Below are 243,793 nucleotides of genomic sequence, written 5' to 3' on the forward strand. Positions count from 1 at the left end.
TGTGCAGCAGATTTACCTACTACAATACATCTTTTGGTCTCTCTTTTTTTTAATAAATCTTTTTATTGGGGCTCATACAACTCTCATCACAATCATACATACATCAATTGAGTAAAGCACCCTTATACATTCGTTGCCCTCGTCCTTCTCAAAATTCGCCTTCCACTTGGGTTCCTGGAATCAGCTCGGTTTCCTTTCTTTTGATCTCTTGACTGCTGTTTCTATGAATATTGATTGTGGATCTAAGTAAGGTGAAATCCTTGACAATTTCAATCTTTTTTCTGTTTATCACAATCTTGTTTGTCTGGTTACCTATTGGTCCAGTCGCAAGGATGTTGGTCCGCTTGACATTGAGTTGTAATCCAACCAAAGGCCGCAATCCTTGATCTTCTTCAGCAAGTGCTTCAAGCCCTCCTCGCTCTTAGCAAGCAAGGTTGTGTCATCTGCATAATAAGCCTTTCTCCAATCCTGATGCTGCATTCTTATTCATGGAATCCAACTTCGCTGATGATTTCTTCAGCATATGCATTGAATATGTATAGTGAGAGGATACAACCCTGGTGCATGCCTGCTCTGATTTTGACCATGGAGCATTCCCTTGTTTTGTTACCACAACTGCATAGCAAATCTATATATACTTACTATTATGATTATTATTATCATTATTATGTCTAATAGAATAAGGGGAATTGAGGAAAGCTGGGAAGGAGATTCTAAGGGAGAAAGGACCCGAAAGTTAACTCATCTTTTCATCACAAAACAGCACATCTATAACACAGTGTTGGGCTTTTAACCACAAGGTTGGCCATTCAAACCTACCAGTTGCTCCCCAGGAGAAAGAGTTACCATCTCAGAAAACCTAGAGAGAGATGTGATACGTTGGAACTAATGCAAGGGCCATGAGTTTGGTTTTGGTTTTATATAGACCAAGAACCTGGCTGTCCCAACGGAAAATCCAGAAAAGGCCATTGGGAAATTTACTAGCTAGATGATAGATAGATAGATAAAAGTATGGAATTATTGGGGGAAATGCATGCTACTGCAACTAGCCATTTGTGGAAAATGACTGGCTTTTTGGGGAGACAAACTAAAGCTGGAGTCAATCAAGCATCTTCATCCCATCTGCTGCAGGGTAAGTGTGTGTGGTGGAAACCAAGGGTCACACTGGCGACCCTGCAGTAGACTGTTGTGCTTACTTCGGTGTCCCAGGAAGTTGCATTTTCTTTTCTCTTTTCTGAGTTAGGAACTCCAGGTGAGTTGGGGGGAGGGGTGAAATCAGGTGGCTAGAGTCCCCTTAGGAATGTAATAAATTCTGGCTGCACATTACACTCACCTGCAGAGTTCTTAGAATGGATTTTTCAACCTCTAATTATTCTAATATGCAAACAGGGCTGCAAACACAGGTTTACAGGAAGTCATCCAACTGATTGATAAATATTGACCTCTTAGGTAGAAAATTATTTACCCAAGTTGTTTCTTACGAGGTTTGCCATTACCATTCCCTCCTCCCCCCCCCCATTTAAGGCCCCTAGTTGGCAGGCACACATTGCACTCCGATTGCCCTAAGGAATGCGAACTGTGTGAGCTGTCTTAAAAGAGTGGAATCCTTCAGTTTCCATAGAGTGAATGTGTTAGCTCGGGTAGACTAGAGAAACAAATCCAGGGAGACTCATATATGTATAAGAAAGAGCTTTATATAAAAGAGTAATTGTGCATTAAAAAAAACATCCCGTCCCACTCCAGATCAAGTCCATAAGTATGATATCAGCCAATATGTCTGATAACAGTTTGTAAGTTCCTCTTCAGACTCATACAACACATGTAATGATGCCAAATGCAGGAGGATCACGGGCCAGTGGGTGAAAAGTCTTGCGGATCCAGTGGCGGTGGAAGCATCTTCGTGCTGGTGTGGGTCTCCACATGGCTCCTCCAGCTCCACAGCTCTGGCTGCATCAGTGTAGCTGCATCAGGCTTGTCATCAGTAATGTCTCACATGGAGACATTGCAGAGAGAGTGTCTCCCACCTCCAGGAAGGAAGAATGGAGTTCCCAGAATCCTCTGGAGAAGGCCATGCCCGCACAGAGGCCTCACTGGCTATGACCTGAGTGACAGGTTAGACTCTACCCCTTTGCAAGTGGACAGATGATGCCACTGCCACAGTGAATGACAGAAAAATGTGTAGTGTGGCTGGACTCGACCTGTATGTTTGTTTGGGTGCCTCAAGCCAGGGCTCCAAACTGGTTTATTCTAGTTTGACCCCTTGCTGAGAATTTGCCTTATCACTTGGGATATACTGAATCAGAATCTTAAAAATAAACATTTTTTAACACTATTCCCAGGTGATTCCTATGGATGTACATCAAAGGGGATGTTGTTAAAATGCAGATTTTGATACAGTATGTCTGAGTTGAAAAGGCAAAATCTCAGTAGGGTTTCCAACTCAGAATGAGCTGGGTCGAAGCCTTTCCTCAAACCTCGCAAAGCCAAGGAGCCTATTTTCCTGCCTGTGTGCTGCTAAAAATGTAGGATTTAATTTGGTAAAAGCAGCACTTAGAAATTGTCAGCCTCTCCTATATAACCCAAGGTTTGGAGGGAAACAGATGTCCATCTAAGGTCAAACCATTCTGCCCCTATTTCCAGATCTTCTTGGGATTCCAAGCAGCCAGCCACCTGCTCTCAACTTTCACCTAAGACTAAACAATTTCAGGAAGAGAACGTTTATTGTAGGTCAGAAAGGTTCTGGGAAGCTTTAAATAACCTTGTCTCTGGAGAACACATTTCTTGGCCTCCTTCCCAATCTTGGGTGCAGGACAAGAATGCCCAACTCAAGGTCCATTCTCAGGCCTAAACTCCTGAGTTCGTCCCAAGGCTTCCATTAACAGCTTCTTTTTTTCTGGTAAGAGTCTGTTTAGGATGAGACCAGTAAGATGCTGTTGCGCCTTGCCAGGCCTGATCATCACCCGGCATGGGGAATGCGTCCAGGAACGTCGGTCTGGAACAGTGCCTTAATAAAAACAAAACAAACAAAAAAACAAAACAAAAATGTTGCCCTAGAGTGGATCCTGATTCATGGGGTCTCCATATGTGTCAGAGTAGAACTGTGCACCACGGGGCTTACAATGGCTGACTTTGGGAAGCAGATTGCCCAACCTTTCTTCCAAGGCACCTCTGGGCAAATCACCAGCTTTTCTTTTAGCCACAGAGTATGTTCACAATTTGCATCACCCAGGGACTCCTCGTGCTGCCCTAGGCACCCAGAAATGTAAGTTATTGAGAGATAAATATGCAAATCATCACAGCTCTTCTAAGAAATGTGAACGCTGCCTGGCAGGCATGAGGACACGATGTGAATGCAAATGGATTTGTTGGAGAGTTTAAGGATTGATTTGTGTGCTCACGTATTGCACTCAGTTCACCACATGGAATTCCAGAAACTTCGAGGACACCAAGTATGCCTACAGGTGTTGTGCAGGCTGAGCGCTACACAGAAAGGAAGAGTTGGCCCAGGGGACATTACTCAAAGGCAAAAGGCTCGGGTGCCAGCCAGGTCTAGGAGTCTCAGCCACCACGGACTGACCATCCTAGGAGTGGTAAAGTAAGAAAGAAGCCTAGATTGGCAATCCTGACCCCCAGATGTGGAGGAAGTGCATAGCTTCTCTCTCCTTAAGGATCCTAGTGTTTTCGGTTAGGCTGTGAACTCCCAATAAATCCCTCATGCCTTTACACCATACATGTTGAGAGCCACTTCCCTTGAGAGATATTTTTGAGTCCCTGTGGCAGGTACATAATCTCCTAAGGGGTGGAATCTAGCCTATCAATCAGGCCATAGCCAATAATGCCTCTGTGTGGGCATGGCTTTCTCCTGAGGATTCTGGAAACTCTTGTCTTCCTCCCTGGAGGCAGGACTCACACACACTCTGCTTCGTCTTCCTGCTGACAACACATGGAGCCATGCTGATGGAACCAGAGCCCTGGAGCTGGAGGAGCCACATGGAGACTCACGCCAGTGCTGAAATGCTTCCACCACCACTGGACTTCTCACCCACTGGCTTGGGATCTTCCTACATTCGGCATTATTGCATGTGTTGCGTGAGTCTGAAGAGGAATTTATAGACTGGTATCAGACATATGGGCCAATATCAGATTTATGGAATTGATCTGGACTGGGCTGGGATGGTTTCTTAATATACAATTGCTCTTTGATATAAAGTTCTCTCTTACACACTTATGAATATCTCTGGATTTGTTTCTCTAGTCAACCCAGACTAGCATATTATGGTACCAGGAGTGGGGTACTAGAAAAGTCCCCATGTGAGGTCTTTCCAAAATCTACCTGTCAGTTTGTTAGACTGCGGTGGCTTGCATGTTACTGTGATTCTGGAAGCTATGCCACTGGCATTTAAACCGCCAATAGAGTCACCCAAGGTTAGCATGCTTCAGGGAGCTTCCAGACTAAGAAAATACAAGGGAAAAAGCTTAAGCTGTCCACTTCCTAGAGGATAACTATTGAAAACCGTATAAATGGCAGTGAAACATTGTCAGATAAATAGTGTCAAAAGACTGGAAGTCATTTAAAATTCAACTTGAGAAGAGCTGCTGTGTTAGTCCGGGTTGACTGGAGAAACAAATCCAGGGAGTCTCATGTGTATCAGGAAGAGCTTAATATAAAGAAAACATCCCAGCCCAGTCCAGACCAAGTCCATAAGTCCGATATTAGTCCATATGTGTGATACCAGTCTAGAAATTCCTCTTCAGACTCAAGCAACACATGCAATGACACCAAATGCAGGAAGATCCCAGGCCAGTGGGTGGAAAGTCTTGTGGATCCAGTGGTGGTGGAAGCATCTCAGCACTGGCAGGGGTTTTCACGTGGCTCCTCCAGTTCCAGGGTTCTGGCTCCATCAGCATAGCTCTATGTGTCTTGACAGCAGGAAGACAAAGCAGAGATTGTGGGTCTGGCCTCCAGTGAGCTATTTATTTTTGTAGTGCCTCCAAATGAGGTCATGAGCTTTGACCTGATTGACAGGATAAACTCCACCCCTTCACTTGTAATAGTCTCCAGTTGACACCAGATTATGTAAGTACTGCAGCTGCCTTCTCAAAGTAGAGTCTATCAGAACTATGTGGATAGATGAAGGCTTTGGGGACCTTCACTTGCTATGATTGCTTGACACAAAATAAGGACAAACAGTTGCAAACATCCACTGACAACTAAAACATGGAGTGCACAAAGTATCGATCTAGAAACACTAGAAGACATCCACAATGAAATGGAAGACATAGAGGTCTTTTTCCTAGCCATTAGTGAGATGAAATGGACCAGTATTGACCATTGTGAAACAGACAATCATATAGTTTATATGCCAGGAATAATAAACTCAAAAGAAAATAGCACAGCATTCATTTCACAAAGGAAGAATTACTGAAATAAAGGAGCTGGATATAATATTTCCGAGAGCAGCTTGAAATCATAATGAAATTTCCAAAGACCTGGAGTTAGAAAGGCACTCCCCTAGGAAGCCCGAGGAGGGGCAGGCTTGCTCTCAGGGATTTGCTTGGAGTCACTTTGATGGAGTTAGTGGTACAAAGGGCAAATAGTCATGGGTCATAATGTCCTGACTGCCTTGGTCAGAGGGCAAAGAACCAATCTTGTGAGCTTTTCTAATCTGGAACAGTAGCCATATCTCCATCACGATCCCTTTCCCAAATCTGTTGTCCCACCCACACTGGTGATAAATTGTTCTGCCAACAATCATGATATTGACTGGTTATCATATCAATTCCTTTGTTCTCCATGTCCAACTTAAGGACATGTTTTGTGGGCTATAATTAAAACTTGCAGCAGCGTGTTCTTTAGACACCATATGGTCTCCCTCATCCAGATGACTTGTCTTTGGCTCATCTTTGTTTTTTAAGACTCAGTAGGTGTGTCTCCAGAAGTTATATTTGAATTTGAGGTCTTTTATTCCCCTGAGAATAAAACAAAAATAATTAGTAATTACCAGGCAAGAGAGGAGACTGGGGAATTATTGCTTAATTGATCCAGAATTTTCTGTTGAAGGTGCTGGAGTGTTTGAGAAATAATAAAAGTTGTGACATTTGCATTAACATTGTGAGTTTAATTCATATTACTGATTTATACACTTAAAATGCAAAAAAAATTTTTAACCTATTGCCTGTCTAGTCAATCTTACCCATTTTTAAAGTGTCTGATGTAGAAATAGTTAAGTGTTCAATTGTTAAAAAAATAAAATGTTGCTTTCTGGAACCCACCCAGTGGCTGAGCAATCCCCACTTATACAGATGACAAAGCACAACCCCCATTGCTCTTGTCTCTCAGCAACCCTGTCTTGGAGTTTAAATTGCGAGCACTGATTTTGCCGGAGACTATAATTTCCAGTGGGAGCCCTGAGTCCATTCTGGAGTCTCCACGTAGATTCGGTCTCCACAAGTTCTTTATGACCATTGACCAACAATGTGGGAAACCTTGCTCTCAGGCAGAGTGTGTGTGAAGGTGGACTTGCCTGGATACACCCTTGATGGAAATGGGGGTCACATAATCACAGGTCATACCCTGACTGTATACCCTGACAGTGCCCTATACCAATCTTGTAAGCAAGGACTTAACAACAGGTAGGTTCACCGCGCCAATCTCATTCTCTTAACCTGTCTTTGTCCTCTTAGTCAAGAAAGCCCTTTCTTGCTGGTGGTGCCTGGCTAGTAAAAGATATAGCATCTGGGGTCTTAAAGGCTTGAAGGTAAACAAGCGGCCATCTAGCTCAGAAGAAGCAAAGCCCACATGGAAGAAGCACACCAGCCTGTGTGATCATGAGGTGTCAAGGGATCAGGTATCAGGTATAATTAGAACAAAAAAATCATATCATTCTGAATGAGGGGGGGAGTGAGGAGTGGAGATACAAAGCCCATTTGTAGGTCACTTGAGATCCCCTTACGGAAGGTTCTTGGAGAGGAGACAGCCAGTCAGGTTGCAATGTAGCAAAGATGAAACATACAACTTTCCTCTAGTCCACCCCCCCCACTATCATGATCCCAATTCTACCTTACAAATCTGGCTAGACCAGATGATGTACACTAGTACAGCTAGGAACTGGAAACACAGGGAATCCAGGGTGGATGGTCCCTTCAGGACCAGTGGTGTGACTGGCGATACTGGGTGGGTTGGAAAGGGGGAACCGGTTACAAGGATCTACATGTGACCTCCTCCCTGGGGCACGGACAACAGAAAAGTGGGTGAAGGGAGACGTCAGACAGTGAAAAATGTGACAAAATAATAATTTATAAATTATTAAGGGTTCATGAGGGAGGGGGGCAGTAGGGAGGGAGGAAAAAAATGAGGACCTGCTGCCAGGGACTTAGGTGGAGAGCAAATGTTTTGAGAATGATGAGGGCAATGAATGCACAGATGTGCTTTACACAATTGATGTATGTATGGATTGTGACAGGAGTTGTCTGAGCCCCCAATAAAACGATTTTTAAAAAGAAAGAAAGAAAGCCCTTTCTCTGTGGAGGAGCAAGGGCCATTTTATCCCCCAAGGCTGTCTCCTTGGCCAGACTGTGGGCTATCTATCTGCCCCAAGCCTGAAGGCTCAGCCATCTAGCCAGATGTGATTGACAGGCCCTGGTGTCTGAGGGCGTCTAACTTGCTGTGGTTACTTCTCCAGTGCTTCCCCATTGCAATCTTTTAGTTCTTTATCTCTGTTTTAAGACAAGATTTCGCTCTTTTGTTTCCAAAGTCACCCCTGCCTTCTTCACTGCTGAACTGCTGTGAAAACAGTACAACCTCAACTTTCCCTTCGTTTCTGCCAACAGGCTTGTGTGCCACTGCCGGACTTCAGTATGATAAGTTGTTGGAAGGAGCGCTTCTTGCCGGTCTGAGAAGGGACCTGCTAAAACCATGTAAAGTACAACCTTGACTTTCACGTCTGGCGTCCAAACTAACCATCCTTCTTTTAGCTTTCTTATCTCAGACCACTTTTGTAACTCGAGGCAAGGAATTTTCCAACTGCCTAATCAGTGCTGATGAGAAAGTAGTGCCTGTGGAGACCAAAGCCTATCTGTGTTGAACAGGGTTCCTCTTTGACTTTGTCTACGGGGCTGGGCCTCCGGCTCCTCCAAGGCCTGAGGGTTTGCAGACAAATTTGTTGCTTGTCACATCGAGTCCCTGTGCCATAAGGTTGTCCAGCCTGTGACTGTCTGGAAGCACCTGGTCAGGCCTGTCTTTGAACGTGCCTCTGGGTGAATTTGAATCATCAACTTTGGGGGCTAGAAGATGAGTACTTAAATATCTAAACCACCCAGGGACTCCCTCCCATAAAACGTACTCATGATATACATTAAAAATCCATTGACTTTTAGTAAATTTACTGATTTGTACAATTATCACCGTTATTACATATTTCTATCTTCCCGAGGCGATCTCTATTGCCCATTACCACCCGCACCCCCAGGCACCCACTAGCCTATTCCGTCTCTGTGGTTTGGTCTTTTGTGGATATTTTCTTTCAAGGGAATCATTTCAGTAGGTGATCTTTTGTGTCTGGTTTCTTTCGCTTAGTGTACTGTGTTTGAGGTTCATCTCAAGTATGGCGTGTGCAGTATCTGGTTCATCTTGATGGCGAAATAGGATCGCAGTTGACTGGTTTTGAAGCGGATGACGTGAGCCCCGCTGTCAATGAGCTCCCTCCCTCAGATTGTTTTCCTGAAGAAGACCAACAGCCCTCCTCACAAAGCCTGCTCCAGCGCTGTCTGCTTGCGGGGGAGCTCAGGCGGTGCCATCTCATTAGCAGCTCCTCTTGCATTTGGAAACGTGCATGGTGCAATATCTCGTCTCAGCCCCGCCAGCCAGCGGGGTCCTCACCCCCCAATCCCACTCTAACCCCTCTCTGCAAACCAGCCTCCTGCCGGACGGAGGCTGCTGCTCCGCCTCCTGCTCTCCGCGCTGCAGCCTCTGTGCCACCTGGGCTGTTGTCATTTTACACAGGGACCTCACACATGCTCCGAGATGGCTCACTCCCCTCCCCCCGCCCCCCAGAGGCAGGAGGCATGGCAACACTAAGCAGTCCTTGAGTTAGCATCCCCTACACACCTTATTTGCATGCTCCACCCAGTCATTTGGTGGGAGTTACAGAGACTGCGGATAGAAGAGCCATGTCAAGTAATATCACTTCACTGTGCCCCACTTCTTCCTCCTCCTTCTGAGCGGATAAAACTAGTTGCTTTTGAGTTGCCTCTGGTGTAGGACAACTGCATACGTGTCAGACTGAGCTGGGCTCCATTGGACTTTCTTTTTTTCTTACTCATGATAATTGAGTTTATTAGGGGAGTTAACGGATTGTAACTCACGTGAGAGAAATTTGGGATATAACTGTTCCCTCAGGACAATCTATTTTCTGATATCCCTGCAGGCAGGCCTCTCTCGTCTCCAATCTCTTGGCTTGGCTCTCCCCACTCCAAAGTCTCTTTTCTTTCCTTTTAAAAAAAATCATTTTATTAGAGGCACATACAACTCTTATCACAATCCATACAATTCATACATACATCAATTGTGTAAAGCACATTTGTGCATCCATTACCCTCATCATTCTCAAAACATTTGCTCTCCACCTAAGCCCCTGGCATCAGCTCCTCATTTTTTCCCCTCCAACTCCATTGGTTTTTCAATGATTGAGTTATGAGAATCAGATTGCCAAGTGACGTCACGCTGGGCAGATGTAAACCTCCATCCTTATGGTTAGCTTCCAAGCACATCAGTCATGGCATCGACTACAGGTGCCCCTTAAACCAATAGATTAATTGAAGCTACTTCAGAGTGTTGGCAAAACTGGTGTTCACACATGCCCAAAGGGTGTTGCGATATCTATGGAAGGATTTGAACGGGGTTGAAGAATGGAGGCCAAGAGCTGTGACTTCCTCTTACGTGTTGCTGAGCTGTTGTAAGGCGGAGTTGTGAGCTCTCCAGGTGTCTCACTGATGTGGGCAATAGAGGCCCTGTGGCTCTAGAAGCAGAAAGGCGAGATAAGGATCTTCCCTTAGAGCCTGCAGTGAGGGAAAAGGCAGCTAGCTCTGCCAATGCCCTGAAGGGATCAACGCTTTGAGACAATCAATTCAACCAACACTTGTGGTAGCTGTTTGTTAGGGGAGCACTAGGGAATTACCGAAAGTAAACAAAATTCACTACCATCAAGTCCAAGACTAGAGTTCTAAGACTGTAAATCTTCATGGCTACAGATGGCCTGATCACTTTCCCATGGGCCAGCTGGGGGTTAGCAGCCCAGTGACCAACCTGCAGGGTCACACCACTAATGTGAGAATGTCCCTGTAATGAGCTTGGCTTCTTGGCTGGCACAGACACACTTAAGACATTATTGTGGGAGAAAAGCAGACTTCAAAATACGTTTTATAAAGACACCTTTATCAAGGCTTATACAGGACAGAGACAAGACAAAAAAAAAATCATTGGATGAGAGAGAACAAAGGTTTCATCACCACATAGCTTAATTACACAAAGGAAATGGTCACAACCACAATGGGGCCTGGGGAGGCCATGACTAGGAAAGGGACATAGCTGCAGACTAGGAAAGGTTAGTGTAAGATTGGCTCTGGGGGCCTGTGACCATTTGGGTATTTGATGGTTGGGGTTACGACTTGTGACCATGTGGCCTGGCATCTCAACTTGCGTTAAGGTCCTGCCCAAGCAAATCCCATGAGGGCAAGAGTGTGTTCAAACACCCTGCCCGAGGACAGAGCTTCTGCCACATTGCTGATCAACAGTTAGAAAGAACCTCAGAGGAAGCTGAACGTAGTCAAAACTGAAAATGAAGGAAGCACTCATAGTGAACCACAGCTTTCAGCAAACCAAGTGCTTAGAATGTAAGCTCTTAGGTACCATTCTTAAGGCTCCTGATCTTGTGTCCTTCAGTCCACATCTGGCAAGAAAGACTCCCCATATGGCCCCCTTTTCTAACCCTGACCCATAAGTATCCATCTCACCTGACCTCTGCCGAAGCCTTAGTCCACTCCTTTGTGTCTCTGCACTCACTCCTTCGACCTAAAACATGCCGTTGCCCCTTTGTCCCTGACTGGTGGCTTGCCTTCTCTCCCAGGACTAACACGGCTTCCAGCCGCTCTCGGTCCATAGTTCAGACTGGGCAACCTTGCGGCTGGTGAAAACGCAGTCCCTGATAAGCAGTGTCCACGAGTGAGTACATTTCACCATCACTCCCAAGATTGTCTCGGGGGAATCAGGGTCTCCAGGACAGCAGTGACCACTACGGTGCCTTTGTGTTGATGTCTCTCTCTCCAGTGCCCATGCCACGGGCCTGGCACATAGCAGACACTCAATCTCAACTCGTGGAGTGGACCTCTTCCTCCACGCAGGCCACTTGCTCCATGAAGCTGCACCCCTGTGGATGGTGGGAACTAGAGCGAACCAGCCTCCAAACCCTGAACAGCAAGGACTCGGATAGAGTATGCATGCGGGAGCAGAGTGGTAAAAGCTGTCAAAGTCGCTGTTGGTTCTGTCTGTGGTCCTGCCTGATTCCCTTTAGTGCATCCCAAGAACCCCTTCAAAGGAAGCTAGTCTGCGTACTGGCCTTCTGCAGAAGGACGCGAAGCTGGAGGAGTCCCCCCAGCTGCAGGTGGACAGGGTTGCTCCCGAGCCCAGAGCCGGTAGTGATAGCTCCTGCTGGCAACCAGAGGGAGTGTGGGGTGCGGCTGCGGCCTGCCGCAAAGGGAGAACAGAAGCATGGGGAGAGCGGGGACAGGCCGGCAGGGGGTTTCCTCCTCGGGCACCACCATCCTAGTTCTGTCTCCGAACTAACCTTGGGCAAGGCCCTGACCCCATTTATGGGCACATCAGGAAATGTCTGCTCTGAGGTTCTTGAGACAGGCGTTTCATACATGAACTTGTGTTGGTACAAAGCCAACGCCATGGCCAACCACAGTGTGTCACCTTCCTCCCCTGCTGCTCTGCTCCTTCCTCTGCTCTAGGCAGTTAAGAGGCTGAAGTCTACACAGGGGCAAAGCTCCTCGCCCTCCCTTCGGTCACGGTGGTGTGAACCCAGATGGGTAGCCTTCACCTTTCCCTCCGCCCAAGCCATGTGCCCATGAAGGTGATCCCTGACCGTGGGTGGTGGAACCCTGGAGGCAAGGACCAGGCCCCGAGCCTGGAGCAGGCAATCGTTTCCTTTTCCTCTTTCCTCTGACCACGTTTTAGCCGATCTCTATGATCCCAGGACTGTTGTCGGGTAAGCGTTGGGTTGGGAACACAAGGTCAGTGGTTCAAGCCCTCCTGTGACTCTGCTGGAGAAAGAGGAGGGTGTCTGTTCCTCTAAGTGTTGACAGTCTTAGAAGCCCTCTGTAGAGTCACTATGAACCAACTTGACTGGGTATCAATCTTGGAGGCTGGCTTTCCTTCCTGTGATTTTTCTGAAAGTTTATGCTCCCTCATTTCCTTATTTCTGAGGTTTAACAGGCAAACCTCTGAGGGCCTTGCAGGATGCTCAGCCTTCTATATCCCGCTGTCACCTTACCTTGTGAAATGCTGTCATCTGAAAGACGCCTTGCCTTTTACATCTTCCTCAACAGACAGGTTGGTCTCAACCCAAGACACGGCAGCTGCTGCAGGTTCTGGCTGAGGCTAGGACAGTTCTCTCCGCTCCTATGAGGTTATGCTCCACAGCCAGGAGGAGGGACGGGATGGCCCAGGGCTCTGACGGCCTTGGACTATGCACTTGATTCCAGAAAGAACTCAGGTGCATATTCTGCAAAGAGCTTCTGAGACACTGAACATTCCATTTCTCTGCCTCCACGCCTCATTACAAAGAGCATCATAAGACTAACCGTGCACCCACATCTCAGCTGTCACGCTGGGCCAAAGGCTAACCACCCGAAACCCTGGGAGATCGTTTCTGGGCCCCAAACTTAAAGAGGTGTCCAACTGCCAGACAAGGGTCCCTGCGATTTTCCCAGAAAGACTTGGTCCTGAGGGATTGCCTTCCATAGGTATGTCAGCTGAGCGTGGCGGCAGTCACCTGCCAGGCATTCACGATGAGAAAGAAGAAGAGTCCTGTGAGCCGCACCCCACAGACTTTGATGTGAGGGTGTAGGTCCAGAGGTGGCCTCCTTCCTCTGAGGCCCGTGCAATTGCCCCACTCGACATACTTGGCTTTCCTTCTTCTTCGCTATCGGCCTGACCCGGAGTCCTGTGAAGCAACAGCCCCACCTCAGGAGTTCTTGGGAAACACATGAGGTATTTATGAATCCCAAACCCAAGTAGGTCTAAAGTCCTATTCCTGAAAGCACTCTCCACCAACTAAAATCATGTCTTTAAAAAAGTCTCAATCTTTCACTTGCCTTTCTGTTGGAGTAGGAGAGACAGAATTTCCAATTTTCAACAAGATGTTGGGGGACAGTGCCTGTCAAACGAAGATTGCAAAAGGAAGACCCATTAAGTTTCTCAACAAGTCCTTCTTGGGGCTCCTTAGTTCCTTTTTCTATTACATCATTTATACAGTTCACTGCCCAAGCCCCCAGTGGTTGTTAATAGCAAAACAAGCGTTCTTAAGCCATTTCCCCGGGGTGTGCTCTGTCGGACTTTGCTTCCGGCACGCACGGTCTCCTGCTCACTGGCCTGCCCCTGACCACACGGTCACGTCCTTCCTCAGGGATGGGCTCCGCTCCCTGCAGTCCTCCCCTCTGGCCTACCCTTTGGCAGGATCCTCATGCTCATCCAATTAATCAGCTCAGCCTATGTTTCTCCTCTTTGTCACAAGAAAGTAATTCTCCCTGCACACAGCCTGTTGCCTCTATTGGGATTCAGTCCTAAGCAGAAACACAGCCAAGAGACGTCAATAATTAATGTAGACAGCTAACATTTATTAAACTTTGACTATTTGTCAAGTCTCGCTCTACTATTGCTCAGGGATCTCAGCTAACAACATTGATATAAAAACATTTCATTGATTCTAAGTCATAAATTATTTTGTACATTTTAACATCTCTAAAACCTGATGCGTGGTTGGCTTCCCTAAGGAAAGACATAAAAGCACTCTGAAAGGAGGGTCCACCGTTGAGAAATCAAGAGTTTTATAACGAACCCTGGGTGTTGGTAGCTGCTTTGGTTTACATCTCTTTGAGGAATTGTATGTATCACAGCAAGTAAATTCTTCAAGACAATCCTCTTCAGGCAGAACAAGCTGATTCAAACTCTACCTTGGGAAATGTTAGAACATTTACTTCCTCTCCTGCACAAGTAATTTTCTTCACATCTTGAATTTAGGATTTATGACTTGTGAGCCTAGAGCTCCCTTTGAAGTAGAAAGGTTATAAAACAATAACTTCCTATCTCTTGATGCTTCTAACTAATCCCTCAATTTCTAGACCTTCTTCAAAGGATGTGTAATGTACATCAAAGAGTGGCTTTGATCAAGAACAGATTGTTCCAGCCAAGGCCAGCCATTTTTGCCCATTTTCTTTTGACCCATAGGAGTGGGCATACATGTGCACACATGCACACAAAATATTTTCCAGATTTGGTTGCTTTCTTGGAAGAAATTTCAGCCCGAAGCAGGAATCCACTATTGTCATTTACTAAGCCTTTTCTTCACAAGAAGATCAATTCTCAACAATCACTATTTAATTCTTTGTTCTAGGTAAAAGACCCATATCCCCACCATATCTTGCCTAAGTAAATACAGGCATCTCACTGGATCCCCAATTCGCACTGTGCCTTAGCTGTTCTCCCTTTCTTTCCTTAGCACCGTCTGCCTTGGATGACGAGGCCTCCCAGCACGCATTCATGAGCTCTTCTCCCCAGCAAGGCCCCTGAGGATAGCATCAATGCCAGGCTGGTGGCTGGAATTCTTTCTGGGAGTGAGGCTTATGTGAGGCTTCTGTGACAAAGGTCAGGCTATTGTCCTCCAGATAAATAAATACTGAGGAGTAGGAGTCCCCATCATCTTCAAGAATCACAAGAAAGCTTCCCTGGGATCTCCTCAAGTGTTCCTAACAGATCATCTACTTTAAGCCAGCCAGTTGCTTCAGCCTCATAAAAAAATCAAACTCCCCGCCATTGAGTTCACGCTGAATCAACGTGGCTTTCTAGTGTCTCACACAGATCCTGTATTGGGTTTCCAGGGCGATAAATCTTTATGGGAGCAGATCGATCCATTATTTTCCTTCACCCAGTGGCGAGCAGCCCATTGTTAAAATTACAACACAATCAGGGATCCTCGATTCAACAGTAAGAGCTCCACTCCAAAAATGCGCTGTGTGAATAGTTCAAAGGAGAACTTATATATCAAAAGGGTGTGTGGCAAGGATACCTCTCTGTTGGTTGGACAGAGCAGTGGGTAAGCGCAGAAGCAGAGTAGCAGGAAATGAGGCTGGAGTGAAAATGGGGTGCCGTTGGGAAAGGGATCTCAGGAAACCAGAGAGACGCTGAAACGGAGGACTGATTGAGATGGCGCCTGTACCCTCCTCTGTACCAAGCAGCTGGGGCCCGACACAAGCCTGTGCGCTAGAGGATGGAGAGACCACGGGAATTCAGTGAGAAAGGGTTCATCCATTCAAGCAGGAACAATTTTGAAGTGAGAATAAATTTTGCTTCTCTAAATACACATATGAGAGGGCATTGGTGGTTCGGTGGTCGAATTCTCATGTTCTGTGAATGGAGACTCGGGTTCACTTATGGCCAATGCACTTCATGCATAGTCACCTCCCGGTCTGAGGCGTGGCTGCTGCGATGAATTGGCAGAGGTTTCAGTGGGATTTCCAGATACAGACAGATTAGGAAGAAAAGTCTGGAACTCTCATGGTAAAATTTGCCAATCGGTGATGGCGTTCTTGTCTCTAACTGATCATGGGGGTATCACAGGGATAGGCTGTGTTGTGCTGTGTCCCCCTGAGTCTGGCTGATTGGAAGGCAGCTATTGATAACTTCTTCCCGCACCTCATCACCCCTACAGGGTAGTAAGGGGTAGGGGGCAGGAAAGACCATCAAAGAGAGGAAGGCTAACGACAAGATGCATGGAGCCATGGTTGCCTGGATGGGCTTAGACATGAGGGCAATTGTGAGAAGGGCCCAGAACCAGGCGGTTTCCTTCATTGTATGTCAGGTCACTATGCGTCAGAACAGGCTCGATGGCCCCTAACAATGCCATCATCATCACCCTCATCATCATCAACAACAGTCACTTCAGAAGTTCAAGCGAGAAATACGTGGATCATGAAGATTGAATGTATACAATCTGGAACACATTCTTATATTTTAAAAAATTCTAATTATCCAATCAATGGCAACTAATAGCAATAACAAGAGCAATCAGCAGTAGGAGTCAAATATTTATCAATGGGGCAGGGACACCGGGGAATCAAAGCTGAGCCCTTGCTCAGTCCAGAGCAGGCACCTGGAGAGCGCACGTGCTGTGTCAAGTCTTAGCTTATTTCCCAGTGACCAGAGGCTCTCCTGAAGAAAAGCCGGGGCTGGGGTCAAGACAGGGAAGGAGGGACCACCAGCTCGGGGAGGTTTACTAACAAGGAGGGAAATTAATCTTTTAATAAGCCTTACAACTGTACCCTGCTGCAGAAGCTGAATGTCAGTCTGCACTAATCATTTCTGTATGACTCATAATATACAAATGATTTTCAGTTTTTAAAAGTATTTCTTTTAGATCAATATGATACTAAAGAGCATGGAGTAGGGGGTGGGCAATTGAGAGGGACGGGGGTGGGGGGTAAATAATGAAGGCAGGAGCGGGGAGAAAGCTACTGACTGTGATCACACAACTCATTTTAAAGGCGATTTAACCATGGGGGTTCAGGGGGGATGCTCTAAGTGGTGACTGTACAATGTCCCTTGATATGATTGAACTATAGAATTGTATGATATGTAAATTAGGTACCAATAAAACTGTTGGAAAAGTAAAATAATAAAGAACAATCCACAATAAAATTATGGATTATAAAAAAATTGCTTAATATCATCTACCATTTATCCAAAGATATTATTTCCCCTACTTCTTGAAAAATTAAGAAGGCATCATTTTTACACGGTAAACAGTAAAGAGCAAATTTAACGTTAACATATTTTATTTTAGAGTAGCATTTTATTCAAGATTAATTTTTTAGTGTATTAAGTAGAAATCAGAATGATAACAACAAACAAACCCAAACCTACTACTGCCGAGTTGATTTCAACTTACGTTGTCTCTGTGTGACAGAGCTGGGTTTCTATGGCTGGAGATCTTTACAGACGCAGCTTGCCTCGACCTCTTCCCGCAGAGCCTGCAGTGAGTTCAAACTGACAACCTTTCCCGTAGCAGCCCAACGTGCTAAAGCCACCGCATCGCCAGGGACCCTCTCCCTTAAATACACTCCTCCACACTTTCGTACTAGGTGTTGGCAAAACCTGCTCTTCACTCTGGTTTCGCCGCTTAAGAGATGGCGCAGCAGGACAGGGGCGTGGTTCACTGTTGTGCTGGGAACCAGCGTAACGGCACCTAAAAAGCCAACTCCTCTAAATTAATTGTATATGAAATTGTGACTTATAAAATATATTGTGTTTTACAATAAAGATCACCAAATCCTACTTTTGGAGAATGAATTGCTTTAGCATCCAGGTCCATGCAAGACGTTTCTCAGCCACACGCTTCGGCTTGTGGTGGTGCAAATGCCACCAAGGAGACGCATACTTGCACATACAGAGTTGTGTGGACTGGGTTATTGAGTGCATTTTCAAACCGTGCTTTCCACCCAAGTATACGTGTAGAATACTTAAGGGAAGGAGATAGCATTTTTAAAAAGATGGAGGTTAGATTATTTCCCAGAAAGCAACTTCCAAATGCTGCAAGAAGCTTGGAAAATCAAGCACCGTGCACGAGCACACACATACACCCCATGTTCACACGTTTGTTGTCTTTGACACCCAACTTATCCTACCAATTTCTCTAGGGCCCAAAGCAGAAGGTTGAATAAATGAATTCAGGAGCAATAATGGGAGTAGCAGGACCATGAGAGATGAGGGAAGGTGGGAGAAGGAGGAGAAAGGGGGAACAAATTGTAATGATCGACTTTTAACACCACCACCTCCCTTCCAGAGGGAGGAACACAAGTACAGTGAGTGAAGGGAAACAGCGGACGGTGTAAGATATGAAATAATTTATAATTTATCAAGGGCTCATAAGGGTGGGAGGGTGGGGAGGGGAAAAAAGAGCTGATACCAAAGGCTCAATAGAAAATAAATGTCTAGAAAAGAATGATGGCAACATATGTACATATGCGCTTGATACAATTGTTCTAGGGATTTTTATAAGAGCTGTAAGAGACCCCAATAAAGTGATTCATAAAAAAATAATTTGGTCACATTTTCTTTGTTTGCTTTTATTTTATTTTAACAAACCACAAGTTTAACACCCTTGCTCCTCTCTGCTTGTTACGTTTACTCTTTAAATCCAAGGAGTCTTTAAATTTTCTATGGAAAATGCATATCATGCCCTAGTGGTGTAGTGATTATACATTGAACTGCTGATCACAAGGTCAGCAGTTCGAAACCTTGTGGGGGGAAAAGATGAGGCTTTCTACTGCCATACAGAGTTACCATCTCGGAAACCCACAGGGGCACTTCTGCTCTGCCCTCTGAGATAACCACGGGTCAGAAGTCACTTGATGACAATGAGTGAGTTTGGTTTTTTTAGCTTCAACTTTGAAGCATTAAGAAGGATACGGACACAACGGCTGGAGCCAAAGTGGGTGAACAAGTAAATGTGGTGAAGAAAGCTGATGGTGCCCGGCTATCAAAAGAGATAGTGACTGGGGTCTTAAAGGCTTGAAGATAAACAAGCGGCCATCTAGCTCAGAAGCAACAAAGTCCACATGGAAGAACACACCAGCCTGTGTGATCGAGTGGTCCCAAAGGGATCAGTTACCAGGCATCAAAGAACAAAAAATCATATCATTGACTGCACACCTCCATGATAGGATCGCTGAAGACAAATGGGTGCACAAGCAAATGTGGTGAAGAAAGCTGATGGTGCCCGGCTATCAAAAGAGATAGTGTCTGGGGTCTTAAAGGCTTGAAGGTGAACAAGCGGCCATCTAGCTCAGAAGCAAATAAGCCCACATGGAAGAAGCACACCGGCCAGTGCGATCACGAGGTGCCCAAGGGACCAGGTATAAGGCATCATGCAAAAAAAAAAAAGATATAAGTGTGTGTATGTATGTGTATATATGTGTATACGTATATATGTATGTATATATATGTATATATATATCATATTAAATGAAGGGGGAAGTGCAGAGTGGAGACCCAAGGCCCAAGTGTCGACCAATGGAGATCCCATCATAGAGGGGTTTAGGAGAGGAGATGGATTAATTAGGGTGTGAGGTAGTATCGATGAAGAACACAGCTTTCCCCCGGATCCTGGATGCTTCCTCCCCACATCTACCATGATCCGAATTCTACCTTGCAGGGCTGGATAGGACAGAGGCTGTACACTGGTGCATATGAGGGTTGGAGGTACAGGGAATCCAGGGTGGATGATACCTTCAGGACCAAGGGTGTGAGGGACGATGCTGGGAGAGTGGAGGGTGAGTGGGTTGGAAAGGGGGAACTGATTACAAGGATCCACATGTGACCTCTTCCCTGGGAGAGGGACAGCAGAGAAGGGGGGAAGGGAGACTCCGGATAGGGCAAGATATGACAAAACAACGATGTATAAATTACCAAGGGCAATATGAGGGAGGGGGGAATGGGGAGGGAGGGGAAAAAAAAAAAGAGGACCTGATGCAAGGGGCTTAAGTGGAGAGCAAATGCCTTGAGAATGATTGGGGCAGGGAATGTATGGATGTGCTTTATACAATTGATGTATGTATATGTATGGATTGTGGTAAGAGTTGTATGAGTCCCTAATAAAATGTAAAAGAAGAAAAGAGAAAAAAATGATAAGGGCAAAGACTGTACAGATGTGCTTTATACAATCGATGTATGTATATGTATGAACTGTGAAAAGAATTGTATGAGCCCCAATAAATTGTTAAAATAAAAAAAATAAAAAAAGAAGGATACGGTATGTATTTGGAAAGAACCCCCTATCCAAGCAACATGAATTCCGTGAAAATTGAAGCAAGGATAAACATCAAATTAATGGTGAAACTTGAGTAGATGACTTATGAAATCATTGATGTTTTATGAAAAGTTTCTGGAGACATTGTCCTAAAGAAATCAGCAATTTACAAATGGATAACTCATTTTAAGAAGAGAAAGGAGACGGTGTTGAAGATGAAGCCCATAGCTGCAGATTATCTACATCAATTTTTATTTGCATTTTTATGTCATTTTATTATGGGCTCATACAACTCTTATCACAATCCATACATACATCAATTGTGTAAAGCACATTTGTGCATTCATTGCCCTCATCATTCTCGAAACATTTGCTCTCCACTAAAGCCCCTCCCTTCCTGCTTCCCCATCCCTCATGAACCCTTGATAATTTATAAATTATTATTTTTTCATATCTTGACCTGTCCAGCGCCTCCCTTCACCCACTTTTCTGTTGTCCATCCCCCGGGGAGGATCCTTTTAACCGGTTCCCCTTTTCAAATTCACCCTCCCTTCACCCTCCCAGTATCGCCACTCACACCACTGGTCCTGAAGGGATCATCTGCCCTGGATTCCCTGTGTTTCCAGTTTGTATCTGTACCAGTGTACATCCTCTGGTCTAGCCAGATTTGTAAGGTAGAATTGGGATCATGATAGGGGTGGGGTGAGGAGGAAGTATTTAGGAACTAGAGGAAAGTTGTATGCTTCGTCATTGCTACATCACACCTTGACTGGCTCGTCTCCTCCCCAAGACCCTTCTGTAAGGGGATCTCCAGTAGCCTAAAAATGGGCTTTGGGTCTCCACTCCGCACTTCCGCCTTCATTCACAATGATTTGATTTTTTTTTTCTGATGATGCCTGATACCTGATCCCTTGACACCTTGTGATCCCACAGGCTGGTGTGCTTCTTCCATGTGGGCTTTGTTGCTTCTGAGCTAGATGGCTGCTTGTTTACCTTCAAGCCTTTAAGGTCCCAGATGCTATATCTTTTGATAGCCGGCACCATCAGCTTTCTTCGCCACATTTGCTTATGCACCCCTACATCAATTTTTGAGGGAGGAAAAATCAGCTTGTGTGTGCCCTAATTGAAGAACAGCAGAAACAATAGCCAACACCATACAAAAACAAACAAAATCACTGCCATTGAGTAGATTCAGTCTCATGGGACCCATACAGGTTCTGCGGCTGTGGATATTTTCAGGGGTAAATAGCCTCTTCTCTCTTCCACAGTGTGGAACTTCTCCCAAACTGTCTCCCCCAAACACATGCCGAACCTAGCTGTCACACATACCAAATGACTATGCACTTGTAGGTCAATGAATGCAGGTCAGAGATTATTCTCCCTAAGGGTTAATCAGCCATCTAAAGCAATCAGACTTTATAGTCTGTCCCACCCTAAGTAGGGCCCACTCCCTTCTGATAAGGATAGTAGATTATTTCTCTGAAGGAGAGCCCAGGGAGGTCAAGCCCACTCAAGTGTGACCAAGGTTAGGCTGCCATATTGAGTCTGGGGTCCACCCACCCTTCCTATCATGTGCATACCCCTAGCTCATCCGCTTTCTGTCACACTTATGCCTATTGTACATCCCTGTGATATGCATGCCTACTGTATAGCACCTTCCTGTGACCTGTGTGGTTACCTGTAATCACACCCCCTAAGTATATGTGGGCCTTGGCTAGAAATAAAGGAGACTCCTCCAGCCCTCTCTGCCTGTGCTATGCTTGGACCTGGCTGGTGAGATCATGGCCATTCAGGAGGTGAGCATGCAACCATGAAATGTGTCTGACTTCTTTGTATTACCCTCTCTTATATCTCTCTTAATCACTATGACTTTACTATAATCTTTATATATTTTAACCATACAATTGTGCTTACTGGACCCATGATAGTGTGAGGGGCTGGTTTCCCCCACACGATAAAGCAAATAGTGGTTTTGTAAGTCCAAAGCTTACTGGACATCACCATCAGGGCTCAATTGATTCAGTCCACACAATTCTTTTTTTTTTAATCGTTATACCATTTTTATCACAATCCATCCATCCATCCATTGTGTCAAGCACATTTGTACCTTTGTTGCCATCATCATTTTCAAAGTATTTCCTTTCTACTTCAGCCCTTGGTATCAGCTCCTCATTTTGTCTCCTCCCCTCCCCTCCTTCACAAACCCTTGATAATTTATAAATTATTATTATTTTTTCATGTCTTTCACTGACCGATGACTCCCTTCACCCCCTTTTCTGTTGTCTGTCTCCTAAGTGGGGGGCTATGTGTAGATCATTGTGATCAGTTCCCACTTTCTCCCCCCACCTTTCCCTTACCCTCCTGGTATCACTACTCTCATTGGTCCTGAAGGGTTTATCTGTCCTGGATTCCCTGTGTTTCCAGCTCTTATCTGACCATGCTCTGGTCTAGCCAGATTTGTAAGGCAGAATTGGGATCATGATCGTGGGGGGAGGAAGCATTAAAGAACTTGAGGAAAGTTGTATGATTCATCATTGCTACACTGCATCATTGCTACACTGGCTTGTCTCCTCCCTGCTACCCTTCTGTAAGGGGATGTCCAGTTGCCTATAGATGGGCTTTGGGTCTCGGCACTCTCCCTCATTCACCATGATATGATTGTTTGTTCTTTGATGCCTGGTACCTGATTGCAACGACACCTTGTGATCACATAGGTTGATGTGCTTTTTCTTTTTTTTTAACAATTTATTGGGGCTCATACAATTCTTATCACAGTTCATACATATACATACATCAATTGTATAAAGCACATCTGTACAGTCTTTGCCCTAATCATTTTTTCTCCTCTTTTCTTTTTTTATATTTTATTAGGGACTCATACAACTCTTACCACAATCCATACATATACATACATCAATTGTATAAAGCACATCCATACATTCCCTGCCCCAATCATTCTCAAAGCATTTGCTCTCCACTTAAGCCCCTTGCATCAGGTCCTCTTTTTTTCCCCTCCCTCCCCTTTCCCCCCTCCCTCATGTGCCCTTGGTAATTTATACATCGTTATTTTGTCCTATCTTGCCCTATCCGGAGTCTCCCTTCCCCCCCTTCTCTGCTGTCCCTCTCCCAGGGAAGAGGTCACATGTGTATCCTTGTAATCAGTTCCCCGTTTCCAACCCACTCACCCTCCACTCTCCCAGCTTTTTCCATGTGGGTTTTGTTGCTTCTCAGCTAGATGGCCTCTTGTTTATCTTTAAGCCTTTAAGACTTCAGGTGCTAACTCTTTTGATAGCCAGGCACCATTAGCTTTCTTCGCCACATTTTCTTATGCACCTGCTTTGTCTTCAGCGATCATGTTGGGAAGATGAAGCTCACACAATTCTGACTGAAAAAGTTAAACAAACTTTACATTTAAGGAGTTTCAACAGGGTTGCACTCAGATTGGCTGCAGACAAAAAACTAAGCATTTATGGTGGAGTGAAATTTCTTAATTTGGCTCTTCTACCCAAAACTCCCACCAAATGATTAGGTGGGACTATGCAAATTGGGCACGTGCAACGCTAATGGAGGGGTCAGTCGTTGTGCCACCGCCATGGCTATAGGACGAACTCACAGCAGTATCATTCAGTAAATGCCCAGCAGGTCCTACTCCTCCATGACAATGTCTCTGCTTATTCCTCTCATCAAACAAGAGCCATTTTGAGGGTATTTTGGTGGGAAACATTAGGCATGCACTTCACATGCTTTGATTCATCTGACTTCTTTTTGTTTCCTAGAATTAAAATATCTTTACAGGGACCGGTTTTCTTCCGTTAATAATGTAGAAAGACTGCCAATACAGACAAGTTTCCAGGAACTCAGTTCTTTAGAAGTGGACTAAAACGGCTGGTATTCAAGGTTACACAATTATCTTTATTTGAGCTTGATTGAGCTTATGTTGAGCTTATGTTGAAAAATAGAGTTTACCTAGATGAGCTGTGGTCATCAGCTCTACAAATTTCCTCCTGACCAGACAAGCTTATGTACACACCTACATCACAAAATCACTTCTACACACGTTGCTGGAAAGCACCATTTTCTTTTTCCCAAGGGAAAGCAGAGAAAAAGAGCTCTGGTGTGTTTGATGTCACTTCACGTTACCTTCAAAATATTTCTAAATCAGTCAGCGTCCTGTTCGTGTCCTTACTTCACTCCATGCCTGGAACAGGGGAAGAAGTGGAGAGGCTTTCCCGAAGGCCAAAGGAAACAGCATAAGGAAATGAGATGGCGGTGTTCCTGCCTCACCAAAAGCACAGAGCAAAGTTTCCATCCACATAGGGTTAGCATAATAGGGTCCCCTACCCCCAGCATCTCATTCGTGCTCCCTGGCATATTGACCCAAGTCAGAGGGGACAGTGCTTGCTTCTGAATGAGACATGTCTTTTTCTGGTTCAATTGGATGATACTGACAAGCATGACCACAATTAAAACACTATCCAAATAAACTACAGCTATTATGTAATGCTACTGAGACTGAAAAAAAATGTATAGATGGTTTATTTTAAAAGTCTAAGGTATTATTCTAAGAGGGGAATAAAAGTCATAAAATGTTACCTACTGAATAGGTCCATTTATATGGAATGCCCAGAATAGGCAAAACCAGCATTATAAAAACCGATTGATTGCCAGAGAATGGGGGTTGGGGGGAGTTGCTAATAAGCCTGGGGTTTCTCTTTGAACTGATGAAAATGTTCTGGAATTAGGGAGTGGTGGTGGTGGCATAGCAGTGAATAAACTAACAGCCACTGAAGTATATGATTCAAAATGGTTAATTTTATATTATATGAATTATACTCCACAGAAGCAAAAAAATGTTGGGGGTCCTACATTCCAAAGAGTCTGAATTAAAGTAATTAAAGTAATAATGGGCATATTCAATTACGTAAGTGATAACTTTCCTATGTGTAATTGTTGGGTTTTGTGTCAACTTGGCTGGGCTAGGATTCTCAGTGGCTTGTCAGTTCAGGCCTCAGTGTGACATAACATAGTGTAATCAACTCCATGCCAGGATCTGCTGTGAGCCCCCAAGCAGTTGTAAGATTAGGGTGGACAGCAACCCTCCTACCAAGGTCACAGTTTGACGTCATTGAAAAGAGGTTTCCTTGGGGGATGTGGCTAGTTTTCTACATAAGTCGATCCTGTGGGAAAGCTTATTTGCTTCTTACTGGGTCTGGACCCAGAATCTGCCACATTGACCACAGATTCTTTGGACTGGAATCAATGATTTGCCATATTGCCTCCCTATTCTAGCCTAAGGAGTCCTCAGTGGTCTCCCCTGACTGACCATTGCCGAACTTGAATTCAAGCCAGCTGCCTACCTGCTAATCTTGGAGTCAATAGCCTCCTAAGTCAAAAGAAGCGTCCAACCTAACATATGACCCAGGGCCTTGGTTACTTGCTTGGTCGTGGACTTGACCACTTCTACAAATGTGTGAGGCATTTTCTTGATAGAACTTTCCTTCTGTATATACACATATCAGCATCCCTGACTTTCGTTCACCAGAGAACCCAGCCTAACACACCGTGTTAAGCCAAAATGTCATGCAGAGAAAGAGGAAGACCAGTCACATTTGATGAAAATAATCTATTGGTCTACTTTAAAGAAAAAAAAGGAGAAAAGTTAACTGTTACTTTAACAAATTTTATCAGAGATACTCCTAGGAAACGACTTAAGAAAAATGAGGACATATTTGCATAAATAATTGTATACAAATACTCATAGCAGTATTATTCATAATACTCCCAAATTGGAAACGATCTACTGGTGAGTTCAACAACAAAATATGGTATACCCATGCAATCAAATATTATTCTTCAACAAAAAGTAATGCAATAACAATACATGGTACAAAGCATTAGGCTGAGTGGAATTAAAATGCAAGTATAGAAAGTGCAGAGTGAGAAATGTCCAGAAAATTCAAATTTATAGATAGAAAATAGATGGGAGTGTTGTCCATGGCGGAGTGCAGAAGTAGAAATTAACTAAAGATGGACTCAAGAAATATTTCTAGAGTGATAAGGATGTTCTAAAAGTAAATTGATGTTTATATAATTGTATAACTGCAAAAAAAATCATTGAAGTAGATACTTCAACCACTGAGTTTATGGTATGAAATTATTCTTCAATAATACTGTAAAATAAGATAAAACACTACTCAAGATTTGATTTTATCACTCTACAGATATGAGTAACATTTTTAAGTCTGCAATATGTGCACAAAGGAGATATCCTGAACAGTTCTTCCATTTAAAAAGAGAAGTATTCTTTCATTTCATCAAAATAATATATGCAACAAGTTAAAAGCTCAAGACTTCACTTCTTATTCTTAAAGTATCTTTTAAAAGAAAATCAAGCATTTTTAGAAAATTAATTTCAAGCCAAAAAAGAATAACAATGTAGTTGTGAATTCTAACATATATGGAAGTAAACTGTGTAAAACTATTAGCACAAAGTTTGAGAGAAAGTACATGCAAGTATGTTGTCATAGACTGTTACTAACCAGAAGTGGTATAATATTATATTTGGTGCTATAAATCCAGAAACAGCTACCAGAAGCACAAAGGCAATGACAGCGATGAAAATGGAACCACAAAAAACCCCAAGGAGTCCAAAAGAAAGCCGAAAAAGAGGAAGAAGGGGTAGTTAGGAAGAATAGATGAGATCTCTAGAAAACACATGGTAAAAATGATAGATTAAAAGCCAACCATACCCACGATAATATTAAATGTAGATGGTCTAAGCATCCCCAAAGTTAGAATTTTTCAGATTGGCTAAAAATAAGTTAAGACACAAATATATGCTACCTACAAAAACTTACTTTACATAGAGAGCTACATGTAAGTTAAAGGTAACCAACCTAAACAACCCATTTCCAGGCATTCCAACTTAAGTAACTTAAAGGATAGAGTAGAATTGTTCCACACAACTCCCAAATTTGTCAACCTTGACAGAAGCAGGACTGTCACATTTGTCTTCCAGAGTAGCTAGTTGGTTCAATAAAGTTAAAAGTGAGAGATGGAAAGATGCGCACCATGGTAACTGGGTGAAAAGGAAGCTTTAGGACCATAGCAATATGAAGCAAATAGATTTGAGGGCAAAGTGTGCTACCAAGAATAAAGAAGGTCATTTCATAACGATGACCCAATGCCCCCTAAAAACCCCACTACCATTGTATCAATGCCAGCTCCTAGCAACTCTATAGGACACGGGAGAACTGCTCCATAGAAGTGTTGAGACTAAATCTTTATCAAGCAAACAGGCTCATCTTTCTCCTGCTGTGCAGCTGGTAGGTTTGAATCACCAACCTTGACGTTTGCAGCGCAATGCTTAACCCGCTCCCTTACCAAGGGCCCTTCATAATGGGAAAGGGGTCAATTGACTAGAAGACATAACACTCCCAAGTGTTGGTGCTCTTAATAACATTGCTTCAAAGGACATAAAGCAAAAACTTATCGAATCCCAATTTGTAGTCGACAAGTTCACAAGTATAATTAGAGTTTCAATACCTCTCTCTCCGTAATTAATAGAACAAGTAGATCAAAATCAGAAAAGGATATTTGAACACTGAAAACTAGTTTGACTTAATCAATTATTACAGAAAACTCTACCCGTCAACTGCAGAATATACATTATTTTCATATGCATATGAAATATTTGCTAACATAGACCATATTCCAGACAACAGCGCAAGTTTCAATAAACTTAAAACTATTCACTACTTGACTCTTCCTAAAATTAGTCAATGATCTTGGAACTCCTAGAGCTTCTCCTCTACTTGAGGAAATAATCAATAAAACCTAATACAAAAGTGAAAATGCTTTGCAAAAGAATGTATGTGGGAGCCCAGTACCAGAGAAGAGCCCGCAGCCTCAGCACCTCGTAGCCGGCTGTCCCAGCCGTGTCTTCTGCCCGAGGCTCCTTGCACAGCTTCATTCAAACAAGGGCCAAGCGGACTTAAGCTCTCCGGAGATGACCAAGCATCCTGACTATGACCTGGAGACCATTGAGAACACAGCAGAATCCACTCTCACCAACCTTACCAAGGCCCTGCACCTGGCCATGCAGGTGGAAGAGCAGGCCAGAAAACAAATCAGCAGCAAGAAATAGCCCCAGTGGTGACTGCAAATCAATTTTTAAATAGTGGAAGTTTCCCACAAACTTTTTGAAGTTCCCTTGTACATCTATCACACAACTTTTGCCTGTTCAGTTATTTACAGGTTTAATTTAAGCCTTATTGACAATTACAAGACTATGTTTGCAAGCATACCATGCCATGATCCATGTGGTTTTTCCACTACCCCAACCCTCCACCCCGACTTTCTCTGTACTGACCCTAGTAACCAGTAATCAACTCTGATATCTATTAAAAAAGGATATATGTGATAATTACAGCCATAATGGAAAAGGTTTGGATCTCATCCTCTGGTTTCATTTTAAAAGATAAAGATGTAGGAGAGGAGAAAATAAACAGGCCCTTTTTCTTAAAAACAAAAACATGGGAAGTAATTAGTGTTTACAGTGATAATGTTGCTTATGAAAACACATAATCACTTTTCTAATGGTGTCCTGTTAAAAGACCTATATAACATGATCGAATTAAAAAGATGCATGTCCTCTAAAACCACAGAGGAAGAAAATATATATGGAATGAGAGGGAGGGAAAAGGAAGGAGGGAAGAGAAGAATGGACTTATTTTCAAGCAAAAAATACAAAAAAGCATAGCAGAAATAAAGCAAGAGATGCAATTAAGGCACAATTAATGCAAAACAGACACATTAAAAATACAGGTCACAAAGATATATCAAACAGTAAAATACACAGTTGTGGCAATATAATTTTTAATAAATAATTTTACTGGGGGCTCTTACAGCTCCTATAACAATCCATCCATCAATTGTGTCAAGCACATTTGTACACTTGTTGCCATCATCATTCTCAAAACATTTTCTTTCTACTTGAGCCCTTGGTATCAGCTCCTCTTTCTCCCCCTCCCTCTCCCACCATCCCACTCTCACGAACTCTCGATAAATTATTTTATTTATTTAAAAAAATTTTTTTAATAAATTATTTTCTTATGTTACACCATTCACTGTCTAACTTCACCCACATTTCTGGTGTGTGTGTGTGTGTGTGTGTGTGTGTGTGTGTGTGTGTGTGTGTGTGTGTGTGAGAGAGAGAGAGAGAGAGAGAGAGAGAGAGATCACTGCTATTGGTTTCCCCGTTCTCCCCCGCCCCTTCCCACTACCCTCCTGGTATCACTACTCCCATTACTGTTCCTGAGGGGTTTATCTGTCCTGGATTCCGTGTGCCAAGAGTGCTTAACTGTACCAGTGTACATACCCTGGTCTAGCCGGATTGGAAGGTAGAACTGAGGTCATGAGAGTGGGTGGGAAGAAGCATTTAAGAACTAGAGGAATGTCGCGTTTTTCCTCAGTGCTACACTGCACCCTGAACCTCGTTCCTTCCTTGTGTCCCTTCTGTAAGGTGATGTCCAATTGTCTACAGAGGGGCTTTGGGTCTCCACTCCAACCCCCTTCATTCACATTGATATGATGGTTTGTTTTGGGCCTTCTGGTGCCTGTTACCTAATCGCGTCGATACCTCATGATCACACAGGCTGGTGTGCTTCTTCCATATGGGCTTGTTGCTTCCCTGCTAGATGGCTGCTTGTTTAACTTCAAGCCTTTAAGATCCCTTTGACACTGTATCTTCTAATAGCTTATGCACCCATTTTGACTTCAGCGATCGCGCTGGGAAGGTGAGCATCACAGAATGTGTTCTTGTGTGAAGGGAGGACTTGAGTGGAGACCCAATATCCATCTGTACCTTGATACTTAATATATAAATATATGTACATATACCTATATCTCTATTGTTATATATGAATATATTTACATATACACATGTCTATATTTAGACCTCTATAAATGTCTTTTGCCTCCTAGTCCTTTCCTCTATTCCCCTTTACTTTCCTCCTGTCCCACTATTATGTTTGACCCTCATTCAGCATTCAGTAATTCCTCTCAGCTACATTGCACTTGATCTAACCCCAGCAGGCATTCTACATCCTCCTTGCCATGGATTATAGACCTCCTGTTGCTCCCTTGTCCTTGGTTTTGTTGGCTCCATCTTCCCTTCCCCCCCACCTGCTCCCCCTTTCCCGTCCTCTCAGAACTGTTGGGCCCATTGTTTTCTCCTCAGGATTGTTTATCTTGCCTATCTTATATAGATAGACATGGGGGGGGGGGAGAGAGGAGAACAAAAAGCCTATAAATAGCTTCAGGTCTGTCTGCTGACCCTTATGTATGTTTTCTGATTGAGTCTGATGGGGTGCCAGGCCCTGCCCTCCGAATCTGAAGTCTAGTTTGGGGATTCCTTTGGGACTTTGTTGCTTTGCTCCCTTGCTGCTCTGTTGCGCTTCCTTCATGGTTTGCCCCAAGGTGGGGGGATCAGACTGGGCATAATTCCACACTGTACCTGCAGTACTGTCCCCTGCAGTGCTGTCGGTCAGTGAGGGTATGTCGTGTCTGGTGGTGGGGCCAGCACTACGGTCCCCTCTGTGCTTTGGCTGCTCTGAGCAGGAGTGCATGAGCCTATGGATCTATTACCAATCAAACAGATAACAAAGTAGTGATATTGTAAAAATTTTGAATACATATTGACTAGTGCAGGTAGTAAACTTGAATTCACCCACTCTCTTTCACTGCCATAGAATCAATTCTAACTCATAGTGATCCTATAGGACCGAGTAAACTGCCCCGGTGGGTTTTTCCAAGACTGTAATTCAGCGGTTCTCCACCTGTGGGTCGTGGTTGCTTGGGGGTCACCACAGCGTGAGGAGCTGTATTAAAGGGTCGCGGCATCAGGAAGGTTGAGAACCCGCAGGCCTCCACGGCTGTCAATCACTATGGAAGTCCACTGTCACGTCCTTCTCCTGTGCAATAGACTGGTGGGTTCAAACCATTGACCTATCTTTTAGTCAATCATGAAAAGACCATCTTTTTTTTCCAGATACTTTTATTGGGGGCTCTTACATCTCTTATCACAATCCATACATTCATCCAGTGTGTCAAGCACAATTGCATATATGCTGCCATCATCATTTTCAAAGCATTCTCTTCCCACTTGAGCCCCTGATATCAGCTCCCCATTTCTTCCCCCTCCCTCCCCTGCCCATTCTCCCTCACGGACCCTTGATAAGTTATAGATTATTATTATTTTCATATCTTACATTGTCCTCTATCGCCCCTCACCCACTTTTCCATTGTTCGCTCCCCTGAGAAGCGGTTATAAGTTGATCCTTGTGATCGAGTGCCCCTTTCTCCTCCCCCTCTCCCTCTCCTAATCCTCCTGGCATCTCTACTCTCCTTGTTGACCCTGAGGGGTTTATCTATCCTGGATTCCCTGTGTTGCGGGCTCTTATCTGTAGCAATGTGCATGCTCTGGTCTAATCTGATTTGTAAGGTAGAGTTGAGGTCATGATAGTGGAGGGAAGGGCACCAAAGAGCTAGAGGAAAGTTGTGTGCTTCATCAGTGCTATACTGAACCCTAAGTGGATCATCTCTTCCTTGTGACCCCTCTGTGGGAGGGATGTCCAATTGTCTACAGATGGGCATTGGGTTTCCACTCCATGCCCTCTCCCCCGCATTCACATAGGGTATGATTTTGTTCCGGGTCTTAGATGCCTGATACCTGATCCCATCGACACATCGTGATCACACAGGCTGGTGAGCTTCTTCCATGTGGGCTTTGTTGCTTCTGAGCTAGATGGTCACTCATTTACCTTCAAGCCTTTAAGACCCCCAAATGCTATATCTTTTGATAGCCGGACACTATCAGTTTCCTTCACCACATTTGTTTATGCACCCATTTTGAAAAAGACAGATATTATATGAGGCCACTACTATAAAAATATATACCAAGACAAGGGCAGGCTTCTGCTCTGAAGAAATCTAATTTTCTATTCCAATTTCTCAGGCAAGGAGGTGGTGTGACTGCCAAAACCTCATGAGCCATATACCACCTCCTTATTAAAGATCACCATAAACATCATTTCAATGGGCATAACATGATTCTGTGGCCACCTCAAATTAATGGACACTCTTACAAGAGTGATTAGTGAGCCTTACTGGAATCCAAGGCAAGAGGCCATGGAGTGGAAGGCATGTCTGTCCCCAAGAAGGCAACTACACTTCAGCCAATGAGTAAACTGGTTGGGGCAGCACATCACTGGGGGACGTGCTCTACATTGTGTATACAGACCACCAATGGGAGAGTAAGCTCAGTACCATGTCCTGAACAGGGCATTTTGACCTGGTCTGTATTCAGCCCTTGCTAACCTAGGCTGTGTACTATGGACAATCAGGAATTGAGACTCTGGCCTTTTGAGGTGCCCCACATTCTTCCACAGACCACACCAGGATCCAATTTGGAACTCCCACTAAGGGAATTGGAGTCTCCCTTAAACACATAGGTAGCAGATCAAAGGAATTGAAATAGCCCATGGGCCTAAGGCTGAAGTGCCCCAGTGTGAGAAGAAGATGACTTCTACCCCAAGGATATGGATGTAGAACCCACTGGACCTTGGTTCAGAATTCTTGCCTTGAGAGTGTTTGTTTGCACTTTGTCTGGATTCTGCATGTTTCCCTGTGTAATTGGGCTAACCTTGCAGGAGAGTCTGCCTGGAAACGGGGGGCTAACAACAAGTACAAGGAAGGAGAAATGTCCTGGAATCGATTGTGGTGATGCCTGCCCAACTCTTGTGAACGTGACTGAACTAATGAAAGGCAGGATGCATGAACTGTATGTCTGTGAAACTGTTAAAAATCCATCAATGAATTTAAAAATAAACAAATAAAATAATGACAATAATCCAGAGAAAACGATTCCATTAATCTTAAAAATAATAATAATTTTTAAAAGATGGCTATAAAGAGTTCAATATAGTACACAAATTCACACTTTTGCCAAGTTGTCTACCAACCCATCACATGGCTGTTGTGTCCCAAAGTTTTACCCCTAGCTGCTAGGTCTTAAAGCGACCACACATCAAGGAGGCCAGGACAATTATTTTAGAACAAGGCCATTGGCCAACTCTTTGGGCTTGGCAGAGCAGTTTGAACTCTCTCTCTACTTAAAAATGAAAAAGTTCAGGTTACTCTCAAACCTCAGGGCACAGTGCCCAGGCCTTTCAAGTAGCATGACCTTGTCTCTTTTCAGGCTAAACGCCAGCCCCATTCCTAGCCCTGTAAGAAAGCCTCACTGAAAAGTCAGGTTGGAGAATATGCAGACAAGAGGGCATAAAGCCCAGAGTTTGACCTGGAAAATACGAAACTAAGGACTTAGTTGGAGAAGAAAACAATTTAGGGATGGGTCGGGTGGAGAGGTTGGGGTGGTGATAATAAATGTTCCGTGAAAGTAAAGCAAAAAGCAAAACAAGAAAAACCACTTTTGCACCAGGCCAACCAGTTAGATTTCTCATCTAGTCCCATTTTCCCGCCTAAATTTTAGTTGTATCTCTTCTCGTTTTGTTTTGTATGTAAATTGGAGATCATCACCCCTCATCTGACGGAAATGTTAGGAGGAAATCAGGTAAACTATGTGAACTATTTTGCAAAGAGCAAATCTGGCTATCATGGCAGTGAGACAACGCATGCCTCAGATCTACTCTAGAGCAGTAATGACCTTCCGTCTCCAAGTCATCAGTCCTGCAAGCACAATCCATTGCCCAGAGCTGCCCGTGGCCTGCAGTAGATGCGGAAGACCTGTACAGGATCTGGGACAGGCTGTCCCAGTCCAGGTAGGGCAGCATACTTCCAGAACCCACTAACCTCACAAGCATGCAAATAAGGATAACACAGTGCCAGCCTCCTGCTCCTGAGCACCCACAGGTATGTATGGACTGAGAGAACTGATCTTTAACTTTATCCAACAACTGTTTGAAACTCCATCAGAATGAGACCCTGGGAAGAGGCACAGAGCAGACGAAGACCATGCAGAGATGGTTCTGCTCAAGTGAGATGGGGAGGGACGGCTATATTTGGACTTTGGTACCCTCGAGCTCCCTTAACAAAAAGACAATGAAATTGACATCGGTCTCGATTGCTTTGTGGAATAGATTTTGTTTAGGAAGGAGAGCACAGAAAAGTTTAGCAAAATGAAATTTTAAAACAAAAACAAACAAACCAAAAAAATAATAAATTAATTAAAAAACCCAAATCACCTTTACCATGAAGACTTATAGAGACATTATAGGACAAAGCAGAGCTACTCCTGCAGGATCCCCAGGGCGTAGACCTTTAAGAAAGCAGAAAGCCGCCTCTTTCACCCTCAGAGACACTGGCAGATTTGAACTGTCTACCTCGTGGTTAGCAACCCAAGATTAGGAGGACATAGGGTAAAACAATGTAACCCACTGTAATACTGCCAGAGCTACTTAAGTAGCAAGATAAGGGATTAAAATTCTGCAAGAAAAGTCCACAGTACAATGGGGCTTAAGTTCATGATAAAGGGCCTCATCATGTCACTGGAGGAAAGAAAAGATTATTAAATAAATAATGTGGTTAATCATTTAGGAAAAAAACTACCAGTTGGACAATCATTTGGAGAGAAAAATATCCTTACTTTGTATTGTTTTAAATGTAAAAAGGAAATCATAGAAGAATGTACATAGGTAGACATTCCTATGACTTTGATAGCTGAAAAATATTTAGAAGTATAACAGAAAAAACGAAACCACAAAGGGAAAGATTAATAAGGATAATGTTTATATAAAGAGAAACATTTTAAATAAAATAACAGCGGTAAACAAAATAACAAATAAAAAGGCAAACAGAAAACTGGGAAAACATTTGCAACACAAATAATTTTGCCAACACCAAATTTATTTTGAAAAAAATTAAGCATCATTCAAAGTTAATAGTGTAAAAACAGAAATCCCTTAGAAAAATGAAGGGCCAACACAGGTATTTTATACATGAAGTTAGACAAATGGCTGCTAGTCTGAGGGCAGAGGGAGAGTTCAAGTTTATCAAATATCAAAAAAACGTACATTTAAGCAGGGGTTGTCACTTTGTGCTGTAGATGGAGAAAGGTTCAAAATAATGATGTCTGATGACATAACAATGATAGGAGGAACGGAATCTCATTCACCGAGGAAGAGAATGTATTCAACACAACTTTTCTGAAGAAAATTGAGTCATGCAATTTAAGTCATCAAAATGCATTTACTTCGTCTCGACAGGGAAGTTAAAGACGTCATCCATATGAAGAAAAGAAGCAGACTTGTTCTAATAGAGACACAGGGTTAAACCTCTAGATGACCAAGATTCAGAAATAGGTATATGCAATGTTATATTGCTAACCATAAATAACATCTATTGTCTTTGAAAGCTGTTTCATGATATATTGCAAAACAGTTTGCAAAGCCTGATCCCATTTTTATTATACCAAAAGGAAACAAATCTGGAAGGTGTTATAAAATTCTTTTGGTTACAGGAAATTAAACCTCACCTCACCTACGCTAACGCTGAAAAAGAAAGGCCACCAAGCAGAGGAGACGGTGACTGGGAACCCCTAGACGAGCTGTGAGTCTGAAGGGAAGGGTGCATTTTCAGATTCAACAGGAGAAGGCACAAGAGAACGCCTGCGTTCTTCCAAATAGACGGATTTAGGGACCTACTTTTTCTCCAGATTGCAAGAATTCATCCCACCCCCCAAATAAATACATAAATAATTTTAAAAATTAAATTAACAAAATTCATTCCCATAATGTCTTCATAGTACAAATGTAAACGTTTAAGAAGACAGCTTTTGCTTCGCCAACTTGGACCAAGAAAGCACCGCTGTATAACTAAGCCATGGCCAGGTGTGGAGGGCCAAACAGTACTGACATGGCAACGGAAGATCTTTTCCTGTAAATGGAAGGTCATGACCATGACCAGGAAGAAAGATTGGGAGCTGGGCTGATGCTCCAAGAGATATGACTATGAAAATATGCATCACTATGCTAATACAGGTATATCTCTGCGGGTAAGATTGTGAGCATTTTTTGCCTTGGTTTGGATAGTTCAGATAGTTGGGTTGCAAGTGACAGAAACACAGCACCTCAAGCAAAAGGTGACCATGATTGGTAGGCTACTTAGTGTAAGTGCAGAGAGCCGGGGCCGCCTGGAAGGAGAATCTTAGACACGTTGCCAGAACCTTCTCTGCCCCGGCCCCTTTAATTTCCAATTCTCTCATAAGGGTCAGAGTGACTTCATTCAGACTGGACTCCTCCACGCACCCGGAAACATAGCTGCAAGAAGGGGCCTCGCATCTCCCAGCTTCACCAAAAGGAGACTGATGTTTGCTCTATCTCGTCCTAAACCAAGACAATAGCCTTTCAGGTCTTGTTCACCATTGCATCATCCACACTGCCTGGCACATGACAGGGCCTCGATGCTCACGAACCTTGAGTCCGTGTCGTCTCATAGCAACCCCATCAGACAGAACAGAACGGCTCCTGTGAGTTTCTGAGGCTGTAGAGGCGGTCCAGCTTTGCTGGACCAGAAGCCTCACCTTTTCCCCTGGGAGCAGCTGGTGCGTTCGAACTGTGGTTAGCAGCCCGTATGCATGCTAAACTATTAATGGATGTGAGGGAAGCAGAGAGGGCCTCGTCAAGGACGGTTCCCGAGTTTGGGGACCAATTAGGCTGGTGATATCACGAACTCGGCCAGGCGTCAAGGGGAACGGCGGGCTCGAAGGCCGGGCGTCTGTTTGGAAGGCCCAGCTCCACCACTGCGGACAAGGAATGCGGCTGTGAGCAAGGCCTTTCCGCTTTCTTTGTCCATAAAGAGAGAAATGGTAGCGACACCGAGTCTACCGAGGACATTGCAAAGATCATATCAAGCACAGTTTGCAAGGTGCTCAATAGCCATTGACTAATGTGAGTATTTCCTTCTTGGGACTATACTGCATTGTGAATCCAGATTCACCTTCACGGTCTTTGTGCTTTAAAATGGTTTCTTTTGTTTTTTTCATAATGATAATGTCAGTTTCCTGTTTCAACATGCATGCCCATCCGTTGGGCTGTTTCTCCAATGAGCAGGCCAAGGATATGTGCTTAATCATACTTATCTCATGGAGATAAATAACTTTGGAGCCCCACTTTTATCCTGGTCCAAGTCACAACAAAGTCTATGCTACAAGAAGAGTTCGTAGACCCCGCAGGAAGGCCACCGAGCATACACTTGGCAGACGTCCAGTCATAGCAGGAAGAAAATGGTGCCAACCATTTTCATGGAGTAGCAGAGTCTGGGACAAGGTGAGAACAATTAGACATGATCGTAACTATTACCTTCCCTATTACAGTAACCCCAACCTAACTCATAGGGTGACTTGGGTCAGTGAGTTCATGGAAACACCCCAAAAGAGTGGGCTTCTCCCTCTAAATGTTAAGGTTGAGACTAACTTTTCTATTCCCTGTATCAGCTGAGGGCTTGGGAGACATCTTTTATCTAGAGGGCTACATACGTTTGAAAGTAGAAGCTTCTCAGATGATTATTCCTTGGGTTTTACTTTGTCTCTCTAAGGATTACGGCCTTAGATCACGCAGCACCACCCCCTTCTAAATGGGTCAGGCTCTGAAAATCTAAGTAGAACCCAGAATACTCTGAGAGCAGTGTGGCTAAGCAGATAAAGTTTATTTTGTTTTCACTAGTAGAATAAACTTTAATATTTTACGTGCGGTGGCTTCAAAAGTTTGCGGAAAAATGGAAATAAACTATAATGATGTACAAAGATCCTAATTTTAATAATCTTTTCAAATAGGTTGGCTCAGCTTATATTTTGCAAAGATAGGTCAATATCTATCCTAACCCACATGCTCCGATTACAGAAACATGCAAGTAACAAGTTTCATTGAAAAGATACCAATTACGCCCCAGTAACCTCTGCATCGTGACCCAAAATTCCGACCTTACCCCTTGACTGTGTCTTCTCTTATATCCTATCCTGCCTCAGTGCAATGTTAAAACCAAAGATGTAGAGAGTATTGTTCCCTAGGCTTGGTTCTTGGCTTTCCTACCAACTAGTTGTAAGGCCGGTGCAGGAGTTGGCGGTTCAAACCCATGAGCTGTTCTTAGGGAGAAAGATGAGGCTCTCTACCGCCATTCATTCTGGAAGTCTGAGGAAGCCAAAGGCACCGTGTTACTGTGTCCTTTAAGGTCACCAGGGGTTGGGGTTGACGTGATGGCAGTGATTTGTTTTGTTCCTTAGTTGTAGGCCCTTGGCTGAGTGTCTTACCCCTTCTTTCCCTCCATCCCTCTATCTGTAAAATGGGGACAATAATTGTTATTCCCTAAAAGGGTTAACTGAGTTAAGGAATTAACTCAGTTAATATGCATAGAAACCATAGAACAGTTCCGAACATGTTGCTAGGTGCTGTTGAGTCAGCTCCGACACATGTCAACCTCATGTACAATAGACTGAAACACCACCCAGTCTGGCACCATCCTTACACACAAAACTCAAAACCAACTCACTGCCATTGAGTCAATTCTGAACCGAGTAGAACTGACCACGTGAGTTCCCACAAGTGTAAATCTTGATGAGGGTAGACAGCCTCACCTTTCTCCCTCCGAGAGGCTGGTCGTTTCGAACTGCTGACCTTCCAGTGAGCGGCCCAATCCCAGAGCACCAGGGCTTCTTCCCGCACCTAGCATATGCTTATTAATATGCATGATCTCACATGTATGTTATTATTCAGGACCTCCTCGCTGTTCATGTGGCCAGTAGAAAAAGAATCAACAGGTTAAGGTTTTACTTCAATACTGAGCTGAATTTCGACTCAGGTTAATAAAAGGGGTCAAGGAGTCATCTATTGTCTCACTCTGCTGCTAGTGGCTCTTTGGGGTGTTTCTTTTGGACCATCTCATCCCACGGTATTGTGGCAGAACTAGGGCTGCCCCCGAAGAGAGCTGATCTGACCTGCATAGTTCCTGGAAATGAAGGTTCAGGGATGGGAGCCCTGGTGGCATGCAGGTTAAGTGTTAGCCTGCTAACTGTAGGGCCAACAGTTCAAAACCACCATGAGAGAAAGACGGGGCTTTCTACTCCTATAAACAATTCTACTCAAAAAAAAAATTCTACTCCTGACCTGATGCGGGGGGCTTGAGTGGAGAGCAGAGGCTTTGGGGCGGGGAGTGTATGGATGTGCTTTGTACAGTTGATGTGTGTATGTGTGTGGATTGTGATGGGAGTTGTGTGAGTCCCTAGCAAAATGTAAAAAAAAGAAAAGAGGAGAAAAAAAAAGAAGATGATTGGGGCAAAGAGTGTGCAGATGTGCTTTGTGCAGTTGATGTATGTATATGTATGGACTGTAATGGGAGTTGTATGAGCCCCTAATAAATTGTTTTAAAAAAAATTCTACTCCTGTAAACAGTTACTGTCTCTTGTTGGTTCATATTAGGTGTATCTCAGCGGTGTTATGTCATCAGCGTTCACTGTCCTGAAGTTGTGTTTTCTGTTTTTCGGTATATGACACTCAGGATTGATGAACCTATAGGGACAGCAAGGGGAATAAGGGATTTTTTTGGTGGGGAGTGGGGGTAGATACAGTAGTGGTGGTGGGGTAAAAGGGAGGCGATGCCAAGGAGTCCAGGAGGAAAACGAATGCTTGGAAGCTGATTGTGGTAGCAATTGTACAATTCTGCTTGCCGTGATTGAACTATGGAATTATATATGTATTAACTCTCAATTAATAATGAAAATAACATAAAGCGACTGTCTCAGAATTCCACAGGGGCAGTTCTAGCCTGTCCTATAGGGTCGCTATGCTGGCAATGAGTTTGGTTTGGGAGGTTTAGGGGTGAAGATCTGGTGACATAATGGCTATGTGTCGGGCTGCTAACCACAGGGGCAGCCGTTTGAAATCCCTAGTCACTCCTCTGGAGACAGATGAGGCTTTGGACTATCGTAAAGAGTTACAGTCTTGGAAACCCACAGGGGCAGTTCTACCTGGTCCTGCGGAGGTTCCTGGGAGTCCGAATTGACTCCATGGCCATGAGTTTGATGTGTGAGGATGGTGTGGGCCTGGTCCGTGTCTCCTTCTGTGTACATAAGGTTGCTGTGAGTCTGTGAGAGCCACCCATTTGAGGGGCGGTGTTTACGGTCTAGCAGCACAAGGGAACAAAGATTGTCCTCTCACCACTGGTCCAGGAAAAGGAGGGAAGCCTGACAGGAGCTGCCAAGCAGCACGTGAATTTACGATACGGCAGCGTCCCTAGGCATGGTGTCAATCGGGGCAGTAGCTCCTGGTCTCGTCTCCACCTCCACCACGAACCGGCTCCTGAACCAGATCATACCCAAGCCTCGGAAGAACACGTGACAAATGTAGTCGCAAGTTGAAAGGTGATACTGCTTGGCTTATTGGACTAATAAGTAGCTTATTCCTTGTAACAACATAATTGCTAACTGAGCAGAAACCTTTACAAACTGTTCTCTGTTTTCCTTAATTACTACTTCATTCTGGAAAAGTTATTGATATCGGCTCACAAATATCACTTGTCATAACATTGCAGTTAAAATGCCAAAGAGTTGACAGGGCTGGGAAGCACCAGCAGCAATGCAAGCGACAGTGCATGCGTGGAGCGCGTACCCACAAAACCACGGGCTCTGAAGTGTCCTCGTACTGCTCTGGTGATAACATCTCCGCCTGGAGCACATCAGAAGCTTCTAGAAGTGCATCGGCATAGAGCTTCCGCCCTGCTGCAAGGTGGCGCAGTAGTTCCTCGCGGGGCTGTTAACCATGAGGCCTGCCCATTGAAACCACCAGCGAGCGAGCGAGCGAGAGAGGGAGAGAGAGAGAGAGAGAGAGAGAGAGAGAAGGCTTTCTGCTCCCATAAAGAGTCTACCGTGTCAGAAACCCTACCCTGCCCTCTGGGGTCTCCATGAGTCGGCCTCCACTCCATGGCCCTGAGTTTGCTTTTGTTTTTTAGTGCACTGATAGATGTAAGTTGAGCTGACAAAATTATTTTATTGCTATAACTAGCTACAGGAATATTTGTACCAAAAATAAGTCTTACGTTTCTGCGATACGGCACCAACATTTTATGGACAGTCGTGTGTAACGTCACCTGGTGTGGTCTGCACGCGCCCCTGGGGACAACACTGCTAGAATAACAGGATATCCTGAGCTCAGCAGAGGTGGTCAGTTATCATACATGTCAGTCACTCGCTCTCACCCTCCTGTTTACAAGACAGGAAGTTGAAGCAGAGATGATAAAGGTGAGGGGAAAACTGACAAGCAAGCAAACTCTAGAAGTTTCCCCAAGCAGTGTGATTCTCCTACATTTTGATATCAGCTGGGTAGAGAAAATGCGAAGATGTCCGCTGAGATGAGCTTGTGATCCACACTCCCAAGGGCCACGCTTCACTGAAGGCACGCTAAGAGAAACAGAACAGTTAGCAGCTGCTAACAGGATCATTGGAACACAATTCCCTCACCCAAGCGATCCCTGCCTTTCTGATTCACGTGGGCTCACCAACTCAGTCGGATTTAGCAGGTTTGGGTAGATATTGGTGACTGTGAGTTGCCGCATATTGACAGTTGCTCATGATTCATGGTAATCCCACAGAGATCAGTGTGACCTAGGGTTCGCATTGGCGAGTTTTCAGAAGCAGATTCCAGACCTCTCTTCCCAGTCTGCCTGAGTCTGGAACCTGTACAGTCCCATGATCGTTTGCAAGACGCTCCCGAGAGACATATTGGCTGCACATGAGATGTGCTGGTCCAGAATCAAACTTGGGTCTCCCACTGTCTCCTTGGTTCAGATCCCGGATCCACTGCGGATTTGGTGTGCCCCCTCATGGAGTATGTGACAGTTACATAATCTCCTGTCAACTTGAGCGAAGGGGTGGAGCCTAGCCTGCCAATCAGATCATTGCCAAGGAGGCCTCTATCTGAGCACAGCCTTCTCCGGAGGATTCGGGGAGCCCCTGTCTTCTTCCCTGGAGGCGGGACACAAACTCTCTGCTACACATTCCTGTTAAGGAGTCACATGGAGCTACGCTAATGGAGTCACAACTCTGGAGCTGAGGGATCCACGTGGAGATCCCTACCAGTGCTGAGATGCTTCCACCACCACTGGATCCACAAAACTTCCCACCCACTGGCCTGTGACCTTCCTGCATCCAGTGCCATCGCATGTGTTGCATGAGTCTGAAGAGGAATTTATAGACTGGTATCTGACATATGGGCTAATATTGGATTGGTGGACTTGAACTGGACTGGGCTGGGATGTTTTCTTAATACACAATTATTCTTTGATATTAAGCTCTCTCTTATACACATATGAGTGAATTTGTTTCTCTAGTCCCACCAATTAACACAGAGTAGATATGAGAAACACAATGGGACAACATCAGTCAAGCACCAGCACCAAGTAGTGTTCACCCACGTGACTTGTCCAAAGTAATCCGAAGCTTCTCCAAATGGCAGCAAAGTCCCATCTGTTCAAGGCACTGAGCACTTTAATCAATCTTCTTCCCCAGACCGATCTCAAGGTACCAGGATGCTCAGCCCCAAACATCACATCTGACCTCACCATAGTTACAAAAGTGCAGATTGGAATGAACATACTATAGTGCACTATCAATGGGGACAGTTTTAAAATCCTCCAGCTAATCGTTAAATTAGGTTTCGTTACGTAGCTAGATTTAGGGTCAGGCATGTCCCTCCCATGCCTGCAAAGGCCCCCATAAAGGAGATTGGCACAAAATCATTAGACGCCTATGAAGACCCCAAACTGACCCCGCTCACACGCAAGCCCCCAGCCAGGTGGGGGGTACACCTGGGCTGTCCAAACTAGGCCCTGGGCTCATGACATCACCCAGGTGGGCTCAACCTAGCCAATGGGCCCACCAATACCATCAACCACCACGCCTCTCCAGCCAGATGTTTGAAATATCCTGGCTGTGGGAAGGCTGCTCTCTCTTAACTCTGCTCCTGGTCAGAGGCAGGTCAGAAGGTGGGAATACACTTGCACTGCCTGGGCATGCCCCCTCAGGGCCCCCTCTGGGCCTGCTCTGGGCCTATGCTCTCTCTTGCTCCACCCTCTTACCCAGGTCCTAGTGGGAGGGATGGGGAAGGGTCTTCTTCCACGTGGGTGCACACATGCCCGCTCCGGGGCCTACTCAGCCCACAGCCTCTGAGCCCACATGTCTCAGCCTGTAGGGTTCTTGGGCTTCTGGCCTCCTGGATCACCCCCACTCCCAGTTCTGCCCACATGGGTGCTTTTTTTTCCACGAGGTTGCTCCTGCCCAGTTGGGAACCCTTTTGAGACTGTAAAACCTGAAACTTGTCCTGTCCGTCGTGAAAACTCACTTGGATCACAAAACTTGGATCACCTGCAGAATGAGAAGTTTCAGCGTGAATTCTGTCATCATGTGAAGCCAAGACCCGGGTTGTTACCCACTGAAGAAACCTTACAGTTTCCCTTACTGCACCTCAGGGAGCCCTGGGATAAGCAACAGACAGCTAATCACCAGGTCGGTGGTTCAAATCTACCTGCCTCTCCTCGGGAGAAGATAGAGTCATCTGCTCCTGTAAAGATGGACCGCCTGGGAACCCCTGCATGGGTTGCTGGGGATTGGAATGGACTGATGGCAGTGGGTTTATTTAGGGGTTTCCTGTCCCTCCGTGTGGGGTGACCTTTGGAGACCAGGATTACGTGCCCTCCCACTCTGTGCGCTGTGGGAACAGTCATTTCAGCAGAAGAGTCATTTGACCTTTAGAGTTCTTTATCTGTTGGTGACATGACCTTAAAGGCTTCCCTCCTCAGGTGGTTGCTCTTCAGCAGTGATGGCTCTTATTCTGGGGTCAGCCTCAAGGAAGGTTCCCCTGCCCCTCCCCACCCCACCACCATCATTTTGACATTCAGGGCATTCACAGGGCTATGCGCCATCACCCCTATCTTGTTCCAGACATTGCACCTTCCCCAAGGGACGAGCCATCCCACGAAGCATCCATGCCTCAGTCCTCGACTCTCCTGGCCTCCTGCCACCACGCAGGACCTTCTTTTCCTGTGCATCTGCCTGCACTGAGTGGTTCTAGTGACATGTTATTTGCACATGATACAGTTCAATGGTTTAATGAATGGTATTTAATCCTATTAAGATTTGGGCAGTCATCACCACAATAAATATTTGAACAATTTCTTCTTTTTTATGCTCCTTATTATTAACCATTTCCCCAAATCTCCCGTTAGGACCCTAAGAAATCATTCATCCAGTTACTCTATCAATTTACCTATCATGGTTTTTGTGTGTTTTTTTTTTTACCAAAAAGCAACAGAAACCTAACAATAACAAAGTAAAATAGAGAAAAACCTCAATCAAAACCAAAGCAGACAATATTTAAAAATTAGAATGGATTAAAAGGGAGGCCAGGGCTCCTGTGGAGGGAACCTTCACGTTTGTGGGTTGGAGATGCGTCCCACTCACATTCTCCAAACTCAAAGGTATTTCCCAGAATGTCCCCCATAATCATGCCAATTTTAAGGGGCTACTTGCAAGCACATGGCTGCTACTATGTACACTTGAAGGTCAACTGCTTGGAGGCCATCTGCTGAGGGTTACCTGCCATCCAAAGCAATCAGACCCTATTCTCTGTCCCACCCAAAATAGGGCCCACTCCTTTCTGATAAGATCATAAGTTATTTCCTTAGAGGAGAGTTCAAAGGTATCTAAGGTCAAGCCAGCTCAGAGACTACTGACTGGACTCCAGAGCCCGTCCATCTTGTACCTTCCTGTCACATGTGTGCCTCTAGTCATCAGGGCCTCCCCTTCCTACTGTGTGTACCCCTAGTTGGTCCCCCTCATGTTATGTTATGCTTTTAACCCCTTTCTGTTATGTATGAGCTCACCGTGGCTTGCGTGCCCAAGATTATCTAAGTCTGTGAGAGAATAAAGTACAGACTCATGCTGCTCCCGGTCATCATGGAACAGGTGAGCCCTTGCATGCTTTATCTTGTTTAATGGCTTGTTAATTTACCCCTCCATTAGCTGGTCCCCCACTGATGATCTCTTCATGAGAGAAAGTATGGAGAAGGATTCTATCATAAGAACTAATTGTTCTTAGATTAGAGCTATGATTAAGTGTGAACTCAAAATCCATTCATATATCTATGTCCCTGGTTCACATTAGAGACATCTTTAAATAAGGTATTTTTGAGAGCTAAAGGTAACCCATCTATTTGGGAGGCCCTAGGGAAATTAAGCATTTTCAGGCTCCATGGTTCCGCCTAGTCTATTGCAGTGCTATGAATTACTTAAATGGCTCTTCTAGCCTCTCCCAAAATCTTTTGGTGGGATATGCAAATAAGATTCAAGTATCCCAGTAAAGAACTGGACAGCTTCCAAATAGTGCAAATAAGGAATATGGAACCCTTGGGGTGTGCCTATCATAGAAGGTTTATGAAACCCAAACCAAGGGACCAGTCAGCTTTGCCATCTCATTGGGCTTACATGTAATCAATCCAAGGAGTAAAGTGTGTCCTTGGAGCTGATTCCCTGTACTGAGAATATCCCAAGAAGACAGAGAGCACAGTAACTCCAGAGAAGATACCACATGGCCTGAAGCTGCAACAAGCAAAGCAGAGAACTAGCACCTGCAGAGTGAGAAGCTGCAGTGATCGTCTTGGTGCATAAAACCAGAGAGCTGAGTGTCTTCATCCCAAAGTTCACTGTCAAAGTATGGCCCTGTGGGCATTTCTCAGCAGCACCAAAGGGCTTTGTAAAATTGCCTGCGAAGGGTAGGGGCTGAGGGCCAAAGAGAGAAATCTTCCTGCTGGCGTGGCTGAGAAGCTGCCTTGGTGGAAGTCCTGCATGATGAGTTCTTGCTGGTCCTGAATCGTTACTGTACTTCCCTAATGCACCCATGCATGTGAGTGCTGTGCAGTCTGGGAGATCCGTGTGGCCATGGAGTGGGGAGCGCCATTGGGAGGAGCGCTGGGTGTCAGAATTGGTAGAAATGCTTAGCCCACACCTCATAGGAATCAGCTTTGGGTTGATGTTACTGTGGCCTTTGCTTCTGTCTCTTCCCCTGAAGCTAGACAAAGAGGTCGGATGTCACTTCACTTTAACATGTGCCCCCAGTGGGTGATTCGTTGTCACATGAGGTTTATCTGAGCTGCTGCCTCAGTGATTTGAAATGGGGCCCTGGTTCTGGCCGATCCTAACACATCCTGACCTTACCCTTTAAAGCCAGTGATCCCAGTACTGCAGTAGGCTAATCTGGCTCTCTTGCTATGTGGAGCAAGCTCTATTATGGTATTAAAAGCTAAAGAAGTAGATGAGGTTTATGGAAGAAAGAACATAGGTTAAGAAGAAGGTCTGGGGCACATCTCCAACACAACAGACCACAAAGAATAGTACTTGATAAAGCTTGTTGCTCTTGAGTTGATAGGGACTCTTGGCCACCTGACGTCACGGTACTGGGTAGAACTGCACACCATGGGGTTTTCAATGACTGTGCTCTTCACGGAAGTAGATGGCCACCACTTTTTCCTGGGGAGAAATGAGTCCGCTTCGCCACGATGGCAGGGAGTTTGCGTTTTTAGTTACAGGACAGAGGGTGGCACCTGTAGAGGGGGCCTCTAAGGGTGGACAGAGCACACGTTCTTCAGCCCTGTCCGTCACACGGGTGTGGAGGCAGTGGCTGCAGGGACGCGGACCATGGCAGGTGGAAGGGGCAGGCTGGGGGTCCAGAGGGACATCCGTGGCATCCCTGGCTGGCGTGTCCTCACACCAAAAGACTTCCCGTGAATAGCCCTTGCCAAACAAACGGTGCAGAACCAGTTGGCTCCTGTCCACACGCCTCCTTCACGGAGTCCCTCCATGCTGTCTCCGAGGTGCAGAAAAGCCCCCACTTGGGAGCCTTGCACTGTAAGGAATGGACCACAGGGGTTAGTGCACCCTCCCGAAGACCAGAGTCCTGAGACCCAAACTCTGCTCCACCCCCAGTACATGACGTGGGCTCAGACGGGTGACCCAGTGGATGGACAGAGCATTTTCACAGGAGGAAATAGAAACAACATCTCACCTTTCACACATAAGTACATCTGGTGTGATTTGAGTCACCAATTAGCCTGTTTCTGTAGGATGTGCTCACGGATGTTTATTCGGCCTCTCACTGGCAGCCGCCCTATGAGACAGGGCAGAAGGGGTCCCTGGGAGTTTTCAAAGCAGGAGTGCTTGACCAGAGGAGACAGCTCTCTCCTGTGGGGCAGCTGGTGGTTTCAAAGGGCTGACCTTGCAGCTAGCAGCCAAAGGAGAACCAGTACACCACCTGGGCCCCTTCGCAAGAGAGAGTGGCTCAATTTCCAAGTTGATTACACAGCAGCCAGGGCCAAGTAGGAGCGGAGAAATGGTTGCCACCTGTCCTCTGGCACACTCACACAATCTTCTCGAACACTAGTGAGTCAGCATCAGAGGCTAGAACACCACAACAGGGTGAAGGCGGAGGACATGTGCGTGATAAGCAGGGGCAGAGATTCCTCCTCTGTGCCCATCCGTCTCTGGGTTAAGGCCTCCCGGACCTCTGCTTCATCCTGGTATTGACAACCCTGCTCTCCTCCCTCCTTCCTTCCTTCCCTTCTCCTCCCTCCTTCCCTCGCTGGGGCTCCCACCACTGCCGTGATCATCTGATTATGACGTGATTCCGAGGATGAGGTTGGACAGGGCAATACGATTACTTTCAGGAGTGGCCATAGCCCTCAGAAGAAGAAGGACATTAGGAGACAAAAGGCTTGTTTTCAAAGCCAGGGCCTTGTCTCTCCCCCAAGGTGGTCACCACATGAACATCGCCCAGGGACTTCGCATGCCTCTTGGGCTCCAGGCTCTGGGTTGGACTATAAACAGACCAAGGTGAATGAATTCTAAAAAGTCTTCTCAGGGGGCTATCTCATTGAGTCCTTGGAAATCTGGGGACACAGTGTATTTCTGGAATTTTATTCACAAGAGAACTGAGGCTCAAAGACATCATGATATGCCATGGTCATACGGCCTGAGGAGGAGCAGAATTTGAGGTAGGGTCATGTTGATGCCTATCCAGCATGATCTGGCTCTATCCCTACATGAAGGAAAACATATTACCACAATGTACAATTTACTCTAACATGATCATGTGCCACACAACCAGAGTCCTGTGGGGAACCAGAAGACGGGGAGATCACTTTGAGAGAAATGATGCAGTATCTGAGGAAAACCAGTTAGGATATTTGAAAGCAAGATGAACCCACAAGTTGAAAACACCAGACAATGCGTTAAGGATAGAGAAGGGGGAAATATTTACTCTGGACTCAAAAGATTAGATTGGACACATCACAGATGTAGAAGACCACTGAGTATTATTACTTCCTAGAAAAAGGCTATAAGACACACACAAATATTTTCTCATGAAATATGAAGACTATTTCTCATGAAGAATAGCTCTTAAAAAAAATCAACCACGCAAAAGAACAGCATTTGCCCAAAACCAAAGTGGAGAGTCAGGAAGCAGCAGGAAAGAGGGGAGCTTGGAAAACTGAATCCAGTGGGGCCGCGGGAAGGAGACTGTCACATTGAGGGGACTGCAGTCAATCCCGTGCAGCGAAATGTGTATAAATCATTGAAGGGAAACCAATTTGTGCTGCCAATTTCCATCTGAACCACAATCACTTGTTCAATAAAACAAATAGTATCGATATCCAGTGGACAGTCTTTGCCAGGAAGGGCCTCTGGGGCTGTGCAGGGGAGGAGTTACTCTGAGGCCACAGCCCTGAACGGTCAAGGAGAAGCCTGTTGTTGTGTTTTGTTTGGCATAAGTTTAAATACTGGGAAGTATGGCACTGAACTCCTATCCCTCCCAGTGGTTGAGAAATATAATCTGAGATTAAAGGCCTTCCCTTCTCCTCTTCCCTGCCTCCAGCTTCACCCCAATCCCAGAACCATTGACCAGAAGGGATTACATGAAGCAAAGCATTCAGGGGTGGGGGTGGGGGGTGGGGGGCATCGGATCACTGGTGTACTTTAGGAGTCTGCATTTTTTTTTTCTTTTAAGGACCATCTGTTTCCCGAGGCTGCTTGACAAATCACCACGATCTGGGTGACTTCAATAACAGACACGTATTCCTTCACAGTCCAGGAGGCCAGAGGTCCAAAATCAAGGTGTCTCCAGTTGGTTCCTCTCGACAGTTCTGAGAAAGAATCTCTGCCGCGCCCTTCTCCTGGCTTTTAATGGTTACTGGCAGTCCACAGAGCGACTTGGCTGGCAGTTGTGCTCATTTTAGCTCACAGGTTCTACAAACACAGGGAGCAAGCCGGACTTGGCTCCTGGACCAACCCGATGTGCATAGGTTTCCACGCCAAGATGTCTGTCTGCCACATTCAAGGTAGATCCTTGAACTTGGCTCTCTCTGCTACCCCACGGGAACCTTTGCAGGCCTGGAAGTCCCACTTCTGAGGGTCCGTGAAGACTTCTCAGAAGAAACACGAAGTCATCCTGGGTTGTCTTTGTTATCTAGTGCCGCTAACAGAAATGCCACAACTGGATAGCGTTAACAAACATCAATTATTTCTGCAAAGTTCAGGAGACTTGAAGGGCGAGTTCTGAGCCCTGGATCTAGGGGAAGGCGTCCTGTGTGTCGGCTCTGGAGAAAGGCCATGCTCACCTCAGCGTCGGTTCTTTGGTTCCTTGGAGACAACGTTATATCTTATTCCATCTCTCTTTTCCTCGCTTGCGTGTTTCACCTCTTTTATATCTCGAAAGAGACTGAGTCCACACACATCCTACACCCGTTCCGCCTCCTTACTATAACAAAGACAGCCCATTCTCAAATGGGATTGTGACTGCAGACATTGACGGTACAATGCATGGCCCATACGTATCTGGGGAGAAAGGAGTTCCATCCATAACACCTTTGGAGGTCCTGTCTCCTTCCTAAGGTTCTGGGGAGTTGGGGTGGGTGAATTGAAGGGACCAGAGAGCCTCCTTAGTTACAAAAACTGCAGGCAGGGGCTGAAGGGCCGGCCCCAATCCCAACTACGTGGACACCTGCCCATACCCCCAGAAGAATTTCTTTCAGAGGACAGCACTGAATCTGCAGCTCCAGGAGAAGGACATGTCTGATTAGAGCACACAGGAGCAAATGAAGGTGGAGGAAGAGAGAGTGGGGCACATCCTGGACCACCAAGCCTTGAGGACGATATTCCCACTCAGAGCAGTCAATCCACAGAGAAGACCACATAGCCGGCCCCACTATGAGACACGACATCCCTCACTGACCCATAGCCCTACAGGGGACAACACTGGAGACACTGTGGGAATTACACCCGATCTGATCCCACTATGCAGAGGCAAAACCCTAAGAGTGTGGAACAGAACAGCAAGGGGAGCAGAGCAATGAAGTCCCCAGAGAGCACCAAACATAGACTTTGGGGCCAGGGCTTGGCGCCCCAACAGACTTGACTGGAAAACACTCCTAAAGGCCAACAAACAGTCCCTGAACTAATTACAAGCTCTACTTTCTTGTTGATGTGTTGTGTTTTGTTTTTTGTCATTGGCTTGTTGGTGTTGTTATTGTTGTTTTGTTTTCTTTTGTTGCTTGGTTTTGCTCTGTCTTGTTTTGTGCATGTTATTATCCCCGCAGGTCTGTCTAAATAAGATAGGCTGATGAACAATTGGAGGAGAAAACAATGGGACCGACAGTTCTGGGGGGTCATGAGAGAAGGGGAGGTGGGGGGAAAGGTAGTGGTGTTAACAAACCCAGGGACAAGGGAAAAACAAGTGATCCAAATTGGTGGTGAGGAGAGTGTGGGAGGCCTGGTAGGACGTGATCAAGGGCAATGCAACCAAGAAGAATTACTGAAACCCAAATGAAGACTGAGCATGATAGTGGGACAAGAGGAAAGTCAAAGGAAATAGAGGAAAGAGCTAGGAGGCAAAGGGCATTTATAGAGGTCTAAATAAAGGCATGTACATATGTAAATATATTTATATATGATGATGGGGAAATAGATCTATGTGCATATATTTATAGGTTTAGTATTAAGGTAGCAGATGAACATTGGGCCTCCACTCAAGTACTCCCTCAATGCAAGAATACTTTGCTCTATTAAACTGGCATTCTATGATGCTCACCTTCCCAACACAATCGCTGAAGACAAAGCGAGTGAATAAGTAAATGTGGTGAAGAAAGCTGATGGTGCCTGGCTATCAAAAAATATAGCGTCTGGGATCTTAAAGACTTGAAGGTAAACAAGCGGCCATCTAGCTCAGAAGCAACAAAGTTCACATGGAAGAAGCAAACCAGCCTGTGTGATCATGAGGTGCCAAAGGGATTAGTTATCAGGCATCAAAGAACAAAAAATCATATCATTGTGTGCTCACCTCCCAGATACGATCACTGAAGACAAATGGGATCATAAGCAAATGTGGCGAAGAAAGCTGATGGTGCCCAGCTATCAAAAGCTATAACATCTGGGGTCTTAAAGGCTTGAAGGTAAACAAGGGGCCATCTAGCTCAGAAGCAACAAAGCCCACAAGGAAGAAGCACACCAGCCTGTGAGATCACGAGATGTCAAAGGGATCAGTTATCAGGGATCAAAGAACAAAAAAATCATATCATTGTGAATGGCGGGGTGCGGGGAGTGCAGAGTGGAGACCCAAAGCCCATTTGTAGGCCATTCTCAGGGAGGAGACGAGCCAGTCAGGGAATGATGTAGCCACGATGAAACATACAACTTTCCTCTAGTTCCTAAATGCTTCTTCCTCCCCCACTATCATGATCCCAAATCTACCTTACAAATATGGCGAGGTTATACACTGGTGCAGCTAGGAACTGGAAACACAGGGAATCCAGGGTGGATGATCCCTTCAGGACCAGTAGTGTGAGTGGCGATACTGGAAGGGTGGAGGGAGGATGGTTTCGAAAGAGGGAACTGGTTACAAGGATCTACATATAACCTTCTCCCTGGGAGACATAATAGAAAAGTGGGTGAAGGGAGATGTCATACAGTGCAAGATGTGACAAAATAATAATTTGTAAGTTACCAAGGACTCATGAGGGAAGGGGGAGCAGAGAGGGAGGAACTGATGCCAGAGGCTTAAGTGGAGAGCAAATGTTTTGAGAATGATGAGGGCAATGAATGTACAGATGTGATTTACACAATTGATGTACATATGGATCATGATAAGAGTTGTATGAGCCCCTAATAAAACAATTTTTTTAAAATAAAATGATTTTTAAAAAACTGCAGGCAGTTCATTCACCCCTTGCCAAGGGCTCTACCCTTCAAGGCCACTTTCCAATTCCCTTCCCTCACATACACCAGTTTTCCATAGAGACTCATTTTACCCATAGGTGTAGACTAGCGCTGGGCTCCCCAGAGCTTCCGATGGCTGGTGTGGGGGAAGTGAATCACCAGGTAGGAGTTCTGAGGAAGGGCTGGGTGGACTCTGACCACTAGCCTTGGGTGACACCACCCCAGCACACACACACACCCCAGCACGGCGCGTGTCCCCGTGATGACGTTTCACTGCTCCAGCCCTCCACTGCTGAGCAGCCCTCCTCCTCTTGCTCCTGCAGAGCAGCTCCCGAGTTATGGGCTCCAAACTCTCAGTTCCAGAGAGGGCAGGGAATCAGGAAGGACAGTGGTCTTCAGATGACTTTATGCCATACAGCAAGAGAGAGAGATTCAGAAATGGAATGGTGAATAACTTTCAAAGAAAATAAAAACAAATACCTCAAGAAATGATCCTATCCAGGCCACAGCTTTGCAGACTGGGAGCAAGTGCAGGCCTGTATGTTCTCAAGGTAAGAGGTCAGGCTATTCCACCACGGCTCAGTGGGGACTGACTGGACTTGGGTTTCCTCAGAAAACCTCTGAAGGGAGTTCAGGGTTAGGGTGACAAAGGGAGGAAGTACAAAGCTCAGCCATGCCGGGATACCAGGCTCCACTGAACATGACTCACAGTTTTGGCTTCTAGGCAACTTGGCTAATCACTTTGACCAATGATTCCGTCCTTCCAGCTACGGGGACCAGAAGGAATGCCATCATGTATGTGAAATAAAGAGAGACAATGTGTTTGCACACAAGTAAGCATATGAACGTTATTTTGGGGGGTGGGGGTCAAAGGGATATTATGTACGCATTCATATACCAAATGTATTTAAAACTACCATGTATACTCGAATATAAACCAACCCAAGTATAAGCCAAGGTACCTAATTATTACCTGGGAAACCAGAAAAACTGATTGACTCGAGGATAAGCCTAGGGTGGAAAATGTAGAAGCTATTGGTGAGTTTCAATAATAAAAACACATGAAAATAAAATTACTAAAAATTGAGACATCAGTGGGGTAATGTATTTAAATATTTATTTTAAATAAAAAACATAAATAAAAGGAGAACAAGTCATTTAACATTAGCAAACCAGCACAGTTAGTGGAAAATAGGTTCAACAAAAACAATAAGATATAAACAATGATACCTTTTTAAGAGTACTATTCCCTGAGCTCAATCAGCAACCAAGCTAAAATGTAAAGAGTTAAAATCCTTCAAAACTGGACTCCTCATCATCATCCGTATCCCAATGCAGAGCTTCAGCTGGTGTGAGGTCATCATAGACGCTGTCCTCACTGAGATCACCGTCATCACCATCACTGCTGTCATTTTCATACCAAAGTGCAGTCTTCACTGCCATCTGTAGCATTACTAATACTACATTTCTGGAAGGCACGTCGCACCGTGTCTTCTGGAATGTCTTCCCATGCATCTCGAACCCACTTTGCTACTAACTCTATGTCAGGCTTCATGAGATTTCCTCCTTTTGTTAGTCAGGCTTGACCAGATGACATCCATTCATGGCACTGACCCGTATATAAGCCGAACCCAGTTTTTCAGCACATTTTTTGTGCCCAAAAACTCAGCTTATACACGCGAATACACAGCAAATGTGTTAAAAACTAACCTACTTTCCTCAAAAAGGCCGACTAGCTTAGCTGGGACTAAGCTGGGACTTAGCTGGGACTAGCTTAGCTGGGACTAAGCTGGGACTTAGCTGGGACTAGCTTAGCTGGGACTTAGCTGGGACTCGGTGGGACTTTGCCTAAAGTTCTAAGAATGGTAGTTCAAGTGCCACTTTTGTCCTGTCATCGTCTCCAATTTTCTTCTCTTCTCCGGATCTCAAAGCACACGCTCAATAGTGCTTGCCAGTTTGTATTGTCAGTGTGGTGTTGGCTGACTGCTGGTCCCTGTGCGAAGATGACTGACTCCAAGATGGTCCCTGCAGCCACGCATTCCTGAGCAGGAAGGTCAGGCTTACGGGAGGAGGCTGTTTCTCCCCCCCCCACCCCACGCACAGGTGATCTGGGAAAAGCAGGGGAAACCATGCTTGGAGGGTGAGGGCGTGGCAAAGACTGGAGTGTGGGAAATGTGGCCAGTCTGTGTGGGGAATTGCTCTCACAAGGAGTCCACAGGAGGCAGGCATCTAGTGCCCACACTTGAACTTTGTTCTTCTATGTCAGTGGTTCTCAACCTTCCTCATGCCACGACCCTTCCTCATGTGGTGGTGACCCCTCAACCATAAAATTATTTTCGTTGCTACTTGATAACTGTCATTTTGCTACTGTGATGAACCATAATGTAAATATCTGATAAGCACGATGTTTTTTCATTGTTACAAATGGAACATAGTGAAAGCATAGTGATGCATCACAAAAACAATATATTGTGAAATGTTTATTTCTAATGACAAATAAATGAAATTTTGTCTGGAAGCATGGTGTAGCCTGGGGGACAGTCTTCACACCGGGTGCTCCTATGTGGGCGTATCTGCATGTGGGCAGACCTGCCTGGAGACGGATAGAGGAGCGGTGTCTCGGTTCCTAAGAACACTGGAAATATGTGTTTTCCGATGGTTTTAGGCGACTCCTGTGAAAGGGTCGTTGGACCCCCCACAGGGGTCGCAACCCACAGGTTGAGAACCACTGTGCTAAGTGTAGATGAGGAACTGCCCCCCAGCCTGATGTCTTCCTGCTTACCCGTGTTGGCACTGGAGAATGCACTCGGTTTTATCCCCAGGCAGGGCCGGAAGGAAGGACAGAAGGGAGGGAGGGAGGGAGGGAGGAAACTTGCTTTGGGGAGTTGGGCCATGCTTTCCCTACTTGTCCCCACAACTCCAGAAAGAAAATATTCATAAAACAGTGTTGTCATTCTGGAAAGTCATATCAAATCCCTGAACTAACTGGATATACATTTCCTTTTAATTTAACAAAATAGTTCGTAAGTGGCTGCCACACAGTGGCTTTCAAGACAGGAAGAAAGGGGGAGGAGAGGCATCGCTCCCCACCCAGCAAAGTGGAAGTCCCCCAGGAACTCCTGAGCAGACTTCCGCCAGGCGAACAGACCAGCACTACCCCTCCTCCATCCCCCCACGGTAGCCGGGAGCTTGATGCTCAACATGGCCAGCACCTGCGGAGAAGAGGGTTTTAGGTGGAGTCCACCTGACACTTCCCCATGAGTAGCTCCCTGGTTTTGAAAAATAAGAGCATTGAGAAGGAAACTAGTTCCACTCATGATTAAAACATATCATAAAGCTACAGAAATCTAATAGACATGAAAAGAGCCCCGGTAGGACACTGACTAAGCTCTTGGCTGCTAACTGAAAGGTCAAAGGTTCAAGGCCATCTGCTGCTCCGTCGATAAAGCTGTGACAGTCTGCTACTTGATGGGGCAGGTCTGCTCCCTCTTACAGGTTTGCTGTCGCTAGCACTGACTCAACAGCCGCAGGAACAGAAAAGAAGAATTAGCCAAGAAGCAGATCCTGGTATCTATAATGCAATGTATGGATATTGAAAGCCATCAGAAATTAATGAGAAATGGGAGCAGGTTTCAAAAAGTTCATGGAAAAATGGAATGAAACGATTACTGCAATTTGCCCACCAACTTTTTAAAGCTCCTCATTGAAAGCTCACTGCTAGTTGCGCCATCTACCCTGTAGGACAGAGAGCTGCCCCGGTGGATTTCCAAGACGACAGCTCTTCATGGGAGCAGAAAGTCTCCTCTTCTCCCACTAAGTGGCTGGTGGCAGCTAACGCCCAGCTCACCACCCACGATGTCCCAGGGATCCCCACATAGGGTGCTGGGAAAATTAGCTGCCTTTACAAAGAAAATACATTCTTACCGCACACCATGCAGCAACACAAATGGCATATGAATAACACAAGAAGTCAAACCAAAGGTAATCAGTTATCACTATCAAGGGATCATGAGAGTGGGAAGTTGGGGGAGGGAGGGGAAAAAGAGGAGCTGATACCAAGGGCTCAAGTAGAAAGAAAATGTTTTGAGAATGGTGATGGCAACAGATGTACAAATGCGCTTGATACAATGGGTGTATGGATTGTTATAAGAGCTATGAAAACACCCAATAAAATGATTTATGTATATTTAAGAAAAAGTCAAACCACTAAACTATAATGTTGCTCTCGAGTTGGTTCCAGTCAGCAACCCTAGCTATCTCGGATCGAGACTGTGTCCTGTCCCGTGCCAGCCTCACAGTCAGGGCTCTGTTGGAGCCCAGTGTTGGAACAAGACGTCAACCCGTTGTGTTGAAGATCGGCCTCTGTCTTACTGACACGGTACTCGACCAAGCAGAATGTCCTTCTCCAAGAGCTGGTCCCTTTGGACAGCATGGCCAAAGGAGCAGCGCCATCTACACTTCTGAGGAACCTTTTGGCTGTACGTCTTCCAAGACAGATTTGTTGGTTATATTCAGACCCACCCTCAAATCAAGGTTTGCAATACTGAAAATGTATTTACCAGGAAACAAGATAAATCATGTTAAACTTGGGGAAGCCAAATGAAACACTGGTTAATGTTTGAGTTTCATTCCCAGGTGTCAGTCTTTTTCTGATTTCTTACCATGTCAGAGAAAGTTGATTTCCCCTAGAGCAGGGGTCCTCAAACTTTTTAAACAGGGGGCCAGTTCACCATTGGAGGGCTGGACTATAGTTTTTTAAAAAACTATGAACAAATTCTTATGCACACTGCACATATCTTATCTTGAAGTAAAAAAAGGGGGGCAAAAACACCCGGCAGGTGGGATCAATGGCCTCGGCAGGCCGCATGTGGCCCGCGGGCCGTAGTTTGAGGACCCCTGCCCTAGAGAATCCTTCAGTAATGAGATAAATGTCTGTATTTATGTCACTCTGTGTACACCAAACATTCACAAGTTCAACAGTTAGAGCATGAAGTCTTGGGTTAGAATCCCAACCCTGCAAGGTGCAGGCTGATAGCCTTGAATAAAGGCTTAACATCTCCAAACCTGTTGTATCACCTGCAACGCAGGGCTGTAATAACAACAATAGTTACATATCTACGACATAGGCTGCTCACAAAATGCCCTGTCCCACGGTAAGCACAGGATAGCGCTCATTCATCTAGTTAGTCATATTATGTTTATAAAATGCCTAGGAAACCCAGAGAAATGTCCCTGCCTATCATTGTGTGATACAGAGAGGCCATCGAGAATGAAACAATGCATGGCTTCATTTAGAAATGCCCTCTTCTGCACTAGAGCACTGACACGACACACGACATTCCTCTAGTTCTTTAACGCTTCCCCCCCACCACTCTCATGACCCCAGTTCTACCTTACAAACTTGGCTAGACAGGAGCATGTACACGGGTACAGATGAGAGACCACAACCCATGAAGTCCAGGACAGACAAAGCCCTCAGGGACAGTAATGGGAGAAGGGGTACCATGAGGTTAGGGGAATGGTGGGGGACAAAGGGGGAACCTATCCCAACGATCGACGTATAACCCACCCACCCCCAGAGGGATGAACAACAGAAACGTGGGTGAAGGGAGACAGTGGATGGTGTAATATATGAAAACAATAATAATTTATAATTTATCAAGTGCTCATGAGGATGGGAGAGGTAGGGAGGGGAAAAAGAGGAGCTGATACCAAGAGCTCAAGTAGAAAGAAAATGTTTAGAAAAGATTTGGTCAAAGATATACAAATGTGCTTGGTACAATTAATGTATGGATTGTTATAAGAGCTCCCAATAAAACCATTGATAATAAATAAATAAATATGCATGATTCTGAATATTAATTCTTGATTCTGGTCCCTTAGTCGGGGCTGCTGTCTTCCAAAGACAGGACTCCCCTTGGTCAGCTGAGTGCTTCCAGTGTTTCTTTATGCAGCTAAAAGCAGAGAGAGCAATAAAGAGCGACAAACTATTCTGAATTAATTATTAATACTTGATTCTGGTCCCTTTTCTTTTGCATCCCCTTTATAACACAAGAATCAGCATATGACATATTATCATTATCAACTTATTTTTTCTTCCCTTTAAAGTATGCCCTGAAGCTGTTTCCATCTGATTGTTTTTTCATCTTCCCACGCACAATAACTAATCTCTAATTACTTTCTTGTTTTTAAGACTCTGTCATTTACTTCTTTAAATGCTCCATGCAGCTCGTTTGCATCTAATACGCCGATGTCTGAAGTCTTCACATGATGCATTTGTGCAGAGTCGGCGAACACTGATAGTGACTTGTTTCCTGGAATGGTTGACATCGTTAATGAAAGATGCTTTCCTCCAGAGAGACTTTGTGTCAGGACCTGTGGGGGAAAGGGGTTAGTCACCTGCAGTGACTTTAAGGCCATTCCAAAGAGCTCAGTTAATTGAGAGCCCAACTAATCTCATTCTACTCGGCATGCACTTTAGGAATTCAAGCCTGATGTAAAACACTGACACCACCGCTTTCCCTGTGTATTTCTGGTCATCGTCTCTCTCTATTTCGGCACCAATACTAATGTACTTATTGCCACTTTGTGATGTAGTTTAATAAATAATAGGGAATGCCTTATCATATTCAAAAATGTCCAGGCTCCTCACAACATTTTTTTAATTCAAATATTTTTAAAAAGTATTTAGGGGCTCTTACAGCTCTTATAACAATCCATACATCAACTGTATCACACATTATTTGTACATATGTCGCAATCATTATTTTCTGAACATTTACTTTCTATTTGAGCCCTTGGTATCAGCTCCTCTAATTCCCCTTCTTCCCCAACTCGTGACCCCTTGATAAATTGTAAATTATTATTATTTTCTTGTCTTCTATCAGCCACTGTCTCCCTTCCCCCATGATTTTTATAGTTCAGCCCCCTGGGGGGTGTGGTTACGTGCGATTGGTTCCCCCTTCCTCCTCTCCAGTTCCCACCTTCCACCTGCCCTCCTACTATTACTACTCCCATTCTTCAAAATAGCATTTTAATAAGCTCTTGAAGAAGCTAGAGAGTAATTACCAAGGTTAAACAAATGCTTTATCCTTATAATGCCATATCATTTTTCATAATTGTTTGCACTGGAAACGATTTCTAGGGGAAAAAATCTTAAAAAACAACAACAACCCATAAATACTGTTCAACAACAAAAAATTGTCCATGGACTTGTCCAAAGTGATACAATCTATAAGGACTTATAAGAAAGGTGTTGATAAAAGTGCATACAAAAAAAAAAGAAGCTCGTGGTCATCGGGTCCACTCTGACTCATAACAGACCCTCTGGCATAGACGAGAACTGACCTTTTGTGTTTCTGAGACTTTTGAGGTTGATGGAAGTAGACAGTATTGTTTTTCTCCCTTGGAAAGGCTAGCGGGTTTGAACTGCTGACCTCGTGGTTCACCTCTCAGTGTTTGGCCCAATAAATCACCAGGCTCCCGCTGCTTCGCAAACTCAATGCCAATACAAAGAGGAATCTGCTGGGGCCTTGGTAGTGTAGCCTTGGTCAGTAGTTCAAGCCCACCAGTTACTAGGGTCACCAGATGACACTGTCTCCTTCCCTAAGATTTACAGAATCAGAAACTTTTAGGGAGCAACTCTATGTTGCCCTATGGTCTCTATGACTCAGACAGTTAGCAGTTGGTGGTTGGTTGGTAGCTGTAAGATCCCAACATTGTACTACACGATCTAAAGACTTTGGTTATTTATAATGCCATTCAGAACACTCGAAGTGCTATGACCTAACACAAGTATCTAACTCATTTGCGCAGCTCAGTGTTTCAGGGCCTAAGTTCAGAAAATTCCAAAGAATCTACCTGTATGCGTGCCAGAGGCCTGGACAAGCCGCTGCAAGAGTCAGAAATAAGAAACACTCTCCTTAGAGCCCACTGACCCATCACATACTGTTAACAAATTCTGTTCCACAACAGAAACTGCCTGCCAAGCACTCTCTTTGTTTCTCCATCATTGTTTTCTATCAGATTGGACAAAGTTCCGAGGTGAAACTTACTGCATATTCACAAACAATTTAACAATCCTGAACTGACATAATTGGAACCTTCCTGTTTTCTCCCCAGCAGTTTTGTTGGCATATAATTTACATATCATACAATTCAATTGTTCAATCACATCAAGAAGAGTTGGACACAATCAGTTTCAGAACATGTTCTTCAGACTCATCATTATCAGCTCACCATTTCTTCCCAGCCTCCCCTGCCATATCCCCAAGGGGCCCTTCATCCGGTTACTATCTCTATAGATTTACCTACTCTGGATTTCATGCACCGAAAAACTTTAAAAGACAACCAAACACATGGGAGCAAATGAAGGGGAAGGAAGAGTGGCGTGCACCTTGGTCCACCAAGCCTGGAGGATGATATCCCACTCAGAACAGCCAATGCACAGAGTGGACCATATGGCTGGCCCCACGATGAGACACGACATCCCTCACTGACCCATGGCCCTACAGGGGACAACACTGGAGACACAGTGTCGGGATTGGCTTGGTCTGACCTCACCACACCAAGGCAAAACACTAAGGGCGTGGGGCAGAGCAGCGGGGGGAGCAGAGCAGGGAGCTCCTGAAGGAGTGCCAAGGATACACATTGGGGCCAGGGCATGGCACCCCATCATACTCGACTGGAGCATACTCCTATAGGTCAAAAAACAGACCTTGAACTAGTTACAGGTTTTTCTTTATTTTCTTTTATTTTTAAAATTAATTTTCTTTTTTGTTATTGTCATCGTTTTATTCTCTTTTGTCGCTTTGTTTTGCTATGTCTTGGTTTTTTTGAGTGCATATTATTATCTCTGCAGGTCTATATAGATAAAATAGGCTGGATGAACAGTCTGGAGGAGAAAACAACGGGACCAATGGTTCCGGGGGAACATGGGAAAGGAGGAGGTGGGGGAAAGGAGGTGGTGTTGACCAACTCAGAGACAAGGGAACAACAAGTGATCCAAAGTTAGTGGCAAGGAGGGTGTGAGCGGCCTAGTAGGGATTGGTCAAGGGCAATGTAACCGAGATAAATTACTGAAACTCAAATGAAGGCTGATCATGATAGTGGGAAAAGAGGAAAGAATAAGGAAATAGATGAAAGAACTAGGAGACAAAGGGCATTTATAGAGGTTTAAATACAGGTATCTACATATGTAAAATATATTTATATATGATGATGGGGAAATAGATTGAGTTAGTTAGTTTATTGTGCCAACCTGGCCGATAAACACATGTGGAATTAATTGAAGGGCGGAGGGATAAATGGCTCAGTGCGCCTCACCTTGCAAGTTCTCGGGTTTCTTGCTTTGTGATGATTGCACCAGGGTGCAGCTGCCTTAGCAATTCCCTGCTTCAGCTTGAAAGAATGACTTCCTGCAAGACATCCCCAAGGAGAAGCCACATGGGCCTACCACAATGCAGCCCTGGGTGCTGGAGCAGCCGTGTGGAGACCCCTGCCAGCACTGAGATGCTTGCACACTCACGGACTCAGCTTTCCTCCTGCAGTTGGCATCATTGTGTCTGTTTTGTGAGATGGAGGAGGACTTTGTGGACTGTTGTCGGACATATGGGTTAATGTTGGACTTTTGGGCTTGGGCAGCACTGGGTTGGGATGTTCTCTTGATGCTCTCTTAACCTTTATATAAAACTCTCTTATACATGAGTTGCTGTGGATTTGTTTCTCTAAAGTCCCCAAACTAATACATAGATCTATGTGCATATATTTATGGGTTTAGTATTAAGGTAGCAAATGGACATTGGGCCTCCGCTCAAGTACTTCCTCAATCCAAGAATACTTTGTTCTATTAAATGTCATCCCATGATGCACACCTTCCAGACACAATCGCTGTAGACAAAGTGGTGCATAAGCAAATGTGGTGAAGAAAGCTGATGGTGCCTGGCTATCAAAAGATACAGCATCTGGGGTCTTAAAGGCTTGAAGGTAAACAGGAAGTCATCTAGCTCAGAAGCAACAAAGTCCACATGGAAGAAGCACACCAGCCTGTGTGACCATGAAGTGTCGAAAGGCAGGTATCAAACATCAAAGACCAGAAAAATCATACCATTGTAAATGAGGGGAAGTGCAGATTGGGGATCCATAGCCCATCTACAAGCAACTGAACATCCCCTTATAGAACGGTAGTGGAGAGATGAGCCAGTCAGGGTGCAGTGTAGCAATGATAAAAGAAACAAGTTTCCTCTAGTTCTTAAATGTTTCCTCCCCCTCCCCACTATCATGATCCCAATTCTACCTTAAATATCTGGCTAGACCAGAGGATGTACACTGGGACAGTTAGGAACTGGAGACATGGGGAATCCAGGGCAGATGACTCCTTCAAGATCAGTGGTGAAAGTGGTGATACCGGAGGGTGGAGAGAAGGTAGGATAGAAAGAGAGAATCGAGTATAAGGATCTACATATAACCTCCTCCCTAGGGGACGGACAATAGGAAAGTGGGTAAAAGGAGACACTGGACAGTGTAAGGTAAGACAAAATATAATTTATAAATTATCAAGGGTTCACATGAAGGGGGAGCGGGGAGGGAGGGGAAAAATGAGGAGCTGATACCAAGGGCTTAAGTAGAAAGCAAATATTTTGAGAAGGATGTTGGCAACAAATGTGCTTGACATACAATGGATGAATGTATGGATTGTGATAAAAGTTGTACAAGCCCCCAATAAAATGATTTTTAAAAAAGATAATCTAGAAAGGGCTTGAAAACTATGGCCTACCACATACATTTGTAAAGAAAAAAATATATCTAAAATTGAAAGCAAAAAAAAAAGAAAAAATGATGTCAACATACGTACAAATGTGCTTGACACAATGGATGTATATATGGATTGTGATAAGAGCTGTACGAACCCCCAATAAAATGATTTTAAAAAACAACTACCAAACAACAAACAAGAATAACAATAAAACAGATTTTAAACCCTTAATTGAAAAGAGAGGAGAAAATATTAAAAACTAGGACAAATTTAAATAAATCATAAGTTAGATTGCTAAATTCTAACTTAACTGCATCTGCAACAATCCATTTCCCAAGGCATTCTGCATGTGAGCAAGGCTAGTCAGTCACATCACTGGTTCATGGTCAAAGGGGATTTCCCAGGCACTTTATTCACATGAATTTCCCCTTCACTTATTTTTTTAACTGAAACAGCTTTAAACCTTCCTGTTCTTTGAAACCGTCACAATCAGTTTGTCATCCTATCATGGCTTGTGTGTTGTTGTGAATCTCGAAGCTACGTCGCTGGTATTTCAAAGCCCACAGTGAATAAGTTTCATCAGAGCTTCCAAACTAACAGCAGGCTGTGAAGAAGAAACAGGCTGTCCAGTTCTGATGAATGAGCCGCTGAAAAATCTCATGAACAGAATCAAAGCAGTATCAGACAAAAACATCACGAGAAGCAGCAGCAACTTGTCAAATGAAATGTTTCAACAAGCTAATGAAGTACTGGAAGCACCTGCCGGTCTTTGCCAGGAAATTTGGGGGACAGCTGCAGAAGTTCACGCCTGACTCAGAAGAGGATGTAGAACAAGGGATATCACTGCCGATGTTCGATGGATCTTGGCTCAAAGCAGAGGATACTAGAACTATGTTCACTTGTGTTTTTTGACTATCCTAAGGCATGCAGCTGTGTGGACCATCACAAACTATGGACAGCCTTGAGAAGAATGGGAACTCCACAACACTTCAGGGTCCTCGTGTGGAACTTGAATATGGATCAGGAGGCAGCTGGGTGAATAGAACATGGTTTAAAATCAGGGAAAGTGTGCACCGGGGTTGCATCCTATCGCCATTCTTAATCCATCTGAATGCTGAGCAAATACGCAGGGACGCTGGATTACAGGAAGAAGAATGCAGCCGCGGGACTGAAAGAAGGCTTATGAATACCTGCGCTATGCATATGACAAAACCTTGTGTGTTGACCTGGGTACTTTAGAGAAACAAATCCACAGAAACTCATGTATAAGAGAGAGTTTTCTATAAAGGTTAAAAAATTTCCCAACCCGGTGCTGCCCAAGCCGACAAGTCCAACATTAACCCATTAACCCATATGTCTGACACCAATCCACAAGGTCGTCCTCCATCTCACAAAACAGACACAATGATGCCGACTGCAGGAAGAAAGCCGAGTCAGTGAATGTGTAAGCATCTCAGCGCTGGCAGGGGTCTCAGCATGGCTGCTCCAGCACCCAGGGCTGCATTGGGGCAGGTCCATGTAGCTTCTCCTTGGCGATGTCTTGCAGGAATTGAGCCTTGCCAGCTGAAGTAGGGAACTGCTAAGGCAGCTGCTCCCTGGTCCAACCATCACAAAGCAAGAGACCCGAGAGCTAGAAAGGCGAGGCTCACCGAGCCATTTATCCCTCCGCCCTTCAATTAACCCCACCTGTGTTGATCGGCCAGGTTGGCACAATAAACTAACTACCTTACCTTGCTTGCTGAAAGCACGGAGAACTTGAAGCACTTGCTGATGAAAGTCAAGGACTGCAGCCTTCCACGTGGATTACAGCCCAGTGTAAAGAAGACCCAAATCCTCACACCTGGAGAAAGACAAGGCTGTATTCTCTGGTAAGGAGGCACATTCACAGAACCCACAAGAGCCATTCTGCTCCGTCCTAGAGAGCTGATGTGGGTTGGAATTGATTCACTGCCATTGAGTTTGTTTGGGGTTTTGTTTTTTAAGAAATTCAATTGTCTTTGTTTCTAATAGTAACTCCCCTAACCCAGTTGCATCAGTGTCTTCTTGGGTGATTTAGGGGACGGTTCTAATTAAGAATGACTGCTACATTCTGTAGATCATAAACTGGCATAGCAACTTTTCCAACCACAACATCACAATCCCTTAAAAGTCTATCCTCAAGCAACGTGCTCCTGTGGAAACTGCCCCTGGTGGATTGACTCCACGCTGTAGCTGGTCAAAACATTGCTGGCATCTCTGCTTTGAACATGACCATCAGAGCCTGCAGCCGGCATCTTAGATGTCCACAGGTGAACTCGTGTTCAGATTGCATTTGATTTGGGGAGATAAGTAAAAGCCATGGACCACATGCTCCAATTTAGAAAGAAGATGTCTAACCTGGCTAAGCTTAGGGATATATATTTTTATATGCCTATATACCGTTTCCACCATGGGGGGAGCAAATGGAGAGAGAGAAAACTACTAAGTTTTTGTGGACGTGAGTCTTAGCAGTTGTGGTGTTGGCATATCTGAATTGAGTAACTAGAGACCTAAGTTAAGGCTCCATTTTGACTTAAGCTATAACTTTCATTTAGACTTTTCTAAAGGAACCATCCAGACTTTTTTGTCAAAGTTTTAACTGCTTGCAAAACAAAACAAAAATCAAGATTTCGATCCTTGATAAAGAATTGCTTAGTGCCTGTTAAAAATGTTTATGCAGTTGGCCCCAGAGCAGATGCCTTATTCAGCAGCAGATTAGGAAATAGCAGTGATAATATTAAATGAAGTTAGAACCTATAAATAACTTAGAGCCAAGACAGGCTCGTAGTTCCTCATCCTGACTCCCAAATCAGAACTTTGCCTGTTGAGAGATTTTCACTCTATTTGTGATAGTTTCTTGAAAATTTCTAACTAAAGAATGAGTTTGTTAAAATAACAAAGGGGATCGAAACCTTGAGAGACTTGCTGTAAGAACAAGAATGCAGAGATTCTGCTCTTTAATTCACAAAAATAAGATTCCTATCTTAACTGCGCTCAGACCACTCACCCATCGCATTTCAAAGCCTTCAGATTAGAGTTGATTCAACTTTTACATTCCAAAGACTTCAGCTAAAATTTACCTGTCTACAGTCAATCATTAGAACTCCGCATAAAATGTTTACAAGGCATGCTTTAGAACTATTGCAGGAAACATTGCCTTTGTCGGGTTGTATCAACAGAAATGAGATTAATGTTAGGCTGGAAATGATGTAAGGAAAATTATAGGTGGACCACCCCTTATAAAATTTGCCTTCCTTCCCCTACACTTCCCTTTAATATAAAATCTTTGCCTTTGTTTTCTTGGCCTAATAAACCCCTCACTGCGTCCCTTGCACAGCAGGATGATCACAAGCAGCAGGCCTCTCTTCAGTGCCATGTTCTGAGCCAAGGTTCTCAAGAGAGGCAAAACCAGTGAAGCTTATGTAGAAAGAGAGCATGTGTTTGTTTGTAGAGAGAGAAATTGATCTCAAGGAAATGGATGGGAGAAGTGGCACGTCCCAAGTGTGTGGGTCAGGTGTGAAGCTAGAAGCTTCTCTGAACTCAAATAGTTCAGAGCCGAAGAATCCAAGATCCAAAGGTAAGACAAAAAGGTACTGGCTCATCAGTTGCAGAGGATAAGGAATCCTAAGACCAGAGGCAATGCATTGAAACTGACTGTGGTAGCAATTGTACGACACTGCTTGATGGGATGGAACTACGTACTGATATGCTATCTGTATTAACTCCCAATAAAATGGTTTTGAAAAAGTAAATTTTAAAAGAGAAGAAGGCAGTACAGCAGGCCTCTGCTTCAAGCCCAAGAACCAGGGGACAAATGTTGACTAGCTAGAGTCAGGATCCAGATTGAGCAAAAAGCCAAAGAGCTTTAGGAGAAACATCTTTATATGCTGGATGGAGGCCACACCCCCAAGGAAACTCCCTTTCAACTTATTGCTACTCACAGAATATCTCATGATGGAGGTAATTATATTCTATTGGATCTCATCATGAAGGATGACATCATTGTGGAACTGCCAATGTAACATAACTGCCAAATCACGGAGAACCTTAATCATCACACAGGTGATTCTCCATCTTCTGAAATAAAATAATTCCTCCAGTCAATAACATTTTTGTTTTATTTTCTAAAGGGATGTCATTCTAATGTTTTCACTAAGACACAGCAAAACTGACTGATGGGGCGTAGGTCAAAAACACATTCTGAAAGCAGTTCCCAAAGGAGATTTCCAAAGTTTGTTTGCTTTGTTTAAGTCCTCGTAGTATCATTGGAATGAAAGTTCAGTCTTCCACCACGTAAGCAAAGACAAAGAATCCTATTGGATCTACTCACAGTGAGCAGATAGCCTCATCATTCACTCCTGGAGTAACTGGAGGGTTGATCTACTAACCTTGTAGTTAGTAGTTCAATACTTACCTGACAGCACCACCTAGGCTCCTTTTTAACTACATAAAGGACCACTTTAATTTAGATGGGTCTCTAGTGTGTGTTGGGGGTGGGAAGTGGGAAATGTTGCTAAAGTTTTCTAGACAATCTGTCTAGATTCTAGACTCTAGATGTTCTCCTTTATTTCGAAAGACTTAATGTACAAACCTCACCGTCCTCTATCTGCCTCCCTGTATAGAGAGTGAAAATGGACTCGTTGGCAGTGGGTTTATATGGGTTCTGGGCACGCCTTCCACAGCCAGCCAATCCAATGCACCAGGAAACCTTTCCATTTTATTTTGCTAATGTCTCTACACATCAGTACCTTCTCTTTGGATCTTTAATCTATCTTATTGTGATCTCATGTTTTTGTTCACACTCTTATTGCCCCCCAGGTACTAGAATTTTCCTTCCACTTTTCACTTGACAAAAACCTATTCCTCCTTCAAAGTCAAGCTCAAGCTCCACTGGTGTGCCCTTTGCTCCCCTCCTGCATTCGCTCTGCTATCTCATTGTACCACTGACGGAGTTCAGAAAAATGCTGCCAACAAGATCCACCCTACTGCCATTGAGTCAATTCCAACTCTTGACACTCCCTTGTGTTGTGAAATGAAGATTGCCCTGGTTTCTCAAATTCAGGGTTAAAACTAAAGACAAAAACATTTGTTCATTTAAATGGGGGTCTTGACGAATGCTAAATTAACAACCAAGGGGATTTAATGTTATACTTTTAAAAAAATCATTTTATTGGGGGCTCGTACAACTCTTACCACAATCCATCCATCTATCCATCGTGTCAAGCACATTTGTACATTTGTTGCTATCATCATTCTCAAAACATTTGCTGTCTATTTGAGCCCTTGGTATCAGCATTTTCTCTCCCTCCCCCACCCTCCTTCCCTCATGAAGCCTTGATAATTTATACATTATTATGATTTTTTCAAGTCCTACACTGATCGTTGTCTCCTTTCACCCACTTTTCTGTTGTCCGCCCCGCAGGGAGGGAGCTATATGGAGTTCATTGTGACCTGTTCCCCCCTTTCTCCCCCCACCATCCCCTTCCCCTCCTGGTATCGCTACTCTCATTATTGGTCCTGGGGTGTTTATCTGTCCTGAATTCCCTGTTTCCAGCTCTTTTCTGTACCTGTGTACATGCTCTGGTCAAGTCAGATTTGTAAGGTAGAATTGGGATCATGATCATGGAGGGGAGGAGACATTAAAGAAGTAGAAGAAAGATGTATGTTTCATCAGTGCTACATTGCACCCTGACTGGATTCCTTGTGACCCTTCTCTTCCTTGTGACCCTTCTGTAAGGGGATGTCCATTTGTCCACAGATGGGCTTTGGGTTTCCACTCCACTCTCCCCCTCATTCACATTGATAGGATTTTTTGTTCTGGGTCTTTGATGCCTGATATCTGAACCCAACACCTCATGATCACACAGGCTGGTGTGCTTCCTCCATGTGGGCTTTGTTGCCTCTCAGCTAGGTGGCTCCTTGTTTACCTTTAAGTCTTTAAGACCTCAGATGCTATATCTTTTGATAGCCAGGCACCATCAGCTTTCTTCACCACATTTTGTCTTCACAGAATGCCAGGTTATTAGAACAAAGTGTTCTTGCATTGAGGCCCAATGTCCATCTGCTACCTTAATACTTAATATATAAATATATGTACATGTCTATTTACCAATCATTATATATAAATATATTACATATATACATGCCTGTATTTACACCTCTATAAATGTCATTTGTCTCCTAGTTCTTTCCTCTATTTCCTTTTACTTTCCTCTTGTTCCACTATCATGTTTGGCCTTCACTTGGGTTTCAAAAATTGCTCTCAGTTACAGTGCCCTTGATCAAGCCCTACCAGGCATCCTATACCCTCCTTGCCATAGATTTTAGATCACTTGTTGTTCCCTTGCCCCTGGTTTTGTTAACACCCACTTCCTTTCCCCCTCTTCCGTGCCCCCCACCCCCACCCCACCAACCATTAGTCACTTGTTTTCTCCTCTGGATTGTTTATCCTGCCTATCTTATCTACATAGACATGCAGAGACAATAAGAAGCACAAAAACAAGGCAGAGCAAAACAAAGCAACTAGAGAAAACCAAAAACAAACAAACAGCAACAATAAAAAAATAATAATAACGGCAAGAAAAGAAAAACCTATAAATAGTTCCAGGTCTGTTTGTTGACCTTTAGGAGTGTTTTCTGGTCAAGTCTGATGGGGTGCCACTCCCTGGCCCCAAAGTCTATTTTTGGAATTCCCTGGGGACTTCGTTGCTTTGTTCCCCTTGCTGCTCTGTTGCACACCCTTAGCGTTTCATCCCAGTGTGTGGGGTCAGATTGGGCACAATTCCCACACTGTGTCTCCAGTGTTGCCCCTCATAGTGATATGGGTCAGTGAGGGACATCTTGTCTCATAGTGGGCCTGGCCCTATGGTCCTCTCTGTGCATTGTCTGCTCTGAGTAGGAATATCGCCCTCCAGGCTTGGTGGGCCAAGATGTGCTCCACTCTCTCTCCTTCCCTCTTTGTTTGTTCCTGTGTGCTCTGATCAGATGTGCACCTTTCCCCAAGCTGTAGCTTCAGTGTTGTCCTCTGAGGTGCATTCTTCTTGGGGGGCTGAGGGGGTGTCCACTGTAGTTGGGATTGGGCCAGTCCTGCAATCTCTATTGGTTCCCTGCTTCATGCCGGTATGTTGAATTTATGTCTTGGTGCACCGGGTTGAAGTCTAGTCCCTCTCTCCCTCTAAACTCTTTGGAAATCGGTCTGGGAAACTTCCTGAGTACATTCAGTACACAGGATGTAAGCATTGAGAATGGAGTTGTAATTCTCATGGAATCCAGGTTTCTGGTCAATGGGGGTTGATATGACCCTTCTAAGCTATCCCCCTGCGAATTTTATACTCCAAGCCCAAAATGGTCTTCTAAAAATCACCTTGAAGTCAATGAATAGTTTAGCTTCATGGGTAAAGAATATTCACTTTGGGTATTGTGGTCTTTTATAGAATTATCCACGAGCAGTTCATTTCCACAATCAGCAATTCCAAAGATTGGACTAGAGGCATAATAATTATTATTACTATCAAGTACAATGAGGTATGGAGTCCTGTATGACCACAAACTCGACTTGTTTCCAAGGCAATGAAAAATTACTAACTATAAGGTGGGTAAAAAAATCCATGAAAGCTCTTTCTTCTTTGAAATAATTCTCGCTTTCTAGTAGAAAATGTTATCCTGATTTGCAACTCATGTATTAATCAAACTTCAAATGACTTCTATTATTGGCTTAATATTATTTTTTGTCTTAACACATTTCATTCTTAATGCTTAGGCTTAAGAAATAGGATTCACTCCACCACCACCCCACTATCATGATCCCAATTCTACCTTATAAATCTGGCTAGACCAGAGCATGTACACTGGTACAGATAAGAGCTGAAAACACAGGAAATCCAGGACAGATAAACCTCTCAGGACCAATAATAAGAATAGTGATACCAGGAGGGGAAATGGAAGGTGTGGGGGAGATAGGGGCACTGATCACAATGATTGACATATAACCCCCTCCTGGGGTTATGACAACACAAAAGTAGGTGAAGGGAGACATCAGTCAGTGTAAGACATGAAAAAAAAATTTATAAACTAGCAAAGGTTTGTGAGGGATAAAGGGTGGCGAAGGGAGGGTGGCGAAATGAGGAGCTGATACCAAGCTCTCAAGTAGAAAGAAAATATTTTGAAAATGATGGTGGTAACAAATATACAAATGTGCTTGACACAATGTGTATGTATGGATTGCGATAAAGAGCTGTATGAACTCCCAATAAAGTGCTTAAAGGAAGAAAGAAATATGCCTCAGAGGTATGATCAATTAGAGCACAGTAGAAGTAGCCTAGGGGATTGGAGAATATCTGATGATAGAAAGGGAGAAAATACACGTGTGAGCTGGCATGAAAATCGCACATTCCTTTTAATAGAAAAAACTTCACTCAGCCCACTGATGTTCAAGCGCCTTCCTATTTCACTGTTCTCGTGGTCATTTTTGCAGATGTGGGCAAAAATCAAAAACACCCGGACGGAACTGTCAGAAGATTTGCTGTGGATGATCTCATCATGGTTTTCTTCACTCTCCTACATACACGAGGACCTTACTTGTCATTTTCCCCCTAAAAATGTAATCAACTCCATAATGGGATCTGCTTTGAAAAGTCCATCAGTTGTAATAAAATCAGGGTGGGATGGAACACCCCCGCAAAGAGCAGAGCCCTATTCATGGAGGTCTAGACAAAGACATGTACATGCAAATATATATAGGAGGTTGGGGAAATAGATCTTTGTGTCTATATTTATAGGTCAAGTATTAAGGTGGTGGAAGGACCTTGGGCCTCTACTCAAACACTCCCTCAATGCATGAATACCTTCTTTTATTAAATTGGAACTCTATGATGCTCACTCTCCCGACACAACGGCTGGAGCCAAAGTGGGTGAACAAGTAAATGTGGTGAAGAAAGCTGATGGTGCCCGGCTATCAAAAGAGATAGTGACTGGGGTCTTAAAGGCTTGAAGATAAACAAGCGGCCATCTAGCTCAGAAGCAACAAAGTCCACATGGAAGAACACACCAGCCTGAGTGAGCGAGTGGTCCCAAAGGGATCAGTTACCAGGCATCAAAGAACAAAAAATCATATCATTGACTGCACACCTCCATGATAGGATCGCTGAAGACAAATGGGTGCATAAGCAAATGTGGTGAAGAAAGCTGATGGTGCCCGGCTATCAAAAGAGATAGTGTCTGGGGTCTTAAAGGCTTGAAGGTGAACAAGCGGCCATCTAGCTCAGAAGCAAAAAAGCCCACATGGAAGAAGCACACCGGCCAGTGCGATCACGAGGTGCCCAAGGGACCAGGTATAAGGCATCATGCAAAAAAAAAAAGATATAAGTGTGTGTATGTATGTGTATATATGTGTATATGTATATATGTATGTATATGTATGTATATATATGTATATATATATCATATTAAATGAAGGGGGAAGTGCAGAGTGGAGACCCAAGGCCCAAGTGTCGACCAATGGAGATCCCCTCATAGAGGGGTTTAGGAGAGGAGATGGGTTAATTAGGATGTGAGGTAGTATCGATGAAGAACACAGCTTTCCCCCGGATCCTGGATGCTTCCTCCCCCCAACTACCATGATACGAATTCTACCTTGCAGGGCTGGATAGGACAGAGGCTGTACACTGGTGTATATGAGGGTTGGAGGTACAGGGAATCCAGGGTGGATGATACCTTCAGGACCAAGGGTGCGAGGGACGATGCTGGGAGAGTGGAGGGTGAGTGGGTTGGAAAGGGGGAACTGATTACAAGGATCCACATGTGACCTCTTCCCTGGGAGAGGGACAGCAGAGAAGGGGGGAAGGGAGACTCCGGATAGGGCAAGATATGACAAAACAACGATGTATAAATTACCAAGGGCATATGAGGGAGGGGGGAATGGGGAGGGAGGAGGGGAAAAAAAAGAGGACCTGATGCAAGGGGCTTAAGTGGAGAGCAAATGCCTTGAGAATGATTGGGGCAGGGAATGTATGGATGTGCTTTATACAATTGATGTATGTATATGTATGGATTGTGGTAAGAGTTGTATGAGTTCCTAATAAAATGTAAAAGAAGAAAAGAGAAAAAAATGATTAGGGCAAAGACTGTACAGATGTGCTTTATACAATTGATGTATGTATATATATGAACTGTGAAAAGAATTGTATGAGCCCCAATAAATTGTTAAAATAAAAATAAAATAAAAAAAAAAAAGAGCAGAGCCCTGCTGCAAGCAGTTGAAAGGAAGTTTCCTTGGAATGTGGTCTGCTTCCAAAATAAGTGGACACTGAACAGCTTTGCTTGCCCTTGCTGCCTCTGGATCACGCATCTGGCCCAAGGACACTCCATGTTGCCTTCCTATCCTGGAAGTCATCAGTAGCCTGCCCTCTGACCAGATGACCTTGCGTCCATTCACCTCTGGGGCCACAAGCTCGGCCTGCTGATCTTGGATTCATTTGTCCCAGCAGCCACCGGCCGGTTGTCTTCCTGCCCACTTTGCCCCTTCAACTGTGTCAGTCCCAGAAGCCTCCAGCCTAACACCTGATCCACAGACTTGGACCCTGCCAGGACTTGTACTTGCCCATTTCTACAACTTGTGTAGAAATCTTTCATATAAATTTATTCACTATATAAATTCCATATACATTTCTAAACATATATATAAACTTCACTACTCTTGCTTCTCTAGGGAACCAGCCTAAGGTAAGGCTATTATAAACAAAGTTGCCCAACATGCAAGATCAAAATCAAAGTTTTTTATTCATTATAAATCTTTTGAAAAAGTGAAGGATTGTGGTTTCCCTTCACCACCTTCAGAAATGTGTTCCTAAGGAGTGTCTTTAGAATGAAACTGAAAATTCTCTGAGATCGGAAAATGTTAAAGCTTCTCCGCTAGAAAACACTTAGAAGTTCAGTAACCCTGAGCAGCATCATTTCCTTTGAACGGAAATGTCTGGCTCTCATTCCACTCAGACGCACTGAGCCATTCCCTCAAGCCCCACAGTCCCTGCCCAAAGTACATCTTCTTTCCTATTGCTCATCTCAAGCCATTTGTAAGGATTCCCAGTTACCGGAGTGTAGCATGGCGGCTGACCATGCAAGCGATTGTGCAAAGTGGAAGTCACATAACAAAGAAAGTAAATCTGTTTGGAAACACCATCAGATAGAGCAGTGGTTCTCAACCTGTGGGTCATGACCCCTTTGGGAGTCAAATGACCCTTTCACAGGGATCACCTAAGATCATTGGAAAACACATATTTCTGATAGTCTTAGGAATCGAGACACCACTCCTCTATCCATCTCAAGGTGGGTCTATCCACATGCAGATACGCCCACATAAGAGTACCTGGTCTGAAGACTGTTACCCATGCTACACCATGCTTCAAGACAAATTTTCATTTTTTGTCAGAAATATTTTACAATATATAATTACATATTGTTTTGTGATTAATCGCTATGCTTTCATTATACTCAATTTGTAACAATGAAAATATATCCTGCATTTGAGATATTTGCATTATAATTCATAACAGTACCAAATTACAGTTAGGAAGTAGCAACAAAAATAATTTTATGGTTGGCGGTCACCACAACATGAGGAACTGTATTAAAGGGTCGCAGCATTAGGAAGGTTGAGAACCCAACCAAGCTGGATGAGCAATACAGGATCTGCTGGGGATTTAGTTACAGGCGGGGGTTGTGAACAATGACCTAGTTGTTTGGTCTTAGAAAGCTAAGCACAGAATATAATCAACACAGACCACAGTCACCAATATCAAGGGTACAAGAAATACTGTCAGCCCCCAAACATGCACTGTTGTCCCTCAACACCTTCCTTCAGTGCCCCAGTGCACGGAGCCAGCCCTCAAATGCACACAGCCACTCCTGAATGCTCATAAGCCAGACTCAACACACCCCGCCAGCCAGCCAAGTCCTCTAGACACACAGTCAAATCCCCACGGCTGCGCAGGCAAGGCAGGCTACCTCCTCTCTCTCAAAAAAGTGGCTTTCTATTTCTTTTATCTGGTTCAGTGACCAGCCTTGGTCTATCTGTGCCTGACTCACTACGGATCATTCACATAGACACTACCATACCCTTCAAAGTCAACCTCTACCGCTGCTCTGAAGTCACAATGCAGACCTTTCTGTTGTATTTATTATGAAGTCAGTTATGATCTACCCCTGCTGGTCTTTCCATCACCAACATTTACCCATCCCCACAGGAAATCCAGTCTTCTCACACCAAGCTATTTGCCAGGAGTCCCCCTACCTGGCCCGAGCATGGGCCACCCTCTGTGGTGTCTGGGCCTCTGCAGCCTGGTTGACCTGTGTCGTTTCCTCCTCGTGCTTCCCAACCCTTGCCCACCTGCTTGACTTTGTTTGTCAGGAGCCAAGGACTCAGTTTAAAGGTCATGTCATTTATGGGGGGAAAAGATGCCTCCTTTTCCCTGAAAAAAAGGAATTCCCATTTCTCATGTTCCAGATGACCTTGGTCCTAAGGGAGAAGACATGAGTCAGTCTCTCCAATTATTATTTCATGCAGACTTAAACTAGCACAATGAACTAATGGTAAATAATATGAGTCAGTTGTTGAACTTAACCTTCAATAGTGAATAATGTGTCATGGGCAGTCTTCCTAATCCCCTGCCCCACTAAGCTCAAAATAACTGCCCTCTGAAACTGGAAGGTGACAACTTAAAGATTAAACCTCACGAATTATATGACTAATAACAGAAGCTGACTTGTGTTGAATGCTAAAAAGAGACAGATGCTGTATACTAAGAAGGAGACCGGATAGGCATGATCGTTATGCTCTGGGCTGCTAACTGCAAGCGCGGAGGTTTGAACCCACCAGTAGGCCTGAGGGAGAACTATAAGGCTCTCTGCTTCCATAAAGAGTGACAGTCTCAGAAACCCACAGGAGCGGTTCCACCCTGTCCTATAGCATGACTGTAAGTTGAGACTGACTCAAAGCTGCCGAGTACATTTGTTTACTGAGATAGTTAAGGTTTATTGTGCCAACCTGGCTGATAAACACATGTGGGGTTAATTGAAGGGCGGAGAGATAAATGGCTCGGTGAGCCTTGCCTTTCGAGTTCTCGGGTCTCTTGTTCTCTGATGGTCGGACCAGGGTGCAGCTGCCTTAGCCAGTTCCCTGATTCAGCTGGCAAGGCTCACTTGGTGTGAGACATCCCTGAGGAGAAGCCACATGGGCCTACCCTGATGCAGCGCTAGTTGCTGGAGGAGCCGTGTGGAGACCCCTGCCAGCGCTAAGGTACTTACACACTCACTGATTTGATTTTCCTCCTGCAGTTAGTGTTGTTGCGTGTGTTTTTGTGAGATGGAGGAGCACTTTGTGGACTGGTGTCGGACATATGGGCTAATGTTGGACTTGTGGGCTTGGGCAGCACTGGATTGGGATGCTTTCTTAATGTACACTGACCCTTTATGTGAGGGTAAGTAAGTGTGTGTGTGTGTGTGTGTGTGTGTAGAGAGAGAGAGAGAGAGTTTCTGTAGATTTGTTTCTCTAGTCTACCCAGGCTAACTCATTTACATACTAAGTTTTTCTTGCATCATCTCATTCAATTCTTACAAACCTGTGAGACAACCTGTTATTAGTGTGCCTGCTTTATCGATGGGGAAGTCGAAGTTCAAAAGGTTGACTAAAGTGTCCAGAGTAAGTGGAGAGGGATGCCTGACTCCAACAGCAACACTTTGAGAAGTGATACACGCTGCTTTCTGGCAAATGACATGTAGGGCTCATGGAAAAATTGTCTTCACAGGGCCTAGAAAGGGGCAATCAGAGGCCAGGGCCTGGGCAGTGCAACTCCCCCACTGGACAAAGATGGTACCCTAGACATCTTCTTGTCATGTCAATATCACACTGCCCTAGCAGGCAAGGAGATGGCGTGTGGGCTGTCAGGCTCAAGGGCTGCTTTCAGAACACTTCACCGTCTGAGTGCTTATAAGGACAGAGATGGATTATATCAAGTCCCTGCATACGGGCGGTCCAAACCAACCTGTCGGCTCAGCCAGGCTCCCTCCAAAGCCTGAGGGAAGATCCTGTCTTGTCTCTAGCAGCCTCCAGTAGCCCAGGCATCCTTGGCTTGTGGATGCATCTGGACATGGTTAATGACCTTCCTCTGTCTTCTCTGTGTCTCTTCTCCTCATTCATAAGAATAGCACTCACTTGACACAATACATGTATATATGGATTGTGATAAGAGTTGTACAAGGCCCCAATAAAAAGATTTTTTAAAAAAGAATGGCACTCACATTAAATTGACTCCTCCACCCCTACCCCGACTCCAGCGTGATTTTATGTTAACCTAAAAATCCTACTTCAAAACAAGATCACTCACTGTTCACAGGGACCTAATTTCCGATTAAGGCTTCACCATATATTTTCAGGGAACACAATTCAGATCAACCCTCAGTTTGCATCCAAAAGCACAAAGCAGATTTTGACCACAAAAAGGAAAACTACTGTGATAGGCTAGGTTGACTAGGGAAAAAAAATCCAGTGACATTCATATATGTGTAAGAAAAAGCTTTATATCAAGAAATAATTACATATCAGGAAAACACCCCAGCCCAGTCCAACTCAAGTCCGTAAGTCTGACACTAGTCCATCAGTCCCTCGTCAGATCCACATGCCACATGCAATGATGCAGCATGCAGGAAGATCGAAGGCTGGTGGGTGCAAAGGCCTGTGGATCCGGTGGTGGTGGCTGTATCTCCAGGGCTCTGGCAGTAATCAGGGTCAGCCAGCAGGAAGGTGAATGCAGGGGGGCTGTAGGATGGGGGGAAATTCCCAGGACTCTCCTTTTGAGAAGGACACGCCCATAAGGAGTCACCATCAGGTTGTGACCTAATTGACAGGCTAAATTCCACCTTTACACTTTTATATATATCTTCAAATTGACATGAAATTATGTAACTACCACAAATATAAATACTATATATGACTTGACCTGGAATCGATTATTCTACGTTAAATAAGACAGACACACAAGGTCACATATTATATGGTTCTATTTATATGAAGTGTCCAGAATCAGCAAAGATAGGGGAACAAAAATGAAATTAGTTGCCTACTGCTGCAATTACTAGGGCAGACTGGGTTTAACGAGGAGGTGAGAGCTAATGAATATAGGTCTCCTTTTGAAGTGAGGAAATGCTCTAAAATTGTGCAAATCATGCCACTTACCTGTGAATTGAAATAGACTCTTTAAATGGGTGGCTTGTTTGGTGTGTTAATTGTTTTTAATAAAGCTGCATATATATTTTTAAACAAACAACCTTAAAATAGTTTGTCATCGCCTCCAGGGTGTTGCTAGTTCTGAACAAGACTTTGAACCCTTTCTTTCCGGTTTGACCCTAACTGAGAATCTGCATTTCTACCCCAGATCTTCTGAAGCAGAATCCACACTGTACCAACACCCTCAGGTGAGTCTGACAGATATGGTGGCAGTGTAGGTTCTGGTTCTATATGTCAGTGGTAGAAATGCAAATTCTCCACAGGGGATCCAAGTGGAAAGAACCAGTTATCAACCAACAGTTGGTAACACACAGGTTGTTGGGCCATACTCCGGGACAGTCTAGGGTTGGTAACTGGCTGGGACCAGGGCCAGATAATTCATATTTCTATGAAGGTCCTAGACATTGTTGCTAGTTGGGGACCATTATATAAAAGCCATCATCCTAGATCAAGTAAAACTCAATTTAATTTCACTCTTTCAGGCCACCTGAAATGCCAGCCTCTGTAAACTGTCTTTCAATTCGTTCTTGTGCATTTTCTACTGACTTTCATCAAGACCAGTAGGAACCCTGGTGGTGCCGTGGTTATGAATTCCACCAGCTCAATAGTTCAAAACCACCAGCTGCTCCTCAGGAAAAAGATGAGGCTTTCTACTCCCATAAAGAGCTACAGTCTCAGAAACTCAGAGGGGACGTTTACCCTGTCCTATAGGGTCACAGTAAGTCAGAATTGACTTGATGGCACCAAGTTTTTGTTGTTGTTGTTTTATTTTTTTAATCAGTTCAACTAACTCTACTGTCATTCCTAGGATTCCCTAATTTTTCCTTTTCACTGATAAACATGAGGATCACCTGGGAGGCTTTTGAATCCTGTTTCCAGCCCTGCCATTGAGATTCTGATGTCATTGAGTCAGCCCGTTTTCCATTCGTGTGAGTCTTTACCCAGAGGTGCCTCAGAAGACAAGTCTGGCAACCTCAGGCAGGCTCGGAGGACCCCATGGAGCAGTTCCGCTCTGCACACAGGAGGGCACCGTGAAGGCGACTGAGACGGGCGATTCAAAGGCATCGAGTCTTCTTCAGTGTTTTTTCTTCAATTCCCGACTTTCCCACGCATGTGAGGCCATGGAATTAGCATGGCTTGAGTCGGTCGCATTGGAAGTGTGGTTCTGGAGGAGAATATTGCAAGCGCCATGAACTCCTGCCCAAAGCGCCATCTGTCTTGGAAGAACTCCAGCCCGCGCGCTCCTTGGAGGCAAGGATGGCAAGACTCCGTCTTAAGCACTTTGGGCCCGTGGTCAGGAGAACTGGTCCCTGGAGAAGGGCGCCGTGTTAGTTCGGGTAGAAAGGCAGCGAGAAGGAGGAAGGGTGTCTGGGAGCTGGACTGACCCCGGGACAGAACAAAGGCTCCGCGTAGCAACGCGTGTGAGGCTGGCGCGGGGCCGGGCAGTGTTCCGTTCTGTTCTGCCGCGCACAGGGGCGCCGGGGCCCAGAAACAGCCCATGACACCAGCAACAACAAGGCCAACGACTGTTTAAGGTGCACCAGGGAGGAAAACTGCTCTGGACTGTTACAGCCTAAAAGCAGTGCCCCTGTGTATCATGTATTTGCCTCCATGTGCAGTTCAAGGTGTGGTCGAAGTAGGCACCGGCCCATCTTTGCTGGCAGGAGTTGGGCCGGTAGGTATATTGCTTCCATCATAGGCCCTGCTTCTGCTGATGGTCACAGTGTGGGAGTAGCCCTCCTCAGATGTCCCTGTTGTCACTCAAACCTGCAGGTCTTTGTCCTACTTGATTAGCCAATTGAAATACAGTAGAAATGTGCTCAAACAGAAAGAAAGGCATTTTCCATCTGCACAGAGAAGGTCTGTGTGGGCCGCATGGCCAGAGTGTCACATGCTCCTTGATTCTGGAGGCCACTACGTCCCTCTATCCCCTCAGACCTGTGGAATCCCAACCCTTGTCCACCTTTCCCTGCCCTCAATGGAGGTCCAGTTGGTGAGTTGTGTTCTCCCGAATGTTCTCCAGATGGATGAGAAATAGGCTCGGGTAAACAGTGGGTCCGAGCATGTTTGGTTCCATCTGGGGACTCTTTGGCCCGGGCTCAACTGAAGGCTATAGATGTATCTATCGCATTGAGTTGCTAAACACAAGGTCAAGCCCACCAGCTGATCCACCGAAGAAAGAGGAGGCTGTCCACTCCTGTAAAGATTTCAAGTCTTGGAAACCCGACAGAGCTGTTCTGTTCGGTCCTATAAGGCTGCTAGGTGTCTGAGTCGATGCAATGGCTGCGGGTTTGGAGTTGGGATGTATTTTCTGCACATGCGCTCTGTCCCAAATAGTCTAGGAGCCCTAAAAAGTTCCTCTTTCCTGTCCTTTCTCTCTGGTGCCAGCCACACGTGTCCGCAGCCAGTGCCTAAAAGTGCCCTTGGAGAGACTCACTGCTGCTGTGGGGGTCTCGAGAGCTAAAATCTCGGTTCTCGGCTTCCCAAAGCCAAAGCCCGTTTTGTAATCCAAGTGGGTTTCTGTGAAGGACAGGACGTGACTGGCACAAGTAACATCAAGGAAAAGAGGACCCATGCGTGTGGAACTTGGTGGGGTTGGGGAGGAATCCCAGGGAATGAGGGGTTAGCAGGCGTGGAGGTGAGAGCAAGGGGGCAGAGGATGAAGGGACGAGAGCAGTGGGGATGGGGATGGGGGGAGGGGGGACAGAGTGTGCCAGAGCGTGCTTCCTGCTTGATTCTGGCCCACCCCCTGGCTGGGGGAAGGCGTGGTTGAAGGTATTGGTTGACCACATTGGCTGAGTTGAGCCCACCTGGGTGATGTCATGCACCTGGGCCTCGTTTGACCCACCCACGTGTACTTCCCACCTGGCTGGGGGCTTGAGTATGAGCATCAGTTTGGGGTCTTCATAGGTGCCTAATGGTTACCTGATTTCCTCCCAACTTCTTCTAGGGGGCCTTCAACCCCTTGTCCCTAAATCTAGCTACCGAACATTGCCCTTGACCATCTTTTAACAAAGCATTTTAATTCTCCAGGAATCCAGATTTCTGGGTTTTTGGAATTGAGACCATCTGCCCTTCGGTTTCCTTTGAACCTGGCGCCTCTAAGGAGTTTTTCTGAAGTCCAGTGGTATATTGGGCCGCATGCTGGGTTGCGAACCACCAACTCAGCAGCAGTTCAAACCCCGGAGAAAGACGCAGGCTTCTACTCTGGTAAAGATGACAGTCTCAGAATCCCCAGGGCACCTCTATCCTGCTTCCTCGGGTCGTGATGAGCGGGGGTGACTCTTGGGCAGGGAGCTTTTTCAGCTTGCCTGAAGTCACCGCCGATTCAAACAATAACCTAGAAAGCGCTTCAGCTGAGATTGTTTTGCCTTGGATACTGGACTCTTCTGGAAAATTCTCTCAGAGCAGCCAGTTTTCGCAGACAGGAACTCTAGAGTCTGACTTAGGCTTTGTTCCTCCAACTGAATGACCCTGAACTGCTGCACGTAGTCAGATGCTACTTCCTGAGAAATTAGCATGTCAGCAATGACACATGGAGCCTGCCTTCATTTGGAGAGCCATCCTCACACTCAGGTTCTGGGTGGATGCTGCCTGATTTGAATTGGTATTTACTCACAATATATTCTGTTACACTACTTTTTTAATATAAATTTTTATTGTGACTTCGGCGAATCATCAGTTTAACATGCGACAACTGATACACATTTTATTTCAACTCATCCATTTCAATCCCATCAGGGTATCATCCCGCATCCCACTTACTCCCGGTATTTCCTGGTCTCATTTCTCCTTCTTGCCTCACCATCTGCTTTGGGGTAAATGTTGCTCTTGTTCTTTACAAAGAAGAAAAAAAAACACTTCACTGTCATCAAGTCCATTCTGACTCATGGACAGAACAGTGTTGCCCCTGTGGGTTTCTGAGATTGTCACTCTTTAGGGGAGTAGAAAGCCTTGTCTTTCTCACAGGGAGCAGCTGCTGGTTTTGAACTGCCCAACGCCTAACCCACTCTGCCACCAGGGCGCCTTCTTTTGCTCTTAAATGGGTGATTCTTCTAACATGGGAGTCAGTTTCAGACCGAAAGGTGAACAAAGGTCATAGTCTTGGGGGTCCTACCCGTCCCTATCTAACCAATAAGCCTTGGTCTCTTTTATGATTTTGAGTTCTGTTCTGCATTTTTCTTCCACAATATCCAGGATGTTCTAATGTATTCCTTTTCAGAACAGTTGGCAGCAGTAGCCAGGCACCCTTGAGTTCTCCTGTCCTCAAGGCCATCGAGATTGATGCTTGCATGGTCCATTAGCCCATTGGACTAGTGGATTCAGTGTGTCTTTCTGTTTTCATCATCCATCTTTGCTCTATGTGGAAGAGAGAGACTACTAGTTGCCCCTTAGATGGCTGCTCACATGCTTTTAAGACTAAAGTCCAGGGTTATCGATGCTACAAGGTATTTCCCAAAGTCATCATTAATTATTAATGTTGTATAGGAGTTCATCAGATAGTATACTCATTCTTTATATTTCTCTGTGAATTTCATTTTTTTGACACCTTGTAAAGCAAATACCATGGACTGCTAGCAGGACAACCCTACCTGTGTTGGAAGAAGTACAGCCAGCGTGCTCCTCAGGGGCCAGGGTTCATCGTATGTACTTGGGCCATGTTGGCCGGAGACACTGACTCCCGCAGCAAGCCCTCGTGCTTGGCACAGTGGGGGCAGCGGAAAGGAGGATGGCCGTCCGGGCGCTGCAGTGACAGAGGGGCTGCCACAGCAAGCTCAGGCACAGGACTGGACAGTGCTTTGCTCTGCTGATCATGGGCTCGCGATGGGTCAGAACCGACTCAACGACGCCTCGCAACAAAGCAAAGCCCCCTGCAGACCATGGGGCCACGGGAGCTCACTGGCATTCATCAAGGCTAGTGTTTGTCTCTGTTATAGCCCAAATTACAATGACCATCCCAAGACAGCCCAGGTTCCCTCGGCTCCCTGACACGGTGCTCCCTTCCCAGGCCATGGGTCCACTCTTCCACGGAAGGTCCATTGTCCTCAGACAGAGGGGTCCCTGTTTGTGGCTGTAGGAACCGCAGTGGTGTCCCCCCCACACGCCCCCAGCCCAGGCCTATTTCTGCAACACCCAGCCCTTGACTTGGGGGCGCTGCTGCAAGCAAGACTATGTCTGTAATGTTTTCTCAGACTGACTTACCTGTTAACTTCACGATTAAGCTCCCGTAATCGTGAGTGCTGCCTGTGAGTTCTGTGTCACTGATGACGAAAGCCAGCAGAGCAGCAGAGTGAGGGCCCTGCGGGGGACAGTTGGTGTCCCCAGAGGGCAAAAGAAGGACAGAAAGTGCAGGCATGTCTGGCCTGTGGCCTGTGGTAATGGCCTTACACTGGGACGGAGTTGGATTCTCTTTCTCTTGACTGAAGCTGGGGGAGCTCAGACATGGACCAACGCCATTTCTTTACCCAAGTTTGGCAGAGACTTCTGCGTGCCAAGTCCGTAAATCCCAACTCTTGCGATCTCAAAGGCTAGGAGGTGGGCACATGCCTGTGAACCCAGAGGGATCTTGACCTTTACCTGTGCCTCGGGCAAGTGGATGCACATTGTCAATGGGGTGGAAGTGCCCTTGTAGATCCAGTTGCTTTCCTGACCTCCCAGCCGTTGGCCACAGGCCATAGGCCCTCTCCCTGGAGAGAACAGCATTGTATCTTAGGCATTTCCCATAAAGTGAAAATGTTGTGGTGTAGTTTAAGCTTTACAATAGATTGTTTTTTCTTAGTATTTTGCGACTAGCTGAAATTCTAAGATGGTCCTCGTGGCTCCTGCAGCTCCCCACCCCTGGTGCGCAGCCTGCTTAGTCCTAATCCCCGGAGTGTCTCCGAGGAGTGACTGATGGTTTCGAACTGCTGACCTTTCGGATCACAGCCCAACACATAACCACTACGCCACCAGTATTACAGCAAGAGTAAGAAACTATTACCAAGGGCTCAATAGAAAGTAAATGTCGATCCGGTTCTCCCACCGCCCCCGCCGCGGGTCCTAGCAGCTCGGGCAGCGGCGGGCAGAGCGGCAGCGCCAGCAATCCAGGGTCGAGAAGGCTCTCGGTGCCCCGCGGTCCGAAGGCGTCCTGCAAGTGCCCTGCCCACAGCCACGATGCCCAAGAGGAAGGTCAGCTCGGCCGAAGGGGCGGTGAAGGGGGAGCCCAAGAGGAGATCGGCGAGATTGTCAGCGAAACCTGCGCCGGCAAAAGTGGAGACGAAGCCCAAAAAGGCACCAGGAAAGGATAAATCTTTGGACAAAAAAGTGCAAGCAAAAGGGAAGAGAGGAGCAAAGGGACAGGCTGAAGTAGCTAACCAAGAAGCTAAAGAAGATTCACCTGCTGAAAACGGAGAAACGGAAACGAGGAGAGCGCAGCCTCTGATGAAGCAGGAGAAAAAGAAGCCCAGTCTGATTCATGTTTGTCATGTCTCGTCAGTGGGCCCTGTTGCCTCCCTTCTTGTACAATCCAGAGGAATATTTTTATCAACTATTTTGTAAATGCAAGTTTTTTAGTAGCTCTAGAAACATTTTTAAGAAGGAAATCCCAAACATTTGTTCTCTTAATAGAACCATGTCTGAAACCATTCTGCCATCATGGCTCTGGTCAGAACTGTGCATTCTGTAACAGCTTTGGTGGTAGCAGTCCAGTGTTCCTGATCACTTTGTTACGTGCTGTGAAGGATTGAACATTTGAGTGTGTAGTGTGTGACATTGAATTGTGAATTAGTGGGATTTAAGATCTAAGTTTACCAGCATTTGAAGATAATGGTACTTGAGCTATCTCTTTTTAAAAATTTGCCTCTAAATTTAAAGCTGGAAAGTCACTGGAATTTAGAAACAAATTTTGTCTACATGCCATTTTAGGATTTTGGTACATGCGTTAAGGATTGTGTACAAATTGTTCATAATGTCTCTGTACTGATCGCAAAACAGCCAATAAAATGCCAGTTACAAAAAAAAAAAGAAAGTAAATGTCTAGAAAAGAATGATGGCAACATACATACAAATATGCTTGATATAATTGATGTATGGATTATTATAGGAGCTGGAAGAACCCCTCATAAATGATCTTTAAATAAAATAATAATAAAAGGGAACTATTGCACTCCCTATTCAGCAATATGATTTAAATGCCCATAGTCCTTAATGAGATTTAACCGGAAATTCTGAAAAGGACTCTGTGGTCGGGTGGGTCGGAGGTGGGTGGGTGGGTAGGAAGTGAGTGAACAGCAACACGTGGAGCAGGGACCCAGCATAGGATGAGGAGGGTACAATGACGGAACTTACTCAGAGGAAGCAGAAAGTAGGCCCTAAAGCTGACAGTGGGAATGTGACGCGTCCTCTTCTAATGCATCATGTGATTTTCAGAAATCTTCAAGACAGCCCTGATGTTCCACGGATTTTTAAAAGGAGATTTAAGCCAAGCAATGCCCTTGGGATTGTGATTATATACAAGTCTAACAGGATTATAAATTCAACTTTTTATCCATATGAAATTTTATTTTTATGTTTTTGAACAGTGATTTATTTACATGTTTAAAATCAAAATAAAGTAAAAAGCTAAATACTGGAGAGACTCATTCTTATTTTTAAAAATCATTTTATTGGTGGCTCCTACAGTTCTTATCACAATACATACCTGCATCCATTGTGTCAAGCACATCTGTATATCTGTTACCATCATCAGTCTCAAAACATTTTCTTTCTACTTGAGCCCTTGGTATCAGTTCCTGGGGAAGGGGGGGTTCCCCTCTCTCCCCCACCCCCTCCCTCACAAACCCTTGATAATTTATAAATCATTATGTTTTCATGTCTTATCTGTGGATTTACAACATAAGTATGTGTCAAAATATTTTTAAGGGACTTTGGAATCCTGTGATCCCATCAGCAATATCTCACTGCAATTTGTGCTGGAATAACACGTTCTTTTTGGAGCAACTGAAGACTTATCCTGTTAGTGGTACCAGCAGAACCCCATCCATATTCAAGTGTGGTATAAGTTCTTTCACACTGCATACATTCATAGGTCCCTTCACCCACTCTGTTGTCCATCCCCCAGAAAGGGGGTTATATGTAGATCATTGTGATCGGTTCCCCTCTCTCCCCCTACCTTCCCCTTACCCTCCTGGTATGGCTACTCTCATTATTGGTCCCAAGGAGTTTATCTGCCCTGGATTCCCTGTGTTTCAAGCTCTTACTGTACCTGTGTACATGCTGTGGTCTAGCCAGATTTTTAAGGTAGAACTGGGATCATGATAGCGAGGAGGGAGGGGAGGAAGCATTAAAGAACGAGAGGAAAGTTGTATGTTTCATCGGTGCTACACTTACTGCACTCTGACTGGCTTGTCTCTTCCTTATGACCCTTATGTATGAGATGTCCAATTGTCTACAGATGGGCTTTGGGTCTCTACACACACACACCTCATTCACATTGATATGATTTTTTGTTCTGGGTCTTTGATGGCTGATACCTGATCCAATCAACACCTGGTGATCATGCAGGCTGGTGTGCTTCTTCCATGTGGCCTTTGTTGGTTCTCAGCTAGATGGCTGCTTGTTTGTCTTCAAGGAAAGACTCACTCTTAACCTGCACCCCTCTATCCCATTTCTCCGTAGTTTGCCCCATTTGTAAGCATTTTTATTTGTTCACTGGTGTTACTATAATGCTTCCTCATGAAAATACAAATATATTTTTTCATCCTCCCCCTTTTCTATATAAAAGATAGCATACTATAGACAGTGTTTGCCATCTTGCTTTTTTTCCTTAAATGATGTATCTCAGATTGAAGGGAGACATCAGACAGTGTAAGACATGACAAAATAATAATAATTTATATATTTTCAAGGGTTCATGTAGGAGGGGTTGGGGAGGGAGGGGAAAATGAGGAGCTGATACCAAGGGCTCAAGCAGAAAGCAAGTGTTTTGAGAACGATGAGGGAAACAATTATACCAATGTGCTTGACACAATGGATGGATGGATGGGTTGTGATAAGAGTTGTACAAGCCCCCCAATAAAATGATTTTTAAAACAAACAAACAAAAACGATGCATCTTAGAGATGATGTTGTCGTCTTAGTGCATGGAGTGCTTCCTCATTCCTTTTTCTCCAAATGGTGTTCCACGGGGCAGATGGAAGTACCATCGTTCATTCACCAAGTTCTCTCCTGGGAGGAATGTGTCCTACGTCTGAGCCTTTACAATTATAAGGAGTACTGCAATGAATAACCTCACACATGCATCACTGAATACATGTGTATTCAGGGGAAGTCACAGGGTGGGTCCCAGAAATAGGACTGCTGGGTTAATGGACACGTGGTACCAGATTCCTTTATTGAGGTTCCTTGCTCAATCTGCACGCCCACCACCAGCGTCTCAGTGCTCATTGCCACGTGACTTCCCAGTGTAAGTTGTCATACTTCTGCATTACTCCCAACTTGGCTGAGGGGAAATGACGCTCACTAATTCACATTTTTCTGAAAAGTGAGGTTAAGCATTTTGCATTGAAAGGCTCGCTGTTTGCTTGTTTTCCGTTTGGTGGCTTTTCATATCTTTTGTCCCTGTTTCACTCTCTTCTTTGACCAAAGTCCCATAACACTGAGAAGAAAATAAGAAATGGAAAATCATCTCATATTGTAAAAATGAGAATTTTACTGGTATTGTGGTCCTTAAGCCATTAGAGCCGTGGTTCTCAACCTTTCTAATGCTGTGACCCTTTCATACAGTTCTTCATATTGCAGTGACCCCCCCCCCAACCATAAAGTTATTTTCTTTGCTACTTCATCACTGTCATTTTCCTACTGCTATGAATCAGGCGACCCCTGTGAAAGGGTTGTTTGACCCCCCGGAGGGGTCGCGACCCACAGGTTGAGAACCACTGAACTGGCGGAAAGTTATTTGTTTCATCGGTGCTATACTTACTGCACCCTGATTGGCTCGTCTCTTCCTTGTGACTCTTCTGTAAGGGGATGTCCAGTTGTCTCCAGATGGACTTTGGGTCTCTACTCCGTGCCCCCCCCCCACACCCTCATTCACAATGATATGATTTTTTGTTCTTTGATGCCCGATACCTGATCCCATTGACACCTCGTGATCACACAGGCTGATGTGCTTCCATATGGGCTTTGTTGCTTCTCAGCTGGATGGCCGCTTGTTTACCTTTCAGTCTTTAAGACCCAGATACTATATCTTTTAATAGCCAGGCACCATCAGCTTTCTTCATCACATTTGCTTATGCACCCATTTTGTCTTCAGCGATTGAGTGGGGAAGGTGAGCATCACAGAATCCCAGGTTATTAGAACAATAACCTGGTTATTAGAGTAGTACTCCCTTGTGTTGAGCAAGTACTTGAGTAGAGGCCCAATGTCTATCTGCTACATTAATACTTACCATATAAGTACATAGATCTATTTACCTATCATTATATATATTTACATATGTACATGCCTGCATTTAGACCTCTATAAATGCCCATTTGCCTCCTAGTTCTTTTCTCTATTTCCTTTTACTTTCCTCTTGTCCCACTATCATTATTTGGCCTTCATTTGAGTTTCAGTAATTACTCTTGGTTACATTGCCCTTGATCAAGCCCTATCAGGCATCTTATGCCCTCCTCGCCATTGACTTTAGATCACTTGTTGTTCCCTTGTCCCTGGATTTGTTAACACCCACTTCCTTCCCCCTCCTCTCCTCCCATGTCCCTTCAGAACCATAGGTCCCATTGTTTTCTCCTCTGGATTGTTTATCCCGCCTATTTTATCTACATAGACATGCAGAGACAATAAGAAGCGCAAAAACAAGACAGAACAAAACTAAACAAATAAAGGGGAAAAAAACCAACAAAAAAAAAAAAGGAAAAGCCTATAAATAGTTCCAGGTCTGTTTGTTGAACTTTAGCAATGTTTTCTGGTCAAATCCCGTGGTGCCAAACCCTGGCCCCAAAGTCTATTTTTGGTATTCCCTGGGGACTTCATTGCTTTGCTCCTCTTGCTGCTCTGTTGCTTGCCCTTAGCATTTCGCCCCGGTGTTGTAGGGTGAGATCAGGCACAATTCCCGCACTGTGCCGCCAGTGTTGTCCCTCATAGTGCTATGGGTCAGTGAGAAACTTCATGCCTCATGATGGGGCTGGCCTTATGGTCCTCTCTGTGCATTGGCTGCTCTGAGCAGGAATATCATCCTCAGGGCTTAGTGAGTCAGGATGTGTTCCACTCTCTCTCCTTCCTTCTTCATTTGCTCGTGTGTGCTCTGACCAGACGTGCCCCTTTCCCTAGCTGTAACTTCAGTGTCCTCTGAAATGAATTCTTCTGGGGAGAGGGTGTCCATGTAATTGGGATGGCGGCCAGCCCCACAAACCTTTCTATTTGGTTCCCTAAAAAGGCACCTTTTACCTTATTCCTTATACTTAAATAGCTATCAGATTCAAGTTTTAATTGTTAAAAAGAAAACAGAAAGCTAGGCTAGGATTGGAAAATTCTTTTGAGCATGGTACCAAAGGGAAATCACATAGAAAAAGTCTGATAGATTTGATTATTCCAATTTAAAATTTTTGTAGGGCAATGTACAAGCAAATTAGTTTAAAAGGACAAAGATAAACCAGAAAGTTATTTGCAAAATAGATAACAACTAATAATTGAAATTACTACAGTTCAAAGAGCTCGTTCAAATTGATCAAAGGCAAACTGGAGAAGTGCTAAGAAAAAGAAAATCCGCTAAGACCAAACAACTACAAATGCCCGATAAGAACGCAAAATAAATGCAAAGGGAATTTTAAAACACCACTTTATCCCTGCCAGATGAATCCTGATTAAAATAGCCGTGATGACCAGAGGTGTTGATGTTGGGGAGCAGGCTTTCTGCTGATCAGAGTGTAAAGTGGTGAAAACATCTGTGAGACGTTCTGGTCAAATGTAGTAGTGTCAAATGTAAATAGCTTTTCTTGTCTCAAAACAAGCCCACACAGAAGAACACCAGCCTGTGTGATCCAAGACTTGGAAAGAATAAAATCCAGGCTCAGAGGAGTGAACTGTATTAGAGCTTAAATTCTGATGGGCTGATTTGCAGAAGGCTACCAATGACAGTGAAAGGCCAAACTATTTACAGAGTCCCCATAGGAATTAAGCTCCCATTGAATTCCCTCAGCCCATTGACCGTGGAACAGCCTTCACCTCAGACAGATGCTTCAGAAAATGAATCAATGCAGATATAGTTAGGTTAAATTTGAACATCTTAACATTTGCTTTCCTGTTTATTTTTTTCATTTGTTCTGGCTTTATTATCTTCTGTTTTCTTTGGGATTGAGGGTTTTCTACATTCTATTTTGTTATGGTTGTTGGGTTTTTGTTTTGCATGATTTTCTTTATATGAAATCTAGAATAGATAAATCTATAGAGATCAACTAGAATAATAGTTGCTTAGGGTTACAGAAGGGGAGTTGGGGGTGGGGGGTTGGAGAACTAAGAACAGTGAGTACAATAATGAAGAAAATGTTCTAAAATATATTGTCGGGATGACTGCACAATTCTTTTTCATATAGTCAGGCCATTGAATTGTATGGTATGTGAATCACATGTCAATGAAACTATTAAAAATTAAACATTTTTAAGTGAAAGTAGCTTTTAATCCAACAATTTCACTTCCAGGAATGTACTGAGTGATAATTGCAAACATGTATGCAGATTTGATAAGGATAGTAAAAACCTGGAAACCTTCTAAATATGTAACAGATGATTGGTTAAATAAATTATAAATTATGAGACAAACTTTTAATACAGTCATTATTGACATGAAAATGTACCCAGGACATGTTGATGAGTGAAAGAAGCATATTATAAAGCTATATTCATAGTTTGATTCTATTCTAGTAACCCTGTGAGTTGTGCCCCAAAAAAGTATTGATCTAGACAGACAGACACACCCCCACACAGACACACACACACATGCACACACAGACACTCATCACCAAAATGGTTGTTTATCGGTAGAAGAATTTCTGGAGGTTTCAACCTACACTTTCTTCACTAGATCTTGATATTCTCTGTCTGTCTATCCCTTTCTCCCTCTCCGTCTTTCGCAAAGAAATAAGCTGCAGAGGGGGTGGGCAGGGAGCTGTGTGCTTTGGTTTCCATGGTATCGGACTTGTTTATGATGTCACCCACCCACAAGCTGGGGCAAAGAGAAAGACACACCCCCTTTCCTCCTTCAGTTTCATCAGCAACGCTCATGTTAAGCAAGAGGCCCTTAAAATACTATTCAACTGACTACTACTGCCACTGGTTTCCTCGTAGACACATTCAAGGGGAAAATCCGAAAGTGAGATTAGAAATTCAAAGGGGGCATTGAGAATTCTTTCTTTACTTCCTTTCAACCCAGGTTAAATACTGACTCTGATTCCAAGGTAATGTGGAACTTCAAGATAGTCATTTCTGTTCTGCCCAACTGCAATTACAGGTCTTATGTCAGAGCCTTTAACTATTTTCCCTAGTTAACCTCCATCTATTTCTGTGTTTGAGCGTAGCTCCTTCTAGCACGAAGGGGAGGTATACTTTACAGTGTAACAAGACACATAGGCTATAATATTAAAGGCGATGGTTAGGGGAAACTGGAAATGTCAAGACTTAACTTGCACACAGTGGCTGTAGCAAGGGGCTCGTGCACAGTAACAATTGTGAGGGTGGCTCAGGACTGGCAGGCTTCACTCTGCTGTACACGGGTCGCCATGAGACAGAGCCAGCACAACAGCCCTGAACAAGAACTTGCCCGAGAACTCAAAGCCCTAGTTCAAAGATAAACTCAGTGGCTAGCTCAGGCAGGGGTAGATTCCCCAATAGGCAATGTACGCACAGGCTTACTTATGTTTACTTACTATTCTGTAGTGAACAATTCCAGAGAGTTTCACATGAGTTGCTTAACTTATCTATTGGGTACCCAAATAATGAGTTCAGGACATATCCATTCCCAGGAAAATGAACCAGACTTGCAGTCAGTCAGAAGACTAAGAATCACACATTCCAAGGGTAGTGTAACCAAGAGGAATTACTGAAACCCAGATGAAGACTGAACATGATAGTGGGACAAGAGGAAAGTCAAAGGAAATAGAGGAAAAAGCTAGGAGGCAAAGGGCACTTACAGAGGTCTAAATAAAGGCATGTACATATGCAAATATATTTATATATGAGGATGGGGAATAGATCTATGTGCATATATTTATAGGTTTAGTATTAAGGTAGCAGATGGACATTGGGCGTTCACTCATGTACTTCGTCAATGCAAGAATACTTTGCTCTATTAAACTGGAATTCTGTGATGCTCACCTTCTCGACACAATCACTGAAGACAAAGCGGATGAATAAGTAAATGTGGTGAAGAAAGCTGACGGTGCCCAGCTATCAAAAGATATAGCGCCTGAAGCGGCCATCTAGCTCAGAAGCAAATAAGCCCACATGGAAGAAGCACACTGGCCAGAGCGATCACGAGGTGCCCAAGGGACCAGGTATAAGGCATCATGCAAAAAAAAAAAAAAGATATAAGTGTGAGTATGTATGTGTATATATGTGTATATGTATATATGTATGTATATATATGTATATATATATATCATATTAAATGAAGGGGGAAGTGCAGAGTGGAGACCCAAGGCCCAAGTGTCGACCAATGGAGATCCCCTCATAGAGGGGTTTAGGATAGGAGATGGGTTAATTAGGGTGTGAGGTAGTATCGATGAAGAACACAGCTTTCCCCCAGATCCTGGATGCTTCCTCCCCCCAACTACCATGATCCGAATTCTACCTTGCAGGGCTGGATAGGACAGAGGCTGTACACTGGTGCATATGAGGGTTGGAGGCACAGGAAATCCAGGGTGGATGATACCTTCAGGACCAAGGGTGTGAGGGACGATGCTGGGAGAGTGGAGGGTGAGTGGGTTGGAAAGGGGGAACTGATTACAAGGATCCACATGTGACCTCTTCCCTGGGAGAGGGACAGCAGAGAAGGGGGGAAGGGAGACTCCGGATAGGGCAAGATATGACAAAACAACGATGTATAAATTACCAAGGTTGCACATGAGGGAGGGGGGAAAAGGGAAGGGAGGGGAAAAAAAAGAGGACCTGATGCAAGGGGCTTAAGTGGAGAGCAAATGCCTTGAGAATGATTGGGGCAGGGAATGTATGGATGTGCTTTATACAATTGATGTATGTATATGTATGGATTGTGGTAAGAGTTGTATGAGTCCCTAATAAAATGTAAAAGAAGAAAAGAGAAAAAAATGATTAGGGCAAAGACTGTACAGATGTGCTTTATACAATTGATGTATGTATATGTATGAACTGTGAAAAGAATTGTATGAGCCCCAATAAATTGTTAAAATAAAAAAAAAAGATATAGCGCCTGGGGTCTTAAAGGCTTGAAGATAAACAAGTGGCCATCTAGCTCAGAATCAATAAAGCTCACATGGAAGGAGCACACCAGCCTGTGAGATAACGAGGTGTTGAAGGGATCAGGTATCAGGCATCATCAGAACAAAAAATCATATCATTGTCAATGAGGTGGGGAGTGCAGAGTAGAGAGCCAAAGCCCATTTTTAGGTCACTGAACATCTCCTTACAGAAGGGTCTTGGGGAGGAGACGAGTCAGTCAGCGTGCAAAGTAGCAACGATGAAACATACAACTTTCCTCTAGTTCCTAAATGCTTCCTCCCTGCCCACTATCATGATCTCAATTCTACCTTACAAACCTGGCTAGACCAAAGGATGTACACTGGTACAGATAGGAACTGGAAACACAGGGAATCCAGGGCGAATGATTCCTTCAGGACCATTGGTGAGAGTGGCGATACTGGGAGGGTGGAAGGAGGGTGGGTTGGAAAGGGGTAACTGATTATAAGGATCTACATATAACCTCCTTCCTGGGGGACAGACAACAGAAAAGTGGGTGAAGGGAGATGTTGGACAGTGCAAGATATGACAAAATAATTTATAAATTATCAAGGGGGAGTGGGGACAGAGGGGAAAAATGAGGAGCTGATGCCAGGGGCTTAGGTAGAGAGCAAATGTTTTGAGAATGATGAGGGCAATGAATGTACAGATGTGCTTGACGCAATTGACGTATGTATGGATTATGATATGAGTTGTATGAGCCGCAATAAAGTGATTAAAAAAAAAGAATCACATTCAAGTCATCTAGCTGCCAGAACATTGTGAGAAGGGAATGAGAGACTATCTGGGGATGTATCTGTTGTACATCTGCGGAGATAAACACACCTTGAGTCCCAGCTCCTAACAGAAAGGCAGGAAGATTGAGTCTCCCCCAGGTGCCCCAGAAGAAAGGTCTGTGAGCCCCTTGATTAAATGCCAGCCCTGGACAACCTCAGGGAGCACAGTTCTGCTCTGCACACAGAATCAACTTAATGGCCACTGGTTAACTGATTGTGGTAGTTATGTAATCTGGTGTCAACTTGAGACTATTAAAAGTGAAGGGGTGGAGTTTAGCCTGTCAATTGGGTTGTAGCTGGATGACCTCATTTGGAAGCATTACAGAGATAAAGAGGTCACTGGGGGCCAAATCCACACTCTCTGCTTTGTATTCCTCATGACAAGCCACATGGAGGTACACTGATAGAACCAGAGCCCTGGAACTGGAGGAGCCACGTGGAGACCCACGCCAGCATGGAGATGCTTCCATCGCCACTGGATCCATAAGACTTTCCACCCAGTGGCCTGAGATCTACCTACATTTGGTGTTATTGCATGTGTTGGAATTTATAGAGTGGTATCAAACATATGGGGGTAATATCAGACATATGGACTTGATCTGGACTGGGCTGGAATGTTTTCTTAATATACAATTGCTCTTTGACATAAAGTTCTCTCTTATATACATACGCGTGTCTCTGGCTTTGTTTCTCTAGTCAAGCCAGACTAACACACTGATGATAGGCACAAAGATATGAGTCATGACACAGGATGCTTCGTATCTGAGGACAGCCCCGACCCACCATCTTAAAGTTGGTTCTTGGTCTACAAAGGAGCTCAAGACGAGATCTTAGCTCACTGTGCATCCTGTCCCATAGACAGTTAATAGGGAAAAGTTCTTCTCTTAGAACACCGAGTTATCGGGACTCAGACACCAGCTCAATACCCTGCCTGTCTCTGACGGCTACCTGGATCAGTTCTTTGACCACAGGGCCAGGAAGGCATACTCTCGGCCCCCTGAACCCCCTTTCCCTCTCAGTCAAGAAGCCATTGGAAGAGGGGGCGGAGGGGAAGTGCTGTGGTGTAAACTACCAAATGAGTTTCAAGAACAAAAAGCTGTGGTTAAAACAAACCAAAAAAAAAGGCATGGTCCTTATGAAAAAACAACAAGTGAAGAGCTGTCAGGAAATGACCCACGCTTTCTGCCAAACGCATTAACCTGAACCAACGTGATGTTGAGACTTGGATCATTTCGAGAAAGTGAGCAAGTTTGTGCCATTTTGCTGGTTTAATCTTTTCATGAACTGTTCTCATATTCTGCACTGTACCTAGAAGTTGATGTTTTGCGTAGCATGTAGTTAATTACTTTAACCAGAAGCTTCTACATTAGAGGGATTTCTTCCTTTCAATTATTGTAAGTTCCCATGTGGACAACTGTGGCTTCTCTGGCAGTTAATTATAGGGGTAGAAATTAGAGAGAAGGAACGCCTATTGAAACATAAAGGATTTACAGACCTGGTGGGAGAGGGGGGACCGTGGCTCAAGTTCCATGAAAAAGGCGTTGAGGAAAATCATTACTCATCAGAGCTACTACTCTATACTAACCAAAGTCATTTGTAATGATTTGAACTTGACTCAATGACTTTGAAAACAGTATGTGTTGAATGGCCATGGACAGAAATTATAAAGCAGATAGCTATGTGTATTCATCTGTCTATTAATAGATCTCATCTATAATCTACCTAAGAGAAGTGCAGAGGGAATTGTCGATGTTGATCCTAAATTGTAGTCTGAGATACTACTTAGACTCTGTAATTATTTCCAATCCTGAGAGTCATCTTTCAAGAGTCTGACAAGCACCACTGAAGAACCAGATAGCAGAATATGCCTTCCCTCTGGCTGTTCACCGGAGAGCGGACCCGCTCTGCCTGAACCCTAGTGGGGAGCTCCGATCGTTTCTATCTGTTCTTACTGCCCCTCAGCAGCCCACCAGGCCAGACTACTCAAATCTGTCTCCCACTAATACTTAGGGAACTGGCAGACTCCCACAGCCCACAGCGTAGTGTAGACTATTCTTCCCCCGGCTGCACAGCTCCAGGGTGCCTGAAGTTGTGTGTTGTAACCAGCATCTTTTCTCTTCCTGCATTCTCTAGGCCTCAGAAAGCAGGGGAGAAGAGAAAGGAAAATTACAATTAAGAGAAGCCACAAGCCTCCTCTCACTTGACTCATTCTGAGACAGGGAGTTAAGTTGTGGGTGAGGAAAGGAAGTTCAAGTACATTGATCCAGATGCGAAATCGGATCTGCTCTTCCGGTAGATTCGGCATTTTGACAGCACCCCAGCACTGCTTACAGTGAACGTATCGTGGTTCGTGACATAGCCAGCAGCGAGTAAGGTGTAGGTCAGTGTTTCCCAAAACAAGTGATACCATCTCCTGGGGGAATGGGGGACACTGAGTAATTATTTCCCTGAAAAGTGGACCGTGGGCCAAATACGTTTGGGAAACTGGTGTAGCTAAAAAGGATGATCTCATCCCCCACCATAGCGCCCCTCCCCTGCAACACACATGGACTCTAGCCAGGGACACGATGTTGTTTCTGCCCATGGCTTAGTACACAAGCACCCCGATCCAAAGGTCCCCAGGTAGGCAGTGAGTCGTTTTAGGAAATCCTCAGCAATGAAAATCCACAAGGGAAACCCGTTCCAAATACCAGAACGTTTTTTCCTGGAATGCACACTGATTACTTTGGAGTATGTAGGGTCATTGGAATTGAATCAAAACAAGGCTACCTGACAGAGATTACAGAGACTTTATTGCCATAGCCAGGCGAATGCACTTTTCTACATGATATGCCAATTAACCGGAAGGAAAAGGTGACTTCTAAGGTACTTGAAATGTTTGCTCTTGTCATCTTTTTTCAAGTGACCTTCTTCACAAAGTGAAGTTCCCACCCAGACTGACATCCACCTCACAGCACGTCAAGAACGAACGGGGTCTGGAGTCGTGAAGGGCAGACATAGCGACTTCCTTACACTCAGCGATCCGGGGAACTGACTCTCGGGCGTCACTCAGGAACACAGCACAGCCCTACCTGACCTGCAGACTGTAGTCAGTGTCATACTGTATCTCCAGCGTCTCCAGGTCACAGACACAGAACAAGTCCCATCGCCGGGGAGCCCTCAGCAATGCCTGAGGCCACTCCTGTCAGGCGCGTCTAGAGAGGGGGCCACAGGTGGAATCCACATGGGGAATGGGGCCAAGATGGGCGTGGAGAAAGTTGCAGGCTGACTCAGTTTGGGACGGACACCACAAACGTCTCTGTGTAGGCATCCAGAAGCTGTTAGAACATCTGTTGCAGCAGCAGGACATCTTCCCACGCAGCGCCAGGCTGCCATCTAGACAGGGAGGAGGAGAAATAGAGATGAGACAAAAATGGGCATATGGGTTCCCCACTGTGCACCTGCTATGGGGTGGGGGGACAGCACAGGCGATCAGCTAGCATCCTGGGAGCGGTCAAGACAGCCATCGCCATCCCTCTCCTTACACGGAGGTGCAGAGTTGGTCAGGCTGGGTTTCACCTGCTAAGTGCACACTGCCGAGGTTATGACAGATGCCCACCCACAACCCATGGGGCCCTCCTCAATCCCAGCTGTTCTTCAAGACTCCACCCCACCCTCCCTTCATTCCTCACACATGACGGTCACATACCATGCTGCTGCGAAGGACAGGGATGCCAGAATGATTACAGCAGCCACGGAGCCCAGTCCAACCCCCACCATCTGCTGCAGTGTGAGAGACGCATCTGCAGGACAAAAGGACATGCTCAGCTGAGCTGAAGCCACCAAGTCCTGGCACTCTCAGGAGACAGACAGCCAACTGTGCTTGCTCCCCTGGAACCCAAAGGTCCGTCCCAATTAATCAGCAATTCCAAGAATGTCTGGTGTGATTTCAGTCTCTGTGGTCTTGCTCTGTACATGAAGAACCTTGGGAAACCACAGTTTCAGGGTTTGGGCTTTTTCTATACTGTGGGCACACAGTGTGAGCCCACAGCAAAGTGACATGGGAAAGGAAGGCTTGAGCATGCCATACCACATACCATAGCACAAATACTTCATGCCGCAGCACACAGATGCCACGGACTGTGCTGGGTTTGTAGATCCTATCTTAAGTCAACTATACATTTTTTTTTTTTAGGAATCTTTTTTTCAGGAGCACGTGTCCCTTTTAGATTGAGAAAGAAGCCTTTCTGCCATGATTTGAAATTCTGCTCTGAAAAATAATAGATTACTCAGGTGGTCAAATATAGCAAACACATATTTCTGTTGAACTGGTCCCCTGCCGTTTGCCCCATACTTCAATAAGGGCGGTCCCAGGTGCTCTGCTGTGCCCAACATCCTCTGTTAATGGCTGTAAAGCCTCTCGGAAGGCGGACATTCTGCCAGGGAGCCTCATCCACCAACTTGGTCATAAAGTCTAAGACGCCCCACTAAGGTGTACACTTAGACCAGTCAGCCATCACGTTCTGGACTAGAAGAAAGATCTGGTTTGAATCTGCAAGCACTTATTTAGTACTGACGATGTCTGTGAGGTACTCTAAGCATCTCATAAATATTGTTATTTAGTCTCCTAGGCACTCCTTAGACTGGCTATAAAGAACCCCAGGTGGGGACTGGCTAAGCAATCCGCCCAAAGCCACCCAGCTAGTGAACGGCAGAGCCAGGGTTCAAAGCCCATCTGCCTCCTGAGGCAGCGTGTAAGCACAGAACCTTGTTTTTCGAGCTGAGTGCCACGAGGAACACTGCAGAGCAGTTCAAGCTGCCTAATTTTTTCATCCTCTCATCTGCACGGTCCAAATGGTGGCCACTCGCCAGATACGGCTATTTAAAAATTAAATGAATTAGAAATTCTTTTCCTCCGTGTTCTGGATTGAATGGCGTTCTCTCAAAGCGGGCGCTGCAAATGTACCCGAGGGCCTGTGGCGCGGTGGGGGGAGCACTTTTTGCTAACGGATCCCATCAGCCGGCTTGGCAGAGAGACGTGCCAACCTGCGTCCAGGAAGCTCACAGCCTTGGACGCCCCTACAGAGTTATTCTCATCCCACTTGGAATCGGGCTCTCCTCGCTATGGTAGGGAGGCAAGACAAGTGTCGGGGGTGTTTTCAGCCCGTGTCTGTTGAGAAATTAAAGAGCGGATGAAGGAAGCCAAGATGGGGAAAGATGAAGACGCCGCGTGAAGCCCACCAAGGAGCCAAAGGACAGACACTGACGAGAGACGAGGACCTTCCTGCCTCCAGAGCCAACCATGAAAGAAAGCCTTCCCCTCGAGTCGTGTCCTAAACTCGAACTGCTAACCTGCCGAACAGAGCCCTGGTGACACAATGCGTTAAGCTTTCCAACGGCTGAGCTCCGCAGGGGCGATTCCCCTCTGACCTGCTGGGCTGCTGGGCCTCAGACGGACTCAATGGCAGAGCGAACCTCTGCACCGTGGGGATACAGCTCTGCTCGGCAAAGCCACCGCGTGGTGGAGCGGTTGACACGGCAGCACGAACTATGGCAGAAAATCCCATCCACTAATTTCATGTGTGCGGCACAGTGGCTAGTGGCGATCCTTCGCAGCGCAGGCTGTGAACGTGCATGGCACTGCAGAGAGGTTTGCTGCTCAGTGCTGCTGCTCAGATCCCCACAACAAGCAGTCTGGTTCTACTGGAAACTGCACGGCAAGGCCAGCCACGGGGCGCAGTCTCGCTAGAGATGCACAATAACAAGGCCCGATGCTGTGAGAAACAAAAGCAAATGCATTGCCATCGATCAAGTCAATGACAAGTGAGAGCAACCCGACAGGACAGGTGTTTGCACACTGCGGTCAGAAGCCCCACAAGTAACCACCGTGACGCCAGGGCTCCCTGGATGGTCTAAGCTGCCAGGGCAAAATGGAAAGAGACTGCGCTTACATTAGAAATTAGTAACAGAAACAAAATTGGAGGAGTTATTCGTAATTGATACTAAGAGTACAAAAGTAGCATAAGGAACAATCATGGGAGGAGCGCTACCACACAGGCAGGGGGTAGGTGTGGGGAGTAGGGGCAATCAATGGCAATGATCGATATAAACCAACACCCCCCTCCCAGGGGTAAACACAGGAACATGGATGAAAGGAGATAGCAAAGGTGTAAGATATGAAAATAATAATAATTTATAATTTATCAAGGGGTCATGTGGATGAGAGGGTGGGGGAAGGAGGGGAAAAGAGAGGAGCTGATACCAAAGACTCAAGTAGAAAGAAAATGTTTTGAAAATGATGATGGCAACATATGTACAAATGTACTTGATACAATTGATACATGGATTGTTATAAGAGCTGTAGGAGCCCCCAATAAAAAATGACTTGTTTTTTAAAAATCAGCGTAGGAATGAATACATTTGAAGAAAATAAAAAGTGTGAAAATAGTCCCAAGTATATCAAATCATCCAAAGACTGAACAGTGAAGACAGATTGTCTTCATTTGCATCGCTACACCACCACTCCCAGTTTTGTGACATTTGACAAGTTATCAGACAGTCTGTGTGTAGTTTCCAAATTGAGGATTGATGACATGGAAAAAATAACAAATAAAATCCATCTAACAGAATTATTTGGGGGAAAGACAAGGCTTTCTACTCCAATCAAGAGTTACAGTCTCAGAAACCCACAGGGACAGTTCTCCTCTGTCTCTAGGGTCACTATGAGTCAGATTGACTCCATCAATGACCACGAGCCATTATCAAGGGTTCATGAGGGAGGGGGAGCAGGGAGGGAGGGAAAAATGAGGACCTGATGCCAGGGGCTTAGGTGGAGAACAAATGTTTTGAGAATGATGAGGGCAATGAATGTACAAATGTGCTTTACACAATTGATGTATGTATGGATTGTGATAAGAGTTGCATGAGACCCTAATATGATGATTAAATAAATAAGCACATTGCGTGTCTGGCAGGGGAGGCCGGGAAGAAGGGGGAGCTAATAACAGTGAGTGTAAGAAAGGAGAAAATGCTCTGAAATGGTTGTGATGACAACGGTACATTCTTTTTAATACGATTGAACTATTGAACTGTGTGATATGTGAACTATATGGCAATGAAATTGTTTTTTCTTTAAAGTAGTAAAAATTAGGAAGAAATTAAATTTTTAAATAGAAATGTGTTACTGTGTGTTAAATCGGTGCCTGGTGTAGAATAAGCAATAAACATGTACTAGCTATTACTCTTATTGTCTATTACTGCTTTAATCCTTGGACAAATGGTATATGATCCACAACTAGTGCTAAATAATTTAGAAGGAAGGAGTTGTGGTTTAGCTGGAAGGAGCCCTGGTGGCACTGCAGGATAAGCATTGCAAGGTTAGGGGTTCAAACCCACGAGCTGCTCCACAGGAGAAAGATGAGACTACCCGTTTTCGTAAAGATTTATAGCCTCATAAGCCCTCGAGGGAAGTTCGACCTGTCCCATAAAGTCTCTACGAGTCGGAGTTGACTCAATGGCAGTGGGTCTGGGCTTTTGACTTGGTGGCCAAATGGTGAAGTGCTTGACTGTTGACTAAAGATCCGATGCTTGAACTCACAAGCCACTCCATGGGAGAAAGACGGGGGCAGTGGGCATCTCTAAGGAGGATGTAGCCTTGGAAACCCTCTGAGCAGTTCTAACTGGGTCCTAAAGGGCTGCCTTGAGCCGGAATGGACTCCATAGCAGTGCGATACTCAGAATAAATGTCTGAGCTCATGCCCTAGCGCACATACCAGATACCAAAATAAGATCCAGATGAATAAAAGATGTACAGTGAACCTTAAGAGAATTTGAAGAGACTATGAGTAGCTAATAAGGTGGATAAGAATTTTCTCAGCATAATTATTAATGTAGAGACCTTAAAATAGGAAAGTAATAGATTTAATCACATTGAAAACCACAAGTTTTGGAGTACCAAATACTACTATTAATAAAAGACAAAAATGTTAACTGTGAATTGTAAAAATTAATAGGTAAGTGGTTAGCATAACAAGGATGCTACAAAGGAAGAAGGAAAAGGCAAAGATGTCAATAAGAAAATGTGCAAATTCTACGAAAAGGTAAATTGCCTACAAAGTGTGAATGCAACTGGTTGAGAAACAATAAAAAGCAATGACACATTGACATAACATTTATGCATATTAAGTAGACTTTTTTAACAAAAAGAAAATATAGCACTAGAGGTGGTGGGAGGAAGCTGGTCTTTCCTACACTGCTTGTTTTCCATTCACTCTAACCAGAATTCCTCCCAGATGTTGTCATCTATATCATAAAATATGAATATTGTATAGCTTTCATCATCTGTATTTTTACAGAGGAGCCCTGGTGGCATAGTGGTTGTGTGTTGGATTGCTATCACAAAGTCAACAGTTCAAAACCACCAACTGCACTGCAGAAGAACGACAGGGCTTTCTACTCCTGTAAGAGTTACAATCTCAGAAACACTCAGGGCAAGTACATCCTGTTCTATAGGGTCGCTATGAATCATCACTGACTTGTGGGCAATGAGTTTGTTTTGAGGTTTGGAGTATTTCTACAATTACTGATAGAAATGTGAACTAAACACAACTTTGGACAGAGATCTGTGTTATACATTATTTTTAATCTTTTTTTCAATCATTTTATTAGGGGTTCATACAACTCTTATCACAATCCATACATACATCAATTGTGTAAAGCACATTTGTACATTCATTGCCCTCATCATTCTCAAAACATTTGCTCTCCACCTAAGCCCCTAGCATCCACTCCTCATTTTTCCCCTCCCGGCTCCCACCTCCCTCATGAACGCTTGATAATTTATAAATTATTATTTTGTCATATCTTGCACTGTCCAATGTCTCCCTTCACCCACTTTTCTGTTGTCCATCCCCCAGGTACGAGGTTATATGTCACTGGTTCCCCCTTTCCACCCCACCCTCCCAGTATCGCCACTCTCATTACTGGTCCTAAAGGGATCATCCGCCCTGGATTCCCTGTGTTTCCAGTTCCTATCTGTACCAGTGTACATCCTCTGGTCTAGCCAGATTTGTAGGGTAGAATTGGGATTGTGAAAGGGGGGCGGGGAGCATTTAGGAACCAGAGGTAAGTTGTATGTTTTAATTAGCAAATTTTGTTTAGTCACACAGCTAATTCCTAGGCCAAATATAGTCCATACTTTCCCATATTGTCCACAGGGTGCTGTCAAATTCTTGCTGGAATCAAAATGTGTTATGTTTACCATGTTTCCCTAACCATAACGTGGCCCGAGGTCAGTAAAAAAGAATAGATTCACCTAATGTCCTCAGAGTTCCCAGGTTGACTGCTAAGAAATGCTGCCACTTCTGCCACACAGAGACAAATTCGCCTCTCGAAAGCCTTAACTTTAAGTTATCATCTTTATACTTTGCAAAATCTACCTCCTTGGTACAAAGTACCCTGATCTTTGCTCATTTCTTCTTTAAGATTTCTCCAACTTGACACAATTCTTCTCAGATTATTCCAGAACATAAAAAAGGAAGAATATTCCCTAAATAATTTGATAAACCTGATACCAAAGGCACAACGATATAATAAAAAAAAACTACAGAACAATATCCCTCACGATTGTAGATGCAAAAGTTCTCACCCAAAATGCCAGTCAATAGAACACAACAGGATATAAAAAAATAACCATCTCCATCACCATTAGGTAGAACTCAAACCAGGGATGCAAGAGTGGTTCAACATTATAAAATCAATTCACATAATTAACCACATACATAAAACAAAAGAATCACATGATCATCTCAATCAATGCAGAAAAGGCATTTGATTAGATCTAACACCCTTTCCTGATAAAATCTCTGATCAAAACAGGAATCAAGGGAAATTGCTCAACACAATTAGGGGTAGAAGTACAAAACCCAACAACCAGCAGCCAACTTCTTTGTTTTGAACATTTCATGGGAGAAAACTGTGCTATTTTTAATATCAAGAATGTCTGCATGCAGCATTGCTAAATACAAAAGCCATACAGGCGCAGAGATTTAACAATGAAGAACAAGTCAGGGCACATTATGGCCTCATAACTCACAGATCCTTTCCGGCTCCCATAGATCACTCGCACGTCCTCTCCTCCCTATCACTACAGGAGTCACACAAGTTTCGTTTCTTCGTTCATTATTGCGTTTCTCTAAGAGAAAGGACAGCACCATCAAGCCTATAAGAAGGTACGCGACCGCTCTGTCTGAGTAAAGCTCCACTGACAGCAGTTCCAGTGTGCAGATCCGGGCTATTGCTGCAAATCTGGAAAGCACACGATTGCTTCTGTGTTAAAATGTTATAAATGAATTTATAGTAGTCACATGTTGGTGTAGGGTGTACAAAATTGATAAAGGATGACACATTTGACAGGTTCGTACTTCTGGGAAATGGGTTAAAAACTTGAAATCTTTGGTTTTCCAGTTAATTGAACAACATGAATAGCACCATCCATAAAACAGCCGAACCATGTGAAACCATTACCCGCTCCAAAATATTTTCTGGATTCAAAAAATATATAACACACAATAAAAGTTGTCATTGAATCCCTTAAGTTATTTTTTAAAAAGCACCTTCTATGATCTAGTCCCATCTAGGCCCTAACCCATGTAGATGAACTTAAACATAACAAACATGCACTGCTATTGGCTTGGACTATGATGTGTGGAATCTTTGTTTCTTATTAGGTTTTTCAACTTGGAAAAATCATCCCTTACTGAAACCAAATATCCTAATCTATGAAATGGGATAGTGACACCTTTCTCATAGAATTGTTTGCGGATTCTTTGGGAAAATGTGTGCAGCAAGATGATGAAGAGCCAGAGTCTGAGGCTTGCTAGCAGTCCATGCTTGGTTGCCTATTCTTTCTTTGTCTTCTTAAAAATCTAGATCCATGCATATTATTGACTTGCACATAAAATTGACAATAATGTTTGGAAGATACTGTGAGTGCCTGCTGAGCAAAATTTGTGGACACTTTAGAAAGTGGGATTTCATCTCAGTTTGGGGAGGCTTTCTGGGTTTGGATATAACAAACAGGAGCAGTAAAAGGTCAAATCAAATAAAAATAACTTTGCAATTTAGCACTATTGTAAGTTCAGAGACAAGCCTGACACCACATACATTAATAATAATATACTACAAGGGAATATAAAGCCTCCACATATTTTCAGCACTGATCTCAAAGTCATAGCGGATTAGCTTAGAATCCCACAACTTTTTTTTTTAATCATTGTATCAGGGGCTTGTACAACAGAATGCCACAACTTTAAGGAAGAGAACCTATCTAGATTCACAAGTCAACTATGAGGTTAGTAAAAGAGAAAAATTGAAAGTACATGGGTTGGACATCTTAGAGTTTTTCCATATGTGGCAGTTATAAAATCTACTGTCAACTTGAGGAAGGGGTGGAGTCTAGCCTGTCAATCAGACCACAGCCTGATGACCTCATTTCGAGACATGACGAAGATAAATAGCTCACTGGAGGCCAGACACACTCTCCCTGCTTGGTGTTCCTGATGACAAGCCAAATGGAGCCACACTGATGGAGACCGAGCCCTGGAGCTGAAGGAGCCACGTGGAGACCGACACCAGTGCTAAGATGCTTTGTTTTCAGCTTTCCAGTCCAACCACCAGTAACCACACACGTGATCTGGATTGAATGGTTGATCGATTTCACATTGAAGAAGTTGGAAGAATTCCTCCTCGTTAGCTTTAAAGAGTGGTACATATATTTAAATAACTATCATACTAATTGGTCTTCCTTGTGGTTTATAGGTATTAATCCAACACCGACAGCATTATACTTCAAGATGGAGCTTGAAAAGTTCTTTTCGATGATAAATATGATGACACCCCTCTTCAATGTCACATTTCTGCCATAGTATACCATCTTATTTTCCATGCAAAATGGCGACTGTCAGTCCACTTCAGCTCACTAATGCCTCCGATATCCATTTTCTTGAGTTCCACTTCATTTTTGACGTTTTGCTTCAGTCACATTTCATACATTCCGGGTTCGGATTATTACTGAATGTCTGCAGCTGCTTCTGATGTTGCCATGCTCCGTCGACAAACAACACCCTGAAGGCCACGGCGTGCAAGCTGATTCCACTTTGAGGAGGTGGCATTTGCCTACGGTATTCTGTAGGACCTTTCAGTCCAATGGGCTCATTTTCCAGCAAGACATCATACCCGTCCCACTACTATTCACAGGGGGGTGGGTGGCTAATTTTTCAGAAGTGTTCCACCTGTTCTTACTCCATTCAGTTCTGGTCTGGAGGCCCCACTGGTCACCATGTGTGAGCCTTGTGGTATATGAAATACCAGTAACATAGCTTCCAGGATTACTGCAACATACAGGCCGCCACACTCAGACAAACTGACAGACAAGTGGTGCAATACAGAGCTGCAAAAATGATGTGGGGTGGCGTCCATCTCTTTTCCTTTCACAAGAGGGAAGAAGATCCACAGTCGACTTCAGTCTTGGTCTGATTTCAATGAGGTAACAGTCACATATGCCTCCACCCTCCAATCTCTTGTAACCAATTGCAACACCAACAATCCACCCAAAGGTACTCTCTGGTTGTCTGGGTTTGGCCACACAGTACCCACAGAGCAAACTCAAGATGACAGGGTCTGTTAGGGAAATAAGTTACCATCCAAGATCAGGAACATTTGGGCTATGGTTCTTAGGACAGGACAGCTCCCAGGCACCCCTAAGCCCTTGGCCTAGTAGCCTGCTCAGGATCGTGTTACAATGACTTTGGCACTCAGCCTCTCAGCCCAGTGGCCTGTGCACTGCTGAGCAGGCGCAGCTCTGCCAATTAAGCACCCACGCTGCCAGTGCGCCTCAGGCTGCCGGTGCTCAGCTCTCACTCCATGGACTGGCAAAGGAAGAGCTGCCCTCCAGTACGTGCCCAGAGGCAAGCTTTTCTGTCAGAGGCTCCCAGCGCCAAGGCACTCCGCTCTTCCTTTGGGGACTAGCATGCGCACCCTCCCTCCGTCTTGTACTACTGGGTCTACTGCCTCCACTACTACTTCTTCTCTGCCATCGCTTAGTGTCTCTGGGAAGACAGCTTTCTGTCTCCTGGGTCAAGAAGGTTTTCGCACAGGGATTTCAGGGACCCAAGGATGTGTTCTACTCATGGGTCTTCTTTCTTGATGAAAGTGAGATTCGCCCTTTGTCCACTCTGAGACAACTCATGTTAAGCTTAGTGGGATAGCAAGACTGACCAATTCCCATGTTAGGGTTTCATATTTCGGCCTATTTTCAGAAGTGGTCAACATGTTCCTACTCCAGTCTTAGTTTGGAGGCTTCACTTATTTGCACGGTCCACCCCCTGCCAAGAGTGCCATCTACTCTATTTACATTATTAACAAGCTATCCAATCCCCTGAGTGGGAAACAAATACTTCACATTTGCATAATTCTACCTGTCACTTGGTGGGAATTACAGACCATACCCGGAAGATTCATATAAAGTAATTCACTAACTTTAGGGGTTCAATTATGGAAACTTCCTAGACAGGTCTAAATAGCTTGCTGGATTGAATTACTGCATTTGAAAGCTCAGAACCATGGTCTTGGGGGCGCATCTAAGACAACTGGAATAACATCGTTTATAAAGATAATATTCTACATTCTAGTTTGATATGAAATATCTGGGGTCTTAAAAGCTGTGAGCAACCACCTAAGATACATACAACCATTGGTCTTGTCCCACCTAGAGCAAAGGAGAAGAAACTAACGACTGAAGGAAACAGTCCACAGGGAACAGTAGTCGTCTCTAGTAGGCAAGGAGAAGACCTGGAGGCCTGCTTACCACCAACAACCATTCTGATGACCAGGAATGCAGCAGAAGATTCCAGCGAGTGGGATAAATAGGTAACGGAGAGAGAGTAGGGGAAACCCTGAGTTGTCAGTCACCAGAGGTCACTTTTCAGCCAAATAATAAACTGGGCTACAAAATAGTGCCACGGGTGAAGAGTGTGTGTCATAGAACAATCAACCACAGGAGACCAAACAGACAACATTTGCTCAAAGCAAAGATAAGGCAGCAAGGAGTGGCAGGAGAGTGGGAAGACAGAAATTGGGAAGTCAAGGTGGACATGGAGAGAATGCTGACTCATTGTGGGGCTAGTGACCAAAGTCATGGAGCTATTTGTATATGAGGTGTTGTCTGGGACAGTCATTTGCTTTGCAAACGTTCACCTACAACACAATAAAATGCTTTAAAAAAAAAGATGAAGAAAAAGAAGACGATTTTTCAATGGTCACTTTGGGTTGTGTATTTGCAGTGTATTTGCAAATTGTATGAACCTGCTTCAATGTGCTTTATCCGACTTAGGCATTCTCTCTCCCCTGGCTTTCCTATACCCTTGCACAAAGCAACAGGACAAAGCAGAGTAGGAATCCAACCTCCTCGGTAGGGTAAGCTATCATCCATCGTAAGTCCTGGGTTCAGCTAGCCCTTGCTCCAGACATAAGTATTTTAAAAATCAACTATCTTCTGCACAGTTAAAAGGACATTATAGCACAATTTGAGTGTTTTCCCAAGACATGATTCCTGCTGGTCTTGCTGGTAGAACAGTTCCTGGAATGAATATATATATATATACACACACACACACACACACACACACACACACAGGTATTATTATATATATACACTGCTATTATTATATATATATATATGGTACTCTAAGATATATGTATCCTCAATTTTATATATATAGTATGCAGTTTATTTTGTATATGCACACTGTGTCAAGCTAATCAACAAAACTCATGGTGTAGCCACACAGATCTCTTTAGGAATTTTCTCATTAATTCAACAGTAGACAGTGAATTTACTATGGACCAATTTCAATTGTATTTTTCAGAGCTTTCTTGACCTCTGGTTAGCCTCCTTTCCACAGCCTCATGCCAAGGAATCATGTTTGTTTTTCTTGTGAATCATTTGTTTTCTTTCAGACACTCAACTGAGTGAATCACGGGCTATCACCCGGATGATCACAGTTATTCATTCTTGGAGAAAGGAAAGCCATTAGGAGGAACCATTTTCTTCATGGTACCCCTGAAATATGAAAGGAGTGCTTGTGGGGATGATGAGGTCTCTCTGGACCCTAATAGATCACAGATACTGAAGAAGCTGGAAAGGCCCCCTTCCTATAAAAAGAAAACCTCGTGGCAATTTGAAGACTTGCTGTGGGTGTGGGTATTGCTTCATAAATTCACAGGAGCATGACCATTTCCTGAAAGTAGTGTCCTGTTCTCCACAGAGCACAAATCATGAACCCTCTGTCCACTATTCGGTATGTTATGTTATCTTATTTGCTGTTCTAGGGCCTTCTCGCTTGAATTCCTTGCAGAGCAGAAGGAGTTCAAAGTAGAATATTTTGTCATGTCTTACACTGTCCGATGTCTCCCTTCACCCACTTTTCTGTTGTCCATCCCCCAGGGAGGAGGTTATACATAGATTCTTGTAATTGGTTCCCCCTTTCTACCCCACATTCTCTCCACCCTCCAGGTATCGCCACTCTCACCACTGGTCCTGAAGGAGTCATCTGTCCAGGATTCCCTGTGTTTCCAGTTGCTCTCTGTACCAGTGTACATCCTCTGGTCTAGCCAAATTTGTAAAGTAGAATTGGGATCATGGTAGTGGGAGGAGGAAGCATTTAAGAACTAGAGAAAAGTTATATGTTTCGGGGGGGTAGAATTTTTAACAAGCGGATTCATAAGCAAGTTATCTACCACAGCCCAGGTGGAAGTCATACCACGAGCAAAGATATCAAAGAGGGCCAATAGGGGCCATCTCCATAGAAGAACAGGTTTGTCAGCTTGAATGAATTAGAATGAGAGATTGAATTAGATTATTAGAAGCATACTTTGGTGACAAACTGGGGGCTTGTAAGCCAGGCTAAAAGGGAGTGAAGAACTACTAGCGAAAATACCAACACTAGTCCTGTGGTTTAGAAAGACGTCATGGTGGCATGTTGGCTGGAGTGAAGAGGGGAAACTTGAACCTGATGAGGAAGGAGGCTTGGCCAGCCACCCATGTCACGTGCTCAGACACAGAGCACAGAACTGACAACCAGAGAGCCATGCCCAAGGGGCAAACTGTGGGCCGAAGGAAAAGGAGACGCAGTCACCTACGACTCAGCGGCTTCAGGCCCGTGCCTGGTTCATTGCCCTGGATTGCAGTATATCATCTTCTTCAAGATTGCAAATGACCTTGTTCTGTGACCCAGTAAATCACAGGCTCGCATACTTTGCAGCTGGAAAGGGATCTCAGAGCACCTGGAAAGAGGGCATTGAGAACCAGCCAAGCTAAAGTTCATCGTAAACACACACTCCGTGTTAGGAGCAGGATTCAGGCAAGGAAGCTCAGGCCTCAGACTTTCCCATTCACCCAGCGGCTGGTTCTCCTTATTGGGCAGGCAGCTCTTTCAGAGGGGATCTGAAAAAGGCACATGGCGTAACTGGAGCGAAGGTAAGACTGGGACTGACATGGAGCGATTTCAGGACTAATCTGAATCCTAATCCTGCGAATTACCTTCTGAGATGGCAATCTCCAGAGCTTGAAAAGGTGGCCGTGTGCCAGCAACGTCAAATGCGGGCTTCCATCGGCTCCGGAGCCTTGTCTGCAGAGCGTCAGCGGAAGGCTGGGGTTTCTATCATCCTTCCGCGCTTTCCAGTGGCTTGGATTCAACGCCGGCAACAATTTCTTTCCAGATAGCTTCTTCATTTCAGTGGGGAATAGGACACAATCCAGAGTCACTTCGGTGTTTCCAAAGCAAAATCCTTCCGGGTCGATTTCATAAGGGTACGATGACCGCAGCTGTTTTCATGGTCCACAAACCGATTCTACTCAGCCTGAGAGCTTTCCAATCACCCGAAACAATTACTAAGTGGGTGGATTCTCGAAGCGGTGGTTTCTGCGTCCGCCCAGGTTTGCTCGTCTCCATTCTTCAGATGAAGCACCGTTTGTCCATGTGGGAACCCCCTGCGAGTTTGATCACATGAGCCGGCAGAAAATGTTCTGATTGTTGGACAATACAGTTGTTTATCACTAAACTTCTGCAGGAAAGGAAGCTCAGCCCATCTGAACTCAGCGTGGCAACCAGTAATGCAGGATAACTCACGGTCAGCTAATGTGCCTTTCCCAGGTAAAAAGCCATGTCTAGTTTCCCTTGTGGATGTGGATGTGGGCAGGTAAACAGATTAGGGATTAAGGGACTGTCTCCACCAGATACCTAGGCTAAACAAAAATCAGCTGGCCCTGCCACAATAAAGGGGGGGAGGGGTGGAAAGAAATCAGGCACGCTAATTAGACACCTTGGCAAAAATCCAAATTAGGCACAGGCAGACCCAGGCCACTTAGGCCCAGGTGGAAGCCAACCTGGGCACACCCACCTTAGGTGCCAGCAATATGACATCACACAGGTGCGCCTAAACTCAGCCAATAAGGTCAACCAGTACCCTCAACCACACTCTCCGCCACCCCCAAGTGGAGATGGGCGGGGATAAAGAAGACTAGACTGAAGGCAAGCCACCCCCTCCTGCTCAGGTGCTCTCTTGCCAGCCAGGAGATAGGAATCTCTCCTACCTGCCCTCTCTGGCCCGCACTCTCTTGGGATTTCCTGCTCTTGGTTCCATATGCTGGGTTTTATTCATTTATTTATTAAAAGATCATTTTATCGGGGTGCTCTTATAGCTCTTACAACAAGCCATACATCAATTATACCAAGCATATTTGTACATACGTTGCCATCATTATTTTCTAGACATTTACTTTCTATTGAGCCCTTGGTATCAACTCCTCAGCTCCTCTTCCCCCCCGACCCTTGTGACCTCTTGATAAATTACAAATTATTATTACTTTCAAATCTTACACTGACTACTGTTTCCCTTCCCCCATGGTTTCTGTTGTTCATCCCCCTGGAGAGGGGTGGTGGTGGTGGTGGTGGTGGTGGTGGAGGTGGCGGTGGTGGCGGTGGCGGCGGCGTGTGTGTGTGTGTGTGTGTGTGTGTGGGGGGGGGGTTATGTGTCAATCATCGCATTTGGTTCCCCCTTCCTCCCTTCTCCCCACCTTCCCCCTACCTTTCTAGTATTGCTACTCCCATTCCTGCTCCAGGATTCCATCTGTCGTGAGCACTTATCTGTACCTGTGCACATGCTCCAGTCTAGCCCACAGTGAAAGGCAGGGCTGGGGTCATGACAGTGCAGGGTGGGGAAGCCTCAAGGAGCCAGAGGAATATTGTGTGTTTCATCGGAGCCATACTGCGCTCTGATTGACTCATCCCTTCCCTGTGACCTCTCTGTGTGCAGATGTCCCGTTGTCGACAGATGGGCTTTGGGTGCTGAGCTCCTGTTTGGGGCTCTTTCCACGTGGTTTCGCTTGCCCCCACTAAAGTGGCCGTCTTCAGTAAGGAATTCTTGCACGGTCCCTGCCCTCTTTCCAGAGAGAGCGTGCACTTTCTGAGGCTGTCATGCCTGAAACGTCAATTTCCCTCATAAAAGTCACTTGAATTACAAAAGTGCTTCTGTCGTGTGAGAAAGTTCTTTCAGCATTGAGCAGCAAGAACCGAGGTCAACCACCCCAGACACCTAACCGTGTGAACAGAGATTTTTGAAAAGATGGGCAATGCAACTGAAGGAAAACCAGAAAAATTGGAGAAATAAAATTTCCCAGGTCCTTCCCCAGCATCTCCTGCTTCAGGACCTCTCCTGCCAGTCACTGATCCCTCATGGGAAGGCACCCCTCCCGGGACCTCTCCGGGAAACAAAGTGGCAGTACCCTCAGTACTCCCACAGGAGAGGACAGGGTGTAAGGGGTAAACTGATTCTGGAGGCTAAGGACAGACTACTTTAGCCTGTGGCTAGGACTCACCACTTGCAAGAGAAAGATCTAGAGCAGTGGTTCTCAACCTTCCTAATGACTCCACCGTTTCATACAGTTCATGTGGTGGTGACCCCCCAACCATAAAATTATTTTCATTGCTACTTAATCACTGTCATTTTGCTACTGTTATGAGTGGGGTGACCCCTGTGAAAGGGTCGTTTGACCCACAAAGGGGTCGTGACCCACAGGTTGAGAACCACTGGTCTAGACTCAAAGATCCTAACTTGACAAGACTTCGGGCACTTATTACAAATTGATGGAATTTCTGGGCATCAAATCCACTGGCTGGCTTCTTATTTGTTTTTTTAGGGATGTACTGCCAGGGAAATCCCAAGCCTGGCGAACAAAGCCCTGTGATTGCTCAACCCTACAGGCAATGTATCCGTCTGGCTGGCTCTGCCAATATCAAAGAGATCGTTGAAGCTGCTCAGTCCTCCCACGAGATCCTCCCCCGTCACATTTCTTAGGCATAGCTTTGGGAGATTGTGGAAATGGGATAGTCTCCCAACAGGCCACTGCCATCGAGTCGATACTGACTCATAGTGACCCCCCCACGGGGGTTTCTGAGACTGTCACTGGTGACAGGTGTAGAAAGCCCAGTCTTTGGCCCTCAGAGACCCTGCGGATCACAGCCCAATGCAGAACCGCTGCACACCCAGGACTGCTCCCCAACAGGTAGCCAAACGGACCGGCCAAGCGATCCCCCAGGCTGCCGTTCAGCTAGATGTTTGCTTTCTCTGTGAAGCAAGATGTAGTCAGCACATGGTTAGGAGCCTGTGACCACAGCATAGTGCTTCTTCTTGTCCATCTGTCTGAAGGAGATCATTGATTGGGGTCACCCTGTTTTGTCTTTCATATTCCATATTGTGGTTTGGGAAGGGTTAAACTTGCTGTTTAGTCATAGGTTGCTAACCAGATCGTGAGAAGCACATCTGGATCTGATCAAGAGGCATATGCCCCCTATCAGACAATGGGTCTCAAAAGATCCAAAACAAGCAACTATATCAATGCAAAAGAAGGGGGTTGGAGTGGAGACCCAAAGCCCATCTGTAGACAATTGGATATCCCCCCACAGGAGTGGTATAAGGAAGGGATGATTCAACCAAGGTGCAGTAGAGCACTGATGAATTACACATCATTCCTCTAGTTCCTGAATACTTACTCTTCCCCGCTACCATGACCTGGTTCTACCTTACAGATCTGGCTAGACTGGAGAACACACATTGGTACAGATAAGAACTCTCGACACAGGGAATTCAGGAATGATACACCACTCAGGAACAGATTTGGGAGTAGCAATGTCATGGGGTAAAGGGATGGTCGAGGAGGGGGAAGGGTGAGAAAAGGGGAACCCATCACAAAATTGGATGTACAGCCCCTCCCTACCTCCCTGCGAAGGGGACAGATAACAGAAATGTGGGACAGTGTAAGATATGAAACAACAATAACAATATATCATTGATCAAGGATACCGGTAGGGGTAGAGGAAAGGGAAAAAAAGAGGAGCTATATCAAGGGCTCACGCAGAAAATGTCTTGGAATGATGTTGGCAACATATGTACAAACATGCTTGATACAACTGATGTCTGGATGGTTATAAGAGCTGTAAGAGCCCCCAATAAAAGGAGCATACCACCGCTGGCAATCTGAGTCTTGAAGCTCGATACGACAGCCACACCGTGGAAACATCGTTCGCTAGGGTTTAATGTTTTCTTGTACCTGGGATAATTACATATCTTAATGAGGAATGCCTTTGTTAAAATTATATATGGATGTGTGTACACATGCTGGGTGGCCAAGCAGTGGAAGAGACTGGATTCTGTGGGCTTGTTTGGTTTTCTGTGGCTCCTTCACTGATGGGGAACTTGCCCCCTGTCACTGCAGCCCTACGAGGACTGTCAACCACATTGCTCTACCCTCGACCTCCGTACAAGTTCACACAAGACCCAAAGTATCTGATCGTAGTGTCCCGTCCCTCTTCCCAGTGATTTACCCAACAGTGGCTGTTTAACTAGGACGTGACAGTTCTCCCCATACGTTGAAAAGCTTTTCTGTCCCACTTATTATGGGTCCCTTTGTGTCCCTCATCCACGCTATGGGCATTACGTCCTATCGCGGTAACTATAATCCATTTGGGAATGAGGTTTTCTTGTTAATGTTCATGAGACAGGATTAATGATCTAGTTTGATTATCTGGTGGGCAGATCTACCCTGTCCGATAGGGTCGCTAGGAGTTGAAGTCGACTTGGAACGGCTCAATGGCAGTGAATTTGGCTTGGGTTTTTTTCATTTGATTATGTAATTGGGTTGGTTGAAAATGGGCGTAAGGTGTCTCTTGAGTCAATCAACGGTGATAGAAAAGAGATGAAACAAGCCATGGGAAGGCAGAGACGGGCGAAGAGAGGCGTGAGCTAGGGGAAAACTGCCCAGGAGAAGCAGCCCACAAAGGAAAGGCCCTTCCTCCAGAGCTGACTTCTCCTTCAAGCCTTCTCCTCGAACTAGGGCCTGGCTGCTTACATTTCGCCTCTGTCCACGAGAGCCACCCTTTAGGGATTTCTGTCATAGAAGCACTAGATGACCAAAAGGACACTGAGTTGCTAAGTTGAGACAGCTGGTGTCCATCTCGCCCCACCACAGGGCCACCACGGGAAAAACAGTGAGGTAGGTTCGGATGAGAACTGTACAATAGAGACAACAGACGGATGGAAAGATGGGGCCCCACTCAGGATGGGGAGTCTCTGTTTCCAGGTCCCTGGACTCCGGGGGTAGAGCTCTTCTTCTGATTCCATAACCTCTACCCCCACCTCAACCATCCCTTCCTTTCCAGTTACTCTGCAGAAACTAGTTTGAGTTCAGTTTCTGTCGCCGGCGATCATTTAAAAAGAGATCTTAACAGAAACTCAATGTTGCAGATGGACAGGGGAGAAAGGACAGCATTGTTCAGCAGAAAACAGTTTTACCTTTCACCTGGGCCCAAACCGCACAGGAATATCTTCTCATCTATAAAGGGAAATACCAACACATGTAAGTAGGTGTCCATTTGCACTTTTTCCTCTCTTACTTTAATCTAGACAATCCTTAAGGCCCAGATTAGTACATTCCCGCTAACATCTTAGGATTCATATACAGACAGTGGGGACAGAACAGCTACTCTAAGGTTCATTTCCTACAGCTTTCCACTCTCTCAGGAGTGTGTGTTCACAATAGGAATGGCAATGCATTCCATTTGCTCTGTGAGCTCAGAATAACGACTTCCTGGAGAATGATGCTGAAAAGTACTCTGAAGTCATGTGCAGGTTCCGCAAAAAGTCATGCCGTACATTACACGCAAGACCCTGAGACATCCTCACCCATCTCCATGTCAGTCACACTACCAAGGTCCATGGTAGACGGGACCCATACATTCATCCTATTCTGATTCATAGCAATCCTATAAGAAGTGCCCCAGACTTGACACAGTGGATGGATGGGTGGGTGGATGGATGGATGGATGATGATAATAAGAGCCCCAAATAAAATTATTTTTAAACTGTTCATAGAGTTTCCAAAGCTGTGATTTTTTATGGAAGCAGAGAGCCGTATCTTTCTCCCCTGAGGAAGCTGGTTGATTGGAAAGACTGACATTTCACTTGACAACCAACGACTTAACAGTTGAGCCACCAGGGTTCCAGATGCTTAATTTTAGAGGAGAAGATTTTAAAAAATCATCAGTCACGGATTTGGGAAGATTAAGTTAGGGGTTGTCTGACGGATGAGTTTGTGAGGAAGATTATTTCAGAGGTATTTAAATAGGAAAGGGGGACTAAACTAGAGCAGCAGCCAGGCCCTTGGAAGAGAAATTTGTAAGTGATTACAAAGGAAAATTCCATGGGTCTGGATGTGGGAGAGGGGCTCCGCTGGGGAAATGGGTAGGACAGTGATTCCCACTAGAAATCAAATCGTCATTGCAAAGTGTGGTTCCAAAGGTGAAAGGGCAGCTCCACCACAGCGAGCAGCTACCTGTGTGCAAACCTAACTCATTGATGGCCCTGCCCAACTGAGTAGCTCCTGCAGCGCCGACTTCTTTGAAAGCCAATCGATGAATAGCAGGCAGGCTGAGCCCAAGGCCTGAGGATAAGCAGTGAGCAGAAATCTATGGGATTAGCTATCTGTCTTCTTTATTTCTTTTGTTTGTTTTTTCTAAGTAGAAAACATACCGAATCATCATCTGTCACCTGAATCAACAGCCTTTCATGATCAGTGTCCTAAGAGATATGAGGTGAGAGAGGGGATAACTCTTCTAGCGACTTCGTGACTCATAATCGCCCACCTGTGCTAGCCTTCTCCCTCACTCCAACTTTGGCATACAATTTTTATAGGATCCATTTTTCTCCATTGGAAAAGTCTAGAACAATGAACCACTACTGATTGTAATGTGACCATAACACTAATGTACGGAGATAAACCCATGGGATAAGAAATTGCGATTCATCGATGAAGTCCAAGTATAAGTTCTTCCAAACCCTTGTATTCGGCTTCATTCTGCTGGGCACAGGGCCGCTATGGGTCAGAACTGACTCAATGGCACCTAACAACAACACACCCCAAAGAACAAGCATGTGTTCTGCTCAGCTACCTGATGAGGTGATATTCCTAATAAAAGTTATCTATCAACTAGACTCATTCTCCTAATCCCTAGCATCATTCCTTCTAAGAACAAAGCCTTCATCTGGAACAGCATCTCTCTGAGCCGTCTCAGTCAGACTTAGAGCGCCCTGCCAGTGCAGGTCTTTGGTGAAAAACTCCAAGTCAGAATCTCCAGGAAAATCCAGCAAGAAGGCCTTCACTAAGTTGTGAAAACCTTTCGAATAAGTTCAAACATATCATGGGGCTTAACTTTCCTTTTCTGAGTTCTTGTATGATAGTCATAAAATATTACCTGACCTCTTTTGCTATCTAGGCACAGGCTTGAAAGTTACCACTGGTTTTATATCATGCATGACGGTGGCACACCAGACTGGCGCCCACAGTAACTCAGGTTCAAATATGTGATGCGCCCAATCCTCAAGATGACTACATACCTGTTGCTTAAATGTGCCAATCAAGAAATGTTTATATGTACAAAAATACTATTTTTCTAGTTTCCATCACCAACCCATCTGAACGTAGGGTTCTTCTAAGGCACAGCGATCCTTCCAAAAGATCCTGACTCCCTGGATGACTCGTCCGTCTAGCACTTACCGTTCTCCTTGTCCATTCCTCCTCATCTAATGAAAATCCAGGTTGGTGGCTCATGAAAGAACTACCGCTGGGGAAGAGCAGAGATTCTAAAGTCAGGGCTAAGGGGAAGGTGGCCTGCGCTGTGATCGCGACGTAATCCAAGCAGAAAGGGCTTAGCCGGAACCTCCCACCTGCTTCCCATTGCAGGAGACTGCAGCCTGCCAGGGGTAGTGGGAAGACTGCAGCCTGACAGGGGCAGTGGGAAGACTGTAACCTGACAGGGGTAGTCGGAAGACTGTAACCTGACAGGGGTAGTGGGAAGACTGCAGCCTGCCAGGGGTAGTGGGAAGACTGTAACCTGACAGGGGTAGTGGGAAGACTGTAACCTGACAGGGGTAGTGGGAAGACTGCAACCTGACAGGGGTAGTGGGAAGACTGTAACCTGACAGGGGTAGTGGGAAGACTGTAACCTGACAGGGGTAGTGGGAAGACTGTAACCTGACAGAGGTAGTGGGAAGACTGCAGCCTGCCAGGGGTAGTCGGAAGACTATAACCTGACAGGGGTAGTGGGAAGACTGTAACCTGACAGGGGTAGTGGGAAGACTGTAACCTGACAGGGGTAGTGGGAAGACTGTAACCTGACAGGGGTAGTGGGAAGACTGTAACCTGACAGAGGTAGTGGGAAGACTGCAGCCTGCCAGGGGTAGTGGGAAGACTGCAGCCTGCCAGGGGTAGTGGGAAGACCGCAACCTGACAGGGGTAGTGGGAAGACTGTAACCTGACAGGGGTAGTCGGAAGACTGTAACCTGACAGAGGTAGTGGGAAGACTGTAACCTGACAGGGGTAGTGGGAAGACTGTAACCTGACAGGGGTAGTGGGAAGACTGCAGCCTGACAGGGGTAGTGGGAAGACTGTAACCTGACAGGGGTAGTCGGAAGACTGCAACCTGACAGGGGTAGTGGGAAGACTGTAACCTGACAGGGGTAGTGGGAAGACTGCAGCCTGACAGGGGTAGTGGGAAGACTGTAACCTGACAGGGGTAGTCGGAAGACTGCAAACTGACAGGGGTAGTGGGAAGACTGCAACCTGACAGGGGTAGTGGGAAGACTGCAGCCTGACAGGGGTAGTGGGAAGACTGCAGCCTGACAGGGGTAGTGGGAAGACTGCAGCCTGACAGGGGTAGTGGAAAGACTGCAGTGGGATCTAGCTGTTCCTCTTCAACCCAGGCTTTCCTGATTCCATGCAACCGAGCCATTCTGTGATGCTTACAAGGAAGAGCCCAAACCAGATCAGTCCAATCACAGATCCAACAATGCCCCTTCCACTCCACCCCCAGAATATCTACCAACATTAAACATTTCCCTGCCTGCGCTTCATAAAAGCAAAGTATTCCGTGTACGAGTAATAAACACCCTTTGATTGCACGCAAGTCCAAGCTCAAATAAGGGAGTGTTCAAACTTTAAAATTTCACAAACAGAAGAGAACACAGAGTCTGCAAGGGCTTTTAAAGATATGTACCTTATTCCATTCACTTGTGATGCGGAGTATAATGCAGTAATCATGCCCCATTTTCAAGGGTGCATTATAATATTTCCCGTAGTAGAGCCTGTCTCCAATGGCTATGTCCACAGCCTCCCCGGCAATGTCTCCGGGCAGGAGTTCTGCAGCCACGTATCCGTCGGCCTCGGAGGCATTGCCGAAGAATGAGGCGGCCCTTTGGGAATCACATGGGAATGTGCTTTGCAGAGCCAGGGGCAGCACCATCACCTGATAGGCACTGGAAGGAAAAAGACGTGTCTTATCAGTCCCTGTGAGGAGGGATTCGTTCATCTTTCCCTGTTCAGTGAGCACCTTTGGTGAGAGAAGCACCTTTCTAGGCATGGGGGGCAGAGCTGTGGATGAGAGAAAGTCCCTGCCCACATGAGACTGACAGGCTGACGGCTGCCAACAGCCCCTGATTCTTCACTTCTTACCTGCCATTTTCACAGCCAGGTGGCACGGCCGCGGGGACCGCTCAAGTACAAAGGGAAGATGGATGCCAAGGGCATCCTCCCCGGCTGGGAGAAGTTGCCCATGGGGCTGCCCTGTGTGCATGTGGCCTTTCATCTGTGATTTCCACGTGGTGAGATCAAGCCTGGCTGGGGAGAGGGTGTAGTAGTCACATGAAGGCAGACTACAAGAGCTAGTGGTTGCAACCATAGTTCCTTCCAATCACATGGGCCCCTCATGAGAACTCATGTGATAGGCATTTCCTGCCGTTCACAGACTGGTAGCAAAGCTCACATGGCAAGAGGAACCAGCCATGCAAAATCACTGTGTGCTAATCTGGTTTAACAATACCCTGAAACGGCCAGCAAGGTCAAATGCCAGAGGCCCATTTCAAAACGGTCCCCTCAACGTGACATAGAAGCATACTAACACCAGTGTCATTTTGCTGTGGGTTTTATGGTGACTTATTCCACCACTGGAAGCCCTGTCACCATAAGCAAAGTAAGAATTAAAACGCAGTGAGGACTGGCCATGCGCCTGCTTTCCCCGTCAGACTTGACTGGAGGGCTGGCATGCCGCACTCTCCTACCCTCGCCACCCTTGCAACGGTCCGTGCTTAAGAATTTCAGGAAAAAGGAAAAGTATGTGTCAGCATGGAATAGGATTGGGGTGCATTCCAGAACTCTTTGGGCCACATAATTCTATTTTGTCCATAAGCGTGTACAATCCTAACACCCTATCTCCGGCTTCCCAGTGAATCGCCAGGTGAAGCAGCAGGAAGCCCACGCCACTAGGCAGAAGGTCTCACTTGCCGGGATCCTGAACACCAGGAAGTGCGTTGGTTTTGTACTATTCATCTCTGGGTGTGCAGGGGCCGGGATTTCCACACATTTGGGCTCATTTTCAGTGAAGGACTTTCTACCAAAGGGACAAAGGAAAGACTGCAGATCACTGAGAGTTCACCCTGCCTCTGTGAAAACACTGGGAAACCAGGGCCTGCGGCGAACACCTGTAACCTCAATGTTCCTGGACACTCAAGGCCATTTCCATGAGCCATGGCAGCAGGTCAGAAAACGCATTCTGCCGCAGCTCCACGCTGTCTGTGAGCCTTGCCCCCCATCCCCCTCGTCACGCGTCACCTGAATTCACTGCCCACCAGAAGCACAGCGCCGGGGACAGGAAGCAATAACTCGAATTAGCCTGCTCACAATCGCCTGAATTGCTTCAGCGTTAGCCTACTGCTAGGCCTTCCGAGTACAAATCTCACAGAAAAGTCAAGTCCCAACCCAACGCACTGCCACCGAGTGGACTCGGCTCAGAGCAACCCTACAGGGCAAAGGAGAACTCTGACGGTCAGTCTTCATGGGAGCAGACAGCTGCCTCTTTCTCCTGCAGAGTGGATGGTAGGTTTGAATCCCTGATCTGCGGTCAGCAGCCCAGCGCTTAACCCACGACACCACCAGGACTGTAAGAGGTGGAGTCTGGAAATTTGGATTGCTGATCAAGGAGAGATGGCTCCTATCATCTGACATGCGTGGGAGGCCCTGGCACTAAGGGAGCCCAGCAATAGGCTGCATCATCTTCTTCAGATCAGCAAGCTCAGGGCGGTGGTCCCGCCCCAGCACGGGCCACCATCAAATGCCCTCATGGGGCAACCGAACGATGCACGAAGCAGCCTCCTGCCTGTCTCATGCACTGGCTAAGCTGCCAGCCGAGCTTAGATGAGGTCGTCAGGCCCAAGAAATCACCCCACTTGCTTACTGGGAATTAGCCGTGATGACGCTGGAAAAGCAGCTGTGGCTTTGGGGAGCCTGGCTGCTCTGAAGACCCCTCTCCCCCGCTCCTCCTCACCCCTCCCTGGAATGACTCACAGACGGCCGCTTCCTGTTTTGGAGGCTCTGGCCGACCCCCAGCCACAAAGGACACTGTCATTTGGCTATTCTGTCTGCCTTGCGTAATCACTTGGCTTCAGTATCACATTGCCCTTGCACATTTTTTCTCAGGCAGTGATGCAATCCCTTGATTCCTTGCTATAGCAATCGAATTATATAGCCTTCCAATAATTTGCCACGACTCCTGAACTGTAGCAATTGATTCAGTACCCAACCCTGAAAAGGCTTTGGGCATGTACTCAAGTTAAACGAATATAAAAGCAGGACAAGCCTAAGTTTCACAAACAGACACGCAAATGATGCCCCCCCCAAGGTTTCTTTCTGAAAATCTAGTGACATGTCATGTTTACATGTTCCTTCCAGTTGTATGTAAGGGACATGGGAAGGAAGGCTCAAGAGAGATATATGGCAATGTAAGTCTACTTGACCTCTTCCCAAGTTGCTCATCTCTCTAGGAAAACCTCAACCTTTCTCTCTAAAATGGTGAATAATTATACCTTCCCCATCTACCGTGACCTTTGTGAACAAATATTTAATGGCACGCGCAAGGTTTTCTTCCAACAGGGGTCCACTGATGTCCTCCTACTGCCTTCTGGAGTCCAGAACCAATCGCTAGCCACAGAGTGGCTTGCCTAAAATTCAACAGGAATGAACAAAAACGATCACTCAGTGGCCTTCTCAGAGACTACTACACCCTCCCCCCAGGAAACCAGAAACCTCGCTGCCATCCAGTCCATGCAACTCACAGCGACGACAGGTCAGGGCAGACCGCCCCTGTGCGCTTCAGACACTGTCACTCTTCGCAGGAGTAGGAAGCCCGTCTTCCTCCCACAGGATGGACGGCTGGTGGTTTCAAACTGCTGAGCTTGCAGCAGCAGCCCAGTGCGTAACCACTGTGCCACCAGGGCTCCAACACCGACCCCAAGACTAGTCTCGAGTCAAGGAGCATAGGTGCCGTCTCTGATGCCCCAGACCTCCCCGCCACCCCCACCCCATCGCTACAGGGTCAGGACAATGCTTACGTATCAGAGCCACACAAGCCGTGCTTGCCTGATGACCACGTAAATGGGCTTGCTTTCCTTTTGTCTGAGTATGTCTAGTTCACCTTGGTTTTTTCCTTGAAGTGTCATTGTGGTAAAAATACATAATAATACATTTACCACTCCAGCCATCCTTATGTGTGTGGTGGTTCAGTGGCACTCATACTCACCGTGTGCTACAGCCACTGCCACGATCCCTTTCCCTGTGTTTGCATCTCCCTTAACCTCAATCAAGCAGTCCTTAAGGAATAGCTCCCTGCTTCCTCTTCCCACCCATCCCTGGCCTGGCTGCATGGTACCTCTCAACTTCAAACTGCTGGTCAGTGCTAATAAATGTGAGTCTCTATGTATTTATCTATTCTAGATATTTCATGTATGTAGGACCATACACTATAAGTCCTTTTGTGCCTAATTTATTTCATTCAGCATCATGTTTTCAAGATTCATCTACGCTGTAGCATGTATCAGAACGTAATCCTTTTTCATGGCTGAATAATATTCCATGTTGTGGTGGACTTAATTTATGTATTTTCTTTTTAAAAATCATTTTATTGGGGGCTCGTACAACTCTTATCACAATTCATACATATTTCCATTGTGTTAAGCACATTTGTACATTTTTTTGCTGAGATAGTTAAAGTTTATTGTGCTACCCTGGCCGATAAACACGTGGGGTTAATTGAAGGGTGGAGAGCCATTTATCTCAGGTCTCTTGCTTTCTGATGGTTGGACCAGGGTGCAGCTGCCTTAGCCAGTTCCCTGATTCAGTTGGCCAGGCTCACTTCCTGCATGATGTCCCTGAGGAGAAGCCACATGGCCTTACCCTGATACAGTCTGGGTGCTGGAGCAGCCGGGTGGAGACCACTGGCAGCCTTGAGATGCTTACACACTCACTGATTTGACTTTCCTCCTGCAGTCAGTGCCACTGGGTGTGTTTTGTGAGATGGCAGAGGACTTTGTGGTTTGGTGTTGGACATGGGTTAATGTTGGACTTGTGGGCTTGAGCAGCACTGAATTGGGATGTTTTCTTGATGTGCACTTACCCTTTATATAAAACTCTCTCTTATACATATGAGTTTCTGAGGATTTGTTTATCTAATGTACCCAGACTAACACAGTTGCCATAATCATTCTCAAAAAATTTTCTTTCTACTTGAGCCTTTGGTATCAGCTCCTCATTTTTCCCTCCCCTCCCCCACCCTCCATCCATTAAGAACCCTTACTAATTTTTAAATTATTATTATTTTCCCATGCCTTATACTGTCCTGTCTCCCTTCACCCACTTTTATGTTGTCTGTCCCCCTGGGAGGGGGTTGTATGTAGATCCTTGTGATCAGTTCCCCCTTTCTCCCCACCTTCTCCATACCCTCCTGGTATCGCTCCTCTCCTGATTGGTCCTGAGGGGCTTGGACTTAATTTCTTGAGCTATGATGCCTTATTCGTTTGGAAGGGCATCAGTCGGTCTGTGCCCAAAGGGAAAACCCTTGGCTACATTGTGGCAATGTACAACACAAGCTGTTCCCCAGCTACCAAAGCGAAAGCTTGGAGGTTTGACTCTACCTGAGGGCACTTTGAAAGAAAGACGCGGCAATCTACCTCTAAAGGTGCCAACCATGGAGGACTCTGTGGAGCACAAGTCCACGGCAAAACCCGTGGGCCCCACCAGTAGTTGGCAGCAGCTGATTTGGTTCTGTCTGCCATCTGTTTGTCTCACTGCATTGCCCCAACTGCTTGAGTGCAGTAACCCACAGAGAAGTCTCTTTCTTGCCCAAACCAAAGTTTCAACAACATCCTGTGATGTTCACTGGCAAAGGGACAGCTACTGACCTGATAGGACCGTGTTTCTCCTTGATTTTCCTTAGTTTCAGGTGTGGTAAGGGCCCTCCGTTCACCATGAAAAAGTCTACTTCTGGAAGGGGAGGCGCTAAAATATGAGGGAAAAGGATGTTAGAAACATTTTTTTTAATGTTTTAAAGAGAAAAATGGAGAAGGAGGGGAGAGGGGGGCAAAAATTAGTAGCTGGTGCCAGAAGTGGAGAGCAAATGTTTTGAGAATGATGAGCACACGAATGTACAGATGTGCTTTACACAACTGGTGTAGGTATGGACTGTGATAAGAGTTGTATGAGCCCCCAATAAAATGATTTTTTTAGAAGAGCAAAAGAGGAAGGATTCGAACAAGGAAACGCCCAGAGAAAGGGGTGTCATGGGGCCCACAAACAGGAAAGCCTTAGGTGAGAAGTGGCAAGCCTGCCCCAGCATGAGGGGAGATGCTCATGGGCAGGCTGATTTCCTTGGCTGGTGGGAAGGAACACCAGCACATCACACTCCCCACCAGGCTCCCCATGTAGGCGTTCCTCCGGGAGGAGGATATGCTAAGTGCTGATGCTGGTACTTTAGTATCTCATGGGTACTTATAGTCACAATGTAAATGTCCCAGCTGGCCTTGTGTCTTATGAGTAATGCTAGAGAGCTTCAAATGCCCATGGAAGAGCGCCACTCTCGGTTCATTCTATTCCCACAAACTTTTGGAAGCCTCGTATGTTTGGGCTATGTCTCCTACATGCCTGATCTCTTTAATCTTTTCGCCAATGTTACCAAGTGAGTAAGATGAATAGATGCTGTCATTCTCTCTCTCTCTCTCTCTCTCTCTCTCTCTCTCTCTCTCTCTCTCTCTCTCTCTCTTTCTCTCTCTCTTTCTCTCTCTCTCCACCCCCCCCCTCCCTCCCTCTCTCTCAGTATTCCTACAAACTGAATAAAGACCCAGGGCCCACCATCCTGCGGACAAGTCCAAAGCTAAGTGGACAGTTGCCCTGTGGATTCAATTACCCCATAGATGGGCCCGGGGGGGGGGGGCTCGATGTAGAAGGAATAGAACAAAGAAATCCTCATTTGGGGCTCAGTACCAGGCCAATAAAACTGGTAAGTTGGCCTCTCTCTGAGTCTCACCTGTATTTTCCCATTACTCTAAACCCAAGACTTGCATCCAAGAGAATTATTAGCTCAGAAAAGCTCACTTTAATAGAGGAGGAAACGAACGTGTAGAGAGATCAAGTAACCTGCTAAGAGCAAAGGCTTGCCAAGTGGCAGAGCCAAGATGTGCATCCACATTGAAGACCTCTTTTGTCGTGTTGTCTCCCCAGGGATTGGCTACTCTGAGGTGATCCAAACCAGTTTTTAATAAAACCTACTTTTAAGAGGCTGGATCCACGTCGTTATTACGAATGCATCTGCTGCATGAAAAGGATCTATTTGCCACCATCCCTGTGGGGCCCCAGGGTTTACCCAGAGGGCTCGTGTCAGAGAAACTGGCTGTGATGAAGCCTAAACCCTATCACTTTCCTGTAGTGGGAAAGCCCATAGGACCCCCCCACTCTGTCACTTAAGCCTCCAGCTCCTTCATCCATAAAATGGGGGCAAAAGTGACCCCTACACCTGTTGAAGGGATGGAAATACACCTGTTGAAGGGATGGAAATCGAGCAACATTCAGACCTCTCTAAAGAATTCAAGAGCAAGGATGTCTCTTTGAGGACCAAGCGGGGCCTGACCCAAGCCGTGGTGTTTCCAACCCCCCAGATTTCCAATCGGTGCCAGGAAAGCCGGACAACGCATAAGGAAGGCCAGAGAAGAACTGCTGCCTTTGAATGATGATGTTGGTGGCGAATCTTTAAAGTACCTCGGACTGCCTGAAGGACAAACAAACCTGTCTTGAAACGACAACTACAGACCAAGGGCTCAAGTGGAAAGCAAATGTTTTGAGAATGATGAGGGCAACAAATGTGCAAATGTGCTTGACACGATGGGTGGATGGATGGGTAGATGGATAGATGGATGGTGATAAGAGTTGTATGAGCCCTCAATAAAATGATTTTTAAAAAGAAAAAGATACTACACTATAGAACACTTCTTAGACACCAAGATGGAAAGATTTTTGTCTCACACACTTGGGTCATGTAATTAGGAGAGATCAATTCCCGGGGGAGACAACATACTCGGTCAAACAGAGGGTCAATAAAGAGGAGGAAGACTTCCCTGACGTGGATTCTCACCATGGTTACAACAAGGGGCTCCAACAGAACCGCACTTGTGAGGACAGTGCCGGAATGCCCAGAGGTCAGCTGTGAGTCAGCGTCAACCTGACCGCACCTAACACCACTCCCTCCTCCTGCCCCCCAAATCAAACAAACCAACACACTGCTGCAAAGTTGTTTCTGACTCATAGAAACCCTGCAGGACAGAGTGGAGCTGCTCCCTGGAATCTTTATAGGATCAAACCACCAAGTATTTCTCCAGCAGAGCAGCTGGTGGGTCTGAGCAGCTGAACTTTCATTTAGCAGCTGAGTCAACCGCTGGGTCGCCGGGGCTCCCAGGCCTCCACAGGCCTCTTCCTTGTTCAGTCTCTATCAAGAGTGTCATCCATACAGCCCCCCTCAACACCTTAACTTACCAGGCACCGGGGCTGAGCTGGGCAGGAAGGCCATTGAAGACATTCCTCTGCTTTCCAGGAGTTCCGAGTCCATCATGGAAACGGTTTTAGCAGGTGATGCTTAGAGTTGGCATGACGTTACACAGAGGGTACTGTGGGAGTGTGGAGGAGGGACACCAGGCCCAGGACAGGGGAGGAGCCCAACTGTACCGAGACAGGTGACAATATGCAGGGGCACAGGCTAGGAGAGAGTGGCCAGGGGCCGAGTTGGTTGAGGATGGCTGGAAGGTTGGGTTCATAGAAGCACGTGTGATGGGGTGATGGGCGAGGTCCTAAATACGAAGTCATTTAGAGATTTAGCAGACTTGTATTTGAGAAATATAATTTTGGTTGCCAGTCGGAATGAATTAGGAAAAGACCAGAACACGGGCTGTCTAATAACTGAGGGAGAAGGGTGAGGTCCAAGGGATGGCAGTAACCACGAAGAGGCGGGGCATCTGGAAGAGACGCTGGGGGGAGATGGGTAGGCTGCGGTTCGAGGGACGGGAGGAGAAGGAATCTGAACTTGGAGTGTTGGCAAAGAAGTCAACGGTGATGTCTGGGCCTGCTCAATCAGAGGTGTTTGTGGAAAGATCCAGCAGGCACTTAGAGTCCAAGCCAGAATTGAGGAGATCAGTGTGTGGTGGTGTTAGGGGGTCAGGCCACCAGCGGGGTAGATGGATAGAGGGACAGTACGGATCTGAGAAGAAATTAGTGTCGAGGACGGGCCCCTAGGAGACCCAGGCATTTCATTCATATCAGGTGAAAGAACAGAAGTGCCCGCTGATAGCTTTGTTGTTGTTTTTGCCATCGGTTGAGGACTAAAGCGCACCTGAGCCAAGCCAGGGGATTTCCAGTGGCCTCCTATGCCCTTGAAAGTGGGACACTGAATAAGGATGACTGAAGAAGAACCGATGCATTTGAATTCTGGGGCTGGGGAGGAATATTGAAAGTACCATGGACTGCCAAAAGAACAAACAAGTCTATCTTGGAAGATGTACAGCCAGAGTGCTCCCTGGAGGCAGAGATGGCTCGAGGGACATCATCTTACCTACTTTGGACATGTTGTCAGGAGAGACCAGTCCCTGGAGAAGGCCATGCTCAGTAAAGTTGGAGGGGCGGCGAAAAAGAGGAAGACCTTCAGGAGATGGGGTGACACCGTGGCTGCAGCAATGAGCTCAGCTATCGAAACAATTGTGAGGATGGCGCAGGACCGGGCAATGTTTCATTATGTTGTGTTCTGTTCTGACCCATGAGCCATGAGCCGGAACCAACTCAATAGCTCCTTACAGGGACAGGTGAAGCTGACTCATGGCCACGCCGAACGGCTCTGTAAGATTTTCAAGGTTGTGGCCTTTTGAAAGCAGGTCAGCAGGCCTGTCTTCCGAAGCCCCTCTGGGTCAGTGCTAACCAGCGATCTGTCTTGGGTAATAGAGGGGGACTTCATCATGGCACACATGTGCACATACACACACGGGACTCCACAGTGTTCATTCAACAATGTTCAGTCTGGAAATTCTTCCAAAGTTACCCAGACCTGGTCCCACAGAGTATCCTTCTTCATAAGCCTGTGGGAGTCTGGGGGAGCTTAGAAGGTCACCTGAGGCCGCCTCTGGTTTACCAAAAACAAAAAGAAAGTCGACACCTTCCACAAAGGGGTTAAAAGTTTACACCTGCAAGAAGTATCCAGAGGGAAGGGTTCCAGAGCTGACCCAAAAAGGCAGCCCACAGGATTCTGCGGCAGCAGGGGGAAGAGGAGGAAGTGCAGTTTGAAAAGCTGTCCCCAGGGAGAAAGGGACTGCCCTCGGGCCTGCGTGCTGCAGGTCAAATGCTCTTGCTTTGGGGACAGAGCCTGTGGGCTCCTTTTATTGTGACTGTTTTTCCTGGCACAATGCCATGCGTGCTTTCAGCTCAGAGGGAGGTGTGCGGGCCACTCTCAGCAGTGTGTGCGCCCGCCCGCCCTGGCTCTCTTCAATTACTCCTCTGTTTGCTCTTCCCTGAGGTCAATCATGGGAGTTCCTCTGATCTCCCAGCCAACCTGCACCAGGATGCCTAGAGTCTCACTGCCTTTGTGTCAGCAGAACAAAGTGCTGGCTCTGCTGGGGAAGGCAGAGCCACTGGGCGAAGCAGGTCACCCCTGCTGGCTACGTGCTGATTGGGTGTTGCATCCTGATTGCGGCCATGTGGCCCTTTGCAGCGTTCAATGCGCCCCTATCACACTGACTGATGACTCAGCCACCCGTGACATCCCCCCGGCTTGCTGATCTCCTCCTCCTTCACCACCTGATGCTTTGGCGTCTACTTTTTTCTCCTGAACGCACATGCCTGAACTTCATTAGACTGGCGCCTGACCACGATTTGAAGTTAAAGACCATGAAAATGCTAGGCATCGTTGTCAACTCCTGTTGCCTGTCTCTCGAGCTGGTGTGCTTGATAAATCGGTTCCCCTTCCCAGTAGCCTCATTGCACATTGAAACCAAATCAGACCCAGGACAAGAAGAGTTCAGTCCAGAGTGAGAAATTTGGCCTGTTAAGCCTGGGATGGATGACCATGCTGCCAACCCTTTCTCTGGCTCTGCTGGAAGCAAAGGACAGAAAAAATGGGGAGAGCTACCACATGAGAAAACTCGGAAATGTGAAGAGAAACGACTTGCCCTGCAAACTATCCACTCTAAAACCACAGCCATGCCAGGCAGAGGACAGGCAAGGCGGCAAAAACAGACTCAAACAAATCAATTAGAATCATTGTGGGGAGACCCCAAAATTCACAGCCATCAAGTCAATGTCAACTCCTAGCACAGCGTCTCGTAGGGCAGCATACATAGAACTGTCCCTTTGGGTTTCTGAGGCTGTCAGTTTTGATGGTAGTAGAAAGCCTCATCTTTCTCCTTCAGGGCAGCTGGTGGGATCGAACTGCTGATCTCATGGTTAGCAGCCCAGTGAGTAACTCACTATGCCCTTAGGACTGCTCTAGGGAGAAAAATATACTCTGAACTCAAATCTAATGTATAGAGATACATGCACTAAGACAAATCACTTGGATGAGGGAAGCCATCAGGACGAGGGGTCAAAGGATTCACAGCCTCCCCGCCACGTAAGATGTGGAGAAGCAGAGTGGCTATCAAAAAAGCCCCTTGCTCAGTCCATTGCAAGTGCTCGCTGGGGCAGAAATAGGAGAAAGGCTTTGATTGGGAAATTTACACTGTTGCCGAGTCGAAGAGGTTGTCAGATTGGTTTCATACTCCAGTTCCCGCCGAGGCAAGCTCCTGGTGGCCAGATTGTCCCTCCTGGTGGCCAGATTGGGCTGGCCAGGGGAGTCGAAGCAGAGAGCACGGTTTTGTTCATTTTTACTCTGTTCGTCAATAGTCTGAAAGAATTCAATGGAGGCTGAAAGTGTAGAGACTCAAATGGATTGAAGGCTCCCGCTGTAAACAGTGGTGGTGGCGGTGGCGGTGGTTGGTTCTGACCCATAGCGATCCTGCACCAGCCTCACCATGGTGCCTATTCATTGGCCCATTGTTGCAGCCACTGTGTCAATTCATCTCATCCTTGCCCCTGCCAGGGCTCAGAATTTTACCTCTAATGTCGAAGTTGTCAAGGATTTGATCTTGCTTAGATCCACAATCAACGCTCATGGAAGCAGCAGTCCAAGGATCGAAAGACATGTTGCAATGGGTAAATATGTGACACAAGCCTCTTTAGAGCTCTGAAAAGCAAGGACGTTATTTTGTGGCTTCAGGTGGGCCTGACTCGAGCCATGGTATTTTCAATGGCCTCAGTGCGTGTGAAGGTTGGACGCTGAGTAGGGAGGACTGTGGTGGTCACCTAATCTGGTGTCAATTTATAGATTAAGATGCAGGGGTGGCGTCTAGGCTGTCAATCTGGAGACAGCCAATGAGACTTCTGTATGGGCATGGCCTTCCCCTGAGAATAGTGGGAAATCTGGTACTTTCTCTTTGGAAGCGGAAGACACCCCTCTCTCTGCTACTCCCTGGGAGACATTGCAGAAGACAAGACACACAGACACAACCAGACCTCAGAAGCCGGAGAAGCCACAGAGAGACCCCTGCCAGCACTGAGATGCTTACAACGCCACTGGACCCAAAGACTTTCTACCCACTGGCTTGTGATCGTCCTGCATTTGGCTGCATTGCATGTGTTTCATGAGTCTGTAGAGGACTTTAGAGATTGATATCGGACATATGGGCTAATATCAGACTTATGGCCTTGGACTGGACTGGGCTGGGATATGTTCTCCATGTTCAATTCCTCTTGTATATAAACCTCTCCCTTATATACATCTGCGTGTTTATGAATTTGTTTCTCTAGTCTGCCCAGACTAACACAAGGACTAAAGAAGAACTGGTGGCACTGGTGAAGAATATTAATAGTAACATGAACCGCTAAGAAGACTAACAAATTTGTCTTGGACTAACTATGGCCAGGGTGCTCCCGAGCAGCAAGGATGGTGAGTCTTCATCTCATGTACTTTGGACATGTTGCCAGGAGAAACCAGTCCCTGGAGAAGGGCATCGTGCTTGGTAAAGCAGAGGGCCAGTGAAACAGAGAAAGGCCCTCAACAAGATGGGGTAACATAGTAGCTACAACAAGGGGCTTCAGCGTAAGAACAAAGGTGGGAACGAAGCAGGACTGGGCAGTGTTTCGCTCTGTTGCATAGAATGACTCTGAGCTGGAACCCACTGGAAGGCGCCTCGCCACACAACAGAGTAGGTGACAAGGCTAGTGTTTCCAAGGGTCATCCTCGGAAGCTGGCTTATCCTTTGGAGAGAAAAGAATCACATAAATTTAACCTCAGGGAAAAGTGTGAAATAAAACGCAAAATCATAAAAACGACCAGGCTTACTGCTTGGGTGAGACTGGAAACCAGGAAAGGCCATTAGTCCCCCCCATCAAGTCAGAGGCTCAATTCTCAGCTAAAAAAAGGCAGGTCTAAAAGGAGCAGTAGTAACTAGGGAGGTGTAACACCTGAGAATCAACAACCATTTGAGATCAACATGGAGGCTGGAGAGACACGGAGTTTGTTACTGCATTCTGAGCATTGCGATCAATGATCTGAAACAGGTTGTGTCTGGAGTGCTGAATGGAAGATAGCTTTGCCTGTAAACCTTCACCCAATTCACAATCTAATGCTTCCTTTTATTAAATGTAGCCGCCCCACTCTCTGAGAGGTGCAAACAGCTGACACATTCAGGTGTTAAGTAAAAGTTAGAAATTTTAATCCAACCAGACAGGCCCTAGAAGAAAATATGCTGCCCCAAAAAAGCAGTCATGGAAAGTCCTGTGGAGAACACCTCCCCTGTGGACCACAGGAGCCACCAGAAGTCAAAATCAAAACTGCAGTCATTCGTTAGAATTACTATTTCATCTCATGCCATCATCAAAGGGTCACCAGGGTGGAAGGGTGGGAGAAGGAGGTGAAAAAAGAAGAGCTGATAATAAGGGCTCAAGTAGAAAGTAAACGTGTAGAAAATCATGATGGCAACACATGTACAAATATGCTTGATGAATTGATGTATGGAATGTTAGAAGATCTGTAAGACCTCCCAGTAAAGTGATCTTTCAAAAAAATTCCAACCAAAGCCATCGAAGAAGTCGGTAAATCATTAGAGAAAGGCATCTGATATCGGGATGGGGGAGTCTTTTCTGGGCCTCCCACGACAATAGAGGCAGACACTATAAAGGAAAGAATCAATACAATTGATTGCCTGAAAATGTAAAGTGCCTAAATGCCCAAAAGAGAGATGGTAAAAAGAAAATCGAAGAGTAAATAAGCTGGGGAGAATTTTTATAATACATATAACAAAAGATTGATAGCATTCATAGTCTATTTGCAGACAAACTATGCAAAATCAATAAGAGAAAGGAAGTAGAGGACATGTGAATTTGTTCCAATTCCCTCCATCTAGAACCCACCAAAAGATCTCAGGCAATGCTGGCAGTTTGCAATCGGAGTTCAAACATATTCAGTGAGTCAGCGGGATAAAGGCCTGGTGATCTGCTTCCATCAGGATCACAGCTCGGAGTGTCTCTCCCAGGATCCACCAGGACACCATGAGCTGGAAATGACTGGATGGTCAAACAGCAAAGCCAACCAAAATGAACCAAAAGAACCAGAACCAGAAACACCCAAACTAAGCAAGTGTCTCCACCTTGTACTATTGACTTCAAGTAAGCACACCACTGCCTGAGAGCCTGATATGAAGTCCGCTTCTGAAACGTCTCTACTAGTAGAGTCTACTAGGCCCTGAAAGCCAAACTTGCTGCCCCTCGAGCCAATGCTCACTCATAGTGACCCCTGGTGGGCTCCTGAGACTACCACTGTTTATGGGAGTCCAACGCCCAGTCTTTCTCTGGCGGAGCTGCCAGTGGTTTGAACTGCCAACCATGTGGATCGCAGTCCAACACGTAACCACTACACCGCCATGCAGTGAGCATGATGGCTCTTTTCCAGTCCTCGGGCACTTCCCAAGCCTACCTGAATCGTAATACGTTGAAATTGGTCGCCACAGAAGGAAGTAATGGCTTAGACTTGACACCATCAGACATCCAGGGCTGGACACATCTCCCTTCTCAGCAAGGTTATGAAACTGTGATCACCCAGGGAGAAGGAACAAATTGCTTTCCATCTTTAAATCCACCCAGCACTCAGCCCAGGCTTTCGGATCAAACAGATCCATAAATAGGGACCGAATTAAATTGTGATGTCTAAATAGGCCCCTCCCCGCCTTCACCCATAGAAATCCTGGTTTTTCCATGTCTGATTTAGGGGAGCCTTCCTGGTCACCCTTTGGAAAATGAGAAGAAGACAACAGAGCTAGCCCTGCCCGCAGTGGAGAAGAAGACAACAGAGCTAGCCCTGTCCGCAGTGGAGAAGAAGACAACAGAGCTAGCCCTGTCCGCAGTGGAGAAGAAAACAACAGAGCTAGCCCTGTCCGCAGCGATGCATCATCCTGACTGCGCGGGGCCTGAGCTGAGAGTTGTTGGTTTCAGGGAGAGCCATACCCACACATTCAGAAAATAATTTGGAGATTTCTGCGAGGAGAGACACAGGCTGATGTGTCTCATTGTCACTCTAGAGTAGATTCCAACTCTGAGTGGCCCTCTGGGACAGAGTAGAACCGCCAAGCACCTGACCCCTCCATCACCGCGATCACTGCGTGTCAGTGAGCCGGCACTCCTGAGAGCCTTTGAGGCCTCTGGACGGAGTGGAAAACAGTCAGGGAGAGTCCGTTCCTGACCCCTGACCTCTGCCTCATGATCTGGGGCTGTCTCCAGGGATAAATGCAGTGCCCAGGGTCCAGCCAGCGAGGGTGGTAGTCTCCCTGAAGGCACAGGAGCGCTGTGTCCCCAGCCGGCTTGTGGGGAGCCAGCCACAGAAGAGAAGTCTAAGTCAGAGCATCCTGACGGTGCGGTCCTCCCTGGTCCTTTCTGAGGACAGCAGTAACAAAAGAGGGTATCAGAGGCAGGGACTAGGGGCCCTACCCAGAGCTGCCCCTCTTGGGTCTCGCTGTGAACGTGGCAGTGTGATAATGCTGTGCTTTCCATTTAAAAAAACGTTTGTTTTGTTTTGACTATGAACGGCACGGTTATTGTTTGTCGTCCAGACCAGTCCAATGGAAAGCACCTCTAATGGACAAGGCAGGACGGCCCATGAAGGGTTTCCTACACTACAGTCTCTAGATGGGAAATTCCCCAGAGAAGTTGCTTGTCTTGGCACCAGACTTTGACAGGGGAAGGAACAGTGTCCTTTACACTTTGCACCAACCCCACTGCCAGTAGTGTGGGTCCCATAATAAAAATCCAATCTCCCATGACGGCTGTGTTCTATGAGACAAGTGGCCGGGTTTATCTGTACATGTATGCATGCATTTGCTTTCTCTTTCTTTCTTTCTCCTCCCCCCGCCCAACACCCTTTCTCTGAATGGTGTTCTCTCTCCCCCTAAAGAAGGTCATTTTGCCTAGAAACTCTGAGATTCGTGCTAGCGTGTACCATGACAAAGCCTGAGCATTCATCCGGCTCTGCGGGGTCAACGTCAAGGATGAGATTGTTTGCTCTTCCGCCTAGCCTCCAGGGGCTAAAGGCTGGATGGTTCTTCTGAAGAACTCAGAACTGAGCACCTGAAGCTGCGGGTCCAACAAGAGTCAGAACTGGCAGAGCCCATGGGTGGTGGAGGAAGAGATTTTGCTTGGGGAGCATGAGTTCATTTTCATGGTGGAACCATTTGGAGAGGGCTATTGGCAGTGGTTGTACAGTGTGAAAAGGGTGATCATATGGCACTGAATGGAGAAGTCGTTGAGTGGCAGAATGTTATGCTGTGCATGTCTCTGTCACAATGAAACGAATAATAATTACACGAATAACAAGGAGTACCAGGAAGAGGAAAACGTTCTAAAACTGACTGTGGTCATGATTGGACTCCTGACCTGCATGATCACCGCAGAAGTCTGCTCAAAGGACACCCCATAGCACGGGGTCTCCGCTCAGGTTCCCTAGCCAGCACCCTCTGCCCAGCGTTCGCTTGAGACACTTGCCTCTGTCCCTCCACAGTCTCAGCACGTCCTCTCCCCTCTGAGGTCATCGTGTATTTAAGGCACTGCTTTCCCCGTTCCCAGCTGTTGGATTTAGTTTCATGCAAGACAGTCAGAAAAGAATTCCATTCTCTTCTTCTGGGAAGTTAGCTACTGCATTTTCCAGGCATTTCCCTAACATAATATTTCTAGCAAAATTCAAAAGCTCATGATTTTATTGTTGCCATACCACATCTTAGGCAACCAGGCGCACATACTTCCCCCACCCCTCATGGGTTTCTGCTTTGTAATCAATTTTTATAACAATTTTTTTGCACATTTCAGACAATCAAGTTTGTATTCAAAAATTTAAACTACTAATCAAATCCCCCAATAGGTCACCCGTAGCACCCTCCTTGGTTTCTCTTCTCCCCGTTCCAGATACCTCTCTCCTACTTCAGCCAAGTGGGTGCCCATCAACAGTCTCGCCCACTGCTTGATGCCCTGCCCCCTCCAACCTCCCCCTCTCAGCAACTTCCACAGTCTGTTCCCTTTGGTATGAAAATCTCTTTCCTGTTTTGTTTTTCCCCTGAAACAATTATCCCGTCTAATAGTTGACCTCAGGCATGAGTCACATCAACAAACATTGGTCTTTTTCCCTACCCACATCTTGTTAAAGGGAAGTGCTTGGTTTTGTTTTAAACACTTTCAAAGGGGCTTAAAAACAAAATGTATGCATGGTTTTTGTTGTTGTTGTAATTTCCTTAGTGAAAGATGGAGTTAGGCACCAAAGTCACGGTGCCAGGGTTACATTGAACAGCTGCTAACTGTTCAAGGTCAACAGTGAACCCATGCTCTGCAAGAGGAAGATGGGCATTTGCTGCCACAAAGAATTCTGCCTTGGAAATCCCGGGGGAAAGTTCTGCCCTGGCCTAGAGGGTCGATGTGAGTCAGAATCCACCCAATGGCCATGGATTTGTTTCAGGAGTCGGAAAATAGGCAAATGTAAGCACAGTGAGGCCCCGGGAAACAGCTTGAAGCGTCCTTTGAATTTAGACAGTCGGGAGCGCCCCCTGGTGGCCCTCGCACAGACAGGCGTTTGAGGCGACAACCTCAGACTTAGGTGAGTCTCTCTCCCCAAGTTGAAACTCCCAGTTGAATCAGAAACGAAACTTATCCTACCCACACACGGCAAAGATCAGAGAGCAGGAGACGAAATAGCTTGTTCTAAGTCACAAGTGCACACTGAGCAGTCTTTCCCGCGACACACACTGCCCCGCGTCCTGTGGGTTTCTGAGACTGGAACTGTCCACAGGAGTGGAAAGCCCAGTCTTGCTCCCTCGGGGTTGCTGGTGGTTTCAAACTGCTGACCACGAGGACTGCGGTCCTGCACATAGTCACTACACCACCACGGCTCCTTACTTAGTGAGTTTCAATTGTTTCATTTAAGCCTCCTTTCTCGAAGAACTAGCATCTTAATGCCAATATCACTCACAAGCTACTTCTGACGTGGTCTCCTTTTCCACATTCAAAAAATTACTTGCTGTGTTTTCAGTGCTGTTCTTACCTACTCGGACCTCGATACAGAATACACACACACAAAGAAAAACTGACCTTGAGAGCAAATCCTAGCAGGGGAGAAAAAATAAACAAATAAAACGAAGGCAATTTCAGAAAGCAAGTCCTATGAAGACATTCAAGCAGAGCAGATGGGTAGGAGGGGTGGGGTGAAGATGGGGAGACCGTTTTTGAATGAGTGGCCAGGACCACCTTCCTAAAGTACTGGCCTGTGTGCAGAGACGGAGCGACTACGGTGCGTGTCCCGGAAGAGACAGCAGTTTGTGTAAAGGCCCCAGTGCAGACAAATGCATCAGGTCATTTGTGGGAAGTCTTTTCCTGCGTGCTTCCCCTTTCCCCAAGAAAGGAGAAGCAAGAGTGTAATCCGGGAACGCGGGGTGGGCTGGGGGGGGGGGGGTGCATCGAAGGCACCAAGAAAGAGAAAATAAGAACAAATGAGTGTACCCCATTATCTGGGGTCACGTGGACCCGGAGTCAACTTGCACACAGGAGCGTGGTGTTCTCACCTGTTTTCACATTTACAAGAGAATGCAATGTGACCGAGAAAGAAACAGCCGTGGGAAATCTTTTTTTTCTTTTTCTTTCACAAATGAAAGATTTTAAACATTTCAAACACCCCGAAGGGATTTTGCTGACCCTTCCATCAATGCCAGCAGTTGTTTCAGAAAGCAGCCACAGCCAGCACAGCTGCCGACCTCTCGACACCCTGCCCCATTTCCTTCCTCCTGGTTCACAAGAGCAGGGAAGAAAACGCATCCCCCTTTTCCTGCCCCGCCCCCCCCCCCCCCGCAGCTCCGATCAGCCACACAGTGCTGTGAAGATGTACCTGTGATGGGGGTTGTCAGGGAGACCATCACAGGAAGTTGAGAAGACTGGGCCAGGAGACTGATGCTGTAGTTGGTCCCTGGATGTAGGTCCAAGCACACCTCGGGGGCCTGGCTGCTGGTAGTGACATTAAAGGCCATTTCCTGAGCAAATTCCTTCTGATACCATCTCTGGCCCCAAATGTGGAACTGAAACGGAAAACAAATTTTTAAAATTAAAAAGCTTATGGTGTGAATCGCTGGCCTTGGAAAAGGTTCTGAATGGCTGGATCCTGCCCAGTCTCACAGCCGCCATCCTTTCTTGGCTCCAGTTTCCTCAGACAGGGAAGATCAACATTAGCGTTGTCACAACATCCATCCACTGTCGTGAGGATATTGTCCAAGAAGCAAACCCATTCTTAAATCAACGTGCACAAAAGGCAGGGAGCCCATGACAGGCAAGTCTCCCTCTCTTGTCCGCACATGTACAGTGTGCGGGCCTCAGGAGAAAAACCATTAGCAAACTGTAGGAGCTGAGCCAAAGAATGTTTCCTAGAAAGAAAATAGCCCGTGCAGACGAAGGCTGCTCCAGAGCAGGACCTGAAGAAGTATGCCGTGGACTGGAAGGGGCCCTGGATCTGGAGCTTATTTAAGGTGGAGCGATGGTGAAGCGCTTGGCAGTGGAGCCCACCTGGCATCATTGCATGTGTTGTGTGAGTTGGAAGAGGACTTTATAGATTGGTATCAGGCATATGGGTTAATAGAGGACTTATGGACTTGATCTGGACTGGGCTGGGATTTTTATTTTATTTAAAGGTGTGTGTATGTGTGTGTGTGTGTGTAAGAGCTTTATATACAAGAGCAATTGAATATTGAGAAAATGTCCCAGTCCAGTCCTGGCGGGGTGCTCCACTCAAGAGTACTGCCACGAACACTCTGTAGGACAGTCTAGTCGGGCCCACGGGGTGATTCCAAGTCAATTAACTTGCCTACGTCTAACGAGAACCACTGGTCTGGTAAAGTCTGGAGAGCATTCTGTCTCCTCTGCACTTCAAACCCGAATCCCTTGGTACCCCCAGCGCCTATACCATGCCAGCGCCTGCACCCAGCGGGCATCTGGCCATCCCCTTCATTTCTTCTAATAACTGTTTGCTCCCTCCATGGCCTTTCTCTTTCTAGTTTCGGAAGGTCCCTGGACTCTAGGCAGAAGATCAGGCTTGGGTGCATACACACACACACACACACACACACACACACACACACACACACACGAGCGATACAGTTCCTTCCACAGACACTGCCAGAACACCGGCTCTGAGCCACGCCACGTTCCCAGCCACACCCTCAGTACTCTCTCATCTCTCCTCGGTGTCTCTGGTCTCTGAGGCGGCAGCTGAGGTGGCAGTTTTGTTTCTGACTGTGATTGGCACTGTGATTCTTCTACTGATAGTGGCAGTTCGGTGAGCCGATCTTTAGGGTTTGCTGTGATGTAGTGAACCTCCCATGCAAAACCAATATTGATAAGTAAGTTAGCAGGCGGAAGCTTACCGTGTACATCTCCTCCATAGCAGCGTCCTTCCCACTCGTCCACCTCAAGCAGGTTTCGTTAAAAACAGAAATGTTCACAATGGTCTGCTTCACTGTGATGAGAAAAAGATGAGCCATCAGGCTACACCCTCCACAAAAATGCCACCTGTGAGAAGGTGAGTTACAATTGACAGATCACACAGCTGTCGACGACGTGCACCGACTGACACTGTGCTGCCACCATGGGCTCAACCACAGGAACAATTGTGAGCATGGCACAGCCCTGGCAGGGTTCCCCTCTGCTGTGCATAAGGTGGCTATGGGTCGGAAGCAACTCACCAGTACCTACCGGCAACAACGATAATTCAATGGTTCAATCATCTCAAGAAGGACTCGCTGTCACAATCAATTTAGGAACTGTTTTTTCCCTTCTTTTACACATTGATGCTGATTCCTCGCTTCCCCTCCCTCTTCCTCCCTGTCCCCAGGTAAGTATCACTCCCGTTACTATCTTCATGTTTCCTTCAATCCCAGTTTCCCTCTACAGAGACAAGAGGAGGGCAGACACCAAGCAAGTATCCATCAACAATGGCCATACAAAACTGACTTGTTTTGAGACGAGCCTTTATGACTCAGGAACACTGTTACTCATGTTAGCCAGGCACCATCTAGTTTCTTCACCACACTGTGCTACGGCGGCACTCATGTCTCCATTGGTCTCTTCTTGGAGGCAAGGACCATGCAGTGCCATGTTTCAGGAACCTCTGCCCAACCTCCGCAGCACCAAAGCAGGCAATCTACCAGCCTTCTGGGGCACTCCCCTGATAGGGAAGCCACAGGAGGATAAAGTGGTAGGATAATCCCATAGTAAAATTAGCTGTAGGCAGTTCGAAGAAGCATTCCTATTAAGTCTCCCAGAGAGAGACAGGGCTCTTCGCGACTCCCTGGAAAATGGCACCTGGCTCCTCTAAAACAACGCAATGCAAACAGCCATCAGTGCCAACGACCTCAATGAAAAAACAGGAGAAACAAAAGGCAATGGCAGAAGATGTCCTGAACATAACAACATACATAGAAGAAGCAGACATTGAGCTGCCACAGAAAGAAATTTTCAGAATGCAGCTTGGATTCATGCAGGATATGAGGGAAACAATACAGAAAAAGGATGAAATGATAGAAGAGATAAAGGGCATACACCAAAGGGAAATGCAGGAGCTTAGGGAGGAGATAACAAAAACCAGTAGCAGAAACACGGACCTTGGGAATCGACTGGAGGAATCAGAGAACCGCATCAGTGAGTTGGAGGACAGCCAAGCAGACTTTTTAACAAACGTGAACAAAAATCTAATATGATCATCAGAGAAGCTGAAGGAAACCTAAGAGCTATGTCTGATGCTATGAAGCGGAACAACATTAGACTTATTGGCTTACCAGAGGAAGACACAACAAAAAAGTCATCTGTAACAATAGTGAGAGAATTCTTGGAGGAAAACTCCCCCAGCATAATAAAAGAAAACCAGGCAACCATTCAGGATGCTGAAAGAACACCAGCTAGGCTGAATCCCAATAAGAAGTCACCAAGGCACATAATAGTTCAACTATCCAACTTTGAGGAAAAGGAGAAAATCATGAGAGCAGCTAGGGAAAAACAAGCAATGACATATAAAGGTTTCCACATAAGAATATGCTCAGACCTATCAGCAGAAACTATGAAGAAGAGGAGAGAGTGGAGTAAAATATTCCAAAAGTTGAAGGAAAATAACGCAAACCCAAGAATACTCTACCCAGCCAAATTATCGATCAAGATAGATGGAGAAGTCAGGTCTTCCCAGATAAGGAAAAACTCAAAGAATATGTTAGAAGAAACCCAGCTCTACAAAAGATCCTTGCCAACTCAGTATGGGCAGAAGAACAACACTCACCAAACATAAATAAGAGACCACCACATAAAACAACCTCACCCAGAGAGCAACAAAGAGAAAACAGACCCCAAGATAGCATTAGTTTAAGGATGGAAAGACGTCAAGAATGATACAAACACATATACACAACACACTAATGAGAAAGGAAAGTATGAAAACTCCCAACACAAAAGGTATAAGATGACATCACAGAGTCCGCGGATGGAGATAATAACCCTGAATATCCATGGCCTAAACTCAGGCATTAAAAGAATGAGACTAGCAGACTGGCTTAGAAAACACAACCCATCAATCTGCTGCCTACAGGAGACACATCTCAAGGCAACAAACAAAAATAGGCCGAGAATCAAAGGCTGGAGAAGGTCCTACCAAGCAAACAGCAATACAAAAAAAGCAGGGATTGCAATCCTAATCTTGGATAAAATTGACCTCAAAGTGCAAACCATAAAAAAGAGATAAGGAGGAATACTATATAATGCTCAAGGGAATGGTAGGCAAAGAACCACTAAGCATTGTAAACATATATTCCCCAAATGAGAGACCCGCTAAATACGTCAAACAAACACTCCAAAAGATTAAAACAGAAATCACAGACTCAACAATTATAGTGGGTGACTTCAACACGCCACTCTCTGAGAAAGATAGATCACAGGGAAAGAAACTCAACAAGGAGGCTAGAGAGCTAACCACCACAATTAGGCAATTTGACCTGATATTTACAGAGCTTTTCATCCAAATAAAAAATAAATTCACATTATTTTCAAGTCCACATGGCACATATTCGAAGATAGACCACATGCTGGGGCATAAGGCAAATCTACATAAATTAAAGCACATTGAAATAATACAGACCTCTCTCTCTCTGACCACTGTGTCAAAAGGATGGAAATCAATAAAAGGAAGACAAAGAAAACAAGAACAAACAATTGGAGGATGAATAACTCCCTACTTCAAAAGGAGTGTGTACTGGCGCAGTTCAGAGATGAAATTAGGAAATTTCTAGAAACCAACGAGAATGAGCACATGACATATCAAAACTTATGGGACACAGCAAAGGCAGTCATCAGAGGAAGTTTCATAGCAATACATGCACACCTGAGAAAGGAAGAGAGACTCATGACTGATACGCTGGCACAAAATTTACAACAACTAGAGCAGAGTCAGCAGGACAATCCTACTAATAGCAAAAGAAAAGAAATTATAAAAATCAGGGCTGAAATTCAGGAGAGGGAAATAAGAAAACTATGGAAAAAATTAATACTGCTAGAAGTTGGTTCTTTGAAAGGATAAACAGAAGCGACAGACCACTGGCAAACCTAACCAAAGAAAGGAGGGAACAAATTTCAATAGCAAGAATAAGGAATGAAAGAGGGGTCATTACAACAGACACTAATGAAATCAAAAGGATAGTTACACAGTACTATGAAGGATTGTACTCCAATGATTTCAACAATTTGGAAGACATGGACAAATTCCTGGAAAATCAATCCCTCCCTAGACTATCCTCGGTAGACATCAAGAATCTCAACAGACCCATAGCAATAGAAGAAATAGAAAAGGTTATCAAGGGATTACCAACAAAAAAATCCCCTGGACCAGATAGCCTCACTGGAGAATTCTACCAAGCATTCAGGGAAGAACTAACACCAATTCTACACAAAAGTTCCACAAGGGGAGTATTGGAAGCAATAGAGGAGTTTGGCAGAGTGGCAGGATACAAGATCAACAAACAGAAGACCATCGGACTACTGTACACATCGGATAAGACCACAGAAGAGGAGATCAAAAAGGTGGTACCCTTCACAGTAGCCAAATACAAATTGAAATATCTAGGGATATACCTGACTAAAAAAAACAAAAGATCTATACAGGGATAACTACAGAACACAATTACAAGAAACCAAGAGCAACCTCAACAAATGGAATAATGTCCCATGCTCGTGGATTGGAAGACTCAATATAGTCAAGATGTCAGTTCTGCCAAAGGCACTATATAAGTTTAATGCAATCCCGATACAATTACCCGCATCTTTCTTCAAAGAAATGGAAAAACTGATTACCAACTTCATATGGAGAGGGAAGAAGCCCAGAATTAGCAGAGAACTCCTCAAGAAGAAGAACACAATGGGAGGGCTTGCTCTACCTGACATTAGCACATACTATGCAGCCACAGTTGTCAAAACTGCATGGTATTGGTACAATGATATATACTCAGACCAGTGGAAAAGAACTGAAAACCCAGAAATAAAATCATCAGCATACATACAACTGATCTTTGATAAGGGCTCCAAAAATATCAAATGGGAAGCAGATGCCCTCTTTAACAAGTGGTGCTGGGAAAACAAATGGATATTTACCTGCAGAAAAATGAAGCAAGACCCTTATCTTACTCCATGCACAAGAATAAACTCAAGGTGGATCACAGACCTTGAAGTTAAACCCCAAACTATTAGGGCAGTCAATGAGTGAATTGGGACCTACTTGAGAACTTTGGCACAGGGAATGCATAGGCTATCAGAAATAGGGAAGGACACAAACACAGAGGAGGCACAAATTGACAAATGGGATATACTGAAGATAAAACACCTGTGTACATTGAAAGAATTCAATAAGAGAGTAATAAGAGAGTCCACGGACTGGGAAAGCATCTTTAGCAATGACACATCAGACAAAGGCCTTATTACTAAAATCTACAATACTCTGCTAGCTTCCAAAAAGAAAAAAACGAATTGCCTACTTGAGAGGTGGGCAAAGGACTTAACAGAAGTTTCACAGGGGCAGAAATCCGAATGGCCAACAAACATATGAGAAAATGTTCCCCATCTTTACCTATAAGAGAAATGCAAATTAAAACAACAATGAGGTACCACCTAACACCCTCAAAGGTAGCCCAATTTAAAAAATCAGAAAGCAACAAGTGTTGAAGGGGCTGTGGGGAGACAGGAACTCTCATCCACCGCTGGTGGACCTGTAAGTATGTACAGCCACTATGGAAATTAATCTGGCGATATGTAAAACAGATGGAAATAGAGTTACCATATGACCCAGCAATCCCCCTTCTGGGTATATACCCAGAAGAGGCAAGAAACAAACCAAGGGCAGACATCTGTGCTCCAATGTTCATTGCGGCACAGTTCACAATTGCAAGGAGTTGGAAGCAAGCCAAATTTCCATCAACTGACGATTGGATTAAAAAACTGTGGGATATACATACAATGGAGTACTGCGCATCGCTAAAAAGCAGTGATGAACGTATGAGGCACATAGCGGCATGGGAAGAACTGGAGGAAACCATGCTAAGCGAAGTAAGTCAGGCACAAAAGGACAAGTACAACATGAGCCCGCTGAGGTAAGCATTGAATGAAAAAATGCAAAAGGAGCATAGGGAAAAAGCTACTGTATACAAACATTCTTGGAGTGAGGACTGTGTAGTATGGCAGGGACCAGATCAAATCCAGGGGTGCATATGGTAGACAATGGGGGAGGAAGTAGGGAAAGGAAAAAAAGATGAAAATAAGGAAGAGATGGGTGGTGGGGCATGGGGCACTGACCCACCAAGGGGAGGGTATTGTTTGTGTCTCCACAGGGAAATAGGGACCAAACTTCGACCCAGTGCCCCAAAGTGTGGGTGCAGCATTCTGGCGTGGAGTGGGGAGCCAGTGGAGAGGTCTTGGGGGCTGGCCCCGGTACCAAATACTGGGTGGACGCCTGCCCCTCCCCCCAGAAGAATTTATTTCAAGGGAGTCTACAGCTCTGGGAGAGGGACATATCTGGTCAGAGCACACGGGAGCGGATGAAGGGGGAGTGAAAGAGAGTGGAGCGCATCCTGGCCCACCAGGCCTTGAGGACAATGACCCCAATTAGAGCAGCCAGTCCACAGAGAGGACCACATGGCCAGCTCCACTATGAGACATGACGCCCCTCACTAACCCATGGCTCTGTGGTGGACAGGATAGGAGACATAGTGTGGGAATTGTGCCCGACCTGATCCCACCACACCAAGGCAGGGCACTGGGGGAGTGCAGCAGAACACCGAGACAAAACACTAAGGGGGTGCAACAGAACAGCAAGGGAATGGAGCAGCAAGATCCCCAGAGAATGCTGAGGGAGGACTTTGGGGCCAAGGCGTGGTGCCCCAACAGACTGGACTGGAAAATACTCCTAAAGGCCAACAAACAATCCTAGAACTAACTACAAGCTTTTCTTTCTTGTTGTGTTTTGTCTTATTTTGTTTGTTTTGTCATTGGTTTGTTGTTGTTTTGTTGTATATTGTTGCTTAGTTGTGGTCTGTCTTGTTTTTGTGCATGTTATTATCTCTGCCAATCTGTCTAAACAAGATAGGCTGGATAAACAATTGGAGGAGAAAACAACGGACAAATAGTTCCGTGAGGACATGGGAGACGGGGAGGTGGGGGGAAAGGGAGTGGTGTTAATAAACCCACGGACAAGGGAACAACAAGCAATCTAAATCGGTGGTGAGGTGGGTGTGGGAGGCCTTGTTGGGCATGATCAAGGGAAATGTAACTAAGAGGAATTGCTGAAACCCTGGTGGGGACTGAGCATGATAGTGGGACAGGAGGGAAGTCAAAGGAAATAGAGGAAAGAGCTGGGAGGCAGAGGGCATTTATAGAGGTCTAAATAAGACATGTACATATGCAAATATATTTATACATGAGGATGGGTAAATAGATCTATGTGCATATATTTATAAGGTTAGTAATAAGGTAGCAGAGGGACATTGGTCCTCCACTCAATACTCCCTCAATGCAAGAATACTTTCATCTATTAAATTGGCATTCTATGATGCTCACCTTCCCGACACAACCATCTGGGGTCTTAAAGGCTTGAAGGTAAACAAGCAGCCATCTGGATCAGAAGCAATAAAGCCCACATGGAAGAAGCACACCAGCCTGTGTGACCACAAGGTGCTGAAGGGATCAGTTATCAGGCATCATAGAACAAAAAAAACCCCATATCATTGTGTGCTCACCTCCCTGATACAACCACTGAAGGCAAATGGGTGCATAAGCAAATGTGGCAAAGAAAGCTGATGGTGCCCGGCTATCAAAAGAGATAGCATCTGGGGTCTTAAAGACTTGAAGGTAAACAGCGGCCATCTAGCTCAGAAGCGACAAAGCCCACATGGAAGAAGCACACCAGCCTGTGCGATCACAAGGTGTCAAGGCACCAGGTGTCAGGCATCATCAGAACAAAAACTCTTACCATAGTGAATGAGCAGGGAGTGTGGAGTGGAGACCTAAAGCCCATTTGTAGGCCAGAAAGGTCTTGGGGAGGAGATGAGACAGTCAGGATGTGATGTAGCAACGATGAAAAATACAACTTTCCTCTAGTTCCTAAATGTCTCTTCCCCCCCGCTCCCACTGTCATGATCCGAATCCTACCTTGCAAATCTGACTAGACCAGAGAATGTACACTGGTACAGATGGGAAATGGAAACACAGGGAGGCCAGGGCAGATGATCCTCTCAGGACCAGTGGTGTGAGTGGCGATACTGGGAGGGCATAGGAAGGGTGGGAAGGGGGAACCTATTTCAAGGATCTACATGTGACTTCCTCCCTGGGGGACATATAACAGAAAAGTGGAGGAAGGGAGATGAGGGACAGAGCAAGATATGACAAAATAATAATTTATAAATTATCAAGGGTTCATGAGGGAGTGGGGACGAAGAGGGAAAAAATGAGGGGCGGATTCCAGAGGCTTGGGTGGAGAACAAATGTTTTGAGAATGATGAGGGCAGTGAATGTACAAATGTGCTTTACACAATGGCTGTATGTATGGATTGAAATAGGAGGTGTATAAGCCCCTAATAAAATGATTTTTTTTAAATGAGGAGATGATACCAAGAGCTCAAGTAGAAAGCAAAGGTTTTGAGAATGATGATGGCAACAAATGTACAAATGTGCTTGATACCTGGATGTATGTATCGATTGTGATAAGAGTTGTATGATTCGTGTCCCGCCAGAGTCACCAAAAAAAAAAAAAAAAGAGTTGTATGAGTCCCCAATAAAATGATTGAAAAAAAAAAGATAGATAGATATAAAAGATGTTTTTTAAAGGCAGTGGGTTTGGCTATCTGTTGGGACCCTGTACAATTGTGTAATCTCATCCCACCAACGCCAGCATCAGAAACCCCTTGGAATATATGTGTCCCACTGCGTGCATAAAAATAAGTATGACTTCCCCCCAAAATTTAATTTAACTTAAAATGCCTTCTATTATGGAAAACCAGGTTTCAACAAAAAAATTCAAAGCTGAAAATCATTCTGCTCATCAGTCTTGACAGGGTTAACATAGATGGGTTTTAGTTAGATCTATTCATTGTGATCTCTTTGATTCGCTACTGAAAGATTGCAACTCATTGCCGAGGATCTGAAACACCCAGATATAGACAAGCAAGCATCTGGTTTAAGTGGTGAGCTGGGAAAATTTTAGCAGAGAACAATTCCTTGAGGAACTGAAAAAGGCTGTCCTAAGCCTTTTGCACAATGCAGAAAAGGAAGGGCTTCCTCTAAAGCTTGGGCTTCCTCATCTTTTATTATCCAACAGGCACTTCTTGGCCTTGACTCGGTTCCATGGAAATTGACCCCAAAGACAGTTCACTTGGTGCAGTTCAATGTGAGACTGCCCCTCCCCCAGACACCACCAGTCCCTGAGTTTTGTTTTGATTGTTTTTTTAAAAGCTACTTATGTTAAACTCTGGTCTGAGAGGTTACTTCTTTCAACAACGACCCATCACTAAAGCTGCAAATAATCGAGCAGACCTGTCAAGGAGGTCCATAGGAACGCTATGATGATTAGTTGCTGATCTAGACAACTTCCAAAGCACCTGGGGGAATGAGAGGGACACAGCTTTATTGTATCATCCTCTGGGCTGACAAGGTCCAGTGGCAAGAAAAGGTTTTGTGGTAAGAGGGTAAATGGGACCAGACCCTGGCACAGGTCGGCAACTTTGCACCAAGACAATCTGCTCTTGGAGGCATCTTGATTGCCTGTTGGGTAAACTTCAGACTGAAGAAACTGGTAAAATCCTTCAATCTCTTAACGGTTGGTTTTAGTGGTCAGTATGTAGATATGAATAATAGCTAACTGGTCATGTGTCTGGATAGGTATTCTAGATCTTGAATTGGAGGAGAAAACAACGGATCTTCCTGATAACAAATGTGATGCCATTCCTCCTGAATTTGCTGCTCTTGGTATTGTAATCATACGACTGCCTGACTCAGTATGGTCAACACCAGTCCATTTCAGCTCTTGAGCGCCTGAGATATCGACCTTGATGTACTCAGTTTCAATTCTGGTGATTTCCAGTTTCCCTACATTCCCATTTTGTACATTTAACATTCCGATTATGAATGACTGCAGTAGTTTCTTCCCCTGTTCAGAGTTGCCCCATCAGCAAATGGAGGTCCTGAACGCTTTCCTCCAGCCTCACACATCAGTCAGGTCCACTCAGGACCATTTTGTCTTCTCTCTCTCTCCCTCTCCTTTTCCCGGCGGCAGGGCTCATCTACTCCGGAATCCTGGTAGAAATGTGACACTTACTTCAGCAAGTCGTAACTTTGTTGCTGATTCATTGATATAGACTGATAAACTTTGGTCAAATCAATCATTATTTCTCCTATACTCCCATAGTTACTGTATATATACTGTAATTATACTTCATGCATTGAGTGATTGTTGATCTTGTCTATCGGCCCATTCCACTGAGAGCGTTGAGACTTGCCGTTCATTCTTGTTCTCACAGGTGCGGGACACAGACAGGCACAGCCTTCTGAGCTGCCCTCCTGAATTCAAACTTCTGACCTCCTAAGCTCTGAGAAAATAAGTTTCTGTTCTACTTGTGGTATTTTTGTGATGGCAGCACTGGTGTCTTTTGGAGAACAGGTGACAAAGGGAGAGAAAGGCCGGGGGGGAGGGGATGGGTTTTAAAATGCTACAAAGTAAAAGAGAAACAAAAGATGACACTGTACCCAATTCATTCTCACCCCTACCCCACAAAATCAAAACTCAAATTCACTGTCATTAAGTCTACTAGGACATGTCAGAACTGCCTCTGTGGGGTTCTGAGACTGTAAATCTTTATGGAAGTAGAAAGACTCATCTTTCTCCTGAGTGGTGACTGGTGGTTTCAAACCACTGACCTAGAGGTTAGCAACCCAGCAGGGCTCTTATTACTCCACTAAAAAGGCTGTCCTTTAAAGAAACTGCACTTCACTTGGTGACAGAAGAGGGCACTCTTCAACTAGATATCTTGTTAGCAATCATAAATCACCAACACTATCCGTGGAGCTAATTCCAAAAAAATCAACCCTAATTGCCATTGAGTGGATGCTGACTCAAGGCGCCCCCCTGTGGGTTTCCAACCTGGAGGAGACTGTCACTGTTTAAGGAATAGAAGGCCCATTCTTGCTCCCACAGAGCTGCTGGTGGTTTCAGACTGCTGACCAGTGAGTCTACTGCCCAATGCATAAATACTACCCCACCAGGGCTCTGTGGAATTAATAGGTAGAAGCAATCTACCTATTTTTCTCTTTAAATCAATTACTTTAATTCCATAGAATTAATAGAAGTAATTGTCTTTTGTGAGAGACAGAGACAGAAAGAAAAAAGAATTATAACATTTTTGTTTGGAAAGCCTCCACACACAAAAAAGAAACCAAACCACACAGTAGAAAAACCTATAATTAGTAAAATAAGCTGAAATAGTTAGTCTCAAAAAAGCATTTGAGAATATGAAGAAAACATATTGAGTCATAAATTCCAAAATAAGATTAAAAATGGACTTAAAAACAGGGGAGAAATGAAATGAGAGTGAAATCATAAGAGAAATAAAAGTAAAGACAAAATCCTATCAGAAATGAAGACTAGTTTATAGTTCCCATATAAGAATCTATCAGAATAAAACTGGAATAAAGGGCATTAAGGCAATACATTAAAACAATCAAAAGAATAAAAATGAATTTTTAATAGCAAAAAGGGTCATAGATAAAATGTTTGAAAAGGGATAAATGTTGGCAAAGATATAACATATAAGTAATTTAAATGTCTGAAAAAGAAAAAACCATCAAAATAGAAATAATATTTAAAATTATAATCAAGGGAGGGTGGGGGGAGAAAAGGGAAATTGATCATAGGATCTATCAAGTACCCCTCCCAGGTGGACGAAAAACGGAAAAGTGGGTGAGGGGCAACAGAGGATAATGTAAGATATGGAAATAATCTATAACTTATCAAGGGTTCAGGAAGGAGAGTGGGTGGGGGCAGGTGGGGGAAGAAATGGGGAGTGGATATTAGGGGCTCAGGTGGGAAGTTTAATGCTTTGAAAATGATGATGGCGGCATATGTGCAAATGTGCTTGACACACTGGATGAATGTATGGATTGTGATAAGAGATGTAAGAGCCCCCAATACAAGTATTTTGGGGGGAAAAGGAATATATATGTAAATATCATTTGTATACATATTTTATATGTATACAATATATACATATAAGCACATGCATATAAAATTTGAATGTATACTTTATACCAGTTCATAATACTATGCTATTTATAATCCAAAGTAGCATTCCAAAAATAAAAAGGGTTAAATCTAAATATTGAAAGATCTACCTGAGAAAGTAGATCCAGAGCAGTTAACTACAAAACATATCCAAGTGAAAAAATCCTAGATTTTAAATATAGAACAAAAATATTCGTGGCTTCCATGTAAAAGAAAATAACAAAAATTTCCCAAGGGCAAGAGAGTTGGGCTGCATCAGACATCTCAAAAGCACCAGACATTTCAAAAGCTATAGAAAGCAAGACAACAAAAGAACTGATTTTTTTTAATTCAAGGAAAGAAACTGTAAAATGAGAGTTTTATGTCCAGCCAAGCTATCTTTTGAGCTATAGAGAAATTGTTTTAAACATGGGAGAACTCAATTTATACTGTATTTTTTAAGACACTGCAATATGGGGAAACTCTACTCCAAAGATTAATGGTTAGTATTTGATATATTAAATTGTGTATCTTAAACTAAAAATTAAAGCAGGTCAGGGGTGAGAGCAAGAATGCTATATAACCTATTCTGACAACGTAGAAATCATGCAGCTAAAACTTTGGATGAGGAGAGACAGAGAAAAAGGAAAACAGAATAAACTCAATGAATGCCATGTAGGCAAAAAAAGACTACAAATTAAAGCAGACAAAACAGATCATGGAAGATTAAGTGAGAAGACAGGATATGAGGGCATTTAAAAAGGTATAAAGGTAAAGCCTGGACAAATAGATAAATTTTCCTAAAATAAAAATAAATGTAAAACCATAAAGAAAGCACATCACATAGGAAAATAAACACATAAGATACAGCACAACTATAGAATAAGAATATAGGCCAGACACCTCAGTCTTACCCATACCTATTTCACAATGAAAAATGACTCGATTCTGCCTACAAGAACAACCGAAGCAAAGTGACTGTGATGGCTGGTAGAAATAGACACAACAGACAGAGGTAAAAAAAATCTTTGAAACAAAATAGGATTCAAGTAAAATGGATTCTATGTGGCAAAGAAGGCCACATTGAACACGAAAAGTCACAATTCAAAATGAAGATACAATCAATTCCCTTTGTAAAGCAAAACAAGGCACAAAGAAGTACATAATCAAATAACAGCAGAGATTCGTGATGTGGGGCAGTGTGTCTGGGGGTCGATCCAGGGGGGGCTCCAAAGCAGATGCTGAATACACTTTTCCTAGATAATAGGCTACGTAGTACAAAAATGTTTTTCCATTGCCAGAGAGGCACTGAGTAGGTTTGTTTGTTTGTTTTCTGAAAGGGGGTGGAAGGCCAAACAAGTTTGGGAACCTATGATGTAGTGAAAGGTCAGAAAATGTTTCCTCTGCAGTGCCAGATTTAGTCAATATTTTAGACTTCCTAGACCAGAAAAATTCAGTCAAAAATACTCCACTCTGTAAATAAACGGCTTGGCTGTGTTTCAATAAAACTTTATTCATAAAGCAGGTGACAAGCCAGATTTGACCCATCAGCCATAATTTGACATTGTCCTATATATAGAAAAACAAGCAAGTAGATTGAATTAAAATACCAAATGTGGGGCCTTTTTAAAAAATATATTCATTAGCACATTACTCAAACTCACTCACTGCCAGGGAGTTCATGCTGACTCTAGCAACCTACAGGACAGGATAGAACTGCCCCTGTGGGTGTCCAAGACTGAAACTCTTCACAGGAGTGGAAAGTCTCATCATTCTCGCAAGGAGTGGTGAGTGGTTTTGAGCTGCTGACCTTGCATTTAACAGCCCAATACTCCACCAAAGCTCCCTTAAGCAAAATACTAGCTCATTTAATCTAGATTTTAAAAGAGAACGCACAAAACAGGAAATACTCATTGGAACAAAAGAAAAAAATTGAGCTGGAAAAAACTACTTTGCAGACCATTATTCAAATAAATTTGAAAACTTAGATGAAATGGTGGAAAGGTGCTTGAAAATATAGTTTACCAAAGAAAGAAGGCAAAGAAAATACAAATAAAACTTCCACAGACCAATTGCCAAAGGAAAAAAATGAGGACATTTTAAAGGAACTCCCCAAACCAATCCACCCCCAGCTCCAGCTTCCCCGTACCCCCCACCAAGCCCCATGCCCAGAACACTTTCCAGGGGCAATTCTCCAAACCTTTCAAAACCAAACAGCTCCACTGAATTTTCCCAGACTATAAAGAATGAAGGAAATCTTTCCCACTGTTTTTATGAAGCAAGGAAAATCCTGACCCTAAATCTGGATTAAAATGAAAAGGGAAAAAAGAGCAATTGATACACCAATATTATTGGTGCAAAAACACTAAAGAAAATATTTTTAAAAGAAAATATTTGTGGAGAGAATTCAATAACACCTTAAGAAAATAATACCGCATGATATTTCTTTGTCAGGAAAAGAGATGGAGGGAAAAAATTTGTGATCATATCAAATTCAAAGGTCATAAGGAAGTGAAATAAAAAAGAAAAACAATATTTAGGAAACATCCGCTTCCCGTTGTATTACATATATGGATAGTTTGGAATTTTTTGGATATTTGGGGAAAGAGTGACCCTTCCTCTGAGATCCAGGATACAACAGCCTTGAAGTCTCCTGGTCTACAATTAGAATATGGAGATCCCAAAAAGAATGAAAATAAATCTGTTGCTTCCAAGTCCTGTAGAACTCATTCAGTGAGTGGTTCCAATTTTAAATAATCTATTTCCTCCTATCAGCATGTTCCTATCTAGCTGGACCCACCACATCACCATTTTATCATTTAAAAAAACAACCATTTTCTCACTATATTTGGTCTATTGGTTGGCTACCCCATGCGTAGTCTGTATCAACTTCTTGCTTGACCCACCCTATTAAAGCTGGATCTCTTAGACTAATATTTATAAGAGAAAACAGTGGATTTCTGACATGTCTCTTCTATGTTACAATATTGCTCTAATGGTTACCATTCTTCAGGGGAAAAAATGATCAGAAACAATGTTAAATTATTGGTACCTGAATTACCCATTGTTTGAACTTCAACTCTTTGAGCAGGAATCAGTTGTGGTGTCATTTTCTGAAGTCAACATCAATCTCAGATTTCACATGCTCTTCCTAGCCCTGCCTCATACTACCACCTGAAGAGTCACAATTTCCTGCCAGTGAACACATTTCCCCCACTTTTTTTTTGGGAAAAGATCTGACATAGTAAAACTGTTATAGAAATATCTGGATGCAACAAACCCAGGGACAAGGGAACAACAAGTGATCTAAAATTGATGGCAAGGAGGGCATAAGATGCTTAATGGGGCTTGATCAAGGGCAACATAGGTGAAAGGAATTACCAAAACCCAAATGAAGGCCGAACATGATAGTGAAACAAGAGGAAAGTAAAAGGAAATAGAGAAGAGAACTAGGAGGCAAAGGACATTTATAGAGGTCTAAATATAGACATGTACATATGCAAATATATTTACATATGATAGGAAAATCAACCTATGTACTTATATTTACATAGTAAATATTAAGGTATCAGATGGACATTGGGCCTCTACTCAAGTACTCCCTCAATGTAAGAACACTTTATTCTAATGAGCCAGCATTCTGTGATGCTCACCTTCCCAACACAATTGCCGAAGACAGAATGGGTGTATAATCAAATGTGGTGAAGAAAGCTGAAAGTGCCCGGCTCTCAAAAGATACAGCATCTGGGGTCTTAAAGGCTTGAAGCTAAACAAACGGTCATCTAGCTGAGAAGCAACAAAGCCCACATGGAAGAAGCATAGCAGCCTGTGTGATCATGAGGTGTCAAGGGGATCAGGTATCAGGCATCAAAGACCCAGAACAAAAAAATCAGATCAATGTGTATCAGGGGGAGCGCGGAGTGGAGACCCAAAGCCCATCTGTAGAGAATTGGACATCCCCTTACAGAAGGGTTATAAGGAAGAAACGAGCCAGTCAGGGTGCAGTGTAGCACCAATGAAACCTGCCCCCACTATCATGACCCCAATTCTACCTTATAAATCCGGCTAGATCAGAACATGTACACTGGTACAGAGAAGAGCTTGCAACACAGAAAATCCAAGATAGATAAACCCCTCAGGACCAATAATAAGAGTAGCGATACCAGGAGGAGAAGGAGAAGGTGAGGGGAGAAAAGGGGAACATATCACAATAATGTACATACAACCCCCGCCCCCAGGGGGGTGGAATACAGAAAAGTGGATAAGGGAGGCAACAGTCAGTGTAAGACATGAAAAATAATAATAATAATTATCAAGGGTTCATGAAGGAAGGAACATGGGGGAAGGGGGTAAATGAGCTGATACCAAGGGCTCAAGTAGAAATAAAACGTTTTGAAAATGATGATGGCAACAGATGTACAAATATGCTTGACACATGGATGGATGGATGGATGGATGGATGGATGGATGGATGGATGGATGGATGGATGGATGGATGGATGCCGATGGATGGATGGATGGATGGATGGATGGATGGATGGATGGATGGATGGATGGATGGATGGGTAGGGATAAGCGCTGCATGAGCCCCCAATGAAATGATTTAAAAAATTTTTTAATCTCAATGCATGCAGCTCTCTACTAAGTGGAACAGAAAAGCAAGCATGCTTTCATAAGTCAGTGTTTGGGATTTTTAAGTCTCTAAATAAAGTCTCCCCTAATAACTTTAAGGGTAGGTTAGAATTGCACCTATGGGTTTGCAAAAGTGTAATTCTACAAGAGTAGAAAGCTTCATCTTTCTCCTGCAGAAGTAGCCTTTTGCAAGCTAAGAATTGGCAAAAAGGATTGTCAACCAACTATTCTAAAAGTTGCTACTTGCATAGCTGCTCCGTAAACGGCGCTATTATGGAGTTATCTTTTGGCTAGCCTTGGCATATGTTTGACAAACAATGTATCTTAGAGAGAACAGGGGAATGTAACATTGTCTGAGCTGAGAAGATGAACTTATTTCACTGGAAATTTTCTTTAGAAAAGAATTGGTATCTAGTTACAACCGCCATGAAATTCCCCAGACTAAAACAGTGTGGCTTAGTATGTGAAGGAAAATTTTTAAGATCCAGTCCCCTATTCATCTGTGCAGAGCAGATTCAAACAGCTCTAGAGGATATTTATGACCTCTGAAAACACCCTCTTGGCTCCACCTTCTAACAGAGGCGGGCAGCTTTCTGTAAAAACACAAGCCCGTGCTGTTCGCCTGGCAACCCCGAGTAACTCCTCTCTGGGAGTTAGATGACACCAAATATTGCTTACAACTCAGGGGAGAGAAACAATATTTAGAAAGTACCGCTTCACACATGCATAGGCTCCATCTATTCCTTCAAGTAATCTAAATGACCTCGTCTCAATCTATTCCTTCAAGTAATCTAAATGACTTCGTCTCACCCTTGATTCAAGCCAGGTCATTAGAAGAACCGGTATTTATTACTAAGGCATCTTTCCTTATCTACCTCATGCTGGAATCAGGTTTCAATACAATTAGTTTTGTTGAACGGCAAGGAGCCTCGATTGTGCTGGGGAACAGGCATTGGGCTACTAACTGCAAAGTTGTCGTTTCAAACCCACTAGCTGTTCCTCAGGAGAAAGAAGAGGCTCTCTGCTCCCATGAGGATTAGTAATCTGAGAAACCTTTGATGGTGTCTCTGTCAGTTGGAATCAACTCAATGGCAGTGAGTTTGGGTTTTGGTTTTAGTTAACAAGTAAGTAAGCTATAAAAATAAATATACTGCTTCACGGTATTCCTTCTTAAATATGTATTTTATACCCTGACTTGTTCTCATCCTTGTGAAGTTTAGACTTCTAACCTATGATCTCTTATTTACACTTGAAAGTTTTTCCCAGATAAAAAGAAATTACAAATAACTAATTTTCAAAATTCTATCGTTAATATTAATGCAATCAATCACAAAGGAAAAGATTGCTAAACCTGGCTACAGAGAACATAAAAACTCCCATGCATCAAAGTATCACATGCTTTAAAAGTAATAGAAAAATTACATAGATAACTGAAATAATGATAGTAAGCAACTCAATCAAAAAATCTAAATGTTGAAGTAAATGAAGGGAAAGGAAACTAAAAGTCGTCTAGATGGCTTTCCTAACAGTGGGCTTTGCATGTTACTCGGTTCCACCTTCTAACGCGACAGAGAACAAGCTCAAGTATATTCAACATGGCTATTGACCTGTCTTTCTATTTCCACAAAGGAAAGGACAGCTCCGGGCCCCTCTGACTCGTACTCATTAATTCTAAAGGGAAGAACTATAAATATATAATCTGGTTCGTAGGAGACTGCTATCGCAGAGGTCCTATTTCCTAGTGGGTGAGGTTCATGAATTATAGAGTGCTGCCATACACTCTTGTTCTCTGACTCTTGCCAGCACTTAGGTACTGGGGGCCCCACCTCACCTGTCCCCAAGAGGGGAGGAAGCCATTTCTGTACAGTGCCCTTTGCTCGGCCTTCACGGAAGTGAGTAGGTGGTAGACCATGTGAAGCTCTCTTGCAGATCCAAGTGCCCATATCTCAGAAGTGAAGAGACTCTGAAACTCCATTACGCCAATACCTGACTAAGCCTCCCTCTCCGGTGTAGTTTTTACCTGAAGTTCCTAGGAACTTGACCAGATCAGTAAGTTGATACTTTGCTTCTCAGATGTTAGTCTGTCCTGTACAACGTCAAGGTAGAAGGAAGAGTAAGACTCAGGTTCCCCCTAGTTCCAAACTGTGGATGTGCTTGTTGCAACCTTGAGCGTACAGACCGGAGCTGCACCGCTGAGCCAAGGACCGTGGGAAGATGGCACCTTGTGCTCTCTGGCACTGGAGCTGCAGGAGCAGGTGAGGGAGAAATTAGATGTTCAGGAACATGCCTTCAAAGAGCAAGCAAAGCTAAACACACAGGCTTGTTGGGTAGTTAGAATTATCTTGGCTATCACATGTTTGGTTTGTTTTGTTTCGTTTCTTCTTTTGTTAATCATGCTTCTGCTTGGATTGCAAGTGAGGAATTTAAAGTATCCAGAAGCCTATGTGATAAAGTCTGAGGGTTAAACCAGTCTGAGCTGTAGTTAATCACCATGGACCTAACCATAATCCCTTATGTGATGTATAATAAAGTCTAGCCTCTATGCCTGTCGTTATCAAAGCCTGGTAACATAGTGGTTTACATGCTGGACTGCTACCCACAAGGTCAGCAGTTCAAAATCACCAGCCATTTATCAGAAAACGATGAAGCTTTCTCCTCCCATAGAGTGACAGTCTTGGAAACCCACAGGGGCAGTTCTACTCTGCTCTACAAGGACGTCGCAAGGAGTCCGAAGTGACTCCATGGCAGTGAAATGCCTGTGGTTACAATCCCATTTTGGAGGGAGCTCTCTGCTACAATAATGGCAGGATGAAGGTGGGATGCATTCTGAGTCTCTACTTTACCAGTGGGTGTCAATCAAGCCACCACCCTTTGCTTCCTGGGGAACCTGGTCTGCTAAAAGACAAAAAGCACACGTCCACCAATGCCACCCCTTGGTGTGTAAGAGCCATCTCAGAAACGGGGAAATCGCAGAGCTATCAAGGAAGAAGCGCCCAGTGGAGCACCCCAGTTCAAGATCTCAGTCTGAAGTGGCAGAGACTGAGACCAGAGACGCCAGAAGCCACAGGACAGAGCACAGGATCCAGGCCAAGACCAGAGGTCAAGGCAAGGAGATCATGAGCCAGGACAATTGAGCAGCACTGAAACTATGTGCGAGGCTTTGAAAGCAGCTTTGGCTTGGCTTCCTGGCCCACTGAGGCCAAGACCAAGGGTCCACCTGGCTGAGAGACTGAGAACTAGAGAGAGACTTGGCAGCTGGCTGAGGAGAGTTGTTGCTGTGGGCCGATGACTGCAGACTTCATGTTTTCAGATCCTGGCTTGTGATCGCCTTCCCTCATCACCCCCCTTAATCATGAGGACAGTCTATGAGTTCTGCTGGCCATCGCAAGGGGTTCTCCAAAAAGTAGAGAGTCCTGGGCTGAAGGGTTGATGTCAGGTTAGGGAGAGAGAAGAATGAAGGGTAGAGGCGTGTCTGAGCTCCCCTTGGGGCAACTGGCCTCGGGTTCCTGGGGAGTAGGAGTCTCCTTCTTCACAGTATATCCAAAGGAGGTCAGACGTGGCCCCACGCACTGTTTTCACACAATACTCCCCAAAACTGTGGACTGGCAGCATCAGCAATGTCCTGGCGCTTTCCAGAAAGCAAATGTCAGGGGCTCCAACCACAACCTATGAATGAAAAACCCCTAGAGACCAGGAACCTGCATTTTCAAAGCTTGCCACTCGATTCTTAGGATCCCTCGGATTTGGAGTGGCAGTGTGTACTGGCTATGGAGAACACACTTTGCTTTGTTTCTTTGTCCAAAATAAACCTTTGGGGAGAAGCAGTCGATGTACTGATTCTACTGGAGCCAGACTGTGCTCAACCCTCAATTGCACCCCTGCTCACTGTAAGATCTTGGATAAGTTGCTTCACATCGCTGGGCCTCAGTGCCTGTGTCTGTCAAATGAGAATAATACGAGGGCCTTCTTCAGAAGGATCAATTGAGTTAAACCGTGCTTTGCATGTATTTAATGCTCAAGGAATGATAGCCATTTTCCCCACTGCCATTGTTATCTGCTGGGTGCTGTCCTAAGGTCTGTAGTAGGTTTGGGGCACTCAGAAGGTAACTGAGCCCCAGAAGCAATCTCTATTACAAAAAAAGATGTCTAAAGTACAGCAACCTGGGACTCAGTAGAGAAAGACATTAGGAAGAAAGATTCTGGGACTTTGATGCCTTAATAGTTTAATTCACAAGGGGGAAAAAAGGATTTAAGATTTAGGTTGTACTTTCTCTGAGAATCTAATCATGTGAAGGCATCCCTTCATATGGTCATCAATATACAATTGGAAATGTGTCTGGGGGTTATGCGTATGCTGGCATGAGATACACTTAGGGAAAGGTGACCAGGAATAATCTGAGATGGAAAAATAAAACTTTAAAAGTGAATTTTCAGACTTAGGAAACACATGGTAAAGTCTCCCAAGTGCAAAAGTGAAACTGCCCAACCCGATCCCCCAAGAGCAGTGGGAAACAGCTGGAGCGAGGCTTCAGGCAGGCAAGAGCAAGAACTACACTATTCTGTCCGTCTTCAGTGGAGGGGTCTCTCCAACTGGTTGCCTACAGCGTTGGCTGTTAAAACCCAGGAAAGAAAGAAAAACATGCAAACAAAAAATTGTCATGAGTCTCTGTTCCTTCACCCTAGGGGGCGCTGTGGAGTAATACAGCGATCTTTCTGCGCTTCTTAAAATGCCCCAAGGGAAGGGAAGAATTTCTAAGGTGCTTGACCTTCATTAGGCAACTGTTCTCCGGATTGGATGTAGTGCTGACAAGGCAGTCACGAGGTCTCTACATCCTGCTAGAGAGCACCACTGTGGCTCTGGCCTTCCTGGTTTCTGAGCTGTCTTTAATGACCACCCTATGAGCCTGGCTGTCTCAAGTGTGGGGTCCCAAGTGAGAGCGCTTTGAGTAGTCTCAATCTAACCAGTCTCTCCAAGCTGGAATATCCTCTTTTGAAAACATTATCCAACAGTATAAAATGCCGTGACATCTATACCTACCGCCTGGTGGGGTGGTTGTCTTGATTTGCTCTGAGTGCTGCCGGGGGGATGTCAGCAGAGTGATATTCACGGTGTAATCAGTTGCTGGGTACAGATGTAAACACACTGTCGACATTTCTTCTCTCATCGTGAAGTTAAATGATGTTGCATGATAAGCATTGTTCAGATACCACCTTTGACCCAGAACTTTAAACTGTCATGAGATTAAAAAAAAAAAAAGCATTGTGTTACATTTCCTGTTGACTCCTGCAGATGTCTAGACTACACACAAAATGGACATACGAGCAAGGAAGTTTCTTCTACTTGTCCTCAACGCTTATGATTATTTTTAATGCATTATAAGTTAACTTTGCAAGGCTACCTCTCTGTCCTAGTCAAATTCCCCCCCTCAACCAGGTATAGGACTAGACATTAAATGCATAAGGATTCCCTCAGACAATTAAACATGGGGCTTTTTAAAGGAAAGCCCTTGGTGCATACCCAGGTAAAGAAGATTGCATTGAAACTACTGGGCAAATGTATTTAATTTCATTCAAAAGCTTTATGGGAATGTTTGCAAACTGTACAAAAGTTGCCCCAGATTTTATATATATATATATATATATATATATATATATATATATATATATATATATATATATATGAACTCCCTTCCCCCTGTTTTAGCTACCCCCATTCGTGATCAAACTTACCCCATGTTGTCATCCAAAATGTTCTCCCAAGATCTCACAATCTCCCATTCTGATAGGCCACTCACTCCCACAATGCAGAAGATTTGCTCTCTCAATATTTCCTCCCCTCCCTTCCCTCAGATATATCACTGCCCATCACCTCAACCATTTCTAAGTCCAATACTCTCAAGACCCATGCCCCTCGGCGGCTCTCGGTTCCACCCATTCTAGAAAACTCCAAACATCCAGGCAGTCTCTACTTGACGTCACCATTTCTACATTTAGTCGGCTTCCCCTGGCTTGAGAAAAACACACAACTGAGCAGGCTGCACCTCTGCCAAGTCAGTCTCCATTTTCCATGTGGGTTTTAGTTGACTCAAATATTGACAAAAATCACCTTGTAGTTCCAAAGCGTTCCTCACACTGTATGGATCATTTGAAAACAACGCCATTGCATTTACCAATGATGGAGAAGGGTTTTTTCCCCTGTCATTCATCCATCCTATAAATATCTATCTGCTGGACACTTAGGGAGCCGGGGTGACATAATGGGCTACACATTGAGTTGCTAACCCCAAGGTCAGCAGTCCGAACCCACCAGCTGCTCCAGGGAAGATAAATGAGGCTGTCTGCTCTCATAAAGACTAGAAAGTCCCAGAAGCCCAAAGGAGCAGGTCTCTCCTGTCCTCTAGCGTTGCTAGGAGTTGGAATTGACTCCATGAGTGTGGATTTGGTTTTGGGTTTTCACTGGATACTTAATACTTGCCTACAATTTGCTAGCCAGAATACGTAGTGTTGGTAATACAATGCCATGTAAGATTCCTAACCTCCATTCCACCCATTCTAAACCTCAAGTAATTCACCGTTGATAACTCAAGTCAGTCTGGTATTTGATTTGGTAACACAAAGAATTCACAGATCCACCATCCACTACCAAAAAATTTTTAAACATCTAAACAAAACCCAAGCTCTCTACTATCACATCAACTGTGACTCATAATGACTCTCAAAGGCACCCAATTTCAGGGACCGTCTATCTTTACGAAAAGACTGTCCCATCTTTCTCTCACCGAGTAGTTGGCAGGGTCTCACCACAGCCTTTTGGCCAGCAGTCCAACACGTGGCCCGCTGAGTCCACTGGGCCACTCCCAAGAGGACACCACGAGCCGAGTGTCCAGGCAAATCAACCAACCAGGAAGCAACCTTGAAAGACACGAGGCTGTAGCAGCCGTTGGGAGAGACTCCCGGATGCCTCTGTGGGCATCAGGGAAGACTTCCTCGTCTTCACTGGAGGGAAAAATAAGTCAGCGTGGAAAGGGGAAAGACCATGAGGTGAGTTCGGGATGTGAAAAGGCAGTGGAGGAGAAGCGTTTATTTCGGGGAGCGGGAACATTTAGAGCGGGGGTAGCTGGAATGTCTTCCACTGAAGAGAGGCGGGAGCCGAGCTTGGAAAAATGAGCGGGAAGGAGCCAGGTGGGAGAGAGGATGAAGGACGCTGCGGGTGTGAGGGTGACTTGGGGACAGACACGGTCCAGAGAAAGTATAAGGAGTTGCTGGAGCAACTCCTGAACAGAGTGGTCCACAGGGCCGGCCCCAATCAGAGCCAAACTGGTCCCCTCGCTAGAAGAGTGTGCGACAGAGGACAACACTCAACCTCCAGGTTGGGGAGAGGGGCTGGCCTGCCACACCCATGGATGCAAACCAAGACGGACAAAGAGAGAGGGACGGCCTAGGCCCCATATCCGCACACCAAGCCCTGAGGACGACGTCCCTGCGTGGAGCTGCTAAGGCACAGGGAGGACTATGGGGCTGACAACAGCTCCTGACACGATGTCCCCTCGCTGGAGCACACGGTGACAGAGGACAATACTGGGGACACATGGTGGGGAATGAGTCCGGTCTGAACACTCACACAGCAGGGTGAACCAAGAAGGGAACATAACAGATCAGCAACGGGAGCAAAGAAAAGTCACAAAACCACTGAGGAGCCCCCCAAATAGACTTTAGGCTAGCAGGGGCAGTTCCCGGAACCCCCCAGGGCCAGTGGGAAGACAGTCATGGAGGTCAGAGGACAGACCTAGAACTAGGTATGTTTTTTCGTTTGTTTGCAGTGTTTTATTTTTACTATTTATTTTTTTCTCCCTTTTTATTCAATCTTGTTGTTTTCTTTTTGTTTTGTCTCCATGAGGGTTGGTTTTACCTACCTACATAAGATAGGCATGGGAAGCAAGCCTGCGGAGAAAGCAATGGGACCAAAGGTTCTGGAGGGGCTTGGGCTGGGAGGAGGAGGCAGGGAGTGGGGATGAGGGGGGAGCAAACAATGCCACAGACAGGGAAACAGCTAGGAAATTATAAGCAACACTGAGAACATAGAGATCCCAGTGGTGTTGGAGCAACAGCAAGCTAGCTGAGAGGGATTTCTAAGAGGCAGAAGAAGGGTGAGCATGATGGTGGGACAGGAGGAAGGTAAAAGGAAAAAGAGGAGAGATCTAGGAAGCAAAGCTATGGATAGAGGTATAAATGTAGGTATGTGCATATGTAAATATATAAATTCATAGAAACAGAGGTATTGGCCTATGCACATATATTTATATGGCAATACATTGAGGTAGTGGACAGACTTTGGGCCTCAAGCCCTCCCTCAACATTAGAACAACACTTTGTCCTAACAACCTGGCATTCTGTGATGCTCACCCTCCTGACACGATCGCTGAAGGCAAAATGGGTGCATAAGCAAATGTAGTGAAGAAAGCTGATGGTGCCCCACTGTCAAAAGATATAGCACCTAGGGTCTTAAAGGCTTGAAGTTAAACTAGTGGCCATCTAGTAGGAAAGCAACAAGCTCACATGGAAGAAGCATACCAGTCTGTATGATCATGAGATATTGCTAGGATCAGGTAACAGGCATCCGAAGACCCAAAACAAAATAAACAAAAAACATGTTGTTGAGAACGAGGTGGGTTGGAGCAGAGACCCAAAGCCCATCTGCAGACAATAGGACATCCCCTCACAGAAAGGTCATAAGGAAGGGTTGAGTCAACCAGGGAACAGTGTAGCACCAAAGAAACACACATTCCTCTGGTTCCTTGAGGCTTCCTGACCCCCCACTATCATGACCCCAGCCCTGCCTTTCAGTTCTGCCTAGACTGAAGCATGTACACTGGTACAGATAAGAGCTCACAACACACGGAGTCCAGGTCCAATACCCACCTCAGGAACAGAATGAGAGTATCAATAAAAGGTAGGGTGAAGGAGGGGGTAAGAGGAGTGGAAAGGGGAACCAATCACAATAATCAATGCATAGCCCATCCCCCAGGAGGATGAACAACAGAAACGTGGGTGAAGGGAGACAGTGGTCAGTGTGAGATATGAAAATAATAATTTATCGTTTATCAAGGAGTCACAAGGGTGAGAAAAAAGAGGAGCTGATCCCAAGGGCTCAAATAGAAAGCAAATGTTTAGCAAATGATGATGGCAACATATGTACAAACATGCTTGATACAATTGATGTATGGATTACCATAATAGCTGTAAGAGCCCCCAGTAAAATGATCTTTTAAAAAATAGAGGGGGGAAAAAAGGAGTGCAGGTTTAGAAACTAACAGAATAACTCAAACGTGAAGAAATAGATGTAGGAGTCCCAGGTAAGAGACTGGGTGAGGTTGTCCAAAGAAGGGGTACAAGATGACAAGAGGACAGACAAGGCACAACCTGGGCAGTGATCAGCATTGGAAGAAGAGGCAGAGGCTCCTGCGGAAGGAGACTGAGAGGTCAAACCAACAGGAGAGAAACAAGACACCATTTCAGCAGGAGGGTTTGCTAGTCCTGCCAGTAACTGCTGTCCAGTGTTCAGTACAGCATTTTTCACGTCTGCAGTGTCCTAAGATGTGACTGGCCGTTAAGCTGCTTCTGGTTCCCCCTAGTATAAGTAAAACTTTGGAGAACATCTCCACCGCTTAACCTTCATGGAGATGCCTGGATAATTCATGGCAGCACATGCCTGTCATCGACAAGTAACCATTCCAGAAAAAGTCATGCTCGTTTTCCAGCCCAGCAGCTGATATAAGAGCACCATCAAGATGCGGGGAATTAGTGCTTCTTTATTCAGTTTATAGAGTAGCGTGCACCCTCAGCTTAGACATCTGTCCCATCCGTACTAGTAAGGCACAGCAAGTTTCTGAGCGTGAGTTTTGGCAATATAGTATGTGCTCTTTCAAACCTATTTTTGAATGTTCACTTTTTTTCCAACGGATTTTTAAGGAGCGTATCATGTATTACATGCATAAATTTGTATCTAGCAACAAATATTTCCTTTATAATTTTTCTTCTTAATATTATGTACAAAAGTTCCTAAGCCCAGAAGATTTTCGTTGCTAGGTCACCGAATCTGTCCATTTCCAGCCTTTTCTTTTATGGTCAGGTAATTATTCGCCTAAGGTATGTTTTATATCCTTTCTGGTCTCAATTTCCTTTTCTTTTATTTTTTTTATTAAATCACTTTATTGGGGGCTCTTAAAGCTCTTATCACAATCCATACATGCATCGTTGTGTCAAGCACATTTGTACATATGTTGCCATCATCATTTTCAAAGCATTTTCTTTCTATTTGAGCCCTTGATATCAGCTCCTCATTTTTCCTTCCCTCCCCACGCCTCCCTCCCTCTCAATTCCTTTTTCAATGAATTTTTAATTAAGGCTTGATGTTAACTTCATTTAGTTTAATTTTTACTGGGATTTTATTATTTTTCTAATTTGTTATTAATTAGGAGTTAATACATGCATCATCTCATTCCATAGTTCAATCATGTCAAGCAGTATTGTACAATTGCTACCACCATCGATTTCCAAACTTTCTTTTTCTTTCTGGACCCCTTGACTCCATGAACTCTCTTTAATTATTCTCTGTAGGGTGTGAGTTAGGGAGCATTTGTTTCCTTAGCCAAGCAGTTAATCAGTTGTCCTAGAACACTGTATTGAATTAAACTTACTTTCTCTACTAAAGTGAGATATCATTTTTACCTTGTACTACATTGTTTGAGCACTTGAGCATGTTCCTAGTTCCAGCATTCTTTCTAACATAGAAACCTAAATATTACACTCCTACTTAGACATAACAATAAAACCCAAACCCAAAGCATCACATCCAGGGCTTGTTAGGACCTGCCCCCTACTTACCTGTTCTACCTCATCCCTACACTCTCCACTCTTCCCTTTGTCTCCTCAGAAAGCACAATCTCTGTTACCCAACAGGCTACTCGGCTTGCCTGTAGTAAGCTTTCCCTCACCCTCCCCTTTTAGCTGGTTAATTCCTACTTCTTCCTCTGTCACTCAGAGCGGCCTTTCTTCTAGTAAAGAATGCGCACGCGCACACCCAATTCCTCTGTCAACGCAGTCAGAATGCGCACGAGCACACACTCAATTCCTCTGTCAACGCAGTCCTTCTACTGCCGCAAAGTTGCTTACTTATTGGTGTACTTCTGTTAACTTGACTTGGCATTCCCAAGTTCTCATCACAATATTTTTTCTAATAAATAAGGATGGATTTAACTCACTTTAGCCTAATATTTACTGAGGCTACTCTCGAGCACATAATATGCTAGGTACTCAAATTAATTTTAAAATAACCAGCTGAGTGTCTGCTAAACAGATTTAAAATTTTACTTAAGACTTGTGATGTTTATGGACACATATTAAATGAAAGTAATAGCCATTCAATGAATTTCTCAAACCGTGTCTTCCATGACAAAATAAACCGTAATCAGCACATGCATTAAAATAAAATGTAGGAAATGTAAAATACTGGAAAAGTTATAACAAGCCACAAAACAATATTGTCCCTCGCTTGCAAATATTTAGCTCTTGACACAATAATCCCAATTATCGGAAGGTTCATTTCATTGTTCGATTCTGAACACTTTGCATCCGCATTTGTCGACCCCTACGACTTTTAAGTGACACAACTCTGACAGCAAAAGATGTCTTCTTACTTGGTATATTTGTTCTGATCCAACTTTCCTAGAATGGCTCTTCAATTTCAAACACGTTTCATTAAATATCGAAATATTGAAAACTCCATCATCTTCTAAGATGCCATCTTCTAAAAGATAAGAGAGTTGAGAGATATTGAAAGTTTCCTCCATCTTCACAAATCATGATCATGGCTAAGCCCAGCTGAAACTCTGGCAACTTAAGATAGTTTACAGGGAAAGCATTAAACTTGATACAACTGGGCTTTGACGTGCTGGCTCTACAACTGCTGAGTGGTGTGACCTTGTCTAAGTCCCTTAACCCCTCCAGGTCTAGTTTTCTTGTGAAACTAAGATAATCCCACTTGCTCTTCCTGCATACCAAGACTTCTGGGAAACGCAAGGGAAATGTGCATGTTAATGATCTCAGAAACTGATCATCTAAGAAAACTAGCTTGAAGGTAAGTAGAAGATAGAAAGTCTGAGAGAAAAAAAAGAGGCGAACAAAAGACAAAGGTCATGGATTCGAGCTTTCAGGGAGGAAAAATGGATTTTTCAGGGAATAGAACTTTCCAACGTAGAATATGACCACCAAGGAGATGACCAGAAAGAAGAATGTTGGTTTTCATGGCAAAGAGTATCTCAATAGCTTCTCACTGCTCAGTCCTAAGGCAGTAAAACAGTTACAAGCCAGGCTGGCCTCAACCATTGTGGAAAAGTCATTCAGTCTAATCCATTCCTTCAATGTTCTACTTTGTCAAAAGAAGAGGTTTGTTACTAGAAAACTCCAAGAACTTACAGACTCCAGGAGGACCATGCAGGGGTCACCGTCAACGAAAAGCAGATTTCCTAACAAAATCTACATATTCTTTACAAATGAGAGAACCTTTTAACAAAGATCATCTGTTTTTAACTATCCTTTAAGTATATTTCCCCCAAAGCTGATAATGCTAACAAATTATTTTGGTGAAAGTCGGAATTGGCCAAATGTCACTGGCATATGAAGCATAAGGCAATCCGGGAGGAGAAAAATCATAATTAGAAAATGTGAAAGTAAGATTCCAAGAGAAAATGTGAAGACCTCTATCACCTTCCTATTCTCTGTATGCACCATGTTTATAATGAAGATGCAACAGAAGGATCAGAAACAAGAACCGCCAGATCTGTGCATATCATGTTAAGGAACATGAAATGTACATCAGAAATGCGTGTGGATGAATGCGTATAAGAGGCACCAGGTAGAATAAATGAGGACGCTTCAAAGAATTAGTGGGAAAATACCACTGTCTTTTAATTCCCTTTTTCCATGGACCTTCGGAGGCCCCTTCATCTGTCTCTATAAAAGTGAAACATGAGCAGAAGCACTTTCTGTATATTTCCCATCTCAAGAAGTTTCTCACACAAAATGATGATTCTGGTCTGATTCTGGGGAAGATGAAATGTGAACAAAGGCTTCTGGCTCCCACCCCCAATCCTGACAGAAGAGGCTGAAAATAAGTGAAAATAGGTCAAAATTTGCATCTGGGTTGGGAAAAAGGCTTGGTTGTCACACGCCAGGCAGTAAGTAGCAGGATGACATTTCTGCTCGGCACAGAGCGGAAGAGACCAGGCTGAAGAGAGACAGAGAACTGCTGTGTAGCCTGCCTCCCGAGGAAAGGAACATGGATTTGCAGCTTCCACCGAAGCCAGTGGAGAACTGGCTCCCACCGAGATGGGAACTGGGAGGAGGCACAGCGAACAGGGCAAGTCAGTGAAGAATCCTCCATCGGACAGCTTTAAGTCCGACGGTTCCCGATGCCGGAAGCACGTCAGGAACACTTGAACAAAAGCAGGTCTGAAGTGAAGCTGGAACAATCTGCATTATTGTTAAGTCCACCAGATAATTCTGATAGCTAGCCAAGGTTTGTGTAATATATTTTATTTTCATATTTACATATTACTAGAATTAATAACAATAACCTCTTAGTACAGTAACAGGAAAATATAGCAAAAAGGAGGCCAAGGGACATGAAGGAGGCCTGCTGGGATCATGGGTTACACACGTGTTGGGCTGTGAACTGTGAAGTAAACCCACCAGATGAGATTTTGTTTTTACTTGCATAAAGATTTACAATCTCAGAAATCCATAGGCAGTTCTACTCTGTCCCATGAGGTTGCTGTTAGCTGGAAGAACTCGATGGCTGTCAGTTTGAGCTTTGAGTTGTCTTCCTCTTGGTAGTTTCGAGCTGCCAATCTTTGGGTTGGCAGTCATTTGTGCCAACCAGGGGATCCACTGGACACTCCAGCCAGTAGTTGATACTTCAAATGAGCTCAGAGAGTAGTGTGCTGATAATATACAATGAAAATATCAAAAAGAAACTCCACTCATTTTGGTTTGAGAGAAATATCAGACTTAGAGAGAACTTCTATCCTCCCAGGATAATCTAGAAGCAAAATAAGAAAGAAAGAAATGATTCTACAAAGGAGAGGGAGACAGTGTTTAGGAGGCCAAGAAGGAGCATACTTTTGAGGGAAAAAATCATTGAGGAAAGTAAAAGTAATATTTGGCAGCATTTTTCATTTTGTACCTTTAATGAAACATTTTAAGACAGATTTAAATAACAGATAAAAGATGAAATAATAAGAGACAGTGACAGCAGAGAAGGAACTAGTTGAAAAAGAGGAAGGAATAAAAAGGAAACTGCAGAAGATTTTTTTAAATACGCACACTTAAAAGTTTTAAAAACAGAATTGAAAATGCATTTCGAAACCAAAAATCAAACTTGCTGCCATCGACTTGATTCCGACTCACACAACCCTATAGGACAGAGTTGAACTGCCCTGGTGCGTTCTGAAGCTCTAACTCTTTACATCGCCACCTGTCTGTCAGTTTGTCATACTGTGGTGGCTTGTGTGTTGCTGTGATGCTGGAAGCGATGTCACTGGTATTCAGATGCCAGCAGGGTCACCCAAAGTGAACAGGCTTCAGCAGATCTTCTAGACTAAGAAAACGATGAAGGACTGTGCACCCCACTTCGAAGGTGGGAGCACTGAAAACTTCACGCATAGTTTCCAACACTGTCAGATACTAAAGGCCCAATGAGTGGAAGAAAAACAACGTCGGAGATGGTGCCAGATGATGAGTCCCTCAGGACGGAGGGCACTCAAACTGTGAGGGAGGAGGAGTTGCTTTCTCAGGGTGCAGCTGACCACAGGATGTGAGTTGGCTGAAGCCTGTCATATTGGAGCTTCCGGGATCTTCATTTGCTGATGAGAAACAGATCGAGGTTAAGAGGAACAGCTGTAAAAAAAAAATCTGCCAATGATTGTAACTTGGAGTGTGTGACATACAAACCTAGGAAAACTGGAAGTCATCAAAAATGAAATAGAACAAATAAAGTTTGATATCTTAGACACTGGTGAACTGAAATGGACTGATATTGGCTATTCTGAATCAGAAAATCTTATGATGTACTATGCAGGGAATCACATTATCCAGAGGAATGGCATGACATTCATCGTCAAAAAGGATACTACAAAGCCCATCATGAAGGACAATACTGTCTGTGACAGGATGCTATCTATCTTCCTTCAAAGCAATCCAATCAATACAATTATTATTCAGATTTATGCACCAACTACAAAAGCTAGTGAGGAAGACAATGAAGAATTCTACTAATGACTTCAGTCAGAAATTGATCGACCATATAATTAAGATGCATTGATCATTGTTTGTGATTAGAAACAAAGAGGAAGGAACAGTAATTGGGAAATAAGGACTTAGTAATAGAAACAAAGCTGGAACTCTCATGATAGAATTTTGCAAAACCAACAACTTGTTCATAGCAAATATCATTTTTCAAGAACACAAAAGGCAACTAAACATGTGGTCTTCTCCAGATGGAACACACAGAAATCAAATTCACTGTATCTTTGGAGAAAGACTATGGAGAAGTTCATATCAGCAGCTAAAACCAGGCCAGGTTTTGGAATAGACGATCAATTGCTTATATGTAAGTTCAGTTATAAAGCTGAAAAAACACTAAAATAAGTTCACGAGAGCCAAAATAAGATGTTGAGTCTATCACACCTGAATTTTGAGAACATCTCAAGAACAGATTTGATGCATCAAACACTAATGACAAATGTCCTAATCAGTGTGGTAGGACATCAAGAGCATCATTCATGAAAAAAGCAAAAGACCATTAAAGAGACAGGAAATAAAGAAAGATCAAAGTGCATGTCAGAAGAGACTCTGGAACTTGCTCTTATTAGACAGCTAAAACAAATGGAAGACACGATGAAGTCAAAGAGCTGGGTAGAAAATTTCAGAGGGCAGCTCAAGAAGACAAAGTCCAATATTATTCTGAAATATGTAAAATCTTAGAATTGGAAAGCCAAAATGGAAGAAGATACTTAGCATATTTTAAACTGAAAGAACTCCAGAAAACATTCAAGCCTCAAGTTGCAATACTGATCTACGGGCAAAACATTGAATGATGCTGGAAGCATCAAACTAAGATGGAAAGAACACAGAGTCACTGCACTAAAAAAAGCAACAACACACCTACATTCCACCATTTCAAGAAGTAGCATCTGAGCAAGAACCAATGGTATTAAAAGCATTAACCAAAAACAAGGCTTCAGCGATTGATAGAATACCAAGTGAAAAGTTTCAACAAGTTGATGAAGCACCGGAAGCACTCTCTGGTCTATGCCAGGAAATTTGGACAGTACTGGGTTGGGATGCTTTCTTAATGTATACTTACCCTTTATATAAAACTCTCTTTTATATATAAAATAAAATAAAAAGAAGGGGAAAGTTGGAATTGACTCAATGGTAGTACGTTTGACTTGGAATTTTTTAATCCCCCAAAAGGAGCCACTGTATTCCTTCTCCAGACTCTGTTGTGAGTCTAAAAGCCCCACTGGAACCTGTTTACCTGGAGTGCCCTGCTGGTATTTGAAATATCAATGGCACAGCTTCCAGCATCCCAGCAACACCCAAGCCACCACAGTACGACAAACTGACGGATGAGTGGTGGAAATAAATACCACTGCATCCAAATATGTAAAATGGAACTATTAGAAGTTGTAGGAATTTGTGGAAATTTATAATCCAAGTTGGTAAAAGAAAAATAAACAAGTCCTGAGTAATCTTACTAATAAAGTTAACTTAAGAGCTAAAATGTTGCTTCCTCCCCCCAACTACCATGATCCGAATTCTACCTTGCAGGGCTGGATAGGACAGAGGCTGTACACTGGTGCATATGAGGGCTGGAGGTACAGGGAATCCAGGGTGGATGATACCTTCAGGACCAAGGGTGTGAGGGACGATGCTGGGAGAGTGGAGGGTGAATGGGTTGGAAAGGGGGAACTGATTACAAGGATCCACATGTGACCTCTTCCCTGGGAGAGGGACAGCAGAGAAGGGGGGAAGGGAGACTCCGGATAGGGCAAGATATGACAAAATAACGATGTATAAATTACCAAGGGCATATGGGGGAGGGGGGAATGGGGAGGGAGGGGGGGAAAAAAGAGGACCTGATGCAAGGGGCTTGAGTGGAGAGCAAATGCCTTGAGAATGATTGGGGCAGGGAATGTATGGATGTGCTTTATACAATTGATGTATGTATATGTATGGATTGTGGTAAGAGTTGTTTGAGTCCCTAATAAAATGTAAAAGAAGAAAAGAGAAAAAAATGATTAGGGCAAAGACTGTGCGGATGTGCTTTATACAATTGATGTATGTATATGTATGAACTGTGAAAAGAATTGTAAGAGCTCCAATAAATTGTTAAAATAAAAAGAGCTAAAATGTATACAACTTAAATCGCAGACCACCTTATTATCCAGCGCCTGCTGGAATTACAAAAGTTAGTTCAATAATAAGCCCCAGGAAAATGTCAACAATCCCCCACACAGCATATCGCAATGTCATAAAACTAGAAAGTGACAACAACGTGCAAATGTTTTCTTAAGAGAACCCTGCCATTTGTTTGACACACTTATAATGAATTCTTTAACCAAAGGAGAACTGAAAATAGCAATTATATGATGCTTTGAAAATAAGGAAAAAGAGAGACATATATTAACACACTCAAAATAATTCTTCAATTGCAGGGAAAGTCCGAATAGCAATTACATCATGCCTTGAAAGCGAGAATAAAAAGATCATGGATCAATACCTAAAGAATTCTACCAAAGAATTCAAATCGTGTGGGGAGAGAAAATGTTAAAGTTTTTTTGGTTATATAATAGGAAATAATGGAAATGAGTCAAATCATGCATTCAACTCCAAGATACAGAAACAGAATAATATAACCAACTGAAAGGAAGTAAAGAGAAGAAACGATAAAGACAAGAGAAAACATTAACAAGTTTAAAAAAAGAGTTTTGTAAAACCAAAGACTTCATTCTTTTTGTGAGAAAACTGTAATAAAATAGACACCCAAGTTAATCTAAGCAATTAAAAACAGAGAAGGAATATCAAAATTAGGTCTCAGAAAAGGAATAAAACCCTTTAAAGGAGTGTATCCTGGGCGGAGTTCAGAAAGAATATTCCATGTGACCTTCAGCCTATATGTTTAAAATTTCAACCAAATGGATAGCTCTTTTGGAAAACATGAATTATAAAAACTGACTTGAGAAAATTTAAGAAACAATAAAACAAAACCAAAAAAAGTTTCTATTTGATTATATTTTTAAAATCATTTTATTGGGGGCTCATACAACTCTTATCACAATCCATACATACATCAGTTGTATAAAGCACATTTGTACATTCGTTACCCTCATCATCCTCAAAACATTTGCTCTTCACTTAAGCCCCTGACATCAGTTCCATATTTTCCCCCTCCCTCTCTGCTCCCGCCTCCCTCATGAACCCTTGATAATTTATAAATTGTTATTATTTTGTCATCTCTTACACTGTCCGACGTCTCCCTTCACCCACTTTCCTGTTGTCCATCCCCCAGGGAGGAGGTTATATGTAGATCCCTATAATTGGTTCCCCCCTTTCTACCCTACCCTCCCTCCACCTTCCCAGTATCACCACTATCACCACTGGTCCTGAAGGGATCATCCATCCCGGATTCCCTGTGTTTCCATTTGATTCTAGCTCATGGTGATCCCACGTATTTCAGAGTAACACTATACTCCATAGGGAGTGCAAGAGCTGTGGTCTTCAGAAGTATATTTCTAATGTACAAGTGTGCTTGACACGATGGATGGATGGATTGTGATAAGAGCTGTACGAGCCCCCAGTAACATGATTTTTAAAAGAAGAAAAAGAAGTACATCTCTAAGCCTCTCTTACTAGGGAACCCTCGGTAAATTCAAAATACCAACCTCCCAGTTAGGAGCTGAGTGCTTATCTGCTGCACCAGAAATAAATGGATAAAGCTGTCCAAGAGTGATCTCCCCAAAGGGGCAAAATTTAACTGATCTTAAGAGCGAATCTGTCCAACTTTAAGAAAATAATTATGAAACTATATACCTGTTACAGAATATAAGGTTCGTTATAAGAAAATTAGCACAAGCTAGATAATGAGGTCAGAAAAGCAAAAGTGCAGGATCTACAAGAAAGAGAATGACCCATCTATACACTTGTCCATGAAAAAAAAGAAATAGAAAACTAGGGAAGACAAGACTTGAGAAGCTATTGAGTAAACATGGAAACATGCCTGGATCCCAGTTGGAATGTCTCAATAGAAATCCCAATTTTCTCTAGGTTAACTTGCAAATTTAAGACAATTCCATGCAGAGAAAAGATGCCCAGAGACATTAGCCATGGGCACCCCACTCTTCAACGTAGAGTTAAGATGAAAGCTAGGTTTGACTCTAAAGACCAAACTTTTTCCCAGTGGGAATTGACTTTAATAGGTATCCAATACACTCTGTACTCACTTATTCACACGATTAGGTTCTAAATACTTGGCAATTATGCTACATTGGTGCTATGCGAAAATGGAGGATGAACATTTTTGTAATATGATCACAAAGTAGAGGATTAAACTGCCAAATTAATCATCACATAATGACCAAATCGCTGACAATCATGGATCAGCCAAGTTGACACATTCCTTAATCATTACAGCTAGCTTCGTTCTTGCCTTGCACCTCAGTGTCTGTCATCGCCTATCATTAATGTGCAAAATAATCAGGTCATTCTACTATGGTCATACATGTAAAATGACAGACAGCAAGAGAGTTGATAACTAAGGAGACAGTGTATTCGTTAAAATAAAAGTTAATACTAAACAACAAGTTAACGTTAAGACTGAACAGTGGCAAATGAGTTTAAAGTCCTGGGATGACCTTTTAACAAGAGCTATCCCTAATAAAGCCATAGCAGTTTATTATTAACTTTGAGTTCCTCTAATTAGTTACCAGATTAATCTTATCATTTCTTTGCCTATATATTATTCTTAGAAGGAAATTATTTTATTTATACATGTGAAGGTAAGTGTTTGGGCCAGGTCCGAACTAGGCAGCCCCCATCTCCTCTCTGACTCCTCAGGAGCATATAATTCCAAGGTTGCCATTACCAGCATCTCAAGAAAAATGACCTATTGAAGTTTGCATCTTCTGCCCCAACTTTCTTTTTTTTTTTTCCTGCCCCAACTTTCCAAGGAGCTTCTCTCTCCAGACCAAGGTAAGGCAGCCCCTGTCCCAGCACTCCAGGGAATAGGTTGGCAAACAACAAAGGCACTTCCCACGGATCACATCCTGGCTCAAGGTCCTGCAGCTGCAAACAAAAAATCTCCCTTCTGGTTGTCAACATCTACCTCCCAAGCTCGAGCCCTAGATAGCTCCCACCGCCTCACTGACAAGCTGCCATGTCCCTGACCTAACTCTATGGAACCCGCCCAGGGGCTCAAGATGCCCCGTCCCTTTCTCTGCTCTCCCTTTCCCTACCCTGATAAAGCTGCTCTTAACCTCACATTCTTTGTCTCAATTCTATCTCTCTTCCATGTCTTAGTGTTGACCTCAGTACGTTTTTTTTAAAAAGTATTGCTACAAAATCATAGAAAAATATAAACAAAAATATCAATATGTGAAGCTACTGTTTCTCGACAGTCTCTATCTAGAGGTATATCCTTCTGAAGGTGATGTCTCCATCTCTCTAAACCTGCCCCCAAAGAATTCTACGATTTTCAATTCACACCACGTCAAAATGGCAGTTTGGACATGCTGCCGAGACTCAAACTGTACTCTTTGTTATCGCTCTAGAGTTTTAGGAACAAGAAGGAATCTGGAGGAGCAACATGACGACTGTGACAGCAATGGTGGTTGTGATGTCTCATTGACCAGCCTTTACTACCTTTGAATGATAAGCAGGTTCATTGTCAGGATGGGAAAAACTTCCTCAGTGTGATTTTCCTGTACTTTTTCTCAACAATGTAGTTTTTCATTTTCTTAAAACATCTTCCTAAAAAAAAAAAACATCTTCCTAATAAGCCTCCATGATCATCCTCGGTCCTTAAAGAAAATCTATCAAGTTGATCCTTTCGGAATCCTGAAAAACAGCTATCATAACCTTCTAAGTTGCCCTCACTGCCTAGAAACTTAACCGGCCCAGGAAAGCACCTCAGAAGCCACAGTTTGGTTTGCACTTTGCTGTGGGAAACAGAGCCGTTGTCTGCCACCTGGCATCAGATGCCATTGTCTGTCCCACCCTAAGTCGGGCCCACTCCCTTCTGATAAGGATCGTAGATTGTTCCTCTGGAGAGGAGCTCAGGGGCACTTCAGGCAAACCAGCCTGAGACCGTGGTAAACTGAAGACTAGGTAGAAAGTATTTGACCTTATTTCTACACTAACAACCACGGGCATGGAAAACTAGCCCTATTTGGAGAAAGATCTCCACTGTTCTGAGATAGAAGTGTTTCAAATGCACATTCTCCAAACCAAATAATGTGCCACCCCCAACAATAGGCCCCCTTAAGAAGCAGTCTTTTTTTTTTTTTATTGTTTTACTGGGGGCTCATACAACGTTTATCACAATCCATACATACATCAATTTTGTAAAGCACATTTGTACATTCATTGCCCTCATCATTCTCAAAACATTTGTTCTCCATCAAAGCCCCTGGCATCAGCTCCTCATTTTTCCCCTCCATGCCTGCTCCTCCCTCCCTCATGAAACCGTAATAATTTGTAAATTATTATTTTGTCACATTTTGCCCTATTCGATGTCTCCCTTCACCCACTTTTCTGTTGTCCATCCCCTAGGGAGGTGACATGTAGATCCTTGTAATCAGTTCCCCCTTTCCAACCCACCCTCTCTCCACCCTCCCAGTATCACCACTCACACCACTGGTCCTGAAGGGATCATCCATCCTGGATTCCCTGTGTTTCCAGTTCCTATCTGTACCAGTGTACATCCTCTGGTCTAGCCAGATTTATAAGGTAAAATTGGGATTATGATAGTGGGTGGGGAGGAAGCATGTAGGAACTAGAGGAAAGTTGTTTGTTTCATTGTTGCTATATCACACCCTGAATGGCTCATCTCCTCCCGGAAACCCTTCTGTAAGGGAATGTCCAGTGGCCTACAAATGGGCTTTAGGTCTCCACTCCACACTCCCCGCCTCATTCACTATGATAAGATTTTTTGTTCTGATGATGCCTGATACCTGATGCCTTTGACACCTTGTGATCACACAGGCTGGTGTGCTTCTTCTATGTGGGCTTTGTTGCTTCTGAGCTAGATGGCCATTTGTTTACCTTCAAGCCTTTAAGACCCCAGACACTATATCCTTTAATAGCTGGGCACCATCAGCTTTCATCACCACATTTGCTTATTCACCTGCTTTGTCTTCAGAGGTTGTGTCAGGAAGGTGTCTTAAAGGAGCTACTTTCATTTCTGTGTCTGGCTACTTCTCCTTGCCTGAGCGTGATCTGCAGATAAGAGCAATCAGGTTCTATAGCCAAACAGCCATAAATTGTAGCAAATCCCTGGGGAGGGTTCAAGAGTATTCAAGGTCAACTAGCAAGAGATCAAGGTGATGATTCACCTCATTGCTTGTTTATGATGTTACCAGTGTAAGATATTACCCATTGACTATGTATATGTTAGCTGTACGACATGCATGCATTATGAAAGACCTGTAAGTCCCATTATACATACCCATTGGAAAATACATTCATTCTCTCAATCCGGACATGGGATAAGAAGCCCTTGTCCCCCACTGTCTGCCTTTAATATTTCCCACAATCGCAAAGTTGCTCGTGAGGACCCATTTGAGTGTTGGGGACCACCATACTCCAACAGAGAGGAACAAGGTTGGGCCGTCATCTTGTTAGGTATGTAACTTCCTGTCACATGTACTCATGTACCTCTAGTCCCTCCCCTTCCTGTTGCATGTATACCCCACACTAGTCCCCCTCCTGTTAGGTATAGGCCTCTAATATAACCCCTTCCTGTTCTGTATGTGCTTACCGTGGCTTGCATGCCCGAGACTATGTAAGTTGATGTAAGAATACATTTTCTCTCTCTCTGCTCAGACCTGGTTCCTGATGTCATGGCGGATGTGAGTACCCCAAAACTTTTATCTGCCTGTTAATTTCTTCCCTTCAATTACACAACCATCTCTAGGACTCATCCATATGTGGGGCTGGATCCCACACTTTGCTCATTGTATTTATAAATCCATGCCTCATCCCCAGTTACAATATGTTCCATAAGAGTCTTGAGTATCTTTGGTCTCTGAGCAAACTGATCCTCTTACAACTCTTGGGTACTCAGAGAGCCGAAAGTTTGCTGAAGCCAACACATTCCTTAAAATTAAAGATGCTCAACCAAGTGACACCCCAACTTCAGCAGCTCTAGCATCAGTGGTCACTCTGTGACCTTCCACTAGTTTCTGGATTTCAGTCACAGTCTCTCCATTCATCAAAGTGCATGATCTTCCCTCTTCTGGCTCATTTTTTCCCAACAGTTTTATTGGCACATATCCACATATCATATAATTCAATAATTCAGTCATATCAAGAGTTGCACAATCATTAACACAATCCATTTTAGAACATGTTCTTTATTGTATTTATTGTTATTAGCTCCCCAACCTTCCTGCAAGAAATCCAGTTACTGTCTCTATAGATTCACCCAACTTGAATTTCAAATACCGAATAACATACAAAAGCAACAAAATTAAATAGTGAAAAACTATAATCAAAAGGAAAGCAGAAAATATTTTTAAAAGTAGAACAACTTTAAATGGGGCAAAAGGGAGATCAAATGGTAAGGTGCTAAATTTTAACTAACTAAATTATATTTTTAAGGTCTTCCAACCTTCCTTAAAATGCCTGATCCATCTAAAAAGTGTAGTTCTATGCAGGGCCGCCTTCCCATATATTTCTCTCAAAGCTTCAGTATTTTGGAAGATATCCACTTGAGTTTTGTTAAAAATTTGATATTAGCCCTGACCACAAAATCTCTTTTTCTAAGGTATAAAATATATATTCCTTTTTTAAGGATCCCGATGAGACTGAAACAAGTAAGGATTTATGTGCATCATTCCATTGATCCCAGAGTCATGTCTAATCCATCTTTTGTTTGGAATAAATCTATCTATCTATAAATTGAAACACCAGTAGCAATACATTTTTACTTACCCAAATGCATGCGTGCAAGTGTGTGTGTGTACCCATAGACCTAATTTGTGCAACTTCATAGTTGGTGGTTTTTGCTGTTATTGTTATATTGTTAAGATGGGCTGACTTTTCCATCACTTCGACCAAATCCATACCTAGTAGCAGTAATACTTGAGGGGGTATTAAGAAGACAACATCAAAAAATGAGCTGAGAACTACCTCAGCTCACCAAACATAATGACATTTATGACCTTTCAAGGTTTACCTCCAACTATTTAATTCCTCCTTATATCTCATAAGCAGAATTTTAAAAATTATTATCATTGACCACAGTATTAACATGCAAAGTCATGCGACAACTACATGCGATGAGGTTTATTCCTTTTTCTTGACACTTCCTCCTCTTCACTCTTCCCCTTTGCTCCCAATAGATACCTTCCTGCACCCTCGGGTGACTTCCTCCATCACTCCTTGACTCTCAACTTGATTTCCCAAGCCAGTCAGTTCTGAGGTCACCTCCCATCCTGGATGCCAAGTTTCCGGACCAGCTTCCCTGGCTCCTTCCCCCTCACAAGTCAGGACCAGAAATGACTTCTGAGTTTCCTGAAAATGTAAGCCACTTGGCTATCTTCTAATGCTTTGGGAATTCTTTTTTTTTTTTCATTTTATTGGGGACTCGTACAATTCTTATCACATACATCCATTGTGTCAAAAACATGTACATTTGTTGCCATCATCATTCTCAAAACATTTGCCTTCTACTTGAGCCCTTAATATCTGCTGCTCATTTCCCCCCGTCCCCACTCCCCCGACCTCATGAACCCTTCATCTTCATAAATTATTATTTTGTCATATGTTACACTGTGCGACATCTCCCCCCCGCCTTCTTCTCTGCTGTCCATCCCCCAAGGAGGAAGCTATATGTAGATTCTTGTAATCAGTTCCCCCCTTCTACCCCACATTTTCTCCACCCTCCAGGCATCGCCACTCTCACCACTGGTCCTGAAGGAGTCATCTGTCCAGGATTCCCTGTGTTTACAGTTGCTATCTGTACCTATGTATATCCTCTGGTCTAGCCATATTTGTAAGGTAGAATTGGGATCATGATAGTGGGGACGCAGGGGGAGGAAGCATTTGTTGAGAACTCATTGGATTCTCGACAAGCGTCTCCTCTTGTACATGCCCTTTTATTACCTTAACATCAACCAGGGGACCCATCTGAGAAGCATAGCTCCGGAGCCGACTCAGCCTGGCACCAACAGGATGGGCACCTCTGCCACTGGACCCATTCTGGTTCTGACCCCTGCCTGTAGCAATTACATCCACTGGCTACTGATCTCAGAAACAAGCATAAACGCTTCTGCACGGGTGTTTCTGAAGCACATTTCCCCACCTCCTGTATTTAGCATTTTCTAGAGGAAATGAAACTTCACTTCCACCTACCAGCTGTTTGGAATCCAATGACGGCTGGCACAGAGCGCCTGGGAGGGGCAGCAGCAATGCCCACCGTGTAGTTGGTGCCTCTGTACAGGTCTAGGCACACTTCTGGGGTTCTGCTCTCTGTGGCCAAGCTGACTGTGTCCAGGTGAACTGATTCCTGAGAGTCCAACCGGTGCCCTTTAATGGAGATCTTGACAAGGAGGAGAGATCATGTGAATTCACCATGACTCCAGTTAAAACAGCCGAGCAACATGTTCATACTACTGGGTCCTATGAGGCTGCCCTTCCATTGTTATACCACACTGCTCAACCAGGGAGGAAAATAAGACAAACTTCTGTTATCAGCCGTCTGACCAGGCCAGGAATCCACAAACACTGAGGAAACCTGCAGCAAACCAAAGTCACTGCTATTGAGTCATTGCCAACTCATAGTGACCCCACAGGACAGCGTGGAACTGCGCCTAAGGGCTTCCAAGACAGGAATGGAAAGCCAGGTCTTTTTCCCGAGGAGCGGCTGGTGGTTTCGATCTGATGGCCTTGCAGTGAGCAGCCCAACGTGTAAGGATCACACCACCAGGGCTCCTTAAACTCAGAAGAGACCAAACCACGAGCCTCTCGTGAGTGAACACTCTCCTCCACACAAGGGCCAGCAATCAATGGAGGCCGTCAAGCCTGAGGACCAACTAGCGGCCCTGTCACTGAGTCAGCAGCCGCTTCCAGGCTTGCTCTGGGGGAGTGAGGCAGAAGTGCTTGGAAACAAGCAAGAAAAACGATGCCAAATATAAATACATCCCCCACGCATACACCCTGTCAAATGACGGCTACATTAGAGACAGAATGTAGAATAACAAAAGGACCCAGCTGTCTTGAAATACCATCCACTTTCTGAAATAGCGATGGGTTTGGGAAGCAACTAGATTGAGAAGCGCTTCCGGAATTCACGCTCCCATTTTTATCCTAGCCCAAAAGAGGAAACAAAGATTATTGTACTTACTGTATATGCAATCCGGGCATGCCTTCTTCCGGGGTTTATTTTCCACCTCACGCAGGTGTTATTAAACACTGATACATCACTAATTTCCATGATTATTTCTAAAATATAAAAAGAGAGTCCACTCAATGTTGTTTAGAAAAAATCCTAACAGAGACCTGCGCTTGCTAACCTGCACAGGTGGCATCTCTGTTGCGTACCAGTTGTGCTCCGATCTAGAGTCAAACTAGCCCAGGCTGGCCCTGTTCCCCAGCTGGAAGAAAAGGGGGAAACGGCAGCTTACACGGGGCTAAGTATTCCAGCCTGTGATTAGTCTGACGACCCACTGGATGCCAGTCGTGTGCCACTCAGGTGGAATGGGACGAGGGCTCAGAGCTGAGACCTGTCGTCCTTCGTGTTGTGAACCCCAACCAGCTGAGGGGGCGATCTCATTTTCAGGTCATTGTTTCTCATAGAGGAAATAAATGGCAGGTATCGTAAGATAGACCCGTTCCTCAGGACCAGTTCTGGATAATTTGAATAAATTCTTCATACGGTTAGTGCGCATGTCTGGGACTGCATTAACTGAAGCTATTTAATCCTGATCTCTCAGGAAGACATCGCTTCTTCGGGATGTTCTATTCCTTGAAAACATTCTCAACCCTCTGCGTGTCAGAGCCGAGGTGTCCGCTGGGGGTTTTCAATGGCTGACTTTTCAGACTTAACTCAACAGACTGTCCTTCTGAGGCACCTTCAGGTAGCCTTGAACTTCCAATCAACTGAGCCCATAACCATCTGGACCTCCAAGGCAGAGTCTCCTTATTCTACATAATGAATTTGGCCTTCATTCCCTGAGGTAACACAGTTAACCAGCTGGAAAAAAATGATTAGATGGGGAAGAGGGCAGTTCCGGCTTTTATTTCTCTAAAATTAAATCCCCTGCATTCTGTAAAACTATATTTATTTGCAAATGACACGACCTTGTGGATGGAGAACCCTAAGATCTCCACAAAGAGCTAGGGAACACCCCCCACAAGGCTGCAGGAGACAAAGTCAAGCGACCCCCCCCAAAAAAAAACATCAATTGTATTCCATCTACTAGAAATGAACACTACAGAAATAGAATTGAGAAACTAGTTTCCTTTACAACAGTATCAAGCAGAGCACAATCCCTGGCAGACATCACCATGCTGTTGTCCCTGGGGAAGGGAATTCACATTCCACCCAACAGGCATATTCCACAGTGCAATGTCAAGCCTTTTGGCCAAGGCAGGCACTTTTCAGGAATTCTTTTCCCCAAAAACCTCTCAGCCCCCTTGCCTGTTCCTTGTCCCGGCTCTTCATGGGTTCTGAAAGCACAACATCCTATTTTGCCTTGTGCTCTGCAGCATCCCTGCTGTGACATCCAAGTCCAAGCTTGGAAGTGTGGGGGAGTTTCCACTTCACAAGGACAGAAATGAGTGGGTATTTTTTCTCCCCTTTCCGTTCCCCTGAAGGGCAGTCCTACAACGCCACAGTTTCGAAAGCTTCCCTGGGCGCAGTCCACAGACGGAGCCACCAGCTGCACAGAATGGGAGACCAGTGTGATAAAGTGTCTTGGTCTGGCCTCTCTCTCCTTTGATGCGTCACTCATCTTGTGCCTCAGTCCTGCTTCCTGGGACTTTAGTCCCTGTTGCATAATAAATGGAAGCATTCCGTTCCCTTTTGTGGAAAATCTAAGGCAAGACATTCATCGGAAAGAACCTCCCCCCCTAACCCCCTGAGAGGGACGAATAACAGAAATATGGGTAAAGGGAGACAACAGACATTGTAAGGTATGAAATAGTAATAATAAAATATAATTGATCAAGGGTCACGAGGGTGGGAAGGAGGGCGAAAAAGAGGAGCTGCTACCAAGGGCTCAAGTAGAAAGAAAATGTTTTTGGAAATGTGATAGTGACCTATGTACGAGTGCGCTTAATACAATTGAATGATGGATTGTTATAAGGTTTATAAGAGCCCCCCTATAAAATGATTAAAGCAAATAAGTGGGGAAAGGGAATTCTCCATCTCAGAAAATGACTCTTCAACACTGCTCCTTTCTTTCCCTTTTGAAACCTCTTGACAGTCCCCTAGCAGCACAGGAACTAGCCTTCAGGCACCTTAGACTCAAACCCTCAGTCCTTCTGCAGTGTCCTTCCACTGGACACAGGAGACGGATCTCTCTCCCCACCGGGAGATCGTCGTGACCAAAGCACCTCACTGGCAGCACGACAAGATTCTGTGTCCCACACTACCCAGTCTGGAGAAAACCGAGGCCAACTGTGTCACTCTTGGCACTTTAGAGAAACAAATCCACAGAAACTCATGTATAAGAGAGAGTTTTATATAAAGATTAAGTGTACATCAAGAAAACAGCCCAACCCAGTGCTGCCCAAGCCCACAAGTCCAACATTAACCCAGATGTCTGACACCAATCCACAAAGACCTCCTCCATCTCACAAAACACACATTATGATACCGACTACAGGAGGAAAGCCAAGTCAGCAAATATGCTGGCAGGTGTCTCCACACGGCTGCTACAGCACCCAGGGCTGCATCAGGGTAGGTCCATGCGGCTTCTCCTTGGGGATGTCTTGCAGGAAATGAGCCTTGCCAGCTGAGGCAGGGAACTGGCTAAGGCAGCTGCACCCTAGTCCGACCATCAGAAAGCAAGAGACCAGAGAACTCAAAAGGCAAGGCTCACCGAGCCATTTATCCCTTTGCCCTTCAATTAACCCTGCATGTGTTTATCAGCCAAGTTGGCACGATAAGCCAGGTTGACACAACAAACTATCTCAGCAACTATCTGTGAGAATACATGGTGGCAGAGAGAGAGAAAGAGGCAAACTCCTGTAAAAATCCAAAGGCTCCCCTGTGACTGCAGCATCGTGGGTCAGTCTGTATGTCAGCATTTCTTCCTGGAATACTCAAAAAGAACTCACTGCCACTGTGTCCATTCCGACTCATCGTGAGGCTGCAGGGCAGAGTAAGTAGAACTCTGTGGGTTTCCAAGACTGCAACTCTTTTTTTTTTTTTAGTATAAACATTTTTATTCTTTTTTTTGTTGTTTTAAAAGTTTTATTAGGGGCTCATACAACTCTTATCACAGTCGACTGCAACTCTTTACAGCAGCAGACCGCCTCATCTTTCTCCCGAGGAGCAGCTGGTGGTTTTGAACTGCTGACCTTGAGGTTAGCAGCCCAAAGCATAACCACTATACCATCCAGGAGAGCAGATCACGTAAAAGCAATCAAATACTCCAATTGTGACAGGGGAACCATAAGACATGCAAAGAACCTATATTGCTTCACCTCCGTGAGGAGCATAAAAATGGGGTTGACATTGGTCTTTTATTGGCCTGAATAAGTCCCCAAATATTCCCGGCCCCTTTCCCCTTTGCGGCCCTTTAAAGTTGATGGGCCCCGGACTCTTCTCCTTATTCAGATATGTCCCAGTCCAGAAGGAAAATAAAGCATCCCACCTTGCATCGCTTGGATTTGCCAGGAAAGCATATTCCCCTCTCATTCTGGGCCACTTTGTCGACCCAGCAGCGATTAGAATGGACGCAAACACATGAAGGTTTCCTTTCTCGTCATCTTTCCTTTTTGCTCCTTCCTATGACAACTGCAAATGACACCTCACAGACGCCATCTGCCTCCAGTCTGTGCCATGCTCTGCCACCAGATGGGACTCCAATTTCTGAGAACACTGAGCATTTCAAAGAGAGCGGTTTGTTCAGACCCGGTGATAGGGGTGTTAGCAGTTTCATCCCAAAGAACAGTCTATCAAAGTTAGTTGTTTTTCCTTCCAGGGTTCAACAAATCGGGTAGAAAGAAGACTTTGTAAGCATTTCAGAAATGGAACACCTACATCAATGCTGCCCTTTAAAGAGGGATCTCCTTGGCGGCTAGACCCTTGTTCCAATGGTACTGAAAACTGAAAACATTTCTGTCAATTGACTTTGGAAGTTTACACTTTAATTACACAATAAGTGTAACCAATTGTAGGCCATTAATTAGCTCAACTGGAACAGGAGTGAAGGGGAGCACTGGGTGTCTGCTGCTTCTTCAGTGGGCTGAGCAGAGAATAGGGGAGGGGGGAATGTGAGCACTCCTTCCTCTTTCTGAAGTCCCATTTTGTAAGAACAGGGTGTCCATCGTTATTTTTTGACAACAGTAAAGGGCCATACAGAAGTCCCTAGGTAGAAGGGAGACAAGTGTTAAGTGGGGTGAAAGGGAAGGCAACATGAGATAAGAGGGAGGCTGGCTAAGAATGATGGAGGCAGGAGAAGTCTGGCAGAAATGCAAGAATTGAAGGTAACAGAGCCAAATGTTACATACAAATTTGCAATAGTGGTAGTCTGCAAGTGGATGATGGCCTGGCCATACAAGTTGAAGAGGTATGGGAGGGAGAGTGGGAATATGCTCACAAATATATATAGGTCAGACAGGGGATATTTATAGATATGTATTCATCTTTGCTGCAAATATATCTATGAATGTGGTCGAGTATATAAGGGACAACATGATGAAAAACTTCTTAGGCAAAACCTAGTACCTTCATAAGCATCAAAACCACAATTCATAAATGCAGTGTTCTACATCCTGCTCTGTTGGGTATTGAATGGGGTCTTAAGAACTCATGAGTGGCCATCAAAGATGCAACTATTGGTCTCTCACCATCAAGAAGGAAAAATTAAGGCCCAAAAAAAGGAAAGATCCATGGAAATAATTAGTCCAATGTACTAGGGACCAACCATCAGTCTCTACAATCTTGAGATCAAAAGAACTGGATAGTGCCCAACTACCACTACCAGCAGCTCTGAAAGGGGTCATATGAAAAGACCCTGGGTAGAGTGGAAGGGAAAATGAAAAACAAACCTGGAAATCATAAAAGAGAAAAGGCTTCCTGATAGGATAGAGACCGGTAGCACCCTCAAGCCTAGCCCCAAGCCAACTTTCAGGTCTGAAACTAAACTCCCCTACCCTCAGCTCAGCTTTCAGCCAAACAGTAGGCAGGCTTATAAGGGGACAATAACACTAGTGAGGTACGCCCACGGAGAATCAAGTTTTTAAGATCAACAAGTCAGCAGCCTTTGCCCAAGGACAGAGCTCAGAAGGGTTAGGACAGGAGGACCAGAAGGAGAAAGCACAGGAAGTGGGATGAGGGATAACACTGAGGGGATCGGGTTGAATGAGATGAAACAAATTGTGTGTGACCTGCTGAGCATGAAACTGATGATACGCTCTGTGACCTTCTTCACTCAGCTCACACGTTCATGTTTTAATACGCAAATTAATAAACCAACTGCTGTATGAATTTACAAAGGAAGTCACACAGAATTCATTGAGGTGCCCTAGATGGTCAAGCTCAAACAATTTCTAGTAAAATAAGAGCCTAGGATTTAAAAAAAATAATACAACTGATCTGCTAATGCTACTCATAAACTACCTCCAAAGCACATAAGGGAGATTGACAGCCAACCTCCAAAAGCAATTCCCTAACTCATTCACACTGTCCCTGTGAGTGTCCAAGACTGTGCTTCTTTATGGGAGTAAAAAGTCTAGTCTGTCTCCCGAGGAGTGGTTGGTGGTTTCGACCTGCTGACCTGGCGGTTCAAAATCCAGCTCGTAATCACCTGGCCACCAGTGCTTCCAACTCAGGAATGGCAGCATCGCTGAAAAGCAGGGCATGTTTTTCCACCATAAGCACTTGGAATGGATGTATGTGTGGCTAATAGAGTTCTGATATGTCTGTTTTTCAAGCCTTGGAGTCACATAAAGAGGTAGCCATAGTACAACCTTTAAAGTAGTGCTTTCCTAAAATGAATTGCATAGTTGAGCATTCTTTGACTGGTACGCGAATAAATTTTATATGCTTCCTGATGGCGTCCTGGCTGAGTCAGGCTGCTAACCACAAGGTTGGGGAAAGCCAGTCTTTGGGAGAAAGACGGGCTTCCGACTCTCGTAAACAGCGACAGCCTCAGAAACTCCCTAGGCCAGTTCTACTCGGTCCTGCAGTGGCACTGGCAGTCAGCATCGACTCGATGGCAGGGAGTTGTTTGTCTGTCTGTTTGTTTGTTTTTAATATATGAGAAAAATACTCCTAGTTCATCAAATTCTCGATAAGCCATATATTAGAAATTGTCTTAGATAAAAAAGTCTCATTATAAACGTAAGTTAAAATACAAGCTGTCTTAAAGAAGGCATTAAATAAACAATTCAAACAAACAAAACAAACTCCCTGCCACTGAGTCGATGCCAACTCATAGTGATCGTGTTCCTAGAGGTTCCCTGAGACTGTCCACCTTCAGGAGAGCAGCCTCCTCCTCTTCTTTCTCTGCAGCCCAGTGCCTCACCCACAGTGCCACCAGGGCTCCTGAATAAGTAACAGTGTGGGTGGCACTCAGATATAGCAGAAGTCCCTTGCAAATAAATAACTCAAACTTGATAGAAGGTATATGTTTTCAGGACTTACAGACTTGAGTTCAAATCTTTGCTCTGCCATTTGCTGAGTCCTGAATGACCTTCATCTTCATGTGGCTTAGATTACTCATCTATGGCATGGAAACATCAAAACTTACTGCTCAGGGTTTCCTGAGGCCTAAATGAAACCTAGCATTAAGGCCCCTAGCAGAGTCCTGGACACACAAACGGGGGCTCAGTAAGTAGCAGCTATATAGCTGATGTTCCAAAGGTTAGACACACATGCAGAGACATATGCATGGCCCAATGTGGCTATCTATATTAAAAACAAAACTCTGTCATCAAGTCCATTCCAGCTCATAGTGACCTACAGGACAGGCAGAATGCTCCTTTGGGTTTCTAAGACTGTTCTATCTCTCTCCAGGAATAGATGGCCTCGTTTGTCTACTGCGCAACCGCTGCCGGATTCGAACTGCTGACCTTGCAGGTCTGCCACCAGGGCTCGTCAGCCATCTGTTTACGCCTCGATCTTTCTACATGGGCGTGCCTACAAATGACCAGGCCTGAGCTGGAGAAGGCCAACATCAAAACAGGCCTGGCAGAGGCTCACAGGGGTCCTGCGGGCATGTGGTGAAGTGCCTGCGTTGTCCGGCTGGGGGCACTGAAGGGTCGCTGGCAGATCAACAGTGTTTCAGCAGAGATGTCACCCTCCCAAGAGCTTGATGCAAGGCAACCTTCTAATTATTAACTCAGACTCTACACATAGAAAGCCCAGTGACCTGTGCCGAATGAAAGCCAGGCGCAGTCTTATCAAGAATGAATCACCCTCTTTGATCTTGAGGCAAACGACTCACTAAACAACACCAAGCTTCCACCTGGGGTTTTTCCAGACACAAAAGCAGTTGCCTAATTCCCAGCTGTCTGGAATTTCCAGTCCTAACTGGCCTGAAGTAAAAAGGCTGGGGGAGGGGGGGAGAGCAGACTCCACCACCTTGCCGGAGCTCATCCTCCATTAAAAACAGATCGAAATGTGTGTTAATCCAGTGAAGCAGGCGCCCCCCAAAATCGTTGTTCACTACGAATAGCCCCGGGAAAGTGGAGCCTGGCACTAACCAATCAGGTATAGGAAGTGGTGGAAGAGTAAGAACATAGAACAGAAGCAGAAGGTATTCAGAGAATAGGCAGAAAGGAGGAGGAGAAGGAACAAATGGGTGGAAACAGGAAGAGGGATTAAAAAAAAAAAAAGCCAGAGACATCAAGCTGCATCTCTCACTGCATTTCCCGAAGCCTCTCGGGACTGCCCTCACCCCCAGAGATCATCTGCACTGCCCCCACGAATTAATCAGCATGTAAATCACCCCTTGGTCTGCGGAAATTGAATTTAGCTGCCAATCTTGATGGAGGACACACAGGCCTCCTCACAGGAAGATCCGTGCTCTCAAAGAGAATGGCTTTTCTCCCCTGCGATCAAAGATCTTGCACCGAACCCAGGGAAACAGCTACATAACCTGCTTGCCCTTCAAAGCACCCAACAAGCCGCCGCTAATGAATACCTTACTATGCCCCACGCAGCCCCACTGGTTTTTCATGTCCTGACTAATCCCTGTGCCCCATGAGTTCTGAGCAGCTTGAGCTATGAAACCCACACCCAGAAGCGAATGCCCGCCATTGCTAGGAGCTCTGGGCCAGGAAGACTTCCCTAAACTTAGAGGGTAGCATCCCAGCAGCTGCCTCACTTTCCCTCAAAGTGAAAGTGGAATCCACTTCTCACTGACTTCCAGCGGATTCCAACCCCGAGTGACCTTATCGAACGGCCCCTGTGGGTTTCCAAGGCTATCAAGCTTTACAGGACCAGAAAGCCTCATCTTTCGCCCTTAGAGCGGATGATGGATTTGAATCGCTGACCTTGCAGTTTGCAGTCCGAGTAACCCAGTACCCCCCACCCCTGGGCTCCTTCCGGAGGTTAATAGCTGAGGAAACAGAACAGCTAATATCATAATGGGCCACACTTGTCTCAGTACAACCCATAACTGGGGTGCTATTAAAGATGTAGTACTAGGGAGTAGCTGACTATCAGGCCATCTAGGAGCCCTGGTGGGACAGTGGTTACAAGCCAGGCTGTGAGCCACATGGTCAGTGGTTGGAAACCACCAGCAGCTCTTTGGCAGAAAGAATGGGTTTGCCACTCCAGTAACCAGTGACCCTCTCCAAAACCCACAAGGGGTCACTATGGGTCAATGACTGGATGGGAGTGAGTAGGAAGCTTGGGACCATCAGTCTGGCTGTTCTCAGTTCCCTCAACACTATCCATGATAAGCTTATCCTTGGTTCTCTGTGCCAACTGGGCAAGTCCTGGGCAAAACCTCGAAGAGAAGGTTGACCCAGATCCCTGGGTTCTCATGCAGGTCAACCTGTCACTAACCTACGACCTCTTGCATCTGTGGTGGTGACAACTGGATTTCAGGGCCCTGGCAGGGCCTCAGCAGCAGGCCTGTCGCCCCGTCTACTCTAGGGATGCTTTGCCCAAGGACTTAGGAGGTCCCGCAAACATCTGATTTTGTTTGTAAATCCTTGTAAGATGATGTGTGTTCATTTCCCTTGGGAAAGGGCCCGGTTCCTTATTGCCTTATAAACTTCAAGACGGCGGGACCTGACAAATAAAACCCAAACCCAGCAGCCATGACGTCATTTCTGACTCACGGCAGCCCCACGTGCATCAGTAGACCTGCACCAGAGTTTTCCATGGTTGCTTTATTTAATTTGTTTATCCATTCATTCAGAAACAGACACCGCCAGGCCGTTCTTCTGAGGAGGTGGACTTAAACCTCTAACCTTTTGGTAGCAGCCAAGTGTGTTACCCCTTTGGAGCACCTAACGGACAAATAAACATCAGCAGTCAAGACGCGGTGCTTGCTCCGGTCAGGTTTTCCCACCGCCGACTTTGGTTGGGAAGAACAAAGATCTTGCCATTCTCCTATGATTCTGCTGCCAATCAAAGCAGGGACTCAGGCCTTTGCATCTCACTCTTGAGAGATAAGCCACCAGAGCCAAGCAAGTCAACATCTAAAAATAAACTTCCAGAACCACCTGGGCCTACGTGACAGCCACTCGTCCCCTCCCTATCAAGGGACTATAACTCATGGTAAGAGTTCTAGCTCTCCCCACCCTGTCTCCTGGACCCAGAGTGTGAAAGGAAGCCAGGTCCACAGACGTGCATGCTTCTAATTCATGATAAAACCCCCGCAAAGCTAACAATTTCCATGGAAAGCCTGACGTGTACACTGTGCTTTTAGTCACTAATATCCCCCACCCAAGGGGGGCTGATATCAAGGAATTCAAGAAGAAAGAAAACGTTTTCAAAATGACGGTGGTAGCAATTTTACAATCGTGCTTGATGTGATTGAACTATGGAATGTCATGATATCTGTAAGAGCTCCCAATAAAATGATTCAAAAAAGACTTTTAAATGCTCCCCCTATAGATGATCTCATTTGATTGCCCCCACAGCCCTTTGAAGTAGAAAAGACAGGCTTTCTCTTCTCGCTTTTATAGGTGTTGAGCTGCTAATCGCAAAGTCAACAGTTCGAATCCGCAAGCCTCTCCACAGCAGAAAGATGAAGCTTTCTGCTCCCATCAAGATCGATGGCCTTGGAAACCTACAGGGGCAGATCTTCTCTGCCCTGCGGGGTCTTTCTGAGTCGGAACTGACTCCATGCAGAGTGTGAGTTTACCGGGGAGGAAAGAGCGGCTCAGAGAGACACACCGCTAACAAATGGCATCGCTAGAATTTGAACTAAAACTTCAAAACTCCTTTTCATGAAACTGCCTGTTCTCTGCAAGGCTGTCTCCATGTCCTAAGTCAACCCTTTGGACTTGCCCTTCTGCGAAAACAGCTCATGTGGAAAAATTTCCCCATGAGCCAAGCAGAGTCCAGGCAGGAATTACTGTGATCAAGGGGAGTTTCAACAGATGTATATAAAAGTTTCTACCCAATCTGCTTCCCCAATCCACTCTCTAAATCTTTGTGATTGAGCCAACATACATATAGCCAGGTGCCCACCCAGGCAAATGACCCAGGTGGGCACAGTGCCCAACGTGTGGCAGCAGATGAGTTTGATGGCCTGTTGGCTCTCCTGCTCCCGAGAGACAGGGGCCCAGCCGAATGGAGTCCATACCTGTGCAGGTGAAAGCACTCTCTGCCCAGATGCCCTTCTCTGTGCACATGGAAATGACCTTCCCTCCAGGGCTCTCGAAGCCCTCCTGACACGCGTAGTGAGCCACGCTGCCCAGGTTCGAGCCGGTCTTCCTCTCCAGGACTGCGTGTGGCACTGCCGGAGGGCGGCCACAGTCGATCTCTGCAGCGGGAAGAACACAGCATCCGTTATCAGCCCCTCCTCTCACCCCGATCATTAGTATTTTGGAAATGAATGCTTAATAATAAGAGAGCCTGTGCATTTGGATAAGGAGAAACCGCTAACCCCAACGAAGAATCCAACTGGTCTCAAACGCAAAACTCATGGCCATCAGTGGACGACGACTCAGTGACCGTATAGATGAGGGTAGAACTGTCCTGTGGGTTTCTGAGACGGCAACTGTTACAGGAGAAGAAGGCCCCGTCTTGCTCCCTGAGGGAGACTGGTGGTCTTGAACTGCTGACCCTGCAGTGTGTAGCCCAACATTAACCACTGTGGTTCCAGGGGAATCCCACCACAGATTGGTTTGCAGAAGAATCCATCTCAGGCTTCTTTTAAATACTGAGAGTTTCTGGCACCTTTGATCAGTTTTTCATACCACTAACTCCTGATTAAATGATACTGCCCCTGTAGGAGTCGTTCCCAAGTGACTGCCGTCTAAATGAAATAGACACTAAATCTCTGAGCATTTCCAGGCCAACCATTGGAGACCCTATTATCCTCTAAACTTCCAATTGATACCATGCACTTTTCAAAAAATTCAGCTGCATCGAAGGAGACAAGCCTGGAATTACAAAAAATGGGCATTAAATGTCTCCCTGAAACTCTGAGGGGCCCGTGTGGCATAGTAGCTTCCCAGTGGGCTGCTAACTTCAAGGTCAGCAGTTCAGAACCACCAGGCACTCCTTGGAGGAAGAACGGAATCATGTCAAGCGTTACAGACGCAGAAACTCACAAGGGCGGTTTACCCTGTCCTACAGAGTCTGGGGTTTGTTTGTTTGTTTGTTTGTTTGTCTTCTAGAACGCTGAGTACCAGAAGAAAATGGAATCTCTTTACAGAAAACTACCTGAAGAAGAAGAATTGGGTTTTTACCCTTCTAGACTCAAAGTATACATCAGAGCAAAAGAAAACCATTTTCAGATATTCTGGAATTTTTTAAAAAGATATCCATCTATATGGAGGTCTGAGAGACAAAATAAATAAATAAATAACTTTAGTCTAACAACAAAAAGAAAGAATCAGAATAAATTTTCTAAGAAAGAAAAAAAAATTTTCTAAGAAAGGGGTAAATGGAAGGTGAACAAGCAGCCATCTAGCTCAGAAGCAACAAAGCCCATGTGGAAGAAGCACACCAGCCTATGCGATCACGAGGTGTCGAAGGGATCAAGTATAAGGCATCATCATCAAAAAAAAAAAATCTTACCATAGTGAATGAAGGGGGAAGTGCAGAGTGGAGACCCAAAGCCCATTTGTCGGCCACTGGAGATCCCCTCCCAGGGGGGTCTAGGGGAGGAGATGAGTTAGTCAGGGTGCGACGTAGCACCGATGAAGAATACAGCTTTCCTCCAGTTCCTAAATGCTTCCTCCCCACCCACCCTCCCACTACCATGATCCGAATTCTACCTTGCAAGTCTGGATAGAGCAGAGGATGTACACTGGTGCAGATAGGAGCTGGAGGCACAGGGAATCCAGGGCGGATGATACCTTCAGGACCAAGGGTGTGAGGGGTGATACTGGGAGGGTAGAGGGTGAGTGGGCTGGAAAGGGGGAAACAATTACAAGGATCTACATGTGACCTCCTCCCTAGGGGATGGACAACAGAAAAGGGGGTGAAGGAAGACGCCGGTTAGGGCAAGATGTGACAAAGTAATAATTTCTAAATTATCAAGGGCTCAGGAGGGAGCGGGGAGCAGGGAGGGAAGGGAAAAAAGAGGACCTGATGCAAAGGGCTTAAGTGGAGAGCAAATACTTTGAAACTAATTAGAGCAAAGAATGTACGGATGTGCTTTATACAATTGATGTATGTATATGTATGGATTGTGATAAGAGTTGTATGAGGCCCTAATAAAATGTTTTTAAAAAAAAGGGGGGGGGGTAAATGAACGGGTTTTAGAAGACACACTACCAAACCCTGAAAGCAAGATGCACAGATAAATCTCAATAATCATGTAAACCTGATTGTAGAGCTTGATATAGCTATTAGTACCGGAATTTAGGAATAAAATCAATGTAAGGAAATTAACCATTAGAAAATAAAATATTCCTAATCATTTTAATAATATCTGAGCATTTTATAATTGGCAAGAAGACATCAAAAAGCACATTAAATTTCTCAGATTACACAGAGGGGGGCGCTTATAGTTTTCTTCAAAAGTACAATAAATGTAAAACATAATCGAAGTAGTCATTCCAAATATGGCCAATAGTCCAAGTTAGCTTAAGTACAGGGAAAAAAATAACTTCAACACACATTTTTATTTTTTTCATGTTCTCCCCAATCTCAATCTGGACGAAGCCAAGAAAAATCAGCAGCCTCCCAGCCCTGCTGCACGACACAAGTCCATCGACTGAGACGCAGTGTTCAAAAGAAAGAATATGGGATGGTCTTTTCCCCTCTCCCCATCATCCAGTCTCAGCCGAAGCAATAGGTGGCTTCTTTAAATGTCTGATGCAGAATTGGTAGATGGAATGACACTGCCCTCATCTCAACCCTCTCGTGAACACCTGGTCTTTTGCAGAACACTCAAGTTATTTCCTTGCAGGAAGCTTCCAGGGCAAACTCTTATCTATTATCTTATCAATCGAACAGCTCAACCTACCTGACCAGCCCCTTATCTTTTAGGTGGGGAAAAAAAATGTCTCTTCTCAGTGCAGACCAAAGTTTAAGTCAGTCATGAAAAGACAACCAGGTGGTCGTTTCACAAATCCTCCAGCTTACCCACCGAGTTTTGTTCCACTTTCATACGTGTTTACTGGACCTAGAACCCCTAGATTCTCATCATGTTTTCCCTGCACCAAAACTTCAGACATATTTATTGGCTCAAAACATTCCAAGAAATGATTATATGTGTGCATTCATGAGCAACCAACCAAACAGGTGGTTAATGTTTCATAAGCCCGCCCAGTCAGTGTGAATATCTAAAACATCTTACAGATTAAGCCAGGTTTCAGTTACAGGAGGAAGCAGAGGGCGCCTCAGGGAAGAGGCTAAGGGGATAGTTTGGTTTTGGGTTTTGTTTTGTTTTTATGGGGATAGTTTGTATAGGTTTCTTATCATTTGAGGCTGGAATTCTAAAGCTGTGGAGGAGAGGTCCAGGAACTCGCTGTGATAGCTGAATCAGAACCAGCACAGATGAAAGAAATGAGAGTAGAGAAAATAACCAGACTGACTTCCATCCTGGACATGGCCAAGAACAGTGGACAGCATGGGGACTTTTAGTTGGAACTAAGATTCAATAAGAATAAAACCCAAAACCACTCAGTTGGTGAGAGATCAGTGGCTCCAAAGGCTTAGCTACAGGGATACCCAGCAGTAGGCACCTTGGACCCAGGGTTCTATGAGTCTCCATTAGAGAGTTGATAGACCTATTAGACAGTCCCCTGAAAAAAGCATGTTTAGAGAAAACTCTAGCATGGCTTCGATAGAAAGCATGGTTCCACAGGGAATCCAGGACGGATGAGCCCTTCAGGACCAGTGGTGAGAGTGGTGATACCGGAGGGTGGAGGGAAGGTGGGATAGAGAGGGGGAACCAATTATAAGGATCTACATATAACCTTCTCCCTGGGGGACGGACAACAGAAAAGTGGGTGAAGGGAAATGTTGGACATTGCAAGATATGACAAAATAATAATTTATAAATTATCAAGGGTTTATGATGGAGGGAGGATCAGGGAGGGAGAGGGGGAATGAGGAGCTGATGCCAGGGGCTTAAGTGGAGAGCAAATGTTTTGAGAATGATGAGGGTAACGAATATACAAATGTGCTTTGCACAAATGATGTATGTATGGATTGTGATAAGAGTCGTATGAGCCCCCAGTAAAATCATTTAAAAAAAATAAAAGCATGGGTCCAAATGACAGCTGTGCATCTGAATCACCTGAAAGCTTTTGAAAAATACACATGCTAGGGACCCACCTCCCACCGCCACCCAGAGATAGCTCATCTGATTCAGTAGCATTGGGTGGGCTTTTGTTATCTACCTTTGTACAGAGCTCTGACTGTGGCTTTCATGCTCACCCTCAGCTGAGACGCTGAATTAAATGCGGCTGTGACTGGCTATAGTTGATCATCTGCATCCCAGTAGGTCCTAATGGGACCCTCACTGCTCCTCACAGTAAGGTTACACAGTAGGGATTGTTTTCCCCATTTTACAGGTTCGGGTGGCTCAAAGAGGTTCAATGACCTGCCCCAAATCATAGAGGTAAATAGGGGTTTGAGGCCCCGGAGTTGATCAGAGACTGTTTTCCTAAGCACACTCCTCTCAAAGGCAGCTCCATCTCTGAAAGTCTACTCTACATTCCTTCCCCTCCAAACCTTTCTGCGTTTGGTTTTCAAAGACGATTTTGTCAGCTAGGTGGAGAATGAATGAAGGACGGGCAGCAGGGGAAGACCAGAGATCAGAGATCAGTTTGGGGAATCCAAAGAAGGCTGGTGAGGTCTTGAAGGACTTGAGAGGTGATGATGGAAATGGAAAGAAGAGGATGAACTTGAGCTATATTGCAAGGTTAAGTACCCGTCCTTGCAGATACATAGGTGGTGGAGGAATCCAGACTAATTAGCTTTCCTATTCACTTGACCTCTGTTTCCTGCCTTGATGGATTTTGTGTCTTTTCATGAATATGCGATGCTGCATCCCCAAATATGAGCAACCCCCAAAAGGCAGAATCTTATCATTGCTTGTGTGCCCTACAAACCCCACCAAAAAGTTCCACTAGCATCGATTCAGTTCTGACTCAGAACAACCCTATGGAACAGAGAACTCCCTAGGGCTTCCAAGAGTAAAAATCTTTATAGACTCAGGTTGCCTCTGCTTTTTCCCATGGGGAAACTGGTGGGTTTGAAGAGTTAGCAGCCCAATGCGTAGCCCACTATGCCACCTTGGCTCCTTGTGTGCCCCCAACAAGGCCCATCAAAATGGTATGTTCCAGGTGGTATACTCAGGGAGAAAGACTGGGCTTCCCACTCCCGTAAGCCCACGGGAGTCCCTAGGAGTCAGGATCGATTTGATGGCAGCGAGTTTTGTTTTGCAAACATTTATACTCAGTAAATAGTTGTTGAATGACAGCTTGATATTACTCTATCATTTTTCAAGATGCAATGCATGTTACTTTGACATAACAACCCTACAGAAGAAAACAGACATTAATACATTGTAATTACAAAACCCCAAATAGGAATATATTGCCTCTGGATCTGTTAACCAAAACGGCTAATTCCATTGACCAAACAGTTGAAACTGAGGGAAAACCCTAAAACAATTATCAGGGGAGCTGAGAAACTTGTTCAAGCTTCTATAATATCAATCATAATAATAGCATTGATTGAAATTCTACTAAACACCAGGTAGTCTTACTATGTAGAAGCTATCGTATTTACCCCTCACAGAAAACCATATGTGGTATGAAGGTAAGTCCAAAAATATTGCTACAAAACTCATAAAAACCTTGATTAAACAAAGCATCAGAAGATGAAGCTATTCATTTCTCAACATATCCTCCACCTTCTGAAGGTGGCGTTGACCTCTCTCTAACCTTTCCCCATAGCATGTCAAAATGGCTTTTCAGGCATCCTAAAGAGCAGGCGTCCTCAAACTATGGCCCGCGGGCCACATGTGGCCCACTGAGGACATTTATCCGGCCTGCCAGGTGTTTTTGCCCTGTTTAGTATTTTACTTCAAAATTAGATGTGTGCATAGGAATTTGTTCATAGGTTGTTTTTTTTTAAACTATAGTCCGGCCCTCCAACGGGACTGAGGAACAGTGAACTGGCCCGCTGTTTAAAAAGTTTGAGGACCCCTGCCCAAGAGACTGGGATCAGATTCCTTTTTAATGATCTTTGAGTTTAGAGAATAACAATGAATTATAAAAGGAAAATGATAGCTGTAGGGTGGCTGAGGTCAAGTTCCCCAACAAAATCTTCCTAAGCCAGGCTACGCTACTCTCAGAAAATGCGCCGGGGCATCGTCGTCACGGGAAAAATGGCTCACAGCAACTTTCCTGGCCTGTTTCTCCTGAAGCACTTTTCACTTTTCTTAAAACTTCTTCTTAATAAGCCTCTGTGCTCATTCTGTGTCCTTCAAGAAAATCTATCAGGATTCCCATTAGGAATTACAAACCAATCCGTCCCCATAATCTCCTGAGCTGCCCTCTCTGCCCTGAATTTCACTGTCCGAGCCCTTGTTTTGATTGGAACTTTTTTGGAGGCACCCTGAGACAAAGACAAGTGTATGACTTAGAGAGCGTGTCTGCGGCCATTCATGGATTGCAGAGATAAGTTTACATATGCTTTGTTTGCAATAAGCCTGTGTATGTATGTCAATGCCTGTCAACATACCTTCATAGGTGGTTTTCCTTATGTCCTTTACAGAGGTGAGAAACGGAGGACCTAAGAGCTTAAAGTCACATTCAAAAGTCCTTACCAGAGCTAGGGCCAGCATTCAAACCCTGGGGTGGATGACCCCAAATTCCAAGTCCACACAGGAGTTTACTCCGTGCCCTAAGTGGGACTTGCCTGAGGAGAAAGGTTACATGAAGGAACATTCAGACCAACCAGGAACACCTCTCCTACCCAATCTGATCTCCCAAACTCTTCAGGGCAAGAGTAATGCTGAAGAAGAAGAAAAAAAAAAGAGATTGGTCCCTGCATCTGTGTGAAGCCTCCTTCATCCTGTGCTTTCATTCAGTGGGATGAGCGGTCCAGCCAGTCCTGCTTCAGCACGTTTGCATTCAAGGATGAACCTAAAGGTTGCAGATTCAAACTCACCCAGGAGCTCTGTGGCAGAAAAGACCTGGCAATCTGCTTCGGTAAAAGCTTGCCAACAAGAAAACCTTCCAAGGCAATTCTATCCTGTCTTAGGGGGTCACTGTGAGCTGGAGTCAACTCGACTGCACACAGCTCTAACACGCGTGGCTCTCATGAGTCAGAATCACCAACAACCACAGCCTGGATCTCGCTTGGAACATGGCTCAGCCATGGATAGGCCCACCAGAATGGACAGACACAGCAGCCACTGCCACTGCTCCTGAGACAGCATGGTACCCAAGAAAGCAGGGGTGTCCTATTGAGAAACACACAAACCCCAATTCAACATAAGTCACCGCAACAACAATAGAACTCCACACGAAAGCCCCCAGACTCTCATTATCAGAAGGAAACAGGCCATTTAAGAATAGTTTCTAACAAAGAGGAAACAAGAGTAATCAACACAAATGTGTGTTGCATATGCATGGGGGGGTTCATTAAAGCCCAGTTCCTCTGGCTAATGATGTTATTAAGGAACAATACTTGGGTCTGTGGCAGGAATACAGTCAGTTGATTATGAGACGGGCTGGGAATTTTTCTTACCACTGCGTTGTCCATGGTTTTGTTCTAATCATCAACATCAAGATAAAGTCTCCCTAAGGGAGAAAATGTGCGTTGCCAAATTCAAGGGCCAAATTTGCAATATATTCTTTGACCCCATCAGCAACTCCATAGGAGAAAGATAGGCTTCGGTAAAATGTACAGCCTTGGAAACCCAGCAGGGAATTTGTCCCCTGTCCTACAGGGTGGCGATGGTGTCCTATAGGGTCTCTCAACCATGTAGGTGAACGTGCTGATCCATGGTGTTATCGCTTCCAGAGGAGAGTTGTCGTGATGAAAGGTCTAGGCCATCTATGACACCCACAATTCGTCAACAACTAAAGAGCAGCGCTGGTGGAATCGTGATCAAGTGCTCAATCGCTCACGTAAAGGTTGGCAGCGCTAACCCACCAGCTACTCCAAAGGAGAACGACGTGGCAGTGTGCTTCGGGAGAAGCCTTAGGAGGCAGTCCTATTCTGTGCTGTGGGGTGGCCACGAGTCGATGAGTCGGAACCAACTCAACAGCGATGGGCTTGTTTGTGCTGCAGTCAAGGGGTGATTAGAGCATGAGTGTCGCTCACATGGGCTCCTGTTTCTTACAAATATTAGGGTAATAACATGCATTGATGACAGTAATATGAAAACTGCTTTAAAGAGTAACAAATAAGTTGGGGGGGGGGGGAAGCGACCCAAGAGTGTCTTTAAATTGCATTAGACACAGCCAATTGTTGGGGATTTCATAGGAAACCTATCCCTCTTAGCCCCTCCCCCCCAAAAAAAATCTTACCAAAAATAAATAAATAAGCACTGGATGGAAAGCTCTGGCAAAAGAGCAACAAAAAGTATGAAAAGTGAGGAGCCACATTAAAGTCAGTTTCCTCTTGACCTGTTTAAGACTGGCGGTTCAAAACCACTAGCTGCTCCTCGGGAGAAACATGAGACTGTCTGCTTCCATAAAGATTTACAGTGTTTTGTTTGTTGTTTGTTTGTGCTGTGTTTTGGTTGTTGCTGAATCATGAAATAAAAATCAGAATCACATCAGAAGGTTAACACAGCACCTGGGAAGGCCTGTAATGTGGAAGGTCCCAAGGACCCAAACGACCCATGTAGATTTCACAGCAGGGCCTTCCCCCTGCTCTGATCTTTGGGCACTGCACCCTCCTCTCCTCATTCCTTAGTAAATTGGTTCCTTTGTAAAATGTCCTCTCCTCCAGAAAGCTGTAAGCTCTCTGTGGGCTGTGCCTACATCCTACGTATTTGTCAAGTGTCCCCTGTAGACATGTGGCCTAATAAAGTGATATGACCTGGAGACTGAGAGCTGTAACCCACAGCAAAATCCCATGCATTTGAAAGCATGTTCTGGATTTGCCGACTGCGGCTGGGTGCTCGTCCCAGGAGCGCTTGGGTCCTGAATGACCTCAGGGATGCTGGGGGTTAGACCCGAACCCCTCACTAAATGGCAAGTTGGATTTAAGAACTGTTCTTGAAGTCATCAAATGAAAATGAGAGGGCTACCGTGTGTCAGGAAGCACAACCTCAGGAGGAGCTTTTTAAGTTCTGTAACTTCACTAATGAGCTCATTCGTGCCAAAAAGCCCACTTACCCTCAAGGCAGCAGAAAGGAAAAGTTACTGCTTGATAGTAATTTCTATTCGAAAGTCTCTCATGACTTTCGCCTTGACGAACAATACATTCCCTTCAGAACAGAGCCAGAAGGAATGCTCATCTGAAGGAAAAAGAAAAATTTCCGTTTCATGTTACAGCACTTACTGTCAGCAAATTGTATCTCACGTGGAGCCAGCTAAGATGGGAGCATCTCAGAAATGGCAGAGGGATAAGGTGGGCCAAAAGAAGAGTGCTAGAAGCAAATGGGCGGGGGGCGGGGGTATCCAAGGCAAGGAGGCCTGCTGACCACGACGTCAGCAGTTCACACCCACCAGCCGCTTCTCTGGAGAAAGATGAGGCTTTCACTCCCAGAAACAGCCCTGGAAACCCACAGGGGCATTGTATTCTGTTCTTTCACTGTGTGTCAGAAGCCCCTCAATGGCTGTGAGATCGTACTCCTCTATAGCAAGGATCTTCCCTTTGGCATGCTTTGCATTACATACGAATCTTAGTTCTATTGTCAACAGAAAAGGGGGTGAAGGGAGATGTCAGACAGGGCGAGATATGACAAAACAATAATTTATAAATTATCAAGGGCTCATGAGGGAGAGGGGAGTGGGGAGGGAGGGGAAAAATGAGGAGCTGATGCCAGGGGCTTAAGTGGAGAGCAAATGTTTTGAAAATGATGAGGGCAGTGAATGTACAGATGTGCTTTACACAATTGATGTATGTATGGATTGTGATAAGAGTTGTATGAGCCCCTAATAAAATGATTTAAATAAAAAATAAAATGTAGAATAGCATTTGAAAAACAAACAAAAAAAGAATCTTAGTCCTGAGGATCCCATTAAAACACCTCGTTTTAATGTTCCCCTTAAAACCAGAATGTTTTAAGTGAAAGCTACGTATAAAGTGAAAGCTGGAGAATTTGAGACTTTTTTCACTTGATAGTGGGGAGTTTCAAAAAGATCTTAAAAGTTTGTTTTCAAAAATTGCTTGCATTTTAAAAGGTTATAAAAGTAACCTGCCACTCGGTAGATTCTGAGTCATAATCTCTGACCCTGTTGCTTAATGGCTAGTGCTTATCCAGCAGCTACTGAGTCAGGCACAGGCCCAAGTGATTCATACGCATTTTCTTATTAATTCTTCCTAATGCCTCTATAAAGTGAAAACGATTTTATATCCTTCTACAGAAGGAAATGAGTATTCTTTAAAAAAAAGTTTCCAGACAGTTACAAAACAACTAAGAGTCTCTGGGTAGTGCAGTTAACTCACTGCTAACCAGTAGGTTGGAGGTTCAGATCCACCCAGACGTAGCTCATAAGAAAGGCCTAGAGATCTACTCTACAGATCTACTCTAGAGATCTACTCTGGAAAACCAGCCACTGAAAGCCCTCCGGAGCACAGTTCTACTCTGAAACTCGAGAGAGCCCTAGCAGGCAGGATCAACTCAAGGCTGCTGGGGCTTCAAATCAGTTCATTCTGGTTCCACCCACCTGCTGAGAATTCACCTTTCCAACACCAGATACACTGGACCAAAATCTTATGTTTACATAAGAATCCACTGGCGATCTTTTTAAACGATAGGTTCTGATTCCATATGTCTTGGGCAGAAAAGCAAATTCTCAGCAAGAGGCATAACCAAAATTCACAGTTCTTTCCCATGATAAAGCTCAAGTGTTGTCATTCTAGGACAGCCTGATAGCCAATGTCATCATTGAGAGTACTCATTTTATACACCAACCATTTCTAATAGATCTATTTTAATGGCATGCACTTGCAAACAGAAGGAAAATGAGTTCCATGTAGCTCATAAGTCAATACAACTTTTTTTTAAAAGGTTAAAAAATATCTGTAGAGTGAGAGGCCAAAAAATATATTTTAAATGAGTAAAGCCTGCTATCACCTAGAACACTGATAATAAACTCAGAATATGTGTGCTGTCGCTCCTTCCTCCCTTACCCATGATGAACATGATCAAGCAATCATAGCACTTGTGGTGCTTAAGGTTTTGTGTAACCTTGATGGGGCTAGGATTCTCAATGGTTCTGCATTCAGACATAGCAACCCTTCATGAAGAGACCTAATATAATGTAATCAACTCTATGATGAGATGTGCTAGGAGCAGCCAATCAATTGAAAGGATAATTACTGGGATAGAGCTTGCTTCCAATATATGTGGACACAGTGGAAAAGCTTGTTTGCTTTTTGCTGGGTTTAGATCTTACATCTGACTCTTCATCCGATCTTCAGTTCTTTGGACTTGAGTCGCAGCCTGCCATAATGCCTGCCATTCTAAGGAGTCATCATCAGCCTGCCATCTTACTTGCTAACCTTGGATTAATTTGCTTTTGCAGCCAGAAGCCTACAATGTGACCTGCTGACCTTGAGTTCATCGGCCCCTGCATCTCCTTGAGTCAAGAGAAGCTTCCAGCTGGACATCTGACCCACAGGCTTGGAACTTTGTCTACCTCTACCGCTGTGTGAGCTACTATGTTGATATAAACCTCTCATCTATATACATATATAAACTCGACTGGGTTTGCTTCTATAGAAAACACAGCCTCAGACAGTGCCCTTCTGTGCTAAGTCTACATGTGGTTCCAGGATCCTCACTCCACTACTGCAAGATAATCAGCCAACAGTGCACTGATCTGTCACTCCACACTTCAATGCGCTAATTTGTATCAGAGCTTTTAAAACTCTTCTCAACTTTGTAGATGGAAAATATTGGGCTTTCCCAGAAGAGAAAAAGCAGATTTGGGCAACTATAAATACCCTCTTGAGGCAGGGGGTGGGGATGGTGGTGTGGTAGACCCCACTGTACAGGAAGGTATGTATGCCTGAATACCCTTCCTCCGAGGGCCCTCCCATCTATTTATTAGATTTGCTTTGACACGGACTCTGCCTTCTAGAAAAGTGCTTTGAGTTCTCACATTGCTATATAAGCTGGTGACACAAGTTAAGTCTCTTGCTTGCTCTGACCCTTAAACCCTTCTATGAGTTTAAGACATTTCTAAGGTCAAATGAGAGTTTGACTGCTATTAGATTTTAGAAGCCAGGTCTCGCCCACATTGGTCAACTCAAAGGCATGCCTCTGCCTCTTCAAGATTCACATATTTTATAAGGGTCAATTGCACAACGTGAGAAAACCTGGAGTCAGTCCCAAGACATCTGTAGCTAGTTCAGCAAAGCATAGAAGTGTCCCTCCAGATGGGAGGCAAGAATGCCCACACGATTCCCAGCCAGAAAGAAGACACGGCCCATTAAGTGAAGCATGTCTGGAAGACAGGTGTCCAACGATCCCTCCAACTGGTCTTCCTGCCCTGAGATCGTTTCTCGCAGACTCCCTTACACAAGCAGGCAAACTCCTTGTATAAAAGATCCCACTTCTTGTATGGACCCACCCCAGTTCCCAAAAGAACTTCCTCGAGTCTCCTATCTGCTCTTTTCACTTAATCTTTAGGATTTTACTCTTAAATGAGGAGGCTTCAAAAAGTTCATGGAAAAAAAATTAAGTTAAAGGATAATGGAATTTTTCCATGAACTTTTTAAAGACCCTTCATCATCAGCGTGCGTGTTTTCTCTCCTCCTGACTCCAGACTTTCTGAGTCACAGTAAATACATACACGGAATCAGACTTGAACTCTGAATGTGCTGTGGTTGCTAGATAACACTCCTAGATGATTGCCTCGCCTTTCTCCTGGTTTGGTAGAAATTCACAAATGTACATTCTTTAAACTATCACTTATAACTTGCATGTTTCCTTTAAATTTTTAAAAATATTTTGATAGACTATGGAAGCTAGAGGTTCCATCTTTCCCAGAGAGTTGGTGGAAAGGTATGGTTGCCAATCCAAGAAATGTCTATCACAATTGAAAGAGGAGCCACAGGGATCCCCTCATCGGAGGCTTTCAGGCTTTGCCTCCCACCAGGGGGCTGGCTCAGTGTTGCAGGGGTCCCAGGCTACCCAGAGAAGGCAGCAGAGCCTGCAGGGCACAGAGGGATTGGGAAAAGCTACACAAGTTCTACGGACGGATGGCAGTCTGATATCAGACACAAAAGCCACTGCCTGTCCCGCAGCCACTCTTCCTTTGCAGGCACGTCTGCAGCCGCCGTGCCCGCACTCTAGCTCCTGTTTTTAGTGGGATTCCCAGGCCTGTGGCTCCATACGAACACCAGGCTAAAAATACAGTGCCGCTGGCACCCAGCCCAGATTCTGGAGCCCCAAAGATGCCAGCGGGATCCATGAGAAGGGGTGTGTTTGGGGAAGGGTGGGGACAGCAGTGAGAAATGGTTGCCAAGTGGGAACTTGGAGGAGGAGGAGGGTGTCATTAGGAAAGGAAGAAAGGAGTGAACGTGTTTTAGAGAGCATTGTATTTCCCCCCAAACTCAATTTCCATATTCTTATTCCAATAATCCCCTCTGATGACTACTTTTCAAAGCAATGTGAGTTGCTTTACATGGGGTTTCCAAGCCCAATCCCCACAGACTGCTTAGCTGTGCAGGACGTCACATTGGAATCGAAGGGATACATCTTAATGGGCCCCATGAAATTATGATTAGAACTAAAATGGAGTTTCAGAATTTATTAACTATCAAAATGTGTTTAGAGCCTGAATCCCAAATCAAAATATTAAAATGATTAACTTGGCCAAGCACAGGCTTAAGGTTTCTTAGCTTTAATTCAATGAAAATGTTTTTTTCTCCAAAATGAAAATAGCTTTATTACCTTGTCTAATAATTAAAATTCATTCCATATAAAATGATATACAAGAAAATAATAATAATAATTTATCAAGGGGTTATGAGGATGGGAGGGTGGGGAAGGGAGGTAAAAAGAGGAGCTGAAACTAAGGGCTCAAGGAAAAAGAAATATTTTGAAAATGATGATGGCAACATATGTACAAATGTGCTTGATACAATTGATGTATGGATTATACATGTTGTAAGAGCCCCCAATAACATTTTTTTTTAATAAAGGATATACAATAGGGAGGTTGTAAGGAGAATATGAGTTGATTTTTATAACACATTTAAAACAACACTTGTCACATATGTACTCTATTCATAGAGATAACTCTCATAGTAAATAGACTTTTCTATAAATATATGAATATTCACATATATACCTTTTAATAAATTCAATAAGCATATGAATATCCTTATGTATATCTCTTTTAATAACACACATCTATTTTAGTAGATATTTCCCTTAATAATATATATTATAATGTGTGCATATATAAGCTTCAAAAAGCCAAGATCATAAGGGAAAGATGAAAGGCTAAATTTCTTCCCATGAAAGTCAGGAATAACAAAAAATCGCCCACACCAACATGCTATATAAATTTTTGTTCTGATCATGTTACTCCAATAAGCAAAAAAAGCATAACTCCTATAAATACAGGAAAATAAAAGATGACATTATCATTCTCTACAAATGATGTTATTCCTATAATCAACTGTTTTTTAGATTAATATCAAAAGGGTTATTTAGAAAGAAATATGAAAATAATCTCAAACAGTAAATGTAAACTGGAAACCTGAACTAACTCACCTTGGCAATATAATCTTGGGGACTCCCAGGTGCCCAAAGCTGTGCAGGTGGAAATGGTAGCTTCCGGATGACTGAAAAATCCCTCTTTGCAAACATAATGCACCTGGCTTCCCAGGCTGGATGTATAATTTCCTCTGATGTAGCCATTTGGGACCTCAGGAGGAGCGCCACAGTCTATTTCTGAAGAGAAATCAATGTCAAATGTGAACGCGAATTTTCGAAACCCAAAATCTCACCCCACTTTGACCCCATTCTCCCCACTCACTCCCGGGCCACACATTAAATAGGCTGTATCATTTCCATGTGATTTTCAGCCACATTTCCAAGGGCCTCTCCTAGACAAGGGTGCCTTTACATGCACAGAACCGGAAGTCTTCTTTGGCAATACAAAGAGTTATATATCAAAGTAAACTGAATCCTACTGACTAAAGGGCAGGCTAGTCCAATGAGGGGATGTGTACATTGTAAAATATCTTTAACTATATGAGCCTTTATAATGCTCAGAGTCACTTTCGAAGAGGTTGGTCCTTACTACATCCTCTGTGATTACTGTCTAACAAAATGGTTCTGAAATCCCAATGCCTTCCTCCTTAATTTTGCTAATTTCCTTGGTGGTTGTTTTTTTTTAACCTGCCACTTCTGTGTGGATGATGTTATCATTTGCTCTGTTTCGCAGGTTGTAAGGAAGCAGAAAGCCTCAGGCTCAGAGCGGGAAGAAGTCACCGCGGCAGAGTCTCACCTTCAGATGCTGCATTCTCGCGACGAACCCACCTGCGCATGACGTGTTATCTCTGGCTGGGTGGAAAGGCTCAGGCCCATTCTTTGGCAAGTAGCCATCCTCACAGTAGCATTCAAAGCTGCCAACAGTGTTCACACACCGTCCTCCAGGCCTGCACAGGCCAGAAACTTCACACTCATCCATGTCTTGAGATTCAGCCCAGATGCCAGAAAGGGAGCAGAAGAATGGGGAGAAAGAAGGGCATGGTGATAGTCAATTTCTCACATGCTCATCCCGCCCTTACAAACGGATGTCTTCATTCACAGCTGCTCCGGTTTGATTTACTCCTGATGTAGCCTTCACATCAGAGATAGCGAAACACAGGAGGTGCTCGATACACACTTGTCAGTGTGCTCTGGGAAAGCTGCATGCTTGCAGAAACCAACGACCATCACCAGCTCTCTGAATCCAGCAAAGTCAACAACAACAAGAACTATGTTAAACAAAAATCTACTACTGACCTTTCACCTTTGAACGGAAAAGAGAGAAACCCAGAGGGCCTTGGAAGAGCACGGTCAAGATCTCCGTCTGGAGTGGCGAAGCCCACCGAGACCAGCAGACAGAGACTCTGGCACAGACTCAGGAGCAGCACTGCGACTGGGGGGGTACCTTCTCCTCATCTGGTCCAAGACTATGCACCCAGGGAACACAGCGACAGGTGGGATGCCTTCCTGGCCCATGGAGGCAAAGGCCAAGGGGCCAAAGAGAGACCGGGAAAGAGATTCAGCTACCATGTGGCTGAGAAACTGAGAACCGACGAGAGAGATATTTGGCTGCTGGCTGAGGAGCCCAGTGACTGTACCCTTACTGTCTGCTGATCCTGCCTTGTGACCATCTACTTACCTCCCTAACAGATTTCTTTAATCATGGAGGGGGAATTCGATTACTGGACTCATACTATTTCTTAAGTAAAACTCCAGACCCAGAGCATTTGAGGTCATAGTGAAAAATGCTTTGTTGATGCTTGTTAGGCGCCGTCTGGTCAGTCTGACTCATGAAAACCAAGGCACGCCACCATCCCCGTGTGCAAGGAGCACTCTGACTGTACTACTTCCCAGACTGATCCGTTTGTTCATCGAGCAGTCCGCCGTACTTTCAAGAGTCTTCGCCCACACCATATTTCAAATGTATCCATTCTTCTTTGGGCTTCCTTGTTCACTATTCAGTTTGCATATGCAGAGAAGGTGTGTTAGTCTGGGGACTTTAGGCAAACAAATCCACAGAAACTCATATGTATAAGAAAGAGTTTTATATAAAGGGTAAGTTCACATCAAGAAAACATCACAACCCAGTGCTGCCCAAGCCCACAAGTCCAACATTAACCCATATGTCCAACACCAATCCACAAAGTCCACCTCCATCTCACAAAACACACACATTGATGCCGACTGCAGTAGGAAAGCTGAATAAGTGAATGTGTAAACATCTCAGCGCTGGCAGGGGTCTCCACATGGCTGCTCCAGGGCTGCATCGGGGTAGGTCCATGTGGCTTCTCCTCAGAGATGTTTTGCAGGAAGTGAGCCTTGCCAGCTGAAGCAGGGAACTGGCTAAGGCAGCTGCACCCTGGTCCGACCATCAGAAAGCAAGAGACCCGAGAACTTGAAAGGCGAGCCATTTATCCCTCCCCCTTCAATTAACCCCACATGTGTTTATCGGCCAGGTTGGCCCAATAAACTTGAACTAGCTCAGAAGGTGACAGAATATACTATAGCTTAGGTCAGAAAAAATGCTCAGAGCTGACAAGTAGTTGTGGTTTTTGTTTTGTTTTGTTTTTTAGCTCAGAAGCACAAGATGTTATAACAGATAGTAAAATGATAGTTCTGAAAGGGCTAGCTCATTCCATTACGATGAGAGGGGCTGGGAAGAGGATTTCAGGAAGACAAGGTAAGCCTTTGCAGACTTCGCCCTGAACTAGAGACCGCCAGAGAGAGCAGCCATGGGATTAAAAACAACAACACAGTCATTGCAAGGCTGGAGAAGAAAGCTCTTTGCCTGGTGGTTTTCCCCTCAGAAGTGATTTGGGGAGCAAAACTAGACGCGGGAAGTATTCCCTCAGAGCCACACACAGAACAGACTGCCCATGTACTGCTCTCTTCAATTTCACTTGAAGGAACAAACCCCTCTGAGTGAAGCGGCACAGGCCACATGAAGGAGAACGAGCTCAACTCACAGCCATCGAGCCGATGCCCACTCATAGCGACCCTGTCGGGCAGGGTAGAACGGCCCTGGGGGTGGGGGAGGGGAAGTGCCATCTTTCTCCGGGGGAACCATTGGTGGTTTCAAACGGCCGACCTTACGATCAGCAGCCCGAAGGCTCCTGAGAGTCAGTGTCAAAGCCTTCTTTTACCTGCACGTCCCGTTCACTCCCAGCTGACTGTGTCCGCAGGGCAGGAAAGGAGAAGACACAGGCAAGAATGGCAGGAGGGGTGGCAAGGAACCCCTAAGACATGGAGGGAAACTACTGTGGATCACAGAAGCCTGGGTGTCCTGGTGATTGTTAAGAAAGATTCTTTAAAATTATGTAAAATGAAATCAGTATCCATCTAGCACAAACTTTAGAGGTGATTTCAACTCGAATAACTCCTGCACACGTCCCACGGCTTGATCCATCTTCTTAGCTTATCAAGTTGTTTTTTTTTTTTAATTCTAATCTATACATACCATGGCTTTAGCTCCACTATCCTCTGTCAGGCTTCCTGCCCCTGTAAAATTGTGTCTCAGCCCCGCCCGCCCACCCCCCCTCCCCCTGGCAGGTCTGTCCTACAGGGTCACTATGAGTCAGAATCCACTCAATGGCAAGGCGTTTTTGTTGGTTTATTTAATCCTCTTACAAATGTGGTGAGGAAATTGTCTGGAACTTTATCCGGGTCACTGATAACGTTGTCCCACAGGCCAGGACCGGTGACCTATCTATCAGTCAGTCTGCCCAAACTCCTCCAGACACATTGTAAGGGAAAAGAGGAAGGAGTTTTCAGTGGATTTCTAAAATTAAGTGCTGTCACCACTACTGGAAGAACAGAGGGCTAAGCTACAGTCGCATGGGAAAGCTTCACGGTTTCTAGATCACGATTCTGTCTGCGCCACTGGTTCGATGTCTCCGTTTCCTTGGTGTCGTCATTCACCAACCTAACAACAATACCTAACATCGGCATGCCACTTTAGACATGCCAGGCATTGCTTTAAACGCTCCACTCTTTATTGCTGGTTATTGCCATTTTATTTAATCCCTATAATGGCCTCTTGAGGGAAATACTGCTGCTGGCCTCCTTTCAGATAAGGTTACTGCACCGTACACTAGTTACGTAACTGGCCCAAAGCACAGAGCTTGTTGGCGTTGGGTGCCGTTGATCAGTTCTGACTCACAGTGACTCTCTGTGCACCAGAACAGAAGACTGCCTGGTCTTGTGCCACTGTCAGTCCATCTCGCTGAGGGGCTTCCTCTCTTTCGCTGCCCCTCTGCTTTACTGAGGGACTTGTCTCTCCCAACCACATGTCCCAATTATGTGAAAAGAAGTCTCCCCATTCTTTCCTCTACAGAGCATTCTGACCGTGTTTCTTCCAAGACAGATCAGTTTGTCCTTTTAGCAGTCCGTGGTACTTTCAACCTTGATCAGCACCATCATTCCAACACACCTGTTCTTCCGCCTTCCTGATTCAGTGCTCAACATTCGCATGCACATGAGGAGACTGAGAACATCAGGGCTTGAGCTGGGTGCACCTGAGTCCTCAAAGTAGCCTCCTCGCTTTTCAACACTTTAAAGAGGCCTTGCGCAGCAAATCTACCGAATGCAATGTGTGCTCTACCTGCTGCTTCCGTGAGCATTGGCAGATTTCTTGACAACTTCAACATTTTCTCCATTCATCATCCTGTTTCCTGTTGGGCCAGTTGTGAGGATTTGGGTCTTCTTGACATTGAGTCTTAATCCATACCGAAGGGTGTCATCCTTGATCTTCATCGGCAAGTGCTTCAAGTCCTCCTCAATTTCAGCAAGCAAGGCTGTGTCGAATGCTTATTGCAGGTTGTTAATAAGCTTTCCTCCAATCTTGATGCCACATTCTTCTTCATAAAATCCAGCTTCGGGAGGGAGGGGAAAAAAAAAAGAGGACCTGATGCAAGGGGCTTAAGTGGAGAGCAAATGCTTTGAGAATGATTGGGGCAGGGAATGTATGGATGTGCTTTATACAATTGATGTATGTATATGTATGGATTGTGATAAGAGCTGTATGAGTCCCTAATAAAATGTAAAAAAAGAAAAGAGGAGAAAAAAATGATTAGGGCAAAGACTGTACAGATGTGCTTTATACAATTGATGTATGTATATGTATGAACTGTGATAAGAATTGTATGAGCCCCAATAAATTATTTTTAAAAATCCAGCTTCTATTTTTACTCAGTATACAGATTGAATCAGTATTGGGAGAGGGTAAAACCCTGTTGCACACCTTTCTTGATTTTAAACCATACACCATTCCTCTGTCCTGTTTGCACAACTGCCTCTTGGTCCATGACCAAGTTCTGCAGGAATGCAACCAAGCGTTCTGGAACTCCCATTCTTCTCCTGGCCATCCCTAGTTTGTTATGATTCACACAGTTGAATACCTTGGACTAACACAAGTGAAACACAAGGAAACATCTTTCTGGAATTCTCTGCTTTCAGCCAAGATCCATCTGACACCAGCACTGATATCCCTTGTTCCACATCCTCTTCTGAATCCGGCCTGAACCGCTGCCAGCTCCCTGTCACTGTACTGCTGTAACCATTGTTAGGTCATCTTCAGCAAAATCTTACTTGCATGTGAGATTAATGATATTGTTCTATAATGTGAGCGCTCGGTTTGCTTTCTTTGGAATGGGCACAGATATGACTCTCCTCCAGTCAGTTGACCAAGTAGCTGTCTTCCAGATTTCCTGGCCTAGACTAGGGAATGCTTCATCAGCCTGCTGAAATGTCTCCGTTGGTATTCCATCAATTCCTGGCGCCTTGATTTTGGCCAATGCCCTCTGTGCAGCTTGAACTTCTTCCTTCAGCACCATTGATCCTTGCTCATGGGCAACTCTCCTGAGCTGGTGGAGTAATGCTGACTAGTTCCTGAGGTACAGTGACTCTGTGTCTTCTTTCCATCTTTTTTGATGCTTCCTTCATCGGTCGATATTTTGCAATAGAATAGTTCCAGATGGAAACTCGAGCTTGGATTTTTGTCTTGAGTGCTTTCCATTTAAGATGTGCTGAACATTGTTCATCCTTTTTAATTTTTTACTCTAGGTCTTTGCACCTTTCATTCTATTATTTGGCCTTGTCTTCTTGAGCTGCCCTTCAAAATTCTCTCGGACTTCATCATTTCCTCCATTTGCCTTAGCTACTCTACGATCAAGAGCAAGTCTCAGAGTGTCTTCCTGTGTCCATTTTGATCTTTTCTTTCTTCCCTGTCTGTTTAATGTAAATTTTCATTCCTCGTGGATGAAAGTCTTCTGTCGTTAGTTTTTGAGGCATCAAATCTGTTCTTGAGGTGTTCCTGAAACTCAGGTGGGATATCTTCAAAGTCATATTTTGGCTCTTGTCACCCAGGTGGTTATAGAGAAATTAGTATTTAAACCCATGTACCTGGTGTCAAAGTCCATATTCTTAACCTTTACAAAATACTATCTCTCCCATTCCAGTCAGCACCCAATCAATAACTCTCTGCCTTGTCCATGAGATATCACCAAAGTGGCAAGGACGTCCTCAGTGAAGTCACATATCACAGAGATTAGTGTGACATAATTTTGAGCCCTCAGTAACTAACTTGTACTCAGTCCATGGCGGACTTTGACTCTTTGTTGACTCATTTCTTCCCGTCACACAAGCTACTTCTTCCCGATCATTGCTGAGCCTGCTCCTGAGCATGGCCATGTGTAAGGAGGCACAGACTCACTCTCACTCTGACTGCTTGGCTGGGGTCTAGAGACTGGCTGCCTAGCTTGTCCTACTAGATTTAAAGGTTCCAAGGCAGAAGCCCCAAAACCACCTGTAGGGCCCTTAGTTAGAACAGGCATGTCAAAGGAGCAGGAGTTAAAAAATAGTCTATTCTGAGTGCCTCGTTAAACACAGGCCCTTAGTTTGAGAAGCCTTGCCCCACACTGCCAAAGGGGAGCAGTGGCCCTTTGTCAGGGTCTTTGGTATTTGAGGGAACGGAGTTTTGGTTTAGCAATCTTCAGGCTCAGAAATTTTGGCATCTCTCTCCCCCCTCGGAGCTGGAGCAGTTATAAGACTTGAGGCAGGAGTCAGGGAGGGTGCCCAGGGTGATAGGCAATGAGCCAACAGTTATCAGTGCTGCTCTGGGCAGCGGAGAGCCATGCCCTCCCCACGTGGTTGGGGGCTTTTGTTTGTTTCTTAACTGTGAATTGGGTGGAGGTTTCCAGAGCAGAACCATGTTCCATTCCACAGTCCACACACACCTTGTTGTGGGTCACCGATCACAATCCACCCAATGCAACATCTCTTACCCACTCCCGCCCATTCGCATTTCCTTCTGTCCTAACCCTCCTTAACTTTGTCCCAGGGCAAATGCTGCCCTTTTGGCCTCCAATGGTTGGTTTTCCATGGTGTGTGCAACCTCCAGATGTCATTGTTCCCCAAGATATTTCCATTGTCCACCCAATAATTGAGTCACAAGGGTGAGCTCATCTCCAGACCCAAAGGGCAAGCAAAGGCTACCGTCTGTGGAGCTCCACCAGCCTCCATCCAACCTGCAACCCTGGTCTCCCCTGTGATTTTCCAAGGGTTTTTCCTTTCTTGCTTTTTTCCTTCTTTAAGAGAGGTAAAACAATGATGCCTTAAGAATTAAATCCAGCTAAAACAAATGACTGGGATTTGCGAGGCAAAGTTTCATTTGGAAAATTCTGGGAGAAACCTAAGGACAGCTAACCTGTTTCCCTGAAAATAAGATACTGTCTTATATTAATTTTTGCTAGGTCTTATTTTCAGGGAATGTCTTATTTTTCCATGAAGAATACAGTTCACATTTATTGTTTATTGTTTTATTAAAAGAGACCTTGCACTTCCTGTCTTCCCTGGCCGCACCCACCACTACGGTCCAGCGTCACGGTAGCTTTGAGGGGCCTTATTTTCAGGAAGGTCTTATTTTTGGGAGTACCTTATATTTCAGCAAGAGGCAAAACTGTAAGTGGGTCTTATTTTCTGGGATATCTTACTTTCGGGGAAACAGGGTAACAGTCTTGGAAGAGGTAGGACTTCTGTCCAGGAACAAAAGTGTTGACTTCACCATTTACACACTCTTTGGACAGAAAGTTTCAACAATCGGTAAGTGCTGAGGCATTGACAACTTCCAGGCTATGTTTTGTCTCTAGCCCAGTGTTTAGCCAAGGTTTCAGTGTTGGCCCATTTCTCCAGAAAAAATAAGGTTAGACGAGAAATTAGCTCACGGGGGTGGGGGGGAGGTGGCAAGTTGAGATCGATTCCCAAGTCCCAAGGAATTCAAAAGACTCAGACAAAGTATTTCTCCATTTCCAGGACTCCTACTAGCGCCATACCTAACTGGAGTGCTTTGGGCGAGGGAATGACAGCATGTCCGATCCTGTTTCCACTATCAATCTCCTCTCTCCCCACTTAGTCTCAGCCCACGCCATTCACCTCTCAAGTGCCAAGGGCACCATCGAGTCCTTTCATGGGGTTGGGGCTCGCGACCAAGTTCCCAGGATCCCCAGGGGTCATTTAGGGGCCCACTCTGGGGGCATACCACTCGCTGCTTCTCTAGATTGCCTGGAACCATCCGACACAATCTACATCCAAGGTGAGGGTTGCCCTCACCCTGGACGGCCCTTCACTTTACCAAACAGGGACCTTCCCCAGGAAGCAAAGTCCTGGGCTTCAGTCGTCGGTGTTTCCGTTACCTTTCTCCTAAAGCGTCCCGGTCTAGAAGCTCCGCTGAAACCTGTCCACCATGGTGAGCCGGCTGGTATTTAAAATACCAGCATCAGAGCAACACGCAAGCCACAACAGCATGGAAAAGGCCCCTGCAGTGTAGTGGTTACACGTTGGGCTGTGATGCACATGGTGACCAGTTTGAAACCGCCAGCAGTTCCTTGGGAGGAAGACTGGGCTTTCTATTCCCATAACAGTCGCTGTCTCGGAAACCATCATGAGCTCTGCCTTGCTGGGACAGCAATGAGGGGGGTTTTATTGGATTTTTGAGTGGCCGATGAGTTCAGAGTCTCATTTTAGGGTGATGGAAATGTTCTAAACCGTGATGGTGGTGAAAGTGTTATAATCTTGTGGATATAAATTTTTTAATCACTGCACTGTACAATTTAAAAGATGAAATTCTATAGTATATTAATCATATCTCAATTTTAAAAAAGGATGAGTCTTACAAAATAATGGCAGGAAAGAAAATAAACAGAATCAAAGGTTCAATCAAAATTTTGTTCCATAAAGATTAGTCTTTATTGGGCTGACAGCTGGTGGCACTGTCAGGTACGCACTGAATTGCTAACCACAAGATTAGTGGCGGTTCAAATCCACCAGCCGCTCTGAGGAAGAAAGACGAGGCTGTCTGCTCCCACCAAGATGTACAGCCTCGGAAACCCTGTAAGTCAGAATCCATTCAGTGGCAGTGGGTTGGGGGTTCTGACTTTATTTGGCCATAACATTTACTGCTTCTTTTCCTTCCTCCCAACTTTTAAAATGTTTAATGCATTCTTGGGAATTATATTGATAAATACAATGACATAACCTTTCCTGGAAAACTCCCACAGCCATGAAAATGCAATTTCCGAGGTCATGTCCACTTGACAGTGTTACTTGATCTCTTCCCCACTTCCGAAGTAGGTGTTGGCCCCAGAACCCACTAAGTATCCAAAGCTAACACTTTATACTGAAACGTGCTGTTTGCCGGCCACCTCCCACTAGCACAGCCAGGGCATGCGGGATGAGCTGAGCGCCAGGTCGTTTCTTAAGGTTATTAAATTTTTAACAGACTTAATTGAATTCTGCAAGGAGCTCTGGTGGCATAGTGGTTCTGCATTGGGCTGCTAACCTGCAGTGTCAACAGTTCAAAACCACCAGCTGGAGGAAAAAGGAGGCTTTCTACTCCCTTAATATTTACAGTCTCGGAACCTCACAGGGGCAGCTCTACCCTGCCTTAAAGGGTTGTAATGAGTGGGAACCACTCGACAGCAGTGAGTTAGTTTTTGTGTAACTTGAACTTAATTCGGCAGCCTTACACTTCTGCAACCCTGTGGCAGGTAATTTGCCAAACAATATAAGATCATAAAACAGTCTCTTTGAGCTAATGTTCTCAATCAAGCCAAGAATAAATCAAGTGGACCCTTTTGAAATTTTACCTGGGTACACGTCAAGAGGGAGAAGGAACCAGAGCATCACAACCTGCGGGCCCTGCCAGATAAGAAGGTCACACATGTTCTCCTCTCCCTTTCTTTTCTCCTAAAGCCTTTGAATACCCAAGGCGCTTACGTAGAGACACGAAGTCCATGCAAAACCATCTGAGTACCAGGGCTCCTTTCAGGTCTTTTCTCCTGTTACAAAGACTTTCCTAGAAAACCAAAGAGCTGAAGAATCATGACCCGCAGGGAAAACCACACAAACGGCAGTAACCCCTCGCCTGCTGCCGCCCAGCTACTGCCAGCTCAGAGCAGAGCTGTCCCATGCGGTGTCGGAGGCTGTCGTGTTCACAGACGCTGACTCGCCAAAGAAGACAGTCAAGGCAGCCAACAGAGATGTGCGGAAATGCTCATGATCATTAGCCAGACGCGGCCGCTGGGGCAGTAAAACAGTTTAGGCCACTGGAGAAAGAGGTGTGGAAATTCCTCAAAAAACTTCACCCTACACGTCTGTGGGTGAAGGAATGTAGGAATAAGCCATGGCACAGGCGCACACCGTGAACTACAGCACAGTGCTCAGAAAACAACGACGAGCTTGCGAAATACCTCCACCATACGAGTAAGAATGGAAACCATTAGCTGTGTGAAACGGGGCAAACACGAAAGGCCAAATATTGAATGAGACCATTGTTAAGAATTGGCCACTGAAAACACAGTTTCTGATGCCCGTGGGGTCAAGGTGAGTCAGAATGAAGGCAACAGCAACATGCTGTATGGGTCGAGCGATGTCCACCTGACCTGGAGAGCCACTTCTCTCAGTGTCTTCCTAGAAGAAGCCAGTCACACCGCTGGCAGGGACAGCACACAGACGGACGTCTCTGAGCCAATATCTCGGTGCCCGTCCCCTGGGCCTTTGATGAGCAGTGCTCCCCATTGGCGCATAGAGCTGGTGAGTGCCAGAGTCACCCCAAGGACCCCCACCTGGGCCTACAGGCGCCTGCAGATGACATGCCCCCTTGGCAGGGGGCACAACTGACCTCCTTTGATTACACAAGGGCAGAGACTCCAACTCCACACCAACCAACCCAGACCGACCCCCGAGGTGGAGGTCACCCTCCATCCTTCTCGCACCCTATTCTGCAGTCTTTTTCTCAGCTAGGCTCCATTGTGCTTCGCCATGGCCAGTCACAGACAATACCCACAATTAGGGCAGTTGATTCGGAAAATTAGCAGGATCAAAAACCTTGAGGATGCAGTCTATGACCCACGGCAGAGCCTCTTCTCAGCCAGCAGCCTCTTGTCTCTCTGGCCCGCAGGCTCTGCCACATGGTCCCTTGGCTTCTGCCGGGTTCTGCCTCACAGTCTCACGGTCTCATGATCTCAGAGCTACTACTCCTCTGCTCTGGCGACTGTGGTCTCAGCGTGGCATGACGTCTGGTGCCACCGCCACCTCACGCAAGGATCTAGAATGTGCTCCGCTGGTGGTTCTTCTTCCTTGACTGTCCCAGAAATTCTCTCACCCTGCTTCTGAGGTGGCTGTGTTATACACAGAGGACCGACCACACTGACCTCTCGGTGCTTCACGCACCCTGCTTGCACGGTCCCACCCAAGCCTTTGGTGGAGTTGGAGAGAAGGGAAAGGAAGAGCCACATTTCTTTATTTCACCACACAGACCCGGAAAAGAAGGTAACCATGACTTCTCATACACCCATCCTCCAATCCTCAACAAGTGTCCACATGTGTCATATGTGTGTATGCATATCCACATATATGTACAAGAGGGTACTACCCCCCCCCAAAAAAAATGGAATTGTGCTGGGCAGAGCAGAGCTTTCAAGTACACATTTTTCCCACTAGGTGAGCATCAAGCAACATGCTCTGAGTTAGCGCATCCAGTGGCGTCACCTGGGAAGGTTCACTCTGGTCACAGTGAATTATTTTTGTAAAAGCTGTTTCACTCAAACGTCGTGTGTGCGTGTGTGTGTGTGTTGGCCAATTTAAGAGAACAGTGTGCAGCTGTGACATTTTATTTTATGCTCAGGAAAACTGCCGCAGAAACTGTTATAATGTTAAACACAGCTTCCAAGGACAGCACTATGGGAAAAACTCAAGTGTACAAGTGGTTTTCTCATTTCTAAAAAGGTGAAATGCCGATTGATGACAAACCTGGTTCTGATGTCCATCAACTTCCCAAATGGATGAAAATGTCAACTCATATTACATTTGGAGTTCATTCCACCAGATCAGACTGTTGATCAAGCTTTCTATTTAGAGGTTCTGAAAAAATAGTGTAACTGTGTGCGACCCCAAAACAGGCCTGATTTGTGGCGGACGGGGGACTGGTTTTGCCACCACCTGCTCTTACAGTCATCTCAGTGCACCCGTGTTTGGCAAAAAAAAACAGCATGCCTCTCTTGTGCCCCACACCTTGCTCACCTAACCTCACTTCATGGGACTTCCTTTTGTCTCCACAAATGCAGAGGGACATGAAAGGACAGCGATTTGATGATGTAGAAGAGGTGAAGAAAAAAACGAGGGAGGTGCTGTCAGCCATCCAAACAGATGAGCTTGAAAAAAATGCTTCCACGGACAGAATCACAGATTTTGAAAATGTATTAAGTGTAATGGAGAGTACTTTAAGGGTGATAAGGTAGTTTTGTTTTTTTAAAAAAATAATACATAGCTTTGGGGGAAAAATTCTGATTTCTTTTTGGATACATCCTCATATATATGTTTATGTAGATACAGATATCAAGAGACTTCAAAAAGTTTATGAAAACAATTCATTATCTTTTGATGCCATTTTTCCATAAACTTTTTTAAGACCCCTTGTATATTTATGGGTTTTTCTTAAAAATATATTTACTGTATGTTTATATCAATATACCTTACACATAATACCTCATGCTTCATAAAAACACCTCCCAATACTTCAGCATGTATCTTCCAAAATAAGAAATATATCCTATGTATTACAAAACCATTATCCCGTCTAACAAAATTAACACTAATATTAGCTAACTCTCAGTCCATGGCCCAAATTGCTTCATGGTTATTTTTAAAGGCCAGCTTGCCCTTAACTCACAGGCTGCCCCAGCTCTGGACTCTCTCCTCCCTACTCTGGGCAGTACCCTGCCACCCCTAGTTCCCAGCACAGCTCTGAGCCGCCTCTTGAGTTACCTGTACAAAAGGTGCCATCGTTGGGAATGAAGGTCTTATTGTTGTTCGTGGCTCGATAGCCTTCGAGACAAATGCAATAGAAGCCTCCGGGTATGTTGTGACAAGTTGTGTGGTTGCCACAGATCACAGTGTCTCCAAACCGGCATTCGTTCTTGTCTGTTGACAGAATGAGACAATATGCAGAAAGCGCTTTCTTTCCATAGCATGTTCAAGAACCCAGGCTGGCCCCTGACAAGGCTCTCCTCTGTGCTCTGGACTCAGAAATCAGCAATCCATGAGAGCAGCTCGCTGCTGCACTTCCCCCAGGCACTTCTCCTTGTGCTGTGCTTCTCAGAAGGACCCTTGGGGCCTCATGAGTCCCGAGGTACGCTGCTAGCTGCAAGGTGGCCGTTGGGATCCTCTGGGGGCTCTTTGGGAGAAAGATGAGGCTGTCCACACCTGTGAAGGATTTAGCCTCAGGGTTGCTCTGAGTCAGAGGCAACACACGAGCGGTGAGTATGCTTCTCAGAGTAGTGGGCATGGTGGCTTAAAGTCATGAGCCAGGTGAACATGAAACCCAGAGAAAGACAATACCCCATTCTGGAAATCATCTTATTAGAAGATTGGGAAAAGGCAGCAAAAAAAAAAGGGAGGAAAAGGAAAACCCAAATTCACTTCCATTGAGTCAATTTGGACTCATAAGGACCCGCTAGTGCAGGGTACAACTAGCCCCGTAGGGTTGGCAAGCCTGCACACCTTAATGCAGCAGTCCTCACACTTTGTAAACAGGGGGCCAGTTCACTGTCCCCCAGACCCGTTGGAGGGCTGGACTATAGTTAAAAAAAAAACTATGAACAAATCCCTATGCACACTGCACATATCTTATTTTGAAGTAAAAAAACAAAATGAGGCAAAAGCACACAGCGGGTCGCATAAATGTCCTCGGTGGGCCACATGTGGCCCGCAGGCCGTAGTTTGAGGACCCCCGCCTTAATGGCTGAGAGCAGTATGCCACGTTTTCACCCGTGGAGCACCTGCTAGTGTTGAGTCTATGAACTTTTCGTTCATGGTCAAGCACTGTAACCACTGCTCCTGCTAAGTTCCTTCAAAAGGTCACCGTTAAAAAGGTCTTGGAGAACACCACACCAGCAGAAGCCACTTCCCTCACTCAGACCTCCTCCGCGTCTTCATGGAAGCCAGAGCTGGCGTTTACATCAATGATTAACTAGAGGACGTATTACTTCTGAGTTACCAGGACACAATGGAATTAGTGCTGAAGCCTCATCCGGAGCAGAGCTAAGGCTGCAGCAGGAACGACTCATGCTAATTGTAAGTGGCCCATGCGAATCCTGTGAGTCACCCAGTGAGGGGGAGCTGGGACGGGAGATGTTGGATAAATCCACAGCAGCCTGCCCAGATGATTTTTAATTAAATCCTTGGAAACTTGAAAGCCATACAGCCGAAGTCAATTTCCCTCCTACCTCTGTCCTGTAGCCCAGCCAAGGGCCAACAAACGCTTTCTGCTGAGGTCCACACACGATGGCAAATATTTTGGACTTCATAGTCTATCTGGCCTGTAACAAGTACTCACCTGTGCCATTGAAGTCCCAAAATAGCCAAACACAAGACATGGCCAAAGGAGCACGCCTGGGTTCCAATAAAACTTTATTTACCAAAAACAGACAATGGCTAAATTTGACCTGTGAACCATAATTTGCTCACCTTGTTCTAGCTTGCAAATGTGAGAGAAAACATCTCATCCGAACACTAAAACAAGGGCTTTTCATAGTTCACCAAACTCCTTATAATAAAATAAGACCCGTGCAAAATTACATTGTCTCCCGCTGAGGACATCAGCTATTTAACACCAAGAATCTTGTTTTGTGGATCAAGTCTTCAGCCTGAGTCTGAATTCAGAACTTACCCACACACTGGGTCCTCCCGTTGCCCATAAATCCATAATTGCAAAGACAGATCTTTTTCTCTCCTCTTTGCTGGCAGGTGGCATGTTTATGGCAAGTGGCACAGAAATCTGAAACGGAATCATACATCATATATTTCAGGAAAAGGAAACTTCAACGACCCACTCTGGACAAATTGCGAGTAGTAGACATTTACAAGAGGAAACTAAAATAAAACAGGTAGGATTTCATCCCTAAAAACTTTCAAAAGCTACTTGTTGCTCATACAGAATGAAGTGCAAATTCTTCTGCAAAGCAAGTGATGCTCTTCCTCCATTGGATCGACGAACTCCTGCAGCTGCACTGTCCCTGCTCCAGCCCTGCCAGGGACTCTCCAGGCAGGAGAGGCCAACAACTCTTTCCCCAACGTGATACTCCCCATGATCCGCCCTTGCTATAGCCGTAACGTTACCTTGACCTAGAGGATCTAGCCCTTCTTTACTGCACCCACTCGTATCTCAAGACCCAAGTCAAACGTCATTCTCTCTGAAGCCTTCCTTTCCTCCATTCTTTCATGTCCTAAACATTTTTGTGTGTTTTGCTGCTGTTGTTACAAGTATACACAGCAAAACATACAGCGACTCTACAAGCACAATCTAATAGCATCGATGGTCGTCTTTGAGTGGCACAACCTTTCTCATCTTCCTTTTCTGGTGGTTCCTCGATCATCAGTATCAGCGCACTGCCCCTCCTCAGCTTTCTGTCTCATCTTTCAAGTTGCTTCTGTCACTTGGGCCCCATAGGGACAATTTTTTTTTAACATTTTATTAGGGGCTCATACAACTCTTATCACAATCCATACATATACATACATGAATTGTGTAAAGCACATCTGTACATTCTCTGCCCTAATCATTTTCAAATCATTTGCTCTCCACTTAAGCCCTTTGCATCAGGTCCTCAATGTTTCCCTCCCTCCCCGCTCCCCCTCCCTCAGGAGCACTTGATAATTTATAAATTATTATTTTGTCATATCTTGCCCTATCCGGCATCTCCCTTCACCCCCTTTTCTATTGTCTGTCCCCCAGGGAGGAGGTCACATGTAGATCCTTGTAATCGGTTCCCCCTTTCCAACCCACTCACCCTCTACTCTCCCAGTATCGCCCCTCACACCCCTGGTCCTGAAGGTATCATCCGCCCTGGATTCCCTGTGCCTCCAGCTCCCATATGCACCAGTGTACAACCTCTGCTCTATCCAGACTTGCAAGGTAGAATTCAGATCATGCTAGTGGGGGGAGGAAGCATTTAGGATCTGGAGGAAAGCTGCATTCTTCATCGGTACTACCTCGCACTCTGACTGACTCATCTCCTCCCCTAGACCTCTCTGTGAGGGGATCTCCAGTGACCGACAAATGGGCATTGGGTCTCCACTCTGCACTTCCCCCTTCATTCACTGTGGTAAGAGTTTTTGTTCTTATGATGCCTTATACCTGATCCCTTTGACACCTCGTGATCGCACAGGCTGGTGTGCTACTTCCATGTGAACTTTGTTGCTTCTGAGCTAGATGGCTACTTGTTCACCTTCAAGCCTTTAAGACCCCAGACACTATCTCTTTTGATAGCTGGGCACCATCAGTCTTCTTCACCACATTTGCTTATGCACCTGTTTGTCCTCAGTGATCGTATCATGGAGGTGTGCACCCAATGATATGATTTTTGTTCTTTGATGCCTGATAACTGATCCCTTCGGAACCACATGATCACACAGGCTGGTGTGCTCTTCCATGTGGGCTTTGTTGCTTCTGAGCTAGATGACCACTTGTTTGTCTCATGCCTTTAAGGCCCCAGATGCTATGTCTTTTGATAGCCAGGCACCACCAGCTTTCTTCACCACATTTGCTTATGCACCCGCTTTGTCTTCAGCAATCATGTCAGGAAGGCGAGCATCATTGAATGCCAGGTTAATAGAACAAAGTGTTCTTGAATTGAGGGAGTACTTGAGTAGAGGCCCAATGTCCATCTGCTACCTTAATGCTAGACCTATAAATATATGCACATAGTTCTATTTTCCAATAATCATATATAATCATATTTACATATGTACATGCCTGTATTTAGACCTCTATAAATGCCCATTTGCCTCTTAGTTCTTTCCTCTATTTCGTTTTAGTTTCCTCTTGTCCCACTATCATATTCAGCCTTCCTTTGGATTTCAGTAATTCCTCTCGGTTATATTGCCCTTGATCAAGCCCTACCAGGCCTCCTACACTCTCCTTGCCATTGATTTTAGATCACCTCTTGTTCCCTTGTCCCTGGGTTTGTTAACACCCACGACCTTCTCCCCCACCTCCCCCTCTCCCATGTCGCCCTGGAACTATTGGTCCCAGTGTTTTCTCCTCCAGATTGTCTATCCCACTTGTCCATTCTTTTTTTTTTTTTTTAACAATTTATTGGGGCTGATACAATTCTTTTCACAGTTCATACATATACATACATCAATTGTATAAAGCACATCTGTACAGTCTTTGCCCTAATCATTTTTTTTCTCTTTTCTTCTTTTACATTTTATTAGGGACTCATACAACTCTTACCACAATCCATACATATACATACATCAATTGTATAAAGCACATCCATACATTCCCTGCCCCAATCATTCTCAAGGCATTTGCTCTCCACTTAAGCCCCTTGCATCAGGTCCTCTTTTTTTTTTCCCACTTGTCCATTCTTATAGAACACCAAATTAATCTTTCTCTGTGCTCCACGTACATTGGAACATTTCCATATCAATCATGTAAATTTGTCCTTATATCTTACTCCAGTACTGTCTTCTCTGCTAGAATTGAGAATGAACTTCTCGAGGACCAGGGTTGTGTCACGTTTATCTAGATCCTGGCACCACAGAGACACTCCAGTGATTCTTGTTGGCAAACTAGATGAACGAACATGCCTACTCCAACTCCAAAGCCAATGGAGGTGAGAGAGGAAGTCATCTGCCTATTGCACTTGCCCTTTAGGGCCGAAACGAATATGTTTAAGATGACGACAGAGAACAGACAAGACATAATCACACACACCCCTCCAGGGAAAAGGACAACAGAAACCAGAGGAGAAGGGAGACAGCCGTTGGTGTCAGAGATGAAAATAATAAAAATCTATAATCTCTCAAGGAGCCACAAGGTGGGGGTGGAGAGGAGCTGATCCCAAGGGTTGACTGGAAAGTAAATGTCTAGACAAGAACAATGGCAGTATATGCACAAATATGTCGGATACAATTGATGTATGGATAGAAACAAGAGTTGTAAGCGCCCCCAATAAAATGATCTTTAAAAAGAGAGAGAGAGAGAGAGAGAGAGAGCAGGAGGATAGCCAGGCCCCATCAGGATGATCAGGTCTCCATTATTCAGATAAACAGCAGAAATGTCTGGGGCTCAGAGTCCCAAGTCCCTCAAATCTTCCAGATGGCAACATAAGACCCAAGATCAAACAAGAATTTCCCCTGGCGGCTACGTGCGACACGATTATAGTCCCAGTGTCTCTGTAATTTCAGAAGCAGCCTGGTAAGCAGGACTTTCCAGCTGGAATTTCATCTTAGTATTGGCCCCATTACTACTCAGGTGATACAGGGCTAGCCTTCAGGCAGCTCCGGGCATAAAGCCAACAGAGAGCCAGGGATTTCTAAACATGCTTCACCATCATTGCTTGAAAACACACACACGTTAACATAAAGTAGCACGGAAAGGAGCCCAACCTTTCCTGATCACTTAATGACGAATCCACCAAGGAGTATTTCAAAATTTTATTATAAACCAGGCCATAACATATTTTTCCAACAAATTTCAAGCGAGACGCAATCTTAGAGGCCATATGTATCTGACTACGATATGATAACATTAACCACAAACGACAGAAGCCTGGCAGCCCCCAAAGAAAACCTACTTGGAACCTAGAATACAGCCAAATTCAGTTTAATTGCTTCAGGGACTCAGTAGAATATTGGGTATTACAAATACATACGTATTTTTTCTTTTTTAAAAAATCATTCTATTGGGGGCTCATAAACTCTTATCACAATCCATACATACATCAATTGTGTAAAGCATAATTTTTTTAAAACAATTTATTAGGGGCTCATACAACTCTTATCACAGTCCATAAATATATATACATCAATTGTATAAAGCACATCTGTACATTCTTTGCCCTAATCATTTTCTTTTTTTTTCTCCTCTTTTCTTTTTTTACATTTTATTAGGGACTCATACAACTCTTATCACAAGCCATACATATACATACATCAATTGTGTAAAGCACATCCATACATTCCCTGCCCCAATCATTCTCAAAGCATTTGCTCTCCACTTAAGCCCTTTGCATCAGGTCCTCTAAAGCATAATTTTTTAGAAGAAAAATTCTCATGCTTTAGAAAGACAGACTTAAATGCTAATCAAGGACAGTACATCTGCTTATGAATGTTTAACCAATGTTCAATAGCTACTGGCCCAGTTAATAATCACCTGGAGATAGGGTCACCAAATCACCCCGGATTTAAAAATGAAAGTCCCACATCCTGGATCGCCCCTCAATCCCTTGTGAGTCAGGATGGTTGCGACTGGGCTGCACTTGTGGTGTTATCGCAGTCTGGTGTCCTGGAGCCGCTTAGAAATCCATATTCCCAGGCCCCAGCCTGCACGTACGGAATCAGAATCCTCCGAGACGCTGATTAACAAATTCAGCTTCAAGGACTTGTGTCAGAACCCAGGGGGAAAGAAAAGGCAGTGCTGAAACTTTCACCAAGCTAGAGTGAGGCACGGAAGAGCTAGATCAATAAAGGCAGAGAGAGTAACCCACGGACAAGGAATTTTCCGGGCCAGTAGAAAGTTCACTCTGGCTGAGGGCCAGGGGCATGAACAAAGAGCGGCTTCATATCCACATCCACATTGATTTTAACTCCATCAGCAGCAGACTTGGTGGCCCAAGAGCAGCAAGGTGACTGCCATCTATTAATTGAGCAAACAAGCGCAGAGTGCGGGACCTCACAGGGCCTCCTGGAACTACTGGCAGAAGTAGGATTGGAGGTCCCAAAAACCACAGAGGAGGAAAAGTCAGAAAGTCTTTTGTTTTTATAATTGGGTCCCAGCCTGGGGGCTGCCATGGGGCGGGGGTCGCTTCCCACAAGTGCTCTGCAGCGATTCCACTAAAACCACAGTCAAAGAATGATGTGAGGGTGAAGCAGGTTTGGGTGTCTCCCCAGGCGAGAGTATTCTCTCTGGCTTACGTGACCTTAGGCAAATTGAGCTCTCCTGCCCCCGTGTTTTGATTTTGTTTTAAATCGGTGAGGTGGAGATCAGGTTGTGAGGACCAAATAAGAAATGTTCATGCTGAACGAACTCTGGAGCACCATACAAAGGTGAGCGATAATTCACATGAATATTTATGTCCATGCCCACGTTGTGATGGTTAGAAACAAGTCATGTGATGAGTGTTTCGGCAGAGTGGCTTGCAGCAGAGATTAGAGAGAGAGATTACGGGGTTACAAACCGAGCTCTGCTATTTACCGGCTGTGCGACGCCTGATCATCTCTGTGCCGCCGTGTTGTGCAAGCCTGTACAGGGCTGACAATACGAGTCCCGCCTTCCACGGTGGTACGGATTAAAGGGTAAAGAGGTGAATGCATGTAAAGCAATTAGAATAGGTCAGCCATTGTTAGAATAACCACTCGCCAACTATATTTTTGATGAGGAGATCAAGTGCGAACACTGACAGCTAGCTAGCCAACTCCCATTTACCAGGAGTGTGATGAACAGCAGTGGCGGTGCAGAGCTCCAGACGAGGTCCTCTTGGTGGGGCTGATGACCTCAGGAGACCGAATCCCTTCCTGCCTCCTTTTCCCAGGAGCCCTGGTGGCAGTCGTTCAGGGCTTGACTCGAATTGTGAGGTTGGAAGGTCAAAACTAGCTGCTCTAAAGATTCACGGCCTCAGACACCCTATGTATTCCTCTTACTCTGTGACCGCTTAGCCCACGTGTATTGTCCGGATGAGTTAGAAGCAACTCAATGGCAGTGGGTTTGGGGGGGGGGGAGTAGCTAAGAGTTGGCATTGCCTCTAGGACAGTGGGTTTTCCTGGGCTCCCTCTCTCTCAAAGGAGTCCTGGTGTCAGAGTGGTTCTACAATAGGCTGTGAAAGGTCAGCAGTTTGAAACCACCACCCAGATGGGGCTTTCTACTCCTGTAAACAGTTACAGGCTCGGAAACTCACCGGGGCGGTTCTGCCCTGTCCTATGTGGTCACTATGACTCGGGGCACAGACTCGATGGCAGTGAGTTTGCTTTGGTTTGGGGTCTCCTCACTGAATGGCCCCGTGTTAGAATTCCACCTCCTCTATCCTTCAGGTCTGCTCACCTCTCCCTCCTCTCCACCCAACAAGGACGCCTGGACCTTGGGAGGGGACAGAAGCTGCCAGCCTGAGCAGGTGACTCCGGCTCTTTATTTCTCTCTGAGAGCCACAAGACGGTGAGTGAACGTACTTCGGGGATCACAGAGCGGGGCTGTGACGGTGTGAGGAAAAGATGGCGCCCGTGTCAGGGGAAGAAGGCAGGTTCAGGCAGAAAGTTTGCCTTACAAACCGAACCCTTAGCCATTTGCAGCTGGACCAAGCTGGTCCTTCCCAAAATGCTCTCTCTCACCTGTGGCAACCAGTGAAAAGATGTGAGGAAATGCGCAAAATTGGCCCAAACCTCTGAAGAGAGACTAAACACCCCCAGTGTTCTACAGCTCAATTGTTTTGCTCTCCCATGTGCCTACGTGCTCTTGTGCAGAGATCAAAGCAGACCCAGGGTTAATAGAAGAGGCTCAGTGAAGGTTCATGATGTCAGTACTCCAAAAATTCCTTGTTTGCTACAAATGCTAAAGAAAAAGTGCTTTGCTTTGATGAGATTGCATCAGTGTGCAAAGCTGTAAGTCTGGCAAACCACCAAGAGTCCCGTTTCTTGCTCGGAACTGAAGGCTGGCTGCACGCTGCCTCTAGGACAGTCCACGCAGCAGCTAGGATCCCCGGAGGACCCTCGGGGGACGCCATGGAGCCCAGCCTGCAATGCTGGCCGGCCTCTGAAGGAGGACCGAGGAGCCCCAGTGCCGCCTCATCTGTTTGGCTGTGGCCTGTGGACGACCTGCAGAGCATTGAGGGTAAATGGGCCGGCATTCAAGCACCTGGGTCTGATATTTGGGCATCTCTGTGATTGAGGGGGGCGGGGGGCAGGCATCCAGTTGCTAAAGTGCTAGTCTACCCTGTGGGCGGAAGCATGGTGCACTCGGGGCAAACCGTCCAGTATCCAAGCACCGGGGAGCAAGATTGAGGCACGCATGGGTCCATGTGTCTGCTATCGGAACCGGATGGTGAATGGTTGTTTGAGTTTCTGCTCTCAAGAGGAAACTCCTGTCTGTTCCCCTTTAGGATGTATCCTTAAAAACTGGATATAGCTTGGTTAAAACCAAATAGGGGGAATTTTGTATATGATGCTTCGTGGCTACAGTATAAATTGTAGAAGGGCTAATAACCCCAAAAGGAGACCTTAGAGTATAGCATTTTATAATTATTTTGTTCCTAGGAAAATCTTATGTTGAATCCTTTATGTGTTTTTGCATGTACTTCAGCTGAAACTCTTTCATATATATATATATATATATATATGTATATATATATATAGTTCTGCTCTCACTAATATTTTTCCTCTATACTGTTGACTAGATTAAAAATACTGTCATTACTACCATTATCAAATGTTGCTTGGCGGTTCCTCATATTATGTGGTAGTTCCGTACTTTTGTGTCAACTTGAAGGTATGAAAGGGGTGGAGTTTAACCTGTCAATCAGGTCACCGTTTGATGACCTCATTTTGAGTTGCCACCAAGATGACTGGCTCTCTGGAGGCGGGCCTCTCTCTCTCCCTCTGCTTCCACCTTCCAGTTGATAAGCCACTTCTAGCCACACTGATGGCAGCCAGAGCCCTGGAGATGCACCCACTGCCATTAGAGCTACAAGACTTTGTACCCATCCTCTGCGCGTGATCTTCATGCATTCTGCATCATTGCATGTGGCTGCATGAGTCTGAAGTGGAATTTATGGACTAGTATCAGACTGATGGACTAGTATTGGACTTATGGACTTGATCTGGACTGGCCTGGGATACATAATTACTTCTTGATATAGAGCTCTCTTATACATATGAGTGTCCATGGATTTGTTTCTCTAGTCAACTCAGTCTAACACGTATCATTTCCCAGGAAGCTAATAGGCAGCCTATGAAACTGGATATATAAATGAGGAATATTTCATACATAGATTTTGAACTCACACCTTAAGACATAAGCCCTAATCTTAAAACAATTCGTTCTTGTGATGTGGCCCTGCTCACTACTTAACCTCACGAGGTGATCACTGAAGATATTGCGCCATAGCAAAGTGACGTGAAGGTATCAGATGGTGCCCAGCTAGGAGTCGGAATTAACTCGAAAGTAGTGAGGCTTTTTTAAATGTAAGAAGCTATTGTTACTTTCATTTAAAGTGGCCAAAGATCTGGAAGAAATGGCAGTTGACAGACTAGTACTATTCCCAAAGTATTTCTACTTCTTAATCCTAGATACCCATACATGTCACCTTACGTGCAATAGAGACTTTGAAATGTTATTAAATTGGGATGGGAAGATTATCCTGGATTGTACCAATGGGATTACTGTAATCACAATGATTCTCTTAAGAGGGAGGCAGGTGAATTAAAGTCCAATGAAGATTTATGTTGCTGGACACAGAGACAGAAAGCGATTTGAAGAAGCTATACTGCTGACTGGAAGATGGAGAAAGGGGCAGGTCCTGAGTTAAAAGACACACCAGCCTGAAGAAGCTGGAAAAGACAGAGAGACTGTGTGTTAGGCTGGGTCCTCCAGAGAAGCTTAGACCACAGGGGATTCAAGGATTCATGGAAAAAGGGAATTGAAAAATAATGGAATTAGTCCACAACATTTTTGAAGCTTCGTGTGTGTGTGTGTGTGTGTGTGTGTGTGTGTGTGTAAGAGATCCCTCTCAAGGAAATGGCTCAGTTGTTTATTGTGACTATTGGTTAGCATCCTGTCAATTCCAACTCATGATAACCGTGTGCACAAGAGGGCCAGTCCTGCCCAATCCCAGGCAAGTCTCCTCACGATGGCTGTGTTGGAACCCAGGCCACACTCACTGGGCCAGGCCCTCTCCTGTTCGCATCCTTTTTTCCCACTGACCCGCCACCACTTTATAAGCAGGAAGTCTTCTTTCAGGACTGCCCTCCTGAAATCATGTCCAAAGTACATAAGATGAAGTCTCGCGATCCTTGCCTCTCAGGGGCATTCTGGCCATACTTCTATCAAGATAGATGTTTGTACTTTCAATAGTCTTTGCTGTGGGGAACTAACACTGAGAGAAATATGACCAAGACTATATTCCCTAACTTACAACAGAGGGAAATCTAATATTCCACGGCAGGAAAGACACCACTTTGGCAAGTTAGAGATAAAGTCCAAGTACATTATCCTGCTTTAAATATCATTCCCACAGATTCTCCCCTAACAGCCATGCTGCCTTACAGTGAGCACAGGGTTGATTCTGTCTCCCTGTAGGAACAGACATTCTTGTTATCTCCTCCCACTGTGGCACCCATTCCCCCTCATGCCTTCCCCCAATGCAGGTATTGGGTTTCCTCACCTGTGAGCTTAGGGACTGTACAGTGATTACCACCCACCTTGTGAGGTATGTAACTCCTGAATAGTCTTATGGCTACCTATAAATGTCCCAGGATAGTAAAGACTTTCTATTTTCCCACCTTCACATGGACCACCAAGAGGGGCTGAGGTGAGCATGCTACCATAAAATATGTCTGACTCCTTTATTTTACTCTCTCTCCTGTCTTCTATGACAGTGATTCTCAATCTTCCTCATGCCACGACCCTTTAATACAGTTCCTCATGTTGTGGTGACCTCCCAACCATAAAATTATTTTCATTGGGACTTCATAACTGTCATTTTGCTACTGTTATGAATAATCATGTAAATATCTGATATGCAAGATATATTTTCATTGTTACAAATTGAACATAATTAAAGCATAGTGATTAATCAAAAAGACAATATGTAATTCTATATTATGAAATATTGATTTCTAATGACAAATCAATGATATTTTGTCTTGAAGCAGGGTGCAGCATGGGTAACAGTCTTCATACCAGGTACTCCTATGTGGGCGTATCTGCATGTGGGCGGACCCGCCTGGAGACAGATGGAGGAGTGGTGTCACCGTTCCTAAGATCATCAGAAATATGTGTTTCCAATGGTCTTAGGTGACCCCAGTGAAAGAGTCGTTCGCCCCACCAAACGGGTCGCGACCCACAGGTTAAGAACCGCTGGACTATGACTTTACTATGATCTTTATATATTATTATGGCCGGACAATTGCCCCTCGGTTGTTAGAGGCTGGTTTACTCTGACACTTTGCCAACACCATCCGTCTTCCTTATAGAGGTCCAGCTTACACATGCCCAAGAGGCGTTTGAAAATACCATGGCGCACTTGGTTGTCAGTGTGACGCCCTTGTCCCGCAGACTGTGACGCGGTCCTGTGCAGCAGGCCAGACCAATGCAATCCGGCTGCTTCCATGAGCACTCATGCACATCCAACCAAACGAAATTCCTAACAGTTCCAGTCGTTTCTCTGCTTACCAGGATACTCTGTTGGTCCAATAGTGGGGACTTTGGTCTTCTTTACATTAAGTCATAAACCCTTTGGAAGGCTGTTATCTGTGATTTCCATCAGCAAGTGCTTCACGTTCTCCTCACTTTCAAGCAAACAGAGTTGTGTCCGCTGCGTATCTCAAGTTGTTAATGAGCCTTCCCCCAATCCTGAAGCCAAGTTTTTTATTCACATAGTCCGGTCTCTTGGATTATTTCCTCAGCGTCCAGACTGAATATGTGTGGTGAAAAGATACAAGTCTGCTCACACCTTCTCTGAGCCCTGGTGGCTTAGCGGACTGCTAACCACAGGTTAACAGTTTGAGACCACCAGCAGCTCCAAGGGGGAAAGATGAGGCTTTCTATTCCCTGGAAGAGTTAGTCTTGGACACTCATAGGGGAAGTGCTACTCTGTCCTATTGGGTCACCAGAAATCAGAATTGACTCAATAGTAGTGAGTGAAACCACAATGAAGTTCTGGTAAGTCCATTCTTCTCAAAGCTATCCATAGTTTGTTATGATCCGCACAGTTGGATAACTTTGCATAGTCAATGAAACACAAACATCTTTCTGGTCCTCTCTGGTCTCAGCCAAGATCCATCTGCAGCTGGACTTCCTGGCAGCCCCTAGATTAACACTGACATCGCTCTCACTGCAAAACTCCCTGCAAAAAATAACCTTTCTTTGGAATGAGCACTGCAAATGTCTTCCACTCTGCTGACCAGGTAGCTGTATCCCACATTTCTTGGCATAGACCAATGAGCCCTGCCAGTGCTTCACCAGCTTGTTGAAACATTTCAATTGGTCATCCACCAACCCCCGAAGCCGTGTTTTCCCTAATGCCTTTAGTGCAGGTTGGACTTCTTCCTTCAGCAGCACAGGTTCTGGATCTTATGCTCCCTCTTGAAATGTTTGAATGTGGACCAGACAAATCTGTGGGAAGAAGTACAGCCAGAACGACCGCTGGAAGATAGGATGACAAGACTTCTTCTCATGTATTTGGACATGTCTTCAGGAGAGACCAGACTCTGGTAAAGGACGGCATGCTTGGTAAAGTGGAGGGGCAGCAAAAAAGACCTCTGACAAGATGGATGCAGCCCAGTAACAATGGTAAGAAAGGCACAAAACCAGTAGTGTTTTGTTCTGTTGTCCATGGGGTGGCTAAGAGTCGGAACTTGTGGGAAACTGAGGACGTGTAAGAAGTGTCTGTGGCCTGCTCCCAGCACTCCTGACCACAGGGCTGAGGCACGCCTCCGCAGTCAGAAATACAGGGAAAGTGCTACAATGCACGTACTCCGGGAAGGCGGTAGCTGCAGATCCCATCTAAGCCATCAGTGCTCATCTAAAGCAGCCTCCTACAGAAGCCTGGCTCTGCACTCCAAGCATCTCCTTTGTCCCTGCTTCCCAAAGAGCGATGTGCACTTTTGTCTCTTGCATTCCTGGTACTCCCTGAGGTATTCCCCTTGAGTTCTTGGGATATTCACGATCAACACATTGCCATTTTGACATGTGTGTATAGCAGGAGGCTTGCAGGCCTTAAGTACTATAAAAGTCTATTGAGGAATGAACTCTGGGCTCTCCCCCTTCTTGCTTCTCCGGAGAAGAGTTGAGTTCCCTGCACCCCGCTTTCTTCCTTCTTTGTTGTCTCTAATGGCACCCATCACTCCGCAGGTCCTTTCCATGGCGGGGCTGGACCCCACAAGATCCGACTGAACAGCACCAAACAACAATTATATTTGTTTTCCAAAATGGGAAGTCTTGTTCAGACTTCAAAGTAAAGGCGCTGTCCTCAAATCTGCACTACCTCATTGGGTGCCTCTTAGCCCAAACCCCACTGAGTTGCAGACATTCCCTGGGCCCATTGTGCTGGAATGAGCCGCTGTGATTGCAGCAGACTCTGCGCATGTAACATCACAGACTGCACCACCTCTGCCTGTGCTATTAACCTCGCTTTGTGCGGAGCCAGAGCATCGGGGTGGGAGAGAAATGACGTGTCGCTTCTACCTTCTTGCAGCCCAGCAGATGCCTTTATTTGGCATAATGATGCCTGGGGGTGCTCCAATTCTTTTCTCCTCAATCCATGTCATCAGAGCAGTGTGAGGATGGGGGAGGACCAGACTGTGTTTTGGTCTGTTGGACACAGGGTAGCTGTGAGTCGGAATGGCCTTGATAACACCCCCAAACAACAACCACAAGTTGGCAGAAGGCTACCATTGGCCATGAACGTACTACATCCATTTTTGAGCCACCTCGGAGAGTCAGGCTCCACTGCAAACGGACCATTAACCACCGGCAGGGAGAACAAGCTTGGCCCTCAGGCAGGATGTGCTTGAGAGAGGGTTACCGCCACTCCCCTAGCCAGCCCAAGAAGGGCCATCCTATCCCTTAGAGACCTGCCTGGGTTTGCTCTGGATGGAAATTGGAGGACCTGCTTGGTCATACTGACAGCCATGGTTGGAGGACCCTGAACCAATCTTGTAAGCTTTTCTTTCTAGAAAAATGTAGGCGGTTCCAGTCATGGTCGCTTTCCTTTTTCCGTAATCCTGCCTGCAACTGTGATGACCTCACTGGCCACCCCTCGTGACTGTGTGATTGGTTCCTCCTCTTCTGCTGAAGTGGTGTTTCTGTAAAGCTTTGGCCTTGACTGTGGCCTCATGCTGATGATCTCACTCATCCAGGCGATCTTCCTCTGGCCATTACATTTGAATGTGGAGTCTCTTTCCCCTGCCCCTGGGCTGCTGATTGGCTACACAAATTCAACCAAACAAATGTAAGGAGCCCTTGGTATCTGCTCCTCTTTTTACCCTCCCTCCCACCAAAAAAATTTTTTTAATAAATGTTTTTTTTTTAAGATTCAATAGTCAGAATCACACGTTTACTTTTTGCACCTTGTGTTTTCAATGAACTTGTTATGCTTCTAGCGCACAGGCTGTTTTTCCGAGGTCAGTTTTCCTTTTCCTCCTTTATGAGCTACTTGGATCAATAAGGAATTGGTTGAGCGTTTGTTCCCCCCCCCATGAAGCAATTTTCCTTCCCAGGCTATACACAGAAAACTGCCAATCCCCTTTTTTCGGTAGCTGGCCTTCAGTAGTCTGCGCTGGCTCCCTGCTTGCTCAGCCAGAGCAATGCTTCCCGTTTCACCCGCTAACAGGAGGGTCCTGAGAGAACAGTCTTTCCGTTCCAACATCTCTGACCCAAGAAAGCATGGCTTCTGCTTTGAAAGGATGTTACTCTCCCAAGCCATATAATCCTTGCAGGGCAATGAGAACCACTACCTAGTCCCCATGCCCACCCCACCCCAGGACTGGCATATCCCACTGAGGACCCTTAACCTCTCCTGATGTCAAGCGGCTGACAGAACCCTCAGTCTTCTTTGGTCTTCCTCGGTTCACTTCCTTGTTTGACCCAATTCAACTTGCTCTGTGGCCCCCACACCTGACCTCCGGACCAGGAACCAACTCACCGGAGTGTAGCAATCTCAAGAGTTTCAGTTAGGAATGTTGCGTTATGCAGCCAATCACTAGGCCGCACCCTCGGTTCAGGTTCAGCCTGTCAACCTCGAGGGTCCCCCACCCCCACCTCAACCCCACCTCAGTTCCGTTTCACACCCTGTCTCACAACTGACTCATAAGCTCCTGCAGCTGATGGGCTTTTTTCCCCATGTAGCTAATTTTTGCAGAGCTGATAACCATCAGGCCATTTGTGACTTTGGACTGCAGATACCTTGAGGGTCACTTTACAGCTTGTCCAGAAAGCTAAGGATACGTCCATGGGGGGGACTGAGTCCCTGGAGGAGGAAGGCGGCAGCAGGGGGGATCTCGTCCTCAGTTCTAATCTTGCTCCCCTACTCTGAGCAAGTTTAAACGATTCCCAGACCACCCCTCTCTCCAGCCCCCTCAGCCCCCACTCAGGATGGGGAGTAGCTGTTCTGATGCACGACGACAACCTGGGAAGTGCGGACGAGAACAAGCAAGTGCATTTTATACGATAAGAAAATGCCCCCCATTGACTCCATCCGATCCTCCATGCTTCTCACAGCCCTGCCCCTTCCCTCTGGCTTCCCTCACCCAGGTCAGGCCTGAGCCGACAAGTTCCACAGCCGCTCCCAGTCTCCGCAATGCCAGAGAAAGGTTAAGGAACAGGACTGACTGGTTCCACCTCTCCTCCTCATTCTCTCTCTGCCCCAGGCAGGGTGCCGCACCCACTTACCCACACGCCCTCCTGGCTACCAGCTGCAGGTCTCCACCTTGCTCACACTCTGGCCCTCTGAATTGGTCTCCCCTACTTCCCTCTTTCCCAAAGCATCTTTGATATCAATTAAATAAAATATTCCTACTATGAACCACATCCCTACCTCTACATTCTTAGTCCACTAACCATCACACTGCAATCTGGTATAAGTGTCAAGTAGGTGTTGGAGAGCTAACTGTAAGGTTGTTGGTTCAATGTACCAGTGAGCTTGACATGATGAATGGATTGTGATAAGAGCTGTATGAGCCCCCAATAAAATGATTTTTTTTTTTAAAAAAGATTGTTGGTTCAAACCCACGCACCACTCCTCAGGAGACAGATCAGGCTACAGGCGTCCCAAAAGATTCAGAGCCTTGAAATCACTAGGTGGGATCACAATGGATCAGAATCGACTCAGTGGCAGTGGGTCTGGATTTTGGGGTGATGGTATCAATGGACAGTAGAGGAGTGGGCAGGGGATCACTGATGCGGCAAGACGTGGATAATTCTAATAGGTGCTCCAGGCGCAGGGGGACCGCTGGGCTGGTTCTGAACTGAGACTAGCACTCATTACGCATAAATAGCTGGAGAAGAGGAACATTTCTCCCCTGTCCTCCTCTCCGCCGCTTCCAGAGACTAACTTCTCCCACTTGTAGCCCAAACTTATCTATTGAGCTGCTCTATTCATTATGCCAATTTATTTTGCATTCTTAATTCCTTCCTCCAGTAAAGAATGCCCTTTCAGTCTAAAATGTGCTTGAGTTTACTTTACTTTCCTCACAATGTTGCACTGATCCGGCCAGTCCAACTGTGTGTGTGTGTGTGTGTGTGTGTGTGTGTGTGTGTGTGTGTGTTGTGTTGTTGAACAGACCCAGCAGGGATTGTTTGAACGATTTTGGAACGGATGATTCATTTAATGAATTGTACACTGGCAGGAAGTACGTTCACAATGCTGTGTAACCACCACCCCTATTTTCAGAATTCCTCATCCTCCACAACAGAAGCGTTACCCTCTAGGTAATAACTTGCTACTGCTCCCCTAGCCCATGACAGTCTCTGATCCATTGCCTGGGTTCATGAATTTTCCTAATCCAGATATTTCTATTGTTTACAGACCTATCATTCCTGCTTATGGATTTATTACTCTGACTGCCATAGCGGCTCTTCAAATTCAGATTAAGTACTCTTACTAAGTTTGTCCACAGCTTCAGTGGGCAGTGACTGGAAACAGGACGGTGGATGAGTGGCACCCACCCAGCAGCTCTGGGGGAGAAAGTTGTGGCATAAAGACGTCCGCCAAACTACCTCTATGGGAGTCAAGCTACTCATTGACACCGGATCACTCTGAGTGGTAATAATAATACAACAACAATACAGAACCGTGTGACCCAGCCCCAAACCCTTACTGCCATCGTTTCACCTTACTGGCCGATGACGTTTTTCCAGGTTCATTTCTACCTGAGCACCTGCATCCAGGCCTCGGCATTTCTAAGTCATCTTTTCAACAACTTCCTCCACATTCTCTGAGCCCCCATGTCATCGTCTGTTCTTAATCCAGTCATGTTCTCTAAGGTTCTAGAGCAGTGGTTCTCAACCTTCCTAATGCCGCGACCCTTTAAATACAGTTCCTCATGTGGTGGTGACCCTCCAACCATAAAATTATTTCCGTTGCTACTTCATCACTGTCATTTTGCTGCTGTTAGGAATCGGGCGACCCCTGTGAAAGGGTCATTCGATCCCCAAAGGGGTCGAGACCCATAGGCTTGAGAACCACTAGATGGAGGGAGAAGCCTGCATCAGGAGAAGAGACTCAAGGAGGCAGCCCTGACTGCCATTTCTGGAACTCACCCCACAGGTCTTAAGTAGTTATAAGCGACTCTGAGTGGGCGCCAACCGTGCTCAGCCATCATCGGAAGCCCGCACTTCAATGGGTTCAAGTGGAACTGTTTGCTAAACGAACAGTCTCAACGTGAACGACTCCAAGCCTTTTAGTTCAGCTGCAGAGGAGGCGAGAGCAAGCTAGGGAAAGAGGCTAGAGAGCCTCTCGGAGTATCTATCTGCTGCACAAAGTGACCATTCTAGATGCTTCAGTCCTCCAGAGACGCTGCCTCCAGAGAAGGCAAAAGTCCCAAGGTGATGAGAGTGTGGAAGGACAAAAGCCTCAAGGTCCCCCCATAGCTCTGTACCTAGAAATTCCCTTCAATTTTAGGAGCAGGGTGTAGTCTTACTAAGAAAACTGAGACCTCCTGATACATACTTTTCCTAGCCCTTCTTGGTAGAAAAAAAACCTGCAATGGTTTCCACTGGCTACTTCTCAGAGCTTCAGTGTGAGTACTAAGTTTATCCACAGCTTCGGTGGGCAGTGACCAGTGGACAGCTTTGCCCTTGGGCAGCCTCTCTGAGGCTAGATGACTCCCAGCCCAATGGTGCTGCCTCGCCTGGGCCTTTAAGGATTGGCCAGAGGAACCCTGCTGTTCGTTTTCTGGGCTGGTTTTCCTCAGTGCTTGCTTCTCACCACTAACAGAATTCATGTTTTCAAAGATGCACTTTTGTAAATCCAAGTAACTTTTACGAAGGAAAGGGAAGTTTGATACAGGCGCAAGTCGTGAGCGCTCTCTGGACGGCGGACCAGGCTTCATGGAGCTGCGCAAACAAAAATGGTCGCTTTGGAGAAACACGAAAAACCACGTGGAAAATGAGCAGAAAGTGGTGCCCACAGAACCCAAACAGGGGAGCCAGAACAGCAAAAGAAAGAGTGCACACCAGGGAGCCTCCGCCCAGCAAAAGCGCTCCGAAGAGGGAGGGGCTTGGCCTTGGCTCTGCTATTTAGTCCCTCCTGTCCCCACTTGGGGGTGGGGCTGCACAGTGGAGGGTGGGCCGTTCTTAGTGGCTGAGTTCAAGTGCACGCGTGATGTAATATTGCCGGTTCCCACGTTGACCTTCACCTGGGCCGAGGTGACCTGGGTCTGCGCATCCCCAGCTTTGAATTGTCCCCATAATATCGAATGTGTGTCTGATTCCCTTTCAACCCCTTTATTGTGGCACCACGGCCAGTTTCTGTTTATGGTAGGTGGAGACAACCCGTTCTCTCCCTGATCGTCCTCCCTGTCGCCTGGTGCAGCAGTTACAAGTTGGGGTGCTAACCTCAAGGTCGACAGTTGGGAACCACCAGCTCATCCTGGCTCCTCAGGAGAAAGAGGAGGCTTTCTGCTCCTGGAAAGAATTATTGTCTCAGAAAAGACCCGGTCGTCTGGGGTCACTCGGAGTCTGAAGGGACACATACTGGGCGTGCTGGTCTGACTGCCCAGGTCTGGACACCCTGAACCAGTCTTGTAAACCATGCCAATCCAGTCCCGTTCCGATTCTGCAGCCGCCTGACAGCCAGATGGACGTCGTGATCCATCCATCCGGGCAGGAACTTCTGGAGTCCCGTTGCAGATGCTTTGCCTCCGTACCTTTTTGACCTCTGTCATGGCCTCTTGCTGCTGCATGACAGCCTTGGTTTTTGTCCTGTTTAAGATCTAACAGATGTGTGTCTCTATAAATTGTATTTGTGCGTGTGTGTGCGCATCTTTCCTCCCCTAAAACACTTCCCAGGAACAACTAAATTCCAATGGCCTTGTCTTGCCCACCAAGTGCAATCTGCTCTTTTCACCCCAGTCCTGTCTGACCCGTCCTCACGTTGACCTACAGAGCGTCTGCCTCCACCCTCTTCCTCAGCTGCCCCTGTCTCCTGTTCATGATTCCACACGACGCCCGCTGCTAGGAACCTGGAGGCTTGTCAGGGCCCAGCGACCCGACGGCATCATCTCTCTCGAAAGCCCGCCCCCCTCCCTGCCTGGAGGAAAACCGGAAAATGGCTAATCCTCTCTTTGGCCACGAGCTCAGGGAGGGCGAGCACTGTGCCCTCCACCCCGGCACCCACCGGGGAAGGCGACAATATCGAGTGAATGAATGAATGAACGCTTGGGGACCGCCCTTACACCTTGCTCTCCCGGTATTGCTTTCAGCGCTTCCCGAAGGTGAATGCACAGAACGGCGGAAAGAAAGTTGCTGGAGGGTGGGGGACAGGAGTGGGGGGCGGGGGAGACTTGGCGGTTCCAAAGCCACAAGAGCCGGAAGCGGGGAACGCCCGTGCGCGCAGGGTGTGGCTCTCCGGAGCGCCGTCTCGCCCGGTCCCCACAGCGCCCCGGCTCTGGGGGGTGCTCCCTGGGGGCACCCCGCAGTCCTCTCGAAGCCGGCCTTCCCGGAGCCTCGGGGGGCTGGGCGAACCCCTCGGGCGCTCCTCCTACCTCTTTGAGCTCCGCCTCTCAGAACCCCAAAGGCCGGAGCGGGCCCCTCCCGCGTTCCACGCCCCCGGTTGCGCGCCGGCCCGGCCCAGGGGCGGGGATCGCCGGGACGCGCCCCGAGGCGCCCGCACTCACCGTCCCCGTCCGGCGCGGCGGCCGTGCGGCGTCCCAGGCCCAGCAGCGGCAGCAGCAGCAGCAGCAGGCGGCGCGGCGCGCGCCCCGCTCCCGGGGGCCCCCGGCCCATGCCTCCGCGTCCCTCGGCGCGCTCGCGACTCCGCCCGCGGCCCGGGGACGGCGAGATAAGGCGCGGCCCGCGGGGAGAGGAGGGGAGGGGAGGGGGCCGCCCGCCCGCCCGCTTCCGGCGGGGAGGGGAGGGTGCGCGGGTCCCCCTCCCCAGGCCAGGCCTGGGCGCCCAAAGGTGCTCCTTCATTCACTCTCTTCCTTGCACCTGCTGCGTGCCCGCCGTGTGGTGGGCACCAGGACACGCCGGGGGACGGGCCTGGCCACCTGCGCACCGCCTTTCAGAAAGGGACACAAACATCCGAGAAGGGCATCCGTAGCCGTGCTAGGAGGAGACACTCGCCGCGCTCGCTCGGGGTTCAGGGGGTCCGAGGGGGCGCGATGG

The 243,793-nt window shown here is 45.2% G+C and overlaps 1 protein-coding gene across 1 annotated transcript; it reads right to left on the reverse strand.

The window, feature by feature from the left end:
• Nucleotides 1–97,485: 97,485 nt before the first annotated feature.
• Nucleotides 97,486–243,461, reverse strand: SUSD1 (sushi domain containing 1). The gene is made up of 17 exons (XM_075559026.1): nucleotides 243,304–243,461; nucleotides 223,922–224,029; nucleotides 222,019–222,174; nucleotides 209,491–209,643; nucleotides 208,720–208,899; nucleotides 193,975–194,154; nucleotides 183,378–183,475; nucleotides 182,387–182,573; nucleotides 168,391–168,500; nucleotides 161,733–161,925; nucleotides 140,661–140,752; nucleotides 139,136–139,322; nucleotides 125,565–125,661; nucleotides 120,335–120,593; nucleotides 116,577–116,616; nucleotides 98,380–98,473; nucleotides 97,486–98,066 (listed from the first exon to the last, which is right to left on the reverse strand). Coding segments are annotated over exons 1-17 (2,244 nt in total). The 5' UTR covers nucleotides 243,413–243,461; the 3' UTR covers nucleotides 97,486–98,065.
• Nucleotides 243,462–243,793: the final 332 nt, after the last annotated feature.

This window comes from Tenrec ecaudatus, chromosome 10 (genome assembly GCF_050624435.1).
Source record: "Tenrec ecaudatus isolate mTenEca1 chromosome 10, mTenEca1.hap1, whole genome shotgun sequence".
Taxonomy (NCBI): Eukaryota; Metazoa; Chordata; class Mammalia; order Afrosoricida; family Tenrecidae; genus Tenrec; species Tenrec ecaudatus.

What these genes read in the sequence shown, in the direction of transcription:
- SUSD1 (XM_075559026.1), bottom strand. Translation starts at nt 243,412, where the DNA reads ATGGGCCGGGGGCCCCCGGGAGCGGGGCGCGCGCCGCGCCGCCTGCTG. An exon ending in AGATAACACGTCATGCGCAG is followed by an intron (nt 208,900 to 209,490) that starts GTGGGTTCGTCG and finishes ATTTCTCTTCAG; the next exon opens with AAATAGACTGTGGCGCTCCT. An exon ending in CTATGGAGGAGATGTACACG is followed by an intron (nt 139,323 to 140,660) that starts GTAAGCTTCCGC and finishes TTTCCGTTTCAG; the next exon opens with TTCCACATTTGGGGCCAGAG.